The 288358-nt window shown below is 39.2% G+C and overlaps 14 protein-coding genes across 14 annotated transcripts; 7 read left to right on the top strand and 7 right to left on the bottom strand.

The window, feature by feature from the left end:
• Positions 1-3996: 3996 nt before the first annotated feature.
• On the top strand, positions 3997-32594 carry mlip (muscular LMNA-interacting protein). The gene is made up of 12 exons (XM_033980239.2): positions 3997-4231; positions 10631-10735; positions 18605-18733; positions 20428-21903; positions 23415-23486; positions 24790-24879; positions 24966-25052; positions 25133-25165; positions 25627-25674; positions 26368-26427; positions 26503-26625; positions 32126-32594. The coding sequence occupies exons 1-12, from the start codon at positions 4175-4177 to the stop codon at positions 32321-32323; spliced, it is 2478 nt and encodes an 825-aa protein (XP_033836130.1). The 5' UTR covers positions 3997-4174; the 3' UTR covers positions 32324-32594.
• A 32594-nt stretch (positions 32595-65188) lies between these two features.
• Positions 65189-72294, top strand: fam83b (family with sequence similarity 83 member B). Its single transcript, XM_033979156.2, has 5 exons — positions 65189-65363; positions 67073-67554; positions 68550-68714; positions 69149-69273; positions 70231-72294. The coding sequence occupies exons 2-5, from the start codon at positions 67099-67101 to the stop codon at positions 72152-72154; spliced, it is 2670 nt and encodes an 889-aa protein (XP_033835047.1). The 5' UTR covers positions 65189-65363; positions 67073-67098; the 3' UTR covers positions 72155-72294.
• Positions 72295-82301: 10007 nt separating this feature from the next.
• On the top strand, positions 82302-110175 carry hcrtr2 (hypocretin (orexin) receptor 2). The gene is made up of 8 exons (XM_033979317.2): positions 82302-82409; positions 84604-84901; positions 96784-96962; positions 104249-104492; positions 106831-106946; positions 107854-108074; positions 108993-109114; positions 110006-110175. The coding sequence occupies exons 1-8, from the start codon at positions 82302-82304 to the stop codon at positions 110173-110175; spliced, it is 1458 nt and encodes a 485-aa protein (XP_033835208.1).
• Positions 110176-114469: 4294 nt separating this feature from the next.
• Positions 114470-118905, top strand: gfral (GDNF family receptor alpha like). Its single transcript, XM_055227184.1, has 9 exons — positions 114470-114526; positions 115290-115403; positions 116040-116195; positions 116330-116389; positions 116824-117139; positions 117695-117951; positions 118039-118113; positions 118191-118263; positions 118839-118905. Exons 1-9 carry the CDS (start codon positions 114490-114492, stop codon positions 118903-118905), a joined length of 1155 nt encoding a protein of 384 aa, XP_055083159.1. The 5' UTR covers positions 114470-114489.
• Positions 118906-120588: 1683 nt separating this feature from the next.
• On the bottom strand, positions 120589-130674 carry hmgcll1 (3-hydroxymethyl-3-methylglutaryl-CoA lyase-like 1). The gene is made up of 9 exons (XM_033979159.2): positions 130433-130674; positions 129717-129794; positions 128749-128856; positions 128396-128491; positions 128172-128320; positions 127671-127734; positions 126783-126971; positions 122437-122562; positions 120589-121553 (listed from the first exon to the last, which is right to left on the bottom strand). The coding sequence occupies exons 1-9, from the start codon at positions 130526-130528 to the stop codon at positions 121449-121451; spliced, it is 1011 nt and encodes a 336-aa protein (XP_033835050.1). The 5' UTR covers positions 130529-130674; the 3' UTR covers positions 120589-121448.
• A 5309-nt stretch (positions 130675-135983) lies between these two features.
• On the bottom strand, positions 135984-141264 carry bmp5 (bone morphogenetic protein 5). Its single transcript, XM_033979158.2, has 7 exons — positions 140323-141264; positions 138395-138587; positions 137377-137525; positions 137073-137270; positions 136891-136967; positions 136685-136795; positions 135984-136607 (listed from the first exon to the last, which is right to left on the bottom strand). The coding sequence occupies exons 1-7, from the start codon at positions 140807-140809 to the stop codon at positions 136458-136460; spliced, it is 1365 nt and encodes a 454-aa protein (XP_033835049.1). The 5' UTR covers positions 140810-141264; the 3' UTR covers positions 135984-136457.
• Positions 141265-141959: 695 nt separating this feature from the next.
• On the bottom strand, positions 141960-159765 carry col21a1 (collagen, type XXI, alpha 1). Its single transcript, XM_055227366.1, has 29 exons — positions 159601-159765; positions 154622-154749; positions 153935-154495; positions 153430-153595; positions 152827-153055; positions 151731-151904; positions 150686-150763; positions 150071-150154; positions 149022-149084; positions 148573-148626; positions 148430-148483; positions 148308-148361; positions 146800-146853; positions 146680-146733; positions 146558-146611; positions 146361-146414; positions 145716-145760; positions 145586-145639; positions 145451-145504; positions 145108-145161; positions 144947-145018; positions 144819-144854; positions 144702-144746; positions 144411-144443; positions 144182-144328; positions 144051-144105; positions 143793-143984; positions 142805-142882; positions 141960-142687 (listed from the first exon to the last, which is right to left on the bottom strand). Exons 2-29 carry the CDS (start codon positions 154716-154718, stop codon positions 142500-142502), a joined length of 2883 nt encoding a protein of 960 aa, XP_055083341.1. The 5' UTR covers positions 154719-154749; positions 159601-159765; the 3' UTR covers positions 141960-142499.
• A 2534-nt stretch (positions 159766-162299) lies between these two features.
• Positions 162300-175422, bottom strand: zmp:0000000760 (collagen alpha-1(IX) chain). The gene is made up of 26 exons (XM_033979315.2): positions 175344-175422; positions 174354-174477; positions 172269-172662; positions 171624-171701; positions 171464-171559; positions 171324-171377; positions 168076-168129; positions 167951-168004; positions 167827-167880; positions 167633-167686; positions 167389-167442; positions 167259-167312; positions 166815-166868; positions 166680-166724; positions 166545-166598; positions 166418-166471; positions 166290-166343; positions 166119-166190; positions 165993-166028; positions 165038-165082; positions 164931-164963; positions 164646-164792; positions 164019-164195; positions 163201-163291; positions 162735-162812; positions 162300-162647 (listed from the first exon to the last, which is right to left on the bottom strand). The coding sequence occupies exons 1-26, from the start codon at positions 175420-175422 to the stop codon at positions 162406-162408; spliced, it is 2331 nt and encodes a 776-aa protein (XP_033835206.1). The 3' UTR covers positions 162300-162405.
• Positions 175423-176767: 1345 nt separating this feature from the next.
• dst (dystonin) lies at positions 176768-259886 on the bottom strand. The gene is made up of 98 exons (XM_055227364.1): positions 259691-259886; positions 259394-259425; positions 258500-258691; positions 256861-257074; positions 245170-245231; positions 242667-242756; positions 241980-242078; positions 240772-240849; positions 239970-240062; positions 234242-234408; positions 233843-233955; positions 233663-233769; positions 233232-233351; positions 233031-233126; positions 232809-232936; positions 231371-231464; positions 230544-231161; positions 230327-230455; positions 230176-230253; positions 229927-230088; positions 229743-229847; positions 229552-229647; positions 229347-229472; positions 229122-229274; positions 228762-228916; positions 228546-228672; positions 228289-228472; positions 227632-227789; positions 227221-227399; positions 227001-227139; positions 226271-226464; positions 225043-225205; positions 224878-224961; positions 224676-224783; positions 224440-224538; positions 217902-218048; positions 216742-216830; positions 216571-216673; positions 208342-208494; positions 207974-208207; positions 207605-207886; positions 206752-207294; positions 206443-206619; positions 205824-205947; positions 205494-205702; positions 205103-205420; positions 204738-204904; positions 204513-204669; positions 203789-203910; positions 203579-203631; positions 203034-203269; positions 202830-202959; positions 202537-202736; positions 201976-202468; positions 200342-201810; positions 195307-195468; positions 195022-195192; positions 194584-194750; positions 194210-194369; positions 193721-194047; positions 193471-193555; positions 193047-193279; positions 192742-192948; positions 192525-192644; positions 192323-192430; positions 192012-192230; positions 191449-191652; positions 190898-191129; positions 190354-190580; positions 189922-190044; positions 189747-189848; positions 188944-189045; positions 188611-188784; positions 188301-188456; positions 187939-188136; positions 187597-187725; positions 186922-187092; positions 185968-186123; positions 185678-185884; positions 185466-185585; positions 184976-185145; positions 184564-184723; positions 184121-184315; positions 183922-184050; positions 183698-183841; positions 183428-183616; positions 183219-183348; positions 182885-183048; positions 182633-182795; positions 182409-182563; positions 182255-182329; positions 182122-182139; positions 180039-180156; positions 179378-179443; positions 178580-178770; positions 178301-178405; positions 177856-177982; positions 176768-177741 (listed from the first exon to the last, which is right to left on the bottom strand). Exons 1-98 carry the CDS (start codon positions 259872-259874, stop codon positions 177485-177487), a joined length of 17148 nt encoding a protein of 5715 aa, XP_055083339.1. The 5' UTR covers positions 259875-259886; the 3' UTR covers positions 176768-177484.
• Positions 218060-224150, bottom strand: LOC129456853 (desmoplakin-like). Its single transcript, XM_055227365.1, has 2 exons — positions 221092-224150; positions 218060-220067 (listed from the first exon to the last, which is right to left on the bottom strand). Exons 1-2 carry the CDS (start codon positions 223954-223956, stop codon positions 218262-218264), a joined length of 4671 nt encoding a protein of 1556 aa, XP_055083340.1. The 5' UTR covers positions 223957-224150; the 3' UTR covers positions 218060-218261.
• A 646-nt stretch (positions 259887-260532) lies between the features above and the next one.
• Positions 260533-265032, top strand: znf451 (zinc finger protein 451). Its single transcript, XM_055227194.1, has 13 exons — positions 260533-260596; positions 261004-261063; positions 261364-261447; positions 261534-261647; positions 261807-261918; positions 261992-262142; positions 262226-262352; positions 262570-262729; positions 262798-262945; positions 263027-264510; positions 264586-264648; positions 264735-264824; positions 264896-265032. The coding sequence occupies exons 2-13, from the start codon at positions 261004-261006 to the stop codon at positions 264934-264936; spliced, it is 2634 nt and encodes an 877-aa protein (XP_055083169.1). The 5' UTR covers positions 260533-260596; the 3' UTR covers positions 264937-265032.
• A 379-nt stretch (positions 265033-265411) lies between these two features.
• On the top strand, positions 265412-267269 carry bag2 (BCL2 associated athanogene 2). The gene is made up of 3 exons (XM_033979160.2): positions 265412-265745; positions 266027-266136; positions 266676-267269. The coding sequence occupies exons 1-3, from the start codon at positions 265624-265626 to the stop codon at positions 267065-267067; spliced, it is 624 nt and encodes a 207-aa protein (XP_033835051.1). The 5' UTR covers positions 265412-265623; the 3' UTR covers positions 267068-267269.
• A 344-nt stretch (positions 267270-267613) lies between these two features.
• Positions 267614-271586, bottom strand: rab23 (RAB23, member RAS oncogene family). Its single transcript, XM_033979857.2, has 7 exons — positions 271176-271586; positions 270183-270386; positions 269995-270080; positions 269529-269685; positions 269369-269451; positions 269204-269296; positions 267614-269096 (listed from the first exon to the last, which is right to left on the bottom strand). Exons 2-7 carry the CDS (start codon positions 270335-270337, stop codon positions 268969-268971), a joined length of 702 nt encoding a protein of 233 aa, XP_033835748.1. The 5' UTR covers positions 270338-270386; positions 271176-271586; the 3' UTR covers positions 267614-268968.
• Positions 271587-272320: 734 nt separating this feature from the next.
• On the top strand, positions 272321-285629 carry prim2 (DNA primase subunit 2). Its single transcript, XM_033979858.2, has 14 exons — positions 272321-272432; positions 272634-272786; positions 272858-272967; positions 273048-273133; positions 273212-273332; positions 273752-273847; positions 274184-274321; positions 275678-275745; positions 276104-276176; positions 276466-276651; positions 281221-281347; positions 282379-282461; positions 283838-283906; positions 285363-285629. The coding sequence occupies exons 2-14, from the start codon at positions 272639-272641 to the stop codon at positions 285564-285566; spliced, it is 1509 nt and encodes a 502-aa protein (XP_033835749.1). The 5' UTR covers positions 272321-272432; positions 272634-272638; the 3' UTR covers positions 285567-285629.
• The last annotated feature ends 2729 nt before the right edge of the window (positions 285630-288358 follow it).

Here is a 288358-nt window from a genome sequence, read left to right as displayed (position 1 = left end):
TTTGTGAATGAAGTGCTCTGCTATATCGACTACCTCTACATGTCCACACACTGTGAAGGGTCGTGTTCCTTTGACAAATCTTTTACATTTATAGTCACAACCTTTCGCCATCTGTTTATTCTCGTGAAATTCATCTTGGTCAAGGCTGACTCCAGGACTGACCCATGGAGAGACTCATCTCCCCTTTGTGTCTTGGCGCCTGCTACAAGATGAACTCAGACTGAAGACACTGGTATGGGTGCAATAAGATGAAATGAATACAAAACAGTCAATGGAAAATCTAACCCTGGATCAAGCACTTTTTCTGAACAAAATAAGTTACATTCTGCCATCTATATGAGATTCCAGCATCAAGGAATGCTAATGTTAAGACAAAACATTTTCAAGTTTGAGTGTTACATCTGCGTCTTGAGGATATTAAGTAAGTCTGTTGTGCCAAGGACAAAAGGGTACTCTGAAAGCCTGTTAATATTCCATCCTCCAAGAACACAGCACTTTATTCAAAATTAAAAAAAAGAATTGTTTTCATTGACGTTATTAAAGTTATTTAAAAAAAACAAACAGAGTAACTAAAATGGGGGTTGTTTTGTGTCAGTATTGGGGCACGCTTGAAGCTGATACAAGTTATCTTTGATATTGCACAAATGTACTTGTTCACTGCATTTGTCTCCTGTGTATTTTGACTTGGCCTCATAAAACAGCAGCAGACTGAAGTTTGTTTGATCAGAGGTGCAGGCCATAGTCTATTGGAAGCAGACACCTTTGAGACCACGTCCACTGTGGGTTTTTCAATTCACTGTCATTTCCTGGCTGTTCGCATCTATATGGTGAGAATTAGGCTTGGTCTGTCCCCTGGGTCACTCATATCAAGTCAGTGAGACTCACAAATAGAAATAGGAAAGAGCAGGAGATAGGCAATATGCAGCTTCACTGAAGGTAATTATGCTGGACAAATATTTGTGTCTCCCATTTCAGGGACCTTCCATTGAGCTTGGCATTCAATTCAACTCAATTCAATTCATTTTATTTTTGTAACGCCCAAAATCACAACAACAGTTGTCTCGAAGCGCGTTCATGTTTTGGTTGATGGGGAAACCGGAGTACCCGGAGGAAACCCATCCAGACATGGGGAGAAACATGCAAAACTCCACACAGAAAGGCAGCCAGGCAAAAATATGTATAAACAAGACTAAAGCAGCTACTTAGTTTGGAAGCCGACATTTCACCACCAATCAGCTTCTGCAGGTCTGAGAAAAGTCATATCTGCCCTAATAATGCTGTTTTTAGAGCTTATGTGAGTCCATCTAAATATGCCAATCCCAAATACCCAAACATGATTAAATAGAACTGCAGGCTGTCATTAACTACATGTTCTGCGGCAAAATAGATTTATTTTAATATGACTTAGTTGTATCAGACAGTTAACTTCAACCAAGCTATTGAAATATACTTAAAAGGTACAAGAAAAACATTTTTACTTCCCACTTGTGAAGATTGTTGTGGGAGCAGGGTGATGATCTGGAGATCAACACAAGGATATTATTTCATCATAAACTCACTTTCCACTTATTAAACATATAAATAGAGATGACCCTCTCTTGATCAGGCTGTGACTCATTCACTTCTGTCTCTTCCATTTGCTTTTGAAATATGTTGGAGTATTGTAAGTATCAGAATTGGTAAATTTATATATATTGGTAAATATATATATATATATATATATATATATATATATATATATATATATATATATATATATATATATATATATATATATAAAAACTCGCACAATGCCATTTTCCCTCTCTTCATGAGGTGTTATGACCCTGAAACCATAGATAGACCATATATTTAGCATTTACTACCTCTGTATCTTTGGGCTAAATGGTAAAATTAGTATGGATTCCCTACATGCCAGGGACACGATAGGATTTGCTCAGAGGGTGTGCATCAGGGTTACAGACGCGTGTAATGATGTGGCTATACGGAACTAAGGAAAAAGGGAGCTGAAGGTATAATGTTGGATTTCTTGTAAAAGTCTAGTGAATGAAATGAATGTTTTTTTCCCACCATGTATATTCTTCTAACATATTCCAGAGTGTGTTGAAGTTGAACCGTGAAGGGAATGTTTTGCACAAACAGCTGCATCAACTCTGATCACGGAACATGTACTGGATGGACAAATTGATTCCAGGATTGGACAGGGTTAGCCCTATGAATTTATATAACGCTTTTCCACCTTCAAGGCACTCAAAGCACTTTCCATCAAGAAACCACTCACCTATTCACACACACATTCACATAAGACAAGGTTGGTTAAGTCTTTTGCCCAAGGACACAATGACAGCATTCATCTGTGGGGAGCTGAAATGGCACCACCAACCTAACCGCTCTACCAATGATGTTTTATATAGACAGCAGGATCTGAACCACTAACCTTTGGGTCAGTAGACAAAAACACTCTACCAACTGAGCTACAGTCACCTCTGCACTGTTTTCGGTTGGACTGGTGCAGTTTAATTTGATGGTTGTGGTTACCGGGATGTTTTGTGGGTGAGTTTGTTCTGATGTGAAACAGTATCTCAGCATGAGCCACAGGTCTGAGGTATAATCGTGATGTGTTGTGCGCTTGTGTTGTGTGATTGTGTGCTGTGTGATAGGCAGAGGGAGGGGGACAGACATGAACAGCTGTGGTAGGAATGAAGTATGTGGTGTACTTAAAGGATTAGCCTCTTGGTCTGCTTTCACTGCAGACAGGGCAGCCGCACTACAGCAAACACACACGCTGCAGACGAGTTTGTTTTGTACAGCCTCATATCACATTAATGACAACACGCTGAGGTGTCACTGCCTCCTCTCTCAGCTGGCTTCAGATCATCACAGGGCTCAGTGAACAGCATTCTGGTATAAAAAACAGAATCTTAAAAAGCATCACACAGTGTAAAACTCAGCCATCGCTCAAGCCAAGTTAAAAAACAAGCCTTATTTGATAGCTGCTCTGAGCGGTAGCTGCTGCTCAGAGTGAGGTAATAACATTCATTCATTTGTTTCACAATCGTCTCATGTTGTGATTGGAGCCAGTTACAACATCTGAAGATGAAGAGGCTGAAGACGCTGCACTTATGCAACTGAGCTAAACTTTTACTGACATTGTATTTTCTTCTTTCCAGTGAGGAAAGTAATGGGCCAAGCAGTAGTGGGTTGATACATTAACTGCATATATAAATAGGTTGTTTGTGGGTTGCGTATTCTGTATTACAATACCAATATCATGTCAATAATCCCTCATTGTGTTTGCTGGACTAGCCAAAATAAAAAGCTTTTCCAATTGACCTCATTCTGGAAGTTGCTGTGGGAGATTATATTGCATGAGGTTTTATTTTTCATGGACGTGTCGATCTTCACAGCAAATAAGTTCCATACAAACTACAGAGCCATTTCAAGATTCCCAGAGAATTGCTGCAGTATTGATTTGTTGGTCACATAAACATTGAACATTTTACACAAATAAACCTACTTTATATCAAATAATGCTACTAAACTTTTTTAAATTCTCCATTGAAATGCGATTCTTGCTTAACAACCACAGTCCCACCACAAAGACATTGCAGAAGTATTTAGAGGCAAAAGTGAGCGAGGCTGAATAAGGTCAAGGCTATACAAAGATGTGTCATATCTCCTGTTTAAAAAAAAAAAGAAAACAACTGAGAGAACATGTTTGGATATCAGGGAGCACTACTGTAGCAATGAAATGACACATACTTTAAAAAAAAATATTTCCTTAGTGTTAATATAATGTCTGAGATTTGTAGATAGGCAAAGTTGTACACCACATGTTCCTTCTCTTTTGGTGAGCCTCGTCTAACACTTTCACTCTGTGACATAAATAAGGAAAGACTCCTAATTCTCCCTGTAATTTGGCAATTAAACGTTTAGCTCTGGGAAGCGGCTCTGACACACGGAGCTTCCTTGGGGCGAGTACATTGTCAATGGGGGTGCCAGTGGGCTGTCTGCCGTCTGCTAGCTATTTGTGGCTATTATGGCTCTATAAAAGGAAACGTGCATGACGATACACACAGGCACACACTCTCATTGAAGTTCAGATGTGAGAGACCCCTTTTTCAGCTTCAATCAATGTTTACAGACTTTGGCAACATTTTGGTGAACTACTGACATGCGCCACTCAAGCACCAGCAGAATGGACAACTCTGTGGACAAGAGATCGGGGGAGGTAAGACACATGACCACACAAAGATGAAGTGTTGTAATTATTCATTCATTATTTTGCCTTGACCGCTCTCACATGTGGCTACTGTAGACTGTTTTCTTCTTCCGAAAAGCTCCCTGAAAATGAACCCTGCATGTTTTTAATCTGGCCATGCTATAGATTGTCAATGTGGACGCTCGACCCCCCACTGCGGCTCTTGTGGGGCTTAGAGGCAGTGGCAACACCAATCTGTGCCTGCCTCTGATCCTGTTATTTTGTATAAAACCAACCCTAAACTAGCACTGAAAATACAATGAGAAAGATATTATGATTATTTTAGGGTTATATGCCAGTGCTGTCTCTTTTTAGATACATTTTACAAACTCGGATAAAATATACACATCTTTTCTTCTTAATAAAATGATTGTTCTACCGATATCAAACAATATACCAATGCAATACACCATCTCTTATCTATATCCTTTGTAAAAACATCTAACCAGATATCATAAAAGAACAGAGAAGGGATTTGAGATAGCTGTTAGTGTTCCAGAAACTGTAACTGTATAAAGGTTTACATTCCCAGCAATCTCTTGGGAATACAGAGAACATTCCAAAAGGATAAATTATCCAGTGTGTGCAGTGCATAATGGGAGAACAAGTATTACAGAGTGCATACAAAGGGATATAAAAATGTTTTTGAGACCTTTGGTTCTCATTATGACAGTCGATTGACTCAGGGGAACAAACACACAAACAAAATTCAAAAGAAAACTTGAAATCACTGAGTCATCCTGGTGTGTGCCTAATGAAGTGGTCATCTTGTGTTCTTGGCTGTGACACACACTATTTTTAGCCCTCTATTTCTCAATCACAGTGATGTTCATTCCTTTACGAGGGCCATGTGTTTGCTCAGATGTTTTCCCACACAGGCAGCTGAGGGTAGGATATATTTACCCTCCATATCAGTGCCGAAGGGAGGGGCTCTGTTTGTCTGTAATTAAACACTTAGAGACACGCCCGCACTTTCACTGTGCCGGAAAGGGACGTGATAGAGACGGAGATCCAAGCATCTTAATCTTAGCAGTATTTGAGTTTATGCAGAAAAGTTATTTAAGTACTTTGACATTTACAAACAATTCTAATTATGAAAAGCAGAATGCACAGCACCTGCGGGAGAGCAGATAAAAGCCACGATACCGAAGGCATCAAATGGAGATACTTTGGAGTTCTTTGCTGTTTTAAAAGTTGCTATTCAGCAACTCTGCACAAACTAATGGATTAATCTTACGTGGAATATTGTATAAAATACTGGAACAAAGTATTCATTTGATTCCATACATATTCCATTTATTTCTGCATGTACTGGTTTGCCCCTCTTATAACTGCATTCCTCATGTGGCTTTTCTGTGGTGCATTATTGCATCAAACCACAGAGCTGTAGTCCAGGTGCAGCACTTCACTGAGAAGCACGAGGATTCTACAAGTCACTTATGAAGGGGCGGCATTTATGAAATGTTTATATTTGTTTCATAATTGTTCATTAAGGAGCTTTACCTGGAGAAAATTGGGTATCTGACATTTTTCTTGCAAATTAGTAACTACATTTTTTCCCCATAGAGGTTATTGTAAAATTTACACTTTGTGACAAAGTCTGTCTCTAATGAAAAACCACTTTTTCAATCACAAACAGTGAAGAAAGATCTGACTGAAAAAAGATGCTCTTAAGTTGTGCCCAAAAATTCAAACATGAATCGATGTGTCAAACTAGAAACACTTTTGCTACTTTGGACCACCAGTGTTCCTGCTCCAGCCGTTAGATAACTCGCATTGTGGTTTTTGTGGAAGCCAAAGGCGATGCGCCCAAACGAACCAAAACTAACATGGCAACACCAACAGGCATAATAGGCCAATTGGAGCAGAAATGTGGACTATTTGTTTTGGAAAAGCATGCAGAAAAGCACTTTGTGCATTTGTGGATGGGAATATCTGTGCTTTTCTCACAACAGGATTCAGTAAAAGTGTCCTTTTTCAGCTAGCTTCTGTTGTGACCCTTGCCAAGTGCTTTCAGCGTGACCCATTTCAGATTGATAATGTGTAGAACTCAAATCAAATGTGCTACACATATCAATCTGGCTCTTGCCAGGTTAACAAGTTAGAGCCGTGGGTAACAATTTATTTCCCCCTTTCATGGTTTGAAAATGGGACCTCACTTTAAAACAGTGTGGAGTCAATCATCAGCACAAAGAGTCCTAATGAAGCAGAAGTATGTGTCCCTCTATGGCATGTCTCTGCTGTAGTGATAGTGCTGTCAGCTCATACCAGCCACACCATCAACTTTGTCTAAATATATATGGTCCACATGCAGTCATAAAACCATGCTGAGCTGCTTCAAAAGAAAGACACTAACTTACACTGATACAGTGTTAATTATTTACAAGTCCATCAGTTATACTTAGGTAACACTTAGCGGCATATCAAAGGCAGTCTGTTAGCTTGGCCTTGGAGGGTGGTCTTCAGCAGAGAGTGATTTAAGGCTCTTCAGCGCCTTTGGCCATAACTGGGGGTCCACACACACTGAGCAAGGAGAAAAGCAGTGGGGTCAGAAATGTGATATACAGAACAACATGACCTCTACAGCTCTCCCAAGCAATTAAACATTCAAGACTACACCATGGCAGACAGGGAGGAAGTGCTAGTTTTCACCTTTGCCGAGTGAAACCTAACTCGTGCTGTGACTACCGATCGCAAAACAAACGTTACATAAGACTGTAGGGGAATAAATAAACTGGCACGTGCTTATTTTTAGTCATGACATTTGTTTGATTATAGTAACAGCTCCTAAACAGATTCATTTGGAGGAGAAACTGTACTGGTGCTTTGTGATAAGCAAAAACGAAATGGATGTAATCATTGACAATACTTTAAAAAAATACATCATATTATTTTGTATACGGCGGTCATTTTACCTAGAAAAGTGTAATGAAAAAAACTGTTAAGTGCTTTACTAGGCAAGGCAAGTTTATTTGTATAGCACAATTCGTACACAAAGTAGTTCAAAGTGCTTTAGAATCACAATACAAACAAATCAGAACATAAATAATAATTATAAAATGAACATTAAAAGAAAAGAGTGCAGAATAAAAACCTTTCAGTCATATGCACAGCTGAACAAAACTGGATTTATTATCAAAGTAGAGGCCTGTCTCACATCTTCAGAAAGACTGTTCCAGGTTTTATCTGCAGAAAACTTGATTCCCCATGTTTAGTCCTGACTCTGGGCACCAGCAGGAGGCCGTTCCCTGAGGTCCTCAGAGTGTGAGATGGTTCATATGGCACTAACATATGGGAGATGTACTTTGGTGCTGGGCCATGGAGAGACTTATACACAAGCAGAGCTGCTTTAAACTCTATTCTATGACCCACAGGAGCCAGTGCAGAGACCTGAGCACAGGACTTATGTTTCTAGTCACGACTGAGCAGCAGAATTCTGGATGTACTGCAGCTGTTTTACACTGAACAGGCCATTACAATAATCTAATCTACTGAAGACAAATGCATGGATAAGTGTCTCCAAGTCTGGTTTTGACAGTATACGTTGATTTTGGAAATGTTTTTTAGATGGTCAAAAGCTGCAGATATTGTTGATTTGATCTGGCTGTTAAAGTTCAAAATGTTTTACTTGCAGCTCAAACTGGTGAGGGAAAAGTAAAGTTAGAAAATGAAAACATTTTGTTTGTCACGCAGGACTTCCATACATTACATCTGTAGGCAGTGGTGCCACGCATTGCGGGAGTATAACTGTTGCTTTCTAATATTTGTTGTTTGCTTATTGCTAATTGCATGTTCAGGGTCATTGCAGACTCAATATAATACACTGTGATCCTACACTAATATACCCAGTATTATAATGAGGGGATAAATATGCAATTCAGTTTGTGTCAAGTGCTTGGCGACAAGACATGGGCTATTGTCAAGGGCCGTTCACTCAGAAAAGTAGCGGCAGCGTAAAGGAAAACAACCTTTAGAAATAATGCAGGCTATTTGAATAAGCAGAAAAAAGTCAATGCAATAGCAGTTTCTATATAAAATCATTTATTTTAATGTATGTAAATAAAATCCACCTTGAACCAATGTAAACACAAAGAGACAGTATGGAGATCTGAATGAAACTCTCATACATTATTTTAGGTCAATAAATAGCATCAGTCACTTAAGAATTTCTGGTTCCTTCAGGTTTATACATTGGGTAATGTGCTTTATCCAGTCTGCAGACCTCTTATCAACCACATATTTTATTTATTTCTCCTGTAAATAACCAGTATTTCTGTAAATACAATGTGGGAAACACTTATCTGGAAATGAAATATATGAGTAATTTTTGTGGTTGCAGAATTGAGATTGGCAGCAGAGAGTTACATAATGAAGGCTATTTGAGTGTGAAAATAGTGTTTGGTGAATGCTTATGGAAAAACCTGCTTTACAAAGTTGACGCCAATCTTTTCTCTCCAGAAATAGTTCAAATATGCATCTTAAACTCAATTTACAACATGACATTAAAAAATACATCACGATGTTTTCTAATTTCAGCTAATAGTGCCTCAAGGTACATGTGATAAATGCATAATCTTAGCTCCAGGGTCTATTAAAACTAACCTGGCTGATGAGAGCAGAGAATCTCATTGCCCTTTGCCTGCACTTGGAGTTTGCCATTGACCCCAAAACACCATGAGATTATAGCCAGAAGTGTCAGGCTAGAATCTCCAGTTTGGTTTGAATGAGAAATGTTGCTACAAATTATACACTTTCTGTCTATAGAGTGGCACTGCCGTCCTCTCCTTGTGCAAGATAAATAATATCTGAGAAAGCTACATGCTGCTAAGGCTAGCTAATTCACTGCGGATTGAAAGGCTGCAAAAGGCAAAGCTGTCTGTTTGCTTTGCCCAATTTCAGTGTGGCTGTTGCTTTACACATGTGCCTTCACAGCCACGCCTCCTCCATACATTTGTGCAGATGGCGCTCACAGATTGCCTCTTAATCATAGGTAGGGTGCAGGCTACATGGTGCATGTCTGAGAGAACACACAAATGCTCAATGTTCCCTAAGTAAAGTGTTGGCTTCAGCTTTTGTTCTCACTGCACATTTTAAAGATGTGCTCAATCACAATGTTACACAAGATTCTTCAAGGAGCTGAAAGCCTCTAAACAGCTTTTCAAACAAGATACAGGAGCCAATTCCACATCATTTGTAATGGTTTTAAAAGCTACTATGAAGGTTCAGTTTCATTCATGTGTCTATATCTACCCAATATGATCAGCATTATATCATCGTATCCAGGTACAATTGATAGCCCATGCATGGGCCTGTGGACTTTTTCTTCATTCATTTAATTTTGTTCATCTTCTGATAAAAGGGAACAATCAAGCTCATGGACAAAACATTCATGGAAAACATGAACCCACGCACTTTCAGTCACATGAACTGTTTTGAGAGGAATCAAATAACCCTCAAATTCACAACATTTTAATAGGACTTTTATGGTAATTCTGACTGGACTTTTGTCAAAACCCAACAAATGTTCAATCTAGTGTCAATTGGACAATCCTCTGAGACACCAGGTATCCCTAGACCTTGTATTTACCAAAAATTTGAAATCAGATGTTCCTCTGTGCAGAGCTTGTTCCCATTTACAATGAGAGTGGATCAGACAGAGGCTAAAAGAGCTTCAGCTTCACAAAAAGCACAGCCATTTGCCGATACTCCAAAGAGTTCAGTCAGAATTAGAATCAAATAGGGGATCATTTTAGTCATGCATTTTAGGAAAAAAGAACCAGAACTGTAAGGGGTTAAAAGAAAGAAAAAAAAAAAAGATACAGCAAGCTCCAGGGAAGTGGTTTTGCCCAGTAGTCAAGTGGTCCAAGTTGCTCCATATGCCAGGCTCTCTGCCTCATCAGAGATCAACTCCCCATTTGGACAACTTGCCGAATATCTTTCCCACTCTCTATCCCCATTTGAATCTTTACTGTCCTGGCAGAAAAAGCTTAAGGGCTGAAAAAACATAATATAGAAATGTAGAAATTAGACTGGTTGACATTGACATTGTCATAGCCCCTAACTCTTTGATTTTTCATTTCATTATATTCCATATGTTGTTTGTTTTTGCATGATGATGAAAAAGTTCACTATAAAAGACAGTGAAATAAAGCTCAAGTGCTGCCTTATGGTGCTGGAGATGAGCTGAACTTCACAGCTCGTTATTCCTCCTAGGCCTGTGTGTGGTGAAGGTGAAATTGTCTGTGTGAGCGTGGATGTGCCTCATCAGTGTCTGTGAGTTGAGCCCTAACCTCAGATATGTTTAAAACAGATGCAGCTGTGAATGGTGGAGGTATATGAGATCTTATAATACATGTGTGTGTCTTACAGGTAACGGTGCCCTGCGTCTTTACTTTTGTGCCAGTTGTGCAGAAACTACCAATTAAAAGCTGTCTGGAAGTGACATCTGCAGCTTCAGAGGCAAAACAAAATGAGGTGCAGCATCCACTCAACACATTCATTTTCATTTGAATCGTTCTTGAATTATTCGACAGAACTGAAATGACCTTGTCATCAGATTTAATCAGCTGTTGTCATAAATTAGAATATATTAAAGTTGTATAAGGTCCACTTCAAACGGTCATAGATTCACTCATGCCCCATGTGTACTCGGCTCTCTCTGTAAGATGTGATGTGCCAAATCTCTTTTGACATCAAAGAAACTTTAAATGACAAGAACCATGTTTACAATACACAGCCTAACACATACAAGTTTGCCCCATTTGGATTACTTTATGACTTTGTGCATGTTTTTGTGTGCATTTGAGTGACAGCTTTTGTTGTTGTTCATTGTTGTTTTGTAAAACAAATCCCAGACTTATTAACAACAGCTTCATTTGGAAGTCAGCCCAATGTCACAAGTGTGTAGCCAGAGAAATGATAAATTATGAATCTCATTACACACATTGTAAATACATTTTTTTTCATTTAACTTGTATCATTGAAGCTTAGATCTAAATAATTTTCATGACTATTGTTAAAAAGTGTAATGTAAATATGCTGTAGACAACTGTTTTGTTTAATCTCATTGTCCCCACTGCAGTATCATCAAAACAAACAGTATCTGTATCGATGATAAATACTTCAGGAAGCACATTAAAACAGTGATACACTCCAGGTTGTTCCATAATGTGTTTAAATGAAGTGTGTAGAGTCACACAGCACAGCTCTAATCATTATCTGCCTCATTCACGTGTTATTTCATGCAGCACAGATATGTTCAGACTAGTTGCATATTTAAGGTAATCTAATGTCAAAATATTTTTACAGCTGTCTTAGCATTGGACACACTTTTAGTTATGCAATATAAACACTCGCTTTAAACTTAAACTAACTTTCCTAGTTATTTTGAACCCTGCATGGCTGATGGTTTATTTCCAGTATGACCCCCCTGTGCGTTGCTAAATGTGTATGAACATCCCGGCTGCACTTGCACTGGGAGCAGAGCCTGTGGTCTGACGTCAGCTGTGCTTCATTGCAGACTTCAAAGGCGCTCTTTGGGGGGTAGGACCGAGGGCGTGTACTTCATGCTGCTCTACCTTAAGCTGAGGCTGTCATGAGTTGTACTATGTATTTTCTGAAACAATACGAGCTTTGGTGTCTCATGTTTCCTTATCCCCAATGTGTTGCCTGCCAGTGCTTTCCCTTTGTGCATAAGTCATTTCTTCATAAATATCTCAGCGTTCTATTCGGGGAAGATGTTGTTGAGTTTGTCATATGGAGGCAGGCAGGCTAGAAGCAACAGCACATTAATGTTTGAATGGTTGTAGTCAGCATTTTACATCAAATCCTCACACCAAAACATTTTATCTGCAGTACTTTGAGACCGTAGCGTCATCATTCATCCCTAGACTTAAGTTCTTTTCACAAACAGCAACTTGTACAGTGTTTAGAAACAAAGTCATTACAGAACTTTATGTAGTGTCATTCCACCTGCTCAAGTTGTCTCCTTATGGTAAAATATAAGTATTTCTTTAAAGCCAAGGTTTGCTCTGCACATAATATTAACTGTGACCGGCTTATTTTTCTATACAATGAAAGACAAGCCAATATACTCCCAAGTTTTTCAAGGACAAACACCTGACATTAAGCTTATTCAAGTCACTCTATAAGCCCTTTAAAGTTTGTGTTAGGTATTCATGTGAAACTTTTCAAAATGGCAAGCACAAAGTATTTTATTTCTTAGGTAAAGCAGCTAGAAGTGTTTTCATAGAGCCTAAGTCTATGATTTAAAATGTGACCTTACTCTTATTTTTCTGGAATTCTTACTTTCAAGATCACAGAGTCAATAGTTATACTACAGCACGTGTCAAACTCAAGGCCCGTGGGCCAAATGCGGCCCTCCACATCATTTTATGTGGTCCTCGACAGGGTAAATTAAAAGGTAAAATCTAATTTTATCAAGAGATACACAGTTACACAGCCATATTTTTACATTTAGGCAAATGCATATGCAATATTTGTTACTTGAATAAGTAATAAATACAGAAACAGTTAATTAACAAGTTTAAAAATGTGTTAGATTTATTTTACATTTGGCTCTTCGAGAGCATGCATGCATTAAAATAAATATGGAGCATAGACTGTATAAAGAATATACAGGGTATCCATGAAGTCTCTCTACAATTTTAAAATTTAAATATAAAGGAAAGTAATGCCATATATTAATTAGATTTGTTATATTGTACTCAATGGTTATAAAAGTTTTTGATCATATTGCATTTTTCATGACTTCCTCAATCAAACATTTCCAGAGCGTTGGATTGGAAGGACTAGACCAATTGCTAGATTTGAATTCTGGATTTCTTTCTATGGGGCTATGTTAAAGTTATTGTGTAAGATAAAGGACATTACTGAACTAAAGCAAAAGATAACAGATGCGATTGCAACCACTGATGATGCTATGCTACTGGGAACATGGCAAGAAACCCAGTACCATCTTGATGTGTGTCATGCTAATGTTACCCATATGGACGTGTATGAAATGAGACCACTGAGTACAATGGAACAAGTCTGATTAAGATAATTGGCTTTGTAATAAGTATTTAAATTGTAAAGAGACTTGGAGACTATGGACAGCCTGTATATAAAGTCTATGGTATGGATTTATAGGCAGCATTCTTGATTTCACATAAAAGCGCAGCTATAGCTTGAGTTGTTGTGCTGTTGAGCAAGACCAATCACCTCATCAGGAGCTATGAATAAGTCAGTAAAAGTCAGCTATTCCACCACTATCATGTTCTTGTAAAAGATTTTAAGTTATGAAAACCTGATAATATATGCAAATGTTTGTGTGCTGTATAAACCAATCCACAATACAGCTGCTTCTCTGCTAAAAGAGTTTGTTTCTGTGAGCTGTGAAAGCCCCTCCCGAACGTCTCCATCAGCATTTGGAACCTCAGCCTTTTCATGCGCGCCCATCCGTGAGTGGAGTATGTTACCCACAGAGCTGATAACATGTATGAACTATGGCACATTGTCACGCCTGGCGAAACGATCCGTCCTCTCAAACCAAACCTGCTCCCTTAATGTGAACTAATGTGTCTGGAGAGGGGCTGATGCTCTGAATTCATTGATGGATTGATGCTTTTGGATGATGGTAATGATTTTAGCTGCTGATAGAACTGTATCTTAATGAGGTTACAGAACTTTTATGATGATCCAGTCATTGTAAAAACATTTTCTTTGCATGTTTGATTTTATGAACTACAGGGTGTCCATTAAGTCTCTTTACTGTTTTCAATTTAATTGATAAGATATATTAATTAGAATTGTACTATTGTACACAGTTTTTAATCACTTTAGATTTTTGTATGTGAGGCATCCTGTTGATTAAAGAGGCTTCCTTTTGAATGAACCCCTAAGAAATGGCTCCTCCTCAAGAGAAGACAAAATGTGCATCATGGTTTATTGAGACAAAAACAGATACACAAACTCAACAAATTGTATGGAGACAGAAACTGTGTTAGATAGAAAGAGAAAAGTGACCAAGAACATCTGAGGAAAACACTGATCATGCAAGAGGTGTATTAATTACGTCAAAAACTTCAGAAACCACTGAGTACAATAGAACAAGTCTGATTAAGATATATGACCCATTGCCTTTGTAATAAATGTTTTAAATTGTAAAGAGACTTTATGGACATCAGCTTGCCCAGGGACAACAGGTGGGAATTAGCCATAATGCTGCACACTGGTACATTGCTTCTCTCCTGTTAAGGTTAAATAAATCATCTAAACTAATGCCATAGACACAGGCTGACAGCTACACTTTGTCTAGGCAATCACACTAGTAGCTAATCATCACGTTTGATTGAGGAGTGAATGAATTATGCATGAAATCTGAAAACAACATGAGTGACAAGAAAACTGCTTCATTATTATTATTATTATAATAACTATAACTGACTTTATTATTGTTTTTTAATATTATTGTTTCACTGTTTCTCGCACTATAGCCTTTTGAATCCTCTCCTAAGTCTCGAGATGTGCCAAATCTTTTTCTTTCTAATTTGTCTGCATTTTTATACGGATTAACTCGACACAAAAATCAACAAAGAAGCAGAGCGGGCGACACGAGTGAGAGATTTGTGCAGAAAAAACATATTTGGCATCATAATAAAAGTTAGTTTTAAAATTACAATTTTTCAGTGCAATGTGTTATTTATATTTTGAATAATTCCAAAGGGTAAACTCACTCCCACTCCGCTTGAACCATTTTAAACAAATTTAAGCTTTGGTCCTTTCTCTCTGCGATTAGTTTGTTATTAAAGTGAGTTCTTACATTGTCTTCTGTAATGTAAATAAATAGTAAAAGAGCCAGTCTTTGAGCAGCTCTTTGAAATTAACAGATCCAAAAGATTCAGATCCCATAAAAGAGCTGAAAGTCCCATCACTACCTAAGAAAGACAGTATTTTAAAATCCACTGTAGGCACAATGCACAGGGAGATTAGATCAGAGCTGAATACTCGCCCTTTGCCTGCGTTAACTCCTGGTTAAAATTATAACTATGTCCCTTTGAAAATAAACCTTTATTTCCATGATGAGGTTCTGTGACAAGTCGGAGCTGAAGTATTTGGACCCATTGTCTGGACCCGTTCATTCACTGCAATTAAGGAGGTTCCCTTTGGACTGTTGTACAATCAGGCAGTGCACTTACACCAACTATGCATGTTTCAGTTTTTTAGCATCATGAGAACCACTTTGTAAGAATGAAAAACAACTGAGAAAACAGCATTTGCAAGGCACTCAAGTATGTATAAATAGCAGGGTTCAAATAGTGGAAAACGGTGGTATTAATATTACTGTGACATTTTAAAATACTTTCTAGAGACAGACATTTACACTTTTTTGCGTTTCGGCCATAGACTGTATAAAGAAGTGAACAAATGAAGCAGTTATGGGGTGAATTTGGAGCTGAGGGTCATGTAGAGCGGGTTTATACGAACATTCTAAGGCCAAAATGACGAGTCTGACAGCAGCAGTTACAGAGAGAGGAGCCACAGTTTTTACAGAGAAAGTGAACTGGAGCCAAAGTCGATGGAGCTGGAAGCGCACTCAGCTATGTCCATTTATATATCCAGTCTATGGTATTGACTAACGGCCTTAAATCTTCAGCAGAGGCCGATGTTTGGCTAAGCTGCTGCCTAAATAATCCACATAAAGCTTTATTTGAACTACTAACTTAAAGGTTTGTGGTTAAAAGTGCTGTGTTTTGTGGAAACTTTAAACTACAGAAGTTGGCGAAAACTTAATAAGGAAAATCATGTATAAAAATTAGCTTTGTTTCATATATTCATTAAAAAAGTGCATTTTTTCAGATGGAGAACCTTGGAACCTTTTGCTATCAATCTTTTGTCATCTTGTTTGCAAAAGAAAAACAAAAAACAAAAAGACAATGAATGAATGCATGTTGTTTGGGCTTCTTCAAATGCAAATAAAGACCCTCATTACACCTCATTTATTTTTTTTTATTTATTTATTTTAATTAGGACAGTGCATATTAATCAACATGTCAACAAACAGCATCAATGTAAATATGCTGGAATTAGCACAATAGCTACTTTACATCCGTTGTCCTAAGGCAGGTCAGAAACAGAACATTTAGAGAAACACAGATGAGACAAAAGTGCACAAAGACATGACAACAAGTGAACCACAATAGACCATATTCTGAGTTTAAGATGCCCCAAGAAAAAAAAAAAAAAATCTAGATGTGTGAGCATGTTTGACTATTTTTCAACCAATGTTTCAGAGTGTTCTTGAAGGTTGAAAAGGACCCACAGTTCCTGACATGGGCCGGTAATGTGTTCCATGACTGTGATCCTCTGACAGATGTCACCATTTGGCCAAATTTGGTCCTGCATCTCTGTACGTCACAGTCTCCTCTGGTCAATGCTCTGGTATTAACTCGGTCAGTCGTTTTTTTACTTATAAAATCCATTAATGGTGGAGGAGCAAGTCCATTTAAAACTTTAAAAATAAGGCAAGCATCCATAAATACCTGATAACTTTCAAGATCCAGAATATTATATTTACTTAAGATATTACAATAGTGATACTGTAGAGGCTTTTTGTCCAGTGTTTTCAATGTTTTTTTGAAGAAGAGGGACTCATGTCATTAGCGTTTCTATATAAGGGGATGAAGGCGAGCTCAGGTGTTGTAGTGTACACTTTTGACCGGAGTGGAGTGCTGCAGATCTCTGTATTATTTTGGATGGGTAATTTTAAGCTTTTTATATATAATGAGACCAATCACGCCTGTGCAATCCCATTACTATATGAGTAACGGCCTTTGACACAGTGCTGACATTAGCCACTATTCATTGTGATTACAGCTCCCAGAATAAAGTGTCAATCTGGCAGCCCTCCATTTGTCTGATTGCGGCGTATCTCAAGTCATATCCCAACCTCGGTAAAATGGTTTTAATTGGCTGCTGTAGTTAGAAGACTGGATTATATGTGAGCTGATGTGGAAAGTAGCTGCCTGTCGTAAGTCCTCTATAATTCTAAACCAGTACTGAATATGATACATTCATCATTTGGACGTCTTTAATCAGTTTGGTCTTTGTTTTATTTGCAAATTCATAGCCAAAAACTCTTATCCAGTGGTGGAATGTAACAAAGTAAAAGCAGAAAAGTCCTGAATTGTTAACTGTCTGTACTGTACTTGAGCACATTTTAAAATTTATACTTTTAACTTTTTCTTCATTACATTTGAGAGCAGGTATCTGTACTTTCTACTCCTCCATATTTTTGAACAGGACTAAAAAGTATTAAAGTATAAAGTATTTTTTTTTTTTTTATTATTGACTGAGTCCTGCTGAAAAGCTTGAGGGGTTTATTTTTTAACAGTTTCATAATCTGAGCAAACGGAAATATACAAATAAAAACAGCTAGGAAAAAAATATCGATTCAGCACAAATCTTTATCAAAATCACTACATTTAAAACTTTATTAGATCTCAAAAGCTGCACAAAATATGTTAACTTTTTAAAACAGGTACTTTAATACTTTTACTCAAGTAGATTTTTTCATGTGATGCTTTTAGTTTTACTTGAGTTTTTTTTTCTTTTTTCACCCTGGTATCTGTACTTTTACTTAAATAACAAAATTGATTACTTCTTCCACCACTTCTCTTATCTGACTGGGAACTAAGTCTTGGTTTTAACCTAGCATGGCCACATTTTTATATAGTGCCTTTCCACCTTCAAGACACTCAAAACGCTTTACATCAAGGAACCACTCACCCATTTACACACACATTCATACAGCAATGTACGCAGATACTGGGGGCAAGGTGGGTTAAGTGTCTTGTGGGAGCTGGAATCGCATCGCCAACCTGGATGTGATCGCTCTACCAGTGATGTTTATGTCAAGAGCAGGACTCACACCAACAACCTTCAGATCAGAGGTCAAACAATCTAGCACCTCAGCTACTGTCTACATCAGCTTAGTCCTGATGTAGACAGGGTTTGGTCCTGTTCTAGTCCTGGTTCAGTCCTGGTTTAGTAAAGGTTTAGTCCAGGTACAGGTGTAATACTTCCATTTTAGCCCAATTTCGTGTTTGTGTACGCGTGTAAGTGTGTGCAAATGCGTGTCCCATATGTCAGCAGCCCGTGTTGTCCCTCCGTGTGACCTATTGCGTGAGCTCTTGCTGGAGTATGTAATGAATGTTAGGGTCCATGTGTAATGTATGTTGGGGGCAGGAGAGTTTGACAGCAGTCTGGCCTGTGCCCTGCTCCTCTGCTCATGTTTCACCAGCCCACAGGCTCCTAAACATTTGCTTCACTTTCTCCCGTCAGAACGTGGCAGAGGAGACCACCAGGGAGGCCGTGCCGGGAGAACAGCCTTTCAGAGCTGTGTATATCCCAAACTCAGAGCTTCAAGAAGAAAGGGACAGAACGCAATCACCCAGAAAAACTGAACTTGCGGTAAGTACCAAAAAGATGCCACAGATTTGAGGTGCATTTCAATTCTTTGGTGAGCTTAACATTTGAGATAAGATGCTGTCAGCAGTGTCTTATTAGTCCGAGTTGAATATAGGCTCTCCTCTTTTCAGACAGTGTAATTATATTTTAAAATAATGGCATCTCCACTTTGTCTGGCTTTTGGTTCTTTTTCTGCGGAAAATGTGAGGTTTGTGTCATCTTTATTATATTATATCAAGTTTTTTTCCTTAATTTTTGATGATTCATTTGCAATTTAAGTATTTATTATAACATTTTGTACAATAGTGTGCAGCGATAATGAGATGCAGGAGATTAAAAATGCTTCTGGAAAAAAATAAATAAATAAATTGGTGTAAGGTGAAAATGAAAATGTATATCTACTAGGTATTTAAGAGATTTCATATCATTTTCCCAGATTAACACTTGTGCTTTCTGGTTTTCTTCTGTCACGCCAAAGCTGGCACACTATCAGACTGCAGAAACTTAGATAGCATCTAGTGGCGTTATGTGAGAATACAACAGTCGTGGGTTGGCCAATCTAGTTACAGATAGTATCTTTAAAATAATATTGTGTTTCTTTATATTGTTTCTTTCCTATGTATCATGTGATCTGTAACTATATACATATTTGTGAAGCACTTTGGTCAGCTGTAGTTGATCTGTATCTTTCCGTCCATAGCCACTGTCAAATATTTTTTTTTAGCATAACACTGTTTTATATGGAAGCCCGTTTCTGCCATGAAAAAAAAAAAAAGAAGCTCCACAGAAAGTCGAAATTACGAGTTTTAAACTCGTAATTAGGAGTTTTAAAACTCGTAATTAGGAGTTTAAAACTCGTAATTAGGACTTTTAAAACTACTAATTATGAGTTTAAAACTCGTAATTAGGACTTTTAAAAGTATGAATTATGAGTTTATAACTCGTAATTTTGGGAATGTAACATTTACAAAAAGTGAACCTTATCAATTTTGATTAAATGAATTTGGTATTTTAATAATTTCCTCAATAAACCAGCGGGGTTGTGACCAGCTGGCACTCTGCTCAGACCAGGAAAACGAGCGCTCACAGACACAGAGCACAGCTCATGAGTGGTCAGAACAGCACTCAGGGCCCACTGATTTGTTCAAGACGCCAGAAACTTTACTGGAGCTTAATTTATTCATTTTTTAAAAGTATGTAGGTGATAAACATAACAGTCCTCCTCCTGTCTCCTCTGCTCTGTACACTCAGTTGCAGTGTGCTACAAGCTCAATTAAGACTTTAAAAGTTCTAATTACGAGTTTTAAACTCATAATTAGTAGTTTTAAAACTCATAATTACGAGTTTTAAACTCATAATTAGTAGTTTTAAAAGTCCTAATTACGAGTTTTAAACTCGTAATTACGAGTTTTAAACTCATAATTACGAGTTTTAAACTCATAATTACGAGTTTTAAACTCCTAATTACGAGTTTAAAACTACTAATTACGAGTTTAAAACTCGTAATTTCGACTTTCTGTGGGGCTTTTATTTTTTTTTTCATGGCGGAAACGGGCTTCCATAGTTTTATGTATACTTGTATTATTTTCAGAGCTGTGAATTGTTTAGACCCCATGTGGACAATGTGCTATAACCATAAATACTCTCTGGAGCACTTATTTAGCCTGTGAACCTAAATCACACCTTTTGTTTTCCAGTGCGCACCTTCACAGGATCTCGTGTCTGGCTCAGCTCCCTCCTTCAGCGATCAGTCTCAAAATACCTCCAGCAGGGGACAAACCACTATGGAGGCAGTCGCTAATAGACACACAGACATTTCCCAGCAGAGCTATCAATGTATCCCCGGGCGAGCGTCTGAGGTTAGCTCGAGCAGCTATTTCAAAACACAACAGGACAGAGCTAGCCCCACCAGTTCTGCAGACTTGTTTCCTACACCAGCTTCTTCAAGGGAGTCCATCTTATCTGCATGCTCGGAAAAAGATGCTTCTTCTATCTCGGGCAGCCGCACTATCTCCCCCTGCTCTTCAGTCTATTCTGGAATCTTCACTCCTTCTATTCTCCCAGTTAAAAAGCACTTCCTGGCGCCTGGTTCTAGCCTGATTAGCTTACCCCAAAGTTTGCGTTCTTCATGTGAAAGTTTAACGTGTCCAATGTCCCCGACCCCTACGCGTCACCGCCCTCCGTTGACCCGCCTGTCTCTCCTCACCGCCATTTTGAGGAAAGGGCGCCTCCCTGTTTTGTCCTCCACCGTCCAGCGGCCCTACACCCCCTGCTGGCCAGTAAACAACATCACAGTATCCCATTGCAATGCTTGCTCAGCTGCCTCCAGTGTTGCGTCCATTCCCTTGGAGCTCTCCACTGAATACTCCTCCACAACTTCCATAGACAGCCAAAGTGATGCGTACAGGGACCTGACCCGCTGCGCCACTGCTCCCCCGCTCTTGTGCAAAACGTCATGCCCCAAGAATCAAATCAAGACCAGTATATCAAACACAGTCCCAAGATGGCAGCAAGTCATTTCACCTCCGCCCCTGAGCACTTTGAAATCACAGAAGAAGAGCAGCTCGCTCAAGCCGGTTGCAGTTGGTTCCTCCATAGTCAAATCCGTTTCCCCAGTAAATCGGTCTTACGTCTCTATTTCTAAACCACAGTCTCCCATTTTGATGCCTTCAATGTGCGTCAATGTGGATAATACCCCCAACAAATTCACATGTTTGTCTCCTGAACCTGCTTTGGAATTAAATACAGGTGTGCCACAGAAATGGACCCGCCTCCCTAATTCCTCATTCTCAAAGCTTCAGTCTCTGTCACAACAGCTCAAATCTCCTCCTTCCTGCTCTTCTCAAAATGTTACTTCTGCCTATTCACCATCGCCGCCACCTACTGGGTTCACCGTGGGGAAGCCACGGGTCCCAACCCAATTCGAGCCGAAAAAGTCACCTCTTCCATCTCACTGTCTGTCTCCCTCTCGCTACACGCCCATGGCTTTTTCAGGGTGGCCTTCTCCGGGTGCTTCTGCCTCCCCCACGCCCACCCACACTCCCACCCCTTCGCCCGCTCCACCAATCAGAGAGCTCACCCCGTCGCCCTGCCTGTCACTGCGGTCCACGCCTTCTCCGCGACCGGGGAGTGGAATATCAGACAGCTCTGACAGGGAGGGTAAAAAAAGAAAGGTAGCTTGGCCCATATGCATGACATGTGCTTGATGTGATGTTTTATCTGTTCACCTGTCCCTGACATACCATTCTTTCAGTCCTCCCACACGCTTCTAGTAAAAGAAATCAAAACAAAATATGATTCACTGTATGATAGTGAAGTCTGACAACTTACACAAAAGTTTATGTGTCTCTCCTGACTCTTGTCTATCAGTTCTGACGCTTTAAAACGTGGCTTTTGATAAATCACATTGTGGTGATTGGCATGCTGTCAAACACCAGGAAGCCATTTGGAGTAAGTGCAGCTATCAAGGAAGAAAAAAAAATCTATTTTGCTCATTGATTTGTAGAGCAGGTAAGGATAAGAAAGATTGTTGTCATTTTGAATTTTGAAACATCAAAACTCAAAAAGCTGCAAAGAAATAGTTTTCCCTTTTCAACAATTCAGGTAAGTCATCTCACATAGGTCCACATCCTCTGTATTGAATTGTCAGGATCAATATAGCAGCAGTGCCAACACATCAAAAAATACAGAACATCCAAAAATCTATACAGGTGCACTGTGTACCCTTTCTGCCTTTATCCGTTAGAATGTTACACCATTGCCTAATATGTTCCTCAGTGTGGCTTTTAACTATTTATCTATAGAAATTATTCTTTTTAAAAATGTTCATTATTGCTCAAAAACACCTCGAAAAACATCCATTATTATTATTATTATTGCAGGGGTGCCTCTCCAGAGATCTAACCTGTAACTTGGTACATGGAGAAATATATTTAATGCTGCACTGTGGAATATTTCATGCACCGTAATAAAATCTTCACGGAGACGAACAGGGTGCGTCGCCCGCGTGTATACATGGAGAAAGATAGTTATTGCTGTACTGTGGAACATTTTAAGCACTGCAATAAGATCGTCATGGAGATAAGGAGGTGATGTACACTCCTCCAGAAAAATTCCACAGTGTACCTTTAACATTAGGGGAAGCGGTCATGATCGTAACCTGCGTAGATGGTGCTGTCTTTGGTCTATAGATCAAATAAAATGAACCTGAATGATGTGCACTTCACGTGGCCCAGTTAAGATCCAGTGCTATAATATTTTAGATATTTCCTTTTAAGAAATTCCTCGACAATGATGAGCATAAGCAGACGTCAACTTTCTAGGCCAAACTTCTTAGACTTTAAAACCCCATCATCCAAATAGTTCGTAATGATCAAATGTAATTGCCATAGTGATATAAAGGACATCACAGTAGACGGATGTAGCTTGCGGTGTTCTAGGCTGTCAGTGAGTCAAAGTGCAGTGAACGTTTTCGGCGTTTTCCCATCAGCGCTCCCTCACACATGCATGAGTTTGTTACTGTAGCTGAGTGTGTGTTTGTGTATGAGGCTGATAAGTGGACAGGAGCAGTCAAAGTGTAATACATGCCTCTGGAAATGTAGGTCACAAATAATGACTTTTTATGGTAATTCGATCCATTCTGAAAGTGAGCTAACCCGGTTCATCTTTCTTCTCACAAAACCAGCCACACAAGATCAAGTCCAGCTATAAATCTTTGGCAGCGATTCCCACTAACACCCTGCTGCTGGATCAACAGGTGAGAGTTGTGTCTATTCTTGGTTATGTAAGTCAGTATATGCATTTCTATTTACACACGATGTATTTAAACATCATTCATCTTGTCATCATCAAAACTTACCGGTAATATTTTGAGGCAAATAAGGTCACCCTAGCCTGGTGAGCCAACCTCTTGCTTTCAGTTTGAATGCAAAAGAGTCTGGGACCAGAACCAGAAAATCTTTCAATTTTTTCAATTTTCAAGCAATTTTTTTTTTTTTCCTAATCCAATTACAACAATGATTTGTAGCATTTGTCTCAACAGTGGAATATGGACATTTCCTCTTGAATACTCTTAGTTTAACAAAAATGAGCACAATACTACAGTCACTGATAGTTGAACTCTTTTGTTTCTAAATATTTTTATTTTATTTTTTCAGAGCATTGAGAACTACCCTTCCGACATTAATATGAGCAAATATAGCACCAAGCAACCTCAGACAATAAACGACTTAATATAAAACAATATCGAGGATCAAATAAGAGCCATAAGCCCAGAAATGCTTTCAAATGTTATGCAAAGTGTGTTGGATCGGGCTATTCAGTGCGAAACTGAAAATGGTGGACACTTAAAAAACATTTAATTAAAAAATTAAGTCATTTTTACTTCCCCTAGTTTAAGTAGTGATAAGTTCAAGTGTCAGTGAACAATTATTACTGTATATATTGCCAAAAATCTCAGAAGGTTCAGTTTACCTACTACTAAAATTTGGTGAGTATAACTTAAGAATTATCGGCGCTCTTGAAGATTTAAAAGTGTCAGTGACTTTTGGGCCACTCTGTACAATGATTCTTCAAATACCCACCCTGTTCCTCCGCCCTGTTCTTTTTCCCCTTTTTTTTCTTTTTTTACTTTTGAATGGGGATACGTCCTCAAGATGTAACATAACAAGAACCTGAAACCCATGAATAATGCAACTCAATCTAAAAGTATTGTAATTATTTTGAATACAGTAGAATCATCAGATCATGTAACAGAATGAATGTATGAAGTATTCAGAATCCTGTAACTAAATACCTTTTAGTATGACAATCACCGGTTACATGTACTTCAGTCAGAAAAAAATTATGACAAACATTTCTTGCCGTAACTGTTGCCTCATTATATTTCAGCTTGTACCTAATGTTTACACAAAATGACCTAGAATCTCTCTCCAAGTGCAGACAAACTCGAGGACCTAAATACAGCTCCCTATAAATAGTATCTAGAGAAACGGGATGCATATAATGTGGTTTGGAGATGTGTTTTTAACAATGGGCTGAACCCTGTCCGTCTGCTGCAGGTGATAGACGAGCAGGTGGAGAAAGGAGAGGGCGGCGCTGGGGACAGAGGTGTGCCATTAGACGCACAGGAGACTGACACCCACAAAGAAGTAACTACACACAACTCTGCACCTTCTCACACCTGCATCTCACCATAAAACTCTAAACAAAACCTGTGTGCGTGTCCATGGAGCAGATGTGTTCCCCGGCCTGGCTCAGGAAGGAGTCTGAAGAGCTGTACGCAGTTATTGATGAGATTTTAAGGAGCTCCCCCATTCCACCTGTGAGTTTAGTAATAATGGCAAATACAGAGACTACGTCTAAACACACAACAGTTAATCAATGCACTCTCTGTCTCTGCAGAAATCAAAATCACCAGCTGTCAATGAGGCACAGGTAAAGTTGTGAACAGCAGTGTGCTCCAATGTGTTCTTACTTTTCATTCTAATTGTCCTTGATGATTATTCTTTTGTTTGAATATGAAGTGCTCAAAGTTCACACCCAAAAAAGTAGGAAGCCTAATGATTGAAACATATTTTACAAGATTACATTAGTATGTCTCCTCTGTGGTCCTGGATGCAACACCAACACTACCAACGTCTACTTTTTTGGAAGTTCAAAGGAAAAAAAACTCTACAGTGTCATTGTTAAATAAATATGTTACGATAGAGAGGATTTTGACTTGAACCTGAACAGTTACCAAATGTTCAGATGTCACTGAGTGCGATCAGCGACCTGCAGTCACCAAGAATTTATTTTGTCTTTTGTCTCTTCACTGTACAATGAGCCATGAGCTTTTTGTTCCTGCAAAAAGACCTTGAATCACAACATCTTATATGTTTACTTTTTGTCTTTAGAAAAACAACGCAACTTTTCCAAGAACTTATGGCCGTGAAACTAAATACGTGAGTAAAAACGCTGTGTCCATGGAGACCACTTTTGAGCTCTAACAATTCCAGTATAATTGCTGTGTGAGGTCTTTGCACATTCTTATTTTTTGTAGTTCGTATTGAATAAAACAAAGCATGAATTTATGTAAATAAGTAGCTTAGAACCCTTTCCTTTTATTTATTCATTTGTGTTTTTGAGCCCGGGCTGCATCGCTGAGAGGAATACTGACTTGAGGCTCCGTAGTTATCTGCAGAAAACAAAAGTTAGAAATCTTTGTGTTATTGCATTCAAAACTTTCAAAATGCCTCATATTTATGCCCACATATTTATTTAGAATATCCATATCATCAATACATATCAACACATAATCATTACAAGACGCATTGAACTATTCTAGTGGAGCATCACCAGCTTGTCTCCTTTGAGGTTACTGCTTGCCTGGAATGTTCCACAGTATGGCATTAATAAAATGGACAGTGTTTTTAGGAGAACTACCCCTCCACAGACTGCCGTAGTTACTCTCATACAGTGAAACATTTCCGGCAAAGGGCATTTTTAACATTCTTTCTAATCATCTTATCTTTGGAAGGAACTCTACATAATGACTTTTTTTTTTTTTTTTTATCTCAGCATTTAGTTGACTAGTTAGTCTGAAAAAACCTGCTTTTGATTGAAGTGTTTTTCAAAGTAGTTCTATTTTCTTCCAGGCATCTGTTGGCAATTTAAAGTCACCTGGAAATGAGTGGAGGAGTGCAGATCTTCATAAGGTACATTTTAATTACTCTGTGTTCTGCAGACACATATGAGCACATACCTGCATCTTCACTGTTGTCATGTTCCAGACAAGGCCGGGGGGGATCCGCAACACGGCGACCATTCCTAGACTGACACCAGAAGATCCTCATAGACAGTCTGACTGCAGTCCCTCCAGGCGCTTTGTCTCTCAACAACACTTCAGCGCCAAGGTACAAACAGCACACTTATATTCACGAGAAGAGTACAAATGCGCATCTTCTTCACATCCAACAATGCTTTAGCTAGTATGATGGTGTTTATTTTTTCTTTTAAAACCATGACAAGAATGTCTCCAAGTTTGCACACAATGCTGAAAGTTGCATAGACAGGAGACAAAAGTGAGAGAACAATATTGCCAGTATTGGAAAGAAGTTAAAGTATTTGTCTTACTTCTTGCTAAAATTGTAAATGTGTTTATAACCAGCGTTTTTCAGGGACCTTTGAGCTGTAAGGTGTTGTCCTGCTGTCTGCCCACTGTTTGACGTCTGTCTAAAGAAAGAGCAGACAACATGTGAGATTGACACGTTTCTGTATAAGCCACGGCGCACTCTGCCTTACACAAAAGGGTACTCTTTGCAAGGCAGGCAAATGTTCTCTAATCTCTAATTTTCCCCATGATGAAAGCAAGGGCTATCAACGAAAGAGAATTCATCAACCAAAGGCGCGACTGAGGGAACAAAATATGCACATTTAGGGAGAAAACAATGACGGTTTTGAGTTGAGGAGCTCAGACTGAACATGGCTCATCAGAAAAGATGAAATAAACAGCACGATTCTCTGACTGTGTTGTGTGATGCATTTAAAAACGCAGACTATTTCTCTACTGCAGTGACTGTGATGTTAAGCCGCCCTTCTTCTATTTTCCTTTCTTCTAAATATGTTGATGTAGTCTTATCAAACGTATTCAAATGTTGTGTTTAAACTTTCATATTCTAATTCCAAACAATGCACTGGGCTTTTCTGTAGAATTAAAGGGAAACGGGAGACTAGACTAAGACCTTGGAGAGACTATAAGGGGCTCACGCTGTTTTCGCCCATAGCCCCTTATATACTATATATATATTTCACATCAGTCCTGTTTCTCTATGCAAATAATCCTTAAAGACGGCCAGTACATATTCTCATTCTGTTTATATATACCATCTGTCTGACAAATGTTATAATTTTGATGTTGTCAGTTCTCAGAGGAAATAACAGTTTAAAGATTTGAATGATGTATTTTTTTTCAGTCCAGCTGCAGCATATGGGCTTTGCATCTTTAACCGTGTCCTTATGCACAGGCTTTTACCATTTACATTTAGCACAGACCTCTTTAGCACGTCAGCTCACTTGACACATCTGACGCTAAACACCGGTCTTTTTGAAAGGAGCCTGAGTTCCACAAAGCACGATCTTGAATCACACTGGGAGATACTGTGAGCGTGTGTACCTGTGTGGGGTATTTGTGTGTGTGTAAAAGCGCCTTTATATCCAGCTCAATACGCTTTTGTAAGGCTATTTTTAATCCTTTCATTTATACTGTAAACACCAAAATACTATTACCTAACATGAGTCATCTGAAATACCAAGGTGCCAAATTATAAATAAGCTTTGTGAGTTATTATTTGCTAATAACAAAATCCAAACAGTCCTTTACCCATGTACTTCTGACAGAGCCCTGCAGAAAGAGTAAGCCCAGAAATAGTAGTGACCAAGATTTAAGTAATGAGCCGTTAGCCCCTTTCGGACAAATTGAAAACATGCTCAATCATAACATCACCACAAAAACATACATCTGCTTTATTACCCAAACCTTTGAATCAAATATTACAGCGAATGTCAACGTGCGTCCCAACAAAGCCACTGAATAACAGATCTCAGGAAAGGAAAATAGAGAAATATAGGCTCAATATGATGTTTGAAAATCCAGGATAACACTTCATCCTCTGCTTGCAAACCAAAAGAATGTCACACAATCATGTTTACACAGAAAACTAAATATCATCTATTGTTAAAGCTTCTGTATCCAAGCACGTCCGGTCTTGCCCGCTTTGAAGCTCATTCGTTTTCCCTATAGAATTTTAGAAAAATCAAATACAAAGTTTAAAGGTACAGCAGACACTAACCAGCTATATGTTAACAAATGTCCAATCAGGTTGTTTTCATTCTAAAAACTCATTTAAAATGACTTGGGATCCAGAAAACACACTTAATCAATTCTTTACAAAGATGTGAATCTGGTCACTGGTGAATCTCTCCAAGTGAGATGGGTGTGATTGACAGATGGATTAACTACTCAGGAACAAAATCAATCAACCAACAAGAGATGCACTAAACTCTGCTAATCTGAGGTGAGAGAAATGTCATTTAAATCAAAATGAGGCTGACACATGAGCTCCTTCACATGTATCACAGAGGTGTTGAGTATTTAAATAAGTTTTTCTCTGACCTCACTGTCTACCTGATTATTGCCTTGGTGCATTGTCACACAGTAAATTACAAAACCCATCTGGTCATAATTGAATTTCTAATTCCTGAGTGAAAAAGTCTTAATCTCATATTAATCACATGTATGGGTAATACTGTAAATTATTCTGTCATTTATCCACCACGCCCCCAGCCACCCTGTGGAGGAAACTCATTTTGACCACTTGTATCTGTGATCTTGTCCACTTGGTCATTATCCAAAGCTCATGACCATAGGTGAGGGTAGGAATGTAGATTGACCGGTAAATCGAGAGCTTTTCCTTTGGACTCAGTTCGTTCTTCACCACTACAGTCTGATACAGAGACCGCATCACTAGAGACACGGCACCGATCCAACGGTCAGTCTCACGCTCCATACTTCACTCTGAACAAGACCCTGAGATACTTGAACTCCTGAATGCATCAAAAATATACTGCAATTTTCAAAACATTAGAATCAACTTCAGTGTAAACTCTTTTCAAGAAAATGTTCAAGTCATAAGTGGCAATATATTTATACACATATTTTGTGTGATACTCCATGTTTTGCCTCCAAGTGCCACCAGTCCCTCCAAACATCCGACATGGGGATCTACAACTGTCCACGTGGAGTACAGTACAGTCTGCATCACCCTGCTATGGGAGCATAACTTGAACTATGGCACGAGATTTCTGACTTGTACAATTTACAATTATAATTTCAAACACCCAGAATCTGTTTATTTTTGACTGAATGTAAAATTGAACAGCTGTTATTTAGATGGAGATTTCATTTCAAGCCCTTTCAAGCCATTTCAAACACAGCAAGAAGGTTATTCTTGCTGTGCAGCTGGATACTTTTAACAGTCTGTGTTTAAGATATATATTTTTTTCTATTCAAACTAAAAAACTCTTCTCCACAAGAGTGGCATAAGTGCTGCAGTCTCCCACTGTTCGCTGTATACTTTACTAAGCTCCATTTGTTCACTTTCAAAGAAACTTTCAAAACGTTTCAAACAGAAAACTGTGACACAGGGACATAATGCTCAGTCACACATCACGCTCCTCTTTTATTGTGCTTCCAATGAAAATGACACAGTTTATGTTTTTTCTTGATAATATTTACCCTTTTTGATAACAGAAGTAAAAAAAAAAAACAAGATAGACATTTCTACTGAAATTTCAGCTTCAATATCAAACTCACTTTTTAATTATTTTTTTTTTTAAGTGATGGTATCAGATCAACCCACTCTCCTCAATCCCACTGTCACGTCTTCCGAGGAGGAAGCAGAAACTGGGGACCCAGGGGCGGACTCGTCCATCACCCTGGCTGAAGTCACTGAGGTGGTTTGGCAAGCTCCTCGGTGGCAAGGCTCCGGGGGTGGATGAGATCCGTCCTGAGTACCTCAAGTCTCTGGATGTTGTGGGACTGTCTTGGCTGACACGTCTCTGCAACATCGCGTGGCGGTCGGGGACAGTACCTGTGGAATGGCAGACCGGGGTGGTGGTCCCTCTGTATAAGAAGGGGGACCGGAGGGTGTGTTCCAATTACAGGGGAATCACACTCCTCAGCCTTCCCGGTAAGGTCTATTCCAGGGTGCTGGAGAGGAGAATCCGACCGATAGTCGAACCTCGGATTCAGGAGGAGCAGTGTGGTTTTCGTCCTGGTCGTGGAACACTGGACCAGCTCTATACTCTCCATCGGGTCCTCGAGGGCTCATGGGAGTATGCCCAACCAGTCCACATGTGTTTTGTGGATCTGGAGAAGGCATTCGACCGTGTCCCTCGTGGTGTCCTTTGGGGGGTGCTCTGGGAGTATGGGGTCCGGGGCTCTTTGCTAAGGGCTGTCCGGTCCCTGTATGACCGGAGCAGGAGCTGTGTTCGCATTGCCGGCAGTAAGTCAGACCTGTTCCCAGTGCATGTTGGACTCCGCCAGGGCTGCCCTTTGTCACCGGTTCTGTTCATTATATTTATGGACAGAATTTCTAGGCGCAGCCAGGGGCCGGAGGGGGCCTGGTTTGGGAACCACAGGATTTCATCTCTGCTGTTTGCAGATGATGTTGTCCTGATGGCTTCTTCGAGCCAGGACCTGCAGCAGGCACTGGGGCGGTTTGCAGCCGAGTGTGAAGCGGCTGGGATGAGAATCAGCTCCTCCAAATCCGAGGCCATGGTTCTCGACCGGAAAAAGGTGGTTTGCTCTCTCCGGGTGGGTGGTGAGTCTCTGCCCCAAGTGGAGGAGTTCAAGTATCTCGGGGTCTTGTTCACGAGTGAGGGAAGGATGGAGCGTGAGATTGACAGGCGGATCGGTGCAGCGTCTGCAGTGATGCGGTCGCTGTATCGGTCCGTTGTGGTAAAGAAGGAGCTGAGCCGGAAGGCGAAGCTCTCGATTTACCGGTCAATCTACGTTCCTACCCTCACCTATGGTCATGAGCTTTGGGTAATGACCGAAAGGACAAGATCGCGGATACAAGCGGCTGAAATGGGCTTCCTCCGCAGAGTGGCCGGGCGCACCCTTAGGGATAGGGTGAGGAGCTCGGTCACACGGGAGGAGCTCGGAGTAGAGCCGCTGCTCCTACACGTTGAGAGGAACCAGCTGAGGTGGCTCGGGCATCTGCTCAGGATGCCTCCTGGACGCCTCCCTAGGGAGGTGTTCTGGGCATGTCCCACCGGGAGGAGGCCCCGGGGAAGACCCAGGACACGCTGGAGGGACTATGTCTCTCGGCTGGCCTGGGAACGCCTTGGGGTCCCACCGGAGGAGCTGGAGGACGTGTCCGGGGTGAGGGAAGTCTGGGAGTCCCTGCTTAGACTGCTGCCCCCGCGACCCGGCCCCGGATAAGCGGAAGAAAATGGATGGATGGATGGATGGTATCAGATCAAACAAATCCATAGACCATGGGCAAGTGAACAAAACAGTACAAAAGTACAGTACAATAGATCACTGATCCGTTCTGTACCTCTAAAAGAATCGTGAGTCAAGATACTGGTACTTTTCCAAATCTTTCCTCTTTTATTTCTTTCATAATTGACCATATGCTTGTGCCACTTGTGTCCATCATTTATTTAAGTCCTTGTTTGTGTCCAAAACTAGGCACAGGTGAGGAATAACAAAACACCCAAAGAGGATAATTGCCAATTACAAACCGATGAATATTCACTCCACTAAATACACCCTTGAGGACAACACATCGATTTTGACCTCCTTTCTTCCTTCACAGCATTATCCTTTTGTTTCTCTTCCTCTCCTAGGGCAGAAACACCAGCGGAGTAGACAGCGGTTCAAAAGGCCAGAGGCTGGGAGGAGGAGAGCACCCCCTAGCTCCCTCAGCGTGTGACCTGCACATAACGGAGCCAGAAGAGCCCGTCAGACACGCCCCTAAACATGGACCCTCCACATCTTTCTGTCCCGCTGAGAGAAAACCAGGGGCATTTCAGACTCAAATTTAATCTAGAGTCTGGACAAGTTCTTGGTGGGCTCAAATACTGGGCATAAAGACAATTTTACCCAGCACAGCCCCTGCAAAACGAATGGAAGCAGAGCACTTGAAACTGCCCCACAGAGCTATAATGTACACTAAAGACTGCAAAATTACTTCTTTGGCTTGTTTTAATTACAACGATTTATGGAGCTTTAAATATTCAAAGCAAGTATAGGCTTTTTACTCCAAAAACAGGATTCTATAGACCTTGGGGAATGTAATAAAAATATCCCTACAAAGTTTTGATTTTGTTAATTCTCTAATTGCCTATGGGAATTGTAGAACTCAGTAGGTGGTTGCAGTGTTGACTTGGAACACACACATCCATTCATGCATACCTGAGTATTATATTTTATTTTATTTTTTAATCGTAGCTAGTTCACCTTGTACGTGTGTTCATAACCTCCAAATCAATGTATTTTGTTGAATTAGCCATTTGTAGCTCATTTTTATGGACCCAGGCTAAAAACCTTCACATGAAACGGCCTTAGTCTAGACATCAGGATCTTGAGTGCAGAGTGGCTGAGTGGCTAAAACACTCTCACACTCTGGTTTCTCTAATCAACCGAAGACATAGCAACATGATAATCCCCAGTAATGAGTGTTGTAACAGCACTAAAATGGCATTCAAATCAAACTCCATTTTGACACTAAGGAATATACTCTACTAATTTCAGTGTCACAGTTAAAGAGACTGTGGATCATTATGTTATAATTTGCACATTTCAAATCGCAATATTAATCTAAAATGACTTTATAAAGACACAAATCTCCGGATATCCGCATTAGAAAACTAAGGTGCCCAATAGGAGCTGGCGTCGCTATAAACATCATCACAACAAAGAGCCATGGAGCTGTTGGTCTCTCCTATGTTTAGCTGCAGGTCACGCTAGCAAGTAGTGGATTTTATTTTTCATTTGTACCAAAATGACTATGCAGCGCTGCCCAATCCTGCGCATATCACCGATTAAGAAAATAAAATTGAAGAATGAAGTAAGTACAGAGCAATGGGCGTGTACTGGTGGTGGTGAAAACAGGGATTTATTGGAAAAATGGCACTTTGAAAATAAGCTTGTAAGAGTAGAGATTGCTCAAACATGCACAGATCACTCCAAATACAACAACTATAACATGGTTAAAAGCTCTATAAAGTTGATTTTGCAGAATAAGTCTGCTTTAAAACAAGGGCGACCAAAGTGCTGTACAGGTGAGTGTATAAATAAGACATAAGATATTACAATAGTACAAATAAACACATATGCATATGCATAATGCAATACAATATTAAGCTAAAAAGTACTATACAAGATGAGCTGGTTTACACAGAACCAAGTTAAAAGTCAAAACAAAAAAGCATGTGCTTTTGGTTTAGTCTTAAAATGCTCCACAGTTTAGGGTCCACTACTGAAGATGCTCGGTCTCCTCTGGACATGAGCCTGGACTTGGGAACACCCAGGAGGAGCTGCAGATCTAAGGGCTCTGAAAGAAGAGGAAAGCTGCACAGCTCTGGTACAGGTGAGCTCAAACATTTTAAAACAATCAGTGAGATTTCATCCTAAACCTGACTGTGAGCCAGTGCACAGAGGAGAATAGTTATTCATGTGCTCCCATTTTCAGTAGGCGAGTCACAGCATTCTGGACACCCTGCAGTTGCCAAAGAGTTCTGCTCCAGGCCTACGTACAATGAATTGCTGTCGTAATGTTAGGCACGAGACACCAAAAATACAGAAGTCGAGAAAGTTTTAACAGTGTTTATTTACAAAGTGTAGATAGGCAAATGACGGTAGATCAGACGGTGTGTCGGGAGCGAGGAGTTAGCCGTTGTCCAAGGGAAAACGTGACGAGCTGAATCTGAGTTGAGTACGGTACCGGTACAGGGAAGCACGGTCGAAGACGGGAGTGCTGGGCTGGTCCAAGGAGTGGGATGTAAACACGACAAAGATCTGGCGCTGAGTGTCGGGTCCTCTTATCCACCGCAGGTGCAGCTGATTGTGATTGCCTCCAGGTGTGCACAGGAGGAGCCAAGATCTCCACCCAGCTCCAGACTCAGATACGTGAGGGAGGGGGAAAGGGCAACAAACGAGGTATCCGGGATCATGACAATTGCAATAGTTCAAACCAAAGTAGGCAGGATCTTTTTTATTTTCAAGGGTCCTATAGTTCTGACAGAGATTGTTAGACCATTCTAAAGCTATGGTCCAAATATACAACCGTTAAGCAATTTTTTTCACTATCAATTTTTGCTCAATCCAATCTAGTTTTGAGACTATTTTTTGTATCAGTATCTTAGTATAGATTTTATGACAGCCCTGCTCCTAATAAAGCTTTGCCCAAGTCTACAGCCCCAAATCTGGAGACAGTTTCAAAGTTTATTGTTGTAATATGTTGCACATTTCACATTCATCTTGTTCTACCCACTTTTACTTCTGATCTGCATCTCCGTTTTTGTTGGCATTTCTGCTGAAGTTTAAATCCTTTAATTTAAACATATAAGAAAATATGATATAAAATCGGTTCATTTGTGTAAAATGTTCATGTGCACCAAAAGGTCAACCATGCACTCTTCCTCTGAGTGGCTTGAAAACGGCTTTGTAGACTGTATATAGGTTATGTATAATTTAATTGATTTAATTGAGATCGACAACGGCCCTAAAATGACCATAGATAAATGTAGTGCCAGTGACAACTTCCTGACAAAGATAAATACTTCTTAGCTCTCTAGCAAAATGATCTTGAAAATCATTGCTCGTAGGCTGTAATTGGGCAAGAGAAGGTGTATAAGCCCCCCTTATAAAGCCATTAAATAGAATACTACATGTGTCACACAGCAGAGCGTATGATTTGGTGAGTTGAATGCACATGTACTGTACTGTGATGAGGGCCATCAAAGCCTTCACCACATCAAAGAGCTCTCGCAGAAGCTCGAGTTAAAGCGGTCCAGGTGATTGCTGCACTTACTGAAGTCACTGCCCGCTGCGCACCTTAGGGTGATCACGTCCTGCAAAGTGCGCTCCCAGTCAAAGTCAAGAGCGAAGGCAATGAGGCCAAGATGAACCTGATCTAATAATGGCACAGCACTCAGAGCTTCTAATGTGTTTGCCATGTAAAAAGTGTGGTCAAATACAACATTGCTTCATTGCATGGATTCATTCATTACACTGAGTAGTACTGTGAACACAACAGAAGAAAAAAAATATACGATTCCCTCAGTATAAGCTAGCTTCAGAAATACCTCAGGGCACACATTTCAGACACATATAGTGTTGTGTAACTAGGTCAAAGAAAGAGTGAATGTCTGTCATTTTCTTTATCCTTGACCTCAAAAGTGAAAAAGAAGATGAAGAACATGGCTCAGATTCTGGACAGTCTCTCTGTGGTTTACAGATGTGTGACAAAGTGGGTCTTTGTTCCTTTTAATATCACCATAATTTTGTGTATTCACATTTGTTGTTCATTGCCAATAATTTGTCAATGTCCAACTCATAACTATCCCAGCTTTGTTTTATTTAGTCTTTCAGTCAGTTAGAGTTAGATAGTAAGATATTTTATTTGGTTATATTTAGTCCATTCAGTTTTACACATCCATCTACTCTTACCTGAAACTCCACACAGTCCAGAGACAGAGGGGGCGTGTCCTAGGCTGGCTGGACCGTGACTGGACCATGTGGAGGGGAGAACTGGGTTAAGTTCTTTTTTTGTTTTGTTTCAGTGTTTAAGTGTTTAGTTTTATTTTCAACACTTTTTGAGTAAAAGGGCTTTAGGCTCTCATAAGTCCACAGTGTATGATGAGATCCTGCTAAAGTTGTAGTAAATGGTGTTTACCTGAACGAGGTGCTTCTGTTTTGAGAGGGTATATAAGCAGGGCAAGTCAGTCTTTTAGGGAGAATTTGGTAGCTTTGTACAAGTGGGTCTTTCCTTAGTTTCTTAATTTTGGTTGCTTTTGCTTTAGTTGCACACTGTTAATTGTTGTAAATATGTATTATTTTTCTACGGTATACCACACGAGCTGTAATAAATTTTATTAATTGGGAATTTTTCTGAGTCTGCCTTCTACTTCGACCACATCGGGGCCAGCTTCCCCACAAAATATCATTATATGTCCTTTTCTTTGGTGCTGGAAAACCTTGTTGATTAAATCAAATAGATTTTACAGTGTTGGTTTTTGAGCTGGCTGCAGCTTAAACGTCACACTTCCATAATGTTCTGTACTGTTCTTCTGCGGCTCATGAGCTCAGTTTGAAGGATGTGTAATCTTTAACAGCTCTGCACTGTAACAAGGAACTATTACTGTTTCTCATTGGAAACATGATGCGATTCGCTTCTTTAGCCGCTTCATTTGCACTCCCAAAGGCCTTATCTTTTGCCAGCAGTGTTTTTTTTTTTTTACAAAGATTTTGTTCAAGGCAAACACCAACATCTCTGCAGGTCTTACCTCAGATAACCCTAAGTCTTTGAGAACAGCTCTGGCTTATCAAATTGATTTCCATCACTGAGCAAATAAACTGAATGTACTTCAATGCAACCTGCCGTAATAATCTTAAGTAATTATAGACTGCAGACCTTGTTAGCTGGCAGCTACTATTCCTCCAATTCCCAATTGCATATGTCACAATAGTCCAGTAGACCTTCACCTGCTCCATCTGTCAAAGTGAATTTCATTTGTTCTTTATATTGTCACATTATCCACTGTCAGGCTTGATTGTACAAAAGAAGATGGTATGTCGGCCCAAATCAAAACAGTGTTCTATTTGTGTATTTTATTTTGGAGATTTGTTTTTGACAGCGCCTTATGGAGGGAAATAATCAAATTCCAGAATGCACGGTGCCTATTTAGTTATAATTGCCTCTATCCAATCAGGCTGGGAGCCATTTTAACAAAAATCTAATTAACTTGGCTGTTTTGCGAACCATTCTTTGCAGGACCATAAATAATTGGCTTGTCGTAAACAGCTGGTGTAGAGAAAGATACAGCCTTTTATTATGTCCAGTGTATTTAATCATTGAGTACAGTGACCACAGCATCACCATCTCCACATCTATATCCATAGTATCACTCAACGCTCATGTGCAGCCAATATCTCATACCAGAATACCTACAGTAACAAGAAGAATTTCTGCCATGAACCCCAGTCATACATAAAAAGAGTTCATAAAACAAAGTCAATGGCCAATTCAATAAAGACAACTTTTTATTTAAGGTGCACTAAAGGTTTTGCCCATGTAGATTTTTACTGTAAGCTCAAAGGTGACCATTTGAGATTTTAGTAAAAGGCTGAATTTCAAACTTAAATGTGCAATATGCATTTCCAAAAAAAAACAAACCATGGCCTTTGCGGTATGGACAAGCCCACATGAAGGTCCACAACTTTAGCCTTTTGATCCACTCCCAGGGGAGCAGTGCTTTTATCAGGCTGCACTGTTTGACCAAGATGTTTCTCACAAATGTGAAGAGAAGCAGCAGTGATGAACGGCAGCAGACACAAGCAACACAGAGCAGACAGGAAAGAGCTCGGGATTTAGAGAAACTGACAGCTCAGTACCAGCACAGGATTATAAGAGCCAAAAACACTTAAATACACTAAATAGGAACATGTCATGCAATGACAATCTAGTTATGTTGAAAGTGGAGTGTAAGAGTTTTAGTTAGTTTTAGGACCTACAGTAATGTACAATTATCTACAATGATAAAAAACAATAATTTCATATCCTAAATATAGGAAGAGTTCTTGGCCAAAGAAAATATAGATCCTTGAAATGACATTGATACACAGCAGTACACTCACATTAAAGTTTGTTTCTCTATAACAGAGAAGGCTGTTTTAAGTGGAATGAAAAGAACATTCTCGATTTTGCGTGATGCAGCTTACAATACATAAAAAATAAAGAATATAGTTTCATAAAGATCTAATGATCTAATACATCCATCTCTGATGCAAACAGCTGATTCTCCTCAGCTGTGTCAGACAGTGAAGTCTGATTTATCCAAAGAGCTAAAGCTCTGCATTCATGCTGAGTGGAAAGATTATGGCAACATAGAACTGACACATGTGGATTAAACATTAAACATAAGCTTTTTCCTTATGAGATAGTATTAAGTTAAATTACATCAGTTTCTCTTTTTAATTTGAAAAGTTTTGTGTTTTAATGACATCAGTTTCTCGTTTTAACAAAGCAAATAGGTCCGAGCCTCCTGCAGTTGGTCAGGTCTAGCTTCAGCAACAGTCTGTGCTCAAAGAATGAGGTCAGCTGACACCTGAATATACTGAATGACCAGCTAATTCCATCAATGGATTTTTTCTTCCCTGATGGCACAGGCATATTCCTAAATGACAATGCCAGGATTCATTGGGCTCAAATTGTGAAAGAGTGGTTCAGGGAGCATGAGACATCATTTTCACACATGGATTGGCCACCACAGAATCCAGACCTTAACCCCATTGAGAATCTTTGGGATGTGCTGGAGAAGCTTTGTGCAGTGCTCAGACTCGACCATCATCTTGGTGAAAAGTTAATGCAACACTGGATGAAAATAAATCTCATGACATTGCAGAAGCTTATCAAAACAATGCCACAGCGAATGTGTGCCATAATCAAAGCTAAAGGCGGTAGAATTAAATATTAGAGTTTGTGACCTTTTTTTTGGTGGTGACTTTTTTTTTTAGCCAAGCAGTGTATTAAGCTCATATCCAGTGTCCTGAATAGGGACGAGTCAGTTTAAGCAGCTCTGTGCGCGCAATTTGACTCATCTGTAGCGATGTGCAGGGGAAGAGCCAAGAACTTAACATTTTAGTTATGTTTAATGACAGGATAGACTGCATGGAGATGTTTGTTCAGGCATAGCATCTGTCAGATAGGCTACGATCATAAAAGGCCACTGCATGGAAAAGAACTTTGTCCAGACTCCAGCGACTGTTCAGTTAACCATAAACCCTTCTCCAACATCTCGAGGTTATCTGTGGGTGCTGTGGCTGGTTCGCTGCTTGGTGCGGTGTGTCCAGGCGTTCTGAGCGCACGCACTCTGTGGTGCCCCTGCGCCTCAACAGAACATGGAGTTGAATATATGTGGAACCCAAACCTCCACATACCAGAAACATGCTGCTTTTATGCTTGAGCAAGGTCTCTATGTGTATAGACGTTTGTGCTTTGATGGCATGAGCAAAGAAGTAATGAGGTAATCAGTGACTACTGCAGCTCTGGATCTACACAGTGTGAATTATTTTGGGCCCAGTTTTTTCCTGAAGTCCAAAGATAACACAGGATTATGGTATGTATTGAAGCAAGTGAGACTTGAGTGTCCAAGAACACATGTTCTCCAACTATGCCAAACACAGGATAAGCACAGATGTGTGCATGCACAACCCTTTCAACTTTATATGTTATGATCAGTCCCACCAACCATTAAGTGAGGCGCACATCGACGTGCCCAAAAGCCCAGAGCCTGTAAAGGTGCACTTGTGCCTTTGGTTACACTCAGGCGCACTCTGGATGTGCACTCTGGTCTTCAGGAGCATTGTCATGTCTAAAAGGCTTACTACAGTAGGTCTATGTCTACCTGTCGGTGGAGTAGGAGTGTCATGCAGTCTATCCTGTCATTAAACATAAATGTTAGGTTAAAACATAAGACTGAAGTCTGTAGCAATGTGCAGAGGAAGAGCCTTGAAGTCTTATGTTTTAGCCTGTAATGAGTTTAACGAAAACATGTTTCTTGTTTTAACTTACCTCTTTTGCATAATAATGAAAAAGCTGGTAAAAATGTTGCATCCACATTTGTTAGATCTGTGTTGCTGTAAAAGACACCTAAAAAAACAAAAGCATTTATATCTAAATTATGTTAAATGTTCAGTATGCAACGTTCTGCAGGTGGCACATCAGCTGCACATAGCTGCAAGCTAATTCCACGGAACATTCTCGATAGATATTTAATGTCATACCCTGGGAGAGTTCTAGCTGAAGGAACAACATTTTCACAGAAACAGGGAAAATAGGTCAAAAGTTAGTTACTATGCAATGCAGACCAGCCAAAAAGTGAAAAACATAATGTGACTGATGATACTCCAGCTTCCCTAGTTTGAACCCCTGGTTTAGGGCTAATGATGTTGCACACTGGTGCCCTCAAACAAGTGCTTGGCTTTCAAACTCAGTGAAGTCTTTCAAGTTTGAGCTCAAACCTCATTGTAGATGGCCTTTTCCTTTAGGATCTTTCCCTCCATTGGACATAGAGCACTCTGGCTAAAAGCAGCCGTTCATTGTGGGTGGTTTCCTTTTGGGGATGTTAGAGTCAACATGTTTTTCAGAAAGAGAGAAGAGAGGATAGTTTGTGTTTGGAAAACTTTGGCTTTCATGTTCTAAAATTTGATGATGTAATATCTTAAGATGGAGGACAGGGCCTGTCTCTATGGGAGATTTATCTTTTTTTTTGCAAGAAACACAGAAACATGTGTTTCAAACATGTGTTAGTTGTGAAATGTGTTTGAAACACATGAAACATGTCTTCATATTTGTGAAGGGATTGGCTTCACAAAATGCAACTCATTATTTAAATTTAAAAATAAATTATTACAGTCCATTCTAGACGACTATTTGAATGACAGAATATGTTTTTGTTGTTAAGGTCAAATACTTAAAATGTAATAAAGGGATCCATGTTTTTGGTACACACATTTGCTTCTGCCTGTTTTGGTTCTACAGCATCGTGTGTATATAGTTTTATAACATGGCACTTCCTACTGTGACTGAAACTAAAGACACTGAACTGAATAATGGCACCACTTTGCGAAACTATTGTGAAATGTATTTCCATTTTGTTTATTTATTCTGACAGAAAAGACATTGAAGTTGACACTGAAATTGTGCCAGCCTTTGTTTCACGTGGATAAGCCCAGTAACCATAGCGACATTTACTATAAAAATGGACAAAAGTAATGAAATAATATTAACCATAACATAAACAATGGCCAAAGTTTGTCCAATTTTCAGAATAGTTTCTGATGGAATTTACAGTACAGGAACCATAGTAGGAAACATTCTTCATCGAGATAGATAGATAGATAGATAGATAGATAGAGAGGCAAAATGATAGATAAATAGACAGATAGATAGATAGATAGACAGATAGACAGATAGACAGATAGACAGATAGATAGATAGATAGTTTTACAAGTCAAGGCAGACTATGACAAATATTTATCACAGGCTCTAGCGTCAGCACTGTGAGTGACCGACATGTGGGCTGTCACTACAGGCTGTGGAGTATAATGAGGACTATATTTGGATCTTTTATGGGATTCTACTCTTTTGGATCCATTCGTTCCAAACAGCTGTTTAAAAGGCTGGCTGTTTTATTATGTGTTTATATGACAGAAGCCAAAGAGAGAACTCATGTTATCTACAAACTAATCACAGAGAGAATCAACCGAGGCTCAGATGTGTTTAAAATGGCTCGAATTGTGAATGGGAGTGTGTTTACTCTTTGAAATGATTACAAATCTAAATAAAACATTGCACTACAATAATGATTATTATGATGTCAGAATGGGTTTTTTGTGCACACATCTGTCACTCGTGTTGCCTGCTCTGCTTCTGTGCTGATTCTTGTGTTGTTTCAATGTTAATCAGTGTAAAAATGCATAAAACTAGAAAGAAAAAGATTTAGTTCCGTTCAAATGAGCTGACTGTTTTAGGCACATCACATCATTAATCCCAATGTAATGAATGTATGTAATTTCATATAAAAACATCCAGTGTGGTAGTCTTTAGTGTACAGATTTACAGAGGGCCAAGTGAGTGATAAAAATGCTGTTCACGTACATTATGAAGTGTACATAGATTCACACTTACCTTTGAGGGAGGGCTACCTGCACTGAATACAATGTTTATTCATAAAACATACTCAGGTGTAAATCCTTTTTATTCATGAATAAACATTGCATTCAGTGCAACACTCCTTCCTCAAGGGTTTATGTGAATGTATGTCTTGATCACATTAGCTCTAGGCCGACTACTGCTGCCCAAGTCCCATTGTGAAACATTGGCTGGTTTGTTTTAGATTTGTAAGGTTATTTTCAAACCAGAAGACCCCATTCACCTGATTATATGTCATCAGTTTTTGTGAACACCAAGTCCCCAAAAAATGTGCCCCGGGAAGCCTCTAGAAATGTGAAGTGAGACACAACAAATGACAAGAAAGAAAAACCAGTAGTCGTCCAGAAGCAAAGCCATCTCCATCTCTCAGCCCACTCCAGAATACTGAATGGACCATTAGTCGTGTGTTAAACTCACTAGACAAAATACTTAGAGCAGCACGTGTCCTGGCAAACCTGTAAATAATGTAACTGTATATACATTTGTAATGCACAAACCAATACATTCTATAAATGCACCCCATTCATGCATTGAATGTGCAATTAAAATCTGAACATGAAATGGCTTACACTGTACAGAGAGCAGAAAGCTGGATGCTGAGGTTAGAGCTCCCAGGAAACAAGAGAACAAGTTAATGAAGCTGAAGATGCAGTTGAAAACTACAAAATGAAGAGTGTTTTGTTTTACAGCACCGAGTCCAGAGCAGCTCTGCAAGGCTTAGATGTGAGCGCATCTCTCCCAGACCTGCTTTACAATGGCCACACACGATACTGTCCCATACTCCAGCAGTGACACCCAGGGCTTCAGGGGAGCTTAAGAGAGAACCTGATTATGTTGAAACTGAAATGACAAAAGATGACATGCATAAAGTATTTACATTTTATTATCACAGACAGCCAAAATCTGAAACAGTATTTACACAATATACTTTAGAGTCATGGTCATATTGATTAACTGTCGACCTACATCTGAAATAACTTATATCGATGACTCAAAAAGTATTATCTTTGCCCTCCTCTGCAACAGTGGCACCAAGTCCCCATGACCCAGACAGCCACAAAAAAAACCAAAAAAAACCCAAAACAAAACTGGTAAGCATCCAGACTATTGTGTGCTTTTAAATCTACTCAAGTGTATCAGCTTCACTACCGATCTACAGTTGTGGATGAAATACTCAATTTTGTTTAAAGTAAAAGTACAGACACAGAGGTAAAACGTTACTCAAGTAAAAGTAAAGGTATCACATAAAAAATCTACAAAAATCTAGTAAAAGGCACCCACTGTAAAATGTACTTAAGTTAAGTACAGATCCCTAAAAATTCTACTTAAGTACCTTATTTTACTATTTTTACTTTGTTACCACTGGCGGTCTTATTTCTCCATATAACCCCCTTTTGAGCCACACTACTTCCACCAATAACTGAACTAAACATGCACTAAAAAAAGCCAGAGCTAAACTGACAAAAATAAAAAATACAACAAAACAGAATCACTTTGCGCTCCCCTGCGTACTATCTTCACTGCATACTTTGCCAACTGTGTGATTATGCATGACGTGGGTGCAAAGTGTCAATATCACACCTGCAGGGAGTATATTCATTCTTTATCTTTACACAGAGGGCATCTTAACAAGCTTGTTTGGATTACATTATTCTTAGCTGCATGTTGTCGTTATGACCAGAGGCGCCTCAGAACAGAAATGATCTATGCGCTATGTGGTTGTGTGTAAACCTGCTAAATCTGTTTGGGTTGGTGCCCGTGAACCTGCTGGCAGAGCTGGAGGAGAGCCATCATCATGACATAAGTCTTGTGTGGGTTTAAATGGTGCTTTTCTCTGTACTGTGTCTTCTCTCCATGTGTAAGGGGCTGCCTCTCAGTACAACCTAATAGTATGGATTAGAGATAGGCTGAAAAATATTGGTTGGCCGATATATAAGGCTGATATTTGCACTTTTTAGCAAATGGGCTATCAGCCTTGAATGTCAAGCATGTCCAGGCCAATATTTTGTTTTAGCCCTCCTGCTGCTTGAAGAATCGATATAAAGCTTTAGTTGAACACTTTAGTGCAAAGACATAACTGTACAAAACATGACTACACAGTTTTAGGGTAAAAAAAGGCTGTGGGTGAGTTTATAGTAAATTAAAATTACAAAATTTGGGGAAAATAATTGAAAGCATGATCTTTTACTTTACTTAACTCTTAAACCTAGTGTTGAAAACTGTGTGTTACAACACTGAAGTGCACTTGTCTCTCTGTAAGAATGTGACACATACTTATTTTAAGATATCTACACTTGAAATTGTTACTTTGTTACATGATTCGGGTATTCATCTTTCGGGTGACAAGAGGCTTTGTAATTGTTATTTTGTAACAGTTATATCCATTTATGACCTTGTACAGACAGTATGTAAATTTAGTTTAAGTCTTAAAGGACCAGCCTTCTATAGATAGTACATTTCCTGGGGTATAAGTACTGGATGTTCCTATGTAAATTCTCTTCCACAACCTCACCATTCACAAACCCCTCTCCCCCCCTCTCTCCACACACAAACACATACTCACACACTCACTTATACTCAAACACTCACACACTCAGATATATCAGCCTAAAATATCGGCAGATCTTATTGGCCATCAGTTCCTCTGGATTCTAAACAATCGGTATCGTCATCGTCCATGAAAAAATCCATATCAGTCGATCACTAGTATGGACATACATTTGTTCAGGATGTTCAAAGTTTAATTAAGGTGTACTAACTTAATTACTAACTACTAAGTAATTAAGTATTGTATGGTGATATAAATGCATAGGTTTACTCCTGTCTGGTAGCTTTTACATCATACTGATTTATCGAGCCCTGCATTTTGAATGAGAAAACAGATTAAACATTGCAGCTGCTATGTATTTTATCTAATGTATATAATATAGCTGGAACAATTGTTGATAAGCCTGTGATACAGTGTTTTCAGACTAAAAAGTATAGCCCTTTGGTATATTCCAATAATGCAGAATTCTATTACACAGCAAGAAGTGGAAATCATCAACCAAAATTATAGTGAAAACCCCGCTGCAAATAAAAAATTCAGACATCAGTTACATTAGTAGTCTTCAAACGTCCCTATGTATGATCTGATTGACTGGCCTGGCCCTGTTGTTTCACATACCACCACAAGATGCTATCTATACTATTGCTGTCTGACAGTGAGCCAGCTTAGTCCTGAAGAAGACAAGAGACCACAGGTGAGCAAAATAAAGACCAGAGGAGGAAGGAACAGGTTTCACATCTGCCACCTACTAGTAACAACAAATCAAATCAACTTACAGATGGGTAAAGGACTTATATTACACAAAAATGAGTCATGTGAGCTTTTAGTTGTGTTGAAATATTAATAACCTCATGAAAAACACACCTGGAGATGTTTGAGTAACCATATATTATTAGTCTATCTACACCTCCAAAGCTCAAAATGCCCTGTTCCAACTTGTGATGTCATGAAGTGGTAGTTTTCAAGTTAACAGCTACCTTTTGTCCAGTTGACAGATTTGGATTGCTATAGCCATAAAACATGAGGGAAATAGAACGAGTCTGGTGATTACTTATGGACTTAAAAACTGCAGGAAACTTACAGCTTCACAAATTACAGAGCAATGAGGGAAAGTGCAATGCAGTGATTTCTGAGTTCTCAAAGAAGGACAGTCCCGTAAACAGGATTAATGAAACAAGCATACACTGACGCCTGGGGGGCCGGGCCTCTGCCATCACTTCCTCCATCCTCAAGAACTCTCTTCCCCTCTCAACTCAGACTCCCTATAATCACAAAAAAATAAAAATAATAATACAAAATCACCTGCTCCACACTGCAGGTGATTCTTGCTCAGTGGTATATACTGTAAACTAAAGTGATTTATTATCTATTATTTCGATCTATACCTAGTCCTTTTATAATACACAGTTAAACGACCTGTACCTAATTTCAAACCACGAGTCAGGAAAATTCTTTGAACTAAACCACTTTCTAATGGATCATGACATCTGTTTGTCTGAGTGTGTCTTCATAGTGTCATGACTTTGTTTCCTTATAATTCTCCAATCTCTGCCTATTTGTTTCTTTGCTGGTCTTGAAAATGTACCATGACAGTGTATTAGGCAGCTGATTTCCCATAATTGTTATTCACAGTGTGCCTGATTGGACACTAAAAGGTGACCTTGTCAGTAGCTTCTGTATTAGATATTACCAAAGAAATTATTATGTAAATTTTATGTAAATGCTACACAAAATCTTTAAATTATATTTTACAGCCTGGACATTGTTCTTATTTAGCAGGTGCACTATACAATGGATGATGTAAAGAGCATTTTCCTTGACAAGGGTAAAATCAAAATGAGATGCCGGCCTTTTAACATGAACAAGAACAAAGAACACATAAAAGATAATATATGTACTTTCAACATATTGAAAATTATTGACTTGCCTCTGTATGAAATCAGCCTCCATGTGTAGAACTGCATCAGATGAAAACATTACCATACAGAGGACATCATTTTGGCCTGTGTGACTCCTTCAATCAAGTATGTATGAAACTGGTGTTGCTAAGGTTTCAGCGACCACGTGGATGTGACATATGTAGTTAAATGCAAACACTGAGGATTATGTGTAAGTACAGAAGGAGGCAGTCTGGAAGGTAGGCGGTGTCGGGAGATTAAAAATGCATGACATAAGGTGGAGTAAGGTCAGTCTTGTCTCTCTCTGAGTATAGAAGCTTGGGTGAAATATTTTATGTGCAATAACAACAACAACACATATAGACATATATATACATTTCAGATTTCATCTGCTGTTTGTCTGATTAGTTTTTGATTCACCATCACCATTCTCTCAGTCTATCTGGAAGCCCCACAGGATCTTGGCTTAGTCATTCTCACTTTGGAGGTCTTTCCCACTTTGACTTTGGTGTTTCCAGTCCTTTCTCTGCACAGATGTTTCTATACACTATGGCACTTGGTTATAATGCTTCATGTATGCTTGTTCTGTCAGCATCTTTGCACAGTCTACACCTGGGGCCGGGCCCTCTATTGCTCTGGTGCTCAAGGTCAGCTCCCGTGTAGCCATTATGAGTGGCTCTGTGCTGTCCTTCAGACCAGCTCTTTCTAATCATTGGTCCATTTTTTTAATTTGTTTTTTTTAATGGTCCGCAGTTATGTTGCAGTGGTACATCCAGCACCTCTTTCTCTGTACTCCACTATCTGAGACATTTGCTCAGCATGTCATCTGTTCAGGTACCTCATATTGTAAAAAAACAAAACAAAACAAAAAACAAAAAAACAAAAACAAAAAAATGTTTGTATTTTTTCAAGTTACAAGAAAATTAAATGTATTTAGTGAGAATGTATAAAATATATGAGTCTAATAGATTGGGTCTTAATCTTGCTAGATCTGAATCTGTTTTGGGGCTGCTATCATCCTGTCTTACAGACACTAGATGACAGGCTGAATATCTGAGGCACTGCACTTAATTAGTTCAAGTCCCATCTAGAAAACAGGGAGTGCTTTGCTTGAAATGAATAACTAAATGGTCTTGATCTGTGGGGTGCACCAGGAGTCAAACCTTGGACCCCTTATGTTCATTATTTATATGTAGTTGTTAGGGCAGTTCAATTCATTTTAATTTGATTCATGTTTTATTAACTTATTAGTATGCATTGTTTTTAATGTACCTATATTGTTCTGTAAAGTGCATTGAATTACTTTGTGTACAAATTGAACTTTGCCAGAGTAAGGTGAAAACAGGTCAATGTGTGGATTGATGAACTGTACATAGACTATATGTAGTTGTACGAGTGTGTGGTAGTTCACCACACACTCATAATTGATTCAATATTTCTTGACTTTAGCACTTATCTCCTGTAGTGGCTTAGCACACATTAGCGCAGTAGGTCGGTTGTGTGTGGGTCTGTGGCATGTGCGAAGATTAAAGTGGTCTCTGGTGCAAATGCAAGCTTAACAATTGTGTAATGTAGGATTCTTAATTAGATGTGAAACCTAAGCCCTAGACTACCACTGCCTCGTCCAGTGTTTTGTCCTTGCTGTGCCTGTGTGCTCTGTGTGTGACATCGACAGAACTCTAAAACTCTGACTGGAACAAGAAACAACATGATTGCAACTGAACAACAAAGAAAGTGCTCTCAATAAATATAATAAACTTAATGAAACTAGATGTCTTGTGTGGGAAATTATACAAAGCTAACAAACAACCACTCGGTTCCATATAGATTGAGTATTTCTTCTCACATAGACTGGTGAGGGATCCAGCTGTAAGCCTTGATTGAGTGACAGGCTGAGTGGGGCTCGTTGCCTTCACTGTGTGCGATATCCTGCCTCATGTAATGATCAGGGCTCCAGAGTGACATATTGAGGCGGCTGATGTCCTGATGCTGTTGAAAGTAGACTTACACATTATGGTAACATTGACTCGTCCACACGCTATCACTGTCTCTCATCGGTTTACAATAGGTCACTCTCCATCATCTCACACGAAGCACAGGGGATGAGGTTACTTTTTATACTATTGAGTTGAGATCAGGCAGGACACATAAACAAGGTTATATATATATAATACAGTTTATATTTCTGTTGGTACATAACTATACAGGAGTGGTGTGTATAGCCTCTTTTCCCATTGAAACTAAACACATTTAAAGCTTATAGTGATGAATGAATTGTGACTGGCTCTGCAAGTTAGTTTGGTTTATCTTTGAGATTAAAAATATGAGTAAATTGCCTTGGACACACAGGCTTACATGTCCACAGAAAATGCACATAAACATGATAAAGACAGGAACAAAAATAACACTGATGCACCGGGTTTATAGAGTGCATTAAAGGGCTTTACAGTGCATTATTCATTCACTCCACACTCCAGTGGAGAATGAAGCGAGGCTGCCTCCCTGCGCCATCGGCCCCTACGACCACCACCAACGCTCACTCACGGCACATTCGTAAAGGCAATGTGGGTGAAGTGTCTTGCCCAAGGACATAACTAGTTTCCATTTGACCCACTGCTGCCCCACTGTGGCACATGGTATTACCAGTAATCTCCCATCTAAGTACTATTCAGGCCTGGCCTTGCTTAGCCTTCCAGATCAGACAAGACTGATAATGACAGCACAAGGCTGCACTCTATATTCAGGTGAAAACACAGCCACCATCACCCCTCAGCTCTGTCTCTATATGGAATTTAGCTTCACTGATATTGGAGAAATGAGCTATGATCTATATGTTTTACTTTATTTTTTTCTCTATGGTGACAAGGCAAGACAAGTTTATTTGTAAAGCACAATTTACAGAATGTAATTCAAAGTACTTTTCAAAATAACAAAGACATTAGTTTGTTTTTATATATTTCAGTAATAACCATATTCAGAATAACACAATGCCTAATCCATCATTCAGTGTGTGTGACCTGCTATCTTACTATTATCAACTGTGTTGACGGAGGTGTGCCAATTAGGTTTTATAGGTTTTTTATAATTAATATATGAATCCTGATTTTAATGAGCTATTGTTAGGAGCTAATTAGTAGAAATGGTAATATTGCTTCACTCCTTTCAAAGGAAATTAAAACGAGCAGTATATTACTTTATTTTATCTTTCTATCTCCACAGCAGAGATGGTCTTTCTTCACAGTCCACTGCATAATAAAGGTACACATTGTGAAGTGAAATGTACACATGCTGAAGTGGAAGGAATAGTGTTTACATTTATTGTAAATTGGCCTCCTTTCGACTGCAACTGATTCATAGAAATAGCTTTTAAAGAAGATTCTCAGTGCACAAACACTGGGCACAAAGACCATGTCATCGTTCTAATTAGTTTATTTAAATGTACATGAACCCCTATGAACTCAAGTGAGGTCTCAACACTTCACCCAAATAATAGGTGAGTGGATGTACAAATACTGTAGACATACTTGTACCAAAAAGGTCATTTTATGAAGAAAAACAAGGTCAGAATTCTTGAAAAACTGATGATGAGTAACCACTCCATTAATTAATACAAATAAAGAAAGTGCTAAAATGATCCAAAGTACGGATCGAATGTAGTTAGTTAAGGCAAGGCAAGGCACGTTTATTTGTATAGCACAATTCGTACACAAGGTAATTCAAAGTGCTTTACGGAATAAGAAAAGACATTAAAATCACACAAATCAAAACATAAATAATCATCCAATCTGCAACTCTCTCACCCACTCGTTTGCACCCTTTACAAACTCTCTCTCACTCTTTAAACACTGTCTTGCTCAGTTTAAGAACTTTCCCATTACTTTACAAAAAACTTTCCTGTCACTTCTCAAATACTTTCCTGTCACTTTACTATGTCTAATAAAAGTTCGTCAGTCCATGTTTCTTTTGTCATCATAAAATTACCATTACCATTACCATTAGTTAACCCTGTCTTTGTTATTACAATTAACATTTAAAGTTTATAAAGCAACGTTTGAAAGTGTTTTTGTCCACATTATCCCTGAATCTATTATGAATATTTTAAATTTAAAACTTTTAACTTTCACCAATTACAGTGCACATATTGGATTTTCTAACTCAGGTTTTGAAATTTTCTCTGTGTCTTGAAGTAGGAATTCTGGATTGGATGAGTGTTCCAGTTAAAATCTAAAGCTGCAATTAAATATTTTCACTTCAATGGAAAAGATGTTGTTCAGAAAATGACAAAAAGTGCTGCTGTGCAAAGTTTATTGTGATGTTCTGGTCTTTGTGCTCTTGTTCATTCAGCTTGGGTACAAAAATAACACTGGGGCATTGCTCCAATAACCTTTAAGCTAAGATCATTCATCCCACTGGCAAAAACTGAAAAATTCATGAGAAGTGGACTGAGACCAGCAGAGAGAGGAAGTGTTGTGCTGTGAGGAGGTGGGGCCTGGAACTGTTCGAGGACAGTTATTTTCATCCTACAAATGATTAAAATTAACAGAATGGAACAGATATTTTGGATGTTTGTGAAACCTCAAAATCATCACAACAAATCCATGGGTTTCAAATGAAGTCTGGGGAACTAGCAATCAACAAATTTAAATACTTTTTGAATGGACAAAAGTCTGCAAAAGGTCTTAGAAACAGGACGTGTCCAGAAACCCATGAATATGACTCCAAAGTATCTAATATATTATCACTGATGTAAACTTCAGCTTAACCAACTGATACTTACAACATCTGAACACAACGTACGTATGTAGTAGGCTAGAGTCTTTGGGGTGTAGACCTATATACAACCAGTTTCCTGTTTTATAGTGGGTATGTAAACTGATAAATATAATGTGGATTTATAGTACCACCATACAACATTATATACCAGAGCCGCAAGGACTGGATGAAGTGCCTTGCCCAAGGGTACAACAGCTGTAGAGGAGATCAAATCTTTCCTGTGAGTAAAAGGCTTGTGTTCTGTAAGTACTAGCATTTGTGTTGCTGGCTTAAAGGCCTAGAGATAATGCCATTTGGAGGCTACAAAATGAGACCCTGTTGTTTTCATGTTTTTGTGTTTTATATTGGAACTATGACTCAGAGTCAGAGGACACTGTATCCCGTTTAACTGGTGCACACAGCGAAATCAACACTATTTGGTCTGCTAAACACTTGAAATAACATGTGAAGATTTGGATGCTAAATGTGTTCACCTTTGACCTAACCTTTTTCAAAATGACTTGCTTGATTACACTTGTGTTTTCTGCCAGTCAACCAGACCAGCAGAGCCCTAGAGATCAAGGGTAGACATTTAGTTTGGTCCTAGGAAATGTTGAAATGCCCCACAAAATGAACACGGTGACTGTACAAGTTATATTTGCATATCCTATATTTGATTTCTGTATATGCCTTTTATTTATTAATTTGTAAGACTATAGCACACCGAGACCAATCTATACTCACGATGACATCTGTTCCCATCCACTAGTCACAGCAAGATGTTATGGAATATGGTGTGAATAATTGTGAGTGCCCATAGCATTTTAAAGAGAAGCTGTAATTTTCCACCACCTCTGATGTTAATTCTATGCTAACGTTATTGTATGTTCCTTTCAGCGGGAACATTGATTATAATGACATGAAGACACAAATTAGTATTGTGAGAACTTGGCATTTCAGTTCTATCTTTAGAATTCGTGTCCATGATGTGTTTTCCTCCTCTGACTCGGAAAGCTGGGACTTTTTCTCTTCAATCTGGTTGGAATATGGCGATACTTTATATTTTGTTGAACATTCAAACTGTAATCTCAAATATCCATTCTACACCTTTGGACTTGTGTTAGTATTATTTATTCATTCCTCATTTTGACAGGCTTTTAATAAAAACTGTACCCTTTATTTGTGTTTTGTCATACCAGTCGGATTTGAGTACACATCACGGCACTCACTCGAACTTGTCAAAAGATGCAGAAACAGCCTGAGGAGAAGTGACAGGAACATGAAAGGGAGATTGAGTGTCACAAAAGGTGAGTCATATCTACCCAGCTCCAAGAAAAGAAAGTCCTGGCTTCTTGCTGCATACGTTACTTAATCTACACACGCCCAGGCTGAAGAAATGGTCCCACGATGGGGCACAGATCTGGTTATTTATGGCCCTTCTTAAGACGACACACTTTTTTGAAGCAGATTCAAGCTCATCAGGGCACATTTATAGTTTTGTTGCAGGTCATATAACCTACCCTGGGAGAAATACATTAAGAATATTTGAAATCAGTGAGAAGTGCCCAGCTCCTCACTAATGCTTGCTCTTTGACACATTATTTCACAGAGTGCACCATTAACACGCTTTTCCTGCAGAGCTCTTCATATTCCTCCACCCAAAGAGATGTACGTTTAAGAGGAAATGGTCATTTACAAAACAGAACATGTGATGGTTAACAAACACCTCAGAGTGCAGGGTTTATGCCCATTCATGAGTTACAGCTTCATACTTAGACACCATTATGGAAACATTTTCCAACTCAAAAGACAGAATATTTTGTATTGAATTGTTAATTGCTGTGGCAACCGTGCTAATTTCTTATCCCTCTGAAACCCAGGGATAGATGCATAATTAGGATAGGCCACAGGAACCCACAAAACACCCAAGAAAAAGAATGAATGAATCATTTTAATTATAATTGCAATGAGCATTGATTTCATTTCCTGAGGAAAATTTAAATTTGTACAGACAGTATCGTAGATAAGGAGCACAGCCTTTAGTGTGTGCCGTTCATTAAAATGGTGATAATTATGAATATAGGAATATATGATGAATACTTATATTAAAAGCAAAAAAATAGTAGCACAAGCAAAGAGCACAAGCCTTCTCTCCATTCTCTGCACACAAATGTGTTCTATGTAGAAAAACCATCAGCTGAGACCCACCTGAGCAAAGGAAGAACATGCAAACTCCTGATTTCTTGCAGTGAACAGGAAATAAACCTGCAGCTTTCCTGTGTGACTCATCCCTGCTACTGTATCTAGCTTGGGTCTACTTCTGACTCAGCCTGAGCCCAGTCTGTGCACTTTCTCTGTCTACAGTGTGAATCTACACTTTGAAGGGTATGTCAAGTAATAAAGCTTTTAAGTTGCATTACAAACACATATATCAAAAATATGGAATGCATATTGATTGAATAAAGTTTCTTAGGGCCATCACATATACATATATATCTTTTGATACTGAAATCATATAAGTTTTGAATATTATTATGTAATCACCATTTTTATACTGAATTTATATATTCTTTGAATGTTGTATCTTTTTGGAGGTTGTCTAACAAGCACCATACTAAAAGTTGAATACCATCTACTAACACTGAAATTAGGTTAAAGGTAAAACGTGAATTATGGGAGACAGTTGGTCCCTTGCAGAAACTTCTTTAACCGAGTTAAGGCAACATAGTAGGAGGTGAATCATGTTGTTTGACAGCTACTAATGTTTATGCTAGAGTGGAGCATCTTGTGATAATACTGAAACTATGCTAAAAGCAATATTGTGTGATATGAATTGGGGAAGGCTGTTGGGGTGTGTAGACGCTCCTTTACAGGGTGGTCGGATGAGACTCAAGGCCGGAAAAATAGACTGGTGCAGCCCGGAGAGATGAGCGAGGCCGAAGGGAGGAACCTGGGCGACATCCTACTCAACATAATATTTGCATATTCATGTTTCATGTTATATTTTTATGTTACGGGGCCAGGGAAAAGCAGACAGACCGCCTGCTGCACACACGAGGGATAGATCATATGACCCCGGGTCCTGTATTAGATTGTAACTGTCAGGGGAATAAACTTTTAGGATTTGAACTGATCGAATCCAGTCGTCATTTTGATAAGAACACGCCTAACAATTGGTGAGCCCGACGTGATCAAAACTGACGCCGTAACAACTGCGCGAGGGGGAGTAGGACTCCGCGCGCCTCCGCTCGGACAGGACTTCTCTCCAAGTGCGGCCGCCAACTCTGAAAGGTGAGCAGAAAGCCTGTTGTGATAAGGAACCGAATTTCTGCTATTGGACATATCAAAATTAAGGAGAGAGGTGCTGCCCAGTGGAGGTGAACATGTATTAAAGGCGCTATTATCGTATAAGAGCGGTCCAGACAAGGTGAGCATATATGTATATATTTTTCTCTCTTTTAAAAGTGTTAATATCATAACAAGAGCAGACCCGGGGTCATATGATGTGGTGAACTTGTGTGATGTGGTGTTGTGTTGTGTTGAAGGTTTTTATCTGATAGAGGACATGTTGAGATTTAGATCTTATGTGTTGCTCAACTTGATGAACTTGGTGTGTTTTAGATTGTTATGCAATTGAGTGTTTTGCCCTGCCTGGTGTAATCTTTGAGACCTAAGTATTTTTGTGCAGCGACCTGAAAGTGTTTGTGTGCTTATGTGCTAATATTGTATATGTTTAAATTAGATACAGTACTGAGCTGAACTCTATAGGTAGGCGGCCACCTCGTGTGGTACGCTGAAAGGAAGGCCACCCGGCGCGGTGAGCTGGATTTTAAAGGTAGGCTACCCGGCGTGGTGAGCTGAATAGATTAGATAGGCGACCCGGCGTGGTGCGCTGAAATTAGATAGGCTACCCGGCGTGGTGAGCAAAATAGATTAGGTAGGCGACCCGGCGTGGTGCGCTGAACGTGTGTGTGTGTGTGTTTATGTGATAAGATAAATTGTGCCCGGAGACGTATAGTCTTTTGAGAAACCAGTAAATTGTGCCGCTCCCCGACAAGGTGAGCTGATTGTGTTTAACATTTTTTGGGTGATAAAGTGAGTTATACCAGGCAGGTGCAATAGTCTAAAGTGGAGTTTTCTTATAATTGTGTAGGTTTAGGGTCACCAAGTTGAAATAATACAGTACAACATGGACGGATAGTGTGCATTCTGACTAGACATTTGGACTGTGGGGGCTTGGGGCCCTGGCCCTGGGACCCACTCAGCTGAGCAATATTTGGATAAACTGGCAGGGACAGAACTTCTTTTGGAATCACTGTGGGTGGCTTGGGTCTCTGACTTCTCTTTTTTAGCCTTTACCGCATGGAGTATTGGCTGGAGCAGAAACCGCATAGGCTGCATTTGGGGGAGGAGAAAATAAAGGTGAAAACCTGGGGTCTAGAAGTGTCGAGTCTTTAAAACTGAAATCACACATGTCCTGCTGGAACCCCCACCCCGCACAGACGTCTTGGCCTCTGCGTTGGGTGGACAAGGTCAAATCTGGTGGGACCTCTGTGTGGTGAAAGGTTTGGATCCATACATTACATTTATACTAACATTTCCATTCCCAATAGTCCAAATTACAGGTGTGTAAATCAGACTTAGAGACGGACAGAATTGACAATGTACAAACATAATTGTACCGCTACTATGACAAAAGAAACATGGACTGACAGACTTGTATTAGACATAGTAAAGTGACAGGAAAGTCTTGTAAAGTAATGGGAAAGTTCTTAAACTGAGCAAGACAGTGTTTAAAGAGTGGGAGAGTTTTTAAAGGGTGCAAACGAGTTGCAGATTGGAGGCATCCTAGGATAAGATATTATTATACTAAAATATTGTTGTACTATTAGATTATATCATAATATAATTCAGTCTAAAATATGAGAGATTTGTGTAATAACTATCAGGGCTGCTTGTGACACCATTAAAGTTGCAGTTCAGCACATTTGTAACTATCTCTATCGAGCTAAAGAACGAAATGTGGACGCATAACAAATAAACAGACATAGTTATAAAATACAATCTGAACCCATGATCAAAAATGTCAAACAAAATTGTACTGATGATAAATGATGAATAAATACACTTTATCCCATATTGGTGCCTCTGTAAGTGGTTTAAAATGAAAGCAATTTACTAAATAATGATCCCAGCAATATAATTAAACTTGAGTTTAACCACACCTACATGATACAAGACCAATGATTAAAGGGCCACAGTTGATGATGTTTGTGCAATGCAAAGAAAGAGCAGTATGTTTTAAACTCATCTGACAGTGATGATTTATTTTAACATTCGAGTAAACGTTAGAAGAATTTTGTTTAATTAGATCATGCTGAAATTTAAGTAAATAATTCAAACCATGTCTTTATAATTATTGAAAATTCCTCACTTTAACTTTAGGATATTGTAATATAGATACAGATTTCTTATGCAAACTGTTTACACATTTTTTTGGAGGTGAAAATGAACAACTTGTCCATGCAAGTTGGAATAGACTTTGAATAGATTTTAGTTTTGGCTGAAGTGGATTTGGGATGGGTCTTTGGCCTGTTGTGTCTGGGTGGGCGTGGTCTAAGTGCAGTGGCTCTGGGTGCATCGCTCCAGCTCTGAACTGAAAGGTCACATGACCTGGACTGGCTCTGCTCTGCTGTTGTCTAAAGACTGTCTAAACATGGCTGCTGCGTCACTGAGAAACATGAACTGAACTAAAACCAAAGAAAGTCCTGATGGCTCTGAAACTTATCTGTGGACTGGGCTCCTCCACTACTGGTCACATGACAAATGAATGAACTGAATCAAAAGCTTCAAGTGCTCTGCTGCTCCTCTACAGGCCCCATGGAACTGTCTCTGCTGCTGCGTTTGGGCTGTGTTTACCTGGGCACTCATGACTGGAGCCTGTTCTCGGATCCACACAGTCAAAGATTTTGTTTTTTAACTTAATTTCAAAATTTAGAAGTGTATTCATTTATTTGAAATAGTTTTCCTCCATTCCTGAAAATAATCATATATCAATATAACATTATTTAGGCTATTTCTTTTCATTGTACATTAGCGCTGTTAAACTGGGGCTGCTACGTACTGCATATGCAACGCATTTGAAATGGCATTTAGAATGGTCACAATTAACAAAATTAGAAACCAAAGTTTTTAGACAATAGAATTTCCAATGTGGAGAGAAATATGTAGCTTTATTATGTGTGAAATCTGAGACCGCTGGGGTCTGAAAGGCTTTAAATAGTTTGGTGTAAATGTTTAGTTCATATACTATGATACTTTATATTAGATCAAAATGTTAATGCTCCTGAATGTGTTTGAACTTTGTATTTTAAACTGAATTATATTATCAGAACATAAAACAGTGGCTTTTTAATGCTCGTAAAACAATTGAGCTAACAACAACAACTAAATAGGGTAGTCACAATAAAGCCATTTCAATACATCTGACATATGAAAAACAAAATGTTCAGCAGTATGAATGTGTCTAAATTTAAAGATAATTGAACACTAGGAAAAATCTGAAAGAAATAAGTCCCATTTAAATCTTAATCAAAACCTGGTTTTAAATAATGTTAAGTATTTACAAATAGAATAAATTATTGCTGTGAATGAATGTTTGAATTATATGAATGTTGATCAGATAAAATAAAGTTGTTAAAAAGGGGGAGGTTGCAGGTTATATAACTTAAGGCTAAACTGGACGAGGAGGTTGCAGTTGATATAATATACAGCTAAACTGGACAACATTAACAAAGGACATTTATGGTTAAAGCAGTAATTATGGCATCTAATACACACTGATGCCTCTCAATAGATACAGAAGGGATTTACCACCAGCACTGTACAAACAACTGAACATTCAATAGAACTGATAGACACTGGCAGGTTATTGACTCGAGCTCAGTATTTGGACTGGCACAGATATGACAAATATGTACCAAATATGTAACCAACAGGACAAATAAGTGTCACAATAGACCACCTGACAACTGACAGACTGTTACATATGGCTATATTTTATAGAGGGGGGCCTCATCACTTGAGCAAATGGGGAAATAAAACATGAACTTTACCAGAATGACATGGTTGGATGCTTTGCCATTAGCGCTGATGGCAACGTGATCCACAGCCAGCATTCCTGATTTCTCTTTACATGAGATCTTAATTAGGAAAAGGATGGACACTCCTCTCCAACCTGAAACAAGTGTCCTTAAAAATCTTCAAATTCATAAGGTCTGGATTACAAAGCACTGACTAACGTAAGTCTATAGTTCTCTCCCAATAGGTCCAGAGTCTCTGAGAACCCCCTGGTGACTGGTAAGGGTAAACTAACCTAAACTGAATAAAAACAGCTTAGAATGTATCTGACCTGAAGCCTATTCTGTGAACCGCGAGGATACTCTTCTGTGATCAAGGTCATGATTAATCATTATATTCCTACTCATGGCTTTCCAGCTCTGATTAGGTCTGATAATGGTACACATTTCCACGACCATGCTCTTCAAAAGGTTGAAAAAATGCTTGGTCTGTGTCATAAATTTGGTTCTGTGTATCATCCTGAAAGTCAAGGACGGGCTGAACACTTTAACAGACAAATTGGCTAAGATCTGTTCTACTTCAGGGCTTAATTGGTTCCACGCCCTACCCCTGGCTCTTCTGGCAGTGAGATAGTCTATTAACAAAGTTACTGGTTTCTCTCCTTATGACTTGCTCACTGGACGTTTGATGCCAGGGCCAGGGGCTACATTGGTACCACAGGAAGAGGAGCCCCTTCCAAATCTCCAGTACAAGCCATACTGGAATCAATTGTGGCATCTGTTATCTAGTTTTTCTTCTCAGGTGTCGGAAGAACGGCTGGAGGTGTCCACCAAGGAGGCTGCTCTGCCTCCACCCTCTGAGGTCTATCTGAAAGTTCTGTCTCATAAGTGGTCTGAATCATGCTGGACTGGCCCATACAGAGTGACTGCTCACACCGACAGGGCTGTCCGGTTGGAAGGCAAAGGCCATAAGTGATTTCATCTAACACAGACCAGACCGGTGGACCCTTGAATCTTTGGTGTGGTGTTCGGCTTTGGTCTCTCCTTCCTGTACATGGTTTGGTAATACGTCCTGGCGGAAGGTTAAGTACACTCACACACAGCTATTTTAGATTGCATGGAGCTCCCCCTGAGCAAAAGGGGGAAATGGGGAATTGTAGTGATATTGATTGTGGGTGTGCTGGTTGCCTTCGCCATCCTTCTCTGGGAAGCAAATCAAAAACATGTACAAACCAATGTGGAAAAGATTCTCCTAAAACTTGACCCACGGTCAATCTCAGAATGTGATAAGTATGTCAAAATGACCATACAGGACACCAAGGGGCCATCCCTTGCATTCCAATTTGATTTATCTTCCGTTGTTTATTGCAAGACTCCAAATGCCCTGTTAAAAAAGGGGGTGGTTCCCCCAGTGTTAACTATACAAAGTGACCAACTTTACAGATTGTATTGTGTGCTCATCGGCCAGACCGACTCTAAAGACCCACCCTGCGCCAATTCACCTAGACGATCATCATGGGTATGATTGTATGTTGAACCTATTTGACAGTAATAACACTAAAGAGAATGAAATATGTATTGACTTGTCCAAATTATACCCTCTCTAGAAAAAGCCTGTGCAGCCCCCGATGTTCACTCCAGTATGAGCTAATCATATCTGTTTCAATTCTACTAAAGGCGATCATGAATCTTTGCAGTGGGGAGAGCTTCCAGAAGACTGGTGCGAACACGTGGTGCAGCTGCCAAATCCAGTGCCCTACACCAGAATACGGGGAGATCTATATTGGCTGTGCGGAGACATGCAAGTGAGGTACAAGTTGAAGGCAAAATTTACGGGCATTGGTGCTATGGTGCGGCTAATTATGCCCATCACCCTCTGGGGACACCTTAATAAGACTCTACCCCACCCTCAGAGGGCTAAACGTTCAGTGATGCCAGAACTCCTGGACCACAACAACCCCACTTATATTGATGCTATTGGCATTCCTAGAGGGGTCCTGGATGAATATAACTTAGCGGACCAAATAGAGGCCGGCTTTGAAAATATACCTCTAATTGCTGCAATTTTCCCAATCACCCCAAACAAAAATGTGGACCCCATCAATTATATTTACTATAATTTGCTTAGGCTTAGTTCAGTAACTTAACGAGGGACGCAGTAGAAGGTTTGGCCGATCAGCTCCACCCAACATCATTGGTAGCCTTTCAAAACAGAATGGCACTAGACATGCTCCTCGCAGAGAAAGGCGGGGTTTGTCATATTTTTAATGATCAATGTTGCACCTTTATTCCTAATAACACAGCTCCTGATGGGTCAGTGTCTAAGGCTCTGGAAGGACTGCGCATGTTGTCTAGGGACATGCACAACGCGGCTGGAGTGGAAAATCCGATGAATACGTGGCTAAATAATGTATTGGGTAAATGGAAAGGTCTGGTTGTCTCATTGGTTACTTCATTGGTCGCCGTGCTTGCTATATTTGCACTGGTGGGATGCTGTTGTGTGCCTTGCATTCGTGCCCTGTGTCTTAAGGTCATTAACACTGCAGTTTGTCCGGACCAGAGGGGACAGTATCCTTTGTTGAGTATGGAGGATGACGGAGGGGACCAGCTGCCACGTGATGTTACCTTGCTCTGGGATGTGACCTCTTAGAAGAGGTCAAAAGGGGGAAATGAAGGGTATGTCAAGTAATAAAGCTTTTAAGTTGCATTACAAACACATATATCAAAAATATGGAATGCATATTGATTGAATAAAGTTTCTTAGGGCCATCACATATACATATATATCTTTTGATACTGAAATCATATAAGTTTTGAATATTATTATGTAATCACCATTTTTATACTGAATTTATATATTCTTTGAATGTTGTATCTTTTTGGAGGTTGTCTAACAAGCACCATACTAAAAGTTGAATACCATCTACTAACACTGAAATTAGGTTAAAGGTAAAACGTGAATTATGGGAGACAGTTGGTCCCTTGCAGAAACTTCTTTAACCGAGTTAAGGCAACATAGTAGGAGGTGAATCATGTTGTTTGACAGCTACTAATGTTTATGCTAGAGTGGAGCATCTTGTGATAATACTGAAACTATGCTAAAAGCAATATTGTGTGATATGAATTGGGGAAGGCTGTTGGGGTGTGTAGACGCTCCTTTACAGGGTGGTCGGATGAGACTCAAGGCCGGAAAAATAGACTGGTGCAGCCCGGAGAGATGAGCGAGGCCGAAGGGAGGAACCTGGGCGACATCCTACTCAACATAATATTTGCATATTCATGTTTCATGTTATATTTTTATGTTACGGGGCCAGGGAAAAGCAGACAGACCGCCTGCTGCACACACGAGGGATAGATCATATGACCCCGGGTCCTGTATTAGATTGTAACTGTCAGGGGAATAAACTTTTAGGATTTGAACTGATCGAATCCAGTCGTCATTTTGATAAGAACACGCCTAACAACTTAAATCTGCATTTGATGAACGTTTGGAATTATTTCATTACTTCAGTAATTTCACAGAAAGCACTGTGGCTGTGTGAGTATGATTAGATTTGTATTTTTTTCTTTTAAAATGAAGATTCTCCTTCACACTTTAGGCATTTCCAAGAGCATTAATATTTCAGAGGCAATGAAATACGAACGGCTAAACTAATGAACAAGAATTACAGAATTACCGGTATGTGCATTTCAGAGCAGGTGTGCACAGCCAAACTAAGGTTAATTTGGTGAGGACATTTTGAGTAATTTATTCCTCAGACCTACAGCACAGCATTGCATTCATTTGTTGTTTTTTCATACTCCTTCCAGCTTATTACTAGCATCAAATGAAAAAAGTGTCTCAAATGTCACTCCCTACCTCTGCTGAGTTTACATGCAAACCTGAGTGACCTGTGAACCGCTGCAGGGCTGATTGTTGAGATTCTCCCAGTTCAGTTAACCAAAAACAATCCTATCTGCCGCAACCAGAAACATATGACGTAATTCACCTCATTAACCCAGACCAAACAAGACACTCAAACGCTTAACTCTAACACACATACACCTAGCAAGCTTTAGACATTAGTCGAGCACAAACGTCAATGGACCCAAGGCAGACCTATCCTAGAGGACAATATGTCATGTCCATAAGGTGAAGGTACGTCACTTCTGTAATCACAGCAGCTCTGGGGTAGACTGATGAAAACGAGGCTGCCAATGTGTGCCGTCGGCCCCTCTGACACCTATGCACACACCACATTCATACAATGAGGGTGAAGTGTCTTGCTTAAGGACACAACAACAGTTTTTGTCACAGCAGTCCCCTCAAAGTACTAACCAGTCCTGCTTCTGATGGGATCAAGCTTTGACCATGAAGAGGTTATAATTACTGTTTGAATACAAATTAAGTAAATTCAACACTGAAACAATATTATGCCAGTCGGGTTTATAATGGGTTCTTCACAACAATCAACAACAATGTAGAAACCACTAATTTGCATATTAAAATATACACTTGATATGTAATTTCCCCTTGATTTCATGCCTATACATGCCACACTGGCACCAAAGCATAGGCTTGTGACCAATGTTCCCTCTAATTTTTCACGAGTCTGAGCAAACACACAAACTCCCTGAGCGGTCCCATGGACGACTGTGAGCAACATCAGACGTGCGCACTGTGGTCATGCTGCATCGCATCCATCCAAGTTAAGTGGTTTGTTAAAGGAATCAAATTACCGCATTTACATTTCTGTTATAAGACTTTTAATTAAGTGCTTTAGCCACTTATACAATGAAAATGACAAAAATCTTGCTCATGACCTGTGTAGTATGTTAATGCTATTGGAAGTATAAATATTAAATTTTAACTATGGCAAAACATGAGCCTCCAACCAAACCAAGCCAACTGTAAACTCCAATGTTGAAAACACTTAACATTTTTATTATAAAGCTCTGACTTGTATTATGAGTATAAGCCATTGTGTGAGGCTTTTGCTGTGACTGAGTGAGATTGTCCTACTGTGTCTGGGAGACAGTCCAGTAACTCTTTTTCAGTATATGACACGATCATTTGATTTTTACAACTCATAAACTAGTGACAGTATCAATGACCAATACACACTGAGAGAAATCTGTATCTGCACACCCAGCTGTTCTATTACTGTACATTTATATATCATATCAAAACACAATATATAATGTGTGTTTGTATATAAAATATAGTCAAAACGAGTGGTATGGGTCAAAATAAATATATATTTACAAACCACACACTGCAAACAGTGAACAAACAAACACACACACACACACACACACACACTTCAAAATGTAAACAAACACACACTGGAAACTAAGAACACACTGTACATGATTGTACAGTGGGACACTCATTCTGTGACAGTGGCTCAGTGGTTAGAGGTTGGAGGATCGAGTCCCGCTCGGACTCGCAGATTGGCATTAGCTAATGCTAATGATTACGTATGATATATTTGACCCACAATTAAGCAATCAATAGCAGAATAAACCACACTTACCGATCAGGAACAGCATCCAGTCCATCAAATCATAAGGTCCTCTGCTCCTGACTCCACCATGAGATCTTCACTCGGTTTAAACGAACCGCTCCGGGTCCGAGATGCCTCTAGTTTATCTTGTACAAACATCCACAGTGTCCTCGGTCGCGTACTTCCTTTGTTTTGTCCGTTTCGTCATGTTTGAAACGCAAAACTGCTGCAAAACAGTACGTGACAGTGCACCCGAGGGCCGTCGGAACGTTAGGGGGTTAAACACTTAGCATCATTAGCATCATTAGCATCATTAGCATCATTAGCATCATTAGCATCGTTAGCATCGTTAGCATCATGAGCGCGTCTTCACTCCACATCGGCTAAACTAAACCTCTGGGAGCGGCGCATGAGGAGCCTGTCAATGACGTTGATGAGCTGCGCAAATACGTATGTGAATCACATAATTGGCTGGAGCAGCTCGTCACCGGTCACACTCACTGACTCACATTGAAAAATAGCGCAGAATGAATTGTTGTGTGTTTATTTTATTTTCAACTCCGGTTCGATTTTTTTTGATGCGCAGCACAGATTTTCTGTGCGCGAAGTGTCAGCAGTGCGCAATTGCGCACGCGCGCAGTTTAGAGGGAACAGTGCTGTGAGCTCATGATTAGTCACATAATTTTTTTTTTTTTTTTTTTTTCAGTTTAGACATGACTGATAAGGTGTAAATCATCTATTAACTATTTAATTCATGTTTTAGGTGTAAAAATGATTCTCCATTCAGATCACGCACTAACTGCTCTGTCTCTATTATCTGTGGGTGTGTGAAATCCCAGCTGGCCTCAACATCCTTGTGATTAGCGCTGTCCCTGAAGTAGTCACCAAAGGCTCTTACTGTCTGTCATTATCTTGATTTTTCGTCAGTGTGAACTTTGCTCCTACCAAGGCGAGGAAGTAAAGCAGAGGAAGAGGGAGGGAAGGAGAGAGAGAGAGAGAGAGAGAGAGAGAGAGAGAGAGAGGCATGTGTCTATGAAGAGCGGTAACTGAGGCAGGGAGGGAAAGAGGCATGTACCTACCGAGACAGGTAAGTAAAGGAGGGAGGTACAAAGAGGCGGGGCCAAAGGTCTCAAACTGGTTTATGGCTGCCTCAGAGCCAGTTTCAAACGCCACTATATTTGCATGTCAAAACTGGAACCCACACCCTCTATCTGCAGACTGCTTATCATGTTCAGACACCTCCTTGTCTTTGTTTCTCCCAGCTGGCAGACAACAGGCAACTTTCTTATACACAGCCAGCATAAAGATGAATAAACTTTGCTAACACGGACATACTGGGATCGAGGAGGCAACGAGAGGAGTTTACAAAGTCCAGAATCTCAATGTAAGTTGCTACTGCTGTGTAGTGATGGGGTTAGACTTTTGATACTGCAATCTGATTTCTCTGGATATTGGTGGGAGTAGACAGATTATGAGCATTAATATTCTATTCTATTCTATTCTTATAACTAAACACATGTTCTCTTATAGTCTGTATCAGTACAATGTAGCATGATAAACTTAAACCCATAAATGTGTATTAGGTTGTCATATAAACATGTTATAGATATAGTCAAGACCGTGCCAGTTGTTTACTACGTCTATGTGAGGAAACTGTAACCTGATAACAACTGTGCTAATTGCCAGGCAGGTTCTGTATGAATTGTTGTGACACTACACCATTTTGTATAGCACCGGCTAAAACATGCTCAGTATAATTAGATTTGAACAGCTTTTAAATCTACAGCAATTTGCGCAGAGGCTAAAATAGAGCTAATATTTCAAACAGTATAAACCCAGTCTTTTGTACCACTAGCAGATCCCTCACTGTGCAAACTATACTTATGTTACTAAATGACACGAGGAAGCATGCTGTGTTGTGTTTATCACCTATTCGCTGCTGCTAATAAAAATAGTCCAGCTACGTGATAGGTTTACATGAAAATCCTGGTGCGTTATCAGTAAAAAAAAACAAACAGCTCCAAAGGTTGTGAAACCCCATACTCGCCTAATAGCAGAAGCTGACATGAAACTTGACCCCTGTCTGACCGTTGTCGACTATATTTCCTCTTCCACCTCGAACTGGTTCATCTTCTATTATTAAAGAGGAGATTTTCATGATCTGACATGTTATATGTGACGTCATATTTTCCAGTGAATGTAACTGTGCACAGTGTTCTGCAATTAAATGCAAAGAACGATGCATGAGCCAAAGAAAACACTGAGACAACTGTGTGTTCATCATCTTTGGTCAGTGATAACAGCTTATAATATTAATTCACTTGTTCACAGTAAGCTTTCAACTTAAATGACATAGCTTTGTCAGTTTTGTATGTGATGTAATAAATTGCTGTAGTGGGTTTGTTGGTCCATAGTGTCAAAATCAGAAAGAGATTTATTACCGCTGTCAGTGAACAAAATACACACGAGCTTATTGAGTACTTCTGTATATTGCAAACACAAAGTGAGAGGACATAGAACTTGTTACTTGCATATACACGTGAAATACTTAATGTAGAGCTGCAGCATGTAACTTTTCTGGTACTTTTCAGGCATTTAAGTGTTTTTATAGCTCAAAAATACCTCAAAAAACATATCTTCTTACTGTGAGCAGGGTCAACTCTCTTAAGATTCGACCTGTAACTTTGTGCTGTAATCTGCTTTTTTTCCGTGATGATAGTTAATAATTCATACTGTGGAACATTCCAGACAAAGCAATCATCAAAGTTACTGTAAATGCCAAGGGTTAATCAGACATGTGTGAATGAATCAAAACATAACTCCAGGTATGTTTTTGAGGAGGAAACAACATTCTAACATGGCTAAAAGCTCAGTCAATTTTGCGTAATGTAGGTAATGTAGATGGTAATTCTTGTTAACTTCAATTCTCTTGTCAGATTCAGATCAAATACATATTGCGTGCGAGTGTATCTTTCCCCAGCTTTTGCCTTTATCCTCTGTTGTAAAACTACAAGACAAAATGAGGCAGTGAATGTTTGTTTTGTATTTTTCCCGCTTGACAACTTCATTATTGATTTCCATTATTTTTGACAGGCCTGACTGAAAGAACAGGGGGGCTAATGGATTCTTCGGACTTCTCCTTGCTGTCTTCCCTGAGAGGAGAATTTAAAGCTGATGATTACATACAGCCCCACTATAAGGAGGCATATCGGCTGGCTATCGATCGCCTATTGAGTGGCGGTCGGGACAGTTACCGAGAGTTTCTCAAAGGTGAACGCGTGGGGAATTTTCTTTCAGAAGATGAGCTCACTTTTATAACGACGCACGCAGAGCTGCCCAAACCCCCGACCCAACCTGAGGAAATTAATATTCAAAACCACAGTGATGGCCAGTCATCTTCGGGGACTTACTGGCCCATGCACTCCGATGTGGAGACGCCGGATTTGGATTTAGGATGGCCAGACGTCAGACACGAAAAACTTCAAACAAATATAGATCTGCTTTATCACCCTCCCCGGCAAAACAATCCCACTATCAAAGAGGTGATACGGAAACACATTCAGGATGCCAGGCAGGTAATGAAAATGGCACTCAGCCTTCTATATGTGGGATGTGCGTTGCAAATTGGCTCAGGGACTGCCTCAGCTGTCAGCGTTGCCCCATAGAGCTCAAATTAGGGGAAGTGTGCTTTTCACTGCAGAACTATGCTGAGTGTTTAGCCCCTCCAGGCACTGCTGTATGTGTCATCCAGTGAGCAAGACAATGTTAAAATCTGGTTTTGCAACTTACAGACAGTGAAGGAACAGCCACACACTAGCTTGTAAATTATATTGCTCTATTCTTTCCATAGTTGTCGCTTTCTTCAGAGAGAACGGTACTTCTAGTTACTGGGTCATCAGGTGTAATGCTAAATTTCAGCTCAATTGACAAATCAAACTTGAAAATCATGTCATATCATGTCTCCACTTTCCCTCTAATTACTGCAGAACAAGACTGAGTGATTCAAATATTATGTAGAGATATGAGAGAGCCAGCTTTCGGGTTGTCAAAACTGCAATTAAGGGAAAATGGCTGCACTCGCAAAAAGAATCAGCAATGAAATACGATTACTCTGCCTTTCTGAGACTACAAGAGTTTTCAAACAACTACCTAATAATACTAAATGACAAGCAGTTATACTCGTGAACCTAGTTGAGTGTGTTCTTAGCTTTTCTTCTTGTCCAGGCAGCAAAAAGTGTGGTGCAGTAGAAGTGAAAGATATTAAATAAACACAATGTCTTTGAGTAAGCAGTGACTAATATAGATCAGGGAGTATACCACCCACACTTTCTGGGATAGGCCCAAGCTGTTCACAATCAACCAAATGAAATCAATCTCACAAATCTATACATGCATTTCTTGTCACAGAATCATTCTTTTATTTATTTTTTCAAACTCTGAAATATGCAAAACGTTTTAGAAAATGTACACATCTACTACCCATATACTTCACATATTCTCAGTAATTAACAGTTTTAACGTGTTCCAAATGCTTAAGTCACATTGATTTCTTCCTCTTTTGTCCTTGCAGGTCATTGCGATTGTCATGGATAAGTTCACAGATGTGGATATTTTTAAAGATATTGTGGAGGCTTCATTACGAGGAGTGGCGGTCTATGTGCTCTTGAATCATTTCAATTTAAACAACTTCCTCTCCATGGTTGAAAATCAAGACGTGAGAATCCAACAGCTCAGGGTATGCATTTATAAAAGTCAATCATTTTGCCACTTTTTTCATTTTTCACTTTTATCTTTCCGTTCACTCTGTTTGTAACTTTGTATTTTTCATTGCAACACTGAAATTTAACCATTGTTGAATAAATAAAGGTTCCCTAATATTAACCTTAAGCATACTCTCTCAAGAGTTTAAAGTACATGCAGTGTTTACTTTGTAATGCCAGAAATTCTCAGCCTTATGTCTCATTCCAGCTGGTTTGTCATGCGGGCAGGGTGGAGCCTTATTTCATTTATGTGGGAAAGTAGTTGCAGTTGCAGTTTGTTGTATTGTTCCTTTGGTAAAGAATTCACCTGCACAGCCGCCATGTATTTTGTATAACATCAAAATGACACCTTTTTCTCTGATTACGCCTTTCATGTAGGGTCTGGTCATTGTGTTCTTTCTGTCTGCAGAATATGAGGGTGCGCACAGTTAAAGGTCAGGATTACCTCTGTCAATCAGGAGCAAAATTTCATGGTGCAATGGAGCAGAGGTTTCTGTTATTCGACTGCTGTACGGCTTTGTATGGTTCCTACAGGTAAACAGACTGTGAACTAGACACTGGGTACATGGCCAGTCAAAATCTGATAACTAGAATACTCAGATTGCTCAATAATAAGATCAGATTTTATGGTGTATGTGTTTACCAGTGCTGGATGAAGTACTACAGGAAACAATCTACTTAAGTAATTAAAGTACCTGTTTAAAACTGTACTTTAAGAGTAAAAAGTATTTCACAGAAGTTTTGTTAGTTTGTGTAAAAGTGTAAATATAAACGTTTAAAAGTGTAAAGGCAGAGATATTGATCAAAAATGATACACATTTTGGTCAACAGTAACAATACAAATCAACTTTTCATCTGAATTTTGTGTATTTATTCTTGTTTGCACAAAAATGAAGCTTAAATTCAAAAACTTTAGTCATGATGTTACCAAGAACATGGTAAAAATAACCCCTCAAATCATATGAAAATGAATTTTACTTACTCAGTGTAGTTCAAAAATGTAGTGGAGTAGAAAGTACAGATACTGCTCTCAAATGTAGGGTAAAAGAAAAAAGTATCCACTGTAAAATGTACTAAAGTAAAGTACAGATACCTAAAAATTCTACTTAAGTAAAGCACTTTATTACTTGTACTTCGTTATCTTCCTCCACTGTGTTTACTTGCACCAAAGAAATCTGATAATCAAAAACGCTTGGTTAATCAATCAGAGTAACTTTTTTATTTAGAAGCACAAGTTGAATCTTTCATATTTTATCTTAGATTTTTTTGTCTTTGCACAAGTTTACCCTTTTTTGCAAAACCTGCACACATCAGATTACTCACATCAGCTGGAACTATTTGCAGGGCATTACAATAATCTGATTACTCCAGAAATCAGAAAATGATATGATTTTTGTTGTGCATGTAAACACAGCCAGGGATGAATACTGACTCACCAAAAACAAATAGTTACAATTTTGTGTTTTTTTGTGTTTTGTTTTTTTTGTGCAGTTTCTCTTGGTCCTTTGAGAAGATCAACCTGAGCATGGTCCAAGTGATTACGGGGCATTTGGTGAAATCCTATGATGAGGAATTTCGGACACTTTACGCACGATCAACTATCCCAGCTCAACTCACCCCTTTAGCTTCTCCGAATGGATTACAAGGAAGACCCATTATACCTAAACCTGTGCTTAATTCTGCCCCTAAGCTGGAGAGGGGAGGACAGTTACGGCACACGATGGAGGGAGTGTACAGAAAGAGGAGTCTAGGCTTGACAGATCCACATGAAGGTCACTTTGAGGAAGAACCACTTGGACCTATAAGAGAGAACGGAATTAGCTCGCATATGTCAGCGGATAACTACAAAAAACGCCATAGTTATGCAGGCGAAAGAGAGGATCCATACATTCCTCCAAACTTACACCCCAGGGGAAGCAACTGGAACGTTTCAGGTGATACTGGGAAAAATTGTGCATTCCTAAGCGTTGGGCAGATAAGAAGTCAACCAAAACGGCAGACATACCATAGTAAAGATAAACTGATCCCCGCTCAGCCAATCACTCCAAACCAGGAGAGTACAAAGGCCTTCATGCGCACGTGGAGGATTGAATCTTATCTTAATAACACAGACACCCCTCTCAGAGAGTCCTCTGATTACTTAGATCAACTTGATCCAACAGGTAAAGTCAACACATTTATGCAAGGGAGAATGAGGACCTCTCTTGTCTTGAGGTCAACTATACCAGAGCAAGGGGAGATGGACAATTCTTCATACGGTCTTGGGCGCTTATCACCAAACTCGGCGATGCACTATTCTTCGATGCAGTGGAGTCCATCAGCAGCTGACAGAATGGGCAAGGAAGAATTTTCTTTTAAACAACAAAGCCTTCAGATGTTAGATAACAATGAAAAATTAACTTCCACTCGAAGCCCTTTCTACCCAAATTATGCATCCCTGGGTAGACAAAAAGGAAGTCATATATTAACCAATCCCGACATATTCACAGAAAACTGGCACAAAAGGCATAGTGTGGCTGACCCTCGATCCAACAGTACTTACATCCACGAAGAGCAGTTGTATGGGCCTTTTGCCAGAATGCAGGTGAACAGAAGCTCAATGGGGATTAATGCACCCAACGGAGGGTACTTGTCAGCGCTGAATGAGGATCAAAGATCAGTCTCTCATTACGATGTCAAAAGAATAACTGGCCCCAATAGTCCCAGCAGTCCCATGTGGCAGGATACACCATCAAGAGCGCTGTCTGCTGTAGCTCTTGATGTCAACACAGAGCATTTGAATGACAAAGGCAGCGCTACAAACAAGCAACGGTTCTTTAAGAAGAGCTCCAAAAAGATTAAATCCTTCCTGAACATACATGATAAGAAAGATGATGAATCTGGGACTCTGGGAAGAGATAGTGTGAGATCAGAAGAAAGCACCAACACCTTAACACTAGAGGATGAGGTGAGAATCGCTCGAGGAAGAAACCAACATCGCCAAAGCACAAAGAGCACAGGCAGAACAAGCCCTGAGCGCCACAGAAACCACAGAATAGAGGACCCGCTTGCAACTTCAAAGCCACGATTTGCCACTGAGGAACACCGGTACCAACCACATTCTAGTAACGTCAAATCTGACTCTCAGAGACAAATGCATTCTCCCGACAGGAGCTCACAGTTTAGCTACGAGACAGGTGGCTTGAGCCGGGATTGTAATGTTGAGCAGAAAATGTACAATAGATATGAACCCTCCTATGTAAAAATACAGTCAGTGCGCTCTTCTTCTGGATATGGGAGTCGATCTGCTCAGGAAAAAAGTCTTTCTAAAGTTGATAAGTCCATAGAACATCACCAAGCTGCACACGGAAACCAGGAGAATAAGATCGGAAAATTTTTCCAACGAGTGGGGAACCTTATAAATAAGCACAAATGAATGTCATTGTAAACTGGTAAAGGGTATTTCTCTTTTATTTTTCAAGACTCATTTTATATGACTTGATTATTGTTTACATGTGGAGTTGCCTCAGCTGTGGTATTTTTGCACTGATATGTAAATATTGTCTTTTATATGGTGTATAGTTAAACAATATAATACTGTAGTGCCTGTCCTTCAGATGGATGTGGAGGATTGTATGTGTTAACACTGAAAGGTCAATGCCAGACACTCTTTAAAGTTTAATACTTGTTACAGGAAGATTGTTAAGGCTTTGTTGGTGCTTCTCAAAATCATGCTGCTTGTAAATATGTTTATGTAGAAATAAGAGCACATTTAGAGTAAACTTATGGTTGTAAGTTGCCTGAACCAGTCCTTAAAAACTACTTATATACTTCAGTATTTATCCCCATTTAAGGAAAAAAAAAAAATATGTTGGCAACCAAGGCTGCCATATTGTTGTTTTTTTTTTTTTTTTTTATTTTATTGGAGTATTTTACTTTTAGTGTAAAATACGTACAGCAGTAGTTACTGTTTTGCACCTTTGGCGTGTACATGCCCATTCTTGCTCTGCAGTAGGTTAAACACTTTTCATACATTATAAACATTCAACACACAGTTACCATAATATAATATTTTTTAGCCTGAAAACGTGCACACATTTTCAAATGCATCACAGGAGCCTGACATGATCCACTCAGGGATGATTCAAGGATTTGTGAGAACAGTCCTCCCCTTGCTCACTGATAAGCTATATCCTTGTTATAGCGTGAATTTTAATCAGACCAGTGTAAGTAGATGTAATGATGAGGAATAAGTATTTATATGTTGTTTGTGCCAAGAGTTGCATGTGAAGCTGTTTGTTGTAACATTAATGAATTATTAAACATTTTCATGACGCACATGTAAAAACATAACACTGTATTAAAAGAGATGTTTATTTTGACATGTTTTATATGAGGCAATAGTTCCTTGAATGAATTCAACTCTTTATTGGTATGGCATGACTGGTATGACGATTTCAAAGCTTTACCATTACCAAATCCTAGTTGAAATCAGCTCTTTTTTTTTTTTTTATTCAGTTGATAGTGTTTTATATTCAACAGCAACTTAAAGCCCAGTATGTAACTTTTTAGCCAAAAACAGACTAAATACTAAGTACCACCTTGAGAAAATGACATATTGTGCTTTTAACTAGCAGCACATACTGTATATTTAAAGTAAAGTGAATCAGTGTATGCATTTCATAGCAGCAAGGCATTAGAAGTGTGGTTCCAATCTGCTGCAGGGCCTTTTTATCAGGGCTCAACGTGAAGCCAGTTTGTCATGAGTGGGTTGAATCTCACTATAGGAGCTAGAACAACAGCATCTTGAAAAAAAAACACACATGTAAAACTCAAAACAAATATATGAAACTTTCCCTCTCATCTTCAACAATCTATTCATGTTTAATCCTGCCACCGTGGCAAAGCTAATACAGGTATTTTAATAGAAATGAACTGCCCATCCATGATTTAGTGTATTGTCATGATTTTGTATCTGAGATAAATTAAACACCAGCTTTTAATTAGCCCCATGACAAACAACTACCTACAGTGAATTATATGCAGCTCTAAACATACATTATATTTGGGGGTACCTCATAAAAAACTAGAGATTTCGACTTGTTTCTACAGTAAAATAACTTCATACTCATTTCTGGCTTCTTGTGATGACATTCCTTTGTGCCTGATTCACATTCGTGCCGTAACTTCGTAAATCATGGTCATGGTAAATGGTCACATTTTTATATAGCGCTTTTTCACCTTCAAGAGCGCTTTACATCAAGGAACCACTCACCCATTGACACACACATTTACACAGCACTGCACACAGACACTGGGGGCAAAGTGGGTTAAGTGTCTTGCCCAAGGACACAATGACAGCATTCATCTGTGGGAGCTGGAATCGCACCACCAACCTGGGCTCAGTGAATCTGACTGCTTTACCAGAGATGATTATCATTATTTATGCTCTGTATTATTGGCTGATTTGTCATTTTACTGTACTATCCTAGCTCTATCCTAGTGCATATGCTGTGTCTTTGGGCAAGGCACTTCACTTTTCCTTAGTGTCAATATAAAGTGTGACCAAGTGGAGGTTTTGGTGCCCATTGACTACCTACTATGTCTGAATGGCCATGGCAGCAAAACAAAAAAAATAAGACTAAAGTATTACATTATGGTTTATTATTGTACAATCCAAAAAGACAAACAATAATATGTATTTTACAGTAAGTCACTACTCCTCTGTCACGCTATAGGAACCTACCTCCTCTTGTCGAATACTGTTAAATCCACATTTACAGGCTTCTATTTGGTTTTCAGATAAGCAAACACACAGTACAAACACGGAAAAGAACACCTAACAGGTATAATAAAAGACAGATGGCAGTGGTGAATTAAACATGTTATTTTGTGACATTTTTGTTCAAAATGCAATAATACAATAAACATGCAATACATCCAATACAATATACACTGATTGTCTAAAAGGAGTGAGAGCCAAAATAGTTATGTCTTTTCTGGTTTAAAATTGATAAGAATTGGTGGTTCCCTCCTGCATGAGCTGTTCACCATTCACGCTCTTTACACCTGATTTGTTTTTTTCAGTTTGCAGGCGTTTAAAAAAATTGTGCTATATCATTTTTCAAAAGATGTTAGCAGGTTACTTACATCCATCTCAAGTTCAAGATGACTATGGCGTGGCTTTGATGAGTGTGGAGCTGCCCAACATGAAGCTGACGCCCACTTCTCTTCTGTACAAAGACTGACAGAAGTGATTCTGTCAGGTATCAATTAGGCAGTAATTATATTTCCATATTGAAAGTACAGTCCACAATTCTCAGTGAAATGTCTACTGTCTGTTTTGTGTCCACAGCAGCTCTATCATTAGACCAGCAGGCCCTGATGACATATATATATGCTGTCAATCAAAGGCCTGCTTTATCAATACTGTGTACTTTAGCTGAAGAGTCATTGATTTTGACACATCAGTTTGAGCAGTGAATATGTCACTGCTCAAACTGATGTGTGGACTGTGAGTCAATAGCCTTTTCCATCAGAACATTCAGAAAGCTGTTGTGTTTAATGTGTTTGTATCATAAAACTAAGTTAGTCTGTTCTCACACCTCCCATTTTTACTTTGCTACTATTCAAATAACGGGGATGTCCAAACACAACCATATATACGTGCATATACATATCAGATTTTTATGTGAGGGCTTACATGAATTCTTCATTCATAGAGCCCTAATCAAAGAAATAGGACTTTAATAAGAATTCCACCTGGACTTTTTAAACTAATTAGTCCCTACATCTGTTTTAGTGATATATGCTTCAGCTTTGACATGGAAATTGTCAGGACCCAACAAATAATCAATCTGCTCTCTATCAGACCATACTCTCAGCTACACAAATCTCATTTTATTCTGTGCCAAGCTTGTTCCCACTTGAGAGTAACTCACACAGCAGAGACCAAGACTACATTCTCAGCTTCACAAAGAGTCCAGCCAAAGGGTTAACAAATAGTTTCAGTTTGGACTGGGCCTTATTTTAGTCAGGCATTTTAGGGACCAGATTTTTAAGGGGCTAAGGAACACATATGATGCTAAATTGACTTTTTTGAGCTGTTAATCATATCAACAATATAGTCTCTTCATTAAAAACACATCTGGAGTTGTATTTCACATCATTCACGCTGGTTTCAGAAATCCACTGTAAAAAGTCCTTTATCTCTGAGCCACACAAAACTTGTTTTTTCATTTGAAATTCCTGAGATGGTGATTTTACAAAGAGCCTGCACAGCTGCACAGTCCGTAAATCATTGTCAGATTTGATCTAATCATTTCTGCCATTAAATCACATTAAATCCCATATATATATCATAACTAAGCTGACATCAACATGTCCGGACATGTTCATCATTACTTAGTTTAGTAAATGTTTTCCACATAGTAATTCCATCTCCTGCCTGTAGATGGTGAGCAGCACCAGATCAGTGTATGGAGAACATCGATGCTGTGAAATAATGTCTGATTTATTATTATTATTATTTAAATTAGGCATTATGTTAAATTCTAAATCATAAAATGCCTCAAGCGCACATTTAAAGGCCAATATCAATTGTGCATAGTATTTGTTCTTTTAAAAAAAGCATGATGCATGGTTTCTGTTGAGTTGTGTGGTGTTTGGCACATTTGGCTGCAGGAGTTCCTGGTTCTCTGCTCTACCCTCGCACAGACTCACATTTGTCTTCTGCTTGTGTGCTGGTGCATGTGCGTATGAGCAGAGACAGATGTGGGGTCAGGCGCCCAGTTGGCAGCCACTTAACCCACCATGCTTTTCCCTCACCACCTTCAAATCTGTTTGGGTACACAGAAGACATTTAAAAAAGTTCAGTAACACACTGAACTGAGACACACAGAGACACTGCAGGAGAAGCAAAAGGGAGAGATACCAGTTTGAAACTTCTTTTCTAGTTTACTCACATAAATGTAAGGAAAATAATGTATTACACGTTTTTCATCATGTAATGTTTTTGTATAAAAAATAAGGCATTTTATGTGTAAAAACTGCCACAATTGACCATTTTTGAGACATTCAAAACAGAAACATGAAAAAAGCCAGGTTATAATTTCTTGCTTCTTTTTGTTGACAAATTGGATACAAAATATAAACTGAGGGGGTCTTGGACATTTTAGCATTTGAGTAAACTAGATCTGACTGAAAATTGCTTAAAAATTCTAATTCTCTCTCATTTTTTGGTGTTAAAACTTGAATAAATCAGACTTAGAATTAGATATTAAAAAATCCTTCTGTACGTTTCGTCTTGTTAAGTAGAAGACTGTAAAGTTTGGTGTAGGTGTTACTTTAAGGGCTCATCCTTATGTCCCTATGGGGGAAATGCAGTTTGAAAAAACTGTCTTTGAAGTTACAATATTCCATACAACTCTATTTCTGCAAATGGATTTAAATATTAAAACAACATTTCAGCGCAGAGTGAACCATTTTGTTGTTTCCACATGAAAGCTTATACTCCAAGAGACAAACTGACCAAAAAAAAAAAGAGTTTTACCTCTACAAAAACACTGTACCTGATTTTTACAGTCTAAATTATTCACCATCAGTTCATAAGTACTTTTCACAACTCCCAGAGACCAGACCAAGGTTTTGTTGTCACAGTAATGCTAACAACATCTAGCATGCTAACAAGAACTTCCTGATTATTGGACAATAAAACACTTATAATTAGATGCAGATAACATGCAGTGGACTTATTTTGACCTCAAGAGCTACAGTACATCTGTACAAGGCAGACATGGGCAAACTACGGCCACTCTCGGCCCTTTGGGCTTATTAATCCGAATGTGACCTAATTATATTAAAATAGGTAATGATAAACCTTGTTCAAAGTTTTTCTGCTGTGTTTATTTAACTGAAATTTAATACATTAATTATTAATTTAATTAATGTATTTGGAAAACAATTTGTACAATGAGCCTTTCATATTCATGCTTTGCTGCATGTTACAGGACAAATCTCTGATGTAACATATACATATATATATCCTGGCCCGGCCCCTCTGTCAAATTTTACAACCGATTGTGGTCCGTGTGTCAAAAAGTTTGCCCACCCCTGGTACAAGGTCAAGAAAAAAAAGAAAAAAACCCCTCAAATAAATGGAAAAAAAATTAAGGTTATTAAAAGCATAGTTATTAGAGTACCAATATTTCATCATAACAAATAGATATTCCTGTACTCACAAGTTACATTTAATAAAATACCTAAATTAAATACAAATAATTCACTTGATCAAAGTAGTAATTAAGTTTGAAAGTAGTCACGGTTCTGCTACAGTAACAATTAGACCAGTGTATGACTAATACATATTTTAATTGAATGATTCATTTATAATTGTACATTTGTAGGACTATTTATTGTATCACTTTTTGCCAGATTCTTTTGGTTGTGATGGTGAAAACAGGATGAAAGTTAGACCAACCTAAACTCAAGATATTTATAACTTTTAAGAAGTGTGTAAACTTTTGTAGATCTGATAAAATTATATTCTCCCAGGATTGTGTGTTTCTATAAAAACAGCCTCGATTGGTTTGTGTGCGAGAATAAGATAAATGTCAATACGTGAGGGTCTTGTTCATTTATAAATCATTCACTGTAATGAGTTGTTGTGTTTCTTCTTAGTCATGTGTATCTATTTTAGTATTTGTTGTTTTATTCATATTCGTGTCATCATAATAAACATTGTACACATACAGTTCTTATTGGTGTAGTTATAGTTTGCCCCTTCATTAATGAAAAGATGTGCTTTTGTTGATCATTCACTCTCTTTCTTACTTTTTCCAAGCTTCTGTTTGAAGGTCTCTGTGCTGACACCTTGTGTTTGGATTTACTATTGATCACTCTATTACGCAATGTGCAGGCTGTGGTCATATATCATATTCAATAGTGGGCTCTGTGCACAGTATGGATCTATTTAAATAACAGAGCACAGCAGTATCAGCCCCTTAAAATCAGAACACAAAAACTAAACAACCTATTTAAATTAAAATAAATTAAAATAAAGACTACCCAATCAATTTTATATGTATACTTCAGTTTGTAGTGCTGTTTTAATAGATATGCCTTAAAATGATCATTAATGTTAGCATTGACACACAAACATCTCTTTCTAAAGTGACCTCCAGTGAAGTATAAATTTTATTTGTGTAGTGTTTAACATTGTTGTCAATGACACTGCCTCATCTTTAAATACTTGTCCCGTTAAGTGTAAAAATCTAATTTTAGGCAGAAACGTCACAGAGATAATTCGACTGAAAGTAGTGACACTAACAGTGAGATGAGTGTCCACTGTGCACACGGCCAACTGTCCTGTGGTGCCTCTTTCCATTTTTATTTTTGATGAATCAGAAGGACTTTTGGCCTCTTGAGTTCAGTGACTGATGTTATGACTTGAGGAAAGAAAAAAGAATCTGATCAATGGCAGCTCCTTTTAGTGGTATTTTCCACTAGGGCTTGTCTCATGATCAAAGTGGCTCAGGGCTTTATTTGATATAAACAGCCAATCGCAAGTAAAAGTTTGTGGTGGAATAATTCATTTATGAACCTTCATACAATTTTTCTTTTTTTCCCCATCCAGATCTATACCATTATGTTTTTTGTATTATGTTTATGTTTTGCTAAGCCTGAAACATACTCTTATCTGTCCTTCACATAAGGTAAAGTATTAATGCATCTTTTGTTTTTTAAATGAAAATAATCTACCAAACACCGAGAGGAAATATAGAAAATACATGAAGACCTGTAGCAAAGTAAGCAGAGAAAATAATTGTCTGAAAATGATAACCTGGTACAAAGACGGCGGGCAAAAGCATTGAACTGCACCGGGAACAAGACCAAAAGGCTACACAAATGCACTGCCAACGCATTCATATGAGGGGATCAGAGGGGCTTGCATTTGAGTACCGTTAAATTAATTACACACACATCAGCTTTAGCTTTCATTTTTGATCATCGTAATGTATGAAATTTGTGATTATGTGTGTTGAACTTGCCAGTCATGCTGCAGTTTGGGAGATGCTTTGCAATAATTGCCATGTTCGTTTTTCTATTCTTTTTTGTTTGTAAAATTTTAGCTTTGAAGACCAAATGTTCGCCTGCTGCCACACAGGACCTCAAATAAAACACAGTGCAGATATGTAAAAAGCCATAACACTGTAACATAAAGATTATAGTTTTTATACTGCTGGGATGGACTGCAAGCAAGGCCATAGAATTTTCACAGTAAAATCAAAATATCCTGTTATTGTAATTTATACTTTTAAAAATGTTCTGAAATGCATTGAATTTTTGAATTAGTTTAACAGTTCAGATTCCAGTCTTTGCTGCAATATGCTCATAGATGTGTTTGAAGTGAGCACTATGAAAGGAATCTACCTTTTTTAAATGCAGAAACACAAATCGAAACCCCATTACAATATTTGTCATTTGTATTTTTCTCTAAAATTGTACCGCAGCTCTAATTCTGGCTAAACTATTCCTATGATTAAAGTTTTATCATGACAGACAGTCTTAGTGATGCAAAGTGTTTAATGGGAAGTGCTCCACATTAACCAGACTAATCTGTCAAGCCAACGCCGTCAAAATCACTGACAGCTACGAATTATAGTGAGTAAAAAATGGAAATTGAATACGCAAATTTCATTCAGAGGGAAAGGATTGCATCTGAAAACCCTGTGTTATAAAAAGATTCCCTAAAGGGCCCATGTTACGCTATTTCCTGGTCTATGTTATAATGTTGTTTCCTCATCAAAAACATATCCGGAGTTGTGTTTTTTTCATTCACACAAATTTAACACACAAGTTCTTCTCTCAAACAGAAAAGAACATGCAGGAAGAGCCCCTCTGTGTTATCAAACCCCTGGAACTGCCAATCTCTGCTGAACAAAAAGAAAAGGTAGCTGTTAACTTGAAAACTACCACTACATGACATCACAACTAGGAATGCCAACCGCGAGTATCATAGCAACCAAAGAGCCAATCAGGAGTGAGGCTGTTTTGTCCGCACCGCAGGTTTAGCAGGAAGCGGGCAATTAGCAACACTGTCAATCAAGCTCTGTTGCTAAGGCTAGTGGGAGTAACCGGGGAAAGAAGGCACCTGATTTGTTTGTTATTTATGTTCATATCTTGAGTTACGGACACAATATCGAAATAAAAAAACCGGGATCATGTAGTGTGGGTTAATAGGAACATTTTAAGACCAAATTGACAAGTCTGGTAGCAGCAGTTATGGAGTTAGGGGCGACATTTTTTCAACGTAAAGTTAATTGGAACCAGAGTTGACGGAACCGGAAGCGCGCCCATGCTCACTTCCTATTTGGAAAGCGGTGTCTAGCAGGTTAGCTATGTGCATTTATATATACAGTCTATGGGTGGAACAGAGCATTTTGAGCTTTGGAGATGTGGGCAAACTAATAATAATAATGAAGGATGAGTGTGAATGAAGCAAAACACAACTCCAGGTATGTTTTTGAGAAGGGAACACATTATAAAATGGCTTAACGCTCACAAAAGTCAGTTTGGTGTAAAATAGGACCTTTGAAAATGTGGATATACATTTCTCTTTTGTGTGATTTTGATTGAAAAATGCTTTTACAAGATAGGACAAGTGCCTTTCGTTTAACATCTTCAAACATGTCTACCTTTCACATGTTAAAATACTTTGGCTATTAACACTTTCTTTCCATCTTTTACACCCAAAGCTATTCTGCATACATTTTGTCGCGATCACCTTCATGAGTCACTAGGACTGAAAAACTATTTTGCTTTTGACTGAAGGGTTGAATAGAACCCGAGGAAGAAAACAACCCTTCACTGTTAAACATCTTCACACAGCAGGAAATTAAGCAGCCAGGCGTCAAAAGGATTTAAAGCGTTCGTTACTCAAGTTAATGCTGGAAGAAGATGCGACTGAGAATCCAGACTTTTCTATTGTATTCCAAATGATCTTAACAGTTTGAGTGCGCACTACTTGGACTCTAGTTGAGGATTGGTCTCGTCACAGCGCAATTGCGAGGCTGATCTGAATAATAAAAGAAAGATTGTTAAGACACTTGAATGCCTTAGAAATGAGTTTGTTCATTTAGCATTGGATAAAAGAACACGTCCCCTCAGAGTATTTTGTTCTTCTCCTTGCTGCTCATTTTTAATAATAAAAAGCTTCAGTTTAAAATGTGAGGGACTGAGAAAAACAAATGGAAAAGTTGAATACATTATTGTTTATCTCAGTTATGTCATAATAAAAAGCATATTAGTATTCATTGTGTTTAGAGTTCTTCCATTTTCCCACATGCTCTCAACTACAGCAAGTCATCTGTGTCTTACTGTCATAAAGTAAAAATATCTTTATCTGTATTTTCTTTGAATCCAGATACAATCAAATAGTTATATTAAAAAGCCTGGTACTATAATATGCATTTTCTGTTTTAAAAGAACACATTTTCAAAGAGATGTGAGTGCTCTCCAGGTGGGTGGGGAGTCCTTACCTCAAGTTCACGTACTTCAGGGTCTTGTTCATGAGTGAGGGAAGGATGGAGCGTGAGATTGACATGTGGGTCGGTGCAGCGTCCTCAGTGATGCGGTCGCTGTATTGGACTGTAGTGGTGAAGAAGTCCAAAGACAAAGCTCTTGATTTACTGGTCAATCTACATTCCTAGCCACACCTATGGCCATGAGTGAAGGACAAGATGGCAGATACAAGCGGTCAAAATGAGTTTCCTCCCCAGGGTGGCTTAGAGACAGGGCGAGGAGCTCAGTCAAACCGGAGGACTTCGGACTAGAGCTGCTGCTCCTTCACATTAAGAAGAGCCAGCTGAGGTGGTTTGGGCATGGACGCCACCCCGGGGACATGTTCCAGGCATGTCCCACCAGGAGAAGGCCCCAGAGAAGACCCAGGACAAGCTGGAGGGACACTCGGCTGGCCTGGGAGCGCCTTGGTGTCCCACTGGAGGAGCTGGAGGAAGTGTCTGGGGTGTGGGAAGTCTGGGAATCCTTGCTTAGGTTGCTGTCCTTACAACTTGGCCCTGGATAGATGGAAGAAAATGGATGGATGTGTGTATAAATGTTTGTTTGCTGCTTTTTTTTAATTCATAAGCACAATCTGGGTCTTCAGGTGTAAAGTAGACTTAATCAAATTCAATATCACTGGCAATGAAGACCATGATTGATTTATCCTTAATTATATGAACACGCACATGATGATCAAGTTGTTTTCATTTGTTGTTTTGGTTTTCAAGACATTTGTCCAATAAGAGAGCAGCAGTGTGAGCGTCACCCTTTAGGATGCCAAATCTCAGTAAAACCACTTGAAAATAAACCTAAATTCCTTCTGATCTTATTACTCCTTTCCAAACCCAAATGAAGAATGTTTTTAACTTTTCCACAGAATCATGCAGTTGACTTTCAACTCCCAGAGAGTTACATCCTATCAGTTTACCAAAAGTGATAGTGCATTCGACATACCCCCGCTCTAACTCACAAGTTTGTTTCATGTGTCAAAACGTCTCGCAAAGTCCTCCATTTCTCCACTCAGCTCTATGGCCCCCTTTGAAAGTGCAATTTATACTCCAGAGATGACACCAAATCTTTCTTCTGCGAGAGGCCATTTGGCCAAACATTGATCAGAGACTATTTACTCGGCAGCCCAGTGAGAAGAATTTAAAGCTGTATTTCAGTATATTCGACGTTAAGGACGCTAAGGCCAGAGACTGCAGTTAGCACAGTGCTGTTTGGTGGTTTAAACTTGTCATTGAGCACTGACGACACCACAGTGACCCAGATGGTGAGGTTCAGAGGATCAACATGCCACAGTCAAAGCTGCAAGTAAACAAAAACTGATCTGATTTGATCTTGTTTCTAAGTTACTATTTGTATAGTTAGTGCCAAAGTAATGTTCTACTGTATGTTTGCATGTTTGAGTTCATAGTAAAACTTTTTTTTTTTTTCATAATGCTGCAAATATTGACCAATAAAAGTGTGAGAGCAAATCTGATTTCCATATGACATTCATTTGGCCATGTCTGTATCAGAGTATTAGTCAAGAAAAGCGTTTTAAGCCGGTGTGATCCTGGATAAGTGAGAGAATAGTGCCAGGAGAGCCTCTGTTGCAAAATACAATACAGCACTTACCCATTTGGCCATGAAGCGTGTATGTAATTAAAGGAGCTTAAGTGTCAGCTGCATTTGTATTTGTAAGTATTTTACGGATACCTCCCTGAAGTGAGTGGCACAGAATCTAAAACGTCACCAATGGCAGATTTTTAGATTTCATGTGTCATTTGGTATTTTTCTTTCAGAGCTTATAGGGATCTGCAGCATGTAAACATGCAAATCACTGCTCACAGTTCAAGGCAAGGGGGGATAATTGCCTTGCCTAGGGACACAACAACTGTTTACACTAGTTGGAGCTGCTAACAGACCTTTGGGTTTGAAATAGCATGAAATCCTGAAGCATTAATTAAAGTTGAGTGCTTCATAAAAGACAGGATCACTGGATGCAGGTCAACACAAAATAGTCATATGGACAGTGAACTGGACACTTGGATATTTGCAGGAGCAGTTTTGACCCTGATTTATTTTAGACTGCGCGTTATTACTATAAGGAGAGCGTTGTTTCCTGTGTGATACATGCGTTGAGAGACTTGGTAGACCCCTTGAGAAAAGACATCTAATTTCCAAAGGATTATTGTCTCTCACCGTGCGGAATATTGACTGATTTTGTCGCTGTGGAGAGCAGGAGCCAGCTGAAGGATTCCGTCGTTGGTCATCTAACACGCGCTGCGTCTGACCCTTGTGTACGCTCTGCGCATAACAGCGTCACTCACGCGGTGCCAGTGGCGCGCGCTCCTCACCTCATCCTCTCTCCAACCTCCGACAAGTGCAGACGCGCGATTACCTGCGGCAGGAACTACTGGCTTCACTGACAGTATGGAGAGTGCGTGCACCGACTGCTTCTCCCCCGGACAGGTGGCCAACAGCAGCGTGGACTTGCACCCGCACCCGAACCTAGACGACGATGACGAACTTCTGAGATATATTTGGAAAGAGTACCTCCATCCCAAACAGTATGAATGGGTGCTTATTGTGGCGTACATCATTATCTTCTTTGTTTCACTCATTGGAAACTCTCTTGGTAAGTCCGACAACTTTTTTCACGTGATGCGTAAAACACTTTTGTCTGTGCGTAAAGATATATTTGTTGTAACCTACTTACTACAAGTGCAACCACTTCAGCTTTTCACGGTCCCCTCGGGAGTAGTAAACTATATCCTAAATAAGACCATTGTGATAAAACTAAGAAAAGGGTTTTCCACCTTTCACTTCAAAAACATCTGTAGTGTCTGACAGCAGCACGTCTGTCGCTGCGTGAGAGCAAACATCTTCTGTGTGCTTACAATAATTATTTCTGATATGGTATTCTGAAGTACATTATTACTGACAGTACTATCTGCTCTGTCCGTTCTCAAACACGATTTACCATCAGCAGCAGCGTGTGGAGAGAATAAACGCGTTTGTGTGAGGTTTGAGCGGTCAGTGTGAATTAGACAGGCAAGAACAGATTTACATAGTTTCATTTATTATTTTAGATGACGAACATGTCTTGATCTTTATTTAAAAATGATGAAAACAGACCTGTCGCTGTTTCTCTGTGTGTTCTTTGGTTTTAATTTGGTCTTATAATTGACGCATGGTTATCAGTGCGTGGGGGCGGATAATGCTGTAATAGATTTTCCGCACGCGCTCCGTCCACTCAACAGGTTTCACAGTCTAATTGGCTGAGCAAGTGACTATATGCTCTAATTGTAATGTGCCTTTATCATCGTCGCACCAACAACAGGCTTCTATCATCATGGCTTTAAACATGCACTTTCCAGACACACTGTGCACTTCTTCCTTCAGTAATTACGATTGGAACTGCGCACACATTAAGGAACAGAAACTTTTCAGCTTAAGTTTCTTCCAAAATAGACTTATTAGTGCAGAAACTCAGTGTTCGAGGACGTCTGTGACTGGCCAAGTTGACAGGTTGCCGTTTTAATTTATTCCAGAGAAATAAGGAGAAATGAAATGACCTCTTTCTTTTCAGATTTTGCACATTTCTTTTGGGAAAGAGAGTTGTTATTGGCAGTACAGAGGGCATGGTCAGAAAACAAATCTTAAAATTATGACATCTGGATAACTCTCTGCCTCCCATTGAACTAAAATAATAACAATAACAACAATAACAGTATATTTGCAAATTACTGCTCAAATTTTGCTGTCAACAAACCTTTGCAAATATAGATTCTACAGTATAAATATATGTTAAATAAATGTAACCTTTAATGAAACATATCCTTATTTAACTGGCTGGAGTTAATCAGCCGTGCAGAGAATCAGCAGGTTTTGTTTGTCTTGTCTTTAGAAATTCATTGCATTGACTTAATTATGGACACAATAGAGCCAATCAAAGAGGCCTGCACACTTTGAATTAGATGGACAACCTGCTGCTGTGAGCCAACCACAGGCAACGCACTGTGCCACAGGAATTCTGACCCAATGCTAAGTGCCAATTATATAAGCGACTACACTGTTTTGAACGCACACGTACACCTGCATGTGTTAACACTGAATAGAACTATAGAGATTAGCACGCGCTCATTATGCAGACCAGATAGACCACTGAAAAAGAAATGGTCCCTAATGGATTTGTGGATGATTGATGTCTGTCTGATAACAATAGGGTGTAGGTTTACTAATGTGATAATATCTCAAACATATAAGCAAACTAGACTAAATATGTTTATATCTTTGCAGCGTAACAAAGAATTCACTGCAGAAAAATTGGTCCGGGTGTGATATTGGATTTAGTGTTGTTCGTACTGATGCCTCGATAGTTCTCATGAGAAAACATGCAGTATTAAGAGTGGAGGTCACAATAAATCCTAGTTCGATCTTTGTTGGTTTTGATTAGTATTTGATTAAGCTTCCAGGAAAAGTCCATAATGGCTGAACGTCATTGTGTGGATCAGGCGCATTGAGATCCACTCTTTTTGTCATTGCATTTGTACCATTAAGGGACAGCAGTTTAAGTTTCCATGAAGGAATTTGGAAGATGCTGAGGAAATAAATTCAGAGACGCCTGATAGAGATGTTTTGGGTTACAGAGGTGATGGTGATAAAACAGATGGACATTGATCCCAAGTAGACATTTTTACTGTCTCACCGCTCCTGCTGGTCAGCCTCCATCAGTGTGAGACAGATTTAACCAATCACAGTGAAGTGTGAAAGCATAAATAAACATACTTAATACTAGGCCTGTCACTATACTTGGCCTGTCACCATAACAAATCTTGAAATGCCACATATTGCTGAAGTGAATAGATGCAATAAACGATAATACTGAAACAAATTTATGCCACTGACAACAACTCAATGAAAACATATAAGTAATTAGTTTGCATCTATAACAAGTCAGATCAAATCTTATTGTATTGCTGAAAAATAACCAAATACTCCCTCATAGTGCAAAGAAAAAGTACACACGATAAATACTGATGTCCAAAACTTACTGTGACAGGCCTATTTAATACATACATTAAGTAAGCGATACAGTGGATTTAGTCTTTAGTAATAAGATTATCTTTTCACACTGCCCACCTCTTTCCCAGATATCAGGGAAAATAAAAAAAGAAGAGTATGGAATGAATAAAAGATGAGTTGAAGGTAGCTATTTAGAATGAGAGCATAGACTGTATAAATAAATGGACATAGCTAGCTGCTTTCCAAATAGGCGGTGAGTATGGCGCATTTCCAACTCCAACTCCATTGATTCTGGCTCCAAATGACTTTACACTGAAAATGTTTTACGCCTCTCTTTAAGTGCTGCTGTCAGGCTCGTCATTTTGGTCTTAAAATGTTCATATTAACCCGCTCTACGTGATCCTGGTATGTTTATTCCGCTATTTTGTCTGTGAATCAAGATATGGACATTAATAACAGACAAATCAGGTGCGTCTTTTCCCTAGCGTTAGCAACAGGTTTGATTGACGACCTTGCTAAGATTTGCCCCTATAACTGCTAGCCTTGGTGAGCTTCATTTGCATTGGACCCCCTTGGTCACTCTCATTTATTCCACTTCTTTATACAATCTATGAGCAAGAGACAAGCGGGTCAGATTGAAGCACTTTTATTATGTGGGATCTTTACTATTGCATGTTTGAGTCTGAAGTGATGCATACTAAAGTTCAGTGATAATGATTTTTAGAGTCATGTAATCCTACTCAATGTGATGATGTCAAATGTCCATGTGGAAGGACTTGATTGTGAATACAAAAATTAACACATATTCTCTTTGCGAGTTGTGTCCGTGTTTGTTTTGATTGTAATCATAGACCATCACATTAGTACAATACAGGTGGCCATCTCATTCATTAGCCGATTTGTTTGTTCTAATTGCTGTTTGATTTGGTGTTATGGTGGCCTAGAGTGCATACAAACACACATTAAGAATTAGGTGAGTCATCAGTAGTATTTCATCAATATACGTAGGAGGACATGTTCACACCAGTCAGATCACACTGTATAGCCTTACAATCACCGTGAAGACAAACATCGCATTTGTATTATTCAGGATTTGATTTACTTATTGTCTGAGTAGGTGTCTTTCTGCTTGTGACCAATATAATGAAATCCAATGTTCTGCCCCATAAAAAGCACTTTCATTCATGTTTACATTTTTCGAGGTTCATTGTTGTTTCCATGTGTGAGTAAAACAAATCTAATATCATTCATTACTGTCGGCACAACTGATGCGCTGATGTGCGGTGATATTTGTGTGATGATATACAGGGAGATAGTAGCTCAGTTGGGTTGAGTGTTTATCCACTGATCTGGAGGTTGGTGGTTCAAATCCCACTCTTGATATAACACAGGTTGGCTGTGTGATTCCAGCTCCCACACATGAATACTGTTGTCTGTGTGTGAATGAGTGAGTGGTTCCTTGATGCAAAGTGCCTTGAAGGTGAATGACCATTCTCCTTGATGTTGAGGAGTTGAGTCTTGCAGCCAAACTTTTTCTGTAAAAAGTAACTTGGGGCTTGATCTCATCCTATTATGTTCTGTATTATGTTTTATGTTCTTTTGATTTTGCAGCCGTTATGTGGGTGCTCACGTCCCTACTTAAGACCCCAGCCCTCTGGTTACGAGTAAGATCTTGTGATCCTGGAGTGCCATCTAATTAACACAATACATATATACACTCCTCTCTCTCACATAAACAGAGGACGCAGGAACTCAACAGCAGCTCATTGTCATTCAAACACTAACAAATCAACAAAGAACATGCACAGGAACACCTGCTGTTAATCACTGATACGGGAACATTTAAACTGAGATAGGAAAAGTCTGTTTTGTCTCAGAAAAATGGAATACATTTCAAGATCAAGCAACACTGGATACCAATCACTAAATAATCTGGAAACAAATTTATATGCATTCACTTGCATCTGTTTTTAATGTTTTAAATGGAGTCATATACTTGTTAAAGTTAAATTTGTTTTTTTGTTTGTATTTTGAACAGGGCACTGATGACAAAGAGAGTCTGAGTGCTCTCATTGGGTTCCCTTGTATAAAAAAGAAGATAAATAAAGAATACCTTTGGATAGGGTTGGCTGGGGATAAAAAATTTATTTGTGATCTCACCCCTGTTATAATCTGCTATTTTGGTGAAACCATACCTAACTGGAATTTAACTAGCTGTGTACTCAGATAGCCTCTTGTATCGGTCCCCCTTCATAAACAGAACCAGCCCCGTTACCTTCTTCTCTCACAGGGAGGAGAGCTCACTGTTCTAAAGAGTCTGAACTTGTTGCTTGATGAATATGGCACTCAGAGCAGGTGTTGTTATCACTTCTATTTGTGGTCATTGAGGTGAATAGCTGTTATGTGACCACTTTCCCTCATGTTGTTTACACATCTGAAACATAAGGACTCAAACTCACCTGGAGCGGACGTGATTAAAACAGGAGACCATAGATCAGACGAAGAACCCATCCAAACATAATTTATTTGCTTTTATGAATGACGTCAAAAAGAAAATACCCTTGTTCCTTTATGTGTGTATTTTCGCTCAGCTGTCCTTGAAAAGACTGTCAGCTTGTACTTGAGTCAGAGCTGAAGGCTGATTGAGCATTACAACCCCACGCTTTGGAGTTTTAGGTGCTGTGACAAAAACATGGCATCTTCTAGCATTGTTCAAATGTAATCTTTGACAGGAAAAAATGTTATGCGAGCAACAAGCAAGCTTTGGAGAGTGCAGCATACATTGTCTGACAAGGGAATACAGTATAATGTCTTTTGTAACTGTACAAATACCACATCATGTACTGAGGTATGAATGTGAAATGACTATAAAATGAATCATCAGAGTATTGTTTGGAAATCCACGACAAGTTTTTTCTATTTCAAAAGTTAAGTTTGAAAGTTCCATTATAGAAGCCAGACCAAGATGACATCAATGCATGTGAAAAGACGTGGTGAATAATTGAATAAACTGGCAGAAAGATGCTGAAGTTAGAGCAGCCAGTGAGGAGACCCAAAGGAAGACCAAAGAGGAGATGTGAAAGACGTGGACTGTTAGTGCCAGAGGAAGAAGGCAGATAACTCACAACTCTGCAAGACGTCCACCAAAAAGAAAACTCCAACAGAAAACTCTGACTTGCTGGGTGGGTGCTTACCATCAGTGTTAAAGGTGCGTTGTGTCACTTTTCTGAAGCAGGGTCTACCACCTGCAGGAAGTCTTAGTGCTTAGTCTGGAACATTTTAAGCGACCAAAAAATAAATAAAAAACAAAAAACAAGACATTGCAGATTATTGTTTTAAGCACGTTTCAGACCGAGACCACTCAAGCTCTCACCAAAATTCAGACATAAGTAGTGAATGTGTCAAAAAGCACCACTCTAATCAGAATAAAAAGGTTTCACTGCAGGTAACAGGAGTCTGACCTTAAACCTGTTCAGCTTTTTAGAGACGCTTTCCACTGCTCCGTCTGCACAATCCACTGAGCTTCAACAGGCCATTAGAAACATAACAGATCTCATGGTCATCATTGTGTTGAAAGTCTAGTCACAATCACAATTTTCTTTGGAGAATGAACTCAATTGTTCACCTAAACATACTGCATATAAAGCCTTATGATCTGCATTTTGATTCATTATGAAAATATAACACATTCATGCTGCTGCTTTTATCACTCCCACAATCTTCCATCAAATGTATGCAGCTGGTCTTTCCTGTGCAAATCCACCAAAGACCCCACTCTGTATTCCTATTGAAAATCCACCCGTGCCACTAGAACACACCTTACTTTGTCCCAAACCACAACAAAAACATATTGGAGATTAATTGCACAACTCACTCTCTGTTTTATCTGGAAATGCCTATTAGCTTTGCACTTTCCGTGTTTCATTGCTGCCACGTTTAATTTGTCGCACATTTGTCCTAACTATAAACTGTATATATAAATGGATTTAGCTAACCTGCTAGCTGCTGTGTGCCAGGAAGTGAGCATGGGCATGCTTCTGGCTCCATCAACGCTCCAATTCGCTTTCTATTGAAAAACTGTTGCCGCTTTCCCCGTAACTGCTGCTTGTCAGGCTCGTCATGTTGGTCTTAAGATGTCTGTATTAACCCGCTCTACTTGATCTTGATATTTTTATGCTATGAATGCTATTGATGATGTCTGTCGTAACGGCTAGTGCGGACCAAGGAGTGCAGACTCGGGGCAAGTTGACAGTGTTTATTTACAGTTTGTGCTAAAACAGTTTAATAGTTCGTTTAACACACACGGGGAGCAGGAGGCAGACCAGGCGAGCGTAGTGCAGAGCAGGAACAGGAAAACCAGGACCGTAACGAGGACAGGATCAGGACGAGACCAGGGCAAGCCAAGCAGGGGTTGTCCGGAGCAGGCACAGAGACAGCCAGGGCCGGAGCACGACGGGACCAGGGACAGGACCAGGGAAGACCCAGCAGGAGTAATCCAGAGAGCGGGAGCCAGGGCCGGAGACGGGAAGCAAGCGGCAAGGCAGGAGGGTGGAGCGCAGAGGCAGAAGGGTGGAGCGCAGAGGCAGAAGGGTGGAGCGCAGAGGCAGAAGGGTGGAGCGCAGAGGCAGAAGGGTGGAGCGCAGAGGCAGAAGAGTGGAGCGCAGAGGCAGGAGCAGGAACGAGCAAGAGCAGGAATCTGGAAGGTGACAAAAATCCGATGAATAACAGGCAGACAGGTAACAAAATGCAAAAACTAAGCTGGAGCATTCACATTGACACGAGGACAGTCTGGCCCTGAGTGTCTTCTACCAAGCCCTCATATACTTGACAGCAGGTGGTGATGATTGCGCTAATGCGCTCCAGGTGCGCACGAGAGGAGTAGGAACTCCGCCCAGCTCTGGATTCAGACAGGTAGGGGAGGGGGAGAGCACACAGGGAGACAGAAAATGCAGGCATCATGACAATGTCACATTTATTCAGTCCACTTCTTTATACAGTCTATGGTCTGTGCAAGGATAAAAACATACAACTCTCTTACCATAATATAAGATAAAGGTTGCAGCATGTGTACCAAAGAAGGGCTTTAGGTTAATGTTTTTTTCTATAATCCAGCCAAAATCATTTTTCATCTCATAGCAAAGATTTATGGTATGTTTTGGGACTATTACACAAATATTGAACATCAATAGCCAGTCTAGAAGCATTTATAAACCTGTCTAGACCAACCCAGCCACTTACATCCTCAAAGCACCAGTTATCAAAGGTAAATGCAGTCTGCCCATTGTGAAGAAGAAAGAAGAAGAAAAATATGACAATGAAGATGACAAACCATAAAACTACAATTATTTTTATGTAAGAAACTGTGTAATGGAAGACAGCCATTTTACCTTTTTTGCCATTTTCTTTTAAATTAAAATGAGACATGTGCAAAATCTAAAGTTTTAAACCATGTTATAATTGATTTACATTATAGCAAAAGAAAAATTATATTCTGTCAACTGGACAAAAGGTTCAGAGTGAAGGCATTTCAGCGCTCATCCACCCATTAGGGGCAAAAATATGACTCAGTTGCTGTTCACAGTGTAGTCCCATAGATCTAGTCAATAAAGAGAAACGGTAAACAAATAGATGTGTTAGTTTCAGCGTGGTTAGCTCCTCCTTTCAGACAGATAGTGCCCACCAGCAATCTGACCAGAACTGAAGAAGCGGCTCTGGTCAAACGTCTTCACTCTAAAACTTTTATTATGACCGAATAGAATTTTTCTTTTGCTATGGATCAAACCTGGTTCACTGATGGATTACACAGAAAGATTTCCATTACATTACTTTTTCGTGCTTGTTAGAGTGATCCTTATTGTGCTGAATTTGAGCTGCCATTGCTGTGATAATTCCCATTATCATCTACACCTACACATCCACCGCTCTGAACTTTCCTTCTTTTGATGTTTCTCTTTTTTCTTTTTTAAACAGTGACACAAGTAGGGTTCAAATGCGTCCCGTAGCCAATTTGGGAGCCTTTTTTTTCTCCGGTCCACTGCAGCTATTCATGCAGAACTCAGGGACCAGCATCAGCATTCAATATTTGGTTAAGTGGACCTGGGGGATAAGCCTATTCGCCCACAGTACCATGAGGAAACCCACTCAGACATGGAGAGAACATGCAAACCTCACTTCTGGAAAATAGCACTTCTGGGAGCTCTAAAGCATAGACCCTATATAGTTTAACATTAGAATTTTCTTATGCATTTCAGCCACGCATTTCCATCCCAATTCAGGAAGCATACTACCCCTGTACTTCCCATTCCTCTTCATCTTGTCCTCTGCTTGTCAATCCCTACGGTTTAAGCTGAGTAAAGTATGCACCCCAGCATTTTTTAATTCACCAAGGCATATAATGGGAGCAGCGTGTCTCTTGGGATTAATTAAACATTCATAGCTGCTTGTATGTGGTGGTTTTCATTTCACCTTTTTGATTTATTAGACCATCTACAGCTCCATTCCCTCCATTGATCTAATATGCAAATACTAATTCACAGGTTCATGGTGCAGATGCATTCAGGTCAGTTGCTTATATAACACACTGCAGGTCTGTCTGTATAAAACTCTTGGTTATAGGCCTGGCTGTTTGTCTCAAGTCATTTCACAATCTTAATTCTTTTTATAGTAGTAGTATGTAGTCTGCTGCGTCTTTCTTTGGAGAACCATACAGTGAAATGTATCATAGCGCCACATAATATAGACCCTTTTCACAGAGCTGTCTGGATAGTCCCGTTTCTCTCAAAAAGTGAAGACCTCTTGCTCCGTTCATTGTGTATTGGAAATTAGCCGAGTCCTGTTAAAATATATTAATATTAAAATACCAAACAGCAAGTTATAGATAGATAATCCCAGATAGCATGTCCAGACCTTTACTACGATGTAAATACTTCACAGAAAGAAGCTTCTGTGTTTAGAAAAGTCTGTATTTGTGTCTTGAAGCTAATACTAATGCTAAGTGAATGTAAAATGAATTAGTGACGTTAAAATAGAGCTACAGCCTGAATGATTTTTTCTTGTCATTCGATGTATTTTTTATCGAGTTGTTTTGTGTTCTATTTAGATTTAGATTAGCCTTAGCGTTAGGACTGAGGTACAAATATCAGCCTTTATAAAGACACACGTTTCCTCCGGTTAAGCGCTTAGATCGTCGTAAAGGTCTTAACATGCCATCTGTGATCATCCATCAGTAACCTACTTTCTACTGTCTGATATTTAAATATTGATCTATTTTAGCCAAACTCTTGTTAATCCTCATCAAGAATGAATGGTGCAGGAAGAGCAGCTTTGCACTGATTGAGCGAACTAGAACTAGGACCTAGCTCAGTGAAAAGGACATATTGGTTAGATCTGGATATGTACATTCAATAAGCTGGTTTTCTTTGAGCAGATCACTTGCTGTTTACACTCTAAAATCACACATGGAGTTTGTGTTGTGTTGAACTGATACATAAAGTAGAATTGTAAACCTTGACTTGTTTTGCATTGACAGTCTAAAAGCTGCCCATTTGCAAATGTCATTCGGCACCATGACAAAAAAATATGCCTTTGCCATTTGCTGTTGTCAATACTTAAGGAATCCATTAGGGAAAAATAGATATAGAAAAGTAGTGACTGAGGTTGGCTGAAAAACACAGGGCCTCTGCTGCCTGACAGACCATTAGAAAACCGTATTTTTTACATAAATAATGGATAAATCGTTATTATTGTTACACAACTGTAAAGGCAAACAGACATTCCACTGAAAACCCGGCTAATATCAGATCATTTCTCACAAAATGAATGTCAAATCTGTATGACGATAATGACTCAAATAGGCATAGTGTGGGTTTATAGAGATCTAACATATAAAATGTAATGTTTTTGCTAATTAGAGTACTGCTAATTTTACATCATTTGACCTCGTCTATGTTGTCATGGAGATAAGACTATTCATAGGGCATGGAGGAAAACAGTGTGTTTGTCATAAGGTCATATGTCATCAAATCTGTGCCTCTTTTGTATTTTCATAGAATGAATAAAAAGCTTCAAAAATAAGATGCTCAATTCATTTAGGATATGCATGCAATGTCAGAAACATTCAAGTCATAGTACGTAACTTTTTGTTGCCAAATAAAAATTAAAGCATGTTTTTTGTTTTTTCATTATGGATGTTTCTATTCCACTGAAAACATAGAAAAACATGTGTCTTTACTGTAAGCGCCACAAAACAGACTTATTTGTCTTGGATGACGGCCTCCTCAGCTTGTTTCCATGGAAATGATGTTCCACTGTATGGCATACAACTTATCTGTCTCCGTGGGAAATGGTTGTAACTCCCTATTTCTATGGAAACATGCAGGAGTTATATTCCAGTCTCATTCATTGCTTTAAGCGCCATCAATTTAAAACAAAGATGTTGTGATTCACGGCAGCTGTACATTTCACTTTACTGGATTTAAACAGAATAGCATGTGGCCTTCTTTGTTATTGCTATGCCTTTCACCTTGCTTCAGTGCAATTTCATGTGCGCTCAAAAACCTATGCTTTGTCACATCTTGCTCCCATTTATTTTCACAAAAAGTCAATGCTGAGGTTTGCCTCAGTTGAACCCAGCCTGAAAAACTATTACGTTAAACATAAAAGAGCCGTGAGGCGTTTGGATCATCTGTCAGTCTCGATATAAAGACTATGATGTCCTTAAGGGTCCAGGTGCTCTGCTCATAAATAGAGCTGATTATGCATTAGGGCGGATCCAAATGAGTATTGACTGTAGATTACACTCAATAGTGTAAATAGATTATCTGGCTTTAGTGCAGCTGATCAAATAACTAGAACACAAATCTTCTGCTCACTTTTAAAGCCTCTTCCAATAAATGACAAAGAATTCTGTGCAGTGTATAGATTTTTACGTTGTTTATGTTAAAGCTGTGGAACCAGATTTTCAAACTCTGAGAGAGAATCACATCTGTTCAATATTCCTAGCTCTCCCAAAGCACTTGGCACATTGCTATCGAATTCATTTGCAAGAAAATTTTGGGCTCATGGAGCTTTTGAACAGTTTTTTCAGGCAAAGAGAAGCAGGGTGGACCACCAGCACACAGCCAATCACCTTACATCTTACAGTGTCATATAGTAAAACACATTATTTTTTCTTAAAACTCTGCGATCAATGAAATGTTTTACAATTAGATGTGATTTTGTCACAAAGTGCTGCTTTCAAGGTCAGTGTCTCTTAATCCAAATAAAAAGACATTTACCCAAAGGTTCAATAGAATGCATTTAACTTTTTAAATTGAAGTAGTGAATTATTCTTACACAAGGCATCTGGAGCAAAATGCATGCAGAAGATGAGGAAAATGACAAATATGAAAAAGCAGGATCAAAAAGAGCATAGTTTAGAATCTGCCTCTCATAATAAAAGGTTCCCCCCAAAGATAAAGCTGCTGTACTGACTGTTTGTTTGTGTATTTCCAGTTTGCTTTGCCGTGTGGAAGAACCGTAACATGCGCACCGTCACCAACTACTTCATCGTGAACCTGTCATTCGCCGACATCCTGGTGACCATCATCTGTTTGCCCGCCAGCCTTGTGGTTGACATCACCGAGACATGGTTCTTTGGAAAAACGCTCTGCAAAATCGTGCCTTATCTTCAGGTAATACAGCACGATGATGAGATGTTAGTTTATACTCCTTATCCATGTAGCTATAGTACATCCGACAGAGGCTTTAGGGCAAACACAGCATCACATTTATTACTTTGGACAGTGACGTAGTTGGAGGAAATCTCTGGAGAAACGGAAGCAAACAAGGCAGAAGCAAGCGGGTCAGAATACTATCAGAGAAGTGGCTGTTTAACTGTCAGATTGCAGAGTTGTTGACCTGGTTTATGACGATCCACATGAAACAAAACTCCCGGAAATTTCAATATTATCATCTTCTCTGTCAGCGGGAATAAACAGAAGTGAAATGATTCTTTAACAATAGCTTCAGGCTCAGCCCCAAAGATGTAGCAGTTGTCAGGTGAAAGGATTAATATTAATATGAGATGTTTGTGGAGACAGTCTCTAACAAATATTAATCATTTTGTATATTTGTCACCTCCCATAGAGTTATATAAGCCCATGCCCTCCATTTGAAATTATTAAATCAAATTCAAGAGCGTGAATGCAACCTATATTAAATGTTTGCTCCAAAACTAGAAATTAGAAGTACCATTACTGTATCATTACTGAAAGAATTCACGGAAATAGGACAAACCTGACATTTGCGCCAACGTTCTTGTTTTTTTTTTTTTTTATCACTGTAACAAAAGCCCACTATTATGTTGACAGGATGACAACAACACTAGTGCCTGGCTTGGTAACTGTGTGTTACTTTATTTATCCTCGCTAGTGAAGTGTTGGAGGAAGGATATTGTTGGAGGAAGTCCCTGGAGAAATTGAAGCAAACTCACGGTACAAAACTCAGATTGTAGAGGTGTGTGAAGTATGAGCCCTCTCTCTGGCACTTTACGCTCAAGTTTTACATTTGTGTGTGAATGGGTGAGTGGTTCCTTGATGTAAAGCGCTTTTGAGTGCTTTGCAAAGTAGAAAATGATATATAAATGTGACCATAGACCATTTAAGCTAAAGCATTCCCAAGTCACTGTCTGTCCCGTACATGCCACAAAACACTGAGCTTGTGAGAACCCTGTACAAATGTGTATTTAACTCCAGCTGAATTTGCTAGTTTGAAAGCTTAACTACCTGGCAAAACAACTCAAACTTTTTCTCTCAAATTATTTCTCACTTTCAAGCCATTACTATTCCTCGTTCATGGTTTGTGGAGTTTCTAGCGGCTCTCCTTGAAGCGAGACTTGATTAACTTGAAAGGATTTATTTCCTAAAAACGAACAAGTTTAAATGGATTTGCCCTGAAATGCTCTGATGGAAAACGTGGCTTCTTCATCACTAGCAGCAGCCCACAAAGAAACATTTAGTCTCGCTTTTGTCTCCTTTATCTTCCCAAAATGGAAAGGTCAACTGCAGAGAAAGGTCTGATGTAAAGATCTATGAAAACGTCTTGGACAACCTTTTAATACTGTTGTCTGTCCTGCTGTATCTGTACACTCCAGAAGCAGGTAAAAGTAACAGACAAAGTTAAATTTTCATGTGAACCCCAAGTAAACATTGTGATTTTTCTATTTAATTCCATTTGTCATCCAGTCAGTCAAGGAATATGTCAAATATGAACCACAAAACTACACATCTATACCAGCTTACCTCAAACTTTTCACATCAAGTACCACCAAAGAAAGGATTTGGTTTCCCAGGTACCACCCACAGACCGTATAAAGAAGTGTGACGTCACCTACAGCGTTCCTTATTTGGAATTCTGACCGCGAGTATCATAGCAGCCAAAGAGCCAATCCGTAGTGAGGTTGTTGAAGGTAACGCCCCTTTGAAATGAAATGAAATGAATTTTATTTTGAGTATGTTCATAAATCATGCATTTTTGTTATTATCACAACAATCACCATAGTCTTTCCTGTACATCAGTACTGAACCATTCTATCAACAAAAAAGTATACATATAGCCACTACTACCATTAATTAGGATATTCTTTTGCTATATCTGGACAGAATATGACATTTATACAGTTTTTTTAAATTGCCTAATATTTGAACATTGCCTTAAATCTTCACTCAGCCCATTCCATAATCTGACCCCACAGACTGAAACACAAAAGCTCTCCCTTGTAGTGTGCACTTTAGCGTGTCTAAATTTAGCCATTCCTCTAAGGTTATAATTCCCTTCTCGCTCACTAAATAAGTTTTGAATGTTTGGTGGCAATTGATAATTTCTTGCTTTGAACATAATAAGCAAGGTGTGGTATTCCACCAAATCCTCAAATTTTAGTAATCTAGACTGTGAAAATAAATCATTTGTGTGCTCCCTAAATCCCACTTTGTGCACAATTCTAACTGCTTGTTTTTGAAGAATAACTAAGGGTTGTATATTTGTTTTGTAATTATTCCCCCACACCTCTACACAGTAAGTCAAATACGGTAATATCAAAGAAAAGTATAATTGTTGAAGATTTTAACTCTAATACTTCTCGTGATAATACCGCTATACTTCTAGCTACTTTTGTTTTAATATATTTTAATATGTTCCTTCCAGTTTATCATCTATTATTACCCCCCAAAATTTACTCTGCTGTACTCTCTCTAAAATAGTTCCTTCCACTGACACCTTTATTTCATTATCTATCTTCCTATTTCCTAAAAACATTATAGTTGTTTTGTATAAATTTAATGTTAACTTGTTTCTTTTAAACCACACTTGTAATTTTTCCATTTCTGAACTTATTGTTTCCATTAGTTTGTGCAAGTTACCATCCGAACAAAAAATATTAGTATCAGCAAATAGGACGAACTTCAACATCTTAGATACAGAACATATGTCATTGATATACAGAATGAAGAATTTCGGACCCAATACTGACCCCTGTGGGACACCGCAGGTAACATCATGATATGGTGAGCAACTCTCATTCAGCTTCACAAACTGTTGCCTGTTTGATAAATAGTTTTCTACCCATTTTAAGGCAACTCCCCTGATTCCGTATAACTCTAGTTTTTGAATTAGAATTTGATGCTTGAGGGTGTCAAATGCTTTTTTTTAGGTCAATGAATAATCCAACTGCAAATTTTTTCTTATCTAATGAATTAGTTATTTCCTCAATTGTATCAATTAATGCTAATGAAGTTGATCTGTTGGCTCTAAACCCATATTGACAATCAGAAAGCAATTTGTGTTTTTCTATGAATGATTCCAGACGATTGTTAAAAAGTTTTTCTAAAATTTTTGCAAATTGAGGTAGTTTTGAAACAGGTCTGTAATTTGTGAAGTGATGCTTGTTGCCGGTTTTGTAAATATGAATTACTTTTGCCATTTTCATTTGTTTAGGGAAGGTACCAGTTTGAAAGGACAAATTGCATATGTAGGTTAGTGGCTTTGCAATTTCATTAATTGCAGTTTTTATTAGAGTCATATTCAAGCCTTGATAATCAGTTGATGTCTTATTTTTACAACTTTTAACTACAGCAATAAGCTCAATTTCATCTACTGGTTTTAAAAACATAGACTGTGAATTTCCTCCCGCACCGCTGGTTTAGCATGGAGCGTGTATTTTGGACAACATAGCGAAATAAGAAACCCAGGAACATGTAGAGCGGGTCAGTACTTACAATTTAAGACCAAAATGATGAGTCTGACAGCAGCAGTTACAGAGAGAGGAGCCACAGCTTTCTAATGTAAAGTGAATTGGAGCCAGAGTCAGTGGAACCAGAGGCGCACCCATGATCACTTCCTATTTGGGACACAACGGCTAGCAGGTTAGCTATGTCCATTTACATATACAGTCTATGGTAGCACCGGATCTAAACCATGTCTAATCACGGGCTAAATCAGTCTTAATAGTGAAGTTTATCATTGCCACGGTCCAAATACCACCTGAAGGAGCATACCACCCGTGATACACAGACCACAGATTGAGAAACACAGATCTAGACAATGTTAGACTTGACTGGGTCCTGGATCACATTTCCGAAGCCACATAAAGTCACGTAAACATACTGATTGTTGCTTCCTTAATATATTTAGGCTGTCATTTCACCCCTTTCACATCACACTAGACTTCTGAGAGTGTATTAGGCGGCCCTGGGTTTTTCTTGGATGTGAAATTGGGGACATGGTTGAGCCCCAAGTCCTTTGATTAAATTCCCAAACACATCTATCCTCTACATGTGAAATGAGGAGTGAAAGATAAGACAGACAGGAAACAGAGCGTGATATGCAACAACACTCCAATATAACACAGCTTCATCTCGGCCTCCACCTGCTGTTGCCGCTCCACACAGGAAATCATTTAGACAGTGGACATGGGGATATGACACACAGTAAAAGAGTGGAAATGGGTATAGATATATCAAAGCCAGAACATTACAACCACTCACTTCTGACGTTACGCTGATTATCTCATGAATAAGGCATACATACTTGTGGGAGCTTGCATGTAAACAGTTTGAGGAGAGAGCAAGTAAACATGTGTCCCAAAAGATGATCCAGATGATATTGAGTCATGAGACCAGTCGTAAAAGTACAGAAACTGGAACAAAACAGTACTCAAGTAAAATTATCACATGAAAAAATCTTCTCAAGTAAAGGTAAACAGGAAAAAGTTAAAGTATTTTGTGCCTATTTGAAATCTTATAATACTTAAAATGTAGTAATTTGGATAAAATGTGTGCAGAATTTTCAACAGCAACTATTAAATCCATCATTTTTTCCAAGCTTTTTTTGTCTGTATATTTTTGTTTGCTCAAATTATGAACTTGTTAAAAAATACCCCCCCTCGGTCTTTTCAGCAGGACTCAAACAATAAGAAACCATATTTTTCAGTCCTTTTAAAAATGTCGTGGAGCAGAATGTACCTGCTCTCAAATGTAGTGAAGTAAAACACATTCACTTTAAAATGTACTGAAGTAAAATACAGATACTTAAAATGTGTAAAAGTACTTTACTTCTTGTACTTTGTTACATTCCACCACTAAAATTAACCTCAGTGATTCAGATACAGTTGATTCACAAATTTTATTGGAATTTAAAAAGTAGGGTTGAATTCACTCAAAAAAATAACACAATTTACTGCAATTTACTTTTTTGGGGGCTTTTAAAAATGTTTATTTTGCACATATCAATATTTACAACATGACGCACATATTTACAAGTGAGAAAGGAACATTAAGTGTATATATAAAAGTGAGGGAAATATGGGATACAACACAGAGGTTTGTAGTTAGGTACTTCAAAGTAAAGGGGAGATGCAACAGTGGAGGTTATAATAATGATAATACATACACACATTTACCGTTTGAGCTCAATCTCTGTATTTTGTGCCATGGTGACTGATGTAGGGTGTTTGGTATTAGATTAAATGCTGAACCTTATCATGTCTGTGTGGTACCAAAGCATCTGGATAGCATCAGCTCAGGACCACTTCACTTCACATTCATGATTAATCTGAATTCAGCTTTTTGATCTGCGTCTGTGCATTTCTCTGTGTTTTTCAAAGCTGTTTTCCCATAGTATGCAGCAAAAGCAACAGTGCATCAGTGTGACTAATATGTTGCTAAACTATGTTATGTGTATTTGTAAATGTGTGAAGATCTTCTTGTTCAGTTATGCCAGTTAAAGGGCCCATGTTACGCTATTTTCTGATCTATGTTATAATGTTGTTTCCTCATCAAAAACATATCTGGAGTTGTGTTTTGTTTCATTCACACATGTTTAACACACAAACCCTGCATATTTAGGCTCAGTTCTTCTCTCAAATAGAAAACACTCTGTTCCACCTTGTGTTGTCATTTGGTAATACAGGAAGTGCTGTTTTTAAATTTTATTCACCTTCGCTAGAATCATTTGGATGATTTCAGTCCTGGAACTGCCAATCTCTGCTGAACTAAAGGCAAATGTAGCTGTTAATTTGAAAACTGCTTCATGACACAAGGTGGAACAGAGCATTTTGAGCTTTAAAGATGCAGACAGACTAATAATAAAGGGTTACCCAAACAGACTGGAATTTCAGACAGTATGAAATTCCTGTCTATTTCAAACGTACAGTCACTTTAAGGCAGAGACTGGTTCACCCAAAGGAGAAAGCACCGGGCCATAAACAAAGCAATGTGGTTTACTGCATTCAGTGTAGTGAAGAGTGCAGTGAGAGTTATATTGGAGAAACTACACAGCCACTCCATAAGAGGATGTACCAACACTGTCGCGAGAGCTCCTCTGGACCCCAGTCCGCCGTACATCTCCTCTAAAAGCCACTAGCTGCTCCTTTGAAGATAGTGAAGTTCAGATCTTAGCCAGAGAAAAGAAATGGTTTGAGAGAGAGTTAAAAAAGCTATTTTTGTGAGGAAAAACAATCCTTCCTTGAACAGAAATGGGGGCCTCAGACATCATCTATCCCCCATCTCCATCCTCCATCCTCAGACCCAAAGAAAACAAATGAAACAAAGAAAACAACAGAGTTAGCCATTATGCTAATAGGTGTGAAAGCACCCATTAAGAGCTGAATCAATATGATACGTATGACTTGGGCACAGTGCGCACTTAGTGTAGCTCAATAGACTGTAGACAATAGCTGATTTCAGTTTCAGTGTAGGTAGCTCCTCCCTTCAGATTGAAATAAGGCAGTGTCCACCAGTAATCTGACCAGAACTGAAGAAGGATGAGCAGCGAAACGTCTTCACTTCTACAACTTTTTGTCCACTTGACAGTTTTACTTTCACTATGGATCAGACCTGGATGACTTAGGGACAGACACCATTACCCAGACACACAGACACCATTACCCAAACATGTGTGAATGAAACATAACACAACTCCAGGTTTGTTTTTGATGAAGTAACAACATTCTAACATGGCTTAAAGCTCACAAGAGTAAGTTTTGTGTCATATATCTACTTTGTCTCCATTAAGATGCTATTGCTTTGCCTGGAAAGTTCCAAATTTTGGCATTAAACTTATCTCAGTGGAGGCAAGGTGACACCATCAGGTCAAGTTACAGATCAGATCTGTGGAGAGCCAACCCCACTCACAGTAAGATGCATGTTTTTAAAGGTGTTTCTGAGCAATAAAAGCCCATACGTTGAACACATCCAAGATGGACAGTTTTAATGGCAAGGCAGTAACATCTCCATGGAGACAAGCTGTTTGAGAACCCTCTTATCAAAAAGGTTACATAGAGTCCCTTTATCTAGCAATTAAATGGACAACTGTGGGCGGGCATGCAGCGATTGCTTTGACTGAACTTTGACTCAAACCCACACGACTATAGGCAGGGGCACTAACCACTCTGCTTTGCTAACAACTTTAACTATTCATTTTTCAGACAATCTCGGTGTCCGTGTCCGTCCTGACACTGAGCAGTATCGCCCACGACCGCTGGTATGTCATCTGTCACCCGCTGATGTTCAAGAGCACAGCACGGAGAGCTCGGAAGAACATCGTGGTCATCTGGGTGGTGTCGTGCATCATCATGATCCCTCAGGCCGTAGTGATGGAGTGCAGCAGTCTGGTGCCCGAACTCACTAACAAGACCAGTCTGTTCACTGTGTGTGACGAGCACTGGGGAGGTACCAATGTTCCCTTTAATTTTTCATGAGTCTGAGCAAACACAAACTCCCTGAGCGGTCCCATGGAGCGCTGGCATTAGCTAATGCTAATTATTACACATAATACACATTTGACCCACAATTAAGTCAATAGCAGAATAAACCACGCTTACCGATCAGGAACAGCATCCAGTCCATCAAAACAAAAAAGGTCCTCTGCTCCTGACTCCACCGTGAGATCTTCACTCGGTTCCACGAACCGCTCCGGGTCCGAGATGCCTCTAGTTTAACTTGTACAAACATCCACAGTGTCCTCGGTCGCGTACTTCCTTTGTTTTGTCCGTTTCCTCATGTTTAAAACGCAAAACTGCTGCAAAACAGTGCGTAAAATTACGCAATTACGCGCGCGTAATTTTACGCGCGGATCTTTGCCTGAGGGCGGGCCGTCGGAACGGTAAGGGGTTAAACACTTTTCATTAGCGAGTCTTCACTCCACATCGGCCACATCGCCTAAAACACTGATAGCGGCCCATGAGGAGCCTGTCAATGACGTTGATGAGCTGCGCAAATACGTATGTGAATCACATAATTGGCTGGAGCAGCTCGTCACCGGTCACACTCAATGACTCACACTGAAAAATAGCCCAGAATGAATTGTTGTGTGTTTATTTTATTTTCAACTCCGGTTCGATTTTTTTGTGCGCAGCACAGATTTTCTGTGCGCGGAGACCGTGTCAGCAGTGACACGGTCTCTGCGCACGCGCAGCTTGGAGGGAACAGTGGGAGGTACGTCCTGATGTCGAAAACAAATGCACCTCGGAAGTGACAACAAGAGCCTGGTGTAGGGATGTCAAAATGATCTAAAACAGGAAACTCAATGCTAAAGCTGTTATAGAAAGTAGATACTCATTTGAGCAAGCATTGATTCTGAAAATCACACAAAGCGGACAAAATGTAGCCTTTCCTGCATAGAATGATCTTGGGCTTTATCGGGACTAGTAACATAAAGAAAGTACTATTATTTTGCCTTGAAAATGGCTATTGTATTTCTTAATCAAGTCATATCAAAATTTGTATCAAGTCCATAGTGTGTATAAAGAATTGGACTAAGTGAGCGTGAAGTCACCCACAGCGTTCGGCTCCAGTCAAATGAAGCTCATTGAGGCTAGTGGTTATAGAGGCAAATGTGAAACCGACTTCCATATTTGGTTGCTCTGATGCTCGCGGTCAGATTTCCAAAGAGCCAATCTGGAGCAAAGCTGTTGAAGGTAACGTGCCTTCCTGTTCGCGCCATTAGTTTAGTAGGGAGGCGGTGCTTAGTAATACTGTCAATCAAACCAGTTGCTAACTTTAGTGGGAGCGACCTTGGTGAAAGAAGGCGCCTGATTTGTCTGTTATTAATCTTAATATCTTGATTTATGAACACAAGAGTGAAATACAAATACTAGGATCATGTAGAGTGGGTTAATACAAACATTTTAAGACCAAAATGATAAGCTTGACAGCAGCAGTTACAGAGAGAGAGGTAAAGTATTTTTCAATAGAAAGTGAATTGGAGCCATGCTTACTTCCTATTTGGAGCTATGTTCATTTATATATACAGTCTATGATTGAGTACCATGCCTATTCCTTACTATTGAAGTCAAATTAAGTATTGTGACAATTCCCTGGTATTTTCTTCTCTAAGTTCCATAAAGTCAACCAAAATTTTCTGTTGGAACATCTCAAAAATAAAGTATTGCACAAGAGTACAATATAACACCACAACATTGATTCTGAATGAAATGACCCATTTTCACTTCACTAGTCGCTTTATTGCTCAAACAGGACAAAAACGGGTCTAAAACTGTACTAACACAGGTCTGTCGAGTGTCATCTGAGTCAGACAATAAGCTCCATTCATAGTAAGAATATAAAAAGAGAGAGATCGGTAGACTGATAAAACATTGGTAAAGTTTTTCTTCTCCTCGCCTATGTATGATATTAAGTTTTACTCCAGCTAAATGAGTGGGTATTCCTTTACTCTGGCTGTCACAGGCCCTTAGTCATTTGGAAAAGCCTTTTTACTTGTACTTCTAAGCGAGCATTAGATTTATTAAACATGAGAGCCTGTTTTAGAGCAAAGGCGAGGTTGAATAAAGCAGTCTGAATGAGGCAGCAGATTAGCCTGGCACAGGAGAACAAAACAGAAACTTACCTCGAGACACTAATTAAACATCTTAGGGTTTTATTGGCACAAGAAGTTTAAACTAGATTAACTCTGAATTAGCTCTATTGGGATTCTATTACGCCAGAGTTTGGCACAGTAATTGTACTATATTGATTTAGCTCTGATGCAGTGAATGTCTTTTCTCCACAGCAGACATCTACCCCAAAGTCTATCATACCTGTTTCTTCATTGTGACTTACTTTGCCCCCCTGTGTCTGATGGTCCTGGCTTATATCCAGATCTGCCACAAACTCTGGTGCCAACAGGTGAGTAGCACAATATATACCCTTTATAGATTTGAACGGATGAGCTGAGCTACTAATTAGATACTGACAGATGAGAGATTAGTCCAGCCAATACATTTTAATTTATTCATAAAATGCTATTCATACATGTCACCCAAAGTGCTTTACATAGACAATTAAAACCATTCCCTTATGTTACAAAGTTAAGACATAGAATATAAAACAGGAGACATAAAAAATGCATACAGGTTATGTAGAAAAAGTTGGAAAACATGGTGCGGAGCTAAAGGAGGGTTGCAGTATTTGACAGAATCGAATGTACGATGGAGGGGAGAGAAAGTGCCTTTAAATGAATGTTTAGAGGCAGAGGTAGCAGGCTGACACACACAGGTACAATGGGAACATGACTAGAATTACTGTTGTTGAAATTTAGCTTCATCTTGTTTACTACTGATCAAGATTTACTGCAGCTATACTGGTGCAACAGGAGCTCAGTTGGTTTGTGTTTGCTCACTGATCCGAATATTAATGGGTTGAACCTTGCTCTCGACATAAACATCACTGGTAGAGCAGTCCAGCTCCCACAGATGACTGCTGTTGTGTTCCTTGGGCAAGACATTTTACCCACCTTGCCAGTCTCTGTGTACACTGGTGTGTGAATGGTGAGTGGTAAATCTCTTTGAGCACCTTTAAGGTGGAAAAACACTAAATAAAAATGTGACTATTTACCATTTATGAATTCAAATATTTTCTTTACACTGCGATTACACATGTGATTACATTTTGTAGACTATAATAGGCTACTATTATAATAAGCATGAGAGGGTCAGTTAGGATGTATTTTTTACAGTATATTTTAATTTTATGCTATGTCTGAATAAACAAACTAACCTAATGGCTAATTCATAAAACAATGATTCCTCCTCAGATTCCCGGGAGCACGTCAGTGTTGCACAGGAAGTTTAAGACGTTCCAGTGCTCTTCTCCGGGTGCGGCATCTGGAGAGTCAGTGAGGGTCCGCACCAGCACAGTGTGTGCTGAGATCAAGCAGGTGCGGGCCAGACGCAAGACCGCACGCATGCTCATGGTGGTGCTGTTTGTGTTCGCACTCTGCTACCTGCCCATCAGCGTGCTCAACATCATGAAGAGGTGAGGGGCCCCCCTAGGAAATGAATAAGACAAAATGTATTTATTTATTTATTATTTTCCCATTATACATTAATAACTTTATGTCTGAGTAATCCTGCAGTTGTCCAGTAGCAAAAGAAAATTGAATTCTGTTAATTGATTCACTCTCATCCAGTTGACAGAAATCAATTTTCTTTTGCTGCAGGAGTTTGAAATGAAATACAGTACAATACAAGCCCGATGGAGCGTGGCAGAAACCTGAAAGGGCTTATCCTTAAAGCCACTCCTCTAAAACCTTTTCATCAATGTAATATAGTTCACATAGAGACATCTGCAGTGCAAGACGTCACAAGTTACCCTTGTGAGGGAAACTCATTCTCTGCATTTGACCCATCCTTAAAAGCTGCTGGGGCAACACGTCAGGAGCAGTGGGTACAACGCACAGGGACAAAGCAGCAACAAGCATGGCCTGGACAGTCAGCAGGGACTCAGACCGCCCTCTTCACACACACACTTCTGTCTGCTGCCCTCAGGCTGCAGATACAGGACTTTGAGGTGGAAGTAGGCACGCTTCAGTTAAAGCTTTGTCCCTTCTGCCATCACTGCTCTCAGGAGTCTATAATCTGGATCCTCAAGAAGCATTTGGGTGTGTGTGTGTGTGTGTGTGTGTGTGTGTGTGTGTGTGTGTGCGTGCGTGGGTCCTGTATCTATCTGTATCTTTGTCCTTACTGTTTGTATCTATATCGTTTGACAGTGTCTGTGAAAAAGAATAACAATAAAGGTCCATCTATCTAATGGGGGAAACTGGAGTGCCCAGAGGAAACCCACCCAGACACAGAGAGAACATGCAAACTCTGCATAAAAGGCCCAGGGCAGCCCATCTGGACTGAGAAATTACATTAAAAAGTAATTCATATATATATTTTTTCTTGTTGGCAGGGTTTTTGGGACATTTAAGAATTCCAACGACCGGGAGACTGTGTACGCCTGGTTCACCTTCTCACACTGGCTCATTTATGCCAACAGTGCAGCCAATCCCATCATATACAATTTCCTCAGTGGTAAGCGTGTGATGTGTGAATGCATGTGCAAAACAACACATCAAGAACACACTGTTTTTTATGTTTATGTCAATAACAAAATGGTGTCTGCTGGGAAATTACAAATGAGTTTGTGCCTGAGTTATTCAAGGATGCATTGATTTGAAGAGCAGATGTACCACACAAATGAAGAGCCAAGAGCCATAAAGCCATTTTTACCCCTTAGTTTTCCCATTTGAATACAAACAAAAGAATGAATAAAATGAATAAAAGTATTAATCTGAAAATTGTAACAGTACCGTGTTAGGAAATTGAAAACCCCTGTGGAAGTGCACGTTGGATGCCTCTGTGCAAAGATGTCGAACTTTCTGTATGAGTCATTCAAACTATTGGTTAAACCCATTTTCTTTGCATATTTGAATTATGTACCAAATATATGCTTTTGCAGATGCTTATTTTTATAACGAGCAGTAAAATTTGCTTTCAGTGTGTGGGAGTCGTTTGATATATTTGTTCTTATGTTTAGATTTCATAAATAAACTTGGAGATAATCATGACAGCTGCACGCCACATTCATTTTCTCTCTATTGTCAGTGCCAACTCATTCTCTCCCCAGACACTTGAACTTTCAATACACCTGCTCAGTCTTGATTGCTCATGTTCATTGGAAGCAATAGCTTTCAATTTAAATTAAATGTGGTCAGCTTAGTTTATGGCCCATTGTGTTTTTGATTCTATGGGTAGGGTCAGTACAAAATAAAAATGTGTTTTTGTGCTTGCATTCTAAATTATTATTACTTGTTATACATTATTTATATTTTTATTAAATACATTTGATTATATATTTGTATTAAATATTAATTTGCAATAAAATTAAGGCTTGTTATTACAGTATTATTTTTGCCTGTTCAGGTAAATTCCGTGAAGAGTTCAAAGCCGCCTTCACTTGCCACTGGTGCGGACAGGACCAGAGTCGGTCTCAAAAGATCCGGACGAGGGCCAGCACCGACAGCAGAAAGTCCCTGTCCACACAAGTCCACAACATGGACAGTGTGTCACGCATTTCAGACCAGATCGTCTAGACTCTGTGAGATTTCACTGCCAATTTTATCTCTCTTTGTTTTTCTCATTGGACATGGTTTGGGTGAACAGACAGAAAGTCGAGTGAAGAGCCTTTTTGTGGACAATCTTCTCCCTTTGCCTAGGTGCTCCATTATGTGACTAGAACAGCATCAGCATGTCTAACCACTTATTTTTAATAGGCTGATAGTTTACATACCAGGGGTGGATGGTACCAGGGGTGGATGGTACCAGGGGTGGATGGTACCAGGGGTGGATGTTACCAGGGGTGGATGGTACCAGGGGTGGATGGTACCAGGGGTGGATGTTACCAGGGGTGGATGGTACCAGGGGTGGAAGGTACCAGGGGTGGATGGTAACATGGAGGGGTGATGCAATGACAGAAAATGTAACCTCTTTAATCTAGACATTACATTGTTCTATGCAGCACATGTCATCTACTTCTGTCAACCCCACTGTCGGTTTGGCTCTATATAAAAATGAGAATAAAACTGCAGCATCGTCCACCCCTGTTACTCCAGACTAGGACTACTATGACCACTATCATGATTATGGACCAAATGTTATTGAAGATAAAACATAGAAAATAGAACATTTAGCCACAAGGACAACAGCACAGTTTTTACAATAGAACAAATGTAAATATGACAGAACTATAGTTTACCTCAAAAGAGTGTCATATGTAAAAGGTGTTCAGTTGAGTGTGTTATTTGCAAAGGTAAACATGTGATTGTTCTTGTTTGTTTGTTCTGTAAAATGTTGCCTGCTTTTGGATTATGCATTGTAATATTGTTTCAACAGTGAGTATTTTTTTGTAAATTTGTGTGGTGTGTAACAACAGCAGCGTTTGAAGAAAGGTCAAATAGTCAGTCACCACAATGATAAAAATTCACCGCATGAATGTGTCTTAAGGGATGTTTTTCAGTGGTGGTGAAAAGACAAAGACCAACATCCAGTGTTTTTGAGGAATCCTCTTGGAAAACTAATCAAAGCAGCTTTTAGGAATATTATGATTTTAAAGCTTGATGCTCTGGTGCTTTAGGGACACAAGTCAATAATGGAGGCTTTAAAGATGAGAACAGCTGTCAATCACTAACAGCAGCAGCCGTTGGCCCAACACTAATCATGTGCATCGATCAAACACTGTCCATGAGCTACACACAAAATGTGTCACAGAAGAATGTGAAAATCACACTCTAAGTGCCCCGAATGCCCACTCCAAACCAGGACACAGGGCTGAGCTGTGGAGGGTACTTCTCATATCAAGAAAGATAACCTGTGCTACATTTATTTATCTGTTTATTTATTTATTTATTTATTTATTTATTTCTGTCTAAGCCTGAATACATTTAGAGGGTCATGTATTAGGTCTAAAATGTTTATACTTCCAGTTTCATGTTATGGTTACCAATTTAAGGAAAATTCAAAGGATAGAATGTTTTGTTTATTATGTTATTTGCTATGACAACGGTCATCATTTCCCATCAATTTGTAACTCATGCATATTGAAAGCACTGCATATCTGGAGACAGATCATTTTCTGTGAGCACTTCAAAAGGGAGGCTCTAAAAGGTTACATGTATTGCTGTGATTGGACGGTGACAGAGAGTGCCTCCTTGAAGAAACATCTTACCCTTATTAAAAGGTCAGAAAACATGCCCAGTGTCAGCAGCAGGAGTCAAAAGAAAACTGTACAAACATAGAAGCCCTGTGCCCAGGCTGTGTGCGTGTGTCTACAGGAGACCGCATACTGGGGCAGACACTGTTGTTTGACTTTGTGGATTTCAGAGAAATAAAATGTGAAGTATTGTGAGGATTGAATATGGGTTTAAAGTTGAATGTGTTTTCATCCAAATTCCCTAAGGCTCCATATGGGAGATAGAATGCAAAGGTTTCCACTTCCCAGCATCCTCTAACCCAGTCAGAGACTTGCACACATTATGTATAGGTATATAGCCACGGCTCAGGCTCCTATAAGGCCCTTGGCTCCAAACCTATAAGCAGCATTCATACAACCAATGTGAATGGTACTTTACCATTTACACCTGTCACAGCAGGGACTATTACGTCGCTTAAAAGACACACTTTAATCACAGGCCTCTGGGTATGTGCATCTGACTGTTTGCAGTCTTGTGCTTCTTTAGGATTTGCCCTTTGGGGAATAAAGCTGATGTGTGTGTTTCTAAAGTAATTGGTTTGCTCCTCCTGTGGCTCAGTCCTTCTCACAACTAGAGATTGTGAAGGCTGACCTGTTGTGTTGCTTTGCTGATTTTGTCAACTCAAATAAATGTTCACTTTAAAATGTTTGTTGACTCTTTTGTTTGTTTGGGCTGTGTAACTCTTTTTCTCATTATCATTTTCTTCATACTGTCAATGTTCACTATTAGGATACCCTTGGGATAAAGGTGGTGTATGGTGTTAGAGAGAACCACTCAGACTCATAATGTATCTGTAATTAGGAAAATTAGGAAGTCGTCTTTTGCTGACCCCTTGTGGCCAGAGAAAGTATTTTTTGCGGAACTGTCCAGTGCTTATACTGGGACAATTCTCATTCCACTAACACATATTCAAAATTATTACTGTGTCAAATCCAAGATATGCTAGGCCTACATGTTTAGACTCTCTGACTGAAGCAAACCAACAGATAACAAGTTGCTACACGTTGCTATGTATACCCCAAATATGAGCTGTGTAGATATGTAGGTATATTTGAAGTATTTATTTTAGAGACAAAACTGAAGTAACTGAAGTTCATTGGACTAAACAAATCATAACCTTCCCATAACTCAGCAGATGTAAGATTATTTACATCTAAGCCTATACACTAAGCCTATACATATATACAACTCACACATTTACATCATGTTTGGGCAACTTTGCATAAAACAAATGGAAAATACTTTGCTCTTAGACATGTAATTCACAGAACTATTCACATAACTCATCCTCTTGTGCCTTTTGTGGTTATCTTGCATGATAAGCTTCTACGCAGCACATTCAACTGGCATTTCAAGTGTTTTTCACATATTCCATTGAGGTTTCAGGCAAAAGATTCATTCCTTATATGTATGTTTTTTTTTTCAATTAATAAGATCTAGCATTTTGATTTGAATGATTAAAATTGCTGTGGTAATGGAGCGGACCATTTCCAACTTGAAACCCATAAATATTTAAGTTTGTTTATCCGTTCTCCAATTGGTAGATATCTTTATTAAATCATATTGCTTTGATTTGCCGCATATCTTTTAATGTCATTCAAGTTTGTCCCATCTACGTGTTTTTTATCTTGTGTCTTGTCCCTCCCACTGTTTTTCCTTGACAATAGTTTCTGTATTCACAACATTCATGCAGTTATTCTTTACATTAACTTCTATTGTTTGTATTATTATGTTTCATGTGTTTTATACACTTTTCCTATGGTTTAAGAACACTATTGCACAATAAAAAAGTGCACATGTATGGGTATCTAGTACAGCTGTTATTGTGTCTTTACCTTGAGAAAATTAGTCAAAGAGTAATGACCATAAACATAAAGAAACACATACCACACAGCACACCACATAGTTACACTGTGAGCTGAACTGTGGCATTTCTGCGTGGACTTGGTATACTTTTCTTGTGTCTGGAAGGTTTCCTTAAGGTAGTCTTGTTTTTTTTCATTATTCCAAACCAGGCGCAACAGGCTAGTCCTCCTCCTAAGGTAGTCCTCCCCAAAACCTGGCTCACAATCTGGACATGGGTCTTCAGGTGCCGTAGACTGTCCCTGCAGCATTGAAGAATGGGTCAAATGCAAGAGGTAATAAAGTGAATTTAATCATGACCTACTACACTTTGCATATGTTGTTTTTATAGTCAAGGGTAGTACTTACTTACTTACTTACTTACTTACTTACTTACTTACTTACTTACTTACTTACTTACTTACTTACTTACTTACTTACTTACTTACTTACTTACTTACTTACTTACTTACTTACTTACTTACTTACTTACTTACTTACTTACTTACTTACTTTCTTCATTTTGAGAGTAGTTTCATACTTTTACCCCTCACCATCCTAACCATACCCTTCCTTGATTTCTTGGACCACTACTTTGTACTTGTACTTCTATAACAATACTCCTACTAGACAAGAATAGGATTTTGGGCTGTCATTTGTCCTGTGTTATGGGCACAGTGAATCAGTGTTAAAGCTTATATTGAATTTATGTTTGTGTTGGTGGGAGTGGGGAGGGGCTGGAGGTGGATCTCGTTTAAAGACAGGAGGACAAAGCACAGCACACTGGAAGAGCTGGATGCAAGTGCACCTGCCAAAATGAAAACAACATGGCTGGGAGCAGTACTGATACTTGGTAAGCATATATTTAATTTCACACATTTATAGTACATTTATAGTAGTAGTACATATAGAATGAGTAAATACATAACTTCATCTGTAGATGGCTCAAAAGGGTTCAAGGGTTTCAGAAAAAATATTCCTTCTTGATTTGAGGGATTTTGTGACAACCTCTCCCTGTTCAAGATATAACATTTTGATTTGAATTTAATTACTGCAATAACAACGGAGGACCATTGCCATGTCAAATCCTTCAAATCAGGAAGGAGTCCTTGAAATCCATGAATGCTTTTAAGGGAGTGGATTTGGATTCATCTATATCGTTCTTTAAAGGTGCACTATGGACCTTTTTTGGTGGAGTGTGTGCCGCCATGTTGCTTTTTTTCCCTGGTATTACTTTGTTATTGCTTTGCCTGGAATGTTTACCACTTTATGGCTCCATGGATACAAGGTTAGATCTGTGGAGAGGCAACTCCGCTCACAGTGACGTTTTTTTTTTTTTTCAGTGTCATTTTGAGCAAACCTAAACATTAGACAGATGACTTCAATACCGCACTGAAACACTCCAAACTAAGCAAGAGAAAAGAGATGGACCCTCAGTACAAAACATTACACATATCAAACTTTGCAAATCTTGTGTCGCACTAAACTTCATATTTATCATGTATTCTCCAGATATTGCCAGTAGATATGCTATTCTCAAATATAAAATTGGTTAACTACAAATTGCATGGATTGTTTCTTTATAATCTGTATGTTTATAGATGTTTTTATTTTAGGTTTTACTTTGCCTCAAATCTGCTCTCTCTCGCATCCCTGTTTGTCAACTGTGGAGCTCTGCATGTCTGATTTGTGCATGGCTAAGACAACAGCAACCTTCTGTGAGGAAAATGGTAAAAATGCATTTTTGTTGTTCAGATATATATATATATATATATATATATATATATATATATATATATATATATATATATATATATATATATATATATATATATATATATAGTGTTATGTAACTGAGTTACTTGTGTAACAGAATACTACAAATAGTCTCAATTGGATTCTGCTTCACGGCCCACTGCTTCAATGTAATAACAGGCCAATAGCCAGCAGCAGAATCCACACACAGGGGGGATAATGAGGAAATTGGACAATGACATGAGATATTTTAAGGTTGGAAACAAGAAGCTGATTTTGTCATCTTTGGCAAAGTCTGTACAGAGCTCAGATAAAAAAACTAAACAAAAAAAAAACATATTATCAATTACACTCCTCTTATGCCCTTCAGTTCAAAACTTTTCCCGTAGAACTGCTCACATGTAAATCAGAATATAATTTTAAAATAACTACTTTGCACTACTCTGCATATATCTGAGTTCCACATGCAGTGATGAGTGTTTTATTTGTAGATACTATAAATGAAAAAGTCCAGACAAATGCCACGAGAAAGATGAGCTACAGGTGGTATGAAAACACCTGTCTCCTACTGGCTGACAGGCTTTGGGGAAATCCTGTTTTTGTGATTTCAGTGGACGAGTGCCAAATGAAAGAGTGGGCTGTGTGTAACCTGAGCCTGCCCAGTGTCCTGGAGCTGTACCCCACCCTCAAAGCATGCGTGTGTGAGCAGGAGGCTGCACTGTGTGCCTCTATACCAGCACTGCTCACACAATGCCATCAAAAGACAGGTGCAGTCTTCTCACTGTTATGCGGACAGGCATTCAGAGCTCAAATGATGTTTGTGTTTACCAAAGAGAGTTCATGAATGGGGCCAGTGTATTGTGCTTGAAATGGGTTTATTAGATTGTGTTTATTTGTGCAGCAGCTCAAAGACACAGAAGCTCCGACAATGACTGGCAATCAAGCACCTTACTGGACTTGGGTATTATTTTTACATTATTACTATTTTTATAATTCATTTATCAGACATTACATTAAGTCCACCATCATGGAAAGTCAAACAATATGTTCCTCCACTGACCTGCTCTATTCTAGATAAGGACTATAATAGACCAGGAACACTGGACAAAGAGCCGCAGTCTTGGAAATATTTAGACACAGCCAACATTATAATGAAATTTTAATAACTGCTCAAATTCATACTACTTTCCTGCTTGCAGTCCCCCCGTCTATCTGTGGCAGTAAAGGTGTGAGCCATTTGGACAATCCTCTATGAAACTTTGTCAAATTTTGGGTTCCAAATATTTTTCTATTACCCAATGTATCACACCTACTGGTATCAAACTGACAGTGGCCATATAAGCAGCCGTCTGTCAGTGAGTAATAAGGATATTTAAAATGTGCCTTATGCTGTAGTTGATGACACATCAGGATCCTGTCTGGAGCGCATACGGCGTTGTCTCAGTGATGCAGTGTGCAACGGGAGGATGGCTCCAGTTCTGCAAGACTGTATGGAGCCTAACTGTGACCCGGACAGGTGCCAAACAGCTACCACAGCTTTCTTCCGGGCGATGCCTCCCAGCGTGGGTAGGATGTTGGTCATGTGCCAGTGCCAGGACTCAGACGAGGCGTGTGGAAGGATGAGTTCTGCCTTGCACAGTGGCTCCTGTGGCACAGAGAGAACTAACTGCCTGCACATAGTTACACAATGCATCAGGGACCGAGGCTGCAGGTACGAAGCATCCAAGTGCAAAACACCGGGGAGGGAAACTATTTTAGTTTGTTTACTAGACACAAGATAATTGGAAAAGTTGGTGGACCAGTTTTGTGTGGCCAAATGATTTGCTTCAATAGAGCCAGATAGATTAGTATTCCAGTTTCACACTTGAGCTGTCAAGTTTGTTAGAAATCTGTCCTAAGATTATAAAAACTTTCAGGTGAAGTTAAGAACAGATCTATTTGGTTTTAAAGTTGCATAATGTAAGTTTTCTGGGTCCACAACTTGCTCTGTCATTATACATGCTGCTCTTGAGTTATTCAATTATTGCCTACAAATACACTGAAAAACATGCATTCTTACAGTAGGCAGCCTCTCCACGGATTTGACGTTCCAGGCGATGCAGCTACAAATAAGCAGCGAACCCACCACCAGAAAAGTTGTACCTTCAAAAGAGTCAGATAAATTGGTTTAACCTTCATGCGATCCTCTGTACAGTTGGATTATTTTGAACAGTTTTACACACATTTTTATTCTAAGTGCTTGAGTACGCTGTTGCTGTACGTGCAGGAGGCGGCTGAGTGTTTTTCAGTGGAGATGCTGGATCTCTGGGGACCCTCAGTGTCTGGCGACCCCTTACACACAGGAGTGCTTGAGTCAGATGAATCCCGCTGTCATCCTGGGAGCAGAGCCTGAATGTCAAACAGCCTTTTTAGACACTGTGGGCACTGCTCTTCATTACCCCTGCTCTTGTGAGGGATTGTTGGGCCCTGACCTGCAAACGTGTGGCAGGATTCATGAGGTCTTCCACAACAGGTCACTCTTCAGTAAGTAGTATTCCGATTCAAAATACTACCAAGATATTTCTCCACTACCACTCTGTAAAAGTTTGTGTTTTGTTCAAATGTACTTAGTAAAACAGTGGAAGGACAACAATGCTCCTACCAAACCTCCATCCCGATCAGAAGATGTGCTTTTTGACTTGAGTGGTAAAAGAAATTTCAGATCAGTTGTATTTTTGGGTACATTTATTGTTGATTCATGTTGATAAGTGGTGTCTTGTCAGATTTGCTCCTGCCTGGGTTTGCTTGTGTGCTTCTTACGGGCGTCACAATTTTGGCGATTTCACTTATACTATGGTGAGTATCAAGTAATCTAGATGATTTAATAATAACTTTTACTAAAACCGGTAGATTTTCACATTTTATATCATGCTTTTCCACCTTCAAGGCACTCAAAAAGCAATCAAGGAACCCATTCACACACACATTCATACAGACACTGAGGGGTGAGGGGTTTAAGTGTCTTGCCCGAGGACACAATGACAGTAATCATCTGTGGAAGCTAGAATCACACTGCCAAACTGTGGGTCAATAGATGTGACCTCTCTCCCAATAATGTTTATGTTTCGGATCAGTGGACAAACACTCTTCCAACTGAGCTACTGTCGCCCCAGTCTTTACAGTCTAAAAAATAGCTTATTGTACTATTTTTGGATGAAGAATCATTTTAATGTTAGTCAAATCCATCTACAAGACCCCACTGCAGACTTTAAAGCAGTTCTATTCACCTAAGTGCGTCTGTCAAACCACTGCAACAACATTACACGTCAACATTATCTATTTTTAATTATTATAGCAAACTGTAGAAGCCATGTATGTAAACTGGACAGTGCAATCTTCTTCCTAAAAGTTTGTTTATGTTTATCTCACAGGTTGGCAAGGAGACGGAAAGAAAATAAGCTGCACTCTTTTCAGAAGACCCACACTGTTAGTCTCTGAAATCAATGTTTTCACTTTTGACAACAGTCGTCTTGTATCATCTGAGTCATAGGCGTATAACACTCAGCCCAGCTCAAATCAACTCAATAATGAATGAGTCTAAAAAGGGCAAGGCTGGCATGAAAAAGGAGAGGAAAAAAATCAAGTTTGAGATGTACCTCTTTCATCAGTCACAGGGCTGCACTGATCAATACTGTCAGCCAGAAGGTGTACATAGCCCCTAACATTCATTTTGTCTTTATTCTCATTGAAATGCGTCACCTTGTTCTGACATTAAACCTTGCAATGAACAAAACATTTCATTCCTCTGTTTGATGTTTGACAAAAGCAAGCGGTGCAGTGGATATTTTAAAAACGCTTATATTTTTGCTTGATCAGTGCAATAAAGGTGTGTGATCAAAAAGGTAACATGATTTTTCTGATGTTTTTAGATACAGGGCAAGAAGAAAGACACAAAATGACTTCAATTGCCTTGTTTTATCATCTGACAGAGCCGACTCACGACATGAGGCAGCTTCAGTCTACCATTACACTTTGATTGTTATGACAGCACTTGGCGTGTTATTTTGAGCTCTTAAGTGTTCTTGATTGGCTCCAGTCTTGAGTCTTGAATCGTTTGCTAATACCCACTTGTCTGTTCTATTTTGCCTTTGTCTCGGCACACTTGAACACATATTTAACCCCATTTGAATCACACGCTCTCCAAAAATAACATAATGCAGGCGTCACAAACCATCAAATGAAGCTTTCAAAACATCAACATGGTCAATTGCTTCTCAGGGAGTTATTTTTCATGGTGAAGTTGTTTGGGGACACAGATAATCTCATTTATTCCTCTTGACAAAGTTTTCCTTGAGTCATTATGGCAAGGCAAGGCAAGTTTATTTGTATAGCACAGTTCGTTCACAAAGTAATTCAAAGTGCTTTACAGAATAAGAAAGACTTTAAAATCACAATACAAACAAATCAATACAGAAATAATCATCATAAAATTAACAAAGAGAAGAGTGTAGAATAAAAACCCCTCAGTCATATGCACAGCTAAACAGAACTGTTTTGTGCCTGGATTTAAACATGGTCAAAGTAGAGACCTGTCTCACAGCTTCAGGCTGAAACGCTGATCCCTCATGTTTAGTTCTGCTTCTGGGCTGGTCCCTGAAGTCCGCAGAGTGGAGGGCCAGTCCACTAGACCATGGAGAGACTTGCACACAAGCAGAGCTGTATTATGTAAGTTTCTCACATAGTTTATGCTACTTATCTGAAACAGTATCTTTATAAAGCAAAGTGATTAAAAGACTGGCACCAGCGAGTGTGGAATAGGTAGTTTGTTCTCAAATGTGCAGTAGGACAACATGAGGGCCTGGATTTGATGGCTAAACATCTGCCTCAGAGAATTTTCAAAACCTGGCCACCTGGGGTCAGTATCTCTCAAAAGTTTACCAAGTTTGTTTCAGGCCAGTTTTTCATTCATTGATTGAATAATTACTTTCCAGTAGCTTAGACATTGCCTATAAATCACTTCATCTGTATGACATTTTCATTTGCACAAGGCTTCATTTGAACCTCAATACAGAATTGTACCAATTCATTGTCCAGATGGCAGATAACCACACATACTGCATAAGCTCATATTACATTTTTTTCAGTTGTGTGTATTTTGTTTTAAAAAAATATCAAAGGCAGTGGAAGATTTGTGTTTTTATTTGATAATGGGAGAAAAAAAAGAGCGTAATAACCCCACACATTTAGAAAAATAGCATATATTGTGGTGCCATGTTTTAAAGACTGAATGAGAAGAGCACTTATTTGGCAAACATGAATCAGGCGGTGGCTTTTAAGCTCTTACCACACACAACCCTTTCTGAGAATGCTGCTGGCAATAAAATGTCATTAAGACACTTTCAAGAGAGAAGAACAAGGATTTTCAGAGAACTTTTTAAAGACTGTGAAAAATAAGCTCATAATTTTAAGAACCAAAAATAAATATTGTGATCATTTGTAGAAGCAAAAATAAGTCATTTCTATTTCATCTATAAAAAGTCAACCTAAAGGTAAAGTGCTTTTTCTGTCTGGCTGTTTACGTCACATTAACTTTACTTTATCATTCGAAAATGTTTGATCTCATAAAGCTGAGTAAATACTACAGAAATTAAAAGAAAAACAAAACAATTCCACTACTGTTTGGTTATGGTGTCAATGGTCAGAAATAATTGTAAAACCATGATGTTTCCACTCACAATAAACATAACAGTAAAATTTTAACGTTTGATACTATGAAGAAAATGATCATGATTGCATTACCAGTTTTATAATAAATAACTACCATTTTAAATATATAGATACATATAGTTTTTCATATTCAGACCACACAGAATAATTACAAAAGAAATGCATTTACCAATACTTAAATCAAGATGAAGATTGTTAGTATAAGGAGGCTTGAAGAACACAGCATTGTAGAGGTACAGCAGCATAGGACACAGATTTAAAGGCAGCGACAGTCAGGGAAGCACTTAAGAAGGAACAAGAATACATTTAATACACTATAACTTCCTGGTTTGGGCCCGGGCAACTTTTGAGTTTGTTTGGCGACGCAAAGCAGTGCAGATGAATTCACCAACCTCGACCACCTTAGGAAGACTCACTCCCTGAAAATACAATCACAAATAGAAGTATCATATTATAAATTATCAGGTGAAATCAGTCTGTCACAGATTTATTTTGCATCAGTTCTTTTTTTAAGCTCGATTAAAAGTGGTGAACTTGTGATGTGAAAATGACCATCTCCAAAACTGCAACTCTTGTCTGTCCAAAGTGGTCTGACCCAAAAGTTGAGTTCCCACAGCGCAGATTTAAAGTTGTAAGAAAAAGGAGTGTTATCAGACAGGACGCCATTATATTGTTAGGGGATGTATTTGCTACTTGATACCACTATTATTATCTATTGCCTCTTTTTACAGTACTGTTACCTGAAGATGGTATTCTTACACTCATACAGGGCTTGACTATATGAGAAAGAAATTAAACTATTTTCCTCAGTCCTGATCTTTGATTACATTTGTATTTTGTCTTACACAACAATTTCTAAACAAACAATACAGACCTTTAATTAACGTCATTTGGCCCAGAGAAATAGTCACATGTCTTCCTCCATTTCTGAATTCTGCTCCAAAATACATGCTTTTACTGACAGAGGATTAGCTGTGGACCTCTTAATTAAAATGACTCAAGCATGATATCAACTCAATCCTACAACCACATTTAAAAGTTGCAGTAATAGATTCTGACCAGCAGGGGTAGAGATTGTTAAATAAATTGCAGTGAAAGGGCCCATATTATGCCGTGGGCTGCTCTGACCGCAGACCTCCATCCCCTGATATTACAAAATAAACATAACAGACCTGTATGTTTGCAGAGTGGTGTGTTTATGTAAATGGTGGAAGTGATTGTATTGCTTGGCCTAAACAGTAGCCTTTGCTTAATCCATAAATTACATCCAATGTGTCAAAGGACACAATCTAGCGTACTTACTGTTTCAATGCCCATGCCATGGAGCATGTAGAGAACATCCTCTGTTGAGACATTTCCAGATGACCCCTGAGCATACGGGCACCCTCCCAGACCAGCCACGGCCGAGTCCACCACACTCACCCCCATCTGTGAACACATACACAACTTCAACACAACTTCAACACACGAGGATCACTATTCAGTCAGATTGTGGTGCCAAGGCTGCGGTCGTGTTTATAAAGATGAGTGGGCACAGAATGTCTGACCGTATACGTCTTAGTCATCCTCTTTGTCAGCTCAAACCACTGCTCTAATTATGGCCATGTCGATATGAATAGTACATTAGGGAGCGAGTTTCATATGTTTCTGATTCTGCTCTTACTGATGTTATTACAGCACTACCTCGCTCTTAACCATGGGGGATTCACTTTCTTACCACACTGGGTTGACATTTTTCCCTTTGCTGGTTGGTAGTATCTTGTTACATCACGCCAACAATATGGGAATTGTATATAAGAGAAAAGTGCAGGTGCTGCTTAATATGACAATTATGGCTGTCATAAACTATTTGAGGGATGTTTTTGATTAAAATATTCGGAGAGTTCATTGTGCACAGAGTCAGGCCTTGTGTGAGGATTTTAATGCAATTTACTTTGGCTGTTTCCAATCAAAATGGCCTTTTCACTACTTGAACATTGAATGATACTTGTACAATGATTTCTGATTATATATTGTACTTGACTTGTCACAATAACTCATTTTGTGTGATATATTGCACCAGAAAAATATGAATGGAAACTATAAAAAAAAACCATGAGGTGCAATAAATAAATGGAAGAATGAAACACTTAGTATTTAATATCTATAATCCGTCCTAGAAGTCTTATAATACTACTAAAAACAATGAGTCTACAATGACAGGCCTAACTGTACTCTTTACTTTGCTTCATGGTATCATTGAATTCACCCCGATAACCAATGCTAAATATACTTTAAAAACATCTTACAGGCATGTGACATTAAAGAGAAGTCTAGGTTGTCTGAAAAGACTTGATTGGATTTTTTCACACCAGACTAAAGAGTCATTACAGATGAAAGACTGGGGATGTTTTCCACATGTCCCAGGGATTGTCATGAGAATATGAAGATGTTTTCCAGCTTCTACAGTGGAGCCAGATGTCAGAGGATCCCACTGTGAGACATAATTAACACGCAGCTAACACACACATCCTGGAGTCAATTTCAACTCGTTCAATAACACAACAAAAGTGATAAAAGAGGAAAAACTTAATTATGAACAATGTTGTTAATTAGTTTCTCCAATACAAGGGCCTGCTTCTTTCAAGAGCCAGTGTGCGAGCCAGCCATAATTGGTGTTTGTGTTGGCAGGGGCACGAGCAGGAGGTGGAGTGGAAGCGAGGGGATCTAACTCCGGTCGTGCACAAGATTTCCAGACCTTGGTCAGACCCTGTGCAGGATATTGTATTAGGCAGGCTTTTTTTGTTGTATAAATAGTGGCTTGTAATCTGCTATGCCGGTCTTCTCACTTTCAGGTGCTAACCAGGGGGGATCAGGGGTCTTCTGCGTACGGCTTCCTGGAGAACCTGAATAAGCCCTTCAGCCGCATGCCTCGCTCCTCTGGGCTAATCGCACAGGAACTGGTGGTTGACCGCCTCAGCTCGCCAATGCTCAGTTAGCTTCACATTGCCCAGAAACCAGATGTGCCAGTGCTTACTGTTAAAATGTCATATTGAGGCTGTGGCTTTAGTAAAAACAATGCATTCCTGGGTAAAGACACAGTGTATTTTGTAATAGTGAAGATTAGGGATAAGTCCAATGACATTCTATACCAGCCGTACGATGGACATGCTCCCATTTTGGCCTTAAAACTGCGTCAGAGAGAGAGGGGTAGAAAGCCTGTATTCACTATAGGACTGATGCTCTGCTGAGTGCTACATAAACTCAAGTTTAGACTCAAAACCAAAGAAAATGTCACACAGCCACTGCTGACACATATACAGCGTGTTACCAGGAACTTACAGCCAGCTGCAGCTAAGTAAACTAACACTGTTTTAACAACTTTTACAGCATTTCATTTTGCATATATTTTCTTCAAACTATGAATGCAGAGAGTAACATAGTGAGGTCTATATGGATCAGATGTATATTTCCCCCCCGAATGCGTATAGATAAGAAAGATATATACATAAATGTACACATCTAAAAAGTGTTACAGAAAATTTATGTCTGACTAGATGAATTTTTTTTTTTAAGCTTGTAAATAAATAAAGTACTGTACATTATTTACTTGTGGTTTATTTGTCAACTAACCGACAATCATGAACTGCATAATTCAACATAAATTGCGCTTCAAGTTGCAAAAGCTTCAAAAGTCAGACAGATGAGACCCAACAAACAAGTCTTCCTGTAATCCCCAGCTGCACCACTGCACAATGCACTAAAATTGCATGTAAAAGTAAACAATTTTCCTTGCCAAGGCGGTGTAATCTAAGCACATACATGGTCATTGTGTGAGCTGCCGGGAGACCCCAGACCTCCTGAGAAAAAAAGCAAACGGTACAAAGAACGAGGAATGTTTTCATCAGGAACAAAAGGGGTGACTCAGGTCTGACAGCGCTGGGGGAATTCATTTGTGTCCCAGTTGGTGGTGCGGCCTTCTGGCACAACAACAGCTTTTTTTTTTTATTACCGCTGACTAACAATATATAATATTGTAAGTGCTCAATTTATTTATATAATAACCACTGAACACACTGAAGTATTTCTAATAATTTTTGGGAAGCAATGAAAGTATTAATTGTGAGTTATCTGTTGAGCTTTTTAAACCAGACCGACTGAAGAATCTGTGACTTGTATTATTATTATTATTACATTACATTAGCTTTTATAATTAGCTGCTAAGTTGACAGTGAAAGTGAAATAAATTATTTTAACCCTATTCATATATATATATATTTTTTACTTCAAATGTAGTGGAATAGAAAATACAGATCTGCTCTGAAATGCCTATCTAAGTAAGTAGGTACAAATGATCTGATGTTAGATACAGAAAAAACACCGCCACATTTCTAATTAGTTCTTAGGAGAGTGTTGAATACAAGCCTGTTAACCATTAAAACAGATTAGATTTGTTTTTCTATTTTATTAGGCTGTAAATCCGAATATCTGTAAAACTTGTACAATTAATTCTGTTCCCACACTATTTTTACAGTGCATGTGCAACTGTTTAGCGTAAACATTTAGTCTCTTGTAAAGTGAAGTGCTTCCATAATTTTTCTATCCAATGCAGTTAGAGCTTCGGTTTTGGTCCCTGTTCATCACATACTCAAAACGGAAGGATCATTTTTCAGGGGACTTTAAACGCAGCATTGTCAGAGTTCAAGAGCCAAGCGACAGATGAGTTAGGATACCCCAGGGGCCCAGCTCTCCACCTTTGTCCAACAGACAGTGGATAGGTGAGCCTTTGTACTGACCCCTTCACATCTGCTGACCCGCCCAGCCCCGGAGAACTGATACCACCATATCTCTATTGCCTCTGAATTATGGCAATTTACATAAGCTAAAAAGATGACACAAGAGATCTTTTCAAACTAATTATATATAGAGAAGCGAGTTGGTAAAGACAGTCCCTTAGAAATACTGTATCTTTGGCTAATTAAGATTCAGTTTTTAGCTTTGAGCCAAGGTTTAGATCATGTTTCTTAATGCTGCTCGTCTGATTGATGTTTTCTGCGTAACCTACACTTCTATTTAACAGAGGACACATTCACGGGGCAATTTTAAAGTAATTTCATTCAATTAGACTGCTCAAAGAGAGTTTCACTTGTTGTTTCTCAATTGACAAAATAATTACGGTCTTTCGCTTCATATTACTTTTAGATTATTACCGTACATTAAATTTGACAAGTTCAGGCTGCAGTGAAATGATTAGACTTATTCCTTGCGAGACTAGTGATGCTACAAAAATGCTAAAAGTCTGGAAAATCTATGTTCTGACTGTGAAACTGTGAAATCTAATAATAGTATTTTCTTAGTTCTTATTTTTTCATTGTCATTTCAAATTTCCCATATGAACGTATGACAAAGTTTTATTTTTCATAGATGATAGAATTATGTGGGTGTCGGAAAGAAATATGACTCATTGTGTCTCTGTCGGAGTATTTCCTTTTCTTTTCAATGATGGTACTTCCTCCCTACATACCCACACACTTCTTTCATTTTGGCTACGTATCTAGGCTGTACACTTTCTGCAGAAAATCTCTCTCCATCCTGACCAATTCAAAATACCAACTTGGAAAAACAAAAGTGACAAAGGTTGTGCTATGAAGAGACAGCTTCTTTCTTACCTGTAGTGCAGTGAGGATGTTGGCCAGCGCTTGTCCGTATGTGTCGTGGCAGTGGACCGCCAAAGCCTGAGGAGGCACTTCTTTGATCACACTCTGGAGCATCTTGGACATGGAGCCTGGAGTCCCCACACCGATAGTGTCCCCCAGGGAGATCTCATAGCAGCCCAGATCATACAGCCGCCTCGCTACCTGAAAAACAAAGGTTTAAATACTTTATGTGTTAAAACTACTACTACTCTCATTCCTTGTGCCGCAGAGTGGACAGTGGATAAGAGCACCTGTTTTATTTCCTAAAAGACACATATTATACAAAACTGACATGATCTTTTCATGAGCTTTTAATCATGCTATAACAGTGTGCCCTTATAATAGCTAACTCATAGTTGTGTTTTGAATAATCCTGTATTGTCCCACATTTGAGGCTTGAATTCTCAAAAAATTCCTTTTTTCACCTACCCTCTATCTCAACCCCCATCCCTGTACTTAGTTGCAATTATTTGAAAAAAATAACACAAGAAAGATGCATGTGTGATTCTAAAATGCCACAAAGCCACTTTTCAAAAGTAATGACAATCTGCTGCTTGCTGACCATTTTCAAAAATTCAGTAAGTTACCAATAATATAGTAAGAAGTATAGCAAACGACAAAGTTAAATCTGTCAACTGGACAAATAAGCACCTAAACCAGGGCAGAAAGCAGCCAGTTTAACTCAGTGTTACCTTAGGAAAATACTCAGCACGATTTGTCCAGTTGACAGATTTAACTTCGTCGTTTGCTATGGATCAGACCTGGACGACTGAGGGTCTACACAGACATAGTAAGAAGTACTATATGATTCCATAAAAAATACATAAATATTATTCTTGATACACAAACTTCAGGACTCACCTCAGCAACTTTAGCGGGCTCAGTGTATCCCTCATGGGGGCAACCAAGAACGCAAGACACATATCTGTAAAAAAGACAATGCTCTGCTTTATACATACTTCTATCTATTATTACGTTTACAAACAGTATAGAAGTAGATTTTAAATATCAATTCTTTCAAACTCATAATTTAAATCCTTTGTTATAAGTTGGAATTGGAATTGTAGTGATGTAGTTCGACAGAAATAACTCCATGTAACGGGTCTTTCGAGGACAAGATATGGCAAACCTAATTTTAGAAAGCATACATTTATGTTGGGTTAGACAACTTTTATCCAAGACTTTTCTTAAATGTACAGCTGGGCTTGTGGTTCACCAGTGGATAGATATAACCTGGAGAACATCTGGCAGTTTAATGAAATATGTTATTATAGAATTGTGTTTATGACCATGCAGATTTATAGGGAAAGTTTTTTTTTAGTTTTATAGAGAAAAATATCATACATATAAGATAGTACTAACCCTCTGACGGGGATATGCTTCTCCAGAGCACTGTTAATTACTTCCTCAAATCTCACCATGCTTTCATCAATGGAGCAGTTTATGTTTTTTTGGCTAAAGCTTTCTGATGCTGAGCCAAATACAGCTACTTCAGTGGCACCAGCATCAACCTGTAATAAAAAAATATATATTTAGGGACATTATTACAATTAAATTTCCACTTAAACCCCAAATCTTTTGCTTACAGCATCTTGAAATCCTTGTAGGTTTGGTGTTAAAACTGGGTAGCGGACATGAGCTGCTCTTTGGATTCCCCTTAGTACCTCAGTGTGGTCTGCCATCTAAACAGAGACATGGAAACATATGATCCAAAATAATCCTTAAACATCCATTGTATATATTGCGGCAGATAAATCAAGGTGTGTTATTTGAATTCAAGCAAGTGACCCTTACAGGACTAAAGAGGAACATTTTCATCTTACATTGAACTGCTATTGAAAAGTATAAAAGTATGCTATGGGAGCTAGCTGTAAAAGTAGTGGTTACACTGACAACCAACACTCACACAATTTTCTATATGACAAAGAATGGTTATTACCTGTGGTACCCACTTTGAAGAAACAAAGCTTGTGGCCTCAATCACTGACAGGCCTGTTCCGGAGAGCATGTCTATCAGCTGGATTTTAACCTCCGTTGGAACAATTTCCTGAGAACAATAAAACGGAACCAGAGATTTCTGGGTTTGATTCTGCTCAACATGGGAGGTACTCGCACACTCTTCACATATTTTTCACATCTAAGTTAGGAATACAATGGAAATCAGTAATTATCTCCATTTGGATATGGCATTAATAAAACATTAAACAATTCTCTATAAACAGAAACAGTGCATGGTAACAGAACTGACAAAGTATCTTGAGTGAGAGACAAAACATCTTTCTTAAAAGCAACTGAATTTGAGCCACTGGATGAACTGAGCCAACCATTAAATTACACATTTTATCTTGTGCCATTAAAATAAAACACATGCCCTCAAAATGTTTGGCTAGGATGGAGATAGGCTTTTTGGGGAGAAAAATATCACGCTATCATGACTGAGTACTGCATAAAAGCTAATTTATTTAGATCAAAACTGTTGTCTTGGTTGGCCATTATACATTAGGTAAATTTCTCTCCTAAAACAATTTAGAACAAGCTAGCCCAAAAATCACTATGTAGTAAGTTGATCCACTCTAGCTCCCATAAAAAAAGAGTAAGAGTAATATGGAAAATTTGATTTCCCAATTAATTTGTCTTACACTGAAAGTTTTGTTTTTGTTTTTGTTTTGTATTCTCAGCTTATTCCAGTCTCCTCTACAGATACATATATTTTCAAAACCATTTAACCATTCAAGGTACGGCGCAGACAGTGGCATGCTTTTGGCCAGGGGCAGAATCTGTTTCTTTATTCCCATTGAAAATCCCACAATGTAAAGCCACTATAGCTGAGTCCTTATGGATTATTCATTAACACCCTCTATTCAATAACACTGTGCTGTATAAAAAGGAGAGAAGAGGTATTCCTACTGTTTCATTTTGAAGTCCATCTCTTGGACCAACCTCCACAATTTTCACATGTTCAGGAAAGCCTTGTGTGGTTGTGTTCTGTAAAATGAATGGAAGAGTTCAGACATCTACATCTTTGTAAGTTAATTTATAATAAAACGAGCACTATTATCCCAATAATCATAATAATAATAATAATAATATGTGGGAAAAAAATAAATAAATAAAGAATATACGATTCCCCCAAACCGTAGCGAATGTGCTGCAGTGAAATGTTTATTGTTATTGTTAGCATTTACAAAGAGGCACTTGGAGCTCATTGCTAACGGGACCTCTACAGTAAGTTTGATGTAACTTATTATTTATTAATTACAAAACATACACGGTATCGACTTATTTGTTGCTAATAATTAACCTAGCTGGGCCGTTATGTAAGTTCCTGTACCTGTTTTATTGTAGGTGTAGCTGTTATGAATGACACAGTATAGCCAGTTAGCTAGTTACTCATCACTTCACGTGGGACTATTTAGCTAAATGAAATTGACCGTGTTTGTAGATCAAGAATCACTCAAATGTAAGTCTTTATCGTTTTGTTAATGTACGGGCTTCATCTGAACCAACTCCAGCGGGATGATGAGCGGTGAATACTCCATATTTGTACCTCGTCTCCTCCTCCGCTAAAGAGAGCGTCACGTCATGTGGCAAACCATGTGCGCCGAACTAACAAAAAGACCCACCTTCTTTTCCAGTAGCCAGCTCCTCAGCCATGGGTTATCCTGTAGCAGTTGTTCGGAGCTCAGACAGTGCTTTACTGTACTGGGCACGTTACCCATCTGATGCGATGGGCTGTAGCTTGCTCCTGTACTCTTAAGGCGGACTTACATAGAGCACTGTACGGAAGAAGATAAATCAATTGGCTAATGCTGTTTGAGTAATGAATAGTCTTGCTGCATGAGTAAATTGTATTAGGTTGTTGCTCGTAGAAGGATGAATCAGCAGTTGCTATGGCAGCCCCATCCTCAGAGGGAGGGGATCAAAACACAGACTGTGATAGGGCAAGACTGATGCACTGGAGTCAATGGGCTGGAAAAACAATAGTCTGGATTGGAGTAAATTATTTGAGCTAACCAAGGACGTTGTATTTAGCTACTACTTTTCTTTTTTGCTCTGATTACAGAAAAATGTCTATCCTACATAAATGTGAAATGGTTAGTATGTTTTGTGATGAATGAATTTCAGGCTTAAATAATTTTTTGAATGAGAAAATTGTAGGACTTTTGAACTTTGACTATAGATTTTTATTATGTTATAGTTAAAACTCAGATTAAAACTTGGATTCATATTTGTTGACCCTATAGTTGCAGACTTCTCATTGGCAGCCATGTCATTGCTGCCAGTGTCCACCGCACGTGTAATAAAATCCCTTGTTAAGCCAGGGCACCTTTAACTAGAGAAAGGGCCATTCTTCTGAACCCAGATGTTAACAATAGAGGGGCTTAATGAAGGCCTAGCATTCAACCGTCCCACCACGCTAAACTGCGCTGTGATGAGAGACCTACCTTTCTCTCCAGGGACACAGGCTACTCATGTGATCCGCCCTCAAAAAGCCTTTTTGTGTCTCACTTCAAGCTTGATCAGTTCTAAAATTCTAAATATTCACAACAGAAAGTGCATTGATCTTGCGTAGTCTATTTATGTGCTACTTTTATTTGGAAAAATACTGATTTAATTAATGTTCAGCTACTACTGTTTCTCCTCTTCTGCTTTCAGGAAAATACTGCAGTTTATCTTGACAAGTACCAGATGCAGAGGGTCACTGAAAAGAAGTGGCCTCCGGGGCTTTCCAGCATTGACAAAGCAATATGATGCAGGTGAGTACACGCAAGTTTAAAGGCTTACGCATGGAAAGAGGGACATAAAAGGGATCTAAAACAGTCGCACCATCTGAAAATGGACGTTTTAACTTATTACACTTTTTTGGATGAAGTTTGACCTTGGGACCATATTCCCAAGACACATAATGTATTTTAGAATGGAAGTAATAAAAGTAATGTTTTATAAAGTTGCACATCAGACAGATAATGGTTGAAATATTGATGTCTACTCTGGTCTCTTGCGAGCAATTAATTTTACACATGAGAAATTTGGAAACCAAGCAGATGACAACCGCCTTAAATTATTAAATAAAGCTCAAAGTACTGGAAGTCACAACCAATTTTCAGGCTGAAACATTACATTTAAAAGATGGGTATTATTTCATGTTTTAGGACAAAAACAGATGAGAATAAAGGGCATTTCATATACTGTTGGTTGACATGAAAGTGTGCATTTCCCTGAAACACAACACAGTGAAGAAAGAAGAACCACTTTAAATTAATTTTCATTCACCATCTGATTTTAATTTCTATTAAGCGACTGGAGCGTTCTCATTAATGGGTTCTTAATTTTTAGTTTTAGCCCTATATTTAATACTGTTTTGTTTTAGATTTCATTACAAAACATAGCAATTTTAAAAATGCAGTAAAGGATCAAACTAACTTTTTATAATGAATCTTAAGACTTTCATTAAAAATAACCAGGCTCTTTATTTCCGAAAGATTCACTGAGCCAACTTTCCACAGCTTCCCTCTGAGACAGCATGTGTGTTAAAGATTATCCTCGCACAAATCACATCACACTGCGCCCTGCGGACTATAGCCTCAAAAGCCACTGACCTGTGGACAAGGTGTCCTCACTACCCATTATTCCAAACCTTGATTTATCGCATTTCTTGTCCATAACTGGAGTAGAACTTGCACCTACCTCCACACAGCAGTTGCTAGCTCATAGATACTGTGCATCCAGGTGGAGATGTAAGCAGTTCAGTATTTATTGTGCACATTGCTATATTTTACCTTGGAGGTCTTCATGGCTGGGTTAGATTTCCAACCGGATCATAAAGTCAGAGATTTCCTTAGGAGTATCTATGTCCTTCGAGGGACAGACAGGATTTCAGGGCTGAATTTACTACAGCCACAATGCACATGAACTGGGTTAAGTGGTCACTGTTGACATCTCTGCTGGGCTTTTCATCAGCTTTTAAAAACTGCATGACTTCCTAAGACCTGGCCAATGCCAAAATGCCAAATGTGTGTAAAATCCATAGTGTCCTATTACTTCCAGCTCTTCTAGACATCATTTTTACCTCATTTAAATTTGTATAAAATGTGTGAAGCTTAATATATGAATTAAAAAACATTAGGATATTATATAAACGTACTTAAATTTGGTCAAAGAAAATTTTGAAAAGTGTCAAATGTAATTTTTTTCAGAATTCTTGTATTCCTTTCATCTTTTACACTTGGATGGTCCCATTTGGGTAAGACCACCAGCTAGTAGTAAAACATGCAACAATACTAATAGAGCAAAATATGTGATTTTTTCATACAACATTAAGTCCTTTCTGCAGGCTCACCCGATAAAGGCCTAGGGTGAATAGTCCATTGTCTCTTCTCAGCTGCATAAGATACATTATGGAGCTTACAAAGCATTACGTCCAATCTACAGAATAAACACAGCGAGATGCCACGTTTGATTGTCTTGGCTACTGCAGTGATGATGATTAAGACAATATGGCCAGTATATGCCCTGTGTTTTTAATCTGTAGAAATGAGCATGCTTTAATAAATTTTTATATCATTGTTTTGTTTAAAGACTGTAATTGCACTCAGGTAGACAGTGGAATCTCTCTGATGTTGTCTATTTAGTTGCATATTAACTGCTTTGAAAGTTGAGCGATATAGTAAATCTGGTTTATTAATTCAGATGGAGTCATTGGCTTACAAAGGAACAGCCTTTATTTGTGTTTTTCATTTAAAGCTTTTAATGTCTTTTTGAGCATAAATTGCAAGCACACTCTGAATTTGAACTAGACTCTTAAATGAGAAGGAGTAATATTTAACACAACTTCTTATGACATTTATCTAAGTTGCTTTAGCTGTGTACATTCGGAGTAAATACACTTTAATTTGAAAGGTATATGAGCTAAAGATTATATTTATTTATGATTCCGGTAATACTATTAAAAGAAACTCAAATCCAACTGATGCCAGGATTTGAAATAAAGCACATGTCAGGACTGCGCAAACATGTTAACTTTCCAAGATATATATACACTCCTGCAGGTGCCATCTCTTATGGTAATGCAGAACGACAGCTCAGTTCACAGTCTGCTCTTACTCCGAATCCTAAAAGGTTTGGGGAGCACGCATAGGAGAAAAACAAACAAACAAACTAAAGCACGCTACCTTCTCCTACCTTGCCTTCTGTAAGGACACATATTATGGTGGGTCTACGGCAGCCTTGTCATACCAGGCGTGTTAAAATCTGACCCATGTGTTCACTTCTTTTCAGCAGGGACTGATTGAGCCGCATGGAAGTCGCAGGCCACCCACAAAACACAAATAAGAAGAACCATATGTGCGGAGATGAATTAGGTAAACTGCAAAACATTTTTATTAGATACAATTTCACTTGCCTTGTGGATGGACTGCAAGGTGACACTGTGCAAATAAACTTTGAGCCACAGGAAGAAAGAAACAATGAGGTAACACAGGGGAAATTGGTGGAACTGGGAATTACCAAAGCAAATGAATAATAACTGTTACGGTTTGCAGTTGTAGAATCATATATAATGACATGTAAGGAGACAACACATATAAGATCTACCGGTAATTATGACAAAACTGTAACATTATATGCATACATTGTTCAATATTTGAAAATACAAGCGTTTTAGCTTTTCTGAAATGTATTCTATCTGAGCACTGCAAGGTTTTGAATCATGCATGGTTAATACTTGCTGTTTAAAACCAAAAAGTCTGTAACAGTGTTTTACAAAGAGTATTATTTACCAAAATCTTCAATTGTAGCATGTTTGGATTAAAAAAAGATAAAAATGTGATCTTGTTTATTCCACCAGAAGTACAAACAATCCGATTTTTTAAGTGCTTTGTTTTGGGGTTTAATGCTACTAATCTTTAATGGTGACTGTCACTCTTCCTTACCACAGTAGCAGAGACTGAGACATGTTTATGAATCTTTACTATAACACTTGCACTTGTCGATTCATGTGGCCAACAGGTTGCTGTAAGAAGCTGAGAAGTGACGCTTACAAAAATAGTAGCTCATTCATGGCCGCTCTTGTGTTAGAGAAATAAGAAATGTAGTCAAATTGGAAGGAATCCATGATATTCAACAGTCGATGGGATTGTGAAGTGCTCTGAGCAATCGTGCCAGGCAACAGGCCGCAGGAATTCAGATCATCCCTAATGCCAAGACCTGGGTTAGCAGGTGGCCATTCCTATTCACCGAATGTCAACACTCCTTCTAGATGGAAGCCACATAACATCTGGACACGCTGGCCACTGCTTTTAATTAAGTGAAATACAGTCACTCAATGTTCCGCTGTGTTGGAGAGAAGTTTTAAAAATGGAAGAGAGGCACGAGAAAGGCGCAACAGTAAGTATCCTGTGTTCAGAGGTCAGCACACTTGTGTAAATAAATATTAATCCTAAATCTAATCTCTACATTTCCAAGGCCACAGAAAATCCCAAAGTAACCAAAGAGCTAAGCAAGGAAAGACCATTCTCGCTTTCTGAGATATCCCGGATTTACTAAATTTGGGGATATAGTATGTTCAAATTCTGTTACAACCTACCCACAATATGGCTACAGAGTCAGCAGTAATGTATCTTTCTACTGCATAAATTACCTTAGGGACGTCAACTACGCTCCACATTTTAAGAAAGATTGCTCTGAAAATGATGCAGGCATTACCGCTGGGAGTCTCATGATAACCCCTATTCACTTTTCCACAGCACTGATCTATGGCTACATACTAACATTTACATTACTGCCTCCCAAGAGCATGTCAACAGGGTTCAGCTAGTTTATTATATTATGTGTCAGCTATCAGTATATTTCTAATAGTAACATGACAGCAATGGTTAAAACATTAGCATAAATACAAAAGGACAGCTCTGATTTGTCAGGCTTACCGTTGTGAGAGTTGCTTGTCCTTAGATGTGTTTTTGCTGTGTGTTTTAACATAAAATCAGCAACAGACACATTTTTTGGTTGATATTTAATAAAAATACACTCTACGACTTGATATGTCTTATGTAAGCTATGACAACACGCATAAAATAGAACAGTATCTGTGAATGAGATCAACATGAGCAATTTAAGAGTGAGAACATTTCAAAGAAGCAAAGATTGGCTTGAAAATATTGGAGCAATATTTCAGTGGTAAAAGATGTAAACAATATTTTTTACTTTTTATTGGGGAAGAGCAGAGATAAGAATGGAGGAAAAATATACAGATAACCATACGATCTTAAAAAAATGCACTATAAGTGCCCTGCATATGGTACAACTCTACAACTGAGTCATACTGCTTGAAAGTAAGACAGCCTTACAATACCTTAAGCTGTACTGCAATTATCTTAACTGGCAATTACATAAAATAGAAGGAATATATTGAATTTAAGTTCTCATTTTGATTCCAGTGAATAGCAGAAACTAAAGGGGGGATATATGCCATTGGACAAAGTGATAAGGAAAACTCATATATTACTTACTTTGACAGAACAATAATCAGTGCTATTAATAAATTATCCAGAAAACATTATATACATAACACTGTACATATTCTCACAACCACAGCAGATGTGTTTTCAAGAGAGTTGGACCAGAGAGCATAAATTAAAGTCTTCCTGGATGCTAATGGCAACCACAAGACCGCACCACCATGTTCCTGTATTTTTTAAGGATCACGTTGGAGCTGTCATCAAAGTACAGCACTGATATTGCATTCAGTTTGGTTGGAGCGCAGCACGGCTTTGGCACATTGTTAGGAAACATTAAATGCACCTAAAAAAGAGGCCAAATTGTGAATTTTAGGAAACAACTCACCAAGTAATATTAAGTTATAACTGGGCTTTACTTACAAGAGTTTGAACAATGGCATGATTGGTTGCATTCATGTGCGCATTAAGAGGAAATGCACATTCACCATCACAGTAAAAAGCAGCATAACCCTCTGGAGCAATAATCCAGTCCTTCAAAAACAAAACAAAACAAGTGCTTGGTGTAAGTTAATGGAAAAACAGTATAGTGCTCATCTCTTACACAATCATCGGATTGCTTTAGTTACCTGCCAACCCAAATCTCTGAAGCTCACATAGAGTTCATGTTTTTTGCAGGCTTGCTTCTGTTCACTTGTGTTATAGTCTGAAAAATATGAAAATGCATTTTTTTTTTCAAAACTATTTGCAGGTTTAAGGAAATATTCTCACCTTCTATAGTATGTTTTAACATGACTTTTGTTATGATTACCTCCACTCTTTGGTGCTCGTGATGACTCTTGTTGATTGTTAGATTTATTGCGATTATGGTTCTTTTTCTTCCCACCAGTAGCTCTCACTGAGCGAAGCAACACTCCACTGGCCTTAAAGAAAGCAACCAGGAATGGCTGTTTAGATTGGGGCCCATTCCTTCCAATGATTCCGGCAGACTTAGTGTTGATGCTGCGGCCTTCAAAAGTAAACACCATTTAATACATTAACCTCAGGTAATGCATTTATATTGTTTATATAATTGTTACAAATATTTAAGGTTTTAACAATTCTTATTCACTCACCATCTGCCGTCTCCACGCAGAGCTGCAGCCCCAGGTTGTGCTGGGGGTTCATCACCCAGTGGTTACTGGTGGCTGTGATGTCAAAGCCGAGCCAACCTCCGTCTGAGGCCTGCACTTTTTTGAAATCCAGAAGGAAAGTGTCTGCGTCTCTGCAGGTAACACAGGGACAATACCAATAACTACTTATAGTACATATGGTTATGATTACAGACTTTTCTAGTTGCTTTTCTGAGATTTATTCTGCAATATTCTGCAATTCAAAACAATCTGTTTTTTAGGGACCCCAAGAATATTATCTCTTTATAAGCAGGTGCACCACCTGTCTTCAACTGTCAAAATCTATGACATTTTACTTTGACTAAAATCTCCAAACAGGAGTTGGATGTTTTAACAATTTTTTTTTTATTATTTGTCAAAACTGATTTAAACAGTTTAAATGAAGTCTAAGTTTGAGTTTAAATAAAAGTCTGTGTGGGGGCTGGACAGTTTTTCCCTTTAAGATGGCAGGGACCCTTGAGTTGGTCTAAAACCCATGAGGGTCATATCTCCCCTTCAATCACCCACACACATTTTTGGCAACCAAATGTAGGACCACTTTTAAGTGCACCCCTGTGTATTGTGCTATGTCACGGTTTGAACTTCCGGGATATTGTAAATACAGGCAGGTGTTGGGCATTACAGTGACCAGAGGAGCACCCTCTCCACCCAGAGGAGATGTTGTTTCATCTGGGGGGTGGCCAGCACTAGACAAGTGATAGCTGATAAAAGGACCAAGTCTTATAAGTGGCAACTTGCTAATGGAGTTCTTTTTATCCGAGAACTATATTTGTCAGACAGATGTAGGTGACAATGACAGGAGGTGAAAACCTGAACTCAGTGATGCACAACTGAACATGATGTTTGCAACACAACTGAGTGAATGTGAACCTAATGTATTCACATTTGTTCAAAGGCCATCTTAAATATTTTCTATTTATTTATTTCAATGATTGTTTAAAGTTGTGAGTTTCATACTTACTTATTTTGATATTCTTTGATTACTTGATATATGGAGATCTTCAGAGTAATATTGTCATATCTTGAATGGCTGCGATCCTTATAGATACGAAACTCGGCTGCAGTCACAGCCTCCCCCTCAGGGATTTGAGTCAGATCAAACCGGAACTCCTTGTAGTGTCGTCTTTGGTGAGAGAAATCTTTATCTTTCTCCACTGGCAAAAAAAATGAAGAAAGGATTTTCACTCCTTGTATTGCTTACTCATAAAATATGCGCTGACCTCCTGAACCACCATTGTAAGTAAAAACTCAGTCAGCAGTATCACACAGAAAAGTAATTTATAATATCTTCTTTTACATTCCACATGAAATGTAAACATTTAGAGTCCCAACAAAAGCACTTTCCAGTTCATTAAATCAGTCAACTGAGTACAGGTAGCCGTTCCCAGACAGGCCTCCACTGTGTGCCTAACTGCGTTCTGCGCCATGATGAATGGGCTGTCAGTTTAGAAAAACAGGCTGATTTCAATTAAAGACACTTTTGCCCACTCCTCAAGTGAGAGAAAAGAGCAGGCACAGTCCACCAACGTCATCAGAGCGCTGTCCTGACCTCATTTATGACCTTTTGATGACCTCCAGTTGTAGACAGGCTGTGAGTGTTGAGTGACCTTTACCATGAGCCAAAAGTATATCTAATGTACTCATGAATGCATTGAAAGAAAGGATTATTTTTCCATTATGTCAGGCTTTGCTACTACTGCTATTAGAGAGTGTGGAAATGAGTTAAAAAATGTCAAATAATGCTGTTAGTAACTCAGTTGTTAAATGTATGTTCTGTAGAGATGTGCCTGTAGTTGTTCTGTCATGAATGCTCATATCAGACACTATATTTGCAGATATTTTATCGTGAGATAGTGCCTGTGGTTACTTGGCACAAACAGGTCAGAGGTCATCTTTGACTTAAGCATATTGAGCGTGTTCCATTAAATAAGCCACAGGCGGTAAAGTGAAGCAGAATAGCCACAAACAAACTCACAATGAACTATAAGTATTCATTTATCAGCAAAGATAACACAGTAGAATTATACTGTGCGCTGCTGTTAATATTTGATCATAATATAACTTTTTGAAATGTATTAAAATATTTATACTACTCTAAACTAAATTTCTAATGCAAAGAAAAAAATTGAACTAAAATGCAAACAACAATTTTAAGAATTCTCCTGCCACTTTTAAAAAGTAGTGAAAACTACATTTTTTTTTATTATTATTTTTCCTGCAATATCTACTACAAAGTACAAAATGAATACATTTATTAAGCATGTGTGGAATAATAAAGCGTTTCTCTAAATGAGGATGCAGCACATGGTGGTGCGAGCTGACGGTAGCTATATTTATATGTACTGTAATGAGACAGAGGCCCATTGAACACTTCACTGACAGTGGCCAGGACTGAGCGGCCTTTCAGGGGTGACAGTGTACATGCCCTGGTCTGTGCTAAGTGGAAACAGATGGGCTCAGGGCGCGCTCAGAGATTAGGGCTCTAAGCAATGGAACCCAAATAACATGTATCAGCCAATAGTTTACCCTTAGTTACATTATGTTATACTACATCTTGATATTTTTGTTATTGTATTTCTGCCACTTTTTCTTCTCGAAACAAAATCCAACATGCACAGATCAGTCAATGGAGCTCTTCCAACAGGAAATATTCTAATATAGCCAATTTTCTCAAGGTCAGACAGTCATCTGATAACATGCAGTGTCAAGGGTCACGACTACTGCAGTAAATGCACACTATGATCATCTGAGAGATCAGATTCATTCAGACCAGCCGCCTCACCAACACGCGCCAACGTGCACAACAGCCTGTTCTTGTTGTCAAATTATATATTTCATGTGGTGTGCTAGACTTTTCGGTCAGTTTTTTTTAAGACTAGGGGCACTTACCTAAATTAACAAAACTCATGACCATGTCGGCGTCGTTTAGAAAGTTGGTGTCATGTGCCGTGGTGAGCGCAGGGTTGTGGCCCAACAGAGGGGCCGCGCGGTAGGGCTGTGCCATACGGGAGTATCCGTTGCCCTGGGGGCTGTAGTAAGCTTTCCGGGACTGGCCGGCCGCCTTGGCACTGAAGCCTTTCCCTGTTCCGTGGTACGCGCTTTCCTCCTCCACGGACATGGCATTGTACAGGTCGAGCATGAAGAGCGGCGCAGAAGAGGACTGTTTCCCGGGAGAGAAGGGCCTCGGCCGGTGGGGCAGACCCAGGATGGACAGGATCTCTCTCTGGATCTCTTTGCGTTCGTGATTGCGCAATCTCCTGTAGATAAAACTGGAGTGCACATGGTGGTCACTTAACCCACAATGAGCGCACGACAAAAAGCTCAGGCTCCACGCGATACCCAGAACTGCACAGTTCAAAGATGCAAGGACTGTCATGTTAACAAATTACTTCGGCTACTTAGCTGTAAAATTGAACTACATCCCAGTCTTTGAAGAGGATAAATCCACTTAGCCTGTACCGCTCACAGAGTTCCTTTATTCGCCAAAGATGAAACAACTTTCACAGTTTTAAGTGAGGCCTTCACCGGGCGGCCCTTCTTTAAATACGCACTATCAGTTTGCCATAAAGTTACGTATCTGCTCTTGGCTGCTCCAACGGTAAATCCAACCGGGTCCATCCAAAGTCATTGTGAGCCAAGTATTTATGGAGCTACGACCCCGTCCCTCACCTACCTCCTTCGAGACGAAAAAAAGCGTAGGTAGCCTACGCCCATTGCTCTGAAGGATAACCGCGAGGCTGAGGTGGAGAGATGTGCACCACAGGTCAGATGCGCTCCGAGGTGCGCGCGTGTGCCCGGTGTGATCTTGGGACAAGTCGCTCAACTCTGTGCGCCTCTCACTGTTTGCGCGCCCACCTCCTGCTCAATAAAAATGTGAACTAGTCCCATGTTGAATGTAAGCTCTGGAGTGTAAAAGGAGACACTTGAAATCTGAGAAGCCGCGTCTTAACGAGTGAGAGAATAATGACAGGCCTTTTAATCACTTTAACTTATAGAAGGCTGCGTGTTTACTGCCAGAGACTCCTGCTGAACTCAATCAAAACAACAGCACAATCTTAGGTATGGATGTGGGACTGGCGGATATAAATTGGTCACATTAGGATACATAGATTATACTACTACTAAGTATCTTTGAAGTATTTTCTAGTTAACATGCAATGTTGCATGAATATTAATGTTCACGGTGTCTTCTATGCAGTATTATGCACTAAGAATACGTCCATTTAATCATTTACACGAAATATCTGTTTTGAGTTGAGCTTCGTAACATGATTTTGTGTGATGTAATCAAATGGCGCCATCTAGTGAATATTTCTGTAACATTTTCAGGGTCTCGGGCACTGGTACAGCTAGAAATTTGTGTTTTGTATTAAACAATTTTCCAGTAGTGTGGTTTATTGCGCTGATCGATTTTGATGTGCCCACAGTGTGGCATTATCCCATACCACAAAAATAAAATGTCACACAAATGTGTTAATTCAAGTTTGTTTTATACAAAAGTTTTTTGTCACAAAAATAAAATCACATAGTTGGTTTTAAACCTGATACACAGTAACATAGACTTATTTATAAATAACAATAAAATACCTGCTACCATTACTCAAATACAACATGACACAATTGTAAACTTATTTTCTGGGTGTTCATATGAAAAACCCTAAACATTGTCCTTCTTAATGGAATAATGTCCTATTTAAGTAACACTGTCCTAAACAGTTTCAGATGAGACAATGGGCACAGCACGTCCAACATGCCACACAGATCCTGCCCCATGGCCACGAATCACAGTTTTCTGAAGACGTAATAGTACAATATGACAGTATGGCTTAACCTGTTTAAAAACTCTACTACTGCTGTAGTGACAGAGTAGCACCGGTGCAGTGTCCTTAAACACATCATTATTATGACTAGTTTATGAACACTTGTATTAAATAAAATGAAACCTAACAGCATTAACCCCCAAACCAAGTTGTATTTACTATGTAGCCACTGGAGGAGGTGAAAGTTTGGGTTCTTCCTGAGAAGGCTGTACCTCTTCACCTGGTGCCTGCACTGGGATGACTATGTCAATAGTTGGGCCCTTTGCTGTAAGGATCTCTCCTCATCATGCTTCCATAGCACATAGAGGGGTCACACACACCGGGCTGGCCTGGGACACCAGGGCTTCCACTTTTACCCTCGGCTCCATTTAGTCCAGGAGGTCCAGGCTTTCCTGGAGCACCTGCTTTGCCATAACCTGGGGGACCCATTGGGCCTGGGAGATTAAAAAGATTAAGTAAAACTGTAAAAGTCAAAGTAAATTTTAGGACATATATTGTATCACAGCTAACACAAAATGAATGGCATGTAAAATAAGGTGCTAGCTTCATACCTGTAGGTCCAGGTTCACCCGGGTCTCCAACAGTTGTTCGACCAGCACTGCCCTTTTCACCTTTGAACCCTGGTTCTCCTGTAAAGAGGAGTTTTTGCTCAAGCATAAAGTAGATTTGTGCGATTGTTGCTGTGAGTCAGTGGAATAGTTTGCCAAATGAGATTATAGCATGCACAAGTTTTCAAAGGTTTGCACAGGTGACAAAGGAATGGCTAATATCAAAGCAAATTTGCACTCATTAGTGAATGTGTATGAAAGAAAGAGTATTTGCTTATTTGAAAGTCAGTGTTTGTGTGTGTGAATAATTTGGTATGGAAGTGTGTGTGTGAGTTGAATGTTTTTAGAAATGTCATATTTGGATGTGAGATGTGTTGTATTTGGTATATGTATCATAGATTTACGGGTTTCTCATCCATCTACACCAAACTTATTTTTATTAAACATCAGCCTGTCCAGGGACTACAGGTGGAAATTAGTATTTATGCTATAACCTGGCACCATACATCTTTCCGGTTTTTAAGGTCAATGTAATGTCGTGCACTGTCCCTGTTTCAAATAAAAGCATACCATACCATACCATACCATAGATTTACATAGAGATTCACATGTGTATACTAATTTAGTGATGTCTTTTCTTTGTTTGGGACAGTGCATGTTAATGACCACACATGAAATACATGCATGGGTTGTTGACCTTCATTTGCTTACACAGTTTCATTCATACACAAGTGTATTTCAGTGCTGGAGGCAAGGTGGCTGATATGTCTTTCCCAAGGACACAATAACAGTATGCATGCACGAGTGGGGTTGGATTCGCTGACCGTTTGGTGGACAAGCTCTTTAATCACTGAGCCACTGCTGCCCACTGTGACACTTGGTATTCCCAGCAGCCTCTCATCCCTATCCTTACTATCCAGACCAAACCCTGCTTAACTTCTGAGACCAGAGGAGATTGGGCATTTTTAAGGGGGTTTGTCCATACACTTACCTTTAAGACCACTGACCCCTGGGTGTCCCGGCCTACCCGGATGTCCTGGCTGCCCCCTTGCACCGCTGAACCCTGGGAGACCCCTCAGTCCCTGAGGCCCTATTGGTCCTGGTGGACCTGGAGAGCCAGGCTGGCTATAGCAGGAAGAGCAGCTACTTTGTTGGTTACTTATCAAAAGCCGGGGCAGTTCCGCTAGGAATACAAATGAAAAATATAATCTTCTGCAAACATTGTGTAGTATTTTAAATTCATACATACATTGAAGAATGTCTCTGCAAATTTGGCGAATATGTGATTCTGACAACTCATTGACCTGTAATCAACAAGGATTAAATGCATGTCTACGATATAACTCAAATCTTGCACCTAGAGAGTGGTTATGTACTTACAACTCGTGCTGCTGGGCCTGGTGGTCCTTGGGGTCCTGTTTCCCCCTGCATGCCCCGGGGGCCAGGCGTCCCTGTCTGCCCGGGCTGGCCGGGATGTCCCACCTGACCATCAAGACCTCGCTGCCCTGGCTCTCCTGGTGCCCCACGCTGGTAAAATTAAAATGAAGTATTTTTAGTATAAACACTACAGTCAGCAAATAATCCTACAACTATAAATGCAATGTCTTACTTCTCCTTTGGCTCCCACTGGACCAGTCGAGCCCTGTGAATTCATAATGATTAATTAGTATCAATACAGTACCCAAATCAAAAGTATTTAACAAACTGTGGGCGCATTAAACTTGCAAACTATGCTTTCACACACTGGTCAAATAGTCCAGGGTTAGTGTCATATTGAATAAGTGCAAACCATAGGAGTAACAATGTGACACAATTGTGTAAGAACATTTCTCGTTAATAAATATATTTTTCTATAGAAATCGTTTTGTATTAAAAGTATTAAAGCATAATAGTTACTTACATGACTGCCTGGTGGTCCATGGTCACCTTTTTCACCTTTTATTCCCTGATGATCAAAGACACATTTGATCATAATATTACTTTCACTTATTTGTTATTGGTGTAGTTTGGATCTTACCATTTCACCTCTTTCGCCAGAATTCCCCCTTTGTCCCTGTCAAAACAATGTTATGACTTTTTTTTTTTGGTTGTAATTTTGTATGCATTTTTATTTGTTTAAGAGGTACTTGAAGCATATGGACAAACCTTGCTGCCCTTTAGTCCATGCATGCCTGGGTGACCTGGTTCACCTGGTCTTCCTGGGGCACCTGCACTCCCCTAAGAAGATAAGTCATTCACCAATGAAGCAAAAGCAAAACCTTTCCTTGTATCACAACAGAAAACCTGTATGTAAATAGAGTGCATACCACTGGTCCTGGGACACCTTGAATCCCTGGAGTTCCATTTTCACCCTTATTCCCCTGTTTAAAAAGAATCATGTGACATTCTGAGTCTTTGTATCTATAGTTGAGACAGACATATATTTGTAAATATTTGAATTGGGCTTTGTGTGCTGGCCTGTTGTAAGGGGTAAAAAACAAAAAAGAAACTTGACTGGCTCAACTTTAGTTTATATTGCAGTACACTAAAAGGCCCTACAGGTGGAGCCATTAGTCAAATCAACCTTTGCTTGGTCTAATGCCTTATTATATAGTGTTTTCAGATATGAGTTGTTTGATATTAATATTCAAAAAGACAACACCAGTTTACCTTGTGTCCCATTTGTCCTTGTAAACCAGGTGGACCAGGTGACCCCATTTCACCCTGTGGGGAGTGACAGACAGTTCAATGTGCATACAGAAGAGAGAATACAGGAAAAGAAAGAGGAAGTTTTGTTAAATGTACCGGTGATCCAACTAATCCTTGAAAACCCCTGGGACCAGGAGAACCAGCTTCTCCCTTCAAACAAAACCCATACAATTAATCTAAAATAATGCATAACAATTATCAGCATTCCTTTAAATCAGAAACTAACCTTTTGTCCATTCAGACCAGCATTTCCGGGCAAACCGGGCATCCCCTACAGCAACAACAAGCTGTTATTCAAAGAAATGATGAGCTCATCTAACATATTCAGAAACGTATGCACAACTTTCAAATACCATATCAGAGCAGCTTAAAATAAAGTATCTATACTCATTTAACAGGTGCACAGATTTGTCCACCGTCTTGTAGGCCTATAGTAGTGTAACCTAAACAACAGCCACATCAAACTTTCTGTCTGAATACATTATCTCTGTTGGAAGTGTGTGAGCTTACAGTTGTAACATGTGTGCTGTCTGACTGATCGAGAGCCATAGACTCTCAAACAATAGCACTCACTGCATTTGATTACTGCCTGCACTGTAGTCAGTGTGTTGCATAATAGGGCGATCCTGAGCTGAACTGCAGGGGAAATACCAATTGTTTTGTGGCTCTCAGGGGTCTCTCCTGTGCTTATCTTAACGCTTTACAGACGCAAAAATACAAAATATAGAGAATGCATCAAATAGTTTTATGGGTTTGGCAGTTTTATAGCTATCAACATATAAACCCTTCATTCTTGAATGGTATTGTCCTTTTTATTTGAAATACTGGAAAATAAAAAGGTATAAACTTTAGAGTGATATGAATAACTTACCGGATGGCCTTGTCTTCCATCAGATCCAGGAATACCACTGATTCCAGCTTGACCCTTTATCCAATTAGAAATAAAATACATTAAATTAACTGTTCATGTTTACTGTAAAAATGCTTGTAGATACAAAAGTTAAATTTCTTTTACTACAGTAATTGTGAAACCGCTTTGGAATGGAAGTCAAATATACATAAACCAACTTTTTCTCCAGGTCTTCCTGGAAGTCCATCCTTCCCTTCTCTCCCTGGTGGGCCCTGAGAAATCACGTCAAATGTCATCACTTTGGAATAATCAAAATTTGAACCGACTTCTTTGAACTTACGGTTTCCCCCGGGTAACCTGGTGGCCCAGGAGGTCCCATACTTCCTTTTTCTCCCTGAAAAACAATCCATGATCAATAATAATATTGTAGTCACTACAGCAAACAAAGAGTAGAGAGTACCGTTTGACCAGACTTTCCTGGAAACCCAGCAATTCCAGGGGAGCCATGTGATCCCTATGAGAAACAGCAGTTATCTTTTCAGTTCTTTGATTATGCAGTTATACACCATTTATTTAAGTGGAGACTTGCTGTGTGTGAGAGTTAAACTAATGGTGATTTATATTCTTACACATTTAGCCACATTTTTATGGACCCTGACAAATGACTGTGGCTAGTTATTGCAGATGTGGACCTTGTCTCAATTCATGTTCTTCTGCCTTAATACTGCGGACATCTTGTGTTTCTAAATTGTGAATCCCATGCCAGGAAAATAAGATTACACCATTGGGTGGTCTTTCAATGTGGGAACAATTTGGAAAGGTACATATGCTGTATATATATCAGGAGCTTTCCTGAAAGTTCTAGGGCACCCTATTCTACAATGTCCGGTAACTCTTTATGGCTTTCTTATAAAGCATGTATTCTTTGTAGTTTCATAACCTGAGTGAGTTTTATTTGCATTATACAGCAGATCTTAAATTGACATAAAATTAAATCTTTTTTTGTTTATTGAATTTGCTGGGTGCGTGATGGCTGCTTGTTAGGCATTGTGATTTATAAATATGATAGTATAAAGAGTCATGTTTCTCCACAGAGTATAACTGCTTTTACTTTAGTATCCTATACTAAACTAACATAACATTTCTAATCAATACATTGATTTATTCACAGGTACTTTTACTAAGTTACATGGGAAATGATGAAGAATATTTGTTTTCTCTCACTAGATTAGTTTTCCATTTAATGATGTCTTAATGTATCTAAAAGCAGTACATGTGCGCAGGTCAATAATGTATTTGGTTGAAGCTTAAACATAAAGTAAAAAGACTGGACATATGTTTTAATCCCTTTATGCAGCAAGTCAACAGAGATGTTTACATGTCCATTTGTCTTACGAAAAGAAAGATGAGGTGGAGGCACTGATGGGGCTAACGTCAGGAAACAAGACACAGATGATTGCTGTACTGTCTTTACACTGAGCAGTTTCTCTGAGGATCTTACAGTCCGAAGGGACATTTATATCTGCAGCATATGCTCTGTGCTGATTGATGCACATGAGTGAGTTTACATTGATGAATATAGCAGGTTCTGTCATGGGAGTATTTTACAAATGTGTAACTTCCATTCAGTGTTTGTACTGCTGAAACTGTGTCCCCAGAGAATGATATGAATGAAGATTATTCTAGAGAAAATCACTGTTACTGGTTTGTTTACATGGGCAGAGCTCTGCTGGGTGTGTCACTGTCGGCCCGTAGTATCTTCTCAAAATGAATATAGAGTATGTGTAAGTATGTAACTAGGGTTTGCATAACACAGGGACCATACCTAAGCCATACATACACATAATTTAAAAAAGATTAGTAAGTCCCTCTCCACTGTGTTTCCTGTCTGTCACAATTGATGAATGGGGTTTGGAATCAATTCAAATTTATAAATAGAACAAACAGGAAATAAAGAGTGAGGCTGACCTTTTCTCCTTGTTTTCCGGGTTGTCCAGGTTGTCCTGGAATGCCCCTCTCTCCCTGAAACATTTTGGTTAGGATATGAACTGTTATGTAACAAATCACTCTTGGGTTTTAGTCATTCCTACCATAACACCTGGACTTCCTGGTTCCCCTTTGTACCCCGGAAGCCCACGTGGTCCCTGAGAAGTGAGGAAAGATAGACTGTGTTGTATGGTAGGTGACTAATTAGTTTGATTAGTGAAAATGTCTTAATGAATGATGGACCTACCTCTAGCCCAGGAGGACCAGGCAGCCCGGGACTCCCTCTAACACCAGGAACCCCCTTCACATGGTGAAAAGATGGAAGACACACAGTCTCTGTTAAAGGCTTTATCCTGCTCAGCTGTGCATGCTCTCTGGATCAGCTCAGAGCGTGGTGTACAAACGCCATGTGTTTTGATCATTCTCTGAACTACAGTATGTGGTTGGCTCCAGGATGTTTACACTATTCCAAATCACCACTGTGCAGCCACTGTCGCTATAATCAGAGATGCTTTTTATTTACTCATTGGGAAACAGAGTAACATATGTGAGAGTTTGAAGAAGCCCAAACCACAGAGAAGTGCCTGTCATGACCTAATGGATGGTTTAACTTAATTATGGAAAAGCCTCAGATGCATTCAAGGGCCCTGGGACTTTTGTGTGCTGGATGTTTGTATAGAACTATGTAGTACTCACAGGCTTACCATCAGCACCAGCAGGTCCAGGCTGACCCGGATCACCCATTACTCCTTGTTCACCCTGTAGAAAATCATATAGCAAACAACATGTAAAAATGTGACATCAAATGTGATGTCAGCCAATGCTGCTGGCTACATGGGCCAAACAGAGTACTGTATTCTGAATACTTGAAATATTTTTACATCAAGTTACATTATACTGTGTAAGTGTAAAAAAAAACAACTTGGCATATAATTACAAACAGCTTTATTTGTTTGTTATGCATTAATTTATGTCTAATTAGAAATGAAAAATCACACATGCAGCCACTGCAAGAGCTGTTTTCTTTTTTTCTCACTAATACTATGCAGTTCAAAACTGAAATTACATAATGAAGTACTGTCATGTATTCCGTTTAATTTAGGAAAAGAAACTGTATTCTGAATATGACCGAATGAAAAAGTAACTGTACTTGAATACAGGTACTCAATAGTTTAAAAAGTATTCAGAATACGTATTTTTGATACATGTATTCAGTAATTTCCCAACACTGGTAAACTACTTTTTCACAATGATTGAGTAACAGTACTTTATATAGTGATTATTTTTTACTGAATTTGAGACTTTGTGTCACGAGTCTGACTTTGTTCTGGAAATGAAGCAGGCTACTAGCCTGAAGTGGGATGCCTGTGCCACTGACTGTTTGTTTGTTGAGATAAAACATAAACCAGCAGAACAAAGTTTGACTTAAGTAACAGGCTGACTCACTGAACAATGTTGTGCAAAGCATCAAGGTAAATTAGCACAATCATGTTTCCCACCACTGTAATCTTGCTTTGTTCAGATGAAATTTGCTGTAAAAGCCTATTATTGGTTTGTTAAACCTAGAAAGAAATTCATATTTTTTTATGTTGATCCTTCCTAACATCCCCACCGCATATAAATTACAGTTATTTTTTTGCCTCCGCCTTTATCTGTGGTTACATTGATGTAGTGGTAGAATGTATTGTAATTATGACTGAGCTTTGTATATGTAATACATAACACCATTTTTGTCTGATACTGACCTTTGAACCCGGAAGTCCTGGTGGGCCGGGAGGACAGACACAAGGCTTTTCAGTGGGCTCAGCATAGTCAGGGCTGTTGGAGCACTGTATTGAACAAATAAACAAGAAAAACAGGCATTAGACTTTTGAGAAATCACATCAAAAACTTTCCCTATTTTTAGTGTTCTCTCTTTAAATAAAACTTGGAGACTTGGGGATTTGGGGATTTGAACAGTGGTGTTTGGCAAGTTGTAATTGCAGGCTTCTATCTGGCCTTTTTTTTTATATGTATTTCCAGTGGGGCTGTATTAAACCCATTAGGCAGTGACTGTGTGGTCATACTAATCTCTTAAGTCATCATAACAACAGACCCGTGCTTAAGAAAAATAGGACTGGAGCCAAAAGGCCATGAAAACATACACTGAGCACAAATATCTGAAGCTGCTCCAATATATCTGCTACAAGTCACTGGAGTGGAATCAATATGCTGAGATTGCACAAATGGTACAATAATCCAGTGCAGGCGTGAAATGAGAACAGCAAAGATAAAATGGATAGATCAATTATTTCTAGGTGACTGGCTTCAATATTTGCAGGTGAGACAAAGTCATCAAAGATATAAGGGTTTGTGCTTACAACTCCAGGTATTTCACAGGCTGTTTCTCTGGTGTTTTGCTCAGGGTCGCAGTAGATCCGAAGCTTCTGAATTTCAAACTGGAAACAGAAGTTTGTAAGAATGGGGTCATTAATTTTCTCACTGAAATATTGTTATGAGCAAGTGAGAAATGGAAAAATGCCCATTATAACAAAAGCATTACTCACACAATATTTGACATTTTGGTTAACAATGGAATATTTGATTATTTGTGTTGGAATTATTGTGTTTTCTTGGATTGGTAACATACTTTTGATATATTCTTGAAAAAATACCTTACAAAAATGCATTTTATTTGAGACACCAATCAAGACAGTTACCGTTCAGCCATTTAAAATACAAAATGCAATAAAACAGTTAGAGAATATACATTAAAATACATCAAGCTACATGGAGAAGGGGGAGCAGGTTCAGTAAGTAGACTCAGGGACTGGATTATGGATTGACAGCTTCAAATGTTCAAAGTGTAAGGGAATTCCAGAGTCGGAGAGGGGTGTAACTGAAAGAAATATTAGTATCGTTCGTTGACATATGTGTTTGAGTGTGAATTCACATGTTCCTTTGGGCGTTTAAAAAAGAATTTATTTTGCAAATGATTTGAATATGTGGGAATTCTTCCAGTTTAGGTTGGGAGCCATGGATCACTTTCCGTGTTCGAGAACCAGCACATTTGTGTCGGGTAACGCAGCTCAATTATGACTTATTATGAATTAAGAGAGAGGACTTTTCTAGTGGAATGTGCCAAAACAGACATATAAAACTGAGAATAATAAGACCCTGTGGACTGAAGTGCTAGCGCTGCCAAAGATTTACTACCATTAGTCTGAGATGTGTCCCTCAGGAGGCCTCTGTAAAGTGTGTGATGTGTGACCGACTTTTACTGTAACTGTACCGAGTGTAAACTGCACATCAGGCAAATTGCTTCCTGTTTTTTACAGTGCATTTACCATCAGTTTATTTGTCGAACTGCATCAATCAAAAGCAAACATTTATTGAATACATGGCTGTCAGCGAGGCTTAACTTACTGGCACGGTAGTTTCTTTCTGGACGTATTTTCCGACTTGTGTTTTTCCGTTGATGAAGATGCCAACCGGAGGCTCTAAGGGGAGGGTTTCAATTTCCAGATCGTCCACATAGAGAGTCACATCCTCCTCGGTGACCAGCAGACGCAACTGGTGCCACTTCTCGTCAAACAGCTTCTATTGTCCCAAACACAGAAACACAAGTTAAACATGAGTGTGTGTATCTCAACGGGGCCTGGAAAGTATTACGTGATGGGTATTGTTTTAATCAAGTAACGTAATAGAATAGGGTAAGGGCTGTTTTCAAGTGTTGACAAATTCTGCTGAAAGAAAGTGTGGATCTAAGATAAAGGCAGGGAAAGCTGTCAATATTCCAATGCTTTTGCGGTCAATAGAGAAAACAACAGTTAAATCGATTGTGTGTGTGGATGAGTATTGTGTGTGAGGACTATTGTCTGTGTACACACTCACATCATGGGGACTTGCCTCCATTACGGGGACATAACTGTAGTTCCCATAACGTAAACCCTTAATTTTTTTAGATAAACAACATGCTTTAAAGTCAAGATACAAGTTAAAATAGACTAAGGTTAGACAAGTAGTAACAATGGCTAAGTTTAGGATCAGTCTGAGTGTAAGACAATGTAATATCCCCATGAAGTATGGAAACCTGTGGGTGTGTATGTGGGTGGGTGTGTGTGTGTGTGTGTATGTAGGCTGGGTTGGATCTTTATCTGATCCTTTGAGTTTCTTCAGCATCTGCTCCAGGGCTCTAACTCAAGTCATATAATGTTGTGAACCGGCTGATAAATTAAATGTGATTGCGTACACTCAGGGATATATTAGTTGATCCAATTTAGAACATGCTCTTATCAGTACATATTTTATCCGTTTTCAAGGAATTGGACTTCTTAGCAAATGCATTTCACAACTTTCCAGATAAATATTTTTAAGTTTTAAATAGTTGGTCTGGGAGTAGACATTCTTAAAACATGCCTACTGTAGAGATATGAGGAGAAGCCTTTTATAGAAAGGCGAAGTGAAGTGAGTGAAGATGTCAGTTTTGCGCATATAGAACAAAAGAAGGTATGAATGTTACCCAGGCGGTCTTCTGAGAGAATGTTACTGTCTGAGTTCCACTGGGGGCTTCGCTGGTTGTTGTGAAAGACACTGTGCGCTCGTATCCATTTAAGGTCACAGCCATCTGAGGTTTCCCATCTCGAGTCTGGATCCTCCACAAGTCCCACTCCTCCATTGTAACTGACCCTTTATATCTCAGTGTGGACACAAAGACATAGGAGGGTGGTAGTCCATCAGGAAACAGATCCCTGAACAAGCACATAAATACTGTGAAGAGATACTAACCAGGCTTAATTTTATGATCATCTCTGGATGCACTTTATATCAAGCCCTCTCCTTTTCTTGCTTTTATTTTTTAAAGACACTGTCTACTGTTTATCTTTTCAAGATACAGGCAAACTAAACAAATGGAGCTCTATTGGCTTGTCAAACTGACAATCCTAGCCCATGCTAGCATTAGTTTTGAGCACCACATGTTCTCTTGCTGCCCAATGAATTTCACGGAATAAAGTCAGACATGGAGAAGAGATAATGTAATGTTATGCCCTTCATCGAGCATAGCAGTCATGTTATGCCTCATCTGTATATATGGGATATAGGTAGGTTTTTATTCTGTAGTTACCTTGTAGCTGTACTGAGGTCAACTCGGGATGTCACTTCATAGGCCCTGGAACCATAAAATGCCCCTTGGGTCTTCTTTGTCTTTTTGGCGAGATTTAAATGCAATAGAATATCAAAGCCTTTTTCATCTCGTGAATCAACAGGAATCTTTATTGGACACACAGTCTCTGTGAAAGTCAGAAAAGAAGACGGGATGGAGAAAGTCCAGAAAAGATGACATTACATTGAGAAACTCACTTTTCATCAAAGATATGAGGCTGCCTTTTATCTGTTTTCAACTTTACTTCTGCCAACTATATAGAACAACTATAACTGAAATAGAATGATGGAAAAGGAAATACACATTTCTGTATAGGTCATTTGATTTTGTTCAGGGGTTAATTCTCTTTCCACCCTCAATGGTAAAGAATGGAGCCTATTTAAAGTTGATGAACTGAAGTTAGTTAAAACATGCTTTCATCTAGTCAGATAGCGCTATGCATATTTCAAGTAAAATCATTGTTCACCTTCACACAGTTTCTGCCTGATGACCTGTATGATCCTGGAAATGGCCTTGTAGTCCTCCACAGAGAACACATATGTTGAAGATGGCTTGTTAGCGATGTCCCTTAACTCCGCCTCCTCTGTCTCTGAGCCAACTCCTATTGCGAACAGAATCACGCCTTTTTTCCTTGCCGCTTCAGCGGCTTTCAGGACCTCGTCTTGTGACTTTCCATCCGTAAGAACAACAGCAATTCTGGAGATACCAGCTGGACCACGCTCTGAGAGGCCAAACAATTTATCAGTGGCAAATTTGATGGCTGTTCCTGTCCTTGTGTTACCGCCCATGTACTCGATGCCTTCCATGGCCTTCAGAACCTCTTTGTTGGAGGAGTACTTCCCAAGAGGGATCTCTAAAATAGGGTCATCGCTGTACTGAACTACACCGACCTGTGTGAACTTCTGTCCAATCTGAAAGCTGGAGGTTATGTTGACAAGCCATCGCTTCACTATATCAAAATTTATATCTTCCACGCTCCAAGATCCATCTAAAATGAAAACCAAGTCACAAGGGGCGGTCCTACAACCTGAAGAAGACAAGGAGTTTAGTCAGTCCATCATTACCAGACAATATTTTGTGTTAAGCAGCTATCACTACAAGAATTTTAGTGCAACCAGCAAGACTTGTGTGAGAATGAAGACAGCATTCTTACTTCTTATGTCTTCATCTTGTGCTGAACTAAGTAAGTGGAGAAGCGTGAAGCACAGGATTCTTAAGGCACAGTGCACTGATGTTGCTTTGTTACCCATTATGCAGCAGTACCAAGATCCACCTGAGCACCTACAGGAGGGAGAAAACATGCTTTGTTTGACCGTGGTAAGGAAGACAATGGCAAGCCATTTAAAATGGTAATCTGTGGTTGTTTCACAAAGTTGTCTTAGATTGGCCCATAGTGTCCTGATACTGAGGTCATTATATTGCATTTACCACCTTATCTACAGTATTCATTCTATTCTTTTGTGTTACAAAATAATTCCTGGTGTCTGGCTTGTAGTTGGCCACTGAGGCATAATCTATTTAACACAGATTAAAGTTTGTCTGGAAGTAATTGTAACATGTTGTACAACCATGGGAAGTGAAGCATTGCATAAGGCATGACTCAAATAGTTATTTTTAGAATGGATTGCACATTTACTTGACAGGCTTTGATAAACAGGATATAAGTACTAATGAAGGTGACATACAATGAACCATAATCAGTCACTTGTTTGCAGTCAGTTGTAAGATCTTTGTTTATGTCTGACAGTGGACTATAGAAAGAGACTGGGCCAGAGCCCTGACAAAGGGCTGACCTCTCTGTGTGCTTCAAGTCTAGCAGATTTCTCCCTCTCCACACCAACAGATTATATTGTGACACTGTTTTATGTTAAGAATAATTAGTTAAGTGTTTTTGGTTGAACTACTCAATAGGTTTCTTTATCAGTTATATGACATTATAGGCCATCTAAAGTATATTTGTGAAACAAACTGCTGCATTAATAATGAGAACATAACATGCAGAAGTTCTCACAAACACACATATATTTAGTAAGTAATGAATATGCACCTTACAGTTGTCAAACCACTACACAGTGTAAAGTATATGTGTTTCAGTAGGGCAAATACTTAGTGGTTTCTGGTTGTTAAATGACACGGGCTCTCCTGCTGAGATAAACTAACTTCCCTTTACAGCGCCCGCAGATACATGTAATCCTGCCCCAAAGCCTAATACCCCTTTACCACTAATTCCCCACATAGTCCACAAGGATCACTGCAGCTCTCCAAAGCCGTTCCAGCTGCAGGACACCTAAGCATTTTCCCTCAGACCTCATCTACCACATCCTCACATGGCACCAAACAAGTCAATATTTCCGTTGGGATCCTCAGCTGTTTCCTCTTATCCTCTGTCACTTGCCAATATTTGCCTGTCTATGGCTTCACTACAGGACAGACACTTTAATGTAAAAACACTTCTCTATCATCTTACATTACTCCAACTCTTTGACATACGTTATTTAAGCAGGTGTGTGAAGTTATTTTACACCTTCGCTGAAAGAAAACATGCCTGAAGCCACATACAGAAAACTGACAGTTGGAGTACAAGTAAATGAAACAACTTAGGCCATGATTAATATCTTTTGGTCGTTTTCCATACATCTCCCTGAAGATTTAACATGTCCTGCCAACTCTGCTAGCACCATGCTTGAACTGGATGTTTGCCCTCTAACCATCACTCAAGTTTCTGATCTAGTCTGTGTGTTTCACAGGCACCTGCCCGGCCCCCTGTGAACTTTACCCAGCTGTTACAAGAAGCCCCACTGTGCTTTTTTCTTTCAGAATCATATGGAAAAGTGATTGAAGATCTCCCCTACAGAGTGGTTTCAAATGTCTTTCCCATTCAAAGCTACTGTAAACTCTGGAGATGCCAAGCTCCTCTGAAGATACTAAATGTCCCAGTGTAACCTTCCAGATGGTGATGGTGTTATAGCTATTAAAGGCTTTATCTCCCTGATACCTGATCTGGATATCAAATGATTACACCCATGTGGACCCACAATTCCTTGCTCTCTGCCAAGGAGCTCTGGACATAAACGTGAAAACAGAATATTTTCACTTTTCTGCTGTCCATTCTTCAAAGGTCACCAAGGACTTGAGCAGTACCATAAGATGTTCCTTTTAATCACATTGTCCAGTTTTTGCAGGGTCACAACCATTTTACAGAGAGATTTTCAACTTCACTCTTAATTATTAGGGCTGTAGGCTTGGATCTCTTAAAGTAATTGGTCAATATCATCTTCATTTGCCAAATTTTGTATAGTCAACTAATAATTTGATGAGGTTAAAAAGGATTTATATGGACTTGAGCAGAAAGGAGGCATGGGGCGAACTGGATGTTGTGAGTGACTAATTTGTTTATTTTGCTTCTTAACTCATAAAGGCTTAGTTTGTTAGTACTTCTCTGCATGAATAGTTGTTATTGTGATCTTCCATGAGCTTGTGTTCTTGTGAGTGCAGCTTGAGTCACGTCTTATAAAGATATGAAACAGTTTTGTGAACTCTTCTAGTGCTATGCCTTGCCCTCCGCTGACTACGTGCTGTACAGAGCATGTCTTTCGTCAATCAAGAACTTCTTTGATCAACTGAAGTTCTAATGCTTATTTAAAACAAAAATAGAAAATGTTCCTTACTTTCACACAGCAAAGGTTTGGCAACTGCACCAAAGTAAATATGACACAAGAATAAACACTACAGACTAGTCCTTTTAGGCCGCCCCCCTTTTCTATGCATGGGAATTACTGGTTTGTTGGTTTGTTGTTAAAAGGGAATAAAAAAGCTTGCAAACACTCCATTGTAAGCTGAGAGCAATTAATTTCACATAAATTTCAATTCTACAAAGTGCCCTTGTAGCTGCGGTCTTTGAGCAAATTTGACACATGTGGATGTCGCCCTGAACATATTTTGATATACCCCAAATTGTAATTTTTCCATATCTTGTTTTTGAGCAGATGTGGTAAATGCCACCATGACAAAAATATAGGTCTTGTCTTTGATTGCAATTTATTTTAATGGCAAATAGTTTAAACACACTGTTACAGCGCAGTTTGCGGTATCTTGCAGTACATTCAAGAGGTTAATCGTTTCAAAGATTGTCTTGTAAAACCTCAACCTCCTAAAGTTTTATAAGAACACATTGATTACATTTATAAGGGCACTTTCTATTCTTTATAACAAATTGTTAAAATGCACAATCAGCTTTTGCCCCTGCAGCATGGCTTTAAAGGAGCCAGTTTGTGTGGCGGGCTTGCTGTATAATCTTTTACTGTATTTTCCAACACGTGAAGGCAGAGAGGCGGCTGACATTTTGAACGCTTGTAAATGAGGTCCAGATCTGTAGCGTATCAGAGGCAAGTCTGGTGGAAGGAATTTTGATAAGAGTCCGCTGATTGTGCACCTTATTCTTGGCTTAGTCTGGGACCCATGAAGGTCAGCAAATCCACAGCCAGGATGTAACCTTTGACCTTTAAGACTGTGATGCTCAAAGTACTTTAGTAGTGACTGCTTTTTTCCACCATGTAAACGTGACTTGAAGTAACGTAAGAGAAGAAGAAGGAGGCGCTGGTTTGGTTGTAGATTTTTCCTCACTAGAGAGCTGGAGGAGGCTATTGGAAAACCCCTCGCCTTTTTGCTGTAGCCTGAATGACTTTTCCCTCGACCAAACAATATCTACACCTCAGCTCAAGCCACATGGAATTCATTTACAGCAGCAGACAGTGAAATTCCACCGATGGACAGTGACCAGACACATGTACGTGAAGAAGTGAGCTTCACGTCTATCCAGGAATAAAAATGCATCATCGCACTTGTTATGGTTCATGAGTCAGACATTAAACCGTTATGGGGCAGGTGCATGTGCAGTCATAGTCCAACAAAATGTTAACAGCTATCAGAGATGTAATTACACAGTGAGAGAATCTTTGGTTTCATATGATGTTGTTCGCAAAACATTTGATTACATAAGCCACTTCTGTCTTTGTGCTAGTCCCAAGCTTTTCTAAATGGAAAGAGGGATCTAATAAGGATGGGCAATATTGATAAAAAAGAATACCTCGATATTTTATTTGTTTATCTCAATGTAGTAGCCAAACAATATTTTGGAAGTCCATCATAATTGTGTTCAAAGTTTATTTTTAGTTTCAGTCAGCTCTTTTTTCAGCACTTATGAATAAACTTTAACCATAAACGACAGTGATCAAATTGTACATATCTCCAATCTTCTAATCTAATGTAAAACATCAAATATGCTACTTCAATTCACTAAATCTTAAGGCACATTTTGACTAAAGCCAAAAGTGACTCAAAGTATTACATTTGCCTAAAGGTAATTAAGCATATGCCGCCATTCATTTTTCAAAAAACGGTACAATTGCAATGGTAAAATGATGTCTCTATAACACAGATCTTTGTCTCTAATCTGTTATTTATAATCTGCTGTAAATTTGGCAAAAGGAAGCAAGCCCTGTCCAGGATCAACAAGTGTGTCTCATGTTGGACAGCGATAGCCAAGTTTAGGGGGAATTTACTGCTGCCAAATTCTTCAAGGAACAAGAGAAAGCCAGCCTCTGTCAGTTGTTCTGCGTAAATCTGTTCTGTGCTAATGCGAATGTCCAAATCAGCACTTGTAAAACAGCCCCATATTAAGCCAACATGCCAGCACCAAATGGTTTGTACAGTAATTCACATCTTTTTCAGTTTGTCCACTAGAGACACCAGTGATATGTGACTATGCACGCAGCTCTGCAGATGCACCATATAGTATTCTACTTTAGGAAAACCTCAAAAACATCTTTTTTATGAGAAGCAATAAAAAAGCCAGGGACATTTTTTGACCAGAGCCCATTCATTCTTTGCAAGGCAGTAGCACAAACAAGGGACTGATAACTGAAGCCTAATGTCTTCAATATGCAACCACTGCAGGATGGAACAGAAGAAAAGGCAGACAGTATGTTTATGTTATATTAAATCCTGAGCAATGCAATGTAATGAGCGAATGAATACAGCTATTTTGGAATCATAGCTATATTGTTAATCATGCATGGGTTGACAATTTAAAATAATGATAAAAAAATAAAAATAAAACAATAACAATGTTACCAGAATATGTCCGAGTTGTCCTCCAGATATTTGTAAATCCTTACATTTAAGCCGGTGATCACTAGCGATGTTACAGTAGGTGGCTTTATCCTGAAGAGCACATGTCTTTCTGGTGAATGAAAGTCTGCCCTTTCTTGCTCTGCTCTTTTTCTGTCCCCGGTCTCCCTCTCCACTCCCCCACCAACCAGCCCCTCTCAGACTGGACTTTTACTGGCCTACAGCCACTCTCAATTACCACGGGTGGAAAGAGAGGCAGATAAGGAGAGCATGAAATAGCGAAAAAGACAGCCCATCTCAGTGACAGTCCAAAGGGGAAAATAGCAGTAATGAGAAGGGGATCGGTCCAAGTGTCGAGGGTTTGGACGCCAGCTTCAGTTGCTAGGGGCACAACCAGAGAACATGAAGTTCTGGAGAAACGACAAGCTCCAAATGAACTGTCTAAATACTGTTGTCAGCAAAACTTTCTGCATAAATTAAATTAAACTTCTCATCAAAAGCAGATTATTTCTATGAGTGAGCAGCAAACAAGGTGTGAAATGCTACTGCTGTCCTTCTCCTGAACTGACAGCTGGGAGTCATTAGGACTGGAGCTGTTTCTGTATCTGTGGAGCAGGCCACTGCAGCGAGATGTTTTAACATGTTTAATCATGCTTTATGCAGAGCAGCCACTTCATACTGACTGTTAACAGACTTCCTCTAAACATCTGACTGTATTAAACCTTTATGACTTGTGTGTGACACATGAAGCTGTCACTCTATAAATATTGTATTCATTAATTAATATTGTTATATTAACATACTGTATATTATTATTTGACATTTACAGAGATTGTGTCAGACCTAGCAGCTTCTCCAGTGATGCACTGAATTCTCAGACTGTGTCTGGCTTGTAAAAGAGGACCATTTGGCCTGAGTGAGCGAGGTGTCATGGCTGAGTGGCAGCACACTCTGCTGGACTTCAGAGGTATACACTATACACAGAGAACTAACTGACTCAGTCTTTTGTTTCTCATTGATGGCATTCCTCTTACAAACAACAACTGGTGTCACCATTCGCTTTCTGAATCAAAGCATGGAACTTGATTTGTTTAACATTGTGTCACAACTTGAGAACGCATCACTTCACTGCAACAAATTGTAGTCATAAATTAAAATGTGACAGTTGTTTGCAGGAGTAGCTCATGACCATGTGGGCACAAATGAATCAGATGTTGAAGTTAATTTATTACATTTTGTAATTATCATACTATAGTGCTCTCTTCGGTGGCTCTAAACACCTCTAATGGTGTAAGTGTAAAGTACAGTTGTAAATAAACTCTAGTGCAGGACTGTGCAGGGAGATTCAGAGGGAAGGGGGTCAAACTTAAAAAGGGGCATGCATAGTCAAACCTGTAGGACTAGTAGCCCTACTAATAGAGCTATCTCTTTGTTTGCTGTATAGGCCTTTATAACACTCAACAAACAAAACACAGGGATGACAGTTACTAATTTTGCCTATATATGTAAAAAAAAAATAAAAAAAATTGAAGGGCAAAGAGCAAACGGACAGAGGCTCAAGCCCCATTGCCACCTCCCCTGCACAAACCCAAAAGCATAGTTTGTTATGATCTTACTCTTCTAGTGCTATTGTAAAGAGTTGGTTTTGAGTTGGTATGTGAAAATAGTGTGCATACACATCTTTTTTACTAGTGGATAAAGGTCCACATATTAAAGGAGTAAAGTGCTCATCTCATACATACTTAATGGAAGCTTCAGACTGTGCTCTGCCTGCTTCAACATAGCACATTTAGATTATGACATACTATACATGCTATACTATACATGTTCTGTATGTAGACAGCCCAGAGACACTGTAATGGCTCTTTCTAAAAACCCCTCATTTTGTGACATCACTTTTAAGTCCAACCATTACTGCAAGGATTTAACCAAGTCACATGCACCAATTCTATTATTGTATTATAGTATTGCTAGCCACATAGATAAATATCAAATACAGGGAAGTTGTAAAAGCACCAAATTGTCCTTTGTTATAGTTTCCATGACTGAACTGGCCTCCACATCCTTTGATGGAACAAACTAGAGCAGCATGGCGCACAAGATGCAGCGGTCAGAAATAGGCGGGGCTTGGTAATATACAATATTAAGACATAAGCCAGGAAAGAGCCACCCTCCAGTGTTTCCTTATTCAGCTCATTATTCAACTACATGTGGGAATCCCTGAATCATCTCCTCTCCATTTTAAGACCTTTTGGAGTCAATGCATTTCTATTTTGAAAAGGCGCTAGTCCATAAAAGATAATACAGATCGACAGACCAACACCTCATCCCATTATGTAATGTCTCCATTACACTGAGAAGACAGGGTTAAAGGCTGGAAAGTCCACGCAGAAAATCTAGAGACAAATCCAATTTAATAGAGCAGTATCAAGTGAGCCACCGAGTGGAAAACACTAAATTAGGCTGCAATGTATACAGTGAAACCTTTATACTCTCCTGAATGCCCACTGTGATGTATACAAAGAGGTCTCCACATGCTCAGCCTGGTCCATAATGCCACACATTATGTGTCACATACATTATTTTCAGTTTTTATTAGAAAGAACAGACAGCTTATTTTCACCATTTTAAATAAAATCACTGTTTTGTACAAATATACTGTATTTTTACCAAGCTTCTTTACCGCTTTGTGGTTTGTTGGTTATTTTAAGTCACTTGTTCTCATGTTTCACCGTGTATGCCTATTTACAGTTTAAATGTATAGAAGTAAACACATATTAACAGTAGTCTGATATTGGTTCTGTCTCTTTAGGGTCGAGTCCTCCTCCGAGGGCCTGGCCGTGCTCCTGAACGGCCCCCTGCTCTTGTTGCTGGGCTGGAGGCGGGTGTCCCAAGGGTGGCATTCAGAGGGGCGCACCCAGAGGTAACACAGACCCCTGGGGGCCCGCGAAGACCAGCATGACCCCTGAGCCCCGGTCGGCCGACATGACCTCTCTCACCGGGCTTCCCGGGCTGACCGTTGAAGGCTCTTCCCGGACGCCCGCGCTGACCTGAGAACAGTCAAACCAACAGAGCTTCAAACTGAAAGGTGTGTAGAAGCTTGAATCACAGTTAAGAAAAGAAAGAAAAGGTGATACCTTTGGGTCCCTGGTCTCCTGGGTGTCCTGGTGGTCCGTACCCTTTAGGGCCTTTATCTCCGGCCTCACCTCTTCCACCTTAACACATTCACAATGACCCCTTTACTTACTAGTACTTTGTCTTTGTCCATTGATCCATACTTAAACTACACTTTGTTGGGATTTTACATTTAAATTTACATTTGTACTAAAGCAGAGGGCATGCATTTTAGTTGTGAGTTTTACAGTTCTGCATAGTGCTTCACACACTGGCATATTTTGTATAATTTTTTTTCATATCTTCTCATGACCAAAACCATAAACTTCTTTGATGCTTTTACTTACTTAACATCAGCCTGTCCAGGGACTACAGGTGGAAATGAGTGTTTTTGCTATAGCCTGGCACCATACATCTTTCCTGTTTTAAGGTCAATGTATTGTTGTGCACTGTCCCTGTCCAGATAAAGGCATACAATACCATACACACCTTTTTCCCCTTTGCGACCTAGATCCCCAGCTTCTCCATAAAATCCTGGGAGTCCCACTTCACCCTCTGCTCCATCGAGACCAGGGTCACCCTGATGACAAATATATGAACAAATGTTTTTGTTCATGACATGTGTGAACTTAAAGCATTCATGTAGGGAAATATCTTCTGCTTAAGAATGAACTTTACAGTCACCTCTAACAGCTCAATACTGAGTGTCTGAGACTGATTTGCTTCACCATCCATCTTGTAATGGGAAAACATTGCAGAGCTTGAAGTCAAGGTTATTCATGGTTTGGCATCGTGTACCATATCCCAATATAATGGAAATATAATGGAATATTTTTTAAATATTCAGGGATTTAGGAGCATATATCAGGCCACGAGTCATTATGATTAGAGAGGGTAGGGAACATGAATCGGTTGTTCACTGTATAATAATGTGGAAAAGCCATTCCAATCTGAAAACAGCCTTGATACTCTCCAAAAATCATTGAACACAGACGAGTCTGGTGTGTGACTCTGTATATTTGTCCTCTTGGAGACGTGGAAAATTGTCATGTTTTCATTCCAAGCTGTTCTGCCAAATACTTGAGCTCTCATAGTCTTGTCCAGACCCTTACAATATGTTTGTGTTTAATGCAGCCAGCCAGATAAATGTATGTGTGGATGTATGGAGAATATACAGAGTAACTCTCCAGTAATATGTCTCCAGTGCAGGTCTACTGGAGGTGAGATGAAACCTAAAGCATGCACCATGAGACATACAGTCTGGCCTTAAATGTTGTGTAAACTCTACAGAATAATGTCAGACTCACTGGAGGTCCAGGAGGCCCTTTGGGACCGGGAGGCCCAGGTTTACCCATGGGCACGTCTCCATAGAGTGGACAGACTGCAGCACAGGTCCTCTTGACAGAGTTGGCGAAGGTGGACATCTGCTCTAGGACCACTTTCTTACAGACCTCGATAACATGCTGGGCTGGCAGCGTCGGGCCCTGGTAACAAATCACAGCACAATCTTCACTGGACAAGCCCCAGACTCTGGAACATGAATGTTACACAACATGATGCTGAAGAAGGCAGCCTGTGACAGGAAATGCATCGGTCTAACCCAGCCAAAATCTATCCTCAGGCTCATTATGAATTTATGAGTGCACTAAATGAAACTCTTGCTGTGCCTCACTACAAACTTTGGACTAATGAAAACTATTTAAGCATGTTCTTCACACCAGAGTTGTTGGCAGGCTCTGCATATGAGCCTCTTATTTATTCTACCTGTGCAAATCATTTCTGGTGGTAGGCGCCACAGTCCTAGTACAAGCCAGCTGTGGTAAAGACTAAACAGTAGTGGTTTTTATCTTAATTGCATTGTTAATACTATAATATTACTCTGAAGTCAAGTAAAGTTTGAGAGTGTAGTGTTTAAGGCCTTGTATTTGTCTTACAGGAGGACCTGGAGGCCCACGAAATCCATCTGGTCCACTCTCCCCTCGGACGCCCTTCACTCCTGTGGGACCACTCTGTCCAGGTGGGCCCGCTGGACCGCGCTTCCCCTGGGCTCCCTGAGGCCCCACCTTCCCACCATCTCCCACCTGGGACAGATACACAGTGCTCCAAGGTCAACACACCCACAATATGTCTAACCCCACAGGTGGAAATATAGTTTTCCTGCAATAAGCATCTAAACAAATTTATACGCCAGTATCCTTTTACACCTTAAAAATACTCACCTTTCCTTTGGGCCCTTTTACTCCTTTTGTGCCCTGTAAATTATGCATTTAGATTTAGAAAATGTACAAATGCACCTCATGGTGAGATGTTCATATTTAATCAGTACCTGTCCTCCTTTAACTCCTCCAATTCCCTGGATTCCTGTGTCCCCCTGTGCAAATAAACAATTTATGCATTTTAGAGACAAACACGACTTGACTATTACTATACAACCATTTTAATTTTCCATTTATTTTTTTCCTAACATCATATTACACGTTGTGCTAATGCTATTAATTGTGTATGTTAATTATGAAGCCACTCACACAGTAGGATTTATAGGCAGCCTCGTACTGAGCAGAGGCAGAAGTCATAATAATAATAATAATATGGTCTTGAATTTATATGTCCCCTGTCAAGGTACTTGAAGTGCTTTACAATGCATTATTCATTCACTCCTAATTATTCCCCTTACTCACTTTCACTCCTACGGATACCACAACAGTATGCACTGTTTCTGAAATGCTGACCTTTGGGTTTGTGAGCGCTCTAACCACCACTGTCACCCCAACAAGTGTTTTCAAACGATAAATGATTAAAGGAAAAATATGTATTTCAATATGTGTATTTTGAAAGTACAGTTAGGCCGTGTAACAGTTTACTCATAATCAATTTCACTTTTTACTCAGATTGTGTTCTATAAATGTGGACTCATTTGCTTTGATTTGTTTGTGCTACTACACACCACAAAAACATAAATAGCTGTGGAAGAATATCTGCCTGAGTAATCAACATGCAGAAATCCCTTCAAGGGGAGCTTAAACCTGGACTCAACTCTTGGCCTCACTGTCCCGGCCAACGGGAAATAAACAAAGATGATTGTGTGTTGTGAAGGCTCCTGGTGGTTTACAACTCGTCTGTCAACAAATGAGAGATCTGAGCCCAAATGATTTACTCTAAACCAACACATGCCTGTGAAATTCTGCTCTAAGGGGATTTTAATTATTTTTAATACTTTGAATTTATTAAATAATTAAATACACATCTAGCGCCATCATCAGCAAAAGAAACAGAAACTTTACCTTGGCACCTGGTTTTCCCGGCACACCCACATGTCCCTGTAACAAAAACATGGTCTGTGAAACTGCAGGAAAATTAATTTGTTTGGTAAGTTTTTTTATGTTCTTCCGGACTCTTTGAACACTTACAACAGGTCCTGGTGGGCCGATAAATCCGGGTCGCCCTGGCTTCCCCGCAGAGCCTTTGTAACCTCTTGGACCCTCAATAGAAAAACATTTATAAAACCTCCTGAAAGGTATTTCCTTATTTTTGACATTTCACATTATTGTGTTTCACTGCAGAATTAATATTTGTCTTACAGTCTGGCCTTGGGGACCCATTTCTCCTCGTGGGCCCAGGACACCTTTTTCACCCTGGAATTCACACATACTAAATATTACCACCAATTTTATTGCACCTGTTACTTTTTATACCATCAAAGTCATACCTTGGATCCAACTTTTCCCAATTTCCCGATGCTGCCTTGTGGACCTTGGTAAGCCTGTTAGATATGTACAGTGAATTTGTTGATGTCAAACTCAAAGCAAACGCTGATGACTTCAATTATATATTACCTCTATACCCGGGTCACCGTCTCTTCCTGGTAATCCTGGATCTCCAATAATGCCCTGTAGGAAAATGCCGTCATTGCATTACAATTATTATACTGTATTCAAGCATATTTGTGTGGGTGTGTACAGGAAACGCACCTTCTGTCCCACACCTCCACGTCTGCCAAGTGGCCCTTGGATTCCCTAGTTTTATATAAGTTGAGACAGCATACCATATTAGTACCTTTAAATTGAGATCAACTCACTGTAGATGTAAATGTATTGAAAACATACAGGCTTGCCCTTTTGTCCGGAAACCCCTCTTTCACCAGGATCTCCCACAATCCCCTGCCAAATCACAATAAATCAGCATTAGTAGTACAATTTAAAGTCCTTTGCACTTAAGTCCAATCAATGTGAAATGCAATCGGCCATGGACTTTCCTATATACACAGTCCACTGCTAGGTTATCATTGTGGTCATGGCTCTGTTTTCACTGACTCATCAGAAGCCCGTTCCTCCAATCCAGGTTCACTTAGACCAGGGCCAAGCTCCCGCCACTTGAATTAATGTTGTTTATGGAGAAGGCCCATATGCCAGAAACATTGCTGTGTTTTAGCGTTTTACCACATTACAATGATTTACAGGCTCTACTTGTCGCCACATGAAGGGGACTCTAACGGAAAAGAGATGGAGATTGAAGATGGATGGTTGCAACTTCTCATAGGGAATCCCCACCTGCTTTCCTCGCGGTCCAGGCTGCCCGACTACACCCATCGTCCCTTTCTCTCCCTGTGCAAATCGGAAAGGTACAAATTAGTCACTGCTTTCTGATAATAATAACATATGTGGGAATAATGGCAGATACCTTGACTCCCTGATAGCCAGGAATACCCTCAAATCCTTTTTCTCCTTTAGCGCCCTACGTAAACAAATAACATTACTCTCCATGGGTTTCAAATGAAGTTGCCATAGCAATTAACAATTCAAAACAATATATTCAGTTCATGAATGGTCAAAAGTCCACAAAATGGCAAACATAATGGCAAAATTCATGTGGTTTAACATTTAGAGATACAGTATATTTGCCATTGTGCTAAAAATTAACCCACCACTTCTCCTTGTTTTCCAGTCTCTCCAATGACTCCAGGTGGTCCACGAACCCCCTGCAATTAGCGTCACAATGCGGACATTACGATCTGTAAGTTGTCTATAAAGTTACACAACAGGCTGTGCAGAAATCCAATGAAACCCCATAACTTTGGATAATTGTCTAATTAAACTGAGCCTAAAAGCGGGGACCTACCTTAAAGCCAGCTGCGCCTTTCAATCCCTTCAAACCCTTAGGACCTCGGTCTCCCTGTAAAACACAATGCCTTATTAAACTGAAGATGTTTCAAAGACAATGCGGATGTGAAGTTGATAGATACCACTTGGCCCCATAGCCCTCTCATTCCTTTCTCGCCTTTGATTCCTTGTTCACCCTGAGGACAAATATATTTAAAATGTATTAAGTATATAAGTATTTCAGTTGATAGAATTATTAGAATCTTACCTTTTGACCAGGTTCACCAGTATTTCCATAATCACCTGTGGCTCCTCGTATGCCCTGCAGAATAAATAAACTAACTGTTTTATTTTAACTTCATTATTATTCAGATCATTATAACAATAATATCTAATATGTACGCCATAATTTGTGTAATTTTACTTATTCGGGCTGGGCGGTATGGAGTTCAAAATCAAATTGTGATCTAATCTTTTTGACCACATGCTATTTTGGTTCATATTTTCTACTTAATGCATCTCTAGGTTCAGCAATGGTTACTTCTTCCCACCCACTTCTCCTATTGGTCAGCCTTCGTCATGTCTGAGTGAGTGACAGGTAGATTTATCCAATCACAGTGAAGAGCGTTTTCTCTAGAGCGGGCGATGACTTGAGTTAGCTCTTACAGGCAATACTAGCGCACTAAGTCTACATGAATGATGATTCAATTGAAAATGTGGTCTGGCTGTAAGAAAATTGTGATATTGCCCACCCCTACTTGAAACCCATTTTAGCTACACGCAAGTATAAAGGCTAATAGCAGAATGTAACGCTTGTTAAATCTCACAATACACTGTTGTTTGTATAAATACAGGAGGAGAGGCAAGTGTTTTTTTTTTTTTTTTTAATTGCTTTGTTTCTTTGTGTAAACAGATTATGTTAACAAGTGCTTCTGCGCTGTCTGTTTATTTGCCCACCTAAAGTTGGCTGGCCAGAAGCTCAACATTAATATGGTTGCCAGTTTGGTAAAGGCCCTGACCGTGAATTTTACAACATTTCTACAGTTCTGATGCGTCTAGGACCACCCACAACACAAGGCAAGCGGACACTTCAACTCTTGGTGCCAGGAAATGCCCGCCTCAGATGCCAGCAGGGGAGGAGATAAACATATTGGGGTTCCGTGATTCACAAGCTGGCAGGAGGTCAAAACTCAAGGCCTTATACAAGACAGATGTGTAGTGCCAGATGAGCTACAGCTGCTCCCAACCCATGAATATGTAGCATGTACCGCAGACATGTGCTTTGACTACAGGGCAGAGATGCGGGGGCCTAATGTGAAGTGTACAACCAGGAAAACTGCAGAAGAGGATTTGAATTCACAATATTAACCAGTTGGACTTGTTTTGACTAGTTCAGATTTGTTTACTTGATGGGCCGAGATTATTTTCCTTGTAAGATGTTTCTAAATAGTTTAATTATTGTTGCTTTTTTTTTTAAATCCAACGTATTAGACTATTGACCTTATTCCGTTTTGGCACTAAACCATGCTTTCTTTGTGGTGGCACTTCCGGTTAAGTGGGAATCCCATTCATTTCATTGGAGAATTTGGGAAAAGTTTTAAAATATGATATAAAGTAGGTTAATTTGTGTCAAACGTTCGATGGTCATGTGACCAACAAGTCACTACTATACTGATTCTAGGAGGCTTTAAAACTCTGGCTTTAAAACAGCTCTGTAGTCCCTTATTTTCTGTGAAGATTGGCAGCCCCATACAAAATAAGACAACCTGAATTATGATGGCGGCGCCCACGGCAACTTTCAGAATAAGGTGAATAAGGTAAGAAATTGACACTACTGGTACATTTATTGTCTTATTTCATGTTAATTTTAGCAATTTACTCTAGATCAATTTTATCAATTTAACTAATGCTAGACATTTTGCTGTGCATACATGACTGCTGCAGCACATAACTTGTTCAACTTGTATATTTTAATATTAACACAATATTAAAAAAAAGCAAAGTGCAAATAATCACATCTGCAGCTCAGTGGAGGGTAAAGAAGGAAAAGTGTTTTTCTTCATTTCTTGAACTGCTCTACTTCCACTTTTTGGAACATTAAATTGCCCTATACATCAACATTTATGAATCAAAACATTCAGCTAATTTCACACTTAAGTTATGCGGACTGGTGCCTTTCATTAGCAGACTCTTGGATTTTTGGGCACCGTCAGCCCGCATGGTTTTCCTGTGTATGTGGGATTCATTACATTTGGCTCAGTTTCTTCCAAATGGAAAAGCAAAACCATTACAAATGCTATGATCGCGTGCCAGCGTTTGAATTAGGCCTTATATTCTCCCCCATGTTTTCAAATGCAAATGAGGAGTTCTGAACTTTGCAAACATATTTATAGTTACCTCCGCAATTGGTTTATGTTTCTTACAGATTTGTAGTATAAATCTTGCAGTGCAGTGCCGACATGAGATGTGAAACTATAAAAAAGAGCCCCAGTGTTTACTATCGCTAAGTGCTGCTGTTTCCAGGTCTGTTTCCATCCTGTCCTCTGTGTTGTACGAGCCATTTTCCACAGCTCACTGCAGTTTTACAATGTAATCCACCACAGATGAGGGGTTACTTTTTATTCTGCAACACACAATACTTCACAGCAGGGCTTCTCAACCTGTGGTACAGCTCTAACAGAAGTCTGCTTGTGTAGCTAATGCTTTTGACTTGATGTAGTCCTTTAGACTTTGCACCATTTTTTCTTAGTGTAGTACTGTCCACCCATCCATTTTCTTCCACTTATCCAGGGCCAGGTCATGGGGGCTGCAGTTTAAGCACTGACTCCCAGACTTCCCGCACCCCAGACACTTCCTACCCCTCCTCTGGTAGAACCCCAGGGCATTCCCAGGCCAGCTGAGAGACATAGTCCCTCCAGGATGCCCTGGGTCTTCCCTGTTGCCTCCTCCCGGTGGGACATGCCCGGAAGACCTCCCCAGGGAGGCGTCCCGGAGCTGGCTCCACTCAACATGGAGCTGTAGTGCTGTTTTGACCCTATTTTTATTTGTTTCATAGTAATGTTGTGATTGTTTTCCCTCATCATTTGCATTTTTAAGAGTTGTATTTCAACTGATCCACGCAAGTTTGAGTAACGCTGGTCTGTCCTGTATTCAAGGCTTGAGTGCTTAGAAAATATCAGTTTTCACTTGTCCCTTATCTCTGCCCACCACACTATACTTATGTGCGCTGATTGAAAACAAAAAAATAAATAAATACATACACAAATAAAAACAAATAAGAAAAATGTTATGTAGCGACTACAAAAACTTGGAAAGGGCCAATCAGTTCTGCAGTTTTGAACAGAAAGTCACTAGACCTATTTCTATTATTAGAAATCACTTGTATTCAGTTGTAATATGTATCTATGTTTAATATACATATAGCGTATTATACATAGATATAATATAGTTTAACAATATTTGCAAAGTGAAATCAGTGTGTGCAAAGTTTCACATTTTCACGATTTCATTATTTACCCAGTTGCCTTGTCTTCCCATGTCTCCTGGCTTTCCAGGGAGACCTCTGTGACCCTGTACAAAAAAATAAAAACATAAATCTAACTAACTCGTCTGCCTACAAGCATATGCATTCATATTTTAGCATAAAATACACTCACCTTTGGCCCCGGAGGCCCCTGGATTCCTGGTTGCCCATGCATACATTTACACGATGCTCCTCCAGCTGTCAAGCCGATCTCGGCGTAACCTCCACACTGACATCAGAACAACTGTTATAACAAAACGCAGCGATGCATAAAACACAATGTTGTTCTGTACTGTACACACAAGCTCACAGCAGCCCTCTGTGTAGGCCTTCTCTGGGTCACATGACACCTCCATTTGTTGTAGGTCCACCTGCAACACACATCACACATTGAAAGCTCATCTGATAAAATAAGATCCATTTAAATTACTTTTAGGCAATAATGGCTGCAGACAATAGCAGTAGTATGAACAGTGGAAATTAGTGATGGGCAGATGGATAACTAAATATTTATATCTTAAAGCTGACTGAGGTGTCAAAAAGTATCAATCTTTAATCACATTATGATCATTTTTTGAAATACATTGTTTAGATTTGGGTTAATCTCCACATAAACAAAAGATAATACCTCTATACTATGCAATTCTTTATAGTAGAGAAGTGAAGTACAATACACATTGGTATCGATATGGGGTTGATGTTGCAGTACATGTCATTGTATAACTTTGTATCGGAGCAAAACAAAATCACTGGTATTAGCATCACTAGTGTAAATATTAGGGCAGTTGTCAGAAGTTGTATCAGTAGAAGAAGTACCAGCAGGGTTTTGCAGCAGTAGTGTTAGTAGTGTAGTTATAGTTTATATATATTTTTAGTTCTGTTTGTTTTTACTCAAGTAGGAAAGATTCCTTAAGATAGTGATTTTAAAGCTCACGTACAGACACAGAGCGGTCTTCAGCAGCCCGTTTGGCGATGGACGTGTACCCCCTGCGCATCACAGGCCTCTCCTGGTCTATGGACTGCACGCTGACCTCTTCACAATCTATGAGCAGTTTGGCCTGACCTCCCTTCACACTCAGAGCCAGTTTGTGCCACGCTCCGTCAAATAGCCTCTCCACCTCAGAGAACGTGCGCAGCATCTGGCTTCCATGAGGGCTGGTGTAGAAGAAGTCCAGCGAGCGTGTCCCGGGGTGGAAGCGAAGCCCCACCTGGTCTTTGCCTTTGGAGTCGCTCACCTGCCACAGATTCCACGACTTTTTGGCCGTGTCTTTGGGGACTTTAAATGTGGTGATGACTGAGTAGTCCACAGGCAGCCCATCAGGATATATCTCACTGTGTAAGCAAGGAGTAACATCAGATGATGTGAGGACTGTGAGGAATTGGACTATCACAATTATCAGCTTATAGTTTAATAAATGAAAGCTGGAACCAAATTTTGGAGTCATCTCCAAATATGTGACACTTAATTTTTTGTAGTTTTCTAAACATTGAACCTGTGGAGGTCATTTTAGCACTTTTTTTTTTAAACTTGGCTCAAACATGTATCTGAACAGGGCAAAAGTCAAATCATTTCACACAGTTTCTCAGAACATTAGAAACAGCTCTCATTCAGAAAGATACATGATCATTGAATTCATCTTATTTTCTCAATACTACAGGCCTATTATCATGTGGTAAAGGCCCAAACTGTCACTTTCAATATGGAAATTCCAACATAACGTCAAAAAACAATTTGTGAGCTCCTAAAATGTAACAACAATGGATTTCACACATTATTCAAACAGGGAAAAGGCTCTCAGCCTGAGAGAGTACAGACTGTATGAATAGGCCTATATAGAGCCATCCTACAAACAGTGTATGTCCAGTAAGATATAAATGTAAAGAAAACATGCATTGCAAAAGTAGTTTTGATGTATTTGCTATTCTTTCAATTTTCTTTTGTTGATTACATACTGCAAAATCTACTCTGCAGTTGGTAATGAGTACATTTTGTTTTCAGTTATTCATAATAATTCATAATAATTCAATTATTTTAGAAATGTAAAAATACTGACTGTTTTAGACACACAAAAATGATCTTCCAGCCCCAGTGGCAGAGTGCACTAAACCAGTGATCTCTGTGGTCTCTAAGAGCAGCACTAAGTCTTTTGTCAAATGAATGAAGAAGAACAGGAAACACCAAAGTCTGAGAGTTCAGATGGTAAAGCTTGGTTTTGGAAGACAGCTCATCAGTTTTGAATTTAAAACTACATTTTGTTGATCTAAACTTTTGTTAAGGAAAGCTAAAAAATTTGAATAGAGAAATGTGTCAAACAATTGTTAAAGGTGTAGCTTTTCGGGGTGGAGGGTTGCCATTCTGCCTTTGTTTATTTGCCTGGAATGTTCCACAGTATGGCACTAAATTTATCTTTGTGTATTTATTCAATTAGAAGTGTTTTGTTTGCTCAAAAATACACTGAAAAACAGGCATTCTCATTTTGAACAGGATCTGTGGTCCACAGATCTGATTTGTACCTTGGACAAGTGGCGTCACCTGCTGTCTCCATAAAGACAGATAAGTTCAATACTGTGGAACATTCTACCCAAACCAACAACATTTCTGGAGACAAACAATTGGCGGGCGCTCAACAAGAAAAGTTACATAGTGCACCTTTAAGTATTTCATTGATCTATTCAGCCTGTGTTTTTCATGACAAAAGGTAATGTGATTATTAGGTTTTAAGGTTTCTGTATTATTGATTATCGTTATATTTTCTGTAGCAATATATTGCACTTTAAAACAAACTGGTTATTGTGACAGGCCGTATGAGGAGTAAGCAAAAAGATGAATGCCGATCTGTTTATACTAAAGCAACATCAGTAATACATTTCTTTGTGGGTGTCTGTGGCTCCAGATTGCATGCTTTATGGTCAAATATAAAACAATCCAGAAGTGATTCTTCCCCCAAAATATTTCACCACATAAGCAGAATTTGCGACATAGCTGGAGGGAGCATGTGGAAGCTGGTGGAGCCAAAGTTTACCTTGTGGTTTTTTGCAGGTGGATGGAGGGGTTGATGCGGTAGGCCACTGCCTCTGGTTTGGACCCGTCCACTCTCTTCACTCCTCTGGACTCAGATACACGGAACTCCTCCAGCAAGTCAAAACCTCAGAGTAACAAGGTCAGTGGCAAAGTCAGGTGCCATCTATCTATATTTTATATGTATTTGCACAATGGTTCACTCTGTTTAATCAATGGGCTTGAACTTGTGGTGAGATGTAATTTAATTAAACTCATTTTAAACGATAGAACATTCTTCAGGCACTCAGCCAACTCCACTAAGCGTGTCTTTACCTTGTTTATACTTGTATATACATTATGCACAACATAATTCCACTACTTACAAAACCCAAAATAAAACATATAGGAAGGTTTATCCATGAATTAGTGCAAAAAAAAAAATATTTTTACACAACAGGTTTTCATCAACTGTTCCTCCCATTGGGAGATAAATTATAAACCCTTCTGACAGTTAAATGAGTAGATGCAGCTTTATATTATGCTTGAACAGCATAAAAGCAGCCTGCAAAGTAACCCAATTATATCTGTGATTTATTCATTGTTTATTGTTATCATTAGGCGCTGACACACAGGGATTGTCTAAAGGAGTCCCTGATGGTTTTACAAACAAACATGTAAAGTGGTTAGTGTGTAATAACACAGGGTCGTGGTATAAGCTTAACCTCACATGACCTCGTGAACTCTGGCAGTTCACTGGAGATTCAACAGGAAGCTTTAATAGATGTGCTGCTGTGAGAGAAAATAATCTGCCTTCTGTGACAAACACTGGCATCTGCTGGTAGAGCTCAGTTACTGCAACATTAAACAGACTAAACAGAGCCAGCTCAACAGAGAGAATGAGACCAGCTCCTAAAGATTTTATACAAAGATAACAAATAATACAGTGATATAATGGCAGCCTTCATTATTATGAATAAAACTGTCCAGAATATCAAGAATACCACAAACTTACTTGGTAACTTTTGACTGTGGGTCAATCCAAAGATGACAAAAAGTGCTGCAAACACCAGCCGGTTTTTTGAAGCTGGCATTTTTAAGTCAGTTGTAAGGGGCTATAAGTGCCTGCAGTATAGCAAAAAAAGAGAAGAAGATATATTAAATTACAATAAAATGCATATTATAATATTATTCTGCTGTAGATTTGGTTACTTTTGCTTTAGGAACTGGCACTTTTTCTAAACCTGTGAGTCCTTTTTTACATGTTACTTTTTATTGGCTACACTTCATAATTTAACTGTGATACTGGGTGCATTTTTACTCTTTTTCAATATAATTTGAAACTGAAACCCTAACCCTAACTCCAAGAAAAGTAATTTAAACAGTTAAAGCATGTTATAATCAATTCAGACTTCAGATTCAGATTTAAATCATCTGAACAGTATAGAAACACTACATACTCTGATCTGTCACCCTTTTTTTTACAGCCTTAGCCCAACACACCAACTTAACATACATTTTTATTATAACAGAATACTGTGACAAAGAATGACTTACATATTCCTGAAAAAGACCGTCCTTTGTTTCCAGCACATGGAAGTTGCCTGTTCCCAGTGTTAGGATATATTTCCAGTCTGTGTATATTCCCAGTCTAAAGTGCCATCCCTGGGCCAGTGTCTGAGCTGAACAGGAGAACCATTCAAACTGAGCTCTGTGAGTGTCAGGACAGTGACCCCTGTGCTCCACTCCACCCGTGGTCCCCAAGGGATCCGCCTGCCCCCATAGACCACTGGGACGTCCACCAGCAGCCCAACTACCCTCATATGCGTCAAATGTAGGTGAACATAGCAACTGCCCCATGTCAGCAAACATCACTGTGAATGGGTGAGCAATGTCTCCATCACTCACGGAGTAACATACAAGCCTTTTAGATAAAGTTATTTTGGAAGCTCCAACATGTACTGCATTGGATACATTGTGTGTATAAGAACAAATATATGATTGAATGGCATGTTTGCTCCGGTTAATTGGCACAGTTTTCATTGTGTGCATTGCTTCATTTTCTGCAGAGTCCCACTGAGAGACAAGTGTAGTATGTCACAGCTAAACTCCAGCTACTCTGCAAACATTCCACCAGAGAGCTGCACTCCCAGCATCCATACATCCATTCACCCACTCAGGCTCAGACTAAGATACAGTATGATTCAAAACTTTACTTAAACTTCACTGAGAACCACTTAAGATACAAACTAATGAGGGGTTGCTTGGGTAGCTCCTGGGGTAGAATATTTCCATTTTTTACTCCATGTCCCTTTGTCGTATTTGTAAGTCTCTTTGTATAACAAGTTTAACAGTATACCCTCATCAGTAATATAGTACACCATCTCCTAATAAAATAGTACATGTAATTAAATCAAATATAAAACACATGCTGATATGTTTCAGTGGTAGCTTGGTGCAAGCAATTTATTACAAATTAATTTTACAAGAACAATTTCAGTTCTACCGAAATTAAAAATACACTGACAAATGGATGCACACAGAATGTTTACATAAAGTGTCGTCTTTAGGTGAATGCACAGGCTGAAGTGGTCAAACTGAACAGGCTGCGGACGTGAAGCGCTGTGATTACGGCTTATGCTACTTGGTTTAAATAGACAGAGTACAGGTTTTTTGCAGTGCTCGAGTTATATTGCATTGTGGTGAATGCTTGTTGGCAGTTTAGCATAGCACTTAAATAGTCAACTGCGATGCCTTGAATGGTTGAATAGTGCACCACTCAGTCACATATGAGCAAATACATAAATACAGTACATTCAGTAACTCTCAGAGCTCTATCTCACATTACCTTCATTATTAGTGTACAAACAATAGTTTAGTTTGCTCGTTTTCATCAAACCTACACAGGTTTTGTTCAATAAAATACCTTACAAACAATCTGACTTTTTCACAAAAATAAAAAATAAATACAAACCAATAATCAAGGCCATAATCATTCGCACTTAATATTAAAACATATTGCCTCTTAACAGAATAATTTACAACTTTGCAACAGTTTAAATAACACTCAACACATTTGCAGTCCTTAAGTATCTGGTGTTTCCAGTGTCTGTCTCATGTTTGGATGCAGCTAACGTCTTTCATTCATTTGAAGGCCTATCGTTTTGAGACCTTTGCCAGTTTACTTGTGGTAGTGCTTCTCTTCTGAGGTGTGGGGATCTTAGAGGGTTTTGCCCCCTGTTGGCGAGGGGTAGATCTGGGGGTTGCCCGGCTTGTGTCGCCCACAGTCTCCGAAGCGTCCGAACACACGGACTGAATATCTGAGATGTCAAAGTCTGAAGCGTCACTGCCTCTGCGACTACTGCCTCTGCTCCCTGCTTTACTTCCAGGTCTGCTCAAGTTTCTCTTTGACTCTGAAAGGACACAGAGGACATAAATATGTAAACTGTTTCAAAACTAAATGTAAATGAATGAATGTTAGAACTGTGTAAATCTATGTAAGATCAGATTTCTCTGGCTGCACTTACCACCGGCAGTCTGGGCACGAGCCTTCAGCACCGCAGCATTGATGAGAGTTCCCTCTTCACTGGACTGGAATCCTTTCCCTGACAAGTATCCAGGAAGACGCAACTTGCTGCCTTGAACTAAAGCACTCTGTAAGAGGCAGTGATTTAGTTACATTTTGCAGAAGACTGTTTAGTTCCAAAGCATCACATTATAAAAAATTACAAAAATTAGTGAAATGAAAACCTTTAAAAATCCAGCATGCAATAATTTATGACACAGCAGCAGTTAGAGAAAAAAAGATTGGAAAAGAATGTGAAGGCCACATATGAAGTGAAAGCAACAGACCCAACCAAAACATGACATTGAATATAGTAAATATAGATTAGATGTGAAAGGTTTTTATTTGAGGTTTGAGCTGGGTCAGTGATAGAGGTGGACAGCAGACTGCATCACACGTGACTATACCTCTGCAGGTGAACTCCCAGAGGAGTCAGATGATTTAAGAGGAGTGGAAGATTTGCTGTTTCTAAGCCATGGCTTATCATAATTGCGGGTTATTTGTTGGGGAGTCTGGGGAACAATGGCAAATCAAATCACTCAAATAGATTTAAATCAAAAACTAAACAAAAAAAGCACGATGGACAAAATGAATCAAATGATGAGATAATCAAATACAAAACAGATGAACTGAACAGGGTAGGTGTGATTAGATGATTGTGTTTGAGGAGCCCTTTGGACTCTTACCTTGGGTGTCCCAGTCACAGGCACGGGCTGGTGAGCGGGACAGCTCTGACTGGACATTGACCTGTTTGGTGATGCACCTCTGGACGATGGCCGTGACCTACGACCTCTGTAGCGGAAACTGGCCATGACCTGAGTGGTGCCTTCAGGGAGGATGAACTTCTCTCGCAGCTCAATGTTAGTCCGGCCTTTAGCTGAAAAATATCACATCAAATATGTGAGCCTTAGCGCTAAACATACAACACGTCTCTTCTGGCAGAGATGGTAATGGCGATGATGATAACAAAGCTCTTAAATACAGCTAAATTGCATGTAAAATGATAAAAAAGAAAGAAAAAAAAGATGGACAATCAGTTTATTGTCCCAAAAGTAGTAAAAAATATGTAAAAATACCATTAAAAGAAATAAAAAAATTTTAACTAAAAAAGCAAGTGCCACAAAAACAAAACACAACCCTACTTTTCGAACAATTGCGTGGCATGCAGCTACCACAGTGTCAAACAAACACTATTTTAACTGCTGTCAACAAAGTACCCAACATTATTTTTAGTTGTTTGTTTGAATGATTGTCAAGCACAACCTGCAAAGAAGCCAGTCCTACCATCACCCGCTACATACTAAAAGAGAAAGAGCCCTTTATAAAGAGTGACATGCATGAACACTGTGTGATGGTGAGTGAAGATGACACTGGAGATGAGTCATAGTTTTACAGTTCACTCCAAACACAAGCAGCTCCACTCAGTGCACACATACCACAGGAGGGTTCATGAAGGAGCGAGAGAAAGTTTGAGATTTGCCAACCTATAGGAGACTGAGTAATCGAAGAGTTTGATTCCGAGCGCAACATTTTGCTCCCGTAGTGATGAACTAGAAGAAATAATATTATTCAGCAGAGTTTTAGGGACACTCAAGAAACACTGGAGGTTACAAGGAAAGAGAAGCTGGATGTTGCACAGTACATTAAGCTCAGACAAGGAACACTGGCAGATACGTTAACACCAAATATTTAAATACAAAGCAGAGGTGGAAGAATTTTGTTACTTAGAAACAGGAAAAATAAAAGTAAAACTGTCACATAAAAGTAAAATGATTGAAGTACTTTTAAAAATGTACTTTAAGAGTAAAAAATTTCACACAGATTTCAAGGGGTCAAATGTAATGATCCTGTTGAAGAATTGTGCTATTTTTTCTAAGAATTTCATCATAAACATAAAAAGCCCTCAGTCTGTTCAGCAGGTCTCAAACTAAAAGAAAAAAACTACTTTTTTGTCCAGTTTAAAAATATAAAGCAGTAAAAGAGATACTCGCTCTCAAATGTAATTAAATACATTGGATACTTTACAATATTTTTCTCCTACGACTAAAACGTCAGGAATAAGAAAATATGTCTTTTTCCTTAACGTAGGAGAGCTCAAATGAATGATTGTCAGAGTTAAACCATTTCTTTGGCTTATAAACTTACCTCTGCAAGGATCATTTTTAACAAGGAACTCATCCAGAGCCATCCATCCTCCTCCGACCCGGACCATGACTGTGCTGCGCAGTATACGCACCAGACGCAGCTGCTGGGAGTCCCCAAACTAGAGCACAAACACTTAATCAATACATGTATTCTGATAGAGAAAATACGCTTTGTGAGGATACGATTGATTTGAGGTAATTTCACACAGCAGCATCACAAAGACTGAAAGCTCAATCCAACTGACTTTTGTTTGTTTGTGTCTTCAGCAATATGTGGCAGTACTGAGCAGATTTGGTTTATAGTTTTGTTTTATACCAATTTAGAATGTTTTATTTTAAGGGGTCCATATTACGCTATTTTCTGATTTATGTTATAATGTTGTTTGCAAACGTACCTGGAGTTGTGTTTTGTTTCATTCACTCGTTTAACACACAAACTCTGCATATTTAGACTGAGTTCTTCTCTCAAACAGAAAACACTCTGTTCCACCTTGTAATGTCATGTGATAATACAGGAAGTGCTCCACTGAGTTCTTAATTGCCTATTTTGCGGTGGGTAATGGTAAAGGGTGGCTGTTAACCTGAAAACTACCACTATTTGACATCACAAGGTGGAACAGAGCAATTTGAGCTTTGGAGATGTACAGACTAATAATAAAGGGTGACTCAAACATGTGTGAATGAATCAAAATACAACTCCAGGTATGTTTTTGAAGAGAAAACAACATTCTAACATGGCTAAAAGTGCCCAAGAGTAAATTTTGCATAATTTTTTGCATTGTCAGATTTTTTCATTTCTCTTTACCACAGTCAGGTACTAAAGGCCCATTACCACTAGGAGGCGGTGTTGAAGTGTTTAATGGCTATACGTGAAGGTAAACACTAGCTCTCTATGTGGTGACACAAGCCAAATGCAAGCCAGTTGGATGAGACTAAAGTTCAGCTCAATCACATTTTCACCAGACAATAATCACAGCCGCATGCTTTCTGTCATTTCACATTCAGACACTAGAGCAGTCTCCTGCAGTCCAGTGTTGCAGTCCACTACCACACAGCTAACGCACTGACAGTGATGCAGAACCACAGCAGCTCGCTCTGATGGCACACAACATGACCAATGGTTTGAATCATTACAATCCACAACAGTGTAACACGGAAACATGATCATACACCGATGACTCCCCGCAGACTGGAATATGGCTCACACGGCTAGTAATGTTGCATAGCTTGATCATCAATATGATTTAATGGTGAACTTTGTGATTAAATACATTAAGGTGATGGATTTATTAAAATGGACACGAAACATCTTAACCAGTTTAAAAGTTACCAGTATACAGCTTTCCAATACTTCAACGTGTAGGTGTGAGGTATGATTGTGATTTTCCCTGTTTGCTATAGTCTCATCGCCGATTATGGAGTCATGTAAGCAGTGAACGAGACCAAACTGTCAAAAGAGTTACTTGGGTTCAATGTAGTGTTATACAATTACAAAAGTCTTATACTGTATCTTTATGGTGCCACTATCGCATCAATCACACCTCCCACCAGCCTTACAGCTACAAGTTTCAGAAAGCATGAGACACATTTTATTAGTAATGAATCGCATATTATAATGTTTTGCCATGCAGGCTTTAAATGCTATTTGCAAAGTAAAAGTAACCCAGTGTCTAGCTTACTTTAGAAATGCCCAACTATGAAAATAAAATAAAGTTAGCCAGCCAATATTGAGCTTAAACAAAGGCAAGGCAAGCACACAGAAAGCATTATTTACCAAACGGCCCAGCTGATGAGTAAATGTACCATGGACTAACAGAAATATGTTTTCAAATATGATTTCCTGAAACTCAAAAGCAGACCACTCTAGTTTAATGATTGTACTCAGTATATGGCTGATATAAGAGTGGCCAGGGTTTCCTTAAGTAAAATATCTGCATTAAAATAAGTGTTGTTTTTCTACTTCTGAGTTCCAGAACAGGCAGGAATCTGGCCTGGGAGTGTTAATTGAAGAGGCAAATAGGGCAAATACGAAAGGCTTGACGAGGCACAGAACAGAGGGAGAGACAAGGAAGAGGGCAGTGTACCTGGTTTCCAAGGTAAAACTGGTGATATGAGGAGGAGAAATGGTAAATATTAGAAATATGATGGAAGTGTACACAATTGCTCACTATTTTATAAACAGTCTTAGAATTACTGTTAGAAGTTACATCTGCTTACCCGATATTTGTTGGCCCCAATTTGTTCCACTTGGAAACGCTTTGGACATTTACATTTTGCAACTTGGCGTGTAACCTAAACAGAGAGCAGAGTTTTCCAAGTGCATTGATCATATCATATGCTATATTGTTATGTTATGGGTTTTTTTTTGTACCTCATCTTCAATTTTGTCTGCATCAGTTAAGGGTTTGTAGGCATCTTTGTTGGGATGTAGAGCCGCCACAAATTCATAGTAGTCTATGTAACCATCCCCATCTCTATCAAATATGTCGGCCACAGCACTCATCTCCAGACGGCTGGTGGGGAATTCTGGGATATAAACATGGACGTGGTTAGGATCACAAGTGACTGATGGAAAACTCTTCCTATGAGACTCACTGGAGGACAGGATGCCTTCGATGAACTCTTGGCGTGTCACTTTGCCGTCCTGATCTTTGTCCATGCGCCGGAAGAAATCCATGACTCTGGACTTTTTGTGATTCATCCAACGCATGTAGCGCTTCCTCCACACATCAAAGTCAAAGTTGGCAAATTCTTTCAGCTGCACAAATAATAATTAAAGATGACATGTACCAAAGACTGTAGGCCTACAATAACCATTCCTGAAATACTGTTCTGATGACAGGTTACCTCCTCTTGTCTGTCCAAAGCATCATTTAGTTTCCTTCTCCTATCTAAAGCCAGCAGCCAGACATGCTGCCACTTGCTGACCAGCAGGTTCACCTGTGGGTTCTTGGTCTCTATAGGAGCCTGTGTGGCTGCAGTATACATTGTTTGAGTGGTAGAGCGTTTTCCTGGAAGTAAAAAGTGATTTTTCAGCATGTAATCATCTGGTTTCTTTCATCACAAAACAACTGCAGACTTCAGGCATAGAGCAGCACTGACATCATGCCAGGTGCTGCATTGCACACTGACTCAACACTGGGCCAGATGGCTCTGGCCACACCCTTTTAAAGGTACTTACTTCCTGTTCTTCCCTTTTCCAGCACTGGGATATGCGACTGGACACGAGGCTCCACGGTAGCCTTCCTCTTGTGTGTCTTTGTAATTTTATCCACATCCGGTTGTTTCCTGGTCATTTCCTCCATGAATGCCTTCAGGATAAAACAGGGGTTTAAAATGATAACACTGAAATAAATGAATAAATGAATAACATTGGAAATGGATTGTTACTTGATGTTCTGCAATGAGCTTCTTTATCTCCTCTAACTCCTCTGGAAGTGTTTCTTTGTCTTTATCACCGAGGTTGGTTTCTGCCCATTGAAGCCAGATCAGCAGTTTGTCCAGCAGATCCATAGTGGCTAAAAGCTCAGTCAGGGCTTTGGCCAATCTTTGCTGGTACTGTCTGCTCCAGGCTTGCACCTGTGGGCCAATATTAGAAACACTGCTTAGTATGTAAAGAAAAAAAAAACATTTACAAACTGCTTCATATACAACCCTGACCTCTTCAAATCGAGCTTTGATGATGGTGTTCCAGTGTTTGACAGTTGTGATAGAGTCGGGATGGCATATGCTCAGGATAGCCTCCCCCATCGCTGTGGCTTTGTTGAGGGACACTCGCTTTTCTTCTAGTTTTTTCATAAAGTCCTGTAGATAAATCCAATAGTATTACGTTATATACTGTATATGAAGGATGAACTAGGTAATTGTTAGAACAAGTGTCTTGCCTTATGTTGCTCTATAAGTGCTCTCAGAGCTTCCTCATCATCAGGTAAAGTGCCATGAAAGCGTAGACTCTGCTCAGCTTCAGCCAGCCACTCCAGCAGGATGTGGACTGATGAGTGGAATTCTTCAGCCTGGAAGAGAAGGACACGTGAGGCACCCTGTCCCCTGAGTGTCATTAAAGGTTCAGGTGTTAGGTGTTACCTGACACAGAGCCTGCTCCAGGCGGGCCTGCTTAGACACTGACAGGTTACACACACTCTCCCAGCGTGTGCCCAGCTCCTGCATCTGAACTTTGACCCATGATGTGTCATCATGGCTATTGTCCACCAACTCTCGAGCTGAACGCTTAAGCGCCTGCACACCCACTGTCCTCTTCCCCATCTCCTTCTGGAAAACCTGTACCAAGATTTTCAGAATAGTAACACTATTCAATATTTGTATTGCTGTAGGTATCCAAACCTTGACCCAGGGGTTTTAGATCAGCTATCTTTTAATTGACAAATGATTGTTTAGTTCTCATGTTTGTAAAATGTATTATTGTGATCATGAACAATTAATTAAAAAGTGAAATTTTACTTTTGAAGTTGCTTGTTAAGTTACTTCATAAAAGAGTACTGAGAACATGATTGTGTGGTGCGTCGTACCTTGTGGTTGTCTATCAGGTTTAAAACCAGGTCAATGTCTCCATGAACCGGCTGGTCTTCAGCCAGCTGAGGCTCCACTCTGTACAGCCAGTCAATGAGGGCCTGCAGTGCATCTGTGAACTGTCCTGAGAACAATAGGGCCTCTTCCAGTTTGTTTTGTCTAGGAACACAAATCACAGAGTTTGAAAGAGGCAAGGCAAGTTTATTTGTATAGCACAATTCGTACACAAAGTAATTCAAAGTGCTTTACAGAATAAGAAAGACATTAAAATCACACAAATGAAAACATGAATAATCACAAATAATCATCATAAAATTAACATTAAAACAGAAGAGTGCAGAATAAAAACCTGCTTCAAATGTATCCAATAGTAATTACTGTGAGAAAAACAGAGGCTTTACAAACTCTTACCTCTCAACAGACTTTCCACAGACTGTGTCCCACTTGTCCCTGAGTTCACTCAGCATGTTGTCCAGTTTCTGATGATCATCCTGAAGGGAGGTCTTGTCCTTTAGGGCACGGCCCGTTCGTGATGTAGTGTCATAAACAGAGTGTTTGCTGCCCAAAGCTTTTTGAAACTCCTGCATGACAAGGAAAATCATCAAAATGCACACGTCTGCACAAAATACTTTCAGATTAAAGATGCAGTATTTTGTGGCAAAAAAATTAGGTCAGAGGGAAGAGCCATCCTATCCCAAAGCAAGATCATTTTTATTTTAATACATTTGTTTCAGTCCAAGGCTGAGATAGGATTAACACAGTGTAGTCAACATGGACAGTCTGTAACAAGGGCATGACTAATCTATTGTTTACATCCATTGAAGAGCCTCACCAGTTTATATGCCCAAATACAGCACTCAAAATAATTTATATAATGCAGCGTTTGATGAAGTTAAGTTACCTTGTGCTGAGCCAATTGAATCTTGATTTTGTCTGGTTCATTTGCAATTTCCACCTCTGAGTCCAGACTCTTCTCAGACTCATCCAACCACTCCATTAGCTTGTTCCAGCTTTCATGAAACTGGGGAAGAATAGAAAGAAAAAACATAATTAAATTCTGTTTTACACCACAAAAAATATACTTTCCATATTTTTTAGCAAAACTCTCTGTACCTGTTTTGCTCTTTTCTTTGCATCGTCCAGTAGTCGCCCCCTCTCCACAGACCTCTGGACCAGTTTCTCCCAGCGGCCTTGCACACTGATCAGTAGGTTTTTGATAAGGACTACATCTTGTTTCTGACTAAAATATTTAAGCTGTGTCCCGGTCTTGTCCAGTTCAATGATGTGTTCCCTGTGCGCATTTACCTCTGTTATAAAGATCTGCACAAAAATTAAGCAATATAAAATAATACTTAGAAATTAGAAATTTATCACCATTTTTGTAATTGTGTGTGAAGACATACCTTATGTTCATCGATCTGGAACAATATGGTCTCTAAAATGAGTGAAGCTGGTGACACCATGTTTAGTGTTTGCTCGCCCTGAGTTAGCCAGTTTATGAAGTCCTGCAGCGAGTTGTGGAAATCTGTGGCCAGAGTCAAAGCCTCCTCCAGTTTAACCTGTTAAGAAATGGGTCATTGTTACTTTGAAAATCAGTATATTGATATATTCATTAGCAAAAGCAAGAGCATAAATTTGACCTTTTCTACTCCCTTGTTAGCAAAGTTAATGTTTCCGGGCAGGCTAATGTTGAAGCAATGAGGTTTTAATTTAATGAGAAAACAGCAGCACTGAACAACATCCGTTTGCTACAGACACAACTGGTTGGTTGGCTGATTATAGATCACTAATTCAGTGTTGATGATATTACAAATCTAATGTTTTAATATATTATATTTCACCTGTGTTTCATTTATGTTTTTAGAACAAAGGGTATATTTTCTCACTGTTCACAACAATGCACGTTTAAATGTCACACTGCAGGCCAGCAGATACTGATCCAATATTTTTCAGATATGAAATACTTTGGAACAGGATCAAAGTAAACAGGACATGTTAAAAAAAAAACTTGCCATACCTGGAGCTATAAGCAGATGGCTAAAATAAGTATTTATATTAAGTCAACATATAATTATGTTAAGTTAGTACATTATACATACATTATTAGACTTATAACACTACTGTATCCTTTTGAGGATATTATTAATGGCTTAGCAGTTGGAAACAGTTGTTTGACAGTGACTCAGAGAAAACACACGCTCTTCTCTAACCACATCCTGTGCCTCCCACAAGAATATGGGCATTAGGACAGAAACAGCTGACTGACGAATAATGACACTCACAGAAGCTAATCACATCAGCATCTATCTGCCTGACATTGTGCAGTCCCAACAGCATTCAATATATCATATTCTAACCTTTCTGTCTGTGATCCTAGCCTTCACAGTTTGCCATTTCTCCGTCAGATTTGCGAGGTCTTGCTCTGTGTTGCTGTCTGGGCCCTCGGGCATCACAGACAGGAGTTGTTGACCCTTGTTGATGAGCTCCTTATACAGCTCCTCCTTTGCCTCAAAGGCAGAGCACAGCTCCTGCATAAAGACACATGTCAGTGATCAATTCAGTTTAATTTTTTTTTTTTTTTTAGATATAGCCACTTTTCAGTGGTGTATTTGACGTCTCCATGACATTTATCTCTGAATTTATATTAAAAATGATCAAAGAATAAGCTGAGGCACATTGAAATCTTCTGTTGTTAAAGTCTTGATATAGTCTATAAGAAATTGTAATAACTTCATGCTTCAATGTAAGATTATATGGACGATGGCTTTGAGGAATCACTCGCAGAGAAAGTGATTAGGAAACAATAAACCCCTAAAGGGAAGAATACATTCCTAAATATATTAGACTCTTCTATGACCAAATCAATTAGAAACACTTCAGGGTTTTTTGTTATTTTAGGCTTGGTATATAGTCATTGTGTGTTTAGCAGTGTCATTAGATTTTCACACTTCGGACTGAAAACAGAAAAGACATAGCCGTCTCCTTACGAGGCTGCCATCTGCATACAGCCTTTCATATTGTTAAACACATACCAGATGGGCGTTAAGCTGCTCCCGGGCCGTGTCTGGTAAGCCTCCCACTGCCTTTGATGCCAACAGCTGACGCTCTGTGTCTTTGAGCCACTGCTGCATATCTTCTATCTCTCCATGGAAACCTTGAGCCTGCAATACAATACAACCTGAGTCAGGACAAAAAGTGTCACCCACGCGCATTGTTGTGCTCAGAACGAAAGATGTCCAGGTCATTATAATCAACAAATTAATTTATCTTTCAGAGCCATTCAATAGAAAATCAATGTATGAATTGGAAAATTCAGATGTCTCTGAAGTGACAAGTACATTGTAACTTTTAGCATCAAATGTCATTACTCGTACCTGGAGCAAAGCACTTTCTAGTTGCTGTTTTCTCTGCTCGGTCTTTTCGAGGATGGCTTTCCACCTGAGGTTCAAGTTCTCAAGTTTACTCTGCAGACTAGAGGCCTCTTCTCCAGCACTAGAGGCCACCAAGTCATTACCAGCTTTGTTCACAGTTTCGACAGTGGTTTGATGAGCCAAAACATCTATTTGGAGAACCTGCAAAATAGTGAAATTCAAATTGTATTCACTGAAGATGCACTGAGCGCTTCCTTTTTACTGCTGACTTCTTTTACTTGTTAGTATGGATTAGATGTTTATGCCCTTGATAATCCTAAAGAACTTTTGCGTTTGTAAATTTGCTTATAGTAAATATGTCTTACGTGATGTTTAGCGAGCTCTATCTCCATGGCTTTGGGGTCTCCTCCTGTTTTCTTCTGTTCATTCAGGAGCTCTTCAGTATGGCTCATCCAGGCCAATAGTTCATCTAGAGCGTGTTGGAACTGCCCCAGTGCTAGTAGGCCTGCCTCCAGTTTGTGCTAGATTAACCACAGATTAAAGCATTATTATTATTGAAAAGCATGACATTTTACAAGCTTATGCAGCATTTAACAGGCCACAGTTTTAAAACGATGTATAAATCTAGAACTCTATCTGTCAATGCCTGGAGATTTCAAGTCCTCTTGAACGTACTTGTCTGCTGATGGTCTTCTCGTCCAGGTTGTCCCAGAGCATCTTGAGCTCAGACATGGGCTCCTGGATGGCGCAGCGGTCTGCCTCCTCTGTGGCCTTCTTCAGCAGTAGTCCAGCCTGGTGGTTCAAGCGCTCCATCTCTATCTGCAGCTGGTACGCCTCTCCTTTGAACTCCTGGCATAAAGACAAGCATACGCAGTCAGCAAACATTAGGTACAAAGAATCTGTGTGTACATAAAAAAAACAAAAAAACAGCAGAACTCATTTTGAAGTAGATTGAGGTTATATGTTGTGGAACATGGACATAACAAAAGCACTGGAAGAAGATGCTACCTTGAGCTCCACAATCTGCTGCTTGACAGTTTCCAGGTCGGTGCCTACAGGTGACATTGAATCCATTTTGCTTTCCAGAATATCGACCCAGTCAAACATTCCCTGTGTGTAGAGCAGAGAAACCATTGTTCGGGACAAAACAGGTTTTTATCAAAGAATCAGGTTTCACTTTTCCGTTACAGTCATCCTCAGGGAAGAAGCACTCATATGAACACATTATAAGCATTCATAATGTCTCTGGTGACATTTGTTCTTTGAATTCATACATTTAAACACTAGACACCGGGAGAAATCAACTTTTTTTTTCAATATTTCCCTCAGGGTTTCACTTTTGTTGCAAAACCACACCATTACTGGCACATTACTGACACAATACTAACAGTGGTAACTCTATCTTTTGGCTTTAGGTGGAGCTATCCGCTAACATTGTCAAACTTTTGACTTTGTCATTTATTGATATCAAACTGTCTGAATAAGTGAGTCAGAACCTGAAACTGGGTAGTCTATAGCAGCTTTAGCTTTTCACTATAGAAGAGCTGTTGGCTCAGGCTCAGTGAATTACACAGATGGTGCTAATTAGCAAAATTAAAATTAATGTTTATAGGACTAAACACAGCTGTTTCAAAACATCTAAATGAGGCAAGCTGCTTTGGTCTATCTTTACCAAGTCAATCCCAATTTAATATTAAAATGTACATTACATTTACATACATTTGAGGTAAACTTCAAAAAAGATAAAAGTGAAGAGTTACTATAGTACTCGCAGTTGTATCCCTTCATTTACACTAAAGGATAAATTATACCTGTAGCCCATCCTGAAACTGCACGGCGGCCTGCATGGCTTCTTCAAGTCTGTCCCCTCTCTCCTTCCAGGTTTTATTCAGACTCTCCCAGGCCGATGCCACCTGAATCCACAATTTAAAATGTGAACTCAAACATAAGTAAAAAGACACTTTCTGAAAATAAAGAAACAATTACCTCATCAAGGCTTTTCTTTATAACAGGTTTATCGGGCTCGCCACAGGCGGCCATCAGCTCAGCTCCCTGGTTTTGAACTGCATCAAGTTCCTCCTGGAGTCCATCAATCTCCTCTTTAAAGCCCTGAAAATACAAAGCTCAAATATCTAGGGCTGTAATTGACTAAAGAAATTCTTGATAGACTAAAGGCCAGTGTGGAATTAGCAAAAGGTCCCAAAACCATCTCTATGATGCAACCATATATACGACCCAAAGTGCACAGACAAGACAAGAAAAGTACAAGTTTTCATATAAATTATTTATGAATCCCAATCAAATATTTAGTCAACTAATAAAGGTTTTGATCAACTAAAACACCACTGACAGATCCAAAATACCATGCTCCTAACTATCTTATATCAGGGATGAATTAACTTTTATTATTATGCTTACCTCCACAAACTCCTGCTGCTGCTTAACCACAGATGGGTCCACTCCAGGCTCCTCCAGCTCCCTCAGCAGGTCCTGGCTGTCTTTGATGGTCACTATGAGGGCACAGTGATCGCACCAGAACTTGTCGGCCAGGTCCATCACATCCAAGAGCTTCGCCTCTCTCTCCTCCACCAGAGCTTGGATGTCATTCCACAGGAACACCATCTGGTCCAGTTTGTCTTGCACAACTTGTGATACAAACCATAATAAATATCAATATCAGTAATACTGACAACTGAAGTCATTTCCTTGGGATGGGACAAGATCTCATGCCACAAGATCTCACAAGATAATATCGCTACCAAATTGCACTCACGTAGAAAATGGTTTCGCCGTTGAGTTACATTTTGAAAAACCATAATTCAAAAAAACTATAAAACTATAAAATAAATAAAAATTCATAAACTGAACTGCAGCATTTCTTTATTATAAATTGTGTCAAAATCTCATCTCGTGGGAAATGTGCCTCCTCCCACCTCTATCATTTCCACAACATACAGTTTACCTTTAGCAGATGTATATGTGTCTGCCCCTTCCGACCGCGCCACCATCTCCTCTCCTCTTTGCTTTAGCATCTCGTATGAAGGCTGAAGTTTCTCCAGATCCACTGACACAGACTTGTTTTCTGCTATCTGCTCTTTAATTTTGTCCACCTCCACCGAGATGGATGGAGGCTGCCGAAGACGCTCAGCAATTCTCTCCAAAGATTCAAGCATGGGGTCAATCTTGTCATGGAACTAGATAGAAATAAAGATATTATAAACTTGAATGTATCATTTTTGCCCATTCAGGTATGAATATAATATGCATATACAATATTGTTTTGAGTATAAAAATGTAAATTCACAATGTTGAACCTGATGATTTCTATTAGTGAACTATCATCAGACCTATGTTTATTACAACAACAATCTGGATTTTAACTAAATTCATTTTAGCTGTTCCTATCAGTATAAAATATGAAGGATCTTTAAATTGTTGTGATTTTATCTGAAACCCAGCAATATTTTAAACAGTTAGGGCCTGTAGATGTCACTTTGTATTCTTGATTCTCACCTGTGTGGATTTGGAGATAGCTTCGTCTAAAGTGGCAGCTCTCTGTTTGACATCGGCCTTGAGTTGTGTGTAGAGCTGGTCTGCTGTAGTGTACTTTTCTCTGATGGGGGCTCCCTCTTCTGGGCTCAGTTCAAGCATCTGGGGCCCCGTCTTGTTCATCTTGTCAATGTGCGGCTTGTGCTCAGCAATCAACTCTCGCATTTGCTAAGGAAGGAAATATTTAGTTTATTTATAGTTTATGTCTAACTATAGTTTAGTTAGACATATGCAGTTGGATAGACAGACACTTCATTAATGAAAAGGTAGATTTAACTATCCAGTCACCCACAAGTCATGGTTTGTTTTTTTTGATGATGTGCACATACATCTTTTTAATGATAATAAAAACATTAGTGGACAAATAAAAAATTTGGTTAACTGACTAAGCAACTAAAGTACTACAGCCCTAATAAATAGATATATGATTGATGTTATAGGGGAAATGCAAATGCCATAATACTAATAATCATACATACTTGAATAAAAAGGTAATTATAATTAGGTAGGCATGTTTTTGTTCTTACTCTGAGCTCCTCTTGCTGCTGTTTAAGTGTCTCATACTCAATAGCGGGTGGTGCCAGCTGGCTGAACGCCTTTAGAGTCTCCTGGAGCCAAGGCCACATCTCTTCATATGTTTCCCAAAACTGAGCAGCCAAAGACTGGGCTCTCTCCAGTTGCAGACAACGCTCAGAGTTTAGTTGACTGACAACACCATACTTCTCCAGGAGGGCTTGTGTCTTAGCCTGTGAAAAAGCCTTTATGTTACTTTTTATTCATGTTTTTTTTTTTTTTTTTTTTTCAGAAGAATGTGACCAGTTATACTTTGATACAGTACCATTATTGCTTCTTTTCCCTCTGGGTTTCTGTTGTTCATTACAGCTTTTCCTGTCCTCACAATGTCATCCACAGCATCTTTGTGTCTCATGATGTCCATAGAGAACATCTGAAAAACCAGTCAAGTGGGTTAGAGGCAACATAAAAGCCAGTGTTTACTTACACTGGGTAAAGGATTACTGTGCACACAAACAGAGCTGAACCTTCTGGGCCTGGAGCTGTGCGGTGGTTTGGTCTTGCATCAGTTTGATCTCATCTACACACAGTAACTTCTTCTCTGCTTCAGTCAACCAACCAAGCTCAGTATCAGCCGATTGTTCAAACTAGATGTAGGAGATATTACAATAAATCACATTACAATAAACACATTTTCTGAGGCATTGTAAGCATAACTAGAAAAAACTGAATTATTTCTTGTACCTGCTGAGATTTGAGTATATCTGCGTTGATCTGGTCAACTTGTTTGCTGATGTCATCACAAACACTTTTGTAGCGATCATTATCTTCAGTGACCAGTTTGTCCAGGCTTTCCCGAGTGTGCCAAGGGATCAGATCCAGGAGGGAGCTACTCAACTCATTCAGCTTATCTACCACAGGCTTGTTGTTTTTAGTGTCTTGTAGCAAATCCTGAACATAATAATAGTATGACAGATAATGAAATGCAGTTAAATATTTGCATATTTATATTATTAACACTAAAGCATATAATTACTAATAAATCATACCTTTTTCCTAGTCTGAACATCACTGAGTTGATCGCTGACACCCGAAAATGCATTAATCTCAGCTTCAACCTTCTCGAGCCAGTTGTTCAGATCCTCGTGAGTCTGGTGCAGCTGTGTCGAAAGACCTAACACCTTTTCTAACGTCTTCAGCACATTGTCACTCATGGTGTTGATCTCTGCATACTTTGTTTTAATTCCATCCAGCTTGCCCTGAATTACAACCACCTCATCACCTAAGGAATAAAAGAGGAGACACATTATTGAATACTACTAGTTAGGAAATATGGACTACAGCAGATTCACTCATTTATACACTTCATCCATGTCCCATGCAATAATTTTAAATAAACAAGATATTTAATCCCAATAGTACCATAGGATCTTGTGACTGGTTTAGCAGAGTAAAACAGTATTAAAAACATGCCTGTTGTTTGTTTCAGAAGCTCCATCCCATTAAAAATGGCTTGGTCCACGTTCTTCTTTCTCAGCTCAATATCACTTTGTAATGTCTACATTTGAAATACAGAACAATTAGAATACAATAATATTAAATGATACAGTATCATTTAACAGCCTTTAGCTCTACGTAAATTAAGTGTGAAATGATAGATACATAACATGGATTAACTCAAATATGACAAAAATAAAGTTTGGCCTGAGGTAGGAGTGTGTACCCGTTGGTCTTTGAGTTGTTTTTCGAGTATGTCTGTCCTGTAGTCCTCCACAGAGACTTGACTCAGTCTGGAGTGCACTTCACTGAGCCAGTTCATGAGCGCTACTTCATCCTCTCCAAACAGCTGAGCGTTGGACAGGGCCTGCTGCAGCATCTCGGCCTTCGTCCTACACCTCTCCTGGAGCTCTATGTAACCAGACTGGGCTGTATCCAGTTTGTTCTGAACAAACTCCTTATCGTCCACAGAGCTCACAGTTTTTAACATCTGACCCAAATTGACCGCCTGAAACAAGTCTTTACTGTGTTTCATGATCTCCTCCTCTAAGGCCTGGCCAGGGTCAAAACAAGGGAATATGTGTAAAATGGAAAAAGAAAAAAAACACAAACATAAAACAATAAGGATGAATGCAAAATGTAAATGAAAAAGACAAGCTAAAAATGATGAATATGCAAAACAAAGCCAAACAAAACTTGTAAGGGGATCAGGTACCTTGTGCTGTGCAATCTGCTTCTCCAGTTTGGACGTCTCAGTGCCGATGGGCTCAGAGTGTGAGAGGAGTTTTTCAGTTCCACCAAGCCACTCGCTGAGGGGCTCCAGAGTCTCATGAAACTGCTGAGTGACGACCAGGATGCTCTCCAGCTGCTTGTGTCTGAAACATAATGTATGAATCCATTATTTATTTCTAATTAATATTATATGTATTTGTACTAATGAACTAGTGACCCCTTTGTTGAAGCTATTGCAGTTCCAAATAAATGTATACTTTAAATGATAAGTAAATACATCGATTTTAGAAATTAGCCACAACTGAATGAATCATAGTATTGTACATGTGTAGTGTCTACATGTGTCAAAATACAAACCTGTTTTCTGCCTTCTTGAGCAGAGTATCCCACCTTTGCCCCAAGCACTCAATCTCTTTAGCGACCTTTTCTTTCTCCACAGCCTCTGTCAGTTCAGACAGCTTGCCTCCCTCCTTCTTTATAAGCTCTACTGTTGGTTTACGGTCGTCCAGCAGTCTCTGTAAGAGCTGTCAAACACAAACAAAGAGAGGAGTTATCGGGCGCCAGTATAACTTGGGACTAAGTCTGTTAAAGACAGTAAATCTAACAAGTCCTCACCAATTTTCCATTAAATTAAATGCTTTGTGTTAAACAAGAGTTTTGACAATAGAAGACAACAAAGTAAGAGGAATGGTTGATAAAAAGGCTATATATCTTTATGGCTAATGTGATTTTATTGTGGAAGTGGCTCAGCAGAGTCTGTACAAAGTATGTTAATAAAACAGTGAGTGCACTTACTTTCTGCTCTTGTATCTGTGCTTTGACCACTTTGAACTCTGCAGAAGGTGGTTTCTGATTGGCCACCAGCTCTTCTGTGTCAGTGAGCCAGCTGAGAAGAGACTCCAGTGCATCCTGAAACCTCCCACAATGCAACAGGGATTCATGTAGCTGAGCTGAGCGCTCAGCAATCTGAAAGCAAAAAAAATGTAAAAAATGTTATTCTTCATATGTCAAAACCCTAATTGTAAAGAAAGATAATTCAAGTCTTTGGCAGTTCCAGTGTTGTTTTAAAAGTAACCAAACCTTTTTATTTAGAGTATTCCACTTGGCATTAACATCCTCCAAGTCTCCCTCTAACTTCTTTGTGCAGGTGCCTTTCGCAGCACTCTGGACCAGACTCTGGCCAAGTGAGTTGATGTCTTGAAGCTGTGTTTGCAAAGGATCAATGTCTTCTTTTTGGAAAACCTACAGCCAGATAGAAATGGAGATTAATCATTGAAATAATAAACCATAAATCTTTAAAAAGATAACATGTTTGGCTGTGCCTTACTGCTCAAGAACAGCTTAAATAATAATAATAATAATAAATTTTATTTGTATTGCACTTTACATTTCAGAGAAATCTCAGAGTGCTATAATAAATAATAATTACTCAGCCCACCAGGTGGGACTGACTAAACTGACAGTCATGTAATGAGATATGAAAGGGAAACATCAGAAAGCACTAATCAAAATACCATGCATTGTATGAACCCCTTGCTGACCCTGTTAATCCATTCAAACCCATAGTAGAAGAGGTCTTATTTTAGGCACCTGAGGGCTGAGGGGACCTGTGTCTATATCTGAACATGCAGCTATGGCGTTCAGAAAGAACTCGATCTCATGCTCTCCAGCCTGCTGTAGCTCCTCTAAACATTTGGGCAGACAGGCCTCCACAGACTGCAGAAACTCCTCCAGCTCCTCCAGGCTGTATCGGGACGCTCCCAGCTGAGGGTTTGGGGTTATTGTTCTCTGGCGACTCTCAATGGGTAATGTTACAGAGGTCCCGTAAGTCTCAGGCTGAGTTACCACCACACTGACCAGTTCACAGTCTTCTGCACTGGGAACATCCTCCAGCAGCTCTGCGGTAGACTGCTCCTCATAATCTCTTTTTGAACGCCAACCTAAACTTTGAACTCTTGACCCTGAACCTGAGGAAAACCTGTCCTTTCCTTTTAAACTTAATTTATTGTGCCTCCCCTCCTGTACCAGGCTGTGACTGTGGTACAGAGATACACTGTCCCTTGCAGGAGAGTAGAGGAAGTCCTCCTGTCCAGAGCTGAGAGAGCGCCCAGTCTTCAGCTCTCCGGACATGTGCATGGCCTCTGAAGAGGACAGACTCCTTGTCCCAGGACCCACTCTTTTGTTGGGGTGGTGAGCATGTCGCTCCCTGTCCACAGTGGGACTGTAGAGTCCAGAGTCCTCCTCAGACGTCAGGGAGCTGGTCATGCTCTGCCCCCTTCTGCCATTGAGAAGAGCAGGTCTGTCAGAGCTGCCAGAGCACAGGGTCCCACTGCGGCTGATGTATTCGCCCAGATTTGTCGGAGCAAAAGCCCTCCATGAGCGCCGGTGATGAGGAAAGTCCTTCTTCTCTCCTCCCTGAAGACGTGACTTAGGTAACACTGTATCTGAAGCTCTTATTATGTTCCCATTGAGCTTAAGTCCGTCAAACACTGCACGCTCATCCAACATGGCTGCTTTTCTGGTACGTAGTTCAAAAGAACTGGAGGCAGATAAAACTCCATTTCCACACAGACTGCTGAAGTCCAGGGGGCGCTGTGTGTATGGTAAAGTGCCAGTGAAGTGTCTGGAGGCAAGGCTGCCTTTGGAGCTGGAGTCGATCTGCTCATTGAGTCTCACTGTGTCATACATGGACCTCTGAGGAACATAACAGTCATCGATGTTCAGGTCCTCCTCCTCCCCCTTCCCCATGCACGAAGGGTTCTTTCTCAGGCAGTCTGGTCTGCTGAGAGGCTTACCCATGCCAAAACAATTCACTACTTTCTCTCACAAATAGATGAGGTAGTTGTTGTATAGTGCATATAAAAAAAATCTAAAATAGTTCTATAGTAAATTAGCTTGAATATATACAAAAAAGTAGAAATGTGAACTAAATAAATGTACAGATAATTTGCTCTTCTGAGAAATATAAGGACATTAAATTCAGAAAAAATAAAATACTCTCTAGAAATATAAAAAATAATAAAATATAACAATGATAGCAGCTTCACAGTATGAAATCTGAATGTAAGTAGAAGAGGAAAGTAAGAAAAAGTTTCAAAAACAGTCACCAATCCAAGCACAAACACTTTATATCCTTGAATGGCTGAATGTATTGCTCTTATCCAAAGTGCTTTAAAATCCCTGAAAATCTTGTAAAATCCAGACAGGGCAGGTCATCCTCAGTGCAAAGTGATATATCCACAGATAAGTCCAGTGAGCTTGTTCAAAAACTGCGTGTTAGTTCTGCTCAGACCTGGTACTCGTGGATAAACAAAACCCTGCTCTTTCTCTCCCATCGCTGCCTGTGCAATGACAGACTCCCTCCTGCCAGACCTTAGGCCCCGCCCCCGCTCATTATTCACACAACATCTGCCACAACTCCATTTGTGCTCCGAGCCGCTCCGGCACATGTTGATTGGTGGACACATGACCCTTTTTCCTCTAATTCCCCTTATGTCTCTGTGGCCTGCATGACTTCACTTCTAAGCATGGTTCATCCAGAGTCCTGACACTTTTTTAAACAGTGACTAAAGGAATTGGGAGTGGAGCAAGACACCGGCTACTCAAAAAAAAAAAAAAAAAAAGGAAGCCTTGCTGGCGTCAGCATTGGCTCCCACTGATGACATCACACTTTTCTGAAATAGATACACATTTGTCTTCTCTCCTCTTTGCCCTCTGTTGTGTTATTGTGGTGGGTGCGTGCTGAGAGCCCGCAGATATTGTTAATTACTGTGGAATGCTGAGGGAGGCACAGGTCCCAGGTAATTTAACACCAGCTCCTCTGCCAAGTGCATGAAGGGGGCTTTTTATGTCCATCGCGCGGGACAGCAGAAGAAAGGCGGATGGAGGAGATCATGAGAGGAATTTGTTTTGGTTTCCTGGATTGTCCACTCGTTTGGAAGGAGCTAACACACCACAGTCGCTGCACTTGACTGGAGCCAGCTGACTAATGATCACATCTATCACCCTGAGTCCTAATTTTACTCCAGTCCAAATATAGAATGCTATTGTAAGTATAGATTAAGTATTGTACTGAAAACAACAAAAGGAGTTTAGCTCAGCTGTAACCTGATCGTCTTTTCCTAATGGTCGTATGAAACTGTGGCAGTGAGTCAGCTGCTTGCCCTCAATGACACATTTTAACTTCCATCAGCTACATTGTGCCCAGTTTATGAATCAGTGTGTAAAGGATACTTGTGAAAAGCACTGACACTGAGGTAATGTCTGAGAAATCACAGAAGATGTCGTCACCAACCCCCCATAGAGCTGAGTCACAGGGGCTGCTCTATAGATTAAACATATGCTGTATGGTATATAATCAGATTATCCACATCCATAGAGTGTATTGATAATATGATGTAATCTTGCTTTTAACATCCTAACAAATTCAAGAGTAAACATGTTAAGTCAGGTATGTGGATTTCTAAACTTGACCTAAAATGGTAATAGCTCATGCGAGTGTGCTCTCTCTATTTATTTTTACAGGCTGCCAATAAAGTTCTGTTCCTTGCAAATAATGGAAAATGTGTAATTGTATAATGCTTAAAAAACTTGATGGCATTTCTTTGTTATGCCATCAAACTTTTGTTGCTAAACACAACCGGTCCATTTTGGTCTGTGAGGACAAAGGCTTTGAAGGGGGGGCAGAGGGGGAAGGTGGTCCTTGGGAGTTGGGCTTGTGCCCTCTCAGCCAGGACGGGCAGCAAGAGAAAGTGGGGGTGAAACACAATGACAATGTTGCTTAGCAACAATCTGAATCAATCACTTCTTTTGTACTTTTGCTGCAAAGACAGAGACCAAACTGCACACAAAATAGACACCCCCACATTTTAATCCACCACACTTTCCAGTGCTCAGCACCCCCTTAATTGAAAACAAAATCCTTTGACCTACTACTGGGCATGATCTGTGTCATGTGCACATCTGTTTACTGTGCAATATTGTAATGTAATATGGACATTTAATTCAAGTATCCCCAACTGGGTTAATCTGCTTTTTGAAGACTACACAGGAATTTAAAATATTTTACATCTGTCTACGTAAATATTCTGAATGGCTGTTATACAGTTTGCATGTCAGTCTGGGGTAAATTAAGTTCAATTGAAAAAAAAAGGTACAATAACATATAATGTATGCAATTCATCAAATAAATAAATTTTGTACATTACAGTGTATACAATACAAGAAACTCTTCTAAATGTAATGCAACCTGATGGGATCAAAAGAGAAAATAGGCCAGACAAAAATAACACCAGACCTTCACAAGCACAGTAGATTACAGGGCTGTGAAGTCCATTAGTAAAAGCTACTCAATTAATGTTGATCTATTTGTAGGCTTGGCTTCATTACTGAATCTACTGACTCAAGTGACACCCTGCTGGTCACCACCTGGCTCTGATGGCCCTATCCTGCAACACCACCAGGCCTGGGCTCTAACTCCTTTGTTTACACCACATGCCCCCAAGCAGTCGTCCCATGGGGATTCCTTGTATGGGGCAAAGGCGTGGCTCAAGAGTGCAATGCAAATAGGTAATTGTACCCAATACGATAGTATACAGCCTCTACTCTACTGGGATTAGCATAGCATTCAATTTATTTATCAATAATGTGATAGTAGTTGTTATTTTCTACACAACAGATAAGAATACCATTATACTTTTGTTATAATAAAAAATTTAAATAACTACATGTACAACACAGTTATATATGTAGATAAAGATAGGAAGCCACAAACACACGCTACAAGAGATAAATCACAACTGATGTGCAAGGCAAATAGCCCAAGTCCAGTATGTAAATTGCTATTCTGAGAGAATAGCAGTGTACAATTGAAGCCAATTTAATCACATAATGTATTGTATATTTTTGTGTCTCTTAATACCAATTATATTTTAATGTTTTAGTTATTTTTAAGTATTGACAAAGTATTTAATTATACTAATTAGTAACATTGCAAATAGTAAAGATAATTGTTCAAAAAAGTGTATTTTCAATTTAATGCTACCCCATGTTTTTGACAATATTTCTTCAATATATGCATCTTTCTAGATGAAAAAAGCAAAAACAAAACATTTACCTTGAATGCCTCTAGCTGCTGATTAATGACCTCCGTTTCCATACCAACTGCATCCTGTGATTCTTGCTTGACGGCGGCCTTGTTGAGTTTGTGCTCCGCTTGTTCGATTTTTCCATAAAGCTGCTCTAGATTCTGAAGGATACTCTGCACGTGTGTCTCTCTGCTCTTAGCTCTGTCCTGCAGTTTGCCACATTGTTTACTCAAGGCGTCCAAATCTCTCTTGAGTCCAATCAGATCAGGAGAATCTTCAGTCTCAAGCATCTTCTTACATCTGTCCCCAGCATCAGACGTGTTTGATATTAGCTCTTCAAGTCTACCGATAAAACCACTTATGTTGTTTTGTTGTTCTTTAAGTTTAGCCAAGTCCAAATCAACTGGAGCCATGTTGTCTAGCTCGTCATCTAAATCAGTGAATCGGGTAAACATTTCGCGGATGTTGTTTTGGAACTGTCCGATGCCCTGCAGTTTACCCTCCAGGACTTGGCATGTCTCCTCTAGTTTCTTGTTGAGAGTGTTGCATTCGTTCTCTATACTATCACTCTGCAGCAGGAGGTCAGTCACACCATCCGCATCTGGGACAGCTACCACCAGGTCCTTGGCCAGACCCTTGATGTGCTCAATCTGGTTTTCTACTCCAGTTAGGCTTTTGTGTTGGGCTTTCATGTTGGCCAAGTTCTTGTTGCTATGCGCCTGAATGCCCTGTGATTCAAATGTCTCCATCTGTTTTTTAGCTCCTTCAAGGTGTGACTGTGCCTCTTTGTAGCCATCATTAAACTCTTTTACTTTGTGTGAGATTTGCTCCAATGTGTCCTTCTTGTTCTGTAGTGCCTCAACCACCCTATCTACTCTTTTGCCAATACTTGACTTTTCCTCTTTGATCATGTCTGTATCAGCATTGGCCACCTCCATAAGGCCCTCTGCTGCTGTGTTGAGCTGTTCAACCAGTCCTCTGTGCTTATCAACATCTTTTTGCAAAGCTTTGACTTGTGAAATTGAGTTTTCTACCTCAATGGGATCCACGGTTAGTTTGACTTTGGCTTCTCTGTTTTCAGACTCCTGTATCCAGGAGTTTAGCTTTTCAGCATTCTCATTAAACTTAAGTGATTTTTGTAAAGCAGTTTGTAGTTTCTCTGCCTGTTCAGTGTGGCTCTTCTTCACATCTTCCCAGTTGGTAGACAGTGCAGTCAGCTGCCCCTGCAGTGCCAGTTTTTCTGCACCATCCACGCTCTGTAGCAGCCTCTCTCCCTCAGCAACAATAGTCTTATAGGCCTTCTCGTGCTCAGTAAGTGCCTTCTGCTTCTTGCTGTGGTCCTCCAGACCCTGTTGGAGCACCTCCACTTTGGCTGAGATGGACTGAGGCTTTGACTCCTCCTGGAGCGCCTCGCCCAGCCACAACTGGAAGTCCTTAGATGTTTGATGGAATTGCTGTGAACTGGTAAAGGTTGAACTCAGCTCTTCAACACATTTGGCTGTAAAAAATAAGATAAAACAGACAAGACGTCAGATTTTAGTCCAAAGCATTCATCTAAGGTTTTGCTTAATTTTCGATAAACTATGCATATTCTGTGTGTGAAACATTCATCTATAATTCCATTATCTTTTTTGCATGGTAAATTCTGTGGTGAAGCACTGACCTGCTTTCTCCTCCAGATTTCTGAAGGGCTTGGTGACACTGTCCAGTTGCCGGGTTAAGTCTGCTCTCAGATAGTCTTCGGTTACCAGTGTTTGGAGCTCAGCACTGACGGCCTCTGCCTCCTTCACTTTCTTCTTCTCCTCTCTGAGCTGAGCGGAGATCTTCTGCACGTCCTCTAGGCGTCTCTTCACTGCTTCAGGTTGGGTACTCTGGCTGTGGTGGTTGGTGAGCTGGTTCTCTAGTTCTGTGGTGGTGTTACTCAGACTTCTCAGTAGCTCCTGAAACTGTCCGGTCTTGACCACGGCCTGGTCTATCAGACCGTCTCTGGAGTCCAGCTGTCCACTGAGACTCTGCCACTTTTGAGTGACCGCTGTGAGCTGCTCCTTCACAAGTTTCTCGTTCTGAGGATCCTGACTGGAGCTCAGTAAGGCTGAGGCGGCTTTCTCAAGCTGCTCATATTGAGGAGTACGACTCTTAAACTCATTCTGGATAATCTAAACAGAAAAAAAAGACATTGTAGTTTATGTTTGTCTGAACTGGGAGAGTAAAAATCAGTACTTACCTGAACCTGCTGCTTTTGCATTTTGAGCATGTTTGGATCAATGGAAAGTGGACCAAGTACACTCATCAGCATCTCTTTTTCTGAGAGCCACTGACAAAGCTGTTGCTCGTTGGTTTTGAATATGTCAAGGTTTTTGTTGGACTGTTCTAAATGTTGTTTCCTCTCCTCCACAGAGTCACTAATATCTGCCCAGGCCGCATCTACAGATAACATAACATCAGTCACAATCTGCTGTGTAGGTCAATAGTATTTATATTTCATATTATCAGCAGTAGGTTTGATTTCATGCGCACCTATTTCTGACAGCATTTGCTTCCATTTAACTGCCTCCGGAGAGTTCGGATGGGTCTGTATCAAGTGGAGAAGCTTGCCCCTCAGCTTCTGCAGCTCCTCTCTTTTCTCCTTCATGTTCTCTTCAAATGACTGGAACAAAAAGCAACACATTAATGCTCTCATGCAATTACAATAGGAATAAAATAATAATGTCCTTCCATTACCTTCTGATTTTCCAGTTGTCTTTTGACAGAATCCTTCTCTGTGGCTGCAGCGTTCCAAGAAGCAGCAGTTTTCTTCATGTCCTTGAGCCACTTCATCATGTCGGAGGTCTCTTTCTGAGCCTCTTTTACCTCTTGAACCAAATCACCTAACTCAGTGACCCTGCTTTTGAGTGTGTCCCCAAGACTAGTGTACTCCACATTGACAAAAGACATCTTCTGTTGTATCACCATTAAATCTAAGGATAAGTAAACAAAAGTCACCATTAAAATAGTAAGTAATACATGTTTGGGCTGTATAACTTCAAATAATTTGTATAGGTCTATTAAAATCTCCTTCTTTAGTTGAAAAATGTTAGCAGTAATAATGTGATATTTAATTATTTGACAAAGTGACAGTTACTAGTTTCACATGCACCAACACACTTTTCAACATGCTGCGCTAGTTTATTTCTGAAATTAAGCTCACATATCCACTGTTGTGTTTTGAAATCCAGACCTAATAGATTCCATCCTCCAAAGAGGCTGAAACATTCTTATTAAATTACCTTTATTGGTTAGGTAGGAATGGTTGACCGGACCACCACCGTTAGTAAGAGCTGATGCAGAAACACAAGACAAAGCTCGTATAAATGAACATACAAGAAGACAGCCCATGACATTTAAAACATGTTAGTGTTAAAACTACCCCCCAGCACCATGCCCCGACTTCTCTGTACTATTAGACCACATGGACGCTGTGGTTGACTCTACCTGCTTTGTTGGCATTCTTTGACTTTGCAGGTGATGTAAGGAAAGTGATGAAGCTGCACAGGGCAGAGCCTTTGCTGTTCATGTGCTGCACATCAGAGCCTTTTGAAGTCCATTCATCCATAAGTTCCTGTGAAAGATTCATCAAATACATCTCAGTAAAATAACTTGCAAATTATGTGTCATTGTTTGATTCAGTAACAAGGTTGTGTGTAAAGTATATTTTGCCTGTGATTCTTGTCCTCCCTTGGATAAACAGATCATCTTTGCTTTTAATTAGTATGTTGAAATGTTAGAGACTAAGGAGGTCAATTAGATGGAGTTTAACTTATGACTCAGAGATACTTTTAGCTGAGTTGCTACAGAACATTCAGTGTGTTCTATCATAACACACCTTTCTGACAAATTAACTTCTATTTAAAGTTGCACTATGAAATCTTTCTAGTGGATGGTTCGCCACTTGCTTGTTTCCATAGAGATGCTATTGCTTTTCCTGGAATTTATCAAATTACGGCATTAAATATATCCATTTTGCATCTATTAAATTACGGGTATTTTCATTGTTATGAAAAAGCTTGAAAAAGCATGTCCTCTCACTGTCTCTCAACCGATCTGATCTGTAATTCGGCCTGGTGGAATCACATGTTTGCTTCCTTGAAAACAGATTAGTTAAGCGTTCCTGTGAAACATTTACACAGTGAATCTTTAATTAAGGGTCATTATTGAGCTTACTGTGGCTAACTGCAGATCCTTCTCCAGACTCTTCTCACTGCGACCTGGATCCACTGCAGGGACTTTGTCTTTAGTTTCATCCAGCCATGCTGTGAGACTGCTGGATAAAGCTTTAAATTCTCCAAGCTGATCTTCACAAGATGACACTTCCTCTTCCCTGTATAAAATATGTTCTCAGTTAATGCATTTTACAGTAATTATGTGTCATTGAAGAAAAAAACATACTTTTCTTGGACAGTATCTTTGAAAGAGTTGAAGGTATTTGTGAGGTTATCCATCTTGCTCTGGATCTGGGCTCTGTTTCCATCGGCGCTTAGTTCACACAGCTCTTTGGACAAACTCTGCAGCTTCTCCAGATCACGTGAATGTTCCTCCATATCTGCTTTAGTATTCTGTAAGGTGGTTCGATGAATGTAGCAATTAAAAATGATCAACCAAATTAGGTAAAAGTTTTTAATACCCTAACTCCTAACCCCTTAAATCATATTTTCATTATGGGTTAAGTATTTGTGAAAGTGTAGTTATTATAAAGTTGTACATTAAAATAAATAATAAAATACTATAACTACTATAATTGTGTTTGTTGTTACCTGCATTAATCCAGACAGTTCAGTGAATGTTTTGCCAGGCCCATCAGTTTCATGCAGCTCCTGTGAACGTTTCATGACAAATTGCTGGACTTTTTCTGCCAGTGTCTCAAAATCCTCCACTTTTTTCTTAAGTTGTTCTAAGGTGGACACTTTGTGCTTTTGTTGATCACATGCATTAGAGAAACGCTGAGAGAGAGCCTCCATGTTGGACTGGAGCAGGGCAGCAGCTGATGGGTCTGCGGTCTCTGCAAACTTCTTCACTTTGGCTTTGATGGCTGAGATGCTACTCTGACGACTTGCCATATCTTGCTCTAAAGCCTAAAAATGTTAAGAGATAATATGAGAATATTTAAAACACGCCCAAATAAATAATAATTTCTATATGACATACTGTTTCTTTGCTGAGGGCATCAGCCATAGAGGCAGAGTCCAGTGGGATCTGTTTGTTCTCCTTCACACTGGTCTCCACTCGCTCCATCCATCCCAACATCTCATCCAGACCGTCCTGGACACTCATGGAGCGGGTCAACGTGATCTGAATCTTCTCATTTCGGTCACTTACTGATTTGGAAAGGTTGTCATAACGCTCCACTATGTCATCTGAATGTCAAAAAATACAAATGTATGACATATTTATTGGTACAGTGGGACAATGAAATTAAAATATTGTCTTTTTGGTTTGGGTTTTCATAGTCTTACCTACGACAGCTCATAGTCTTACCTACTGTCTCCTGTATCTCATCTGTATTGCTCAGCAGATCCCCTTCAGAGGAAATCAAAGACTCAGCTGTCTTACGTAAAGTGTCAACTGCAGCTTGATGTCCTGTCGTCTGATTTTGCAAAACCTGAAGGTCAGTAAAATGTTCATTAGAAAATAACGTAATCACTGATAAACCAGGGCACATTCACTATTCACTGTATTTTTACTTCCAAATACACAGCATGTTTTATGTGAGATGATATATAACTAATACATAACCAGTGTTTCCACCCTCTTAGTCTGTTATCTGTGGAAATCAGTACTGTAAGTCACTACGTCTCAACTGAGGAATGTTATTTAACATTGAAGAAGAAAAGGCAGCCAACAGTTCTGTCTGCACAAACTCTTATCCGCTTGTTGGAGTGTGCACACTAGGAATAACACAACTAACTGTTCCCATGTGGGACTATATTTGAAATCACAGCTAAAAATAACTCTCATAGTGAAAAAGTACTATATTTGGTGTTGCAGTTCAATCACGTAAAATCAACCTTAAGTCTGAGTTCTTCAAAGTGTTTTAAAGACAATGAATGAACTAGGGGGCATGTTGTCTTTACGATGCATTTAATATTAGTCTTGCCTTAGTGTCCTCCAGTTGCTTCTGCAGTGTTTGTGGATCAGCTGCTATAGGCTCTGATTGCTGTTTCCTCGCCTCATCCTCGGAGCTGTTGAGCCACTTGAGCAGGCCTGCGCTGGTCTCATCATATTTTTTGTATTTGTCAATCACATCCTTGAGGTTGTTGCCAAGCTGATTGCACTAAAACACAGAAAACAAGGGGAAGCAGATATATTATTACAATCTCCTGTTCTTCACTCCCCTTTGCTTTTAAGGCAAATGCCACCCTCTAGTGGTTGTTGAATATACTGTCCTGAATGAAACATGCTCTACCTGTGAATGGAGAGCTTTGTATCGAGTGGCTGCAGAATCCAGTTTGTCCTTAACTGAAGCAGAGGTTCCTGAAGTATCCACATGTGTACTTTTATCAGCAGAGTTGGCCACATCGGGGGCTTTTGCCACATCTAGTACTTTCTGTCCTGATATAGTTATAAAACGCAGGTCTCCTTTGTGGGATATGACATCCTCTGAGAAGTTCCTCTGAGACTGCAGTTTATCAGTGAGAATATTGAGTGAGCCTGCTGGAGTCTCTAGCTTCTGTATCTCATCCTCTGCCTGGTCCAACCAGACCTCAAACTCCTCACAGTCATCCTGAAACTTCTTCAGCTCCTCCTGGACACACTGCAGCTGCTTCAACTGCTGCTCGGCCTGGGTCAAAGACGCGTCATATCGCCCCTTTAGCTCCTGGATGTTTTTCTGTAGTCTCTCCTTCTCCTCAGGAGATAAGACATTGGCCTGTTTGTCAAGTAAGGCCTGAGCTGACTGTGTGGCAATCAACAGGTCCTGCTGCTGGGACAGAATAGCCTGGTGATGTGCCTGGAACAAAAAACAGAAGTATTGATGTGTGCTATCTTATAATATTTGAATATAACATTTTAATAGCCTATATCGGCTTTATGTTTTATAGAAAATGTTCACGCTTGGTTGTGGTTTGAGCCCAGTTCAGTTCTAGTCTAGTCCAGGTTTATTCTACAGTTTAGTCCCACTCTTGTCCCAATTTTGATGTGGTGAGTGTGATCACACATTCAAAGTTATTTTAAAAAGCTCGGGTAAAAAGCTCTGTTTAGTATCTCTAATCTATGTAATACTTAATACTCTGAAGTGGTGCATTTAAAGATTCATTTACCTTCACTTTTGCATATTGTTTGTCCAAATCTTTGGATGCACTGCTCTGGCCGTTCTCTTGGCTGGGATCCTGCTCAGGGCTCTGTGTGGCATTTCCATTGGCATCATCATCCTCTTCCATCACCTCTTTGGCCGCAGTCTCTCCCGGCACGTTGCCATTCTCTTTGCTTATATGGTCAGTTTCATCTGGGCTACTCTTATTCTCATTTCCAATGTTGGAGATCCAGTCCAAAAGACCTTCAATTTTGTTTCTGCTTTCTTCAAGCCGTTCAACCGCTGCTGCCTACAAATAAAACATTTATAATAAAACATATTTTATTTCTTCTCTGCACAAAATAAATCTCAATCCACACATATGATAAGCAGTTACCTTTTCACTTTCTTGTTTTATGGCAGTTGTCACAACTTTCTCTAAGTCTTTCCGTGAATCTTCAACCCGCTGATTAATGACCTTGGATTTGCTTTTAGCCTCTTCCAACTTGTTTTCGATTTGGGCAATTTCATCTGGGGTCAACTTACTCCTGTTTTCCTCAAGGAATTTCTTTGTACTGGTGACCACCTCATTCAGAGCACTGGCATTTGTCAACACATCCTTTTGCAAAGCCTGAAGACAAAAAGCAAGTGCAAATTTGACTAAATGACCGTTCCCTTGTTCCATGCTTTTAATAATATTAAACTAAACTAACTAATATTATAAAACTTAAGAATTGGAGTAAGTAAATCCAGTTTGTGCCTCACCTGGTGCTCCTGCTGGTACTGCTGCAGCTCACTCACAGACTCTGTGTTTCCTGCCTGCTGCTGATGACCAATCAGGCGGTTTTCAGTCAGAGTCAGGTTATCAAACACTTCTTCCAGCTTCTCAGAGAACTCCTTGTGTTTTTCATGTAGTGTCTGTAAAGACAATAATAACGAGTTGTTAATCGTTCAAAAACATGCATTGAGGCATTCAGCACCTACAAGAGAAGCAACAAAGACAAGGTGGACAGATGACATGCAAATAAAACTTTTAACTGCAAGGATGCTGTAAACATGCTTGTAAAGAGCCACTTTCTATCATGTTCCAGTGACACTTTCTGTTTTGTTTAAATTATGACAGTTTTAGTCCTGAAGAGCATTTAGAAGCCATGCTTAAGAACAGTATACAGTTTCTGTACATTGTATAACACACTCTACTTGGCAGGGTTGTTATGATTTGGTTAGTAAACCAGATGACACGTTCATCATATACAGGCAGACCTGTGCCTGATTTTCCTTCAGTTTTTGTTCCACTAAAAGCTCCAGTGCGCTCCTCTCAGTGAAGAGCCTGTCTGCACAGTCCCTGAAGGTTCTCTGAGTGGAGCTGAGCAGTTTGAGCAGGTAACTGCTGTGAGTCGGGCTCAAGAACTGAGCATGCTCAGAGAGAAAGCTCTGGATTTCAAATGTCACGTCCTCTAACTTTAGGCGACCCTCTTTTAAGAGACTGTTCTCAAAGTCCTGCAAGAAAAGAAACATCAGTGTATGATTGTGTACTTTTTTGTTTTTACAATGATTGCAAATTATATTAGTTACTTGGTTTTGCTGGATCAAAACTGTCAGCTTGTCCATGTCACATAAGTTCAAATCAATGTTTGGGACTTCAGAGTCATATTTACAAAGTTCTGCAAGCTCCTTAAGAGTGTTGACATGTTGAACGTAGACTGATTCCAAATGCTCCTAAGAATGAGCCAGGTTAATAGTGTTTATAATGCTTATAATTTACTACATTTATAAATTATGGTTAACCTTTCCAGCTTTCACTGCATCCATCAGTGAATGACTTCTCTCTGCACACATTTTGCAAACTGCCGTAAATTGTGGTTCTAGGTCCACATATGTTGAGGCCAGGTCTTGATGGATTTGTTTCGGTATTTCCACTGCTGTAGAGCTCAGAAGTTGTTTGGCTTTCTTCATGTCCTCAGTCAAAACATCTGCTAACTCTGCAAGCTGTGACTTCAAAGTCTGTAAACAAGAACACTTACTCACTCTTAATGCTGATCAAATATGATACAGTGATGAAAAGGTACTTACCTGACATTCGTCTATTTGACTTTGCAGTTCCTCCATGTTTTTAGCCATGGGAGTGCACAGATCTTTTTTAATATCATCTAAGACATCAGTGTGATCCTGCAGCTTTCCAACACACTCCAAATAATCCTGGATTGAAAACAACTACACACACAACATTTAAATCAGAAACATACAATTTAGAAAGCATAACATGCATTGTGAATATATATATAGTGAGACTTACCTTATTTTTAACCTCTTGGATTTTACTTTTGTCTTTCTCTTTCTCAGACACAGTGGAGTCATCTCTCTTCTCCCCTTTATTCACACGGAGGTCATCTTCAGCCTCCTCTTCCTCCTTAATGCTGTCGAGCCTGTGTCTCTCCCTCTCTCCCTCCCTCTCTCCTCCCAGAGCACTGTTTAACGTGTCCATCACCTCCTGCAGCACAGACAGGTCCTGACTGGAGGACACAGACTTCAGAACCTGCAGAAGTTGTAACTGGATATTTGGAACATTGTTGTCTTCACTGTGATCATTGCTGTTTAAGTTGCTCTGTGGTTCAAATACATTGCTTTCTAAAAACGTGGGCATCAAATTTGGTGCTTTCTGGTCATGTAGAAGCTCTGTTTGCTGATTTGTCTCCAATAGTTCTTGAGAAAATTCTTTTATATTGGACTCAGCCATTTCAAAATGTAGCATCTCTGCAGCTTTGATTAGGTTTTCACTGTCATTTAGTTCAGCATTTTCCTCCAAGACAATATTTTGTTCTTTCATTTGCTTTTGGTCTTTCACATCTGCCACATATGGACTTACATTGTCTGTAGAGCTGTGATCCTGCAAGTTTTCATTTGCTGATTGCAGACACTGAGGAACATCGGCGTTATTATTGACTTGTTCAACATTGCATTCATTTGAACTGAACATGTCACATCGTTTATTTGATTCATTCTCGACTTGATAGTTTGAGCCATTTTGCTCTGAATCACTTTTCAGTCTCAAAGTGTCTCTTTCTTGCTCCTCTGGGGAAACCATCAATGTATTCACCTCAACATTTTCTGCTTGGCTGTTACTTACTAATGTTTCTTTACCATTAGCCTGGACATTATCTATAGAGCTATTCATAGTGTTTTCAGCATTGTGCTCATCAGTAGCTTCTTCCTTGGGACAAGAAATCTCAGGAGTAGGAACCCTTAACAGTTTTTTCATGTCACTGTCAAATGAAATAGATCCAGGATGAGTTACAGCACATTGGTTTACTGTGCTTGGATCTGCATTGTTGTTGTCGTAGCTGATGCCTGAAATAACACTCTTAATCATATCTCCCTCTATTTGGCTACATGGTTGGTGCATTGAAACATCTTTTGAGATCTCTTTTAGTTCCTCTTTTGGGGAAATCCTCAACGTATTCACTTCAAAATTTCCTGCAAGGCTCTTATGTGCGAATGTTTCCTCATCATGTTTTGTGCTATTTTGGGTGAGAAGTTCTGCATTGAACTCATCAACAGGTTCTACATCTACATTTGCACTAAAAATCTCAGGAGTTGCCACCCTTAATTGTTTTTGCAGCTCTCTTTCAAATGTAACAGGAACATCTTCAGTGTGCGCAGACTCACTACTAATATCTCCAGAGTGAGATACAGCACATTGATGCACCGTGCTTGGATCTGCGTTGTTGTTTTCATAGTTACTGCCTGAAATAACCATATTGCTCTCTATTTGGCTATTTGAAAAATGTTCCTGCATTGAGTCATTTTGTAACAAGTCCTTTCTTTGCTCCTCTGGGGAAATCCTCAACGTATTCACCTCTACGTTATCTGCAAGTGTGTTATTATTTACTCCTGTTTCCTCAAAGTCCATAGTGCTGTCCAGAGTGAAGAGTTCTGCATGGTCCTCATGAATAGTTTTGTTTAGACCCAAACTAGAAATATCAGGAGTAAAAGGCTGCTGCATTGAGTCATTTATTTCATCTTGGCAAATCTTCACTGTATTCACCTCTACGTTATCTGCAAGTCTGTTATTTACTGACGTTTCCTCAAAGTCCATAGTGCTGTCGGGAGTGAAGGCTTTTGCATTGTCCTCATGAATAGTTTCCTTTAAACCCAAACTAGAAATATCCAGAGTAGGAACAAAATCGTGCCCTATTTGGCTATTTGGAAAAGGTAGCTGCACTGAGTCATTCATTTCACCTTGGCAAACCCTCATTGTATTCACCTCTACGTTATGTGCAAGTCTGTTATTTCCTGACGTTTCCTCAAAGTCCATAGTGCTGTCCAGAGTGACGATTTCTGCATTATTCTCATCAATAGCTTCTTTTAGACCCAAACTAGAAATCTCAGGAGTAGAAACCAAATCCCCCTCTGCTTTGTTATTTGAAAAAGGTTGCTCCATTGAATAATTTATTTCATCTTGGCAAATGCTCAGTGTATTCATGTCAACATTTTCGGCACGGCTCTTGTTTACAGATGTTTCTTTATCGTCAGCCTGGACATCAGCCATAGAGCTATTCTTGGTGTAGTTTTTCACATTGTCCTCATCAATAGTTTCTTTTAGACTTGTACTATAAATCTCAGGAGTAGGAACCTTCAACTGTTTGTGAACATTTTCAGAGCATACAGACTCAACGTTAATATCTGCAGAATGAGTTACAGCTGTGATTTGATCTGCATAATCGTTTCCATGATTGCTGTCCGAAATAACACTCTTAACCATATCGCCTGTTATTTGGCTGTTTGAAGAAAGTTGCTCCATTGAATCACTTTTTAAAATGTCATTTACTTGCTCGTCTGGGGAAATCCTCAACTTATAAATCTCAACATTTTCTGCAGGGCTGTTAATTATGAATGTTTCCTCAGCATCTGTATTAGGAGTAAAGACTTCTGCATTACCCTCATTAACAGCTTGTTTGAGATTTGCACAAGAAATGTCAACAATAGGCCCCCTTACTTGTTTTTGCAGCTCTCTTTCAAATGTAATATCATCTTCAGAGTGCGCAGACTCAACGCTATCTCCAGGTACCAAGCATTGATGTACTACGCTTTGATCGGCATTGTCATTTTCATAGCTGCTGTCTGAAATAAACCCGCCCCCTATTTGGCTGTTTGAAAATGGTTGCTGCATTGAATTATTTCTTAAAATGCCAGTTTCTTCTTCCTCTGCGGAAATCCTCAATGTATTCAACTGTACATTTTCTGCAAGACTTTTATTTACCGTTTCCTCATCATCTACAGTGCTGCTTGGAGTGAAGACGTCTGCTTTGTCTTCATTGCTAGTTTTATAAACACTTGCACTAGAAATTTCAGGAGTATGTTTTTGCATCTCACTTTCAAATATAATGTGAGCATCTTCCAAACACGCAGACTCAACATTAATATCTCTAGAATGAGGCACTGTGCTTGGATCTGCATTGTTGTTTTTACAGTTACTGCCTGAAATATCCAAATCGCCCTCTGTCTGACTGTTTGAAAACTGTTTTTGCATCTCACTTTCAAATGTAATCCGGACATTTTCACAGCTTGCAGATTCAACAATATCTCCAGGTACCACACGCTGACAACCTGCACTTTGATTTGCATTGTTGTTGTCATGGCTGCTGTCTGAAATAACACTTGTAAGCAAATCTCTTCTGATTTGACTATTTAAAATGTCCTTTTTGTATGGGGAAGCCCTCAGCGTATTCACATCGATATTTACTGCATGGTTGTTATTTACTAATCTTTCCTCATCATCTATAGTGCTATTTGGAGAGTCAAAGATTTCTCCATTGTCCTCATCGCTTTTACTTAGAATTGCACTAGAACTCGCAGGTGGAGAGTTTCTTAACTGTTTCATCTCACTTTCAAATGTATTATGAACATCTTTAGAGCGTGCAGACTCAACATTACTATCTCCAGAATGAGGTACCGCCCGTTGGTTTACTGTGCTGTCATAGCTACTGCCTGAAATTACACCCCTGACCAAATCCCCCGGCGATGAGTAATCTTGTACGAGTTCAAAATTAAACATAGTCTCAGCTGCGTTCAGGTCATCATCTGTTCTGGTTTCCTCAAAATACAGATGGTTGTTAGGTGAAGCAATGTCTAGTTCTGTCTGATCCAACAAAACCGTGAAATCACCCAAATTATCTGTTGGGATACATACAATCTGGCTTTTTGCTTTTTCATTATCGTCAATTTCATTTGACAAAGTTGACTGCATGATCGGATAAAAATGGGGCTGAGATTCCCCTGTATCTTCCGATAAACTGCCTTCATTTTGCTTTTTGTCAATGTGGCCAAAACTCTGTGCGGTCACATGACTTCCAGGAAAGGGTGATGTCATCCGTGAGTAAGCAGTATCTGGAGCGCTAATGCAGGGAGTGGCTGCGTATAGATTTCTACTTATCTCATCTGTGGTTTCTCTTGTCCCATGCTCCATCAATGCTGCAGTTTCTTGGCGTTCCCTATGTTTATCTTGGTTTTTAGTCTCAAGCGTCAAGACTGCAGTTTTCTTAGATGGTTTATCCTCCTTAATATGTTCCTTACTATTTTTATTTCGATCAAAAGTGATAGACGTGGCCACATTGTATAATTCCTCTTTGGGTACTGCATCGCTTTCTTCATAACAAGTCAAATTAGAGCTATATAGAGACTGTTCATTTTGGTCATTCTTCCATGTTAAAGCTGTTTTCGGTATATCTAATATGCTTTTAACATTTTGCACATCACGATCAGACAGAATTTCTTGTTTATTCAATAGACTCTTAGCTATGGCTGTGTCCACTTTATAATTTTCCTCTGTGGCTGTATCCAAAATATCTTTCTCCTTATCTTGTCCTTGTAGAAAGTAAATTGTATCTTCTATCTCTCTTTCCTCATAGTGACTCTCAACAATGCAAGGATTTTCAGATGGCGTGTAATCTGTTTTCTCGAGCATGTCCAGGTATGACTGAGAAGAAGTAGTAGTACTTTGAGGAGAGCAACTCATAGTGTATATTACAGTTGTTGTTTCAATTGTTTGGATTTCAGTTTTATTTACAAATTGATTATGTAAAGCATTTTCGTCAAACTCATCTAAACTTGAATCCTGGTCCATAATCTGATCTTCATTAACATCTGCAGTGTTTTTAAAATCTGCCCACATTGGATTCAAATATGTGTCTCTTTCATTTTCATTAAAGCTGATATTCCCACTGGCTGATGACACGAAATTTCGGGAATAACTCTGTGAATGACTCGCCTCTTGATCGCTTTCTTCTTCCTCGTGAATTTCTAAAGGCGCATCTCTAGTACCAGCAGTGCAATAAGTTTGACAGATACTTTCATATGTGGAAGGATTTTCGAGGAAGATTTTGATCATGTTTGTCATCTGTTTGTCCAGTATTAAAATTCTTTGTCCTGATTTCGGATCAATGTACGTGTTCATTTTCAGGTACGACACAAAAAGCAGCTTGGCTTCTGACGGCGATGGGATCTTAAAATTCAGTTGTAGAGGCGCTAACTGTCCTTCAGATCTATGTTTTATGTATGTGAGCCAAGATGAATACTCCTTGTTAAGATTGTCAATATCCAATAACTCATCTGGAATCTCAATCGTTTTCAAAATATCTGCTGAAAAACTGTCAATGTAACCCTTTTTAACTGCTAAATCGATGTCCAGTACCTCTGAAATCTCTGGGATGTACAAAGCGACTATTTTTTGGTATTGTCCAAGTAGCTTACTGCTAAACTTCCTTTCCTTTTCAACTTGTAGTGAGGTGGATACAGTTTCCCCAGATGGAGGCAGCACTACTCCGATAAACTGATTTCCAAGTACAATGAGCGTGCTGCTAGAAATCATTAGATCACACTGAACAGAAGCATCCACTTTTACATTAGGCGCGATATGGTCCTGCGTCTGCCTGGGTTCCTCTCCAACATTTCGGCCTTGGTCTGATAACTTGAGAAGATAAATGTTTCTATCCGGCATAACTGATTTATTTCCTTTGAGGCAGTTTAATATCATGGCGTTAACTTCTTGACAATCTGACTCAGGAACATTTTTAACAGCACTGGCATTTTTCAAATCCGGACAGTGCTTCTGCTGCTGCAATGCCTTTATATAGACCGACGCAGGGATCAAACCAGTGTGAAGTGCCCCGTCTAAACTTAGAGTGTCTCCGGTGTAGCATATCTGCAATCCGTCTCTTTTGTCTTTGAACTCGATCATTTTAAGGATGGAGTTTTCCTGTGTGGATTCTCCCAGAGTAGCTGCTAATTCAGGGAGAAACACAGAAGACAGGTCTGTGGACTGGAGGCATTTGTTCGAAGCATTCACTGTTGATTTGAAACCCGGATCTTGGTGTAAAGCAGGATATTGCTCCATATTTTCATAAAGCTCTGTTCGATACTTATCCAGAATTATAGATGGAGGGTTTGATGAGGAGTTGTCATTCTGATGTGTAGTCTTAACCAAAACTCCATTCAAGTCAGATTTGAACATCTGCGAAACACAAATACAACTTGAATTAATAACAATGTTAAGAACCTATTTAGAAGCAATATATGTTTTACAGAATTAGCTTAAATATTTACTCACCAAAGCACACACATTTCAAGGTTGAGGCAGGATCGTGGCAGACAACACATTAAAAGCTATCATGCATTTGGAAATACAAAATCCAGATTTTTGCCAAAAATTGTTAGTTACATGGCAAACATCATAGTAGTACAACGGTGTAAAGCTCAGCCTTTGCTCTGGTGACGTGTCAGTTAGCAAGCATGTTTACTAAGCATGTTTACAGCATACCCTTCTGTTAGCATTCAATTCGCCTGTGACACACTCAGGTCATTGTGATAATGATGCAACATACTTAAGATTGAGGAAGAGAAAATGGTTAGTCATGCAAGTGGACATCAGATGGCGCTGTTTCTAAACGCATCATTACACTCAAAAGGAAAAAAAAAAAAAAAAATCCAGAGTCCCACCTCATCTGCAGAGAGTGACGCACAGTGCTGGGAGAGGTCGCTGTAGGCCTGGTTCAGTTCTTTTAGCTGCTGCTCTGCCTCTGCTCTCTCCTCATCTGTCATTCTGTTAGAAAGATACTACAGGTTAGTGTCTGTGTATGTAATGTAAAAAAACCAAACATCCAGACTTACTTTTCACTGTGTTTGTTCAGCATTGCTTGTGTGATCCTCACTGCTTCTGCAATCTGTTCTTTTTTAGTGACCATGTCTTCCATTGAAACCTGTATAAAGGAAGAAGTTTTAAATAATATTAAAATATATTACAATACGTTACAGTATAGGTATACTAGAGACGCCAGGATGAATATACAAACTACACACATAAATTCAAAATTGAAGAGGTAATTTCTATGTCTCTTTTATTAATGGTTTATTGCTAAATTTGTAGTTGTAAAGTACATATGTGTAAAACGTAATAATAAAAGTTATTGGTTCACTGAAATGTTTGGGTAAGGCCTAAAATTGAAAAAAAGGCCAAATATAATTTAAGAAGATTTGTGATATGTTATTACAAGCATATCTGGAGGCGGCAGTGAAATGACCATGAAATATGTGCTCTTAGTAAATGATTTATAGCTCAAGGTTCATCCTGTCCAAACTCGCATAAAATTAATGGCACTGGTCATGAAAAGTCAAAAATGCAATAAATGCCATACATTCTCCTGCAGCTAATGAAATGTTGGAATCAGGCTATGATTTAGACAGAGGTGAAGACCTGTCAATATATAATATTTATATAGCTGTCTGTTTAGTTCTTTGGTAGATGATGTGATTATTATAGGGATATTTATATTAACAAAGGCTGTGTGTTATGTACAGAACAGCTTTTACTCATTTACCTATAATCAGGGAGAGTGTCCTTTAATTTCAGAACATTGAATAGTATCAATGTGAATTAACAAGAATGGTTTCCAGTAGCCAGAATAACTTAGCACTGAAACACTAACAGAGACGTTAATACACAAGTATACAGTTTTATAATGGCATATTCATGGCATTTGAATAATATAAAAATGTACTTTGGGCATAGCTTCAAACTTTGTTAAATATCAAGGCATTAGCCTGCAGTAGTGTCCCCAATACATATGGTGCCATTATAACGTGAATTTGAGATTAGGTATACTTGTATATTAATGTTAAAAATAGTATAGAGTATAGTATATATGCCGTATTGATGCATTAAATCAGTTGGTTAACAATGGTTTTATTACAACTGAAATCACACTGACAGTAGTGACAAAACCAAAACATCTATGTACAACAGTAGAAGCGTATACTTTACACATACACACCTGGGGCTTATTAGAAGTGCCTGTGTTGGCATTACTATCTTTACGAGCACTGCCGTCTGGGTTGACGTTTTGTTTCACATTGGACATCCAGTGTAAGAGTTTGCTAACTTTGTCCCCATGCTCCCTCTTCTCCTCATCAACAGACCGCTAGAATAAAAATACATATTTTTCAGTAATTTTCCAGTCATTGCTAACCATGTCAATTGTGGGGTCGGGAATTCCAAAATGCTCAAATAAAAATAATAACATAAATACAACTCAGCTGAAGATCAAGTTATGTTATACGATGCAAAGCACAAGAAAAACGGGTACATTTATTGAATACCAAACTTCGATGACAGACATACAAACTTGAAGTAGCTATTTATATGCCAAAATATAGTGATACATTGCTTTGGCACCAAATGGGTGGAGTTTGGTGGCCTCCAGTAGCCTCAGCCCAGTATGACAGTCAAATACACTCCTCTCCAGAGCCTCTTTAAATGTGATCTTCCTCTTGGTCTTCGGACACGCCAGACATTTGGTGTGAAACTTTTCGTCTTTGAGCACAGCAGCAGTGACTTTGTCCACTAGGCCGCTCTGCATCACCTCCTCAAAAGACACTCTCTCCTGTGTTTCAGGGTTCACCAGTCCTCCAGTCAGAAGCTGGAATTCAATACAGCGAAAACCAACATCTTTTGGCAGGAGATTTTCTTGGACCGCTTGGGAAACAGATAACATTTTTCCTGTTTGGGGATTTAAAATGCCATAATACGCCTGCTCAAACTGCTGAAGCTGCTGCGCTAGTGCTTCATCCACAAGGCCTCTTTTAACAGCTTCGGACAGCCTAGATTTCTCCCCTGATGCAGGATCACATATTCCACCTGTACAGGCCTGTGCCTCCAATAACCTCAATGCAGTGGCTCTATCAGTAAAACCCTGCTGACAACCCTGGAAGATACTCACTCTTTTTTGTGACGTCACATCCCAGAGACCAGCTATCGGGCTGTTAGCATCTTCCACTACCACCATCCTTGAAAATATAACACCGGCTAACTCATAGATACTGAGAACACCACTGCAGTAGCTTTCAAACTCTGACTTTTCAAGAAAACGCTGTCTCAAAGCATATTCTAAACAAATTTCTCGACCACTTTTAGGATCACTGATAATACGCATAGATTTTCCATTGGCGTCAACTATGTACTTTTCCTCCCATTGACTTTCGTGTTTGGATAAAGCCAAGTATGTGCTGCTGTCAATGTAGTTCTTCTTAAAGGCCTCATAAGCCGACATTTCGCTGCCCTGGCTACTGCTAACAACACACACTCTATGGGAGCTAGTTGGAGAGACTCTGGTAAGATGCCTATCCCCAAATGGGACGAGATACACCCCACCATCAATGTCGAAAACACACGACTTAAGTATTTCGGAGTAGTACGCCTTTTGTCCAGTATCCAGGCTGTGAAAAGCTTTATTGTTACTACCTGGTTCATATAGATTTTGGAGAGTATCTTTATCTATAAGGCCCTGGTCAATAGCAGTATTTGCAGGAACTCTACCACCGGTTTCTGGATTGATCAGCCCCCCCGTAGACCACTGCACTTCCAAGTACATCTTCCCTCTGTATCTATCAATCAGCCGCTGTTGCATGGCTTGAAACACAGATAGCTTTTTCCCAGCATAAACATAACCTGTAAACGCCTTCTCTGCTTCTAATAGTTTATTTTTCAAAGCCGGATCAACAATGCCCTTCTCAACAGCCTCGAGGACTGAAAGGATTTGACCTTTAGCCAAATCTGTGATCCTCCCAGTAGCAGCTTGGGCCTCAAGAAACTCCACAGCGTAAGTTTTCGCCAGGAATCCTTTTTCGGATGCCTCCAGGAATGACAACTTCTTTTTACTCGACTCCACGTACACGCCAGCAATAGTTGTTGACTTTCCATCAAACATAGCCGAAGTAGCTTGCACCTCTTTCCTTGCGTTGAGGCCAGATTCAGATCCAGAGTGCAACTGGGTGGTGACGTTCTCTGTGATTTCAAACACTTTGGTGATGTACTGTCTCTTGGTCATGGTGGCTTGGTTTGATTGGTTCTGTGTTGGTTCTTCATAATGCATAGTTTTACTGATTATTGTCTGACTGTTCGGCTGTTTGGGTTCCTCCGGAGTTTGTTGGGTCTTTGCCACCTGTGGATGTGACATTAGAATAATATTTGAAGTTAGCTAGTTATTTCACCATAAATACCTATCCTAACATGCTGCATGAAACTTCTATGCTCCTAATGAAGTCAGTGAGTCAGTTGTTATTTATGATGTGAGGTAATAACTATAATTACCTTACCTCTTGTCTTAGTGCCAACTCAGATGACTGTAATCGCGCTCAGTGATTATAGTTAACATTATAGTTACACTTTTGAACCAGTTACTCACTTTTCTTCATGGAGATTCTATGTTCCACAGTAAGGCATTGAACCTATCTATCTTCATGACGACAAGTAGGTGACATGACCAAGTTAGAGCAATAAAAGCGTCTGCAATTGAATCAATGCATGTTAGATAAGTTTAATGCCATACGTGGAACATTCCAGGCAAAGTAATAGCATCTCCATAGTGACAGACCCTCCTCCCTAAATTACACTGTGCATATTTAAGATTAATCTGTCTATATGAAAGATTATCATATTAGGGTAATTTTTAGAGGTGGATGCTAAAATGGGACACATGATTAAGGGACTCTACTAGTTTGGACTAGGTTTTTTTTAGTTTTTTTTTACTACTTTCTACATTTTATATTCATACAGAAGACATCAAATATATGAATCAAGACATATGGAGTTATGTAGCAAAGAAAAAAGCATTAATTAACTCTATTATATATATATATTTTTATATTTTATATTTAAATCCTCAAAATAGCCATCCTTTGCTTTATCAAAAAATATTTAGTAGATTTTTTTTTAGATTTTTTTTTTACTACATACTCCATCTTGCGGCATGTATTCGATGTCTTCTGTATCTAAAATGTAGAAAGTAGTCAAAATTATGAAAAAAAAAAAAAAAACACTGAATGATAGAGTATGTCCAAACTTTTGAGTGTATGTTAAATTTGACTGGTTTAAAACATCACTCAATTTCAAAAGTTCCACACAGCATGTTTTTTTCAGTTTGTGCTGCATTTGTAAATAAATAAAAGTATCTTCATCATGCATACCTCTGTGGACACTTTGGTCTTTAGCGTCCCGTCCACTGTTGCAGAGGTTTTAATGGCTGGGTTTGAATACATCACATTCTGCTGCGTCTGAATGTCAGTCTTCATCGAGCTGGGTCGAATATCTGCCTGTTTTTCCACAGTATTTTCACTGCTCATTTTGACATCTGGCGTCGTCATGAGTTTTTCTTTTAGACTTCTGACTTCTTTCACGTACGACTCAATCTGCTCCCGATATGACCTCGCTTCATTTTCTATCAGCGATCGCTTCAAATCATTATCGTTCACTTTGCTTGTTTGTTTAACCTGGCTACTAAGTTGGTTTTGCCGAGCCTGTTCACTTATTTGAGTTTGTTTAACCTGATCATTCTGTTGATTAGCCTTAACTTGCTCACTGTACTGATTTTGTAAGACGCTAATTTGTGATCCAAGTTTACGGTTGTCTTCCTGAAGCTGCAATATTAGCGACTTAGCTTCGGATAAATCATGAAGAACCTTATTCTTTTCTTGTTCGATTTTTAGTATCTGCTGCTGGTCTAAGCCTTGTTTGGTCTCCACTGTTGTATGGTGCACTGTCTGAATGTGCCTGATATCTTGGTTTAAGCCGCCTTTGATCGTTTCTGTTATTCCTGATCCCTGCGAGACTCCCTTCCCTTCACTTTCAATCAAAATCAATTTCTTTTCCACCTCTGCCCGCACTAACAACAATTGCTTCTCATACGTGTCTTTCTGAAGTTGGAGTTTGCTTTTTAACTCCTCTAGCATTTTCTTACAGTTACTCAGCTGCTCCTCCATCTGCTGTGCCTGTAGCTTAAGGGCTGCGTTTTCTCTTTGCTTTTGCTCGATTTCGATTTGGTTGCGTTGCAGGGAATCTTTATAAGTCCGGACTTCTGCTGACAGAGACATGTTCTTTGACATCTGATCTGCCCTCTCTCTCTGAAGCATTGTGTTTTCAAGTTGTAAATTTGACCGTGAGCTATCCGAACTGGACATAACTTCCTTTACTGTCGTCCTAGTTTGTTTTAACTCCGTTTCCAACTGCATAACCCTTGACTCTTTCATTCTCAATTCAGAATTCACCTTCACTAACTCATCATTGGCTTTTTTAATCGAAATATTCAGTTCAGATATTTTTAAATTTAAGTTTTCGACTTTCCTCTCCGCAGCCTTCTTGTCATTTTGAAGAGTTGTCATTTCTTGTTTGAGTTGCACAGACACTTTTTCAGTGCTGACAGAGCTGTGCTTGTACTTTGTAAGTTCACTTTCTAATTCCCTGACCTTGTCCCTGTGTTTCCGACTCTCCTCACTCTCTCTTTGGAGCTCGGAAGTCTTTCTATTCAATCGTCCATTCAAATCATTTATGTCTGCATTTTGACGCTCAACCTTTTGCAGAGCTACAGTTTTCTCAGTAGATAAAGTTTGCATATCTGATTTGAGAGTCCTCATTTCTTTCTCATAACTGGCGATGCTTGTGTTAAGTGTTTGAATTTTTTGCTGTAGTTCAGAAGTTTTCTTAGACTCATCGCTATAACCTTGTAGTTTAATTTGAAGGTCATGGTTACTTTGCGCTTTACTATTGAGCTCATCTTCTATAATTTTAACCTGCGATTTGCTACTTTCGACATGAGATTTCAGTATCTTAATTTGTTGATCCCTGCTGTCGATTTCCATATTGACCTGTTCAAGTTTAGCCTTAGCGTTCTTCAAATTGTTCTCTGTCTCTATCTTGGCCTTTTTTAGTTCATCTACTTCTTTTTGCAAGTGAGAGATTACTAGTTCACTTTTCTGTAACTCGCCTTCTAGGTTTTTAAACTTAAGCTGCAAAGCCTGTTCAGATCTTTTCACATTTAAATTCTCCTCTTTGACAATTAGAAGCTGCTGTTTACAATTTTCAATTTCATTTTTTAAAGTCACTATTTTCTGTTCAGATGTCGCCCTTTCTTTCTCCAGTGACTCTGCCTCGATCTGTAAATGTCTGAAGTCACTGTCAGTGGACACATTTTTTCTCTTTAGCTCATCACACTTAGATTTTAGCTGATCGATTATTGTCTGTTTTGAATCCAGCTCATCCTCTAACTCCTGCATTTTATTGGTCTTGTCCTGCTCCACAGCGTTTTTCTTCTGTAGCTCTCCCTGTGTGATCTTTAGCTGCTCTTTAAGTCCATCCATCTCAGTTTGTTGGAAGAACACATTCTGTTCCAGTGAAGACTTGGCCCTTTGGAGAGATCTGATTTCTTCCTGCAGTTCTCCGATAACTTTCTTTAAGTTTATTGATTGCTGTTGCAGGTCTTCTGATTTCTTGGTGATGCTGATCCTCTCAGTTTCAATGTCCATTTGTAGTTTTTGTAAAGCTTCGTTGCTGTCGTCCAATAGTTTTTTAAAGGCCTCTGCTTTCTTCTCAGCCACCTCTGCTTTGCTCTGGGACAGGACAAGTTTGTGCTGCAGGACCTCATTGTCATTAAGAGCGGCAGTGTGAGCCTCACTCTGGAGGAGCACTGTCTCATCTGGGGCTGAATAAACTAGACCATTCTCAGCTCTCTGTACCTTCACCTCCTGCTCTGCCTCCTGTCCCCTCTCTTTTTGTCTCCTCTCCTCCTCTGCCCTCACTCTCTGAGCCTCTAACTGCTCTATCAGCTGCTGTGTGTGCTGTAGCTCTTGGTCAATGGCATCCTTTTCTTTCAAAGCCATCTCTAGTTTTGTGCGATATTGGTTCACTTCATGCTCCAGTTTGGATTTCTCCTGATTTACACCACTGATTGTCTGCTGGAGTTTTTCTATCTCTCCTTCCATCTTTTCCAGCTCTCCCTGTTTTGTGCTGAGCAGTGCCTCCTGTTCATGTATTCGCTCCAGGAGTTGATTCATTTCCATTTGACCTGCTGCTTTTTGCAGTTCCAGGCTCTCTGTCCATTTGGCATTTTCTGCTTTTTCAAAAGTCTTTCTGGTCTATAACGCAAAGACAAGAGTCATCCACTGCTTCAGTTCACAAAAACTCATAAATATGAGATGTGCTACTGCACCGATGAGCCACTTCCCTCACATGCTTCTCACTGTTAAATGCAATCTCATTTAACAGAAGTTCAAGTTCAAGAACTCACCAAAAACAGCAACTTCAAGTTTACCCGCACAGCTGATATTCAAAGGTTTCCAACAGAAACCTTCTCAAAAGACAATTATACAATCAAAACACCATCACCACTAACAGCAAAGGAGCAGACATGCTTATATGACCCCCACACTCTGAAACAAGTCACTAAAATCTGTGTAACCAGAAGACCCAAAGAGATTTTTAATAGCACATCACATGAAACATAAACAGATTACAAATACAAAGACACTGGAGACATCTCTTACCTCTTCCTCTTCTGTTCTCTTCAAAGTTTCACTGGCAAACTTCACATACTGTGTCATGAGAGTCACAAGAGCCGTGTAGCGAGTTCGGAGATCCATAAACTGGAAAAACATTTGTTCACAGTATTTGGTTGTCAGTTTAGTCATGTTTTAGATCTGGTGGTACTTGAAATATTATTGTAGGTGGTACATATTGTATACGTAACACATGTATACTCAAAATGCAGTTGTATGTTTACCTCCTGTTGGATAGCGTCGGCTGAGCTCTGCATCCTTCTCTTTTTCAGTGGAGATTTGTGCTGGGAGTCAACCATGGCTCTGAATGTCATCAACTGCAGCTCGTAATCCTATAAGACATTTACATTAGAATCAGTTAATAGACAGAGATAGCTTTTAATAGATATGAGACCATTTAAACAGAATATTAATCAAATCTCTAACCTTGACAGCTGTGGAGTACTGCTCTGAGTACTTCTGACACTCATCAATCCGGCCTTGTATTTGTTCAATTTCACCAACAAGAACCTTAAACGTCACACATAATAAATTAAGTTGCAATGTTATAAAACTACATAAAACAACTTTCTTCTTTTATAAATATCCAACCTTTTGTTTGTTTAATAATTCAGCTAGGGCCTTGCTGTCCTCGGGCTTGTTTTCTTGGGCTTTTAGCTGCACAGTCTCCATTTCTTTGATCCACTCATCCAGACTGCTGTAAGACTCTTTGTAGTGTTTGAGGGATTTGCTGATACCGTCCAAGTCTCTGAGCCTTAAAGTTGTAAACATGAAGTTACGGCATTGTAAAAACAGTACATGGCTTTGCAGTTTAACCACTGACAAATGAAATACATAACAGTAATTTTATTCATAAGGCACTTGTTATTAGCCTGGACAACCTAATCCTGTATGTAGAGGAGTGTTTCTCAAACTGGTACGTGTCCCACAGGTTCTCTGCAGTTCTTTTAATTTCCAGACAAGTTTAAAGGGCCCATATTATGCTGTTTTCGGATCTATGTTTCCTCATCCAAAACATACCCAGAGTTGTGTTTTGTTTCATTCACACATATTTAACACACAAACCCTGTATATTTAGGCTGAGTTAGTCTCTCAAACAGAAAACATTGTTCCACCTTGTGATGTCTTGCGGTAATACAGGAAATGCTCCACTGTGTTTTAAAATTACATACATCTTCTTTAGAATCATTTGGATGATTTCAGCTCTGGAATTACCAATCTCTACTGAACAAAAGGTAAAAGGCAGCTGCTAACTTGAACCACTATATGATATCCAAGGTGAACAGAGCATTTTGAGCTTTAGAGATTTAGACAGACTAATAATAAAGGGTTACTCAAACATGTGTGAATGAAAGAAAAATACAACTCCAAGTACATTATAACATGTCTGAAAGCTCACAAGAGTCAATTTAAAGATGTTTTGTATCCTCTTTTGTGTCAGTTCTGATTTGAAAATACTTTCGGGTGTGTTTGTCGAATTTTAGGATGGACTTCTCCAATTTTAGACCTGCTTAAATCCACGTTTAGACCTGGTTTGGTCGTGTTTTAGATCTGGTGGTACTTGAAAAGCCAAATATTATTGTAGGTGGAAGTTTGTGTGACACTTGAGATCCGCTGGTGCTGATAATATACAGAGAATTCCCATCTGGCTTGCCTGGCTAATATGTTTGAAAAGTATCTTAGTTGATTTCTTCGAAGCCAAAAAACTGGCAAGATTGGTATATGTACATTGTTTTAACAAAAGTGCATCAAATTGTAGGGCAGGAGAGTGTATTTTCAGATTTTTACTACATGTATACTGCATTGTCTGATCACAAACCTGCTGTCTATCTGTGAGTGGACGCTTTGCCATCGTTCACTGAGCTGATCTGCTTTCTCTTTATGCCAGTCCAGGTCAAAATCCCTTTCGTTGTGGGCCTTAAACATGCGGTCACTGATGACTCTGGCTTTCTGAAGCTCATCCTCCATGTCGTGGAACACCTCCTGCTGTTCATCTATCTCTGTCCTCCATTGCTGAAATCAAGTAGGAGAACAATCAATACGCAGAGAAAGAAAACGCAATGGTACAACTTTATACACTACTGCTTAATCAGCCTTAATAAAATATGAATAAAGACTTCATTCAAATCCAATTAAGAATGATTCAGGCTTAATAACTGCTTAGGGTATTAATCAAGTGGACTTAGGGAGTGTGACGTCACCCACAGTGTTTGGCTTCAATCAAATAAAGCTCATCAGCGCTAGTAGTTACAGGGGCAAATTTGGAGAAGAGTTTCACATTTGGAGTTCTGACCGCGACAATCATCGCAACCACAGAGCCTGATTTGCCTGTTATTAATGTTCATGTCTTGATTTATGGACACAATAGAGAAACAATACCAGGATCATATAGAGCGGGTTAATACAAGCATTGTGAGGTCAAAGAAGAGCATGACAGCAGCAGTTATGTAGAGAGGGAACTAAGCAGCTAGCAGGTTAGCTATGTCCATTTATATATACAGTCTTTGATATTAATGAAGTAGTTACTAAAGCAAGGTGATCATTTTTACCTTGAGAGTAGAAACAACTGTGTCGATGGATTTAAGGTCAGAGTTCATGGCGTCCTCCTCATACAGTTTAGATTCGTAGGATTTTACTAACATTTCTGCACTCTGGCTGTGCTTCAACACCAAGCTCACAGTTTTCAGCCTGTAAATTTGAGCAAAGGTGATTATTATAGTTTTACAATCCAAAATTATCACCAATAAAGTGTAATCAAAGCAGTCGTACTTGTCCATATAAATGAATGACATGGAGTGGACTTGGTTCATGCTGTGCACCAGGGCTGTGAGTTCAGATGACAGAGTGGAGGCAGAGGAGGAGCCCACAGCCTGCCTGATGAAGACCTCACACTTGTCCTTCATCACATCAAAGTCCTCCTTTAGTTTAGCCAACTCTGCCATCTTCTTCTGCAAAGCAACAGTTAAACAAACCAAATTATATATGAAAAACATGAATAACTCCTGAATAACTATTGTTTGTTTTTAATTAGAACTTATCATCTTTGTCAGATAATTAAGTAATCAAATAATTGCTATCTGGACTATACACAGACTCTAAAACAAGTCGTGAGAGCAGAGGTTCAATCTTTCAACTTATCATCATCTGCAGCCCTAAACCTATTTAGTACTAAAGTCAAACCTCTTGCTCTGTGATCCTCAGCAGACTCTGGTCCAGGTCATCTCTCTCCAGGGGGGTCCGGATCTGTCTGATGAGGTGTTCTTCATGAGCCTCCAAATGCATCCGAAAGTTACGGATCTCGGAGATGTAATGGTTGTACACAGACTCTTGGTGTTCCTCTGTTTAAATACAAGTTATGCAAATATTGTTAAACATTTACATTGAATTTAATAAAACAATATTTTCACTTAATAAGGCAGTGATGTGAGTGGTGACGTTCAAATGATCCAACTACATGAGTCATAGTGCACTAAGTAAGATGTACCTGTAGATGGCAATATTATCACATGTTAAAGCCTAAAACCATAGGATACTTGTACTGACTAGTCATAGTGTAAGTAAAATAAGTGATCACATTTTTCTTCTACATGACAAAGGAAGGAAACAGCTTCTGACGACAAAATACATAAATTCATAAATACATGCACAACCACATAATTATGATCAATTACCTACCACACCCATAATAACATAAAAACTACAGGCAGCAAAGCCAGAAAGGTCTTTTGAAAGGTACTTAGTCAAACAAAATACTATAATTCCAAAAGGCATTAACTCTGAGCTTAGGGGCTTAAAGAGGCATGTGTTTTTTCAGTAGAAAATGAAGCTAAGCCTTGCCTCTCTCTGCCGACCGGAGGAGCTCCTCGTAGTATTCTTTGCAGGTAGCCACATCCCTCTCCAGCTGAGCGCAGTCAGCCACAGTGAAGACCTCCGACTCCTTACTGTCCTTCACAAACTCACCAAAGTGAATCTGCAGGTTGTGAATGACTTGCTGGTGCTCTCCTGGTAGCATTGTCTTGATCTGAAATAGAAAATAGAAAAATATGTACAGTAGTTTGGACAAATTTTATGAAAAAGTTTAAATTATTACATACAGAAGACACATTCCAGTTGTGGATAGCCCTTATATCAGCCATTAGATGATGCCACGCGACCACACTCCTCATGTTGACGTGAGAGTGGTGCCATAGCGATAAGACGTTCTGGTATAATTGTTCCGTCCTAAAGGAATAGCAGAAGTTGTGTTTACTGTCTTTCTTTTCTTTTTTGTGAGACATATGTCACACATGAAAATACTGCATTTCACTCACTTTGTGGCGACATCGATGGCCTCTTTGTTTGGGGGAGGCACAGTGAAGCACACAGACGGCACCATGGCCTCGTTCCCTGCGGGGTTGATGACTTTCCACTTGGCTCTGTGAGAATTACTGGCCAGTACACACTCATCTTCTTTATAGATGGTTATCTGAAAGTTATATTATAGTTATATATATGTTATAAATATCAAAGAAAAATATAAAGATAATTTAGTTAATTGGTTGAATGTGATTATACAGTTCACATTATAAACAAAAACAATATATTTTTTTAACTTTTCCATCCTAGTACCATGAAAGTGTGTGTGTTTTTCCTGGCTATGTACAGTAATAGAACTATAGTGGAGCAAGTACCTCTATTTGACGGTAATCACATATGGCTTTCACTGGGATGGAGGACCTGACTGGGTTGTCCGGGTTACGGGGTCGCAGTTGAACAATACTCTTGGCTCTTCCCACCAGTCCTGCCACTGTACTACGGTACTGAAGCAGCTGTTCTTTCTCATCCTTCAAACAATACAACAATGACTAACATTCTTTACTATAAATGCTCTCAGATCTTCTATTTCTTGAGTTTACCATTGATTCCTGAATGAGATCATCCAGTCTGTGTAAGTTGCTTGTCCGGTCACAACTGTATTTCCGATGTATAGTGTCCTGCAAGCTCTTAAGGTAATCCATGGACTCCTTGGCATCACTGAAAAACTGCACCATCATACAAGCCTCATTAGGGCCAATATACTGTATTTTACTCACATTTATGAATTAAACAGTAAATATTCACCTCAAAATAAACAGCATTCTCTTTTAAATGCTGTTCCACACAAGCACAGAGCTGTAATATCCAGCTCCACTGTGTCTGCATAGCGGCTCTGTAAGCCTGGAATAGAAAAAAAAGTAAAGTTAATAGTGAATTAAATTACTGAAGTGGAGTCAGGAAGTGTACAATTAGTGCATACATTAAGCTGATCTTACCTCTATTGTGAGCCGGGCAGGGTGGTTCTTGAGTAAAAGCCGATCCGCCTTGTCTTGTACAGACTTGATCACATCCTCCTTGTCATCGAGCTCTCTCATCAGATCCTATTCAAATTCAATATACTTTCATTATAAAGCCAGCGTGTTAAATATCACCACTCGCTGACACAAAATGGTGACTTACAGCATGATAGTCCCTTTTCTTAGAGATATTACTGTTGCGATCACTCCAGTCAAAGGCCACCTCCTCCTCCTCTTTCTCATTGAGCCAGATCAGCTCTTGAGTCGCCTTCGATACAAAGTCGTGCAGGCTTTCTAAGTGACTTTGTCGGTCTCTGGAGGAACTCTGAAAAGTGTAATCAAAAACATCTTCACAAACATGTACAAACACATCTCTACACATTTTATTTTAATCATTTTTGTGTTTACTCACCAATAATCTGTCATACTGTTTGTCAAGTCTGTTTAGTTTTTCTGAATAACTTAGTTTAACGGGTAATGTCATCTGCATCTAAGGGAAAGAAAGAAATTTTAAAGCGTTGTAAAAAAAAAAATGTATCTGCAACCTTTTACAATTTACTTACTTCACCAAGTTTGGCTTCTTTAAGACTAGTCTGAAATTCCTCTATGGCTCTGTGTATGCTCTTGTGGTTATCTAAGGATGTTTCCACACTGGGCAAATCAGAGCCCCACTCTGCGCGATCCAACTGCAGCTATTGAGCCAAAAAAAAGTATATTTTAAACTTAGTGGCAGTGAACTTTCAAAAGACTGAAAAAGTAAATTTCAAACGTGGGTCTGACCTGCATCTCCTCCACCCATGTCAGCAGGTCTTGCACATATTTCATGTTGACCTCGTCTTCTGACATACTTGGATCGGCCAGTGATGATTTCAACAAAGGCTTTCGTATGTGCATCTGTTTAGCATGCCTGAAACCATCTGTGTCCATGCTGCCCCCTCCGCCACTCATAAAGGTCTGGACTGGGGAAGACTGCAGACCTGGGCTTAAGACAGGCGGGAGGCCCGGGGAAAGACATGGGCTAAGGCTAGAGGTGTATGGGGATCCAGGAGTGACCATTCCCCCCGCGGTGAGTCCAGAAGCCAGTGCAGGGGAGGGTATATTTGAAGAAAAGCCTGCGTTTAGACTCTGTGTGATGCCTGAGATCATCATCTTGGTCTGCTCGCTGGTTAAGGTGTGGCCTTTGCTGTACACAGATGAGCACTCGGCTCTCAGGACCAGCAGGTCGTCACGGAGCTTCGAGACTCTCTGAACGAGCTGATCAGCGAAGGGGAACTTTCCATCCAGGAGAATTTGGATGTCCACCACTTGTTGTCGGAGGATGTTCTCGCACTCTAAAAGATAGCTCGCCACCTCAGCTTCATTTAGGAACTGGATACCAGACTCAAGACGTTTGGCATCCTTAAAAAGAATAAAAATAAAAATAATAGAGGGTAAATAGTGGTATAATTCATGAAAAATTTAGAGCACTTTTTATTATTAATGAAGAAACTGATACATTTCATTCATAATCTCCACACAGTATTATAAATATTTTAAATTCTATACATTTTAAATTGTTCAAAACAGACAAAAAATTACAATTAGTCACTTAGTAGCACACTGCTTACCGACTGTAGAGCAGCCTTAGCCAAAGACAGCCTCTCTTCTCCATTGACACAATCCCGCTGGATCCTGTTGGCGATTTGCTGCAACATCTCGAGCCTGTACAAAAATGTCCGGTGAAAATTTGGTACTCACTTCCATCGCCATAAAAAGTGTATACAACCTTACCGAGATCCATAAGCAATATTGTTGTTGAGAAAGACCGAGCTGTTAATTTGCAAAGGTTCGGACAGTGTGTGCAGTGTATCATTGGAGCAAATGCTGTTAAAACTACCGTTGCTTACAGAGGAGAGACTGCTCAAAAAGGCCATGTTTTCCATTGTGTCTCTCTCCTACTCCAAATTATCCTCAGTCAGCTCTTCCATCTTTATCCTCCTTCTACAGCCCATCCCTCTGACTGAGCCTATCCCTGAGCACTGATTGACTTTTATAGTGTCAACAGCAGGTGAAGCGCTCGTCAGGAGGAGCTGAATCTCACCCTGAAAAATATGTGACCCTTGGGGGAAGAAAAATGAACTGGCAGGCTGAGACAGTGCACCTTTATTAGGAATGAGACAAGTGAGTTACTATCGGACTGCCAGTTATCTCGGGGATTTCATGAAACGATGTGAAAACTTGGCAACTCTTATGTCACCAGTAAAGTTCAAATAAACAACCAATATCCTGTTTTAGCTAGAGCCGCAGCTATTCGAAAGAGGTCACAAATCAGTGGATGTTTTGCCAAAAATGTATTCCTGGAGAAGAAGTAAGAACCCATCCATGCACACATTGATACACCAGTGTAAACAGACACTGGGGGCAATGTGGGTTAAGTGTCTTGCCCAAGGACATAATGACAGTATTCATTTAAGGTAGCTAGAATCACACCGCCAACCTGTACGTCAGTGGATTTGACTGCTCTACCAATGATGTATTTATATGAAAATCACTGCACACAAGGCAATAGACTTATTTCAATGGACAGGAAGGTGAAAAATATTAGACATGTCCAATAAAATGAAAACTATCACAACACAATTTTTACACTATTTTGAAAAATTAAACTAAACACTATGTTGCAGTTTGTCATTGGTTAAGTTTTAAGCCAGACCATGGAAAGTACCACATTTACTAGACTGAATATTACACTGGGTCAAATGAAAGTGATAGTTACATCTCATTTGCTTTAAGTCTCAATGGACACATTAGGTACAGTACAGTGTGATTCATGGGTACACGGTCTATTTGAAGCGATCTCTGCTGATTCATGCAGCATTAAGCTCTGTTACCCACATCCGAAAGATCAACTTACACTCTTAAAAACCACCATTCACTCCTCAATGGTTTTGTGTGACCAACTATCACCATCATTATAAAGCAATTATAAGCAGTGTTCAGATTACAATCACCTCAGGACAAAAGCTTTCTCTATGTACTTTCACTGCAGTCATTTTAAATACATACCTCTCTAGCTCAGGCCGTAGGCTCTTCTCTCTCTCCAGCATTGCAACGATTAATTTGCCCCATTCCTTCTCGATATCGTTGGGGTGGTGCCCTGGGGGTAACTGGATACGTCCAAACTCTATCCACACCTGTCCCCACAAACAAAGTACAAGAAAAGTGTTTAGACATTGATCGTGCCGCTAAAACTAAACATGCAACGATAGGAGGAAATAGTGTCTTCACCTCAAGCATTTGATATAAGTTTTGAATTTTTGCCTTTTCTATTTCCTTTATGGGGATTTCATTGTCCTTAAACTGAAGATATTGTGTATAAAGTGCCTGTAAAAGAAAATACAGGTTACAAAAGCAAGCCAAAATGTACATTATATGCATGAAAACAAATAAAAAATCTATTTCTATTTTTATTAGCATTAAACAGCTTACTTTAAGTTCAGCAGGACTGTTGGGGAATGCTCTGTCGTTCATTACTGCCACATTATGTTTGATCCATTGGCTGAGGTATTTTATCATGTTCTGGTATTCAACCCATTTTATGTCCACATCCTGTATAAAAAAAAGATATTACATAAGTTACTCTCTTTCTGATTGGTGTTCCAATCTAAATACACAAACGTTTTAAAATGTAAACATAAATCCACTGATTTGTAAGCATCATAATCAACATTTTTTTAAACAACAGAACAAAAACACCAAGAACGTAAGCAACAATAGGACAAACAGACAAATAGTTTATTCTAAATGTAATGGTTCTTAGGTGATACTGATAAAAATACATTTAGTACATTACTGCGCTGATTTGTAATGTACAGTGTCCTAACATTCATTTTGTTCAGATGATTTAACCAGTCACTCACATTAGGGCTGATTCCATCGACACCATCAGGGACTTTGGGGAAGGCATCGTACAAAGTGGACACATAGGTGATGACTGACTTCTCATCAGGAGACTGGACGTCTACATCTATTTAGGAAAAATACCAAAAACATAAGAAGCTATGCAATAAAATATTAATTCTACTAGCAATAAATCTTACCTTCAGGGTCTAACAGTCTGGCCACTCCTAGCTGCTCTGCTACACAAAATGCTTGCTCTAAATTTGATCGGTTGGTCTGTGCTGATACACGGCTTATATCGACAAGGTCTGGCCTGGAAAAAGAATGAAAAACACATAACGATAAAACGTTCAGTTTTTTTTGCTTAGGGCCTGAGGAGAAGGGGCTGTGTTGTAAAACTAGGCCCTTTTGCAGGACACACAGTGAGAAATAGCCAGTTGGCTGCAGATTTGTAGCATTGACAGTAGAAATATATTATTACTGTATGTATGGACAAGCAATCATTTCCCCATCAATATACAGGGGTCACTAAGTGCAGATGCAGAGTAAGATTCAGTCAACAACATTTGGGTAAAACATGAATTATAAATTTTTGTTACCTGTATTTGTGAATAATGGCATTAAATAGTCTTCCGTCCCGCCAGGAGGTTGTGAAGTTATCACATCGTACGCCCACATAGCCCTCTGTCATCTGCTTGGACCAGAACAGAAGACGCTCCTTGGCTGTCATGTCCTCGGACTCCCCGGTCACATGGATTTCCGAGATCTTTACAAGAAGAAAGAATGGACTTATGTAATATGATTTTGATAACCAAATCTATGTATTTCAAAAAGTTATTACTGTTAAGTTCAGGTATGCAGTACAAAGAATCTTCAGTGTATTAGGGATCACTCCAAGGTCTATTAGTGCAAGTTTCAACAGATACAAACTTTAAATCACTGCTATGGCCCTGCACAACTTAAACTGAACCAAACAGGCTCTGTGCACAGCAGCATGGTAGTGAGCTCACTGTGTCTCAAAAATAACAGTCACTTTTATTAAAATTTTAAACATAAAATACATATTCTTATATGTAGAGTATTTCAGTTTGTGGTGTTTTCTTTTAGTGCCTCAACATTAGCATTAGTGTTAGCATTGAGATAAAAACATGCCTCTTTCTAAACACTGTTCTCCATTGAAGTATTCTTTTTATTTGTGTAGTGTTTAACATGTTGTCAGTGACATCCAACCGCAGCTCCCTGTCCACTGCCTTATCTTTAAATATTTATAAACTTTAGCGTGAATCAGCAAAAAAACTGACAGAGAAGAGCTGCAATTGGACAGGGAGTAGTGACAATAACAGTGAGGTTGCTGTGCGCAGCTGTGCCCAGAGCCAATTAGAATATCTAAGAGTCTGTGATTTTGTCTCAGAAGTAAAAACACATAATAATAACATTTGGCACCAGTCGATGTAGGTAAATGTAATTGTCCTCATTTCAGAAGTCTATATATATACTGTAGCGTTCTGGTGTAAGGAAACCACATTTTTCTGGTTGTTTATTTTCTGAACACAAGGGCTACTGTAGGCTGCAACTCTCGCCAAAACAATAGCAAAACAGCTGCAGTCTCAACTGTTAGAGCCGGTCTCCAAAACAGTGTTATGCTTTCTTAACCCTAAATCTTTACTTGTATTGTTATGGATCTCTTTGACCTAACCTTCATAATACCATCTGTTGTTATGCGCGGGTGTATCTCATGTCTGTGCGTCCAGTCGCCTCCAGTCACTTGGACTAGACTAAACAGGTATGATTGTTCTGATGGTATAAATACACTATGTATTTTCATTTGTCAGCTGAGAGCGAGACAACACTATTAGGGACAACAGCTCTTTGACGATCGTGCGCACAACTGACTCAATAAACCAGACTTTTTTTTTTAATTTAGGACAACTTCTCTGTTATTTTATATTATTAAGGTTTTTACTATTAGAAATTCCACAACAACAGTATCTGAACCGTCACATTAACTTGCCAGCATAGCAACTAAGCGCCACACACAAAAGCATTTACATTAACAACACATAAAAACAGTTACAAGAACAACAAAAGGTGTCATCTCTGAAATAAACACAAAATATCAGATTAGGGTTACCACTTATAGTTAGATCAAATCAGAAAGCGGGGGCCAAAGCTAAAGAATATCAGCTTCACAGAGAGTCCAGCCATTTGTTTGTACTCCAAAGGGTTAATAAAGATCTTCAGTTTTAAGTGGGGGTCATTTTAGTCAGGCAATTTATGGAAGATCACCAATAAGTGTAAGGCGTGAACAAAACAATCCATAAGATAAGGCAATCAGCCCAGTAATGATAACAACCCACAAACCTCAACAACAACAGAAATATATAGCAACAGCTTATGTGATGCAAACTCTACCACCACAGTCACTAACCCACCAGAATGAATCAGGCCTGTGCTGTCTATAAATATGTATATCTTGGTTTACCTCGGCCGGAGTGGAGATACACTTGGCAGCATTAGGGGTTGGCTCTGTGATACCAGAGCAGGTGTGGGGCCTGTGCCTCCTCCTCCGGTGTACTTGAGAGTCACATATAATTTTGGCGAATGTGTCCTCGGCGCCCGCTCTGTGGCAGCCCCCCTGAGTGTGTAACATGTGCTCCACCGCTCCAAAGCTCACCGCCCTCCGGAGCTGGCGTTGGAGCAGTTTCTTCACCAGCAGACCGTCTTTGGCTGAGCGCTGACTCAAACTTCTGTTCACATGATGGAGCTTTTTTTCAACACTCAATCTGGAGCCTTCGCTTTCATCGTCATCACTATCGTCTTCATCGTCATCTTCAGGTTTGGCCAGAGGAGCCTTTTTAGACATGGTGTCTGGTGTTTGGATGACACGTGGATTCTTAGAGATTATAACGGGTAGCTCTCCGATCCAGCCCCCCCTGCCGATGCTGTCCTGCTGAGACACAGGATTGTTGACCTCTGATGGCTCCTCAGGCTCAACATGGATCTCCACACAGCTCTCCTCAATATTATCCCAAGGCCTGGCACTATTACTGATATCTCCATTAGTGCTAGCGCCACTTACTGCCCTCCTGGGAGAGTCCACCGCCGCAAACTCTTCAGTTTTTCTCTTTTTCCTCTGAAAGTACCGACGCCCTTTCAAGTCCTTGGATTCAGGGCTGAGTGGAGCCTTTCTGGGATCCACATAAGCTTCCTCCTTTGGTACACGCACACAACCACATACATTTCCCATAACTGTCAAAGCTCTCTATCCTCTTCTTCGACATGTGGCAGATACATTCAGGCTAATATCCAATGAGCTATAGTTTATCAAAAGAACCTTTATCCCAAAGATAGTCCGCCATGTTCAAAGCCGGCTGGCACTGTGACAAAACGCAATGACCCGGTTGTAGTCGGCATAAACTTCACTCAGGAGCAGGGCTGACTTTTCCTTCAGCTTACTCTTGTTCACAGGCTCCTCGCTCACTCACTTAGGTCTCTACTGACACCGGAATCCATTCTGACCTTTGGAACATTTCTCCACATTGCTAATCCAGCATAAACACCATAAACGCACACACAGAGACACAGCCCACGTGCTCACTGTTCACAGCTGAGAAGGAATGACAAAGGCTTGTGCACCGACCTGTTTGGGACTGGCTAGTCTGCAGTGTAAATATGGGCAGCGACGCCAGAATTTAGCTAACACACCAATAGCTAGCACACTATCACATCTGAGGGTGAGGACAAGTGTAAACAGTGTGGTTTGGGCTGATCACAGCTATTATACTGTAAAAAAATGGTCTCAGCAGATTTGGCGCTGGCTAATACAATCCAAACACAGTGCCAACCGGATCCAAAACCTTAAGTCAACAGCTGTGGTGAATACGAGTAGAACAGAGACATTCTTTCACTTTGCTTATTCACTTTGCATGAATCAAACTATAAACAACAGGCTGAGGTTTATACTAACTAAGGCTGCATTCACACTTGTCCTGGTTTGGTCCAGATGTTAGCCTAGTTTAGTTCTGGTGTAGACTTGGTTTGGTTCTGTTCTAGTCCTGGTTTAGTCTTGGTGTAGTCCAGGTTTAGGTCCAGGCTTATTCCCCAGTTTGATCCCAGTTTTAATGTGGTGTGTGAGGTGTGAATGTACCGTTACACGTAACTATCTAAATGGGTGGCACCATTAAAAAGTCCATTGCATTAGATAAGATAATAGGTTTTATTATGTATAATTATAAGCAACAAGAAAAAATGTTAGATTCTATAAATATGTTGTTATTATGTTAATAACTAAATGCGTTTGTAATCTGGTGAAGCAGAAAAAATGTGTCCAGTAGCCTAATTGTTTTCTAAATGTCACAATGACAGAAAGCAAATGTCATTGCAAAGACTGATATTGCCTGGGTCACAGATTATATCTAAGGTTAAACAGGATCCAAAAGATTACAAAATCAAGTGAGTGCTGAGCAAACATGGGAAAGAATCAGAGCCCAGGCCAGTACCAAGTTCCACACTGGATTCACACAATTATTCAACAAGACATTCATAAAGATAACGATATATGCTACATATACATGCTACTATACACAATACATCAAAGGAATTGCGTAGCTCGCACGTAAACATGGCAACAAGCCAAAAACAAACCACTGTCAACAAGACTGCTGACATTCCTATAAACATTTCTCTGGGACTCATTATTCCACAAGTCATTTTCCTTCTGTCAGAGCAGATTAAAGATTTGTATTTGTATTTGTAGACTTTATAGTCCATGCTCTGGAGAGCAGCTTTAGTGTCAGTCTGATCCACTCTCACTGTGTGACGGAGAGCTTCTGTAGGTCTTTTCTTCCTGCTGCTGTCAGACTGTACAATAAACACTGCCCATATGCTGCACTATACATAACCATAATCACAACCACTCACTGTAGATTTATTTTACTGGCACAATGTTGTGTTAGATTTTATGGCCATCCTTAATTCTATTAATATTTTTTTTATCTTGATTTTGCTTACGTGTTTCCTATTCTCCTGCTGTTATTGAACTTTCCATTGCAACACAGCAATTTCCCCATTATGGGACAAATAAAAGGTCATCTTATCTTAATGTGTCCAGCATTTGACCCATCATTCAACCCACCCTTCTGAGTAAAATGTCACAAGCAAGCTGTGGTCCCAAGCAAAAGCAATGTTGATAATGTGATTGTTTTTATACAATATACGGCGGGTAATGTAATAACTGGACTACTGTATATGATAAAAGGAGCCTTAAGCAAAGTAAAAACAGTATTTGACCTCTGATTGAACTGTGCTAGTCTTTCATAACACCTTAGGCACAGCTCTTGGTATAAAATAGGGTAACATAAAGACTTGTCACTCCTCTGTCGGGGCAGATCTGATCTTATAAAAAGCCAACGTGGACAGAGCAGCATATTTGTGGTGCGGTGCCTCTCCTCCAAATGTCATGATGAAACAGGCCCGGTACTGCCCCATTAAGAGCTGCAGGGTTTGCGTGAGACAGACAGCGGCAGGTGTGCACCAACGCTACCTGTCAGCGTCCCAGTCCAGCCTAAATTATATTAGCTCCATCTGACATTCATTATTATATCATAGCCAACAGTTAGTCAAATATAGGCAGAAATACTCAAAGAGCTCCCTCTCATTGCAACTTTAGAATGAGAAAACAGCATCAAGTTTAGGGATATTACATAACATTTTGTGTCAGAATTGTGGTATAAAGGGGACAGTCAAGACAATTTCACTTCAATTAGGTCTTATATCAGCATTTAACATTAAAATAAACAGATCAGAACAAATAAAAATTCCATTTGCTGTGCCTCAAATACATTAGAAATAAATGAACACCCAATAAAGTGCTTTCTGTTAAAATCTGTCCCAATCACAAAATCAGACATAATGTATATAAAACGTAAGCTGTCAGAACCTGCTTTATAATGCACCCCCCTTTAGTTCAAATGATGTGATCAAACCTCTTACATCATTCATGCACTTATGTGGTGCAGCTTTGACCCCTTGTGGCTAAAAGTAGAAACTCCATTAAGAAACCGCCTCGGAAGAAACATGTGACATTCACCTAAATATAACTTCACAGAACATAACAAACTAGCAGCTTGCACCGTCAAGTACACTCAAAACATACTGTGGTACATGCTGGGTATAAGTCGTAAGTTTAAAAGTGTTTAGCTGTGAAGAAGTAATTATTGGAGTACTGATTATTTGAAAGCCATAATAAAAAAAAGCTCTTTCAATGATCTAATAATAATTCAAATCTAATAATGCTCAAATAACAACATGATGAAGAGTGGGTCTCACCTGAAAGTGCAGAATTATGGTCCATATCAACCCCAGAGTCAGTTTGGGGTTACCGTCTGTGATGTCATCGTTTCTTATATTTACAAGTTTGACCTGGCAAATTTAAAGCATTTCATTAGAAGACACTAATAATTATATTGCACATAATACTGCAAAAATGTTTATTCATAATAGGTGTCATTATTTATGTACTTAGCCCAACAAAAACATGCATATTTAATTTCTAAATTCTGTTACAAATATATGATTGAATTCTGATGCTGACCACAAGATGGAGCAATAGCCATCGTGACAATATTTACAGAGGCAACAGTAAAATCATTAGGATTATTAAGATTATTAGGATCAAATGTTATTCATGGCTCATTGAACGCACATAAAACACTGCACTGTACTGTGAGTATAACAAAAATATTTTTCATATCATTAAATAATAATTAAGTGGTTGGATGAAATACAGTCTTGTTTATTCACCTGTAATTTGGAATCAGATATTCACAGCTTCATTTTAAACCAATATTATTATTAATGTTACAACAAGAAATACCCAAAGCTAAACAAGAGAACAGCTCATTTGTTTCATATGAGAGCCCTTTGTCTTGGCCTGTTACGTCACATCTGGCTACAGTGCCACCCGTGGGCCTTATCCAGCCTCCCTGTGGTGGGGGAGGGGAGCGCTCCTCCAAAACCAGTACAACTGGGATTTAGGTTAAGAAAAGACTCACATAGGATGTACAGGCTATAGCTGAGGATTTTATCAATACATCTCTTAAAAAATCCTATTCACTGTGAAAATGCTCACCTGCCGCCTCTTTAAATAGTCCAGTGCAATTTGTACATTCTGGAGTCTGTGGAAGCGCATCCTCCCTCGCTCTCGAGGCTGTGGACAGAGGCAGGGACAGGCCCATGAATCCCTGGTCTCTTACAGGGGCAGGAAATGGTTAGTAACATTTTGGACATGCTCTCTGAGTCTTACCCAGTGACCTGTGAAGTTAGATTCAAACATATAAACCAGTGAACACAAGTGGTTTGATAATTAACCTCAACAGACTATTTTACTACATTCCCTTTTCAAGTAATTTACAGTGAATATAAAATCATGTGTAATGTAATGTAAAGAGTAATGAGATGGCTGATGTCTAAACTAGCCAGGCCAAGCTGCAGCAGTTAATTAGCTGCATTAGCCATCACAGAGCTGAACATGAATGACTCCGCTCTACTACAGACTGGCAAAGCAACGGAAATAACTTCATTCAAAGCATCTAATTTCATTTAGATTTGATGAATAAATGAATGTCTAAAATGATCAGATGTGAAACAAACATGAACTTTTGAGGCAATCTGAGCAAGATGACTCAGCGGGCAAGTCATGAGCCTGTACAAACAGTAACATTTATTTTGCTTCAGGGACTGTTTTCAGCCTGGGATGTTTTTTTTGGGGGGGGAAGTGTGTTTTCAAAATAAAAGCTTGACTAAAAATAAAAATAAAACCCGAAACTCCTAAAAAGCAAAATCACTGACAATCATCTAGTATTTTGGACTCATAGACTGTATACATAAATGGACATAGCTGCCGCATTATAAATAGGAAGCGATCGTGGGCGCACTTCCTGCTACGTCGGTTTCAATTCACTTTATATTGAATTGCTGCAGTGAGCCTCATCATTTTAGTCTGCTATTTTCTCCGTAACTCAAGATATGAACATTAATAACAAACAAATCAGGCACCTTTTTTTCCTGACAGTGTTGCTAAGCGCCTGCTCCCTGCTAAAACATCGTTGTGGGCGGGAAGTCGCGGTCGTAATTCAAAATATTGCTCTCCAAATTCGCCCCTCTAACTTCTAGCCTTCCTTTGACTGGAGCCGAACGCTATGGGAGACGTCACACTCACTTAGTCCACTTCTTTATACAGTCTATGGTTGGATTACTGCACTACCAGACGTGTGTCCCATTATGTGAGCACTACAGGCGGTGTATTAGTTGTAGGGGTGTGGAGGGCGCCACACGTACCCCCTTATCATCATCCACTGTGTCTCCATGCTGCTCAACCGCACATGCGTCTGTCCCACTCACCAACCGCAACGTCTTCAGAAAATCACGCTCCCTTGGCTTATCATCACAAGGAAAACATGGGGAAGAGGGGAGATAGGGATAGACAATGGGCAAATCAAAGGAAGTCAGACAATGGAGAGAACAAAAAAACAACATAATGAAGGAGAGGAGGAGGAGAAGAGCAGTGATAGAAAGACAGGAAGAGAGAGAGACAGCTATAAAGACGATGGAGGTTAGTTACACAGGGGGAGGGCACTGCAGGGACTGGATCTTTAGGACTACATGCGATTGAATGTGTCGCTCTATAAGCAAAATTATGTAACAGAACTGAGATGAAAAACTACGCCAAGCCAACTTTAGCAGTATGTAAAAGTATGCATGTTAGGGTTAAGTGTGGTGTAAATTAATTAATGCAAAAAGACAATCTGAACGAATTAAATAAATATATAAATGTTACTTAGTAGTTGTGTGTTATCCCTGGCCTGACCTGTGTTTAGATTGTTTGTGTGTTGCAACCTGACATTTTAACTTTTGTTTAATTTCATTTGCCAAACCCTCCTGGCACACCTGGCTATAACAAAAAAGTGATAAGGTTTAAATCAATGGCTTATTGGTGACTAAACCAGACTGATCTCATTTACTCACCAGTGTGTCTCCAGACAGGACCTCCAGCAGTGAGATCAGGTTATGTCCATCTCGTAGGTCTTCGTAAAGGTCATTTATGTGCTTTCGGACCTACAAACAAAAAAAAAAAAAAAAAAAAAAAAACACAACACAATTTTAGTCTGGAGTAGAATAAATTAAAATTAGGTTTAAGTTGTGTTTCTAATTTGATGCAATGTTGGCGATATTATTAAGTACATTCCTTAAAGGGTCCATAATACGCAATTTTCTGATTTATGCTATAATGTTGTTTCCTTATAGTTGTGTTTTGTGTCATTCACACATGTTTAACACACACACCTGCATATTTAGGCTGAGTTATTCTCTCTATTCCACCTTGTGATGTCATGTGGTAATACAGGAAGTGCTAAAATGGCCAGTCTCTACTGAATTAGAAGGTAGCTGTTAACTTGAAAACTTCTGCTTCATGGCATCACAAGGTCAAACAGAGCATTTTGAGTAAAAATAAAAAAAAAATAAAGTGTTACTCAAACATGTGTGAGTGAAACAAAACACAACTCCAGGCATGTTTTTGAGGAGGTACCATCATTATAACATGGCTTACAGCATATATCACAAGAGTCAATTCTGTGCAATATAGGAGCTTTGAATTTCTTTTCAACTTGAGCTGTGTCTTTTTGTGTGTCAAAGGTCACTGGAGCGAGATAATCATATTTGACACCTTGTTTGAGAGCACCCACTGTGTGTAGATTCTCCTCTGACAGGTCCTTATGCCCCATAGAGCACCTCTAAACTCACTGTCCTCCTCTCATTGACCTGCTTTCACACAAGGCTCTCTCGCTGTAATCCCAGAGAGTGGCTGCAGCTGTGGACCCAAAATAGACCTGTGCCCCCCTCGTGTTATTGGGTCAGCCGGGCAGATACCAACTATTACTCAGCACCTTCAAATACAATTCGGGAGTAAGAACTTTTGCATTTCCCCAAGTCTATTGAATTTTGTGCTATGCGTTTGAAAAATGTGTAGAGCTGTTATTGGTGGCCTTGTTTCCCATTAGCAGGAGTGAGTAAGCTAGTTATTTGCCTGTACTTGTATACATTGGCTGATTACTATTGCTTGTGGTCTTGTGAGTTCAATTTGGATCAGATATCATAGAGATATTTAACGGGATAATAGCTTTGCCAGCACCAGGTCATGCCCTCTTTAGTCAACTGCAGCTGCACAGTGTGAACATGAATTTATTGGCAACCGGCGGAGAAAAATTATACAACAGCATTTAGTCATTTTCAGAATGTTCCACAGTATGGCGTTAAATGTGTCTATTTTCAAGGAGACAAGCAGATGACATCACCAGGCCGAGTTACAGGGCAGATGAGAGGTGACAATAAGAATACATGTTTTTCAAGGCGTTTTTGAGCAATATCTAACATCTAATTGAATAAATGTAAGATAGATAATTTAATGTCATACTTTGGAACATTTCAGACCATGCAATAACATCTCCATGGAAACAAACGGGTAACAAATCCTTAGATGAATAATATGTCTGAAATATATTACTCTCTTAAGCTAAAAGACTCACTTGACTGTATCATCTTTATCATTATGAACATACACAATGGACTCAGACTTGAACTTTAACAGTCACATCAATCAATAATACCTTTTTGCAATCTAAAAATATTGCAAAACTCAAAAGTATACTGTCTTCACTGGCCTCTCCAAAGAAACAGTAAGACAGCTGTAGTACATCCAGAACACTGCCGCTCGGGTCCTGACTAGAACCAGGAAGTACAAGCACATAGGTCTCGTTTTAGGACTTCAGGAACCGGCCTCGTGCTGGTGCCTAAAGTCAGTCAGATGTGAGACAGGCCTCTACTTTGACAATGTTTAAATCCAGGCTCAAAGCTGTTTAACTGTGCATGTGACTGAAAGGTTTTTATTATGCACTTTGATGTTTAGTTATGCTTTGATTTGTTTGTATTGTGATTGTAAAGCACTTTGAATTACTTTGTGTATGACTTGTGCTATACAAATAGCCTTGCCTAAAAGGTGATTATAAAATAATGTTAATTTGATGGAGTATGGCCTCGTGCCAGTTTTAAATAACTACATTGTACGTTTTAAATGGTTTTATTTACACTGGCATTTTGAAATGCACAAGCTGAATCCTGTCTTTCAGATGAAATGGTGAGTTTAATCACTCACATAGATGAAAGTCGATAAGATTCACACATTTCTTGAGTCAACATAAATGTACTTATAGCAGCAGCAGAGTGTGACCACATGCCATGGTACATCGCCCTTAATCAGATTGAATAATATCTGCAGGCAAACTGAGCAAGTCTAGACCCAATGTGGAAAAAAAGTGTTTTAAAAGCAAATACTACATGCCCGCTTCTGTTTATGTAGATACTGTAATATTCAATCCACACCCTGAAATATGTAGTTACTGAATAAATAAACACAGAAAAACCTTGACCTAGTTTTTCAAATAGCCTTTAGTGAAAACATTGATTATCATACCTTCACCAGGTGTTGATTTATCCATTTTGTAAAGGTCTTCTTCTGTACTCTGTCTCTTTCATCTGTTGAAAAAGAAAATTATGTTTTAAACACTAAAGACGCCATTGGACCATCCTAACACACTGGGCTACTATGTTCACTATTCAGACATACACATTATTTTCATTCTTAATAATGCAACATTATAACTGTATAACATTTTTAAGATGCTGGTGGAGGACTCGCTACCTGCTTGTCACCAAGGAGATTGTTGTGTCTGAAATGTTCCACAGTATGGCAATAAACAATAAATGTATCTCTCATGTATTTATTTAAATGTGTGTTTGTTATAGGACAAAAATGCTGAAAACAATTTGTTCCAATTGTTGAATAGGTTTAATGCCATACTATGGAACATTCCAAGCAGTAGCAATAGCAATAGCATATGTAGACAAGCTAGTGGTGGACCCTCCACCAGAAACAACACATAGTGCATCTTTAAATGGTTGTTGTGTAGTAGATGTAGCTGCACACTCAGAAACCATGAAAGCATCACTCTCACTGATGATCATGTTTAAGACTAAACATGTTGACACAGACATTGTGTTACATTATGTCACATTACTCTGTTACTTACAATACCCATGCAAGTTATGTATTTATACAGTTCAGCAGATTTGTAATAAAGTCAAAAAGTCAAAGTTCAAAGGTAAATGCTTTCCATTGACTCACAAAACCCTCCAACTAACATTTTTCCTTTTTCTTCTTCACCCAAACTGAAATTGATTTGGCTCAAACATTTGGAACAAAAACAATAATGTAATGTCACATTCAACAAGTCACAATATGTCTGAGAAGGAGCTGAATGATGCCAATAGTTCCACTCCTTAACAACAATTTGTTGATTATCAACACATTTTACATAAACAATCTGTACACTATCGCAGGTTAACAGAATACTTTGCTAACAGAATGCTAACAGAGTGCTCTCAAAAAACAAAATAGCAAAAATACAGACATGTCTTGAAAATGTCATTCAAAACCCAAATTGCAATGCAAGCCCAAGATAGAACACAATGAACTCAATGACAGTAATTCATTTGAAACCACCACAGCATCAAGGTAACCACTTTATAATTTACACATCCTAAGCCAAATACTCCTGCTACAGCAACATCTGACCACATGCATGACTCAGTGTCGGACTACAACACAGCAGCCTTTCTTTCTCTTCAATAATGATGCTAGGATACCAGGCTAAAGCCCAAAGTAATTCAAATAATACAGACCTAAGCAGCTCATGAGGGTCACCAGGTGAGCTCTGAAATCCCTCTCCACCAGCAGCACCTCCTTCATTGTCCACAACACACTTATAGTCCAGTCAATGTCAGAAATACAGATGTGAACAACTGGATTCTGAGACAGTCCCGTCGCTCTGTTTCGCCTGGCAGCCTCTGGGGCAACTCTCACTCTCTTTCTCAGGAGCGAGTCCTGTCAGGTTTTCCATGGCTACTGTCTATTTAGAGTTTCAATTCACGGTTTATCCAGCCTCAGAAAACCACAGAAATACAAAATACACATGGGGAACTTTTAAGGATACTGTCAAGTCTCCTAGATGGGCTTGATAGTTTGGATTGTGCAAACCTGCAATGACTTCAAATAACCGGGAAGCAGTTATCATCTACATCCTGTATGTGCCAAGCAATATGATATGTTATTATACAAAATTGTAAGTCATTAGAACAACATCAAACAGCTTAACAATATATTTATGGAATACACAAGCAAAAGTTGTAGTTTATGTATGAATAACAGTAATAGATGTTTAGACGATGCAATGAAGAGAGTGTGACCTTTTTCATACTGTTAAACTCTATCTAAAAATCCGTTTAATAATGCCAAGACTTGAGATTCCTTTGTATTCTCTCTGGGCTGTTTGATTTAGTTCATCTAAAAATAGTGGCAATACAAGAGAGAGTATAAAAGTGGGCTGGTTTGTCTAACGTTTCATTTTTCAAAGTCCATCAGTATAATATTAAACTGTAGTATGCACTGTGTATCTAGTTGTAATCATTAAGCTGGTAGTAATTCTGAGTTTATAAAGGTTATTTTCATTATCTAGAGACTGTCTAGACTTAATCTACATGAAATATTGTACTGTATTTGCTTTCCATTATAACTTGTGCACAACATACTCTGCAAAATGTCTTTATTATTTTGGGTCATTTCTCACTCTTCATATGGAAAGGTACCACGACTGAAGCTGTTTTCTTTCTTGCTGTGAGTGCATTGCTGAATCATCACAGTATAACGTCTTTTCAGACCATGTATCTGGCTCCAGCAGCACAAATTTACCTGTAGAGGAAGCCCATTACTATAGATTAGTGGATCAATATTCCGAGAAACAGTTCTTTTGTTCCCTCGTCTGGCTGGAGTCTGCTTATTATGGGACTTTACATTTACAGCCTGCGTGCATCAGAGAAAACATAAAAAAGACAGAGATCATTACAGGGAAGCTGATAACTGTCTGCAAACTAAGAGAGAAATATTGTGGCTCCCTCTTGAGGAGAGAGAATTTACTGTTGCCTGTGTCGAATCTAATGTTTTATCTTTACTTTCCAGTGACAGCTCGTCTAAGAAACACTAAGGGTGAATTGACAATCCGCCATTGATCAGTCTGTGATCAATAAACATCAAGTGAGTCTGTGTAAATGTTCAGGAAAACCAGAGTGAGTCTGCTGTATGTGGCATGTCAGTGTCTAAAGCAACTTGTGCAATAGTGACTTAATGTTTGAGTGAGCACAAAAACATACACATGGGCTGCGGCCGAAATGTATTACATAGAATTACGTACTGCCAAAACAAGCAGAATAGTTATTTGCATTATTTTTTGAGTTTTGTGATACAGTTTCTAAAAGTGTTGTAGATTTGACAATGACAAGCATTTAAAAAAATAAAATGTGTTCTTTCCCATTTACACCATCTCTGTACTTGATTGGAACAATAAATGTACCGGTAATCTTAATTAATGGCTGAATTAAAAGTAAAGACACATGTTATCTCTATCAGAGGTCATTAGTCAGTCAGACCCCTGCCCTGTGGTACTGGCAGTGTGTGAGGTATATAGGTGCTAAGTGGGAGTTTGTGGCAGTAGTCAAACAGACAGGCAGCTCCTAAGCCACTTATTTGAGGACTTCAGCAAAGCACATGTGCAAGTCTAAAAATAGCACCAACCCCAAACTATGTCGTCCAGCAACAGCAACTGAATCTGTGCCACTGAGGTGCAAGTCACCCTCCACATACTGACGACTAGTGCTCTCATGATATTAACATTCCAAACACAAGAAAAGGCTCGTCCACATCAATACAACTATTTTTTTTGTACAATGTAATGTAATTTTCAACACATTTTTTGATGTGGTCTTCTACTAGTTCAGATAAACATCAAGACAATTCTACAACTATTCAGGAAAGTTCTTGTTCACATGTATCTAATTGTGATATTAGTTTTAATATCGATTAGTGACCACACATGATGTTTTGACAGTTTCATTATAGCCTCCAATATTGGTAATAACTGAAGACTCATCACATTTGCTGTTTAATTAAAATTGTAATATGACCCGTAGGTAGGCCTGTCACAATATTGACTATATCGACTTATTCAATATATGAAAGCTGGAACAATATAATATGGATGGTGTGCATATTTTTATAGTATTTTAGTGAGTTTTTGATGTAACATTGTAAGATTTGAGCTGTAGAACGATGAAAAACTAACTTCCAGGACTAATTATTGGTTCAATCTGTTCTGCTCATGCTTTTAATGATACCATATTTTTTAAAATGGTTTACATTTTACTTTTATCCTGCTTTATTTTTTATTGTGTCAGTGCCATAAAGTAGTTCCAATGTTATCGTTTTATCATAAAGTTCCTCTGTAGCGACATAACACGCTTCAAAATGTGTTATGTGACAGTTCTGCCCATAGGCTACATATTTATTCCACTGAAATCCTTGTATGTTCCACAAAATGTTAAACTATTTTTTCTTGGTGACTGGTTCATACAGCCAAAGCATCCACGCAGAGCACAGAAGAGTCAGAAAGTTGCAGTAATCAAACCCCAGCCAAGCTAATCCTCTTGACCTGGAGGAGTGAAATCAAAAACACATAATACGTTAAGTAAAGCTTGCAGCCTTAAAACCAATGACAAGGACGTGCTAAAAATTCTTGTCAAACTGCTCTCATTTCACCACTATGTGTCACAAGCCGTAAGTGAACATGGGTCTGTGTTTAATTAAAGGTCTGTGTAACAAGTAATATTACACACGACCCACCAATACACTGTTAAATCTGATACTGATAACAAAATTCGCTCGTACTACAAACTGTTTCATGAATACATAAACTGCAAACATATGCGTTGAATGCGTTACATTATCATAACAGATATCACAAAATAAAACACAGAAGTTATGTAACAAATCATTACATAAGTATCTGCATAGTAACAATATTGATTTGCCTCGCCCTTACATCTGTTATTTTATTACAACCTCACAAACTGAATGTTGAAGGTCATCTGAAATCCAGCAATGACTAAGCACAAAATCCCCCAACAGATATTTTTGGACACTAAGATAAAACAGACAAACCGAATAATCTTGTATATTTCTGCCTTTGCTGCACTGAAACAAGGGCAGGGCACTATGCAAAATATGTGACCAGAACAGCTCCATAATTGAAACAGGTTTGGAGCTCCGGAGCAGTCAGTCTGTCGTCAGTGGACCGGATGTGCTGCTTCTGACTTTGAAGTGAATATGAACAAAGAAGTAGTGTGTTATCTTAAACTTTACAATGGGTAAACGTTAGAATTAAAACACAAGACACAAAAGGCAAGTGTTATGCCTTTGATAATGAAAAAAAACAATCTTAATTTAGCAAGAAATAGGCCTGTCATGATGATTACTATATTATTGTTCGATAGACAATAGATGGAACAATCATTTTTGAGGGTCAGTATTTATCGTAGGTAGTTTTTCTTTGCTCTAGTGGGAAGTTTTGGTTATTTTTTTTGTACTATGATAAAATATGAGCTGTAGAAGGTTGACTTTTTTGAGAAAGTTCTGGTTTATAAGGTTGTTCTATTTACTTTATCAGTATATCACACTTCAAACTGTGTTATTGTGACAGGCCAAGCAAAAAGTATCCCATCTTCACCAAGTAAGTAAGCATGATGAGTGAACGCAGTCTGCTTATGTACAAACCAATATAAACACTCACACCCTGACGTCACTCCCCAGTTGTGCAACAGCTAAAACTGACAAAACTTTTCATATCACATGCTTCGACTAAGTTTATCTTAATTATTACAGGTCCAAAAAGCACTTCTCATTTAATTGGCATGTTAAAAAAACAGATAGAGCTGCTCACGCCTTGGCCAGGAACAGCGCAAAGAGAGGAAATGAACTTCCTATACACTGCAGTGAGATTAGTTCAGCATCTGCTTTCATTGAGAGGAACAGGGCGGTGCGACTGAAGTGAGAGAGGCCCGAGTGAGTTAGTCCCGGGACAGCATGACCTCATACAAGAAGAGCTGTGCGGGGCGGGTTGGTCAGGCTTTTCCTGTCACCATGGCAGCAGATAAATACAACAAAATGTGTCATATATAGACAGCAGCACACACACCCACGGGCTCTGTGAGAAACTATAAGTAGGTTTGAAACACACAGCATAGGCAAATTCAGTAATCTTTTTCAAATAACTCATAAATAGCTGATCATTTTAAAGTTGTTCCCTTTTTACTATGCGGTTGGAAATTATTACTTCATCCCAAAATTGAGGTTACTGATGCATGACTCAAATCAATACGTAATCTGTCCTAATCTTGAAACAGTCAAAGGACACAGTGAGAGCAGCGGAGGAGCTGTAAAAGGACACTCAGATGGAGCTTCTTTATTGATTGGATCAATACTCATCTTGGTCATCTAAACCAAAATCAACTCCGTCCATCGAGCTTTTCCTCCTCATTTATACCTCTTTGGGAATAAACCATATTCTTAGTAGGGCAGTGGTTGTGTCTAAATGTCAGAATCAACTAAAAGAACCAACTAAAATTAACCACATAAGATCTTGGTAAAAGCTCACAAACTATTCAGTCTCTCTGTTGTCTGACCATGTATCTCATTCAAACTATTATTATCAAAAAGCAGCATAATTGTCCAAAAATGCAGAATAAACTAACAATTTCTTCCCAAAGCGCCTACTAACTCGATGCATCCCTACTATTTTCTACTGTAGTGCTGCTCAAGATTTTGGTCGACTCAAACTCAACTGGTGGATTAACCGATTCCAGCCCTGACTCTTAACCATCCGAAGAGGTCAACATGTCAAGACCACCTTCCTTAAGTAGCTCCTTGACATTTTGCTCTGAATGAAAAGACAATAGCAGGAGTGCCAGCCAGGAGCATGAAGTTGACACATGAGCAGCTCTGTGGAACTCAGATGAGGCTGGAATAAAAACAAAGTGTCTTTTGTACAGTGTCAGACGTTCCCTGCAGAATGGGACAGAGCGACGCGTGAATGTGTGTATGCCTGTCTCTGTGTGTGTATGTGTGTGTATGCCTGTGTGTGTGTGCTTGTGCATAGGAGCATTTGAATGTGATGAGTGGGCCTTCGACATAATGCAGTGGGGTTGGGTCAGTGCAAACCAGGAGGACAGACAAAGCCTGTGACTGTGCAAAAATACAACGCTCTCTCACACCTCATTATGTCGGTATTACAACTTTCTGTCTGTGTTTTAGAATGAAATTATTAATACTATAACAATATGAATTTGTAAATTTTAAACATAGCTGCAGTGGTGGAGAGTAATTTCAGCTTAACTCAGCAGTTTAAAGTAGTAATACTGTCGAAGGCCATTTAATTTGACTAATGATTAGGCTTTCTAGCTCAACTCTAGCCTTCATACTTTATACAGTATGTGAAAAAATACACACTACTACTCACAATAGCCACATTTAACTAATTCATCTACTCTATATAATTCAGTTTTTTCCTTATCATTGTTTTGTGAAGCATATTTGATCCTGAAAAACCATAATTAAAAAGCATAAATTATTGAATGTTAGCGTTGCATTTAACACTTTGAGATTTTTTGTTTAAGCATCAGGGGACAGATATGTGACCACACCCAAAGATGCACAGGAAACAGATGCAGACTGTATCCCATTATCGGTGATGCCCAGTGAAAACCCCGCCTCTCCAGGAAGTGCTGAATTTAAGAGATGACTAATCCAAAACAACATGGCACATATACACTGCATTTAAATAAATAGGTCTGCCAAGAAATAATCTAGGATTAAAAGGCTAACCTAAAGAAGCCTTAAGGATCAAACTAAAAGACCAAAATCTCTAATACATCAAATCTAATATCAGAGGATAATCTGGTGTTGTGAGCTCAACTGGACGTTTAGGGCTGGGAGGCACAGAAAAAAGACTTCCTTGTATTGATCAATCATTATTTTTGATTTGATTTTGTCTAATAAAAAACAAATAAAAACATCAACATTCATTTCCCTGAACATAAACCATGTCTTCAGTGCCGTTTAACACAAAGCATAATCGCATTTCTCCCTTCAAAGTCTGAAATCTGGTCCAAACTACATGCTTTTACTGAGGTTTGACTGTAGGCGTTTCAACTAAAAAGACCCAACCATATCACTGACGATTAGAAATAACTGGATTTAGGCCTGTCATTATCATTACTATACCTATAACTTAAACAGCTGGAATAATATTTTTCTGGCGTCAATATTTATCGTGTCTACATTTTCTTTGCCCTACTGGTACATTTTTGGTTATTTTTTGACTATATGATAAGATTTGAGCTGTAGGAGGTTGAATAAATAACTTCTATGACTCATTACAGATGCAAACTATGTGATTTGCTCTGCTCTGCTCTTGGGTTATTGTTATAGTTCCAATATTATCGTATGTTGTCTATATTTACTTACAGCAATATATCACACTTCAAAATGTGTTATCGTGACAGTACCATTTAACGCAAAACAGTCGAATTTCTCCCTTCAAAGTCTGAACTCTGCTCCAAACCACATCATTTTACTGACAGCGTTTCAATTAAAAAGACCCAACCATATCACTGACGATTAGAAATGACTGAATCTCTCTAGGCCCATTTATACAACACTAGCCGACCTAAGCCTACCCAGCAGGCTCTACTAGAACACCGTGAAACAGCACTGTAACTTTAACTGTAGGTGCAAACCAAATCACATCTTACACTCATTCCTCAAGTCTACAGTCTTTTGTACGACTTGTATTAAATGTCAGGTATTTGTTAAGTGATTCGGTTAATAGTACCTCATTAGTCTGGTATTTTTACAACCAGAACAAGGAGACAATCACACGTTTGTGCACAATATGAAAACGTTAGACAGCCGCATTTTAATACATACATTATAACACATATAACTAAATGAAAGATGGGGGGTCAATATTTATCGTGGGGACTTTTTCCTTTATACAAGTGGAGACATTTTGGTTATTTTTCTGTTCTATGATAAGATTTGAGCTGCAGAACGTTGAATTATCACCTTCTATGACTCATTATAGAAAGAAACTAACTACTCAATTGCTGCATTCTGTCACTTATTTATTGCAGCTCGTGTGTTATTGTACATTTAGAATACTTTTTGGAGGGATAAATCTGCTTTAAGGTTTGGTTTCAGTATTATCGTTTATCGTCATTATTTACTTCAGCAATATATCGTACTTCAAAATGTGTTATTGTGACAGGGCTAGTAACAATAAGTAAATATAGACTATAAACAATAATACTGAATGCCGTTATACCACTGACACGATTAATCTAAAGCAGGACCCGCCCCCTCAAAAAAAAACACCTACTCTATATGTACAGTATTATTAATAAACATGAGCTGTCAATGAAACACTTAATGAGTCATAGAAGTTATTTATTCTACTTTTTACAGCTCAAATCTAATCATAGAACACAAAAATAACAAAAAGTTCCCCATTAGTATAAAAAGAACAGGATAAATATTGACCCCCCAAAAATAATTGTTCCATCTGCCTCATAAGTCGTAATTATCGTTTGATTTACATAGCTATTCACATACTAAATTTCACTCTTGGTTTCAGCCATCGTGAATAATCTCATGTTATGTTTCTTCTCACAATAATCTCAATCTTAAAATCTGATATTGTGATGTCCCGAGTACAAGTGTATATAACACAACACATCTCATATTGTGTTGGTCTTTCATTTTGATGAGGAGAGGTTCTGTTTTTGTACCATTTTTATACTTATTCACATCACATGGAGAAAAGCCTGGGGCCCATGGCGATCTGTAACTACAAATAACACAACAAGAGACTGCACCTTGGACTTATTTATGATGAAAGAAATGAAATAAAAACACTTTATATGCAATGGGGTTATTTTTTATCAAATGCTTTTCTAAAATGTGTCTGTCTTTGTCTGTTTTTCCAGTGTTTGGACAAACCATTTCCCTATAGTTAAACAGAAAACATCTAGATTGAAAGCTTCATTTAAACAAATAGGTGGTGCTTGTCCTGTTGCTTTATGTTGTGAAAAAGCTAAAAGATACACGTTTTAGATAAGTTCAGTAGAAGTAATGATTAGCTCGGTGCATACCAGGACCACTCCAAAGACACACAATTCAGTTTATATTAACAGAAATGGTGGGTAAAGAGGTGTGTTACTACAGCATAAAATGTCATATCGCATATCGCATCCTGTACAATAAAAAAATGAAATAAAATATAAATAAAACCAAACGATATCTTACCCCTTCTGAGTGGATTCATCATTAAAACCTATTATATGTGATCCAGAAGAATAAAGGATAGCAAACTTAATAAAAAAAAAATCATAAAATATATTGAATTGAGTTAAAAGAAAGACAAACTAAGCTCACTGTGTGTTTGCTCATCTGACTGAAGACAACAGCAGCAGATTCATAATGATGCAGCATCATATGATCCCATTAGGCCCTGTCAGAGCATTTAAGTCTTTTACCACAGCTGACTGGGGCTGCTGGCTACAATGGAGGACAGCTGAAGAACCTGATGAAAGAAAGTATTCAGTAGGACATTACAGTTCCATGTTGAAGTGTGACATTTAGGTTTGAGAAGTCAGACGAGTGGGGAAACCGCTGTCAGCTTGAATTGACCCCTGCAGAAACTATAGGCGTGTTCAGAGTGCACGTGCGTGTTGTGCGGAGCTGTCACACTCACATGCAGCGTAACACTCACTAATGATGTGATAGATTTGCTCTAATTAGCCAGACAGAGCCCAAAGAGCGCCGAGGAGAAGTGATAAGAGCTGTGCCGATTTGAACTGGCACCTCATCCCCGTCAGACATGGCCTCATCAGTCTTGAGAAACGTAAACACAACATAACATGCAACAAACTTCACAGACAACAGAACCAATTCGTTATAACCATGCAACGATAACCAATAAAATCAATGTATCTTCCATTTCTAAACTGAACTGAAACTGAAAATCAAGCCAATATATAACTACAGTTTAAATTTAAGCAGTGACTGGAGAAATAGATCAGATCAGACAGCCGCACGTGAAGTCATGCAGTAGATATTCATATTTTCCACAGCAGTGACACAAGTCCAGCCAGTCAAAACCATAAAAACGGGGAAAGGACCACTAGCTATATAGACTGAGCTGTCAAACTGCAAACAAACAATGTCTTCATCGCTAAACGCCTAATTCCTGCCTAGAGACCAACGTTTCCTACCTTTGTATTTTTCCAAAACATCTTCATAAGCCTGTAGATATTCCAGCTCTTCGGAAAACTTACAACCCTGCGGTGCGTACTGAGCCATAACCCGGACTAGATCAACTGGACATTCGCTCACAGAGACCCAGAGACACAGAGAGACAGCGGGGACGGGGCATGTGCGCGTGCATCTGTGTGCGTGTACGTGTGTGCGCGCGTGGGGGCTAAGGAGAGTGATGGGCGCTGTTGTTGAGCCCAAGGAAACGCCCTAAGGCCCGCCCATGTCTGCGGCCTGTCCAATGGGAGCTCTTCAGGCAACTAATTGAGATAAACCACAGGGCACGCAATAAAAAGGAGTCTTCACGATAACAGGTCCGAAATGGCATATTTTAAGGAAAAACGCAACAAATAAGCTTAAAGGGGTTTGGGAAAATAAACGCTTGAAGCAAATGACTCCACAATCCACTGTCACAAACGCAGGCTTACTCCAAATAAACATATATCAGATTATAAAGATTAAAGACTTTGATTACATTATACTGCACCTGGAATTGGGCCGCTCATGAACCATTATAAAACTATTACGCGCGATCAAATGTCCCACAGCGTTTCCTTTAGCAGAGACTGAAGTCCAGCCTGTTTGTGGCGAGATGCTTATGCTTTTAATTAAGTTATATTATACACTATTGCCGTTAAACTGACAATTACTTGCTGACAAAGGTTCTAGTTTATTTAAAATGTTCTCCTTTGGCACAAGTCTGATGCACGTTATTACGCAAAGCAGCACGTGCGCACCTGTTTTCTTTTGGTGGTCCCTTAAAGGTGGAGCGTGTCCCCTCCTGCACCGTGCATTGATTTCACTTTTCACTTGACATGAGCTTGTTTACAGTAGAAGGAAACACTGTACCTGCGATCCGGAGCACTGCCCGCTCGGCTGGGTCCAGGATGGAACCTCCCTGGATTTTCCTTTTGGACCGCTCGTGCTTTGGCAGGTTCCACGGTAAAGTGTCACCGGGGGCAGGGGATGCCGATCCAGATTTAACACTGTAATCATCCTCGTCTGAAAAATCTGCCGAGGAAGACATTGAGCAGCGCTGAGAAGGGTTCCCCGAGCTGGAGCTCTGTTAGACAATAGAGAGAGGGGGGAACAATGCTCAGATTCACCCCAAACACAGCTGGTGGGATACAGTAGCGCATGCACATCTGTCTCCAATCATCAGCCCGGGTCAAAGCGGATCACCCAAAATGTAAAACACCTAATGCGAGAAAGCGTCGCGTCACGGATGAGATATCAATCCACGCTATGAGCCATTATGAAACATTGGACCAAATAAAAAGCGTCAGTAAATCAATAGTATCTAGCTCCCCCACCAGGCCAACAACAACACTTACCACTGTATACATGGTGAGCTGTCAGCCGGGAAGAAAGATCCTGTTTGCGCGTTATTAGCTTCCACGACCAAACATGTATCCATTTAAAACGCACGCCACGCCCTGGGACTGATGCCACACGGTCAGCTCAAAGCCTGCGTCCTTTTACCGGAGCATCAAGACGCGAGGTGATGTCAGATCTCCTGAGAGGTGACGGGTGGTGCGCCGTGAGTGTGCGTAAGTGTGTGTGTGTGTGTGGGTGTGTGTGTGCTGGAGGCAGCCCTGGACCGTGATGAGAGAGGAGGCTGCATGAGTCTGTGCGCGTCACGGCCGGTAACCACAGCATCAGCTCCATTCGGGAAGGAACAGCTGTGTTTTAGCGCCTCCCACTGACAGAAAGATGTCACTACTGCGCACGGCTGAGGTTTGAGGATGAGGACCAGCTCTTTACTGACACTATGGATGTTGTTCTCTGACTAACACACCTCATATTGTGTAATGATTTGCACATATTGAGATAGATGGATTAGTAAATCTTTAAAAAATTACACCTACGTTTGTCTAAGCGCCTGACAGTTATGTGCAAAGTCTTGTGCAAGGTGAGACATGGCAGGGTTACGATATAATGTGGTGAAAATAAACAGACAAAGAAATGGCTTTATGTGAGAGTAGGAACTAAAACAGATGCACATAAACCAGATACTTTAAGCCACATTTGTTTTGAGGAGAAAAGCATTATATTCTAATTTACAAGCCTTTAAAATAAGCTCCAGAAATGTATATAAAGGATACACACTGTGAATTAGTCCCATGTTAATGCTGTAAAAAGTCAGTGAGTATTTTTGATCTGCAATAACCGATAAAACTGGACAAATGAAGTGTTGCAGTGTCTATATATAAAAACAAAGATGAACTGGCAGACTCTTCTTTGTGAGGTCATTGCAGATCAAGCCCTTGAACGAATCATTTTTGCGTTTGTTATCTTTTGATAGTGACACGTCGCACTGGACTGTGGTCTCAACGTTCCAGCACCATAAATTGATACAGGAGATTTCAATCAGTCTGTCAGGAATCAATAGATATCACTGAGCTGGAGCCAAGATGCATGAGATCCTGGACGTCAATATTTTACCTCAGTAGTAACAAAAACTGGTTTCAATGAAGATAATACCTACAGCTTTACGTGTGGGCGTGACTTGTACAGACTGGTAAAACTCTGGCAGCACCCTCTTCTTCACTTTGCGTTTTCTTAGTTGTGTGGATGATGATAGCTGGTTACTCTCAGGGACATCCACCAAAGCAGACTTCTCTTCTGAGGCTCGAGGATGCACGCTTCTCCTCGTGTGGCGTGGGCTGTGTCTGAATCCCTGGAATTCGGAGAGAGAGTGCAAAACATCTTTGTGTTTTTGCAATGCAACAAGAATGAGGGAATGATATACGGAACGGAACGGAACGGAAAGAGGAGAAGCAGTTTGGTCAAAGCATGTACAGGCTCCACTGCATATGCCAAGAATGCTGTGTAATTTAAGAGGGGATGGCCATCAGTTTCCCTCAGGCCTGAATTGTTCTGCATTTGCTGTTCATTGTTCATTTGTCTGAGTTATAAAAGGATTTTGTTAAGGTAGATAACATGACCTTAGTTGGTAGGGTATGACCAAAAATTTACAAAAGCTTCACAGAAAGTAAAAGCACAGTCCATAGGCAACTTAACTAATGCCACATCACCTGAGAGAGGCTGAAGATGTGCCATATGTCATCACTTTATCCCCCAGTGGCTGTATTCTGAAGAAAATGGAGGTGTCAAGGCGCCTTAAGAACTAAAAACTGCCAAATCACTCTTATTGTTGTAGCTTAGCTGTAGACATGCGCACTGCGCTTCTCTTAAAATAGAGCCACTGGTCCTTACCTTCGCTAAAACCTTTCATTAGGATAAAAGAAGAGGGGAGAGTTCACTAATTATAGGCCAAATAGACCAAGCCTATAAATGTGCAACATTTGGTGGCACTATTGTTAAAGTAGCTTAGTTTAGGCTATAGTTTTGCTATAAACTAATTAAGAAGTTCACCTACCTCAGAGCGAAAATGGTGCGTTCGGATGCCAACTGCAAAATAAAACAATATTTAGGCTAGTCCAAGGTGGCATGATGCGAAATAAATAGCCTTTAAGCCTAATATAGCTTATGTCATAGCCTGCAATTAGGCTAAATGATGATTTTATCCACACAAATCTATGGCAAAAACAATTCCAATGTAACTTGAAGTATCCTCCTAAAGATCTGTCTTATTAGCGATGAAAACAGGAGGCACATAGATGATGAGGCTCCAGCATCCCGCTGACAGCTGTCCGGAGGATGCTGCGCCACTCACCGCGGCACTTGGGGCGTCCAGAGAGCACGGATTTTATTGGATGCTTTCCATTACGGAGCCTGCGGTGCCAGCAGCAGAAAAACAAAATAGTCGCAATAGTTCCTAGTAAAAGCAGCAACAACAGCAGCACACATTGGATACTGTACGGCCTCAAGAGAACCAAAAACGCGGCAGCGATCATCATAAGACAGGATGGAGGACAGAGCCTGACGCATCACACACCCGGCGCCTTCTCTGCGCTTTATGGAAGATGGATCAAACTGAGAATAAAGTCCCTGACAAACGCAGACATCGCGCAGCCTGCAGCGGACACTGAAGGGCTCAAAGCAGCCAGCGCAGACTATTGACATCCTTATTGTGGGGGGATAATGCATGACTCAGCACAAGGGAAACTTATTTATTTATTTATTTCTGAAGCGTAGAAAGTCAGCAGATTCTTATGCTAGAATTACCCACAAGAATATGCCCCTGTATAGGCTACACAAGACATAAAACAATAGTCCTAATAACAAATGGTCTAATATTACTTATCTTTATTTAACCAAGACATATGCACTGCAGGAAAGTCCACACATTTGAAATTTAATGAAAAGCGCAATTACTGTATAAGCCTGAGCACTGGGTCTAGCTCTACTTTTCTATTTTAATTTTTGTCTTGGAAATATTTGTCTAAAAGCATTATTATGAATACGAGAAGTCTTAAGTAATTGCTTGAAACCAGCCATGTGCAACTCTAAACCCCGTCCAGCTCTAAACCCCGCCCATCAGGGGACACGCCGAGCAAAAAAAGGAGCGCTTCTTTGGTGTGACGTCACGACACCAGGCGGCCACACTTCACCAAAAAAAACAAAAAAAAAACAACTCACACGAAGCAAAGACTATCAAGAAATCAATCAGAGGACATAGGTAAATATCTCTAAAGCTTACATTTGGATGCGGGGTTACATTTTAAGTTTGCACCAGAACAAGCTCAAGCTGAACTTTTAAATGCTTTTTGCAGGTTGTTAGACGAGCATAGCCTGACGCTAGTGCTGTTATAATCAAGCTAATGTTAGTCTTAGCATGATAAGCACACTGCCTGGTCGTGATTGCTTCATTGCATATTTTTATGATTATATATTTTTACCTTTACAACCATTCATGAAAAGAAATTGTATTGGATACACATAAAACATTGCTATTTGCTAAGTTGTGCTGATTCAACTTCTCTGATCTCTGACAGCTGCTTGTCTCCATAGAGATGTTTTCAAATGAAATGTCCCCTTAATCACATAAAGTAGAGATTTAACTGTGGTTTATCGATTTTTTTAGAAATGATGTCGTCTCCAGCTGAAGCAGAGGATGATGACATGGAGGAAGTGGAGTTTGTATCTGTAAGTTATATTAATTCGTGCTTTTTATTATCATTACATGCATATAAGTTAGTAAAGGTGTATCTTCACAGAAACACACAAGTTATAGACCTTTGACTTCAATAGATTCATGTACAATCACTTGTTGTGTCCTTAAATGTATTCATGGATTTAAGCTTCTTGTTATAAGCAACATTTTAGGACTTCTTCCCTGTCAAAATAAATATTTTGTTTTAAATTGTTAATCACTATGGCAACGGTCTTAATTGTGACCATTCTGAAACCCATGGATAGCCTTATGATCTTTCTTTTTTTTTCCAGGAAGGACCTTTAAGACCAGTACAAGAATGTATTGATCTTCTAAGTGACAGTGAAGATGACCAAGGTTCGCCAATGTTGGTCACGGTAATGGATTTACAAAAATGTATTGAATATTAACAATTGTCTTAAATGGTTGTACCTGATGTGATGTTTCCTACTCTGGTTTTAAGCTTGATGATGAAATAAGCCGTCACAAAGATCATGTGGCATCCACATTGGACAAACTTGCACAGCAGGTTGCACTGGAAAAAGAAGAGAGAGCAAATAAATGTAGAGCTTTTAAGGTAATACTCATCTTTGAAAAACAGTTCAATAAGCAAGAACATTTGTTTCTAAGGAGAGAAACCCTGCCATCTTGTGGCCAAGACTAGAATCTAGATAACGTAAAATGCTTTCAAAGTTCTGTTTTACGTATACAATGTTTAAATGGTATTTTTACATAGGAAAAGCAGATTTTACAGAGAGCTCACGGGCAGCGGGAGCTTGCTTTTAGTTCATCAAATGGAATGAGTCAAGAGGCCAAGCGGTGCGTCGACATGTGGCTGAAAATGCCAGGTATATTTTTATTAAGTGTAAGAAGTGATGAAAGAGGAACAGAGGAGGATTGTTCATATAACTCTTTCCTAAGGTGCAAAACCCGGAGTGATTGGTGCTGATTTTAGAAGGAGACAAATGTCTGCTCCCTTCCCAAGAATAAATCCAACAAAACAGACTTGTCCTGTGATCAACTGTGGGAGAACCTATGAAAATCCATCCCTGCTCGATGGTCACTTAAAGAGGTCAACCCTTCATATTTTGTATCACTGTTTATGTAAAAATATCAACATATTTATTCATTTACAAGGGACTTCTTTGTCTTTAGGTTTGACCATTCACCTTGTGACCCAACTATTCATCTAAAAGGGAATTCTTCTGAAATATTTGCCTGTGTGTCCTGTGGTCAACATTTTCAAACTGATGAAGCATGGAGAAAACACATGGAGTCTAAGGTTTGATTTGTACACTGACTTAATATCAAATAATTGTTCAGTTGTATTTGCAGACTTCCTAACATACCAGTTCTCTTACCTTTTTGCCTGTTGAGTGAAAATCCACCTTAAAACGCTTCATTTGGTTAACTTCGTTGCTTGTGAAATTTTAACCACTTGGTAAATCTCGTCTCGTTTTTAAGACACAATTATATTTAAAATATAAATGTTTTCACAGATTGCCTCAGAAAATCCCGATGGTCACCGCCTCAGTCAGACATATCAACGCATTGTGTGTTTTGCTTGTCCTGCCTGTTATCTCCTCTTCCATGTCCGGGATGAGTGTCTCCAGCACATGTCAGCTAAAAATCACTTCACAGAATCCCTTGTGATGAGTGGTAGGAATTCTTAATTTTTGAAATAATTAAATGTTGATGGTCAGTAATTTAAATATACATTTCTCAAGAACCAAGAGGGAGGGCTGTGCCTGTTCCTGTTCCTCAGTATGCCAGGAATCGTCTGATTGCTTTGTGCAAGGACACAACTTTCAATGTACGATGCTCTTTATGTCACAAAGTACTAGTCTCACACCAAGTTGCCCAGGCTCATTTTAAGTAAGAATTAATATTTTTTAGTACAATTAAAGTATAATTTCTATTACTCAGTTTTCTGTAATCTTTCATATTTTATTTCAGCGTGCATTGCAGACAGGGCTGTGCTGTGGCCAAAGCTGACAACACAATAGTAGAGATAGTCAAACAGCTGCAGGTGAAGGGCCAGTGCTCTGTGTGCTGTAAGATCTTCCTGAGCCGTCATGAAATGCAGAAACACCATGAGCTAACACAGCACAATGTAGAGCTCATCCACACTATGGAAAAAGCACTTCTAGAGTTCAGCAGGTTTCATGAACTTCAACAAAAGCAGAGAATTAAAGATAAGAAGCAGAAAAGGAAGTCTGAACATCCTGCACATTTTCAGAAGAAACATCGAGCGACTGACTTTGATGAGTTCCCCACTAAAAGGCAGCGTCTCAGCCCGGTGGAGAACGGTTGCCCCAGCAGACCCTCCACTGTAGCTTTTTTCTGTGAGTGTGGCCTACAGTTCTTTGAAGAAACCAATGCCTCCAAGCATCTTTTGGCTGTGAACCAGATCTTCCATCAGTGTGGAGTTTGTGGTAAGCACATGGGCGAATCCTCCATTGCTCGTCTGCACATGAGTCGCTTTCATGGAGGAGCACATCTCTCTAACATCGTCTACTTTTGTCGGAGGTGTAATGTGGAAATGCCTCGACAGGAAGATATTCTGTCACACGTGTCAGAGGCCCATATTGGACACACGTATTACACGGAGAAAGAAGTGCCCAAAGAGGACCTCACAGTGGATGATGCCAAACCATCCACCAGCAGCTTTAAACCTGTGCTTCAACAGAACACAGAACTGGCCAAAGCCACCCCCAAACCAAAGAGCTGGATGTGCAGGATGTGTGAGGACATCTTTGATTCAGAGGCAGCAGTTCAGAAGCACTGCAGTGACGTGAATGCACACAGCTTTCAGAGGTTCATCTGTGGCCATTGTCCTCAGAAGTTTTTCAAAGATTCCACAGTGCGCAGACACTGTGTGAATGAACATAATGGAGACATACAGAGCTCCCACTTCTGTGGCCTGTGTGACAGCATGCACTTTGAGTCTGAAGGAGAGTTCCTGGAGCACTATAAACACCTCCATAGCCGTGATTACTACTGTATGGATGACAATGATGTGGTTCAGCCTAGTGTCCCTAGTGCGAGCACATCTGTAGACAACTGCCCGTGCATGGGCTCTGAGACCCGCACAGATGACATGAAAACTGCTTATACTCAGTGCATGAGAAGTTTGGCTGCAGAGGGAAAATGCCAGTATGTGTGTAACCCATGTGGTGTAGGATATTCTGCCTATGCACATATTAAGACACATGTCCACACAACACACACTGCCTTGAAGCTTCCCAAAACTTTTGACATAGAGTGTAAAGTTTGTCCAGAGAGATTTCTGGATATACCAACTTTCCATAAACACCATCACAACCAGCACTGCTCATATGAGCCCTGCAGGAGCTCCAGGATGTGCTCAAGCCCAGTTAAGACGGAACCCAATGCTGTGAAAGTGCTTGATGCAGTGGAAATTAAACCAGAGAGCAGTGGTAAGCATTCATATTACTGTTTTCAGTCTGCTTTTGTTTTGTTCTGTTTAAAAAGATAATTGTTATAATTTACAGACATTGGTGATGAAACACTTGCTTTGATGGAAATAAACAAGCAAGACAAAGAATCCAGTGAAAGTAAGGAAAAGTCTGAATAATTTTCTGAACTGTATAAAACGACTAAGTAAATGGGATACTATTCTTTTTCTGTGATGTGTGTGTAGATGTGGCAGATGAATCTGATGAAGAGCTGAACCGCACTTTGACTTTAAGCATTGAGGAAGCCAGACAGGAAGAGGCCAGGGAATCAGCCGGTGTGTGTCTTTTGCTTAACTGCAAGGATTTTCAATGAAGGAATAATCGTTTATTTTTCTCATTCTTACAGAGTTTGAAGAGGCCCTTCAAAGAAGTATGCTTGACTTCTAAATTGACTAATGATGGTTGATTTAAATATTCACATGTTCAAGTGTTCTATCACAGTTGTGTTTGGAAAGTGTTCAATAAATGTATTATGTTTTAATATAAGAGTTGAATTTGTATGAATATACCAGTTGTTCTCACCCGTTGTTAAACATTCTTACACAGTAAGAGGTTGTTTTGACCTGTGTGCTATAGATAGCAGAGATGACACTGCAAGATGTCATAGCTCCCACTGACAGAACATTTGACTCTACTGATGAATGTCTTTAAGATTAGCAGTGAATCAGTACAGTATAATTATAATGTGAGGCTATATAATGTTATATTAATGTGCTGATATCCAGACAGGATGGTAACCTGTTGCCTACTTTGTTAAATGCTTGAAACTTTGAATTGACCTCAGAAAGAGGAGGGACCATTCATTGCATATCATCAGGGAGTTGTGGTCTTAAACCTTGAGCTGAACCTTGATGGGAGGTGCCACAGACACCATTTACATCGAGCTGGTCTTCTCTCTTCTGGGTTTCTCGGGAAACTTCTGAGGACTGAGCAAAGGAAGTTCCAGCCCATGTTTGGAAATCCCGGCGGCAGTGCGTCCGTCCGCGCGAGGTAGTACTACAGGGAACAGCTGCAAGTGTCGGACACGCACCGTGACTTACTCCGGGATAAACCATTAGAAAACTCTTAATCATCATGGCCCAGGCGAAAATACAGGCAAAAATGAACGAGTCCTCCGGCAGCAAATTCAGCAGAACACTGTCCATGGCGGATCGCTCTGGAAGACTGCTCGAAACTTTGGATCAGCTGGAAATGAGGTGGGCTTTAGTCCGGTACAGGCCGTGCCATGTGCGCTTTAAGTCTATAATAACACAATATAAACAAATGCTTGGCTCTTTTTAGTGTTAGGCCTTTAGAGGTTATGATGGAAGCAAATTAAAGTGCCTCTTTGCTGACAGAGTAAAAGACATAACGGGATCGGTGAAGCAATTGCGCAATGACACTTGTGCACCTTTTCGCCTGCTCTTTTTTTTTTTTTTTTTTTTTTCCAAATGCTGTGGTTCAGAGTTTGTCTTAATTCTGTGGTTTTGATTTCCAGGGTGGAGACTTTGCGCGACACAGCAGCGGCCATGGAACAGGAAAGGGAGAGCATCCTGGAAATGATTCAGTCTTTAAAAAACAGCCAAGAAATGCGCAATATATCTGATGGTGAGTGACTAAACTAGATGCGGTAATAGGCCTTAGCTGCAAATGAAGCGTTTTTAAGGATATCTTAAGTTTTTGACTCTGCCTTCAGTGGTTATTTTGTTTCAGTTTTTGCTTCTCCAGTTTCCTGGGTGGGAACATTGTTCTGTGATGAGATTTTGCTATTTCATTGTTCTGTGGTTTTCAAAAGCCCCTGGAGACATGGGACTGATTTCCACCTCACCCAGCAGAGCTCACAGTTTACATCAGCAGGACTCTAGTCCATTAACCCTTTACGAGTCTGTGCACTTACACACAGACTGTAGGCTAATGAACTCTGTACTGGATTTGCAGAGGCTTGTGTTTGTAAGTTTTATCACTACACCTACATCCAACTCTTCTCTTCTTTTATGCAACCAGAATTGTCAGTATATTCTAAATGAATCATATGAAGCACACACATTGGTTGTGCAGTAGATTTAGTAAATGTAGTAGATAAGATTGTGCAGTTGTTCTATGTTCTGCCTCCCCTAAGAACATGGCTTGCTTTTTGTTTTGTGAAGGTGAAAGAGAAGAGTTAACTTTAACCGCAGAGCGCCTGATGGGGCGGACTCTGTCAGTGGAGGTCTGTGTGGGTACAATCAGAAACTCCCAGCAGGAGGACGCCCTGCGCAAGGCCACATCAATAATCAATGAGATTGTGAAGAAGTTACTGGATGACATGGAGGGCGGGCGGCGGTGTCTGCAGGCTCTGCACGCAGCATGTGTCACGGAGGCGCCGCCTGTGCCCATTGACCAAAAGTTTCAGGCCCTGGTCATCAGCTGTGCTCTGGAGGACCAGAAGAAGATCAAGAGGAGGCTGGAGATGCTGCTGAGGAACACTGAGAACGCTGAGGATAACATTAAGCTAATGGACAACTTAAAACTAGATGAGCCCAGAGTCAATGGACTGTAACGCTCGCCGACCTGTGGAAAAGATGCCTTTTGTGAAGTGTGAACTGCAGCACACACAGAATTTTGTACGAAAATAAATTTACTTTTTCACTGTTGCACCCAGTATGGTTTACATTACACTACCTCTTTTAGTGAAGGCATCACAAATCACACACGACACTGTAAATGTTTGTACAAAAATTAAATAAATAGAGTTCATTAAAGATCAACAGATGTTTTCTTCTATGCCCAATTCAATTTTTTTGGGGTAAAAGTATGTTTTATGAAAACATTTTACTGTGTTAACAGAGTCACACTGCTCTACACACTAAAATTGTAATAAAATATAGATATAGCAATATTTTTAGATATCCACAGCTAGGGCTGGACGATATGAAAAACATGATTCATGACATATTGATCTATAATGATTTTCATGAAGGCTGAATGTGTTTCAGTATGAACATACAATAATACAAACTTGATTGCGATTAAACTCTCTCTATGGTAATTGAAGAAAGCAGTTTATCAACCATGTTACATGGTTTAGCTAAATATATGAACAAAATCAACTCACGGCTTATAGAAAGTTTTATTTCAACCATTTCCTCTCAACCAAAAGGTAAGATGCAGCTTTGTGGCACCATTTTGGTACATTTGAATGTCATAAACCAAAACTAGGACAGTTTTTTGTAAATGTCTAAATGCATACATTAACTTAATCCATGTTCATAAAGTCATTTGTTAAAGGCAGGAGACAATGTTTGAAGGACACCTGAGTGACAGCACAGAATGGTTTTAAATATTACATTTGTTAGCAAATTTTCCTGTAATAAAGTGCGCTTGATTTAGTAAACAAAGAAACTTACAAACAATGCCAAAGACAAATGCACATTTTCTATAAATGCAGTTAAGTAAATATAAGATACAGTATTTTTTTTTTAAAAAGGAAGAAAAAAAAATACATAGTAGAGGGAATGTAAACACCTGACAAGGCATTGTGGCTTTGAAACTACTGTTCATCATTCCCTATAATGTGTAAAGGAAACACTTGCATGCAGTAACTTAATTAACATAAAATGTGACACCACTATTTCACCTGACAAAGTAAAACACATTTTAAGCACCTACTGTGACTTAATCTGACAAAAAGAAGGGTTTATACTTTTTGTATAATGTGTGTAAGCTACAGTGAAGTTCATGTCGGGACCATTAAACATCTATCTTAATGAACACTCACATGCATGCACTCTTAAAATGGTACTAATGAACCATAATCTTTTATTTTGTGCTTTTCCATTAGTGTCATTGAAAGAAGAGAGTTATTTAATGTAGTGTAACAATAGTTAACTCATAATACAAATGTCTTGTGTCATCTTGTACCATAACCATTAAAATGTTACTACATAAAATAGCTATAATAAAATAAAATCTACCATACTCTCAGAGGCAAAGTTGAAATGTGTCATGTCAGAGAAGTGCACTGAATGTCATACATGTAGTACATTCAGGTTTTGTTGTGTATAAAAAGGACTCTGGGTTTAGTATTCAGAAGTCATACATTTGGCACTATTTAACACTTCAGAAAAATCTCTACAAACACTGCTGTTAATAGTAAAATACTTATTTGCTCTGAATTTTGAATTTAGATTAGCATAGCTTTTTCTATTTGCTAAGGAGTAAATTAGATTAGTCAACAACAAATTCTAACATATTGCACTGTTGAGATAGGTGAAATGCAGGACAAGTGAAGCTATTATGATGCAATGCAGCCACAGGTAGAAGAACCAGCGAATTCAAATTTGATGATGTAGCTCCAACCAACTTACAAAAAGGGCTTTGGTCTCGAAATTGGCTACCTTTAATTAATACAATAACCAGTTTATTCTTTACAGACTAATTAAAATACACATACTGTATAGATTAGAAGACACTGCAGCTTCCAAAGGGATTTTTACTCTTCTTGGTCCTTTGTTTGTTAGGTCGCAAAGTGATAATTTCTCTGCCATTGGGACTTTGATTGCAAGCATTACTAGTGGTATTAAATACACCTGTGGAATGAAACAAATCAGCCTGTAAACATAATGCATGACAATCTCTTTTATAAATTAATTGCTAAAAAAACACAAATAAAAGTTAAATAAAACATTTGTATTACCTATTTTATTGCTCGTTGTGTGAACCACCTCTGTCTCTTCTGCTGTTTGTTGTTTGAGTCGTTGTAGATATTTTTCTGCTAAGTATTTAAAAACTGAAAGAGACAAGAGGTTTTAAAATAATAATAAAATGTAAACTCAAAGCTAAAAGACAAAGTTTGTGTTACCTTCGTTTACATTCATATCTTCCTTTACTGAAGCTCGGTAAAATCTCAGTTTCAATCTTTTAGCTAGCCCCTCTGCTTCTTCACTGCACGACAATAAAATTCAGTTAAAATACATTTATGTAAAGACAATTTTATTCACTTGTTCCAAAATAAATCTTACTTTTTAATGACAGTCTCTTCAAGCAGATCTATCTTGTTCTGCACTAAAACAGTAGGAATATCTCCCACTTCTGCCTCCACCTTCTCCTTCCAACTCTCAATGGCCAAAAATGACTCCCGGTCTGTGGTAGAGAAGACTAGCACACACGCTTGGGCGCCTACAGCACAAAAAGTAAAACGGACATTATTACTGCAGACTATAAAATACTATTTGCATTCTTAACAGACCATTCTAGTAAGTTAAGTTAAGTATTTTGTCCTTGTTAATACATGAAGTACATATTGACACATTTCAGAGCCACCAGATTTAACTCTAAAGAATGACTGGAATGGGCCCTCTATGCCATACACTTCTCATGCCTTGCAGACCAGTCATAAATTATGTATGTGACTTCTCTTATGTCTATTGCATAGACTGTAGCCTATCTACAGCCTATGATCTATTGGTACATTTAGTAGGCACTTACCCCGATAGTAGGCCTTTGTAATGGCATCAAACTCCTCTTGTCCAGCTGTATCCCACAGCATCAGCCGCACATCTTCATTGTTTATGCTATAAAAATCAAATTTTTGAGATACATAGAGTTAAAAGACAACCTAGTACGTTTCTCAGAACACAGATAATTACTCCCAAGTTTTGTGGTTTTTGGCTTACACTATCTGCCGTTCAAGAAAATCCACTCCAATTGTTTTCTTGTAGTCCTTAGTGAAGATGCCTTTGCAGTAACGCTGGATCATACTGGACTTGCCAACAGCCCCATTGCCGACTACCACCACCTTTATGGCCACTTCCATGTCCTCTTCCAACATGACGGAGGCGTATAGTTTGTTTTTTCAGTTCCACTCTGCCCAATAAAACCTGCATCAGATCAGAATAAGCCATTGTCAATTCACAAGCTGCTTTGAGGTTTGGCGCAAACATACAACTAATAATATAATAACTGACATGCGTGGTAAAAATAGACACAATAAAAAAGACAACAAAGACAACAAAAGACAAGTGTCTTCACTGATGGAAGTCTTTACAATGCAAATGCATTTCTGTAACAAGCAAATTTTAGTTGTCATTCAAATGTTGATTGAAGGCAAATGCTGTTAAAAGCAAGAGCAACACACTCTGTATCATCTGGTTATTCGAAGCCAATATGTGCTGTGGGTGAAACACTAAACAACATATTGTGAGAAATCTGTTAGCACTGGACACTCACAACCTACTACTGTGCGGCAAACAGGCGGTCTGCGCTTGACTCACAACATGTATTTTTAGCATAATGCAAGTCTTTTTAAAGGGGAAAGAAATATGGAGGGTAACCCGCTTAAATAAAACTCTAGGCCACTCTGTGGGGCTTAATGATGTAAAATGTGAACGATAGGCATAAACTGGTAATAAAATGCTGCTAAAGGTAAGACTATATGTCTCCAATACGTAACACAAAGGGTGGCCATTATTACAAATCCAAAACGTATCTTTATGTCGGATGAATCTCGTCACACAGAGGCTTAGGTAAAATACTGTATGTTTAAATACTGTATGAACCTGTTGAACGACACGCAGAAAGACGTTGTAGAGTAACGTTACAGCTGTTCACAACTGTCACTAGCTTCTTAAACACTGTAAGATGAAATAAAAGTTTTCTCTGTCTCTTACCTGGATGATTCCTTTATAACACATCCAGTCCTCGCTGTATTCATAAGATGAACTTGTAAAAGCGCTAAAATACAGCGTGTTAATTACACGCCCATATCTTCACCCGCGATTCCGTCTCTACAGAAGAAATATGTGTCTCCCGGTGCTAATGTTACTAAGCTAGTGCTAGCCACTTTAAGTAACCCCGCAGTGCTCCGGCTGTGATATCAAGCACAAGTGTTTTCTCAACTAATTCTTTTTGATCCACTTTTTCTACTACTGCAGCTAAAGGTTCCCGTTGAAAGGAGACGATAAAGCGCCAGTGCTCGCAGTTCTTTCCACAGCTCTTCGGGATGGGTTCAGCATTGCTAACCTGGCAACTGCAGCTAGCGCGCTAATGAATGTTGTTGCTAGGCAGCGGCTGAATCCACACGGCACAGGGCAGGGAAACGTCAAGAAACATTTGGATTGATACTTTGCAGTGACATCACGCTGGGGGTATTCTGCATGTAGGTCTATGGTGGAATGTTCTGCAGTTACTGCATATTGGCAAACACTATCAAAAAGGTTTAAGATCGTCTGAAAACTCAAGAAAAAATACTAAATGGATTTAAACAGCAAATTTCCAGGGGCTTGTGATCAATCGGAGCGTCCATGGTTTTGATTAGGAGCTTGATTTTAAACAAAAAATGTGACTGACTAACTGAAAAACTGTTGGTTAATGCTAGCTAACGCTGTTGTTGTTGTTTTATTAATATTGTGGGTGTTTTAAAGTCTGACTTGAGTAACAGAGCTGCAGACAGAGCAGTGCCAACAGTTAGCGTCGCACCCCCTGGGAATGTTGATGACATCAGCGGTAAAGTATCAATAGAAATAAAAACAGATAGAAAATGTTACAGATAGATAGAGGTTTTGGCAGAATATGTTAAAATAATGTGATTAAAACAATAATAACACTTACTAAATTTTCTCTTCACGACCAATTTCTTCTTCGTCTTAATGAAGTTGGACACAATACACTCGGCCATTTATATCTTTGTAGCATATTTTGACATAAATACACGTTTATGTTTTTTTTTTTTAAGGTGTAAAAACTTTGAGACGGGCTCGTGAATGGGCGGTGCAGATGAACAAATCGAGCGCTCACACGTGACTGCAGCTCGGGGGCGTGGTTAATTTTTTACTTCCCGGTTGAACTCGTCACATTTTGCCCGCGATTTGTTTGGCGGGATTCGTTTTGGAAATATACTCCTCATTATCGTGAATTTCTGCAAAACGGTATTGTGTTTTATTTAGCAGTTTACACATCGGGTTACCGTGCACTTTGACTTTTAGATCACGTTATTCTAGCTGTTCGTAGATGTAACATAATAAGCCATCTGACATAATGAAGCGTTATCGTAGTTGTAGCTTTTGTTTTGGTTCTGTGAGTTATGAATGTTCTGTAATCATTTTTCCCTGATCACTTTTGTGTTTTAGGCACTATGCAGTTTCCTGGCAGAAGGAGAAAACTCAACACCAACAGCGTTCAGGGAGAGTTATATGAACATTTACTACAGTTCTACGGACAGCCTCCCATTGAAAACATCTCCCTCACAGAATTTGAGACTTTAGCTGTGGAAAGACTGAAATGTACGCCCAACTTTTATTTTTAGAGCTATGAACAACTGTATATTTTATCTGTTTTTCTATTTTTACTACAGTGTTGAAGACTGTTGAAAATGTGGGAATCAGCCATGTCAAAGTATCTGAGGAATATAAGAAGAAACTGGATAGTGAGTTTAAAAACCTTAATTTTCCAAACAAAGAAGTGGTAAGTATAGTCTGTACAAACTATTGTGAAGACTATCACGTGTATAAAAGCCATCAAAAAATTACTCCATATTCCTCAAGGATGACCGAATAGTTCAGAGTGAATATGATAAACGACGAAAGGACCACATCTCCCACTTCATCCTGCGGCTTGCCTACTGCCAAACGTATGTTCACTCTCTATGTATTTATTAATGTGTTGTAAATGCAAAATTGACAAACAATGTCTGTCTGTTTCGTTCAAGGGAGGATTTGAGACGTTGGTTTATACAACAAGAAGTTGACATATTCCGTTACCGCTTTAATGATCTGAAACCTAAACACAAACTTGAGTTTCTCCACAGAAATGATCTTCAGTATGGCACGGTAATATTTGGTTTGCCTTTTTTTTTATTTAGCTAGTTATTTATTTTGGTAGTGAATGATACATGTATATTTTTGTATTTTACTAGGCATAATTTTACACAGGGTTTCAGTGTTATGCAATGTAGTATCCAATCATGGTATCAAAATAATCAAGAGGTTAGAGATTTAGCTCATGTATTTCACTAGATGGTGCTCTTCACCAACATTAAAGTTGAGTACTTAATTTGAGAAATAAAAGTAATTCAGCAGTTTTAATTAAATGTCATTGTCTAATAAATGCATCGTATTATTTTGATGCAAAAATAAATCAAGAATAAATGTTGATTATCATGAAAAGCACTTAAAAGGTGGAGTTTATCATTTGTATCAGTTTTAATTCATTGTCTCTTAACCAGAATCCATTGTCAATAACTTTTTAGATTGGTGCTGAGGAGAAGCAAACCTTGATGGATAAACTTGTCAACTCCAGTTATGCTGGTAGCGGGACCAAGGTGGAGGATCAGGACATCTACAAAGTGAGTTTAGTTTCCCTGTCTGACAGATTATTTCTCTCTTGCTTGGTGTGATCTGGGCTTATATATATATATATATATATATATATATATATATTATATATATATATATATATATATAATATATATATATATATATATAATTTTTTTATTTATTTTTTTTAATTCAAGCTGCAACTATTTCTAAAATGCATTAGTAATTTGTGTATAGATTATAAACTTAGGTTTTCTGCTTGAGGAGATGCATTCTGCTGTAAACGCAAACTGTTTTTACATTTGACAGGAATCAAATGTACAGAAAAAAATAATGTTCTGATGTTTGACCAATTCTTATCACAGGTGCCATTTCAAGATGCTTTGGATTTAGTCAGAACAAGAAAAGTGTACCTTAAAGCAGGATACGTTTACATTCCCCATCAGGACATTGTCACAATAGTTCTCAATGATTTCCGCACAAGGCTCTCAAAGGCTATGGCTGTGAGTATTTTTTTATTGATATGAAATTGCATCTGCTGTGATTTATTGCAACTCTACCTGTGTAACTCCATCGGTAAACTCGACCTTTTAATGTATTTATCTAAAGCCATGTGCATTTTTAGATATTTGTATTTAGTCTTTTACTGTTATTTAATTATGTACTATCATTACTCTTTCCTTAATAACCTCATGAGCACACCTTTAGGGTTTAGTGGGAAAATGCATACATGACAGTACATGTCCTGAGGCGTAACGCATGAATATGTTTGTAGTGCCGCTGGAGACATGAAGAGAGGGTTGTTGGGACACTGTATTGTACGGAATGTCAAGAGACGTGAGCCATTCAGGTTTTGGGAATATTCATTTAACCAAAACTTCACAGTAGATTGGAGAAACAGCATTATAGATCTGTGACTGGGTATTGTCTTTTCACTTAACATTGTGTGTGACAGTCTCTGTCTATTGGATGACGGTTTCAACAAAAGTGTTTTGTTTGAGTGTGTCATGTTGTTGCTTGTTGTACCTAAAGGCATTAGTACAGCTATGCAGCTCTGAAAGTGATCAAAAATGTCTATTGACAAACTGCCGCGCTTCCTTCACACCTGTGCATATTTTACATGGATATAACTCCAGCCAAGTTGGCTCTTACGTTTGACCTCTGCATAAATTAAAATGCATTAGTTTGCCTTGGGGCTGATGTTACAGAGTTGTGTAAGTATTGTTGTTTGAACACATGTCCAGTGTAGGATTGGTCAGGCATGGCATCTAGAATGAAAGGTCTTAATGGATAGAGAAACTTGAGGGTGCACATTACCGTTTGTTCTGTTTTTGGTAATATCTGAACCACTAGCTCTTAAGGAAAACTGCAAAGCCTTTCATTTTATAACTGTCACGACGATTGGCTTTTCTTATCTGCTTTGATGATACATCCACAAAATGATCTGTTTGTGTGTTATGAAACAATTTTGTGAATCTCTGGAGTTTGAAATCTTATAAGTTATTTATGACAAAATGTTAAGTTTGTAGGCGATTTATTAATATCAAAATGAAGTGTTTTTTCTTTTACAAACATGTTTGACTGGATAATAACAAAAGCTTCAGGAAGGAAGCCGAAACGTCTCAACCTGAAAAAATAACAGTAAAGGGACTGAACCACTTTTTAGTCCCTACTCTATTTATTATTTAACCAAATGAATAATTTTGAAGTTTTGTAGTGTACAAAACTATTGGCACAAGTTTCTCTGTGAATATAATTGCTGTCACTTTGTACCTCATGAACTTGCAATGTTTCACTGATGATTAAACTTTAACCTCGTCTGGGTGCTATTACTCAATGATTCCCATGTCCTTTTGCAGCTGACGGCTCGCTCACTTCCCATAGTGCACTCTGATGAACGGCTGCAGCCTCTCCTCAGCCACCTCAGGTAAAGCAGCAGGATTCTGCCGGAGACTTGTTGAACAGTTGACACTTTTCAATTTGTCCTTTAGATGAATCCAGATGCTGTTCACATGTGTGATGCCTGATTAAGTTCTCAACAGCACTTACAGATTTTGCATAGTGCCTTCCTAAAACTTGCTAAATACTGTGTATTTAGAAAATATTTATTTTTTTTATTTGCTTTTGCATTTTCAAAAGCAGTTCTTTGAGTTTCATTTAGTTAATAATTCATGGCATTTACAAGCTTTTGCTTTTGAGCAGTGTATGCTTTCCCTGCATTTATATTTTACAATTATCTCACTCCTTTGAAGTGTTTTGAACTTTTTCTTTTTGTTTATTTTTAGTCATGCCTATGTAGGCCAAGATTACAGCATCCAGAAAAATGTTGGAAAAATCTCCTTGGACCAAATTGATTCAGTAAGTTTAAGTGAAGATGCATTTTTATCTGTTATTCAAAAAACAATTGTCTTTCTGTGGAAAGTTACTGCTGTAACCAGTTCATATTTGCCATTGTGTCCTTGTTGTGACTCCCACCACACCTGTTTGAATGTTGTGAGTGGATGTTGGCGCAGAGTTGGAGCCATGTCTCGTCTTGCTCCCTTCTGTGCAGAGTGCATGAATTATAAACTATTGTAAATCACTTTGAGAAGCTTGTTAACTGCATTTAAAGTATAAATATCATTAACGCAATGACATGGTTTTGTAGCTCTCTGGAAAGTCATTCCCTCTTTGCATGAGGCAGCTCCACCAGTCCCTCCGAGAGCACCATCACCTGCGTCATGGTGGCCGAATGCAGTATGGCCTGTTCTTAAAAGGCATCGGCCTGTCTCTGGAGCAGGCTTTGCAGTTCTGGAGGTCAGAGTTCATTCGCGGAAAAGTGGATGCGGACAAGGTAAGGCTGCACTATAGATTTGTCAAACAAATAATTCTCACAATCCAGTGTTGCCCAAGTATCTGCTCTGCTGCAAAATCACATGGAGTCGTGTAAACAAACATCTTCAGTTTTTCAAGTGGTTCAAACATTTTAAATATGTACAGATATTTTTCAGCTTTATTGGAGAATTGTGAGGCTAATCTTCATTTGTTAATCATAAACAATAATATGGCTAATCATGATAAAAGGAGAAGACATGGTGATAATTGTTCATCATCCTGTTACATTGTAGAGAATGGCAATGTCACTACTTTTACAGTGTTATAACGAACATTGCATCAGACAGAATAATGCTGTTCTCCTGAAGCAAAGATTAAAAGTAAAGTAAGAATTTAAAACGAGTTGTGGCCAGACGCCTTTGCTCTATAATAGAAGAGGGCTTTTTTTATGTAACCTTTTGTCAGGGGCTGCCTGTGATTTTAAAGTTTTTGTTAAAACAAAATGCAAAAAACAGCAAGACCTTAACTACTTCTATAATAGCTTATAAAGTGTTGCCATTGGCCATATTGTCTGCTTTATGTTAAGATTGTACTTGCTGCTCATCAAATACTAATTAAGCCCAACACAGATTCAGAGTTCTCCATTGGACAACTTGTTATTCTAGAACAAAATTTTTAAAAGTTCTGCCTGTCCCACTACATTATCTCTCCAGTTTGCTACTTTTTCCGTAATCCAATAGTACTTGCCTAACCTTTGCGACCTTTTCGTGGTTGCCCCGCCTCATTCAAATAGTGACAATCTTTGCACAAATCGAGCCCTTGTTTCTCAGCAGAAGCGTCCCAACGCTGCTGACCACATCTTCTCTCACTGTGATGTATGTGTTGTGTTGCAGGCTGCACTTTTGTGGCAGGCTGCACAAACCGCCTCATTAGTATGCGAGCAGCACCGGGAAAAAGATGGGAGCTAGTGATGCTGAAAGGGAGGCCTGGAGGAGCAGGCGGTGTAATATTAGACTACAGGGAGTGGGGAAATTGATGAAATCTACTTGATCTATCCATTTTTCCCAGCAAAGAACTTATTGTCAGCCACTGTCGGGAGTGTCTTTGTATGGACTTTTGCCTTGGGGCAGAACATCTTTGGAACAGAGCTCTTTATAGATTTTAATGAATTGGCTCTTGGTGACCTGGGTATCACTTCACAGAAAACTGGGAAGACATGATTATAATAAGCCTGTTGTTCATTACAAGTATAATGTTTGTAAAAATGATTGTTAGTTTTTAAAGGTGCACTGTGTAATTTTTCCAATGGAGGGTCCACTACCTGCTTGTCTCCAGAGATGTTATTGCGTTGTTTTCCATTTCACCTTTATTGAGTGACATGTCTTTTAATGCTTTAGACATACCTTGAAAAAAACACACATTTTTAGTGTGAGGAGGACCACCTCTCCACAGATCTGACCTATGACCTTACCCTGGTGGTGTCACCCACTTGTCTCCATGAAGATATATTGGTTTAATGCCACAATGTCAAACCTTCTGGACAAAGCACAAAGCTGGTGATGGATCCTTCACCAGAAAATGTACAGAGTGCACCAGTAAGTGACTCCCTTTTATTAGTAATGCTTCACAGAAATAACTACACAGTGCACACCTAGACAAGAAAGTAAAAAATACTTAACCAATCATTATGTTTTATTTTATATGATTTGAAGGATATTGTTCTGATTGTTGAATTTTTATAACACACATTTCCTGAGAAAGGCTCCTCTCAGGGTAAATGACTTAAGAAAGGTCACTGCCATTTCCCTTTATGATCTCAGATTTCACAGCACTTTTGTTATTGCTCCCGGCTTGGATTGCAGATTAAGGTTGTCAAAAAATTATACCCACATACTAATTGATATCAAAATTAGTATCAAAATTATTATCAAAACTAGTATCACAACGGCTTGGATGAGCAGCGACACGACACGTCTTCACTCCTACATTTTGTCCAGTTGACAGTTTTTTTGTTGTTTTGTTTTTTGCTATGGATCACACCTGGATGAGTGAGGGAGTACACAGATATCAAAAAAGTATTGATACTGAAAAACATATATTGCAACAATTCTACCTTAGCTGTAGTAAGTTTTCGAATGGTCTTGAATTTTATCAGAACAAATAAGACCTTGTAGTAATATGAAGAAAACTATTATTTTGTGTCAAATTAAATTAGGTGGTGTAAAAAAAAATATGTAATTGCGGTATTGAAATTAAAATCAAGCCTTATCCTTAGCATAGAAATAGATTTGGAAATTTGAAGACCTCTTTTAATGATTTGGTATTACATTTTAGGAGTTAGTCACAGTTGTCAGTGCAGACAAAGCTTACAATGCCAGGCCAAGTTTACCCATGAACACTCGATGTCTAATCCTTTTGATTGTGGCCTATTTCTGTGTTTAGATGCCAATGTTTGTTTTTTGTGAATTTGTCCCCGAGTGAATGGAGGGATGTTAGTATGATGTATTCCCACTAGCTAAAAGAAAGCAAGCGCTCTTACTTTTGGCTAGTATTTGTGCTTTTGCCTTAGAGTTCCTGTTATTTTTTTATTATTATTTTTTTGGATTGCCTTATTTAGCATCAGTGTCTACCAGGATTATCCACTGCACTTTGTAGAAATTACTTTATTCTGTTTAGAAGTTTCAGCCGTCCAAATCGGAAAGAAATAACCGTAACAAGATGAAACCAGTTTAGTAGCTTGAGGCAGTCTCATTGCCATTTTAGAGGTCAGACGGAGTTATAATGTGCATAAGAAAAGTCAGACTAAATTCCCTTTATATATTCAGTAAGTAAAAGTTGAAGGCCATCGCATGTCTAAGCCTTTGGCCATTCTAACCACTGCGGATCCTTTATATGCAAACCATTTCACATTATAATCAAAAGATGCCAGCCAAAGTTGATCCCTCAAAATTCGTTTTAACAGAATAGGAGGGCCTTAAATCTAGAAATGGCCTCTAAAAGTGATGGCTTTATATAATTAATATTTGACTTATTGTACTTAAAGAACGTTTTATGCCGTCTTTAAATGGCACTGCTGCTCGTATCATTAAGGGGTTCAAGGGTTTTATCGGACAGTTAATTTGTTATGATGGCTGCTGTCAAGGTGAAGGGACTCAGCCACTGCTCCAGCTCTGTTCACTGATTTACCTTTTGATTTTTAGGGGCACTGATCCTCCTATTACTCAAGAACTATGCAGATAAAGGATGTTCATAATGGAGAGGGAATAGTGATTATATATTATGTTACAATATAAATAACCAATGAAAGCATCTGATGGAGGCATGTTGAAGGTCTGAATGCATTTGATTTATTTATTTTTATTTATACATTGAGAGTCTAATGACACTACCAGACTTTCCTTTTCATGGGCACCCTCTTTGAATATAGAAAAATACAAACAAAATCTAACAAAACAAGTGCATAAGTCAATTTAAAACATTAACAACGGGGCCAGGTGTGAGTGTAAATGCTTATCACCAGATTATTAAAGTGCAAAACTGGATACATTGATGCCACAAATGCATGTCCTTGAAATATATTCAGTTTTTGGGAAGAAAAATAGCCAAAAGCTTACTTCGCTTTTCAGTTCTGTTGCGGCCAGTTTTTAGACCTACAATCATGAGATCTTGTATTAAAAGGTTCAATTTTCAGTTTTCCACAAACAAGCTGCCCGAATATCTCACTTACCAAGTAGTCCTTCATAAATGCATTTATAGTGTTTTCTCTTCTAACAGATGGCGATGGCCGGACTACTTTTTTTTAGAGTACAGTGATGGGTTTTAAATTAGCCCTTCGTTTCATAATAGGTGATTAAGCAAAAGAGTATTTGTTAATTCATGTATTTTTAGAGCATTCAACATAGTACAAAAAGCTGAATTTTTACGTTTCTTTCAGTGGTTTATTTTTGTAAACTTAAAAGTGCACTTAGTACCTTACGTCAGCAGATCCTCTACCTGCTTTTCTCCCTAGAGATGTTATTCCCTTCCCTGGAATGTTTTAGAGTATGATATTAAACTATCTCTATAGAAACAATCAGCTGACCAGAGCTACGTAGTCATACAAGCCAGAGAATCTTTATGTTGTGCCCAACTTAGTCCAGATAAATATCAATCCAGTTAAAATGCTGTATGCTACGGGACAGGGATGTGGCTGCTTGGTTCAATTTTATGATTATTTCTATGTTTTTTGTTTTTTTGGGCCACACTAACCAACAACTGTTCATATTTAAAGCGCAGGTTAGTTTGAAATTTCAGCCCTACAGAGTATTGTGTCAATTCCCCGTGTTTGGCCAGTAGCAAAATCAGTGAACAGGAAAGTTGAGCGTGTTACAGCATTCATAATTCAGGCGTCTCAAGTGTGGTGACACCTATACAGCAGGTTTCCTCTAATAGCTCTATATTTCACCGAGGAAACACCCTGTCAGCGCTGCCATGATGTATGGCCATGTCTCTTTTCACCCCAACCTTGTCCTCCTTATACTCTTATCCTCACTAATGCTTCATGGGTCTCTCTCTCCCTCTGTCTCCCTTTCCTTCTCTTTCTCTCTAGTTCGACAAACAATACGCCTATAGTATTCGCCACATGTTTGGTAAGGAAGGCCGACGAGCGGACTATACCCCCTACAGCTGCATGAAGGTGATCCTGTCAAACATGCCCAGCCAAGGAGACTATCACGGTGAGTCAAAGGATGGTTCAAGTAGCTGTTAGCCACCACCATTATCAGGCCAGTGTTTCCCAATAAGAGGAGACTATGATGTGAAAGTTTCTCTTCTAAAGTCTAACCTGAAAAATGTATTGATATGACAAAGTAGGCCTGTCACAGTAACACATTTTGAAGCACGACACATTGCTATAGATACACTGCGATAAACGATAATACTGAAACTTCTTTATGCCACTGACACAATTAAAATAAAACAAAATAATCCCAATAAAACATTTTTAAATAGACGGGATCATAAAAAGACATGAGCTGCAACAAATAAATATCCAAATTAACCCATGATTAGCCATGGAACTGGTTTTTTCAACCTTTTACAGCTCAAAGCTTATCATATTACAACAAAAATAACAAAAGTTGCCCCAAGTTTGCAAAGAAAGTGTACTGTGTGTGTATTGAGCCCCAAAATATATTGTTCCAGCTTTCATATATTGAAAAATAAGTCAATACAGTGATCATTGTGAGAGGCCTATGACAAAGTGCACTTTCTTTTTAAGTGTTTGAAAAAAAAATGCTTAGAGATTAAAAGGAGATGACAAATTACAATTTTATTCCATCAATTGTATTTCAATCCCCAGTGTTTTGTTTTTGTTTTGGTTCTTTTTCTTCAGTTTGGATTATTTTGCACTTACAAACTTGTAAAAGCATGTGCCCTTACTGTAAGCGAGCATCGCCACAAACCTGACTCTCACTTGGCCTGGATGAGGGCCGCCTCCTGCTTTTCTCCATGGAGATGTAAATTATTTTGGCTGCAATATTCCACAGCATGCCATAAAACTCATGCTGGAACCATGAGTTTTCTGCCATACTGTGGCATAAAACTCCTCCAGAAAGTTAAGCAAAGTTGCCTTAAATAAAATTCAAATGAGACTTGCCAATACCACCAGTTTCAACAGAAAGTCGTGAAAACACAGCATGTTTTGGTGGCCTGCCCAGTGGTTTTCCTACCAGTGCAGCAGTAAATCATGTTGTTTTGTGTCTTGCAGGATGTCCCTTTCGTCACAGTGATCCCGAGCTGCTGAAACAGAAGCTGCAGTTTTACAAAGTGTCGCCCAGTGGAATCAGTCAGGTGAGACTTTCAAAACATGTCATGACAGAAAATCATTTTAAATTTACAAATCCAAAAACATAGGAGCCTGCATTACATATTTATTTACAACCACTTTCCAGTCTTTTGTTATTACCATTAAGTTGTACTTCTAACCTCCAACAACTGCATTTGTGCTGTTCAGTAAAACACAGAGAACTCAACTGTGTGATATAATGAGACACACAAGCCATACGTTTAGCCTTTAAATACTCTTTCATAACAAGTACAACAGGAATGAGGTAAAAGATGCAGTGAGTGTGAAAAGCCGTGCACAGTGTCGGAGGGTTGCTGGTGGCAAGTGAACGCTGCAGGCTGCCTTCAGGAAGATGTGAAATAATGAGGAACTGCATGCGCGCTGTGCTCTGAAAAACGTCTCTGAGTTAAGTCCGTATTCATTTTTCAGAGGGTTATTCGCTGCAAGTTTACAGTAAGGAGGCAGCTATTTCAGTTTCATGTACAAAGTCGCCTAAATTGTTCAAATATCTCTTCTCTTTCAAATCTCTAGACAAATTAAGAAGGGTCCAGAGGAGGAAGTTGTTGTATTGCATTTAATTTACATCATACTCAGACATTTTACATTGCGTTTCTCATTTACACCCCACACATGGCAGGTTTTTTTTTGTATTTGGCACTACTGGGAAAGATTTTGTTTTGTTTTTTTTTTTGGCTAAATGATAAGATTTAAGCTGTAGAAGGTTGAATTAATAACTTCTATGACTCATTATAGATACAAACTATGTACTAAAGTCTTTCATTCAGCTGTTTGTTTTTTTTAACAATATTACACATTAAAAAAAAAAAATTGGGAGTAATTGTGCTTTAGGGTCACCGTGTCAGTCGCATAAATTAGTTTCAACACTATCATTTATCATCTAGATTTTCTTCATCAATATATTGCACATCAAAATTAGTGATTGTGACAGGCCTAGTGAGCAAATGTTGTGGTCAAACTGACAGAATTGGCAGTTTATCTATGCTAGCAACCTCTTCAACTATTGCTAATCACTCACATCGATTCACTTATATTCAAGGTGGGTGCAGTGTTTTGCCGAAGGACACAAATACAGAATGCAGTGATCTAAATGGGAATCAAACCACCCGTTGTCCTGCTGTGAGACCACCACTTTCCCACCTGAGCCACTTATTCAACAAGTCCTCAACAAAACATTGGAAAATTGTTTAACCTAACTCACTGTTCTGTTGTCAGGTTGATGGTAGTGACATAATAGCGTTTTATGCAATGTCTCCTAATGTCTGTGTGTGTTTAAATTTTGAAATTATGGTGACATCGGTGGTGTTAGGCAAAGTCCAATGTTTGTTTTTTCAAGCTGTTTGAACATGTCTTGTCTTTGCAGATCCTTGAGCTGGTTAAAGGGATGCATTATCAGCTCGCCTGTCAGAAGTACTTCGAGCTGACGCACAATGTAAGCACTGACTTCCTAAATGGGTTCTTTTCGGAGACACCAGGGCTCCAAATACATATATATATATAAAAACTGATGTGACGGCTAAATATTAGGCAATTTACTTTCTATGTCCAAGAGCACACTACATTATATAGTGCATAAGTGAACCACACATAAATTATAAAGTTTTTCATTTCAGTTCATCTCAATCATAATAGCTGTCATGTTGTAGACCTTAAAATCAACAGAAAGTTAGAAAATCAAACTGTGAAACATGGGTCAATAACAGACAAGCAGATCAACTGACATATGTGCATGTATTTTGTCAAAATCAAAACTTTACCAGGACCTGAACTTTAATAAGGACAAGGCCACGGGGTAGAGAGTCCAAAATACCTGTGTCATAGACGTGGCCTTTCACTGTCATCACATCCATCATTAGGTGCCTGCCACAGCTGTTTAATTTGATAGCCCTCTGATTGCATTTAGATGCGTTTTTCCCCCGTGGACACTGCTTTCATTTAATCTGTTTTAGTCTAGTGCTTGAGTCATCACCCCCTTTCACTCATATGCAGGGTCCTCATTTGGAAATGCTGAGGAAAACATTTGCTTGTGGCTATGAGCGTCTCATTCAGGTCATTTTGGCTGAACGATTTGTTTATAAGATTAGCCTGGTGTTTCTAATCACATTTTTATAATTATAAGTATGGACCAAGCGTGAATGACTTTAGAGAGCTCCACCAGCCAACTTCAGAGATATATTAGGACTTTTATAGCATTTAAGAAAATATAAGATGACAAGTAAATCTTAAAGAGGAGTAGAAACAGTTTGCTTTCTTGTACACCTGACTGTTTTTTTTTTTGCGAGGAAAAACTGATGATGCATTTACAATCCATCAATACAATCAATACATTATCAGTCTCAATTGCATAAATATCGTTTCAGGCGCCAAAAAGGTCAGAGAAAAAGCTTTGGAGCAAATCAGAAGTTAATTCATAGGTTTTTACTCATCGTGAGTGATTCTGACATTTTTATTTGCTGAAAGGCCATTTCATCTCTTGTGTGGCCTGATGGAATAGTTTGCTGGAATTTAAACATCTAATGTGCCCATGAGAGCCACAATAATGTCCACATTAATGTTGCCACATTATTGTTAATAAATGTGTAGCTTTTGGGCGTTTGATTTGCCACTTTCACCACAGTCTTTATTCAAACACTGCAGGTTAAATTTGATTGCAAATTCTGGCACGTCACCAAGAGTTAAATTGTGAGTGATTGCTTAAATAAACACTTGTAATGATGTGTACTGGGCTATGTGATTAAAATGGCCAAACCCCTATGTTTTGGGTAAAGATTTATTTTTATGGAGAAATCAAACTCTTTACATCAATCCCAAGTACAGAATGAAGTGTTTCCTCATGTATTATTGGTTAAATATTCTCGTTGGCTAAATATTACTTGCTGATCCTTTAGGTTGAGGATGCCAACTTCTCCCTGAATCACCCCAACCAGTACTTCATAGAGAGCCAGAGACTGCTGGGCGGAGGGGGCAAGGACCTCAAACGGGAGGTGGAGACGCCACAGAAAACAAAACCTGCAGCTGCTGCCCCAGAGCTCACAGCTAAAGACGTCCCAGAGATAATGGAAGACCTCGACTCTTTCTTCCAAGATGCATGATTCCTGTTCACTTACTGCTCTTTTATACACATACCTCATGAATAAATATGTAAACCTGTCCAATACATTCAGGTTTATTCTGTTCAGTTTTTAATAATTCTCATTACAAATCATGAATGAAGATGACAAATGATGATTTTAAAGCTATGCCTCAAAATGTAGTTTAATGACATGGACTTATAGGGTCAAAATTGTGTAAAACATAAGATTGGGACCAAGTAACTATTCTTGTTATTTAAAGGTGCATTGCGTTCCTCCACCTGCTTGTTACTATGGAGATATTATAGCTTTTCCTGCAATTTTAAGATGGTACGGCATAAAACTTGGAAACTTTTATTTCTCTCTGGTGACGATTGTTAAGTTTTATGCCTTAAAGGGCCCAAGTGTGTGTGTATATATGTTTTTAACACAAACCCTGTGTATTAAGAGTTTTTCTCTCAAACTGAAAACACTGTTCCACCTTGTGATGTCATGAGGTAATACAGGAAGTGCTCCGCTGTGTTTTTAAACTGCATACACCTACACTAAAATCATCTGGATCATTTCAGTCCTGGGGGTCCCAATCTCCACTCAACAAAAGGTAAAAGATAACTTAACTTGAAAACTACCACTACATGCCATCACAAGGTGGAACAGAGAATTTTGAGCTTTGAAGATATAGATGGATTAATAATAAAGGGTTACTCAAACATGTGAATGAAACAAAACTCAACTTTAGGTATGTTTTTGATTAGGTAACAACATAACACAGCTTAAAGTTCACAAGAGTTAATTTTGTATAATATAGGACCATAATGCCATACCGTGGAACATTCTCAGTAAAGCAATTATATCTCCAGAACAGCTGCATAGCGCACCTTTAACTCGGACTATTCTTTGTTTGTCTTACCTCGCATAATCTTATAATCTCACCACAGTTTTGAGACCGTTCGTTTCTATCCTAGAGCTGTGTTTTTTGGCAAACGTCTGAATTTGGGGTGATGACGAGAACATTTCCCAGCTGTCTCTGAAACAATGTCATTGTTTCTGTTGGCGAGAACTGCAATAAACAATGGCAGGAAGACGAGTGAAAATAAACCATTTCCACTGTGGTATTATTCTGTTTTGGAATACTGCCTTATTGATAATAATGGATTCAAAGTACGACTTGGTTTCTCTAAAACTTGGTACCAAAGGCGTGGGAGGTAAAAATCTCCCGCTGGTTAATGGTCTAAAAGCTTTTGTGCTCGCGTTCTGAAATCACTCTTCTTGCTTAGAGCCGTTATCTTGTAGCTAAGAGAAGAGATTACTAACTTTAGATTTAATTAGAGTCTTGGTGGAGTGTGCTTTGAATTATATGAATACAAATGTGTTTACACCATCAGGCCAAAGGAAAGACTAGTTAATGATGATGTTAAGGGTTCTCATTTGTACAAGTTTGTGTGCCAAGAAAGTTTAGCTCTGTGTATTGAAGAGCAGCTCTGAATGTTCAAACATGACTGTAGGCGGGCGGCGGTGGCTCAGTTGGTAGAGCGTTTGTCCATTGATCTGAAGAATGGCAGTTCAAATCCTGCTCTCGACATAAGCATCATTAGTAGAGCGGTCAGATCTGTTGACCTACAGATTAGCAACGCAATTCTAGTTCCCACAGATGAATGTTATTGTTGTGTCATTGGGCAAGACACTTAACTCTCCACGACACTGTGTCTGTGCACACTGGTGTATAAATGTATGTGTGCTTTGACTGCCTTGACCGTGGAAAAGCGCTATATAAAAATGCATTTGCCATAGGTGGATAGGAGTAAATTTACTTGAGTAACTTTTTAATAAAACTGTATTTTTCAGACACCGTATTTTCTCTCCCACTTGAGTGTTTACTGTGAAATAGTACTCGACTCTTACTTGAGCAAAAGTTTGGTTTCTCATCCCACTGAGAGTAAGTTTATAAGTAACAAAAGTTTTATGTTGACAATATAAAAGTATCTGAACACTTTCTTTGCAACTTTCCTTCAGATATGATTTAATTCTTTACAGATTTGTCGGTCCAACAATAGAACATTTGCGCAATCTGTTACACTTAGTTACGTTAACATTAATAAATTATAAATGAGATGATGTGTCCAGTTACTCATACAAGTAAAGCTACAAGAAAAGTACTTTCCTCAGATATGTCTGCGTAATCCCTCAGTTCTCCAGGTAGGTTCTATTTATAGCAAAAGAAATTTCAACTCCGTCAACTGGACAAAGGTTTTAGAGTGAAGATGTGCCGCTGCTCATCCAAGTGACCAGAACTGAAGAAACCACTTGGATGAGCAGTGAAACGTCTTCACTCAAAAACCTATTTCCCCACCCACACTTTTTACTCTGTCTTGGACCACTACTTTGTACTTGTACTTGAGTAATATTACACCGAAGTAACTCTAGCTTATGATTATATGGGCTACAACAAAACAAAAAAAATAATCTAAATGAGGTGTCAATGCTTTTTAGTTCAGGGGTAAATTCTCTTTCCATTGAACAAAATAAAACTGTACAATATAGTAACTGTACACCTACTTATATAACACTTAATATACCATAGATTTTATGAAAACTAATCAAACCAGCCGTTCAAATCCCTTCATGGTGTGTGACATAGAGAGGATTTTCTATACAATAACGCCACTGGATAACAACACCAGCTCCCAACAGCCCCATGATGTGAAATATGTGGCTGGGATGGACTAGATTTGACAAACTGCTATTCTTTAAACTGTGCCATTTGACTCGTGGTTATCTCCTGAGCAGGATTTACAATCATTAGTCATAACCTC

This window comes from Periophthalmus magnuspinnatus, chromosome 15 (assembly GCF_009829125.3).
Source record: "Periophthalmus magnuspinnatus isolate fPerMag1 chromosome 15, fPerMag1.2.pri, whole genome shotgun sequence".
NCBI classification, from domain to species: Eukaryota; Metazoa; Chordata; class Actinopteri; order Gobiiformes; family Gobiidae; genus Periophthalmus; species Periophthalmus magnuspinnatus.
The sequence above is the reverse complement of the archived record's forward strand: the minus strand, read 5'-3'. Positions and strand labels throughout refer to the sequence as shown.

What these genes read in the sequence shown, in the direction of transcription:
- dst (XM_055227364.1), bottom strand. Translation starts at nt 259,874, where the DNA reads ATGATGATCGCTGCCGCGTTTTTGGTTCTCTTGAGGCCGTACAGTATC. An exon ending in ACAGTCCTGCTGAACTTAAA is followed by an intron (nt 233,127 to 233,231) that starts GTAAGCTGTTTA and finishes TTTCTTTTACAG; the next exon opens with GCACTTTATACACAATATCT. An exon ending in GCCATCGATGTCGCCACAAA is followed by an intron (nt 228,673 to 228,761) that starts GTGAGTGAAATG and finishes CTATTCCTTTAG; the next exon opens with GACGGAACAATTATACCAGA.
- hmgcll1 (XM_033979159.2), bottom strand. Translation starts at nt 130,528, where the DNA reads ATGGGTAACGTGCCCAGTACAGTAAAGCACTGTCTGAGCTCCGAACAA. An exon ending in AAGCATATCCCCGTCAGAGG is followed by an intron (nt 127,735 to 128,171) that starts GTTAGTACTATC and finishes TCTTTTTTACAG; the next exon opens with ATATGTGTCTTGCGTTCTTG. An exon ending in ATGGCATGGGCATTGAAACA is followed by an intron (nt 121,554 to 122,436) that starts GTAAGTACGCTA and finishes TTGTATTTTCAG; the next exon opens with GGAGTGAGTCTTCCTAAGGT.
- znf451 (XM_055227194.1), top strand. Translation starts at nt 261,004, where the DNA reads ATGATGTCGTCTCCAGCTGAAGCAGAGGATGATGACATGGAGGAAGTG. An exon ending in CATGTGGCTGAAAATGCCAG is followed by an intron (nt 261,919 to 261,991) that starts GTATATTTTTAT and finishes CTCTTTCCTAAG; the next exon opens with GTGCAAAACCCGGAGTGATT. An exon ending in GTTGCCCAGGCTCATTTTAA is followed by an intron (nt 262,946 to 263,026) that starts GTAAGAATTAAT and finishes ATTTTATTTCAG; the next exon opens with CGTGCATTGCAGACAGGGCT.
- hcrtr2 (XM_033979317.2), top strand. Translation starts at nt 82,302, where the DNA reads ATGGAGCGTGAGATTGACATGTGGGTCGGTGCAGCGTCCTCAGTGATG. An exon ending in AAATCGTGCCTTATCTTCAG is followed by an intron (nt 96,963 to 104,248) that starts GTAATACAGCAC and finishes TTCATTTTTCAG; the next exon opens with ACAATCTCGGTGTCCGTGTC. An exon ending in GTGCTCAACATCATGAAGAG is followed by an intron (nt 108,075 to 108,992) that starts GTGAGGGGCCCC and finishes TCTTGTTGGCAG; the next exon opens with GGTTTTTGGGACATTTAAGA.
- LOC129456853 (XM_055227365.1), bottom strand. Translation starts at nt 223,956, where the DNA reads ATGGAAATGAATCAACTCCTGGAGCGAATACATGAACAGGAGGCACTG. An exon ending in AGACCAAAGTGTCCACAGAG is followed by an intron (nt 220,068 to 221,091) that starts GTATGCATGATG and finishes TCACATCCACAG; the next exon opens with GTGGCAAAGACCCAACAAAC.
- bmp5 (XM_033979158.2), bottom strand. Translation starts at nt 140,809, where the DNA reads ATGACAGTCCTTGCATCTTTGAACTGTGCAGTTCTGGGTATCGCGTGG. An exon ending in CTGCGTGGAGACGGCAGATG is followed by an intron (nt 137,271 to 137,376) that starts GTGAGTGAATAA and finishes TTACTTTTGAAG; the next exon opens with GCCGCAGCATCAACACTAAG. An exon ending in ATGCCATTGTTCAAACTCTT is followed by an intron (nt 136,608 to 136,684) that starts GTAAGTAAAGCC and finishes CCTCTTTTTTAG; the next exon opens with GTGCATTTAATGTTTCCTAA.
- col21a1 (XM_055227366.1), bottom strand. Translation starts at nt 154,718, where the DNA reads ATGGGTAACAAAGCAACATCAGTGCACTGTGCCTTAAGAATCCTGTGC. An exon ending in CTGGTCTGAATGGACAAAAG is followed by an intron (nt 145,640 to 145,715) that starts GTTAGTTTCTGA and finishes TTTTGTTTGAAG; the next exon opens with GGAGAAGCTGGTTCTCCTGG. An exon ending in AAGGTGTCCCAGGACCAGTG is followed by an intron (nt 145,019 to 145,107) that starts GTATGCACTCTA and finishes TTATCTTCTTAG; the next exon opens with GGGAGTGCAGGTGCCCCAGG.
- zmp:0000000760 (XM_033979315.2), bottom strand. Translation starts at nt 175,422, where the DNA reads ATGCCAGCTTCAAAAAACCGGCTGGTGTTTGCAGCACTTTTTGTCATC. An exon ending in CTGGACCGCGAGGAAAGCAG is followed by an intron (nt 166,869 to 167,258) that starts GTGGGGATTCCC and finishes GTGATTTGGCAG; the next exon opens with GGGATTGTGGGAGATCCTGG. An exon ending in CCGGACAAAAGGGCAAGCCT is followed by an intron (nt 166,725 to 166,814) that starts GTATGTTTTCAA and finishes ATATAAAACTAG; the next exon opens with GGAATCCAAGGGCCACTTGG.
- fam83b (XM_033979156.2), top strand. Translation starts at nt 67,099, where the DNA reads ATGGATTCTTCGGACTTCTCCTTGCTGTCTTCCCTGAGAGGAGAATTT. An exon ending in ACATTCAGGATGCCAGGCAG is followed by an intron (nt 67,555 to 68,549) that starts GTAATGAAAATG and finishes TTGTCCTTGCAG; the next exon opens with GTCATTGCGATTGTCATGGA. An exon ending in GCTTTGTATGGTTCCTACAG is followed by an intron (nt 69,274 to 70,230) that starts GTAAACAGACTG and finishes TTTTTTGTGCAG; the next exon opens with TTTCTCTTGGTCCTTTGAGA.
- prim2 (XM_033979858.2), top strand. Translation starts at nt 272,639, where the DNA reads ATGCAGTTTCCTGGCAGAAGGAGAAAACTCAACACCAACAGCGTTCAG. An exon ending in ATGATCTTCAGTATGGCACG is followed by an intron (nt 273,333 to 273,751) that starts GTAATATTTGGT and finishes ATAACTTTTTAG; the next exon opens with ATTGGTGCTGAGGAGAAGCA. An exon ending in GAAAAGTGGATGCGGACAAG is followed by an intron (nt 276,652 to 281,220) that starts GTAAGGCTGCAC and finishes CTTTCTCTCTAG; the next exon opens with TTCGACAAACAATACGCCTA.
- rab23 (XM_033979857.2), bottom strand. Translation starts at nt 270,337, where the DNA reads ATGTTGGAAGAGGACATGGAAGTGGCCATAAAGGTGGTGGTAGTCGGC. An exon ending in TTTCTTGAACGGCAGATAGT is followed by an intron (nt 270,081 to 270,182) that starts GTAAGCCAAAAA and finishes TGATTTTTATAG; the next exon opens with CATAAACAATGAAGATGTGC. An exon ending in GAAGAGACTGTCATTAAAAA is followed by an intron (nt 269,452 to 269,528) that starts GTAAGATTTATT and finishes ATTGTCGTGCAG; the next exon opens with TGAAGAAGCAGAGGGGCTAG.
- bag2 (XM_033979160.2), top strand. Translation starts at nt 265,624, where the DNA reads ATGGCCCAGGCGAAAATACAGGCAAAAATGAACGAGTCCTCCGGCAGC. An exon ending in TTGGATCAGCTGGAAATGAG is followed by an intron (nt 265,746 to 266,026) that starts GTGGGCTTTAGT and finishes TTTGATTTCCAG; the next exon opens with GGTGGAGACTTTGCGCGACA. An exon ending in AATGCGCAATATATCTGATG is followed by an intron (nt 266,137 to 266,675) that starts GTGAGTGACTAA and finishes TGTTTTGTGAAG; the next exon opens with GTGAAAGAGAAGAGTTAACT.
- mlip (XM_033980239.2), top strand. Translation starts at nt 4,175, where the DNA reads ATGCGCCACTCAAGCACCAGCAGAATGGACAACTCTGTGGACAAGAGA. An exon ending in AGACTGACACCCACAAAGAA is followed by an intron (nt 24,880 to 24,965) that starts GTAACTACACAC and finishes TCCATGGAGCAG; the next exon opens with ATGTGTTCCCCGGCCTGGCT. An exon ending in CAGCTGTCAATGAGGCACAG is followed by an intron (nt 25,166 to 25,626) that starts GTAAAGTTGTGA and finishes TTTTGTCTTTAG; the next exon opens with AAAAACAACGCAACTTTTCC.
- gfral (XM_055227184.1), top strand. Translation starts at nt 114,490, where the DNA reads ATGAAAACAACATGGCTGGGAGCAGTACTGATACTTG. An exon ending in AACCTTCTGTGAGGAAAATG is followed by an intron (nt 115,404 to 116,039) that starts GTAAAAATGCAT and finishes TTGTGATTTCAG; the next exon opens with TGGACGAGTGCCAAATGAAA. An exon ending in ATCAGGGACCGAGGCTGCAG is followed by an intron (nt 117,140 to 117,694) that starts GTACGAAGCATC and finishes CTGTACGTGCAG; the next exon opens with GAGGCGGCTGAGTGTTTTTC.